Here is a 288,358-nt window from a genome sequence, read left to right on the forward strand (position 1 = left end):
AGGAGGCAGCTAAGAACAATGTCTTTTAAGCTGTAGCTATAAATTGTCTTATGACTGCTCATATTGATCTCTCTGGATGGTATGAGGTGATTAACCTTCCAATTTAGGCACCCAAAATCAGATGATGTGAAACCTGCTTGCTTTTGGCATCTCTCACCATACCCTGCAGATTCTGAATACATGTTGGATGTTAACGATCCCGTGTGCTGCAGCCCAGAGATTATATGCTGTTACGACAGAAACGTGCTGTTATCAAGCAATGATGATTCAGGAGTGTCCCTGTAAGATGTCACAGTGTTGCATGACAACATCGATTGTGGTCTTCTGGCACAGTCGCTAGGCAGGATCTTGTGGTGACACGATACAACCTGACTATCAGATGCTCTTTTGCAACAGTCTCATAATATGAGAAATGAGCTGTGCAGCCACTGGCCAGTAACAAGGAAGTTTGACACCAACTGATGAGGCTTTTTATATTGTGAGGCTTGCTCATAATGTTCCACTGTATTGTTGAATCCTTATTTAATCATCTTGTGTGCCTTGTGCAACAACACCATGTTCCCAAATGAAGACTGTGTAACAAAGAGTAAGAATGAAATACAGTACCTGTTATTTATATCTTCCTTTCATTTGAAGCACCTTACTTCCTGTAGAGAAACGTTTAATAGACTCCTAAAATAGCTCTGGATTTGTGAGACAGCACAAGAATAAAATCCAACTACAGCAAGCTCCCTGGAAATTAATTTGGTTCCATTTTAAAAGCACTGCTGATGCCCAGGTGGGTGGAGGAGGAACCTGGTATGTAGAAACATGGTAGATTCGTGATAGAGGACAGGTTATAATGGAAAGTCCAAAAGGCTGCATGCTGTAACAAGTAGTGGGAAGAGAAGTGCTTTCTGCCTCTGTATGCATTATTAAGAATAATAACCATCTGGTGGGTGGAGAACTGGAAGAAACTTTACTTAGTGACTCTCTGCCTTTAGTACTTTCTCTTTATAACAAATCTTAAGGCTGAAATATTTGAAGTTAAATGAGTAGCATAAAATAGCTGGAAATTGTTTCAGCTTGGTTGTAAGCGCCCAGTTAATTTAACAGTGGAATTACGGATGGTTTGTCAGTGCTTTTTATCACTAGCATACATTCTTGTATTAAAAGTGAGGATCAGAAGACTTTACGTTGCTGTTACCTTTAGTCCCTGGCTGAAGGTTTTCAGAGTATGAAGTCTGTCCAAAGGGCTATGGTGGGATGCCCTGCTTAAAGAATCACAGATGTCAGAGACTGCAAATAGTTTAGGGGCAAGGGGCACTTAAAAACAAAAGACCTGAAGGTTCATCCATCCATTTGTTCATTCATTGTGCTGCAGGGACAGAAGGAGCTTTCACTGCAGGAATTCATTGGTAAGTAAATGAATTCTACTCAGTTGGAAATTCTTGGAAGAACAGGTGATGTTTCCAGGAGTATTTGTCCATGCTTTCGATCCAGATCTGGATTTTGGATTTTCTGCTCCCTAAACAGAAAATTTAAGGTTACTTGGATTTAACTTGGTAAGTATAGGAGCTCGCTGAAATTCAGAAGCAGGCTGATTTGGTATAAGTCTGGATAGTAATACAAGGTCTGGATCTTGGTTGACACCTGGCATTTTTCCTCTGGCCAGTTTCTGTTTCCCAGGCTATGAAGTTCCTAAGCAATGGACTGTCAGCTGTTTTGAGAGGCTAGAATGTGTAGGCAGTATTTGTTGCACTGTCACTGTTTCATTCCCATTGAGTAATGGTATCCTCCCTTCCCAAATTTCCTGAGCATTTGCAGTTAAGAGGCAAGACTCTTCCTCACTTTTTTCTGTCAGTGTGACTGGGAACACTTAAACATCCATCACACTCCACAGTGGAATTGCAGGGTAAAGTTATCCATTCATCCATCTGCCTACCCTCCTGTCCTCCTTTGGGACTTTTTTATGTAAGCCATTACGGAGAAAATAACATCACCAAGAAAGTAGATTTACTGATTTTTTTTTTTCTTTTTTTGGACCAGCAGTCTCACACAGTTGGAGATATGACATGTTTGACTTGAGTAAACGCATTCTGTCTGTCTGTCTCCCTCTAGATTCTGAAGTACAGCTTCATCATATTTTGGTCTTTTCTGTCCCAGTGGTGCATCTGCCTCCATTTTTGCTTCAGCTGCATTTATGATTCTTCTTGAAGTGTCTGTTGATGAGACATTTGGCTTTGCTCAGTTACCTTTTTCACTGTCCTAAATGTAGGTCTTTTAGCTGTTTCTAATTAAAGTCACAGGCAAACAGCAAAAGATGCTGACAGTCACAGCATTGTTATCTCCTCATCACTAGTCTGTCCCTACACCTCCCTCTTACTCAGGCAGTTCTTACTGGCCTTTTCCTCAGCTTATGCATTGTTATCCGGTTCAAGCAGATAGCCTGTACAGTGTTCCTGAGGAGGTAATTGCAATTTTCTGAAAATTCCCCATTTCCCTTACCTACTGTAGTGTGAATTTTTGCCTGTCAGCCACCTCTCCTGTTAAATGAAAAGATACTCTTCTGGGAGAGTCTGTGGATTTCAGCTGCTGCAGAATCACATGTTTAAAAAAAAAAAAAAGAGAAAAAGAAAAAGCAGTTGATCTCTGAGGTACCTAGGACCAAACTCACAACTGGATTATAAATCAATAGAATTTATGGGACAAATAATGATAGGGACAAATCCTGACTATGCGTATCAGTTCTCTGACCAATTTAATAGAGAATTAGCCAAGTTAGGTGGGCCCTACTATTTGAAGTGCTTGATGGTCTGTCAAAGAAAGGATGTTACTCAAAATTTGTGGCATATCTGTGGTTTTCTGTATAGTTTCCTCTGTATCATCTTAAGTATTTAGCCAGAGTAGGTCATCACTTTGTCCTCCAAATAGCAAAGGAGATGCACGCCCTCTGGTCTGTCACTTGTTAGTTTCCTAGAATCACAGAAAAATGGTTCAGAAGATCTCATGTTAATTCAATGAGCTCTTGTACCCAAAACAGGATCATGGAGAGTGAATCTGTCCCTTCCTCTTTGAAGGCTGTGATCAAGCACTGCCCATAACCTACTCGGAGAACCACATATGTGTGGTTATTGCCATGGGCGTAGATCCAGAGATACCTGCATCTCAACTTTGACATGGTCCAGAGGGGAAGAATGCCTTGATTCAGATTGGCAGCTCCATATGTGTATGGAATACACATATTAGTGTATGGAATACACTAATGGTAACTGAATCATGCCCTTTTTACAATAACAAATTAGTCATTCTGAAAGCATTGACCTCTTAAACTCCACTGTGCCTTCCTAGGATGTATGTGCAAAGGATGAACCTTGGTCTTCAACATGGACTGTAAGAGGCAGAGGTTTGCTATCCAGCCAGTTAGTGCCTGTTGCTGAGAATGGCAGCCCTCAGCTGCATTTCTGCCAGTTTCTGGTTTCACATACTGTCTACAACCTGCTGCCAACTGCAAACATGTTCCTTTGTGCCTGAGAGTTAATGGAAGCACACTCAGCAACATACAAAACACATTTAGACTCATAAAAGAGAGATAATACCATTTGGTGGTGACATGCTTTTTAATGGATACATCAGTCATATTTCCATGCCATTTATCTAAAGTCCCTGCCTGAAATTCATTGGTTAAAGGCAACCGAGGGAATACATTTTATATTAAAAAAACCTCAAAACCTCAGAACACTTTCTTGTCGTGTTTGGAAGCTGTCTCTCACTGAAGTGAGAGGACCTCTTTGTCGACCCAGGAATATCCCTTCTCCTGCCTCTTCAGAGTCAGCCACGCAGAGCTGTTTGCACCATCTGTCTTGGGGCAGGACATTGCAGAGAAAAGAACTCAGCAGCAGTTCCAGTTGTGGCACCTGTGACCCTCTTAAAGAGGGACAGACATTCCTCTCTGGACCCTACAGGCTTTGGGCTTCACAAAGGGAAGATGGGGTAAATAAAACCCTTTTACACGTTCTAAGTTGGAATGGGCACTGCATTCCCAAGTTAACTAAAGCTAGTGGCACAAGGTAAGGCACTAACTTGTTTAGTTGACTAAAACTGGACAGAATTTGCCCTTCAGTTAAGTGCATTTGACTGTAAAACTAGACCAATCCAAAGAAGGGAAGGAGGGATACACCCATAGAGTTGCATGTGCCTTTTGGGCACTGTGCACTTCTGAGCAATTTTTTAGAATAATTCCCAGCTAGTGACTTAATTGCTGACCTTAAACTCCTCTTTCCCCTGGAAAATGTTTCTGTGCGTATGGGCCTTCAGATAATTCAGATTACTATGTCCGTATCTATTCACCTGGCTTAATTTGTGTTATGGCCACAAGCCTTTGGTGCCTGTCGCATACCTCTTGCTGATACTCAGTCCAAGTCTCCTGGTCTTGTTTCTGTATTGTGTAGAAATGATATGGCAGTTATCCAGGTACTTGCATGTTACTTTGGAATTGGCTCCTAAAATGTGACTATTGAAATCGGGAATTCAGAATTCCATTTCTCTTGCTCATGGTAGCATACATCTTCATGACTATCTTTATCCTTCCTCCTCTGTGTGTTCCCCACTTGATGGCAGTACAACAACACTTATGGAAATAGGGAGTGCAGAAAAGCTTAGTTTTAAGGCTTGCACCTCAGCAGCGGTGAAAATACATCCTTTATAGTAACTGCTACTTAAACTACTATGTGCCGTGTTTAAGCTGGCTACATCTGTTTAGGTTCTACCTACAAGGCCCCAGCTGTGAGATTTCAGTAATGTGTATGTCCTATTTAACTTGGTCTTCCAGAAACTAACATTTTAGCTGCTTGTTTGTGTTTGTAGTAATATTACCTTTATACAAAAGGCAAGAATCTTTAACAATTAAGATGATGTCCCAGTGTCCTCTAATTTGTGAAAGCAATGCATGTAAAGCAGCACTTAAATTTCAGAAAAAGCTAGAACCTAATCTCCAAGAACAAAGTCAGAGAAAATGTAGTAATTAGGAGACTAGAGCCTTATCAATGACTGCAGTGGATCACTTCTGGCTCTGTTTGGCAAACCTCAGTGGTGCACACCCTGTTGTCAACTCAGTGTAGTGGGATCTGAGACACCTTGAAAACAATCCTGTTCTGTTTCTGATGCTTTGATCTTTTTTGCTTAGTTGATGCTGACAAGTGCTGGAGAATATCTGAGAGTGCAATGACCTCTTTTTCCCCTTTAATTTTCTCATTTCAGTTTAAAACTAGCCCTATACAGGATATAAATAGTGAAGCTATTTACATACTGTGTTCTGTTCCAGAGGATCACTAGGCAATTTTCAACTTCATACACTTGGCATTACTAAAATAAAGCTACTTCTGGCATAGATGTTAGGGCTGCTTTGGCTGAGGTTATAAACACAAATCTGGACTCTATGAAAAAGTGCCAGGGGGATCTTTTATGTCTCAAGAAAGAAGATGAAACCTTTCTTCTAAAGCATTTTTCAGAAATGGTTCTTGCTGCAAAGCATGTTGTATAGTACTGCCTACAGCTGCCTTAGAAGGATGAAAGGTTGAGGCAGCCCTGTGAGCATTTGACAGTGAGTCCAGGAGTCTAATTATGTCAAGCCTGATGATGAGACTCTTAAATCATCCCTTCTGGCCTTTTAATTAAAGCAATCAGGCATAAGACTGGCAGCAGAACCACTGGTGGGGAGCATTTCCAGCTGAGGCTGAAAATTAAAGGAAAAAAGATGGTACAGAGCATGGGAGAAACAACCTTAACTTGGTTGGGCTGTTGTGATTGTAAGGAGGTAGGCTGGGTGAGAAGTGACATGAGAGTGAGGATTCCCAAGCAATGGAAGTGTTTAAGAATAATCTGCAAGAATGAAAGGTTGTCCTGCTTCTTCCTTTTCATTTCATGAAATCATCCTGTACATGTTCTCTAGTACTTACTCTGCAGATAAGTGTTGGAAAATAAAGTTCTGTCTTTCTGCATTTTTTCTTAGGTGTCCTACAACCATGGAAGGCTGCAGCTAAATGCATGAGGTGCAGTCCTAAAAGCAAAGAAAAATAACTCTTTCTAGGGTGAAGTACCCTAGACTGGGTTTAGACACTTCCATTGTATGTATATTTGCACTGGGTCTGGCTGGGATGAAGTTATGAAGTTAACTTTCTTCACAGCAGCTCATATGGTGCTGTGCTTTGTGTTTGTAGCTAAAACAGCGTTGGTAACACTGGTGTTTTGGCTACTGCTGAACACTGCTTGCACAGTGTCAAGGCTTCCCCCATGAGTAGGCTAGCAGTGGGCAAGAGGTTGGGAGGGGACACAGTTGGGACAGTGACCTCAACTGACCAAAGGCATATTCTATACTGTATGATGTTGTGCTCAGCAGTAAACACTCAGGGAAAAGAGGAGGAAGGGGGAACGTTTGTGGTTATGGCATTTTTCTTCCCAAGCAACTGTTACATGTGGAGAGGCATTGCTTCCCAGGACATGGCTGAACATCTGCCTGCCTGCCGATGGCAAGATGTGAATACCTCTTTTTTGCTTTGCTTGTACACAGTTTTCGATTTTCTTATTAAACTGTCAATATCTCTATCCATGAGCTCTTTGCCTCCCTTTGATTTTTTTTTTTTTTTAAAAATCCTTGTCCCACAGGAGAGGGGAGTGAGCAGAGGCAGGATGGGTGTTTGGCTGTTGGCTAGGGTTAACTCACCACACTGTTGCATCCTTCTCCTCAGGATTTTAGGCCAGGATTTGTTGGGAATTGTAATCATGCTGCTTTTTTCCTGCACTTTGCCTAGCCTTTCCCACTATCCTTCACTTTCAGATAGGCAAAACAGGATCAGATGAAGTTGATGTACCTGTAAATTGAAACAATTAAAAAAAAAAAAAGTTCCTTATGGACAGGATGGTACAAAGGAGAATATTTCAACTGTCTGAAGGGAGAAGGTGTGATGACACTCACTAATGCCTCCTGAGGATTCATAAGTATGAGGTATGTATTCCTAAGCAGATAGGTTTTGAAAAGCACTTGGCTAAAGCCATCGGGATCTAGAGCTGTTTTGTGGATAGCTCTTATTTCTGTAGCAGTCTTCACTGGAAACCTGGGTCGGAGTGTTAGGGGAAAAAATGGATCTGAATCCAAACTTTACAGCTGATACTGTTATCACTTCCCAGAAGTGAATTTGGATTAAAAGATGCAAGTGAAATGAGAGTAGGTTACGGAAGTTTGTATATTGTTTCTGTTATGTAAAACTTGATGGAATTTGCTTTACATTTTTTGGACCAAGTCAAACTCAAAGCGGTTACTAGCCGCTTCAGGTATTTAAGATGAGGATGCAGATTCTCTTAAATGGAATGAATACCAAGATCAAAAAATGACAAAAATTTTGAGGTTTTGATTTGTCTTCTTGTTTCCAGACATCTAATGTAACCTCTCCGAAGTCTTCTCCTTCACTAGCAGGACAAGAAACCTGTCTTTAGAAATACGACATTTGAAATGTCCATCTTTCTCCAGGAATGCATAACTTGCAGATTTTATTAAAAAATAAAAAAGGAAATTAATAAAGGAAAGCAGGTCAAATGGCAAAGCAAAAGGACAAAACGTTGATGTGAAAACATTGGACTCTTCTTAGACCTGTACACACTGGAGTAGCTGCCCTTTGCCCAGCTGCATACTTGAACATGTCAAGGTTAATAGGGGCCTTGGCGGTGGGAGATTTGTTCTGGGGAATCGGTGCTTGTTTCTGTTGCGCAGACTCTGTTCCAAGGTTGTACACCAGTGTTTGAATTTCTAGTGTTGCTAATTTCACATGGTGTTTCATCTCAGTATAATGAAGAAACTGTCAAACCACAAATAATGAATAAATTTGTTCTTTATGATTATTTTTCTTCTCACTGTAGTGAGATTAATAATACACTCGCTTGTGGCTCATGCATCATTTTGGCTACTAAAAAAGGAAACATCGTGCACTGCAATTTTCCTTCCCCCCGCCCTTCCCTTTGTTCTCTAACAGGGACGATTTTGAATGTCTTCAGGTCTTGAAGAGTGTCCTGGTTTCGGCTGGGATAGAGTTAATTTTCTTCCTAGTAGCTGGTATAGTGCTGTGTTTTGGATTTAGGATGAGAATAATGTTGATAACACACTGATGTTTTAGTTGTTGCGAAGTAATGCTTACACTGGTCAAGGACTTTTCAGCTTCCCATGCTCTGCCGGGCGCACAAGAAGCTGGGAGGGGGCACAGCCAGGACAGCTGACCCCAACTGGCCAAAGGGCTATTCCATACCATATGGCGTCATGCTCAGTATAGAAACTGGGGTGAGCTGGCCGGGGGGCAGCGATTGCTGCTCGGGGACGGGCTGGGCATCAGTTGGCGGGTGGCGAGCGGTTGCATTGTGCATCACTTGTTTTGTACATTCTTCTTCTTCATTATTTATTATTATGTTTTTTCTCTTCCTCTGCTGCCCTATTAAACTGTCTTTATCTCAACCCACGGGTTTCACGGGTTTTTTTTCCGATTCTCTCCCCCATCCCACCGGCTGGGGAGGGAGGGTGAGCAAGCAGCTGTGCGGTGCTTAGTCGCCGACGGGGGTTAAACCACGACAGCAGAGCCAACTGTCTTAGGATCACCCAGGAGACAGATTTCTGAAATTCGTATGGATCTCTTGGAAGCTGTTGTGACAGGTACGCTTCACCCTCTCCCCCCCCCCTCCCCCCCGATAAAGATCGGGGCGTTTGGCACCGGCTTTTCGCGCCTTTTGTGCTCTGCCGTGCCCCAGGCACGTCCACACCTCGGCAGGGGAGCAGGAGAGGCGGGACCCCTTCGTCACCAGACGGGGTCCACAGCCAGGGAGGCGCCTTGGCTCGGAGAAGCTTCTAGATCGTGACCAGTTATGACCACAGCTCAGAGCCGCCCCAGGGTATAAGTGGGGTGCTGTCGGAGACCGTAAAGAGTAAGAGTAAACAGCAAACCATAGCAGACCTGGATATGGGATATTTTCAAGAACTAATGAGACTAGAGCTTTTTCCCTACTTGATTATCGCACATAATCACTTGCTTCCTTCCTCAGTCCCAATATGGAGATCACTGCTGGTCTGGGAAGGTGAGGCAGAAAGTGCTCTCAAGGCTCAAAAGAGCAAGCAGCATGAAGTTTTGGCATATAGTAATACAAGTATGCATAATTACGAAAGTGATCTACCTGATTTATAGACAAAGTGTTTGAAAAAAGTGTGACCTGATTTCTGGAGATATTTTTCAGACTTTCTCATGAGGCTTGCAAGTCCTTTTGCAAACCTGAAGAGTTTGAAACATTAATGCCCTCTTTGTGGTATCTTGTTCCTTTCTTCAAATCTCTTCCGTATCTTTTTATTTTGTCTTTCTTTATCCAGGGCAATAACTTAAAAAAAAAAAATCAGCACATTTATTCTGCCACTAAGTCTTATGTTCGTTTCACTGTGGTTATCTCCATCACTGTTAGGGAGCAGATTTCTGGATTAAACAGGCTTTATTTTACTACCACCATTAAGGTTATTGCTGGAAGCAAACTTCAGAATTTCTGAACCCTAAAGCAGTTTACTAATTTTAATGAATTCAGCAAGCCTGTTAATGATTCAGAATTTTATTTGTTCTATTTTGAAAAGTATGGGAGTATTCTTCAAGGTCACTAATGAATTACTGGCAGACCTGAGAATAAAACCCAGTCTTGTGGCTTCAGTTTTGGGCTTAACCCAAATAGTCTCTCTGTCCTTTTCTGTATGTATGCAGTCTCCTGCCTGCTCAAAATATTACTGACCTCTAGCAGAATGGAGTAGGGGTTGTATAAGAATGTTGTATTTCTCAGTCCTTATAACTGCATCCTATACATAGAACAGATTCGGTTTCGTTATAAGGAATTTGCCTTGGTAGTAGGATTTGTGAAGCTTAGTTTCTCTTCAAATCTCAGGCAAATATCTGTTAGTTGATGTGAATTTTGTTAGTTTCAGGATTAAGCAGTCTCAAATTGCCAAAGCAAAACATGTTCCAAATCCAAATTGTTTTATGCTTTCAGCAAAGCAGAGTGAAGGCACTACCTTTGCATCATAAACCAGCTGCAGTTCTTTGGAAACTGTTTCCAGGCCTGTGATCCTCTTGATGAATGTGATCAGAGTCTTGAGTTTGAATAAAAAACTTAAGAAATCCGTAAATTCTATGCAGTTTAGGGTTTTGGAATATATTACATATGGCATCCACAAAGCACAACAGGTAATTACTTCCGAGGAGCTATCTGAAGCAGATCTGCCAGTGACTATAAATCATAACAGGTATTTCCCAGTCAACTGTGAATAGAGCTTTAAGTAAAATACGTCTTGGCTGTTAGGCCTGGAACCTGGTTGATCCACAAAGCTAATCGGGATTTGGTAATGTTGAAACTTTGAGATTAGGGAAAGCAGCAGCTCATCTGGTGGAAGTTATTAGCTGTAGAACATCAGAAAAAATGTCCACCTCAGGCAATACTGAATTCTTAAAATGTAGTATGAGTAGGGGGGGATGCCAGGATAATGAGAGGTTTATACAGGTGTTTTCCCACTTGTCAGGTTAGTTTTAATTGCCATATGTAGAAGCCAATTTGTGTTAAAGGGAAAAAGCAGCATGAGCCAAATTCAGAGGTGACATGAATAGCATGTAATTTACACACAGCTACAGCCGTCTACGTGCACCGCAGTCTTACGCGAGCCATGTGCTGTGGGGCACAGCAGCCAGTCTGTAGCCTGTGGCTTGTACTGATACCCGCGGCAGCCCAGTCCTGCCTTCTTCAGAGTTTGCAATCATCCAATCCATGGCGATGCACCTGAGTGGTGCATTTCCACTGCCAATTTGACTTTAGCTCTGAATTCTCTCTTTCTGCCTCCTTTCAGCTAAACTTTTTGCCACCTGTACAGTGTGGTCCAAGGGTTGGAGGACAGTGCTGGAATCCTTTCCTGACCGCTGTGATCTAGCCGCATCTAGAGGCTAGCTGTTTTATGGAAGGGACCTCTTCCTTTCCTCTCTGTGGAGCAGCCTGTGTGATGGAGTGAGCAGAGCATCCTTTCTCCCTTTAAAAAACAAACCTCCGATTTTTTAGCTTGTATTCTAGCTTTCACTTCAAAGCTTAATATTCCAGAGTAGTGGAAATGCTGCAAATGCAAGGGAAATTTCCCCTTGTGGGAAAACTGGCAAACATTTCTGCTGTACTGTTTAACAGGTGGTCCTACATTCCCAGCTTGGTGAGAGTTTAAACCTTCTCCAGTGTTTTTTAGAAGGAGCTCTCACTTCTTTGCAAGATGATCAACAAATAGTTTTGCTCCTGAATAATTTTAAGAAGGCACAGTGTTCACAGAAACCTTTACACTAGCAAGTGAGCGGTATCTGTCAAAACAGAAACAACCTTCTGCATGCTTGAAAGCCACAAGGAAAAGGCCACACTTCTTTCATTGTCACTTTCCTAAAAGGTTTAAATATAGGCAAACCTGCAGTCAGTTGGTGATACAATGTCAAGTAATTGCTCTGCTATATTTGTGAGCAATTGATCATCTGTGTTAGTTAATAACCGCATAAAACAATCCTGCATCGAAACATACAGCATGCCAAATACGTGTTGCCAAATATCAAAGCTGTAATAGATAACTTCCCATCTTAAACTGTGGCTACTGTTGAGAAGGCATCATGAAAGTTGCACATTTTTATTCAACAGGCAGTGAGATTAATTATACCCTAGTGTCCAGTTTTGTACTATCACTTACAAATGTGAGTGATACAAATCACGGTAGTGCATCATCAGAACAGAATGTTTCACTCATACTTTTCATAGCTTTTGATGTGTATTTTCCCCAGTTTAAATCTTGACATAAGTAGAGATAGGTCTCAACAGCAGCTCCCTAAAAATATTAGGATATCATCTCTTTCTTGTAATGCAAAAATGAAATAATAGTTCAGTGATTCCCCTGTTAGTCCTGTGGACCTAATACAACCACAGGACAGTGAGACAGATGTTTTTATGCCATGTATACAAAAAGCTGAAATTAGCTGGCCATTTTGCTGAAAAAGCCTTTCTTACTAGTGAGAAGAGATGAGAACAGCAGCTTGAATGGTCAGAGTTGAGATAGCAGAAGTTGTGTGACTTTCAATATCAATATATTTGAATTGGCCTTGGAGGATTTAGAAGCCCCAAAGTATCTTGACTGTTGCTTTCCTGAGAGGGGCTAGATGGAGTGCTGGCCTTGAGTTTATTCTAGGTGGTAGCAGCAGGGATTTGAGTGGGGAAGAGTGGAAGGAGGCTTCATGGAGGATCCATTTCCTAAATGGATTAATGATGGCCCATTATTTTAACTATAGGGGGGAAAGGGGAGTGAGTTTGTGCATGTGTAATGTGTTCTAAAATGTAAGGCTGGGAATCTTTCTGTAACTAACACTGGCATCTGTTGGTGATCCCTTTGCTTTATATTTCCTCACCCAAAGCTATCTAAGCAGAAAATTGCCTGCAAAGCAGCAGCTTGCTCCTTGCTCCAGGCGCAAGAGGGAAGAGAGGAGGAAACAAGATGATACTGGGTCAAAATTGGTAGCTGGCAAACCGCTGCAAAAGTCACCTTTCCTGTGTCCTTCCTCTGTGTCTGTTTTAAATCATTGGCTATTGGGTTCTCCTGATATCTGTTACCATCTGGTTATAAGCAATGCCAAGGAAGAATTAGCAAATGTGTTGCTGAGGAAAAATGAGATGAAGAGTTCACTGTGTATCATCAAGAGAAGTGGTACTGCAGCCAGTTCTTGTGAGAGCTACTGAGATTTGAGCGTAGACAGGAGAAGGAGGATGAAATTTAAGGAATAGGAGAACACTTTCCACAGGCTTTAAGCATGTGTTAGTGCCAGAGACAAGATCAGAATGCCAGGAAGCTCAACAAATATATGCTGGCAGCTTGTGCCAAAAATTAAAAAACTCACCAAAAAGGAAATGATCCCACTTCCTGAACAACAAAAGGAAATTGTATCCTCCTTCCCCTACTACTTATGGAATTGGGGAGACGCTGTTCCACAATATAAAGAACAGAGAAGCAAACGCTTTTTATGCTCACATCATTTGAAAAGCTTTACTTATTTTTAGTAGAAAAGCCTTATTTGGGTGGATCCCAGCAGGTACTGGTGCATGGGATTGTTCCTTCCCCAGGTGCAAGACACTGTACTTCCCCTTGTTGAACTACACGTCTTTCTTGTCATCCCATCCTTGATCAACCCACTAGCCCATCAGCCTGCATCCCATCTCAGCTAGTGGTATGGCTGTTCATACACACCCAGCACCGTATCTAGGAAGCAATGTTCACATCTCGCTTTGCAAAATCTTGTTGCTAAGCTTACCTAGTTTCTTCCAGCCTGTATTAAAATAGTAGTAGCTGCTATCCACAGTGGGAAAAGTTTGTGATCAGGATGATGGTTAAACAGTAGAGAACATAAACGTTTTTTTGGCTGGGGAGGGGAATGAGATTGGGAATTCTGGGAAATGGGTATTACCAGAGGTATTTCTTAACTGCTGGAGCAATAAACAAGTCCAATCATATCCTCATTATGCAGAAAAGCACTTAGAAGGTAGTCTCTTGACTTTGCATTTAATTTCAAGGACTAGCTGCCTGGATTCAAATGAGCACCTGAGCAGGCACCAGGGATACACCAGATACCTGCGGGCGTCCCTGGCGCAGGAGCGCTGCCAGAGCTGCTGTCCCTGCTGCCAGCAGCGCTTCACACCAGCACAGGGCGCTGCGGCTTCTCTTGCTGTCAGAGCTGTATTGCCAGCTTAAATTTCTTTGCATTTCAGCAGGAATTTTGATGAGCACTTCTTTCTCCCTTCCATTTAGCCTAATTCCTACCCTGGTCACATGAACGAGTTAATTTTCTCACATCTGCAGTGGGGAAGGAATGCAATTTAAAACTGGTGCATTTTAATCTGTGGGTATGTGTATATGGTACAAGCAATACTACACTTACCTAATAGGAGAAAGCAATGAAATAGGGCTAAGGGAATCAAATTTTATCACAAAAGAGGTAGAAGGTGGGAATATGCACTTCATAACTTCTCTCATAACAGCAATTCCAGAGTTCTTTCTGAAATCTGAGTAGGAATAAAGCTTGTCTTCTCTGTATGCACGATTGTCTGAGCTTCTTACACAGTAATGCCCACTCAGTCCTGAATGATTACTTTGGATTTAGGGATTCATTCTTATTCTTCTTGCTGGTGCGTGCATCATAGGCTTGTGAATGTCTTGGGAAGTAAAAAAGCATAAAGCTTTAGAAAACCTACAGTATGGTCCAGCATTAAATAAACATCTTCCTGCAGCATTTGCAATATCAGGACAAGAAACCTGTCTTAGTGCTTGTAAAAGTGGTCAGGAGAGGTGAATGTGAACCTATTTGTATTGTTAGATATCTACAGAATGAAAAAAAATTACTTATTTGAGTAGTACAGGGTTTTTTTTACTCTCACTTAAAATAATTAGAGCTTTACAAAAGCAAGTAGAGAATATTATATTTTAACCTTTAGACTAATAACTGCTCCTTCAAGGAAATGGACATACTTTTCTGAATAGAAATACTTTTCTCTTTCAATCACCATCTAAATCAATCATTTCTAAGGAGCAGATGCATTAAATACTGGGTGGCTTTGCCTGAATTTCACAATGCTTTCCTGTTACTGGACATGTCCTTCTCTAGATGTTGTCAGCTTCATTACTAGGTTTTTGAAGACCTTGTAACCTTGAGGCAAAGCCATTCTATGCCTAACAAGTAGAGCTGTCTTGTCTTGAAAAATGTGACTACAGAGGAAGCAAAAAACACCTAGAAAGTGCTGGAGCCCCCTTCCCTCCCCCTTTTCCTCTCGTGGGTCTAAAAGGACTGCAGATAGTTCTGGTTACAGTTCACACAGTCATTTATCATAAAATAAGATGTAGGGATCTCTACTAGCTTTACTAGGAGTATTAAATAATTACTGATTAATGCATGGGCTTTTCTAGGATAAAGTCTACCTACAGCTGTTTTTTCCTCTGATAATTTCCTTTGTGTGTTTGCATCACGTTCTTCTCTCTGTCTCTACATGTCAGTACAAGTTGAAAGGGTGAAGTAAAATTAATGGTTGCTGGGATTATATTTTCTTCATTGTCAGTACTGGTGTCCTGTGGAGACCAGCAACCCATCTTTTATCCTTAGTTTCATGTTTCTCACTTGTCAGGAACACAACTAGATCTTCTGATGTTGCCTTGAAGGATTTGACTTGTGGCCCTTCCCTAGTGGTGAGGTGAGATCAGATAATATGTATGTCTGCCAATTAGGAGAAAGAGGTGCTCTCATGCATTGTTTCTTTCCCACTTTGCCTTGAGAGGTTTCTGGCTTTACTTCTTCCATTACAAAAGTATAAGGAAGGATTAAAGCAAATGAAATCAAAGAAGTTACTCCTGATGAACTATAAGAATTGTTTCTGTCTGTCTCGACTTTCTGCGCTTGAGCTGCCACGTCAGATGTATTACGGGATCTATATGTAAAAGATACTGCCCTGGCTGCTTCTTCCAGTTTGGAGGCATGTTACCTACTTTGGTTATATTTATGACTAAATACCCTTAGCTCACTGCTGTGCCTTCCTTATCTTTTAAATTGAAAGCTTATGCTTCCAGCAGTATTCAGAAAAATAAGAATGCATCAGAGATCATGCAAAAGCCCGTTTGTTTATAGGAGACCCATTTTAATGTCTGTCTCTTGTTTCCTTTACTTTAAGTGAATGAATGGAGAGACAGCAGCTGCATTTACAGTCAAGCAGGAGGTAAGGTTTTGAACTCCTCAAGCCCAATACTGGTAAGTACTAAGCTGGCATGAAGCAGGGATCTGCACAAAAGCTCCATGAGAGCTGTAAACTACTCAGGCCACTTCCCTGCCCAATTCCACCTTTTCTGTGATAGTCCTTGGTTCCTGAGTGGTTGTTCCAGCTCCTACTCAGCTTCGTGATTTTGTTCCAGACCTCACCCTGGCTTTCCCTGTGTCCTGTCTTAACCAACTTAAGGTCCTGCTTAACCAACCTGATCTCCTTCTGCGACAAGGAGACACGCCTAGTGGATGAGGGAAAGGCTGTGGATGTTGTCTGCCTAGACTTCAGTAAAGCCTTTGACACACAGCATTCTTCCCACAGCATTCTCCTGGAGAAACTGGCTGCTCATGGCTTGGACGGGTGTGCTCTTCGCTGGGTAAAGAACTGGCTGGATGGCCGGGCCCAAAGAGTGGTGGTAAATGGAGTTAAATCCAGTTGGCAGCCGGTCACAAGCGGTGTTCCCCAGGCTCTGTGTGGGGCCAGTCCTGTTTAATATCTTCATCAATGATCTGGATGAAGGGATTGAGTGCACCCTCAGTAAGTTTGCAGATGACACCAAGTTGTGTGGGAGTGTTGATCTGCTTGAGGGGAGGAAGGCTCTACAGAGGGACCTGGACAGGCTGCATCGATGGGCCAAGGTCAATTGTATGGGGTTCAACAAGGCTAAGTGTAAGGTCCTGCACTTGCACCACAGCAACCCCATGCAACGCTACAGGCTTGGGGAAGAGTGGCTGGAAAGCTGCCCAGCAGAGAATGACCTGGGGCTGTTGGTTGACAGCCGCCTGAATATGAGCCAGCAGTGTGCCCAGGTGGCCAAGAAGGCCAATGGCACCCTGGCTTGTATCAAAAATAGCGTGGCCAGCAGGACTAGGGAAGTGATTGTGCCCCTGTACTCGGCACTAGTGAGGCCGCACCTCAAATACTGTGTTCAGTTTTGGGCCCCTCACTACAAGAGAGACATTGAGGTGCTGGAGCGTGTCCAGAGAAGGGCAATGAAGCTGGTGAAGGGTCTAGAGCAGAAGTCTTATGAGGAGCGGCTGAGGGAACTGGGGTTGTTTAGCCTGGAGAAAAGGAGGCTTGGGAAACCTTCTTGCTCTCTACGACTACCTGAAAGGAGGTTGTAGAGAGGTGGGGGTCGGTCTCTTCTCCCAGGTAACAAGTGATAGGACGAGAGGAAATGGCCTCGAGTTGTGCCAGGGGAGGTTTAGACTGGATATTAGGAAATTTTACTTCACTGAAAGGGTTGTCAAGCATTGGAACAGGCTGCCCAGGGAAGTGGTTGAGTTGCCATCCCTGGAGGTATTTAAAAGATGTTTGGATGAGGTGCTTAGGGACATGGTGTAGTGGTGGACTTGGTAGTGTTAGGTTTACAGTTGGACTTGATGATCTTAAAGTTCTTTTCCAACCTATACGATTCTGTGATTCTGTCTGGTTTGCAGGCTGGTCTCTGATCCATGCAGATTATCTGGAATCTAGCCTTGGACTGAACGTTTGTTTTTTTCTAGTGTTTTGAAAAACTGCCTTCCTGGCTTTGTCTGTTTCCTGTCCATGGCTCTGTAGTCCCATCCCTCAGACAACTTGGTTTTGCCAAGTGCTGGTAACATACCTCAAGTTTTCTAATGATAATTAGCCATATCAGGCCTTAAAGCTTGTCAGGCCTTGTCTGGGTTTATATGGTCTTTAAAGCTATTGTAGCTTAACTTTAGCTGTATGTATAAAATTACTTCAACTTTTCTGCCTGTAACTAGTTCTAGAATCAGATGACTACTGCCTGGCCTGTCTCAACTCAAATAGCAGCATTTTCTAATGGTAAGGTGTCTTGCCTATCCTGTTGTTTTGAGCTGTTTTTAGCTATACTATTACCTGATTTACTTTAGGTTTTACTTCACTTTGTGCAGTTGTGCAGTTCTTTCCCAAAAGATACCATGCCATGTTTTATTGTATCATACCTTGTATAGAGAAGGAATTGTGGCTCCACTAACCCTTAGAACCATTAGGAGAGGAAAAAAATGTAACCTATTTACAGAGTGGAGTATAAACATGCAAAAGTAACCTAGAATGGATACAAGACCCAGGAAGAAGGAAGTCAGCATCAACGTCGTTTTCCTCCTAGCTGACAACTCACTGCACTGAAAGGATGAGAACTTGATATCAGAAGAAAAGGGCAGATACTTATTTCCAGGCATTTGCTGCATTACTGATGATCCATAATAGGAACTGGGTCATTTGAATTTTAAGAAGTGTTTCTTATTTTTTCATTAGATTCCTAAGAGCATTAGTTAAACTACTAATAAAATATTTTTCTTGGATTTTCGTATGAGTTATGTCCTTCTAGTTGACCATACAGAAATTTTGTATGTAACAGCTCTCACTTGTCTAATGGAGTATTACTCTGATTTACCTGGAATCCAACTTGGTCTTAGCAGTCTAGGTAGAATATAAACATCCTTGAGCAGAGCCAAGTGTGAGTAAACTGGCAGTTGCTTGGGGCAACAGTGTGAGTGGTAGTAAAAGCATGGTGGTAAGCAAGCAAGGAAACTCAGTCTCCTAGCATTGGCCATGTCTGTGTTTGGTCTTCACTGGCTCAGGGATAGTAACTAAGCACCTAGAGGCACTGTCCTCTGTAAGTGGTCCTAAGCAATGAGAATGAGTATGTACTGCTTAGTCCCTGAAATAAATGGCAACAGCTATGCTGCCTGCATCTTAGAATCATAGCATCATTAAGGTTGGAAAAGACCTCTAAGATCATCTAGTCCGACCATCAACCCAACACCTCCATGCCTACTAAATGATGTCCTGAAGTGCCACGTCTACACATTTTTTTAACTCCTCCAGGGATGGTGACTCCACCACCTCTCTGGGCAGCCTGTTCCAATGCTTGACCACCCTTTCAGTAAAGAAATTTTTCCTAATATCCAATCTAAACCTCTCCTGACACAACTTGAGGCCATTTCCTCTCATCCTATTGCTAGTTACTTGGGAGAAGAGACCAACACCCACCTCCCTACAACCTCCTTTCAGGTAGTTGTAGAGAGCAAGAAGGTCTCCCCTCAGACTCTGCTTCTCCAGGCTAAACAATCCCAGTTCCCTCCGCCACTCCTCATAGGACTTGTTCTCCAGACCCTTCACCAGCTTCATTGCCCTTCTCTGGACACGCTCCAGCACCTCAATGTCTCTCTTGTAGTGAGGGTCCCAAAACTGAACACGGTATTCGAGGTGCGGCCTCACCAGTGCCGAGTACAGGGGCACGATCACTTCCCTAGTCCTGCTGGCCACACTATTCCTGATACAAGCCAGGATGCCATTGGCTTTCTTGGCCACCTGGGCACACTGCTGGCTCATATTCAGCTGGCTGTCAACCAACACGCCCAGGTCCTTTTCCACCAGGCAGCTTTCCAGCCACTCTTCCCCAAGCCTGTAGCGTTGCATGGGGTTGTTGTGGCCCAAGTGCAGGACCTGGCACTTGACCTTGTTAAACCTCATACAATTGACCTCGGCCCATCGATCCAGCCTGTCCATCTTGGTTCAGTCAAGCAACTGACCCTGTCACTGTTGGGAAGAGAGACCATGCAAATATTTGGACCAGCAGGATGAATGGTGATGGGGTGAGAGGGAAGGCCTGAAGACTTTCCATGCTCCCTGACCGCTACTTCTTCCTGCTTGCAGCTCTGCATTTTCTGTATGTCACAAAGCAGGTGTTTTGAGGGTTAGCAGAAACTTATTGGGGGCTGAAGCAGATGGTATCCCGCTAGAGGTGGGTAACTTGACATTTGTCTTTGGGAGAGAAGCAGTGATTTTGCTCCGCTGCGTCCTTATTGCTCTGCATATAGAATATAGTGAGGTGTTGCATTAGAATAGAGTAGAGACCTTGAAGCAGAATATAGCTGACATTATCCTATCCAGCATATTTCCCTGGAGAATAAGAGAACCCCATTAAAAAATGAAAGATATACATAACTCTTAGTTATCCTATATTCTGTCTCAGTTTTTAGACAGAATTGGAACACAGCCAAAACATCTGAAAGGTTCTTACTGCCCACTTCAGTGGCCTCAGTAATGTTGCACGTGAAAACAAGAATACAGAGCCCCTAGAGACAAACTGTTATTGGAATCCCCACTAGAGATTAGAGGATTCCCTAATTCAAACACTTTAAGAGCCTAAAGCTGGTACATTGAGTCTTCTGACTTATATCAAGTCTTCTGTCTCTTAAACTAAAAAAGCTCCTTTTTGCTCAAAGGGATGGAGCAGTGTCCTTCACCTCCTGCTTTGACCAGCTACGTGGTGTTGGTGTATGCTACTTAGCAGCTTATGTGTTCTTTAAAGAAGTGACTGCACTCAAGTGCTCAGTGAAGGAAATTTCTGCCATGGAAGAAGATTGTAAGATTTATGAAAACATACCAGAAAAACTTTTACAAAATCCTGATGTTTCCTGCAAGTATAATTATTTCAGCCCATTAGGTTCAGGGTCAAAAATGCATTTCTTGTTTTTTTCAGTGCTGTTCAATTTAGCACATGGCTGCAAGAAGGCTTTATTAAAGGAAGGAAATCATAGCACAGCCCTTGAGCTTGTATGTCAAGATGTCTCATCTCCATGCACGCTCTCTTAAAGTCACATAAAGGAACTAGAGCTATATTTGGTTGGATCATATTTCTGATGAGATATTTTTAGCAAGCCTGTTTCATCGCCCGCATCACAAAACAGCTGGGAGCCTAAGATGCGGTTCAGTGTCTTTTCATTAAAGCTTCCTTCGTCTGCAAGATCTTGGAACTAATAACTGTGACCACAACGAATCTGCCCTCAGGTGAGGAATGCTAGATACAGAGCCATTCATTCTCACTCAACTCCTTGTGGGAAGGTTGAGACTTAACTAACTTGCAGCTAGGAAAGGATGAATTTGCTGAGGCTGTGAAACAGTAATCAGTTGACCCTGGGCTGTGCTGAGTGGCTGGGTCATGGGCCAGATGCCAGGCGCAACTCAGCCCAGTGCCATTGTGGCTGAATTAGCAGTAATAAGATGGCTATAGAGAAGCAAAATTCTGCTGTGGTTGTCACAGTGGAATTTAGGGTGAAGTAACCACAAGAACAAAACCACAGCACTCAGTGACATCAAATCTGAAATGTATTCTAAATGGGTGGGTAGCATTTTCTGTTCAAATGTGTGCACGTGCTCGCTGATTCACTCTATATGGAATACATACTAGTCAAGGTCCATCTGTGGCTGGTATCATGGATGTGGGGGAATGGGATGCTTGTTCCAGCTGGTCAAGAGTCTGAGTCCTCACTGGGACGCAGCTGAAGGACTGGGGCTGGTAGGCATCTCAGCTGCAGGAAGCTGGCCTACCTTATGCCAGAGAGATGCTGGGTGCTGGAGTAAGGTCAGGGGAGACAAACGCAATCAGAAAGTTGGAGAAATAATGAGGACAAATATTGGAAGCTGTCCTTCTAAAGATTCTCAGAAAAGGGGGTACTGAGATACTTTTTTTGGTCCATTCTTTTGTCCGGTTGAAACATGAGATATTTCCTGGTTTGTGGAGCTTGTGACCCTCTAGCTTGGATTTCACGCCTTTGCTTTTGAAGTTCAGGGTGACTGACTTTGAATTCTGAGGACCTGAGAGTCTAAAGAGCACAATGCATCTTTATGATTGCATGTGAACAGCACAAAATGAGGAAGTAACTAACTGAGCAGAATACTTAGAGAGAGGCGTATCAGAAGTGTTTGCAAAAAATTAAATATCTGCTATACAGTCCTTGAATTGAAGGGCTGAGTGTCCAAGAAGGTTCGTGATACAACAGAGTTCAGAACCTAAGGCAAATGGATGTGAAACAAGAAGTGACTGTCCTGCTAACTTAGTGTGGTCCTAAGCAAGTCACTTCTCTGTTCTAGACCTCAGTTTTCCACATTTGTGCATTCCACATCTCATTCATGGCAATTGCAAGGATCTGAACCTTTTCATTTCCTTTGATATCTTGTGGGTCGTGGGATATTAATGGGGCTTCCAGTTATACATTTTTTCATTCACAATTTTGGTAGAGTGGTAACAACTTAAAGAATAATTTTGCTTCATGTCATCTGGAGATTTGGGCTGTATTCTTTTACTTCTCTGACATAATGTCTCAAAGTGTTCCACAGTTTAAAAAATATTGCCCTATTTTGCAGAGGAACAAACTGAGGCATCAAGAAAGCAGTAATTGGCAAGGCGCACACAACTATTGCATGGGAGAGCTTGAAGTAGAGTTCTCTCCTGCACAAGCACTTCTAACTAACGCTTTCTGAATTACATGGTATACTAGTGGGCAGGAGCAAATTTCTGAATGAAACACTACTTACTTTGGGCAGAGTTTGGGTTTGGGTATGAGTCCTGGTCTGACAGTCTTACCAGATAGGATGTGTTTTCAAAACATCCAAAGCATCTTCTGCTAAGCCTGTCACATTCAATTGCGATCTTGTCAGACCTTGTGACATGACTGGTAGTAGAGCCAGAATCTCATCTTGTAATTGAGTACTCTCTTTAAAGCATTGCTGCACATATATATTGATTCCTTCCCAGAATTTGCAATATAGTTAAGGATTTGGAGAGGAAAGAAGGATGCAACTCCCATCAGTCATGAAGTACCTTCCAGGTTGCTGGTGTTACTGGGGAAAGGCTAATTTACACAGCTATTCCTTCAGCTAAACAAATCTGTCACTTCAGTACACAGATCACAAACAACTTCTCATCTCTCTACTTTCTAAGCAGGATCTATATATTAAAATATGAGATTAAGCGACTTTTATCGTGGATTTTATGAGCTTTGAAACGGGACCTACTTTGACTCTACTGTAAGTCAGTGGGAGCTGAACTCACTTATGAATTTAACCCATTAATCAGTTGAATGCTATAGCACTAGTCTTTGACGTGAACAACAGTGACTCGCATTTAGCAGATAAGACCTTGGAAGCCACAGATGTAATGTCACTTCTGTTATACTTTTACATATTTTTAAAGCTTTTCATTAATCAGTGTACTAGATGTCTGGGCTATCCAAGAAAACATAGAAACCTAAATAGCATGTCTAATAGTATGCGGTGTGGAGTTTGATGTTTCCCGTCATAAATAGGGCTTGGGACCCACCACTGTAATCACTGCTGATTATGGACCAGGTTTGCTGGATCCAGAGCTGGGGGGTCTCTTCATTATGTTCCGTGGTACTCTGTTTTCCAGGATGGCTCATCAGCCTCAACACAGAGTGATGCTGGTACATGACAGCTTGGGCTCAAGTACACAATTCCTGGAAACTGGGAGTGGAGAGTGCGTGAAGTGTCTTTGTCAGGTCAGGAAGTGCAGCTGGCCTTTGGCTGACTACATAGGAGAACACTGGGACATCTGTGTATTGTTAATCCTAGAGCTAGCATGGTGCCAGATTAAGCCTAGCAGGGTTTATTAGTTCTGGCTCTGGGCTGTGCTTCAGTGGCTGTGCCATTACTGGAACCAAGATGATACTAAAACCAGCCTGGACATATTTGTGTTGCTGTGCCTTAATTTATTATCCAGCTGGACGTGAACTGTCTCTGCATCTATGACATGGACAGTTGGTAACCCAGATAATCCACACAATGAATAGATTAAGACGACTGTCACTTAGTAGGTCAGGTGGAAGACCCTGCTCTGGCTTCTAGTGTACTTTCTTTAACCACAAGTCATCTCTGCCTACAAGAGGGCAGTTAGAGGCTTTTAAAGTCTGTCACCATTGCCACAGGAACGTTCAGAACGGATCAGTTTCGGTCTGTTCCAGTGAGTGCTCTGCATTCCTTAAAGGCAAGGCTGTGGCAGATGTTCTTTGACTTAGAAAAGCAGACCACTTAACTTGTTTCTGCTATTGGGTTCTCCTGAGGGCATGAGAATTGCAGATCAGGTCAGGGTCTAGGTCTGTTTCATCCTCTCTTCTATCTCGGAGTGCCCAGGTGGCTCCGGGGACATTACTGTACCCTGTTGCAAGCACATATCAGATAATCTGTTCTTCCTATCCCTCCTCTTCAGACTGACTCTGATGTTTAGCTGCTAGCTTTGCAGTCATCCTGATCAAATACTGAAACCATTCCTGTGGTGTACACCAGAACCTTGTTGAAATGATACCAAAGTCCGTTGGGTGCCAGGCCTCTGATATGCTTAGCGCAGTGTCCCCTGCCTGCCACACACAGGAAGCAAAATTGATTGAGTGAGGTATGGAGTAAACCGGGAAGCAAAAAAAAAAAAAGGGAGAAAAAAATGCAATCCGCAGCTTAGAAAAATCTAATTCTCTCAAGGTGTATTGAAGTCTGCAGAGTGGTTATCTTTCTGTGTGACTCATAGCAACCAGCAGTGTATCCTCTAATAGCCTTGGTGAGATTGAGGTTTTGGTGATTGTGGTCACGTTGTTGGCTCTCATCTTCTTTTCCCAGAGCCTTTCAGCACTGCCCCACATCAAAGCTTTGCTTTCACTAGATGGGGGAATGAGTGCCCTGACAGCTTTGAAGGAAATGTTTAATAAAAATTGATGTCTACAGCCCAAGAAGCTCCCCTTCCATTATTCTTGCTGGGAGTAAAGTTATTAAGCTTTGATGGAGTCATGCTCTCTGCTGAAGTATTTTGTGCCTGAGATGCTTGTGTTTACCAGGTTTGAAAGGCGATGGAGGGGAAGGAGATAGAGGGAGGTGGTTTGTGAAGGGAATTCAGAAACAAAATTAATTTGATCTGTAACGGGAGGTCAGGAAATACTAGCAAAGAGAAACGCCAGCAGACTTTAAGGTCAGGGTCTCTCCTTTCCCCATAGGTATAGCAGATAAATATCTGCCCTGTCAGTTAAATATCCACCTTTGAGGTGGCTGTCTTACTTGCATTGTTTTTTCTATGTAGGAAAGCAGAAAATATTTCTCTGAGATGGAAATTGCTCAGGCAAGAGATTATTTTTACTGTTTAATTCTGGTATCCTCTCTCATGTTCCAGTACCCCTGTCTGAGTGGTGCAGAGGCTGCAAGGTGCAAGCACCAGGGATCTTTTCTGTGTGGGCATGTGTAGCTTTAGAGAAACAGATCTGGGGGCAGATGTGAGGCGGACATGGCTGGGGCGGTCTGGCTCTCCAACAAGTTTTCCTCTCCTTGGATCATGTCAAGTGTCCTCTTCCAAGGCCACACCTGCCCACCGCAGCCCTTGAACGAAAGAACAGAATATCACTTGTTAGTGCTCCCTTCATACCTTTTTCACCTCTTTTCTCTTTTTTTTTAGCTCTCTTTTCTCAGTTTAACATTGAAATGAAAAATACATTTGGACACTTTATGTTTTGATCAAGAGGTACATGTCCAGTGTCCAGCAGCAACTCTCACTGGTAAAACCCAGTTTAATCTCCCAGTTGGTCATTCACATCTACCCTCATAATTTTTCTGCCACAATCCAATGCAGGATTTAAGAATACAACTCTTCAGCAAGCATCCTTCTGAGAAACACTTCTGTTGTTCCCAAAATGGCAAAGGAGTCTTGTTTGTATTAGCAATACTTCATAGGACCTAACTAAATATCAAAGTGAAGAGTCACAGTGTGTGCTTTAATGTGTGAAAAAGCTTCCTTCTTAGGTTTGAACATCACTTGGTCAGGCATAAAAGTACACATTTACCTTACAGAAAGTGGGTGATTTGTTAGCAGTTGTTAATAGTGCTGAGGTGGTCAGTAATTTCAGTAAAAAGAACAAGATCTTTCAAAAGGAAATTTCTCAGCCGCACAGATACATAGGAGTTCAGATTGGCTTGCCAGCTGGGTAGTGTATAAATAAAAAAACCTTTGGAGCTTATATAGGGGTGGGTAGATACAAATGTGTCTCTTACTTTTTCCACTGTAACTCTTGTATTTTTAAAATCTGTATTTGTATTTTGAAAGTAGATTTATTTTATTTTTACCTTGGCTTGGGTTAAGTTTGGTTTCAGGGCTGTCTTCTGGTTATTGTGGTTATGTAAACTGAGGTAGGAGCTTGCTTTTGCAGTGTTGGGCTCTCGAGCACAAAGTAACACCCAAGGATAACATGATGTTTCTCTCTTAGATAGGCAGGCGTAGGGGTTGATAACGTGAATGTTAGTGAGGAAGAAATGTCTTCTGGTGAGTGCATGCATCTCAATGGTTTCAGAATATAGGATTATGCCCTGTGAACACCCAGTTCCTTACAAAGTTTTGTTAAGTTCTTGGCATCTTCAGCCTCCAGTGGAAATAAATTCTGCCATCTGTCTACATGTTGTATGAAAAATGATTTCCTGTTGCTAGTTTTCAATTTCCACCTTTCACAGTTTCATTGCACATCTCCCTGTTACAGAATTATGTAACAGAGAACAGAAACTCCCCATCTCCCTTTACTAGTACGGTTCCTTATTTGATGTACTTTTATCATGTTCCGTCCTTTGTAGCCCCTTTCTAAGGCAAACAGTCAAAGCCATTTCAGTGTCTCTTTGTGTGATTTTTTCAAAGTTCTTGACCATTTTTATCACCCTTCCCTGAACCTTTACTTCTGTGATACCATTCTTTGAGGTGGGAGTAGCAGAGGGCCTGCACAGCAACTGCATCACATTGCAGATCATAGTGACATTTGTACTTACCTGTTTGTTGTCAATATTTGCCTGAAACCTCCCAGAATCATGTCTGGATTTTCAGTGTTCATATAGCATTGGTAACTCATAGTTACGTTGAGATTAAATAGACATAGGTATTCCTTCCTCCTTATTGGGCCTGGATTACTAATGATACTAAATACGTTGAATCCTGAGGCTGATCTTCGAGTAAATTTACTTTTAACTTCCATGGGACTTCCACTACCCTTTCAGAAAGATGTATTTCCCATTAGACATCTGCTTGCAGTCCTGAAGCTAATTTTTGCTTACTTCAGCTCATGTTCTATTTTCTTGTGTCTAGAATGTGGTCCAGAAATCAGAATGAGTATTGCATTTGGGGAATTTGAGCAACAGCGAACTAGAAGACTCTCCAAATATCCTTACAAGCTTTCTGCCTGCTTCTTTTTTTAATGCAATGGAATTTATAAAGTACAACAGAAATCTCTTGCTGAAGTGACAGAAGTTGCCATGCTGTTAACAAACAGACTGAATGTTAGAAAGCTCTGGTGATATCAGCCTGTTTAAGGGAACCTTAGAGCATGACAACCACTTACTGAATATTTCAGATTAATAAAGCCAGGCACTTAAGTTCTGGGCAGGGACAAACATTATCAATAAAATAAGAACTGCTTACCAAATCTCATGGGCGTTGCAGTGGTAATAGCTTGAGGAAATTTCTCTTAGGCTCAGATTGGTAAGCCATGCATTTTGAAGCAGGCAGGATTGGACTTCTTCCCCTTCTGTCATCAGATACATTGGAAAGTCTATAACATCTTGCATACTGGCAACTGGGAAAATCTGGCTTTGCTCTTTTTTTTCTAAGTGTCTAAGAAAGGTAAGCGATGAACTTGTGATTTTCTCACTTTCTTATTCCTTTCTCCCTTTCTTTTTAGTTAAGTCAGAGGAAACACTTTCCAAAATTGCCCTTATTCTTCATGCACAGAAGAGAATATATCAGGATTCTAATATATATTAAACATCCTGCAGTGAGAGTTCTGCTTGTAACAAATAAAAGTGAATGGCTTTTTGGGTTTTTTTTCCTTGCAGTTTTCATGAGCTAGTGAAGAGGAATTTGGCTGTAAAATACTCTCCATCCCTTAAAGAAACAAATCCTGAAGAGTTTCTGGAACTGTTTTTAAATGTCAAGTTCTGAAAGAAACATAAATGAACCACTTATCTTTAGTTCTTTGGTACAAATTTACTGGTTTCATTTACTGTATTTGTTTCCTGTGAAAAATTCCCTAGGCATATATATGCTCCCATGGCCTGATTTGGGAATCCTTTAAACACAGTTTTGATGTGTACAGAGGGAGCAGGCATTCAAGGAAGGCTTTGGTTGGTAAGGTGAGAGGAGAAGAGGAGAACAAGTGATCATAACCTTCAGTTCTCAGTGAGACCATTTACTCGTAGGTAGCACTGTTCATTGTAGCATTTGTTTAAACAAATGAAGATGAAATGAGTCTGTCTGATATTGCACTACATGTAAATTACTAATGGGAGCTGTGTCACATTAGTCTCACAGGAACTGCCTCTTGGGTGAAGATTTGGATTAGGGCTTATTTTGTCTGTATGTCATGTTAAATGCCCCTGAAGTTGATGGATCTGATACTTTCTAGATTGCAGCAGAGTTGCATGCTTGATTGCAGTACAGTTGATTAGCCTGAAGTTGAAGGGTGACCATGGCTGAATTTGGATATTCCCAGCATGAACTGTATATGTGACTACTGGGAAGAGGGCATGGTTGGTATGTGACTGACTGAGCTTAAAAGCTGACTTCCAGCATTCCCTATCTTCTTTCTGACTCAAGTGATGAGATTCCAGCCTGCAAGGTTACTAATCCAACAGAAAGCAGCTAATCTTCTTGTGCCTTTACTTCCAGTCCTGTAAAACACTCACACTCCAAACAACAAAATAGTAGAAAGTAGGAGCCAGAATATCTAGTCAATATTGCTTAGGCAACATTCTTAGTGACTTCTGTGGCAGTTTTGCCTGTATCAGAATGGTAGGATTGGGTTTCAGCTCTATTTCAAGCTAGTTTATTAAGGGGTTTGAGGTGGCTCTGCTAGCATGGATCTTTTCTCTGCAGAAACCAATTTGGGTACATACGTGCATTACAGGAGAAAGGTCTGGCACAAGCTGAGCTCTGTTGACTAGATATTCAATACTATAACAACAACAATGTCTGGATGCAGATTTAAGGTGTGACTAATGTCAGGGACTGAGGAAGAACTGGAACAGCTTGGGTGCTGCAGGTCAGGGGCAGGCACTCCAAAAATCAGTGCATGAAAAGCTTGTGTAACACTCACTTGGATTAATCTTGTGCCCACAGGCAGTCATTCGCTTTCTGAAGAACTGCAGTAATTAATGTGTTTCAAACAGGAAAGAGGTCATTGCTTGTGGTACAGTAACTTCTTTAGTGGAAATGCGTTCCTTCAGTACTGAAGCATGTTTTAACTCCCTTTGGCTATTACACTGAAAAGGGACTTTGCAACAGTATAGCAAACAGATGGAAGGAATATTCCGGAATTTCATTTATTCTCCTGTGATTGGTGGTGTTTGTCTACTCCATTAGGCAGTGCTGGTGGGTGCTTCCCTGCTCTCCCCTGCTGTCAGCATGTTGCCTGATATTTAAAAAATGACACACAGCATTCAGAGAGAGAAAAACCTTCAATTGAAAATACTCATTCCTAACACAAAGAGAAAGGCACAATGCTTAAATCCTTGGAGAAGAAAAGAGTGGAAAATACTGGAAAGGAAGGAAAACAGCAGCACTGCTTGGTCAAAACAGAAATTATTGGTGTGCATTAGCCTGTAGTACAAGAAAGCTTGAATCATTAGTCCTTATTAAAGTCCATAACTCAGTTAAATTTATTTAGAGATGTAACTTGAGGACTGTTGTTCCAGATAATTCAGACATGGCCCTCTTCTATGATGCAGTATCAATACTCTGTGGTAGTAAATTTTTCCATTAGTTTGGTAGACAAGTGGTAAAGCATACAGGGCTAAATTTAGCTTTAACACATATGCAGTGTAACCAGAGGAATCTGTTGGATTCGGTCTGGATCTGTGGAGAGGTGACTCTGTCACCTTCAGAGCTTCCTGCCTTGTGCTCTTTCTGACTCACAGTGCTGCTTACAGGATTTTCCTCTGGGAGTGTGGGAGCACATAACCAGTGACAACGGTGGTACTTTTTGCGCAGGCTTGTGTATGCACATCTAGGACAGAGAGAGATGTCACTAGTGTAGCTCCACAGTGACTTGCCACAAGAAAGGAAGGGCTGGATTTGCAGTCACAGGTGATGAATTTTATTATTTTCTTCCTTCCTTACCTTTACTTCCCTAAAGATGATTTTAACATGATAAAATGTTGCAGAAATTCTAATGTAGTAAAATGTTGCAGAACACCAGAATTGGATTTTTTTTGACAAGTTTTTTTTAATCAAGTGATTAAACTTCTTCTATCAAGTGATTAAACTTGAGTTAAGGAGCTATCTTTAGAACTGATTTTTTCCAATAAAGCTCCTATTTATTCAGTTTAGATACTTTCTGCTGAGGGGATAGCTAGTGCCTCATTAAGGTCTGGATTAGATCAACCCACATGTTAGAGCAGATTCCCAACTGTTAATATCTTTGTCGCTGTTGCCATCGTGGCTAAAATTCATGATCTCTAGCTGAAATCAGATGCTGTTTAGTACTTTCATTTAGCAATGTTTCTGACTTCAGAGTCTTCCTCATATTTCCATATGTAACCCTGCAAAGATGTATGGAGGAGGATGCGATTATCAATTTATGTAAGATGACTGAGAAACAAGGGAGGGAGATATAAGGTGTGGAAAAAATACGGACAGGCACTTGCAATAAAACCATGAGGAGGCTTACCAAGTGAAAGTCCAAGATCTGTCTGGGGCTTATCCATATCCGTGCAATACTTGCAAGCCTGAGACATCATTTTTCACAGGGAGTTCTGGAGTGTAATCCATCATCATTCAAAACAGACCAGACATTCTCTGAAAGCTATTTAGGTCATGAGATGTCACCACACCTGACTATAAGATCCATCATGCTGGGGAAACCAATGGCCAGTGCCTGGCATTACGAAACACTGTGAGGCAGAAGCTGTATTTATCTTTGTTAAAATTGACAGAACGCCCCTGTAGCTTCAGATTAGCCCACACTGACATACCAGCTCCATATATTACAATCCAGCAGGGTGATCTCCTTTGGAACAGACCAGCTGGTACTCTAGCTTGAGGTTTTCTGGGTTTGTTGATGGATTTAGAATGCTGTGAACATATATAAGAAGAAAGGCCCCTTTTGAAATGCTAAACAGCTCTATTCTTTATCCCTAGCAATTAGCTTTGGGGTTGGATTGTTCCCTCCTCCCATCCTTCATATTTATTTCTTTTCTTGAGTCTGCAAGGGTATTTTGAACTGGTGAACGTTTTCAGCTGACAGCCTTGCTTCCATTTATGCAGCAATGCAGCACAGCCTACAGCAGTGCAGTTTACAACATGTCTTCAGGGTCTGCAGAAGACTGAATAGCAAGTTCAGTCTCTGTACCTCATTGATTTGTTAAGAGACTCTTTTGAGCTCACCAAACTTCAAACTAAAACCGTTGCTTCTATGCAGAGGACACTTGTCCATCAGCATCACTGTAACTTTACATCTGCTGCAGTGCATGTCAGACCAGAGCTGATTTAATGGAGCAGGCTGATAAAGAGATATTTCTTTGCTACACAAAGGAAATAAAGAAATAAATGTTTCTTTTATACACTGAGATTTGGCTCCCACTGATGGGTATTTCTGAGTGTCTGACATTTTATCAGGCAAAAGATGGAACTTTCTCTTTGACCTGGCTTTGTTCTTCTCATTCTATTACATAATTACAAAAGAATGGCCAGTAGTGGTCAATGGTGAATGCCAAAACAATGTGTGAGCAGGTAAAACCTATAATGATACTTCCCTAGAGGATACTCCCAAGTATTCCTGGGCCTGAAGGGAAGTCTTTATATTTAACAGTCTTTGACAGATTTTTCTTTCCTTAATCTGTCCAATTGCTTTTTGAATCTAGGCAAAATTTTATTAGCTACAGCACCTATGGCATGAGTTCCATTGGTAAACTACTTTCCACTTTAATAAAGTGGAATTCCACTGCTGGAGTGACATCTGAGCAGATTTAAGGGAAGATCATCTATACGCTAAATTACGCAGCTGTTTATAAATACACAGAATATTGTAAGGATACTTATAAATTTTATAAAACGTACTAGTAAAAATGTCCAGGCCTGGATGGTATTCAGCCAAGAGTTCTGAAGGCGTTCAGGGATGAACAGATTAATATTAGCATTAGTAGGTAATCTCTTGCTTAAAACCACCTTATGATCTGGAACATTGTGGAGTGACTGCTGAGGCTTGTCCAGCCCTTGGCCTTTTCCCCTGCTGCTCTTCTACATGGGCACCAGTGATACTGCCAGAGAAGACCTGGAGCATATCAAGAATGACTGCATGGTTCTGGGGGTGAGGGTCAAGGGCATGATGGCCCAGGTGGTTTTCTCTTAACCTCATTCTTAGAAATAGCTAAATTATTATAGGTGAAACTATAAAGAGTCAGCTTGAGGCAGGCACCTGTTATGGAAAACTTTATTTGGAATGGTTTGAAGTCTGACAGTTTTTATACTGAAAAATGAATTTTAGAGGAATGATTAGGCAACCTCACTGCTGTTGGCACTTATCAACTCTACTTAAAATTGCAGTCTGGTACAAAAATACAAGTCTAGAATTTTTGCAGTCTACCATACTTTATTCTTTTATATCATATTATTTAGACAAGAAGCTGTTACTGTGGCAGTAGCAGAACCTTAGGAGACCTTGACAGACCTTAAAAGATGCTCAATAAATAATTACAAACTAGTCACTGGCAATGTTTGCTAGTGGAAAACTCCATTAAACTGAAATAAACTGGTATGCTTCAAACTTCATACCATGATGGCTTATAACCGGCTGCTTGCCACTCATATAAGTGCTGGCACAAATGTTGCTGCTGCTGAAGTGTATGGTATCACCGATAGGAGAAAAAAGCTGTGGAAGACCTCAAGGAAGCTTCTGAAAACTGTGTTCAGGAGATTTGGTATGTGCGCTTGAGGAAAAGCCCTGTGAGAAGTGAATGAGTTCTACTTTTCATCCTGGTGCTGTTTATCATGTCTCCTTACCTAAGACATGAGAGGCATGAAATAAGTACAGTGATAAAAGTAATGGAACTCCAGTGCCTTCCCCAGTGTTGTGCTCGAGTGTGGCCTCATGGTTCAACAGCAGACCAAGCTTCTACATCTGAAGGTCTGCCACCAGCTTCCTTTGTAAGTGTGGGACAAATTGTTTCACTTCATTTGGCTTTAGTTTAGTTTTTCTCACCTGTAAACAATGACTGACTTAATGGAGATACTATGAAATAGTGCTTATGGATATTTATGATTTTGGACTGTTAAATTAAAGGCCTGGCAAAATCCTCATTTTTTGGTAGATGGCTTCAGGTATGATTGAACTGAAGTCTTAAGTAGGACATGTGAAAGTTTTCATCAGAGCTGAGGTTCTTTAAATTTTGATTAATTTGACTTCTTGGTAAATAACTACAAAGGAATACTATTCTCTTTCTCTTGCACTGAACTGAACATGTAGTGAAAGTTTAATGGGGATGGAATCATCAAAAGGATGATGGAGAGAGTTCTTTTCTCAGCAGCATTTATTTATTTTAATTCTGTCCCTGTCCTTACTTGTTATCTCACAAATGTTGATGGACAATCAGCTAATTCCTGGTATGCTTACTGAATTTTCTTTCAATTTTCTTTCATAAAGATGGAGCTATGATGTTATCAGTAGATGTATATAGGTTTTTCTTCTTGCAAATAGAGGAAGAACAGAAATGCTCATCAGAAGTTTTGAAAAAATTTCTGAATCAGTGATAGGAGATGGCAGTTTCTTAATACCTGGCAACTAGTCTCAGTCCCAATCAGTTAGGTAATAGCTGCAAGTGAAAGCATGCAACATGTTTTTAATGGTTTATGTGAAAGGAGTAATTAGATTTTGTTTTTTACAATATTTTGTAATATTAGAAATACCACCTGTATTACTGTAAATGAGCAGTGTAGTTTGTCTTTTATGTTTCAATAAGATCGAAAGCTCTAGTATAGTTAGTGATTCAAGAAAGCTTTTGCTCGAGGGGATTGAATGGCCTATGGGAACTAAAATTCTCTTTTCCCACAGAGATGGATTTTCTGTCAACTGGGAAGAAGAAAGAGGGAATTCTGGCTCCTCATTCTTGGAGATAGCTCTCATTTTGCCAAACTCGGCATACTAAACTATACCCGCACCTAACATCAGCTCATTTAGCTTTTTATATATTCATATATTTGATGCATAAACCCTTTCATTATTTGTACTGCTTTCACTTGAATCCCTTTATTGGAGAGCCTGTGCATCCCATTCAGGCCTAAGGCAGGCTATAGAAAGGTCCCAGTCAATTTAATAGGATCAAAATGGAAAAAGACATATAATAATTTATGAAGAATATTAGATGTACTAGTAAATCCCCGAAACTAAACACTGCTTTATGATTAATAATGAATGTTGCTGGTATATTTCATTAAGTCTGTGACCTACACATTCTTTTTGGAGCCTCAAGCTTGAAGAGAACTAAGGAAGGAAATTAAAAGGGTGTTCTTGTACCAGTTTGGGATTGGTTTCTCTTGCTACTTTCCATGTCATAGTTTTTGTAGTACTCATATTAATCTAGATGCTATTCAATGATTGGATAAGCTGGTGGATGTAATTATAGGGTTTTTATCTGTATTTCAGCCAACCGTGGTGAAAATATTGATTTGTTTACGATTCCTGATTCTTTGGAGTAAAGTTACTCTTAAGAATGACTACTGAAATAATTTACTGCAGCCATAACTTGTGTATGCAATGAGTATGGTGTAGCTAACTGGAAATGTGTTAAATAATTTACTACAGCTAATAGTAATAAATACTGAGGAATCACTAATATCTCATCTTTGGTTGCATAAAAAGCCCTTGTCACTATGGAACCTAGACAGTTGCAGCTATTTTTTGTTACTTTCACACATACATTCTTACCTGCATCAGATCTCTCTCATGTAGATATTTAAGCATTTTCCAAGTAATTTATTACCTCCTTCCTTCTTTTTCAGTTACAGGTCAGTCAGTATGTATTTGTTGCACTGATGCTTGATTATGTGCAAATATTCGTTTCTGCAAAATACTTTCCTAATAAAGGTTACTTACAAAACGTTTCAGTATAAGGTAAGGTATCTCTTAAGATACCATAAGAATGTGTTATCCAATAGTTAATGATGGTACAACTCTATGATGAGGTGAAGGTCTGTCTCCCTGTGACTTATTAATGCTGTCTGATCATTTTGTCTCAGTTCATTACCATGAGCAATTTAGCCCTTTCAGCTACTACTCCTCATTATGACATTTTTAAGCTTATTTATCTCAACTCGACTTTGCTTATTTTGCAAGTTACAGTGAGCAGTTTAATAAATTGCATCACTGTGGTAGAAACCTGATACCTTGAATCTTTATTATTGGTGTTGGTTGTTGATTTATATACTTAAAATACCACATTAGGAGAGTGGCTTAGAGTCATCTCTGAAATGTTTACTGCTTGCTATAAGCTAGCAGATTTTATGGCAAGACCTGGAAAAGGTTGACTGCCAGAGCAATCAGAGCGATGCCTTAAGGTACGATAGTGCCACCTGAACATAATAATGCATCTGAATCAACTGCTGCTTATAAGACTCCTCAGCTGTTGTTTAACAATTTGAAAATACAGAAAAATATAGTACTGGCAAAAAGATACGTTTCAGAAAGAATATTAATAACAGGGCATGAGAGAGTTTTCCAAAGTTCCAGAAAAGTGATCAACTAGGTATTGGTGTTCACTCTGTTTCCTAAGAAATGAAACAGAAATCAGTGAAATTTGAAAGGAAATAAGAGTGGAATGCAACAATTTTGCTAATAACCTGTAATGGGGATTCTTGCATCTTACTTCAAAACACCTGGAAATATTCATGGACATTCTCAGTATTAACAGATTTTAGTACTAAGTATGTTTTCAAGCAGCATGTGTAACTTGAAATACTACAAAGGAGATAGGAAATGCACTGAAATCTCTAAGAATCTCACAGAGGATTTTAGATGAGGACTAGTTTGGACAGAGAACTGAAAACTGAGAATGCCTTTCTAGAGGTTTGACTGAAGACTTAAACTGTAGCCTATAAAGGAAAAATTAAACTTTATTTATGAAAATAATGACTTAAAAGAGTCTTAATAATTTTCCTTATTTTTTTTTATTCTACTGTGTGCTTAGTCAATCCCATCATCATTCTTTTCTGTCTGCAGTTAATATCCTGAAGGAGGTGAGAAATCCTTTATCTAAACATTATCATTGTAATCTTAAAAAAGTGCTTCAGAGTACTACTTCTAGTATTAATGTAATCTATTATACTTGTGACTAATACCCAGTATGACCCGACGGGGTGATGTTGCAGGCTTATGAAATATTACTTAGTTTGTAGGGTATGTCAGATATCAACAAAATTGTTCTGCAAGAAGCTTAGTCTTCACTTCTGTAAAGAAACATAAAAGAGCTAACAGAGAATGGAGGTATTGTACAGACAGTGCATAAGAACAACCCTACTGTCTCAGATCAAAGGATTACCTGTCTCAACAGTCTGTTTTAACAGGATCCATCAGCAGTTGTTTAGAAAAAAGCATAAAGACAAAATAAACTTCCCCAAAATACTCTCCCAGATACTGAACCTTTCAGTGGATTTATCTTCCATAAATCTGTCATAAATTTGCTTTTCTGAAGCTACATACATTTATTTTTGTATTTTAGTTTGTTTTTTTGCAGGCTTACAGAGGAGAATTGGGGACTTGGTTAGTATTTAGGTATCAGGCAAACAAAGTGGTGGACAGAAAAGAGGGTGAAATGGAGATCTCGATCAAATGAGAAACAGGGAATTGTTCACGCTGAATTTTGGAGCTTGAAGTAGGAGGCGAGTTAGGAGAAGAGAGCGCAGCCAGGATTCAGAGGCGGTACCCCAGTGGGACTGCTGAGGGGCTGAGGCAGGCTACCCAGTAGGAAGTGAGCAGGATGGTTTCAAAGCTTGAAATGACAGGAAAAAAATACAACTATCTCTTTGTACCATATTTTCAAAGGACTGGCAATAGACTGGCAGATACCAATTTAAAACAAACAACCCCCCCCGTATTTTTCTTTTGGATATGCATGTTCTTTATGATCTTTCTTAAATGCCTCAAAAATGTGCTTGTAAAATCTAGTACTTTTCTCTCAGCTGAGCGAGTGCTTTAAAGTTGGCCAGTTCTGGAACCTGCCTTTCCAAACTCATCGTTATTTGTTGTGGGCAATCAGTAAATCCCGGATGCCATCTCTTTGGGTCAGAGATTTTGCTTTCTGGATCATGGTAATTTTTGCTGGGTTCTTGTTGTCCCCACTTATGCAATATATAACAAACCCCAGCAGAAAAAGCCACTGTAAAAATGGGGCATATTGACTTTGGTGGAGTAGAGCACATTCCAGAAATAAAGATCCGGTTTTTGTATAAATATCCTTGATTTAGAAAAGGGAAGGAAAAAAAAAAAAATGAAATGCAGAAATGATAGGTTATGGAAAAATTTTTTTTTTTTTAGGGGAAATGTATTTTATGAGACCCTGAGGCACTTATAGCTCTTCAAACTGTTATTAACCAGCAAAGCCCTTTTATTTTCATATTCGGAGGAAAAGAGCTGTGCGTTACATCTTTATTTTTAAACAAAGCAACCTAGAGAGCTGAAAATTTGCTGCCTTCCTTTTAGAGACCAATGGTTGCTTTCTGCTCAGGTCACGCTAGAGATTGAGGGTAAAAAGAAAAGGAATTTTTAATAGGGCTGAATTGACTATTTTCGTTCATTTTACAGTATCTTGCTTTCCTGACATGTTTACTTTACAAATGCTTCAGCTCATGGCCATGACTTATTTTGAATGGTAAAGTATATAATTAACATCAAGGTGAAAGCCTATTATGCTTGTGAATACTGCTCTGTGCCCTCCAGAAACCACTTATGAAGCCAATTTAGGTCACACATGGTTCAGTCTCTAAGAAATCTTTCTTAATAAAGCCCCGAGGCACTCTCTTTTACTGAGCAATTAAGAGAAAGCTAGTTCCTTGTGTTATTGTGGGGAAATGATAATTTGTGGAGAAGGGGGAGGGACCATACGAGACACACAAATGTTAGTTCACACAGCTCTGCTGAAAGCTGAAAATGCAATTTAATGGGCAGTTAAGGTGGCGAACAACAAAGGTCCAAAATGCTACAATGAAACTGCTTATTTGTTAAGTACAGTGTTTTAAGTTTGAGACTTTCCATTGCCTTCTATCAATTTTTCCCTGACTATTTGAATAGATGTTTCCCAAGGACCCTCCTCATGAAGCTGTGCTGAAGAGGAATGGTTCCCAGCTTTTGGCATATCCGTTGCACCATGAAACCCCTTGGAGGTCCTTGCCTACGCAGGCACGTGCTGACAATCTGAGAACAGCAGAATGGCAGTAAGCATTAGACTCTGATTTGCAGTCATCATTTTCAGAAACCCAGCCCTAGAAAACCATGGTTTTATTCATCCTAGTAATTTGGCAGTCACTTATTACAATTTGGTTCTTGCCAGTGTAGACAGAAACAATGTCGACAGTAGATATGATAACACTGTGCTATAATGATATGTAATAACCATGTGTTATCATGTGGTACTGGAGTAGTTGTTATCAACTTGATATATTTGGATTTCAGCTTGGATTTCTCAAGCTGGCTAGACTGTGGACGTTTATGTAAAACATCTGTATGGTGCTTCTGCCAAAACGTGGCTTTGAGTTATTAGTCACTGAATTCTCTGGACCAAGAAAATTCCCACTAGTATGCTTATTAGTCAGAGAATCAGTTATATTAGTCTCATAATCAGGCAAAATTGAATAAGTACTCCATTTTTTAAACTCTTCATGATGCAGAGAAGTGCTATTACTGAACCAAGACTTGATACAGTGATGGTTCATATTTAATAGTTACTGTTGTAGTCAGCACTTACGAGGAGAGAAACAAAGATTTCCTGTAGTTGTATGATCAATTGTATTTCTTTCTGCTGTTTATTTTGACATCTATTCTTATGACAATTTGATTTGCATGTATATGTAAACTTGGTAAACATCCACAGAAGATGACCGAAGCTTGCAGTTGACTGGTTTGAAAGTCTGCAGTTACCCTTGTGCTACATACAGAGTTTAATTCAATGAAGTTGATGGCAGTTCACCTAGTGTTGGGTATAAGGCAAAGCCGTTGCAATGCTGCTTAATGCCAGAAGGGATTGCAATTCACTGTACAGTAGTGATGTGGTCATAAGGACTGCAAAATAATTTCAAAGCTATTTTTTCATTATTAAAAATATATGAATCCACTGCCCATGTAGAACAAAGGACAGAGTTAAATGCCTTTCTGCTAGAAGGCAGAGAACAGGAGTTGCTTAGTGTGAGTGGATCCTGTTTGGTTTATCATTCACCCATTCTGTCACTCCCCAGCTATCCTGTGAACACACAGCAGCAGCGGAGGTTGGACTGGGAGCCTTCATCCCGTAATCAAGCTGAGAAACAGAAGTGTTGAACTCCAACATCCTCTTGCCCTGACACCTCTAGCTGACTCTCTGTGGCTGACTGTTGTTCTCTGAAAAGAGAAGGGGGACAACACTGGGCTCCCTCCCAGCAGGGTGGGAGGACTATAAGGGATTACTGTCACTACTAGGTACGGGCAGGCAGGTGTTAGGGCTTTAGGCTGTCTTAACTACTTTCTCCATGCAGAAGCTGCTCTGAAATTCAGATGATCAGTCAGTCTCAGCCTGTAGCATAAGAAAGACAGGAAAATGAGGTCCGATTCATTAGTTGCCAAGTGGGTAGTTTTCAGTGCTGTTTTAAATGGAAAATACTGCCTGTGAGGCTTTCTTCTGCTAGCAGCACAGAGGAGATCTCTAAATGTGATAATGTCGGTTGGAGGGTATGCATTAGTATAGTCTCCTTCCACTGTTGAGAATGGGCTTGTTAGGGGCCTTTTTTACACTCAGAGGACACAGGGGACATGAAATTCCTCTTTCCTTGGTACATAATGTCCCCTTTAACTTAAGCTACTTTAATAGCTACCTACGCTCTTAACACCTTCCATGCCTCACTGCCTCGGGTATAGTTTACTTTTCTGGTGTTTGATCCTATACCTCAGTACTGACTAGCCCACTGATCTGCTTCCCCTACAGTCATCTCTATGCTGTCTACTATGCTCTCCCTTTTACATATAACTCCCTCCCTCTTTCCCTTGTGAGCTCTCTTCCTTATGCAAAACCCTTCCCCAAACTATTTTTGTGGTGCTGACAGGAAACGAATGAACAGTAATGAGGCAGTTAGATGGAGCTGACAGTTCAATTATTTATTTTTGAAGAATGCATATATTAAAGAATTAAAATTGGATGGGTCAGATCCTTATCTGCTACTGCTCTTTTACGTTAAGAGAGTCACTCTGAATTGTGCTGGAGGAATCTTTCTCTGAATGTGTGCTTTTTTCTTTTTTTTTTTTTAATGGTAGTTGATTTTTCTGAGACTTCTTGCTTCTGAGGGTAAAATATGTTGTGGGTGCTGTTGCAACACATATGAGTGATAATAAAGAAATCGTGTTGACACTGAATCCCACTGTTGCTACACAGGTGGGTATCATTGGGGTACCTTCAGCACCGAGAACATTCACCTGGCAGCACAAGTGTGTGCTGCCTCAGTTGAAGACTGCGGGATGTTCAGCATTATGGTGCTGCCTGCTGCACTTTGCAGCACAGCAAGTGGATTAAGCAGTTCTCTCTGCAGTGGAGATCACACCAGGAATCCATCATTCAAAAGTTTTAAAAACAACAGAGGGCTATTATCGAAGAGACGTATTTGTCACTGTTCAAAATAACACACCTGTTATTTAGCCAGGCCCAGAACAAATTGTCCATAAGAGCACATATTTTATTAAGTACTGTCTCTTGTTTCAGCAGCATCCCAAGCAACCATGACATAAAATTGCAAAAGCATCTTGAGCATCTTCTTGTACTGAAATGCTGTGTTCTCTGGATAAAGCTTAGGCTATGCCTGTTCTGTCCTTGGACCAACTTTCAAAATTGGACCTATTCCTCAGTTGTCCCTTTGACTTTCTTTGTCATTTTGTTTTCAGTCACTTCCTGTGAACTATAGGATGGTGAATGAAGAAATGGCAAAACTTTTTATGAGGACAGTGAGACTGGTCAGCACCTTTCTGAATTGAAATCCCCTCATACATCTGCTTTGAAGGCAGCTGAGGAGCCAAAGCAATTTCTCTTATAAAGCTGCTTGACAAGAGGAGTTCTCGGTGATTAAATCTGTCTGTAATATGCCTGTGCTTGTTTATTTTCCTTCTTTTTCCTTACAAGGGACAGAGTATTTGTTAATGGGAGGAGACTGCTATAGGCAGTTAATGTTGTAATTCTGTACTTCTACCTGTATGGTATGCTTTGAACCTGTGTTTCTGTATCTTTTAAAGTTGCCATTCATCTGTCTTTAGAGTGGACACGTGAGAAAAAATCAGGACAATGTACAACTCAGATAAACTCAAGTTTTTGTATAGGAAAGATTGTTTTTTAGCTGTAAGTAGGGCAAGGAACTGCTTGCAGCTGTGGAGACTCTTCATACAACATAGATTTCTAGTTCAGCTGCAGGCCAGGTCACTAGTACTCACTGTTTGGTTCTTTTTGAGCTCCTAGAGAGTGGGAGAAGATATCATTGCTGGTCCCCTGGCTGACACTGTCACCTGAGAGACAAGACAAAATAAACTAAAGGGTATGAACTCCTCTGTCATCTACAGAGTTGGTCCCATCTTGCTGGAGAGACAGAATCAGTTGGTCCCATCTCACTGGAGAGACAGCATTGCAACTGGCTGTATTTTACTTAAACGGTGGACAGAAGTGTTTAGTCCCCAGCTTAGAACTGTCAACCAAGCATGAAAGTGACTTTAAAAAATTTAAGCCAATTTGTAGCTGGCTGAGGTTTTAATTTTATTCAAAGACAATTATCAGTAGAAAGGTCATCTACCTGCTTGGCTGACACCAGTTCCAGGCTGCATATACAGTATAGCTAAGGATCAGCACTTCTAGGAAATTGGATGTACTCTGTGTCAAGGATTTATTCTTGGAACATAAAACTCTTCTCAGAGCCAGTTCAAGACACTAGACAAAGCAGGCGCTGGCCAAAGGACATGAGTCTGTTGGGCATAGTTGATGATCTATTTTGCCTACGTTGGATATGGCATTCACTGTACTAGCCTGAGCAATGAAGACTCTTCCATTTGCTAAGCCCACTTCTTCTACTGCTGCCGCTTCTCATGGTTAGGGCATGCCCTGGAGAGATGTTATGGGAGGGAATGATAGCCAAAACTATTAGTTTTTCCATTTTAGAAAGTGTATGCGTAGTCTGCTCTTGAATGGGTTGCTGCCAGGCTGCACTTACAGCTTGAATCTCTGCTATATTAGTAAAGACTTAGGTTTTGTCAGGGAGAATAGAGAACCAAGACTATAGCTGTGCTGGTGGGACACTGTGCAGCTGATGATACAACCTTAGCCTTACTTGTAAATGGTCCCAGGTGAGGCCACATGAGAAGCGGGAGAACACTTTGCAATTAGGCTGAATGTTACTGCCATAGGTCAGTGAAGTAAAATCTCCATGTGCTGTCATTTGGACAGGCTGTTAGTCACTTGTCTCTAAAGGTGTTGCACTCACTTGCTATGTGCTATTATACACCACTGCAGCAGCTGGCTAAAGGCAACCTTTTGTTTGTTTCATTGACCAGTTTGTATAGTGCTTTTAAGACCATTACCATGTGTAAGCGAAGTAAATAATACAAGGGTTGTTGAACCTGATATCCACACAAGGATTCACAGGCTGCCAACTTGACTAGTTTTCTGTTCTACGCACACTTCAAATACAACCACTGATAATGAGCATTGAAAGAGGTTATAAAAAGGCTAACGTGGAGGGGGAAGGCAGAAAAGTAGTTTATCTGTGAAAATTACCAAGCTATGATATTTAGAAAGTTGACCTAATAATATACCTTAATCTCCCACACACCTCAGTCTGCAGGTGAGGTGTTATGTCACACAGCTGTGCCATGGGAAATTTTGACAGAAACTAGGTCTGCCATCATTCTGCTAATGCAGTCAAGCATGATGAGGTTCTCAGAGGGCATCAACATGTGAACCTCTCGTGTGAGGCAGGACAATCTCAGTGACCTGGAGCTTCATATTGTTCCTGTTGACATGGCTGTGTTAGAGCAAGTAGAGAGATCTGAGAAGCATCTTCTTCAGGCTACTAGTGGATGCTGGGATTACTTGGGCTCCCTGCATGCAGCCTTCCTTTGTTTCCTTGCATCTCTACAATACAAATTAGTAAGAGCACTTGAGATTCACAAACATTTTGAATATATTCAACACAGAAGCCATGTATTGGAGAGTGTATAGAAGAAAATAGCCCTTGCTGTTCTCTGGAACTGAAGGCAAACTGAGATTATCAGAAAATGCTATTCTAAGGTAGTGCCTTGAGTGAGAAAATACCAAAAGGTTTTAAGCAAGTTCATATCAGGATAAATATCCAAAGTCCAAGTCGTTTGCTTTTTTGGTTCAACTGAGTTTCCTGTGAATCCTTTACATTATGAAAGATCTCTTTTCTTGCAATTTCAGTTGCAGTCTGTGAGATGGGATGTAGGTATGATGTTACAGGAAAAACAACACACAACATGATGGAAAACACAACGCTACAACACAGTAGAAAAGACTCTCAAAAATATACTGTTGTATATTCTTCGTCCTTTTGTGTAGTTTTTCTCAATTTAAAATAAGGTTGGTTAAGACTCTGAGGATTGTCTTGCTCTTTGTGTAGACACCATTTATTATTACATTAGTATTCATGCAGTGCTTTACAGACAAGTATTTGGTCTCATAGAGTATATAGTTCAGACAAAGAAGAGAAGAAGTTAGGTTGGAGAGTAAGACCCTATAGAAGATGGAGACATCTAAAAGTTTTTGTCAGAGCAGGTGGTATATCAGAAGTATGTAGGCAGTGGCTTTTACAAGTTTGTCTTTTTTTTCTTCATTATTTATTTTCTACCAATGGGAAGCTGATATTTCTGCTTTTGCTTCATTTTTTCAGGATCTCTCATATGCTCTTATGATTTTATTTTTCATATTATCTTAAGCTGTGAACTTATGAAGAGAACATGTGCTAATGCTATTTCTGAGAGTCACAAGTGAGAACTATTCAGATACATTTCAAGAAACCATGTCATTTTTCAGGATGTCTTTAGACTAATTTAGTAGGCAAATGCAACAAAATGAAGTGGAGAGAGAGATCGAAGTTCAATTGCATTGGCTTTAGCATCACCTACCCTTGAATGCAGAATAATATTATTATTTCACTTATGATACTAATTTGACCGTTATCCTGATTGAAACAACGGCACCACGGGACGTTAACATGACACGTAGTAAGAAATCTAGCTATACACACAAGCTTGCCTCCAGGCTGAAGTTCTGTGGTTTTGAAACAGTTGGAGAGAAGCAATTAAGACTGCACATTTTTGCTAAATATTTGTTACTTATATGTATTTCAGGTACAGTCCCATGAAGAATAAAAGGCCTTTAGGCAATTTATTATATGTTAAGTAAGTACAAATCCCTTGCGTCAGATGAGCTTTAATGGAGTTTTCAGTGGTGGACAAGAGGAGTGGTGCTCAGGCCTGATGGTAGGTAGGACTTTGCTCTATGTTTTTGCCTTTCTGCAGAAGGGCTGCTGCATTTACATAGTGTTGATTTGTTTCTGAGGTGAGATCTGACTCATGGTAGGAAACAGCAAATTGTCATTATTTTACAAGGGTAAACATTTCATGTTTCATTGCTATGTTGTAAAGGCTGCTCGAGGGTTCCACTGTCCAAAATAAGCCTCTGAGGGTCTTTTTGCCACCACACTCACAGTCCTTCCCCCAAATCGAGGCTGTCAGAAGGTCTTGAAAATGACTTTTGAAATGAAATGAAAGGTCTTGAAAATGACTTTTGTCAGCTCAGTACCGCTGCAGCTACATGAATGATACTTGACTCCTCCTCCTTGATCTCCTCACTTCTTGTGAGCATTTGGTCCCAGTGCCATTTATGGGTATCAAGAGCATAGAACAGGTCAGAACCAAAGCAGGAAAAAAACAACCGAGTTGAGTTTCAGGCCACCAGTTTTACTATGTCAGAACAGAACTATGTCAAAAATAGAACAGGAAACATTGTTTTCAATTTTAACATAGAAAATTCAAAATCCGCTTGGCTGAGTCTGTGGTATGGGGCTTTTCTGCATATGTTGTTTGTCATGAAATATTTACTGCTCAGAATGAGCCAAATTCATTTTTTCAACCTGAAAAAAGATTCCACCTGTGTGACAGTGTGCTGGCTCCCTGCTGGACATGGAAAATTAACACCGTATCACCTCAAGAGTTAAGAGGGGGATTAGACAAGGTCATTTTTCAGCTAATCTCCATTACTACTTTTTTTTTTCCTTGTCTATTTGAAATATGCATGGAAACTTTAGAAGAGAAAGGAATGGGAGCCTTCAGTAGGCACAAGCAGGCCTGCAGAGCATCAGCCCTATTGCCCAGGTCAGCAGTGCTGATCCGTGGCTGGAGCTCTCTTGTGGTTTGCTCTGCCTAATGTTTTGCTTCAAGCTTTCAGCCTTACGTGGCAGCATGAGGCAGCAGGGCATTTCCTGGAGTTTTTGCAGCTTTGGGATAGATGGTAATAAATAAATAAATGGGGACCATGTGTGTATGTGTGAGAAAAAAATTAGGATACAATTGTGCTTGCTTTTCGCCAAAAGTTTCCAAAAAAAGTTTTACCCTCCCTCCACAATTACCTAGTAATTCAGCTAACTCATAAAGTTTAATGTACTTGGTAAGCCAGCTTAGCCTGCCCTAGACTCTTTATCAACACTAAAAACCACCTTTGTCCAACCCAGCATTCGTAAAGAAATAAAATGAGAAAATAGCACATCATCTTGCACTTAGAAGTGCTTCTACAGCAGCAGGTTATTCTCTGTGCAGTTGAGGACTCCTGAGGAACTAGATGTTAACAAGAGTGTATGGCATCCAGTGTATGGGAGTAAACACACAGTACAAAGCCAGCCTTCTCAGACCAGGTGTCAGTGACGTCTCTACTAACAGTGCAAGTGTTAAAATAACTAAGGATAACAGTATCTCCTTTTCAGGTATCATAAAAATAATCAAACCAAGGAATAAAAAGTTAGGAAAAAAAAAAGAAAATTACTGCAAGGACTATATAAAGACTTTTTTTTTTTTTTACCACTATTATTACCAAAAGTACATTTAACCTAATCAAAATGTCTTTCACATCAAGTGATAAAATTAGTCCAGTAGCTGTTAAGCTCATGAGGTCTGCGATGTTTTGGAGACACCGCATGGTGTCCCCAGATAAAATAGGCTGCAACTTTACAGCAATGGAAGGGTAGATCAGTAAAACTGGATGCAGGTTATACACCTCATTTTTTTTTCATTATTGATGATGTTTTTTTGGTTTTTTGTGTGACTCTGTTTGCCTCCGAGGCAGTAAAATGAGAATTGTCAACTTAATGGCCAGTACCTGATTTGCTTAAGATTTCTCAGTCCTGTACATGACACTGGGTTTCTAATGCTGTAGAGAAATGTTTCGAGGCAGATAAATTGATGCCCTTCAGGGAGAGTTTTAGTGGTCTTTAACAGTGAGCTGTTACTAGTGCCTGCTATCACAGGTGCACTTTAAGATTTACAGAACCTCATTTTGGTTTTGTAAAGCTTGTGCTTTTTACTAGCATCCCTTTTTATTTTTGATTTAAAGAAACTAAACACTTACTACCACACTGTCTACCCTCTCTTGTGCTATAGAAAGTTTTGGAGTATAAATGCCTTCTTCCCTCTGCCTCTCAGTCCGGCTGGATGAACCTGCTGTGCCTCCAGTGCATTGGAAACCTTCCCCATGGGCGTGGTGTCTTTGTTATGCAAATGATGGGGAGAAACAATTGTTTTGTTTTGCCAAAACCCAGGGCACTAAAGGGATTTGCATTTTTCATTCATGTGTGTTTTGATGACTCCAGTCTCCAAATCCCTCTCCTCAAAAATGTGAAGTCAACATAAATATTACTGAGATAAGGAAAACCCCTTAATGCTAGAGATTCAGAAGGCCAGACTCTCCTCATTGATAATCAGTGTTAGCACTTAGTAGCTGTAGAGACTTTCTTTGTCTATGGTTCAGTTCATGTCAATCTTTTCTTTGCAAAAGCCCTTTTTGTTACAAAAGTCCTGAGATTTGTAGCTCTGCCCCAGAAAAACTCTACCTGTTGGCCTGACAGCATTCTCTCAGGTCGGGCTACAGGCTCTTGGGTTTTGGCTCCAGGCCCTTCATAGACATTGTTTTCTGGATCCAGCTATGTCTGTGGAAGAAGTTACTGACCTCAGCTATGCTCCATTGCTCCTAGTATTTCTGCTGATATTTCTAAGGTCGAGTAACACTGTAAAGAACACAGTCTAGGGCTTCCTTAACCTTAGTGGAAAAAGAGGCCAATGTAAGGTGGGGACAGGATGCAGCACTGGTACACACAACTGATTCCCCACGGCCACATCAGGTGGAACCTGAGATTCCTGCTCTCCAAATGATCTCAGACTAAGGAGACGGGATCCATCTTGGAGCTTAACCTCACTCTATCATCGACTTCCTCTAGAGTAGGTGCTGAAAGTGCTCTCTAGTTTGCTAATTCAGGAAAAATCATGCAGGTCAACTCAAACCATGGCTCAGGATAACATAAATTATTTTATCTGAACAAATTAGGAAGTCTTGAAGGGCTCAGCTGGCAGATCTGTAGACGTTTTTGCCTCCAGCAAGGGGTGGAGCAGGACGTGGTAACCGTTTCCTTCTGCAGTGGCATAGCTGGATCTAGCAGAAAGTGGTTGTGACCGTCAGTTCCTTCTTTTCCAGAGAGGAAATTTATTTTCTTCCTAACTGGGTGGCTTGGAACCAAACAGCATTGTTCTAGACTTCAATCAAATGCTTAATTTATAACAATCAGGTAATAACTTTAAGTTCCTGAACAATGCTGAGCAAAGATGCTCTTTGCAATGTTCCTTTCAGCTGGAGTGGAGCAAATACTTTGGAGTGTTTGTGAGGGCATTTTGTTTCAGGCCCGTTCTCAGTAATCCTGAGGCTTAACAGAGAGATCCTGCTTATTAATTCTGCTTTGAAGCACAAACAGGTAGGCTGCAATGTCAGATCTCATTTTACCCTCAGAGTTTGTCACTGAACAACTCAGCATCCCTGAATTATTCACAACACACAGTACCAGCAAGTGTCAAGTTCAGTAATCATCAGCCAAACAAGAAAGAAATCTGGGCTGCTGGTGGTGGTTTTGCACTGACAGGAGAGCCTGAGTTTGAGAAATTAGACATTCGTGCTATTTAATGTTCAGAACAATTCAACAAAACCATGAAACATCAGGTTGGCCATCTAGGTGTTTGCAGATTCCTCCATTTATCCCATTTTAAAAAAAGGGGGGTTTCTTAGCTTTGCTAAGTTTTTATTTCAATTGTACCATTGTAAATGCAAAATAAGTTCTCTGATGGTATTAGAGTCCTTCCAGCTTTATGTAGATTCAACAGAAGTTAAGTTCTGGTCCCAGTATCCTCCTGTACTATGGATAATTCTTGCAAAAACCAAAGCTAATGCTAAGGACCACAACCTTCGGTGGTCTGCAAGATTCAGTACACTGCTGTTATAGCAGGCAGTCTGTAAGACAGTCTAAGGTAATTCAGCTCTATATTTAATTTCTCTGGCTTGTCAGAAAACTTTGAAATTATAGATAATTTAGATGAGTAGATTCTTGAAAAAGCATTTGCCCTTTGATTGAAGAAAAATGGCTTGTTAAAAATAGTTTGAAATCAGGGTATATTAATTAAACTGGGAAAGTGGAAAAGAGTAATCTTACCAAAATGGATTCTGTTTATACACAGCAACCAGCCTTTCTTTGGGTTTATAGTCTGTGAACAACATCTCCACTAAGCAGAGAGGGTGCATCAATATTTGTAAATGCTCTGTCGCTTAGATGAGCCATGAGAAGGCTGAATAGCTTTTTCCATGGGGCCAGGAGTTCTCACCAATAATTAGAGAGTACGTAAGAGCTGCAATTAGGTGGTGAGTTTGGTAGCACAGGGTGATCTCATTTGTTTGTTGTAATACAGAGGTCTGGATTTATTTTATTCCCAAATGATCCCTGTTTCCTTAGGCTGATAATGTGATTCCTGCTGTCCAAATAAATTTTGTCTGATGCAGCTGTGGGGATTCAGTTCTGCAAAGAGCATGTGAGTTTTGTGTGTGCCCTTTTTCCAATAGAGTAAGGAAACCACAGAGGGTGTTCTTTACTGCAGTGGTTGACCTTAGAAAGACCAGGGCTATCAGTGTCTCTTCTTTCCTGGTTTCAGTGCATTCTCTCTGGAATACAGAGCAGAATGAATGAGAGGGAAGAATGAGAAGTCTTCTTTCAAAAATAACAAAGCCCAAACCAATCAGAGAAACCCTTCATAAGTCATATGTCTCCTACAAGGACAGGAAAAAGAGAGAAATCAATAGTTGTAATTTTAAAAAATTGGAGTGATACTTTGACTTTGGCAGGGTCATAAAAGTAGATGGCTAGCAATGGAGAAAAATAGATTGGGAGTTTTCATATCCCTTCAACGTGCTGGTGAGGGGAACTGAATACTACACTCAAGAGCTCTCTCCTGCTGCTTCTTAGCCAGTTGTTATTTCCCCCCTGCCTCCTTACTACCTCCCTTTTCTCTAATGTTTATACAAGAATTTAAATAGATATAATAATAAGGAAAATTGTCCTTTCTCAACTAATCAAGCTTTGCTGTTTGTAACCTGTGGTGTTATATTCCTTCTGATATTTTCCAGTCATGCATGTACAACTTCTGGAAGAACAGTCCATCCAATAGAGACTTGAATTGCTCTTCCCTCAACCCCAAGTCAATGTTCCTCTTTCTCCTTCTCCTTCCCTGCACGCCTTTACAGTCCTTCAAGACTTTTTTATCTGTCAGGGAGGACTAAAATATTAGAAGCCCATATTTTCCCATTTCAGGTCATGCTTAGCTAGAAAAGGAAAGCTTCAACAAATGCAAAGTATTTTTGATGATAACCGTACACATCATGTTTTCATCTGCTGTCATCAAAGCATACCTGCACAGTGAATGTGGTGTGTAGAAAAGCAAGAGGTAGTTTAGAAAAAGGAATACTGTCTAGAATTGATGGAAAAGGAACAAACCAGATAAGAAATGAGGCGAAAAAATGTCAGAAGCAAGTAATGAGGAGGTTGCTTTGAATGAAGAGAGCAGAATTACATAGTGTGGCAGTGATGAGGAGCTCTATAGTTTATGACTTACTGTGCCTGAACTCAAAGGATTTGGTCTATTTTATGAGTTAATGAGTAAGGAAGTCTATAACTTACTGGGCAGATGAAAATATAGTAGTTATTGCTACTGATAATGAAATAAACTTTTATTAGGACTTTAAATTTCAGTTTTCTGTTTTACTGAAGCTTTTTTATGCTATGTGAACACTGAAGAGCATGTGGAAATGGCCTGCAGAAGGTGCCTCAGGTGTTAAGGTAGTGTGTATGGTGATACAAGGGTAGAGGAGGAGCATTTGATGCAAGGGACACAAAGTTAGGAAAAAAGAGTGGCTGTATTGCATTGAGTCTAACAGGTTACAGTCACAACTGTGACAGTCTCAGTAAGAGTGTATGTGTCTGCAAGTGGTGACCTAAACCCTTTACCCATCCCATAGCCATGTAATGGAGTGGGAGAGGGGAAGAGATGCTCTTTGGAGCCTTTGGGTTAGTAAAAGTGCCTGAGGACTGCTGCAGTCAGGATACAGATCTGTCATCTAGATTGATCTAGCTTGTACTGAGAACTGGGCATTTATGCTTTCCTTCCCTTTTTGTTTCTGTGCTTCTCAGGGGTTTAAAAGAAAAGAAAAAAGGAAAAAAAAAAGAAAAAAAAGACAGATTTGCCCAGATCACTTTTTCCCCCCTAATGATCTTGGCAAGATATGGGCTGGGTTTTGTCACCCATAATCAAGCTAGTGATCACTTTGCAAATAATTTCTCTGACTTTGACTGGAAGTAATCACAAAGTAAAAAGCTTCACAATGCAAGCAGAGGGTACAGGAATCATCTCTTCAGGACGTTGTCAGAAAATAGAACAAGATTAGAAAATGAAACAAGTGGTGCACACTCATTTTAAAGCATAATGTTCTGTAGGGGGGAAAAGGCATTTTCATGCTGCTTATCTGCCAGTTCTTTTCTTCTTGCCAACAAGTGCAGTAAAATGTATTAAAGTCCAAATTTGTTCAATTTTTATTTTCATTTTTCTTTCAGTAGTGCTTATACCTTTTCTCAAAATGTCTCCATTGGGGTAGCTACCCCGTGGCACAAGGAAGCACCAATTTGTGTTTGATCATCTGGTTTTTAATGTAGCTTGGTGTAAGGAAAGCACAACCCTCCAAAAGTTTTATTTGTCATTTCCTTAAGATGTACTAATACCTTTTCTTGAAAATTTCTATTTGGGATAGAAGGACATCTTTCATTCAAAAACCGAAAGCTTCAATTGAAGACTTTACAGATTCTCTAAGTCTGTTTGAGGAGCAAGAATGGGACAAAGGAATGGGTAGTAAGGGGGAGAGGAAGCAAAACATTCTTATCCCCCAGTAATTTAATGCCTCTTCTGCCATGACAGTTTGTAACAGTGAAAGTGTCTAATGCATCATCCTTGCCATAAGCAAAAGTGAGGACTAATTCAATGCAAGTGTCTACAACAAAACTACAAGGTGCTGAATGCTTCGTAAGTGGCTCTTAAGTTTAGTGATGGGATACAACTCTGTTCAGAGTAATGGGAAGTTAAGGGCTTTTTGTCTTGAGGCTGTTAATGAAGGATGTCATCCTCTATCTATAACGGATATAATACTCCATGCAAAGTATTAAAATAATGAGCTACAACGCTAAGAAGGTTTCTGCTGTTAGAAATCATTGCCACTAGAATCCAGGCACTCATGGCTCCTGCAGACTCTGCCAGTATTCTGTGTCAGTACTCCAGAGCTGCACGCATTACGGGTTCAATATTTTGTGTGTTACCTGTTGGTTTCTGGTGTATGGATGAAGGTATCATACCTACTGATGCAGGAGCATTTTGGAGAAGACCGAAGAGGTTTGAACTAATGTCAAATAAAGATTAAACAAAATACACTGTCTTGAATTCAAGGAAATGTAATTGACTCAGCTACATCTAAAAATAAAAGAAATGGAGAATGTGGGGCTCATTACATGAATTCCTTGGAACTTGTAGTTTTTCTCAATATCTGTTCTGGACTGTGCAGAAGGGTCAGGGTATATATGTGATTGCTCAGAAAAGATGTAAATTGTACTGGGTATCTTAAACAGAGCTGGCAGATGAAAAATATTCAGGACAACAGTGTCTGACATGCTCTAATATGGGTGAACTAATTTGTTATGCTGCTCAGAAACTCTGTTCCAGAATCAAAATAACGGATCAAAGAAGTTACTTGTTTACTAACGGTCTTAGAAGAGCTTTATTCTTTAACAGAATGGGAACTCTTGGCTGTGGGTGAGCTGGAGAATATATTCACATGTATTCCTGGGGTGCTACATTTTTTCTTTAGTGAGTGATCATAAATGCCTCTTTCATATGTCATGTCTAAAAATCTGCTCTTACCACGAAGAATCTAGTGTGTGGCTTGGCAATTTCAGCCCTATTCTGTTGGTTTTAAAAACACAGTCTCTCCTCTGTTCTTAGGGAGAAAATTGTGGTGGTTGTGGTAGTGATGCCTGTCAGAAATAGCAGTCTGCACTAAGTTATCCTCTTTATGGACTGTGATGCTGTCCACAGCCCCTCTGATAATATATGCTGTAGCCCTCTGGGGTAATTACGGCTCAGATTTGACTGGGTGAGAGGTTTGTACAGATGCAGCTCTACCATGCGATGAAGGAGGAGTTCACTGCACTAGCTCTCCTTCTCCGGTACATTTGTGGATCTCCCGATACAATTCAATTTCCCCCTCTGCTCCATGCATCAGAGCCTCCAAAGGCTTTCAGCGGGATAGTATTGTTAAAACACATCTAAAATACATTAGGTCAATTAAAGAGCAGGTTATTTGCACTGATTATAGAGAGAGTTGAAACAATTAGCTTGGATATAGATGTTTGTGGCGTAAAGTCTATGAAGACTGGATAAATGAATATTACCCTAACTGTGGGGGACCATCCATCTATTCATGCCTCGTTTGACATTTACACCACACTCAGCATCAAAGACAATAGGCTGCATCTTAAGACCTGCAAGGTTTATGTGAGGAGATAGCATTTGCTTGACTACACACCACTAGGTATATGGGTTGCATTTCATCAGCCTGGTGTAAAATTAAATTTTGGGACAACGATAGAAATCATAGCACAGCAGAGCTGGAAGAAAGCTCCAGATGACATGTGGTCAATGCCCCCCTGCCTGTGGAGAGCTGACACGATTGTGGTTACGGCTGGCAGGTTTTTGTCACTGTTGTTGCGTAAGCTGGACGTCAGTTCTGCTGGAAGTTCCCTAGATAGAGTGTCACCTGATAAAGCAGACTTCACAGTCTCTAAATTACACAGCAGTTGCACATAAATGAAATAATAAATACTAAATTCATATGAAGTATGAATATTTAACCAGTAATGAAGAAAATACTTTCAGCTCTGTGCTATGAATGTAGATTTTAAATTTTGTAAGCAGAAGGGTAGAGGAGCAACTTTAGGAGCAGGAGTGCTTACTAAATAGTTTTTCAAAGGAAAAGGGTTCCTGTGATCTTACAGTGAGATAATGAGCTCAATAATTTTACTATCTATTCTGTGTGGAAGGGCATGCAGTGAGGCGGGTGGTCAGAGGACATTCTGTCTTTTCCTTCACTTGTGCATGCATAGAAAGTTGACTTTTGAACCTGTGAATCTCTCTCATGAATTGTGGAGAGTAGGAGGAGTCCAAAACCCACAACAGGCAGAAAAATTTGATTGAAAAAAACTTTGTTTTCCTTCAGTTCTGAATCCTGGTTTAGAACTTCTGGAGTTGGCAGCACAACTAGAAGGTGAATTAATTATATGTAGCTTTATAACAATAAATCAATGAGTTTGAATAGAAGAATTGGGTGTATGGGAGCATTTTGATTTGTGGTGCCTGATACCTGAAATTCATTTTGTCAGATGCAGGTTTGCACTCTGCCTAATATATGACTTTCCCATTTCCAGTGTTCTTGAGACATGGCTGAAATAAGATCAAATTCTTCCTGTTCTTATACTGGCAGCAGTTTTCTTCTCTTATGTTACATATAGCAAAAACCAAGGAAGATTCCAGACTTTCCAGCAGGAACCTGTGTTGTGACGGGTTGCATTGCTTTTCAGTGCTTCAGTTTCTCCAGCTACAAAATCGCTCTAACAGTGTTTAGCAGCCTGACATAATGGTATGAGCTTGGCTTATAAAAGTAGTACACGAGGGTTAAATGTAGCTCATTAGTAGAACTTGTGCTGTTCAGTAGCAGGGAAATAGGGAAGAGCACGCTAGATGAAATGGGATGGTGATGTTAATGGGGCAGCTTCTTAAGATTATTTTACAGTTGTTTACATTACTGTATTATACCTGAAAGAAGTCTATCTGGAACTTCATTTTTTTTTTTTTAAAGGAAAAAGCAGAAAAAACCCAACAAGCTGCTGAGTTTGGCATGTGGCACCCTGTTGCCGTATCCTGTGGGCAGGCTGTGTGAGCAGCCCTGAGCAGGCAGGCTCAGAGCAGAGCGGTGGAGAAATGCAGGTCACGGCAGCCCTAGTGCTTGCCCAAGTGGAGACCCGGAATTTGTTTCTATCCATGGTTTGCTGTTGCAGTTTAATAGAAGCACCTTTCAGGGACTTTGGACTTGGGTAATTTTGTAAGAAAGAGCCATCTCAAAGGACGATGACAATAAGAATCACTGGAGAGAACCAATTAACGTAATCTGGCAGGTAGGCCCTTCATGGAAATGCCTCTTTTTTTTGGAAGAGCTGAACACATTAAGAGTATTGAGAGTAAAATATTGCAGGAGTGAGAGTGCAAACCAGAGGGAATACACAGGAACATTTATTTTAAGCACAATTGTCCAGGCAAAAAATGCTTAGGGTATAGGTGACTGGACTCAAATGACTATTTGTGGCGTTACTTTTAATTGCTTTTGTAAGAAGCATTTTTCAGCCTGCTGGCAGACATTTGAAAAGCTCAGTCAGTCTAGAGGGAAAAGAGATTTCTGTGTGTGGCTATTTTTATTTATATTGTGTAATGTACAAACCATTTGTTCCCTGAAAAGAAGTTTGTAATTAAAACAAATTAGAGACTGGCTGGGAGATTTATATGAGGAAAGAAGTATATATGGATGGGTTGGTTTTCTGAACATGAGGGTGTTTGTAGTTTCTTTATAATAGCTGAATTTCCCTTTAGGGTTTGCAATTATTTATGAGATACCCGAGTATGATAAATAGAGTATTCCAAAATTAAAAAAACACACAAAAACCCACCCAAAGAAACCTCAGGATTTATATTACATGCCTGCTTTGTATTAACCCTGACCCTGGTTATGAAACTCAGAATAATAAGAAATACAAAAGAAGTTATGCTGGTGATATATAGGTAAATTAGCAGAAACATATTTAATCTGATGGCCAGAGACAACAAATCTTGTTGTACCTTCTCCAAAATTATCCTCTATGCAATCATTGTAAATGTTCAATTTGTTCTTCATAAACCCTGCATGAGGAAACAAATGCATAGAATAGCAATGTATCACCAGGGTCAGTGAATCCAGTGCTACACAACTCTGTAATAGACATTTAGTCTATAAAGGTCTAGGGAGCAAGCCTGCTTCAAGCCCACACACTTCACAGCAGTCTACATAAGCTTTACATCCAGAGGGGACCAAAAGCTGTAACCCTAATTTGCTCCCCATACCTGAGTGTTCTGCAGTGTCAGAGAAATATAAACGATACCACCCATGGTCACAGTTCCTTCCTCATAATTTAAAAGAAGGCTGATCACTTGATTTTTTTACAAGAACTATTAAAAATGTTCAAATTTCTTCCTCAATACCCTTTAAAATATTTAAAAATGTTTTTAATGAGGTCTTTTTGCTCCCATGACAATGTTCTTGGGATGAGTTGTCTGCAACACGCTCCCTACACCCTTCCTATGTCCTTAGGGGTTACAATACTTTCCAGCTGGCCTTTTTCCACCCTTCTTATGTCTAGCTTAGCCAGTCTCATACACTTAGTGTGAGCTTTACCTTTCATTCACTCTGCATGTTCCTGGCTGTTGCATCTGTATCTCAAATATTTGCTGCACAGCTCCCATGGCCTCTTCTTCCTCATCTTTGACACTGTATAACAGATGATTAGTTCTGTGCTCTCCTGTCCAGATACATCTGGCACCAGTGGTCGTGGTAAAGGAAGAGAGCTATGGTGCTGCATACCAGCAGCTATGGGTGAATATTCTCTCCTTGGCATCCCCTGGGGAAGCGCACTCTCTTCTGCTACATAGTGTCCTCCTCACCACAGCATGACTCCATATACTGATTTATTCCAGATGCATCACCCAGGGTATGAAGGAACATGCCAGGAATAAAGTAGGTCTAAACGTCATACAGTCCCGTGAACCAGCACATTTGAGGTAGCTTTGACTTTGGATCCTTACCCTGCAACTGCTGAGGGAGGTGTCTTATGTGCCTGCAAAAGTGTGCAGACCAGAAAGCTGTGTCACAGGACTGCCTTTTGTGAACAGTTGTTGCTCTAATAACTGCTTTTTTCTTTTACTGTCATCTTGGGTTGATTCTTATTTCTTGAGGGAGTACCTGGTCTGTGGACACAAAGGTGATTTTTTTTTTAAATTGACTGTTTTTCAGTGAGCTTGTGTGTGTGTATGAATGTGATGTACGTGTGTATTCATTCCGTACTTTACCAGAGGATGTGGCATTGGAAAGGGCCAGAAACATTTTTCTTCTTTTAGAAGACAAAATGTGATAGAAAGGTCAGCAGTGGAAAAATACGTTGCCTTCATTAGACTTGTTTCATGGTGTCTGCATGGTCACTTCTGGAGCCAGTATTAATTGGTGGGTATTGTTCTGTGCATTTGAATATCAGGGTGAATGTTTTGCTATGTGGAACTTGTAGAAATCATAAAACCTAATGACGCTACATAAAAAGCCCCAACTGCCAACAACCTCATTACATAGCAAGCCAACTGAACGAACAAACATGTGCATAGAATAAACAGGCAGGATTAATGCCTAGAAATGCACTGGCATTCAGAACAAAGCAAAATACAATTCAAACACTGAAGATTGCTGAAGCTCTTGGAACTTACTTTAAAAATACAAAGCCAAGAAAATATATAGCTAAAAGGTAAAAAGCAGGCCAAAACCACCACATATTTCTGAAGAAGAGCAGACCACTCCTACACTAACACTAAATACCAAGTTTGTTAATCTGAGAATATATAATTTTCTTTGTATGCACAAAGCAGTGACAGACTGAACAGTGAGCAGAGGCTCTCCTCTTTCCTTTGTTGCAGTTAGCTTTCATTTTTATGTGTTCATGCACTGTCACCATTATTTTTGGCTTTTTGTGTACCAAGAATGGCTGGTAGTCAGAGAAGAATATTCCTACAAACGCTGTGGCATCCTGTGCCTTTTACAGACTGGAGGTACAGCAGCTACTGTGATCTTGGAAACCTGTTCCAGGGTTAGGAGCAGGGATTGCAGTCCTAGCAGTCACTGGGAACTGGGAACTGCTGCCTCTCATGTAAGCAAGATGTGTGTGTCAGTATCACCTTCCTCTGTGCTGGCTTCCATCAGGCTCCCAGTGTCTGCCTGATGTGGCACTGGGAGGACTGCAGAGGAGCTGTCTTTCACAAAGGCAGGAGACACCAAATCAGGTGATAACCAGCATCTTGCCTCTCCGAGAGGCAAGGATGTGTAATCATGAAGCCCACAGGATCTTTGCAAGAGTATAAAATCATCGGCTTGTAGCATGTGTGTGAGGCAATGTTTCCTGCTGAAGCTCTGCACCTATTCCGGGTGTGTTATTGCATCCATTTCTTGGAATTTATGCTTTTCCATTGTGACCTGTTCCATAATATGCAAAGAGGCCTCTGCACTTCCACTGACTGATTAGAAGAGAGCTGAGTAGCATCAGAATTTTTAAGATGAGTAACAAGGTGAGAAGAACTTAAAGCCAAAATCATGACTGGCATTAAATGACTGAAATACATGAGATGATAGATAGCATTAGTAATGAGATAGCGCAGGACTAGGCTGTTTGGTCTTCAGGATCGTCTGCTGACTCCTCTTTGGGAACTAGTTAGCTGCAGACACAGAGCATGGACAATGCATCCTGCTGTTTCAGAGAACGGAAACAAGGCTTGGGGTGTCCCTTGTTCTCAGCTTTGATATCCAGATCACAGACATTAATGGGTTGCTACAGCCTGTTGGTAGATGCTGGCCAGAAGTCTTGGCCTTATTTGTGTCTCTTAAAAACTATTTCAGTGGAGTATTAAGAAATAACATTGCTTTTATGTGATTAGTTATTTGGAGGCACTTCTATACATGCAAATAAAATCTATTATCTTGGCCAGTTCTCTGTGCTGTACTTCATTGGGTCTCGCCGAAGGGTGTTGCTCTTCTTCACATTCTGAAATAGGGCTGGTCCTTAGCAATGTTGTTGATGACTCTGGCCTCTATGTTGTTGGTATATTGAGTTATCATGGGAAATCAACCTGAAGGGCATATAGTAGCATGAATCTGAAGTAAAGCCCAGTTTCTTTTCTAATTTTCTCCTCCTCTCAGATCATTCCTGTTTTTTTTTTTTCTCTTTTCCCCAAGTTCAGCTCTGCGAGCCACAATTCTCATCAGGAGAACCGGAGCAGAGACTTGACTTCAGAGTGATCCGAGGGAGGACTGGAACTAGTTTCTTTATTGATTAGATATGGTTCAGGTACGAAATGATTCTTCAGCATGGATTACTTGTGTCTGGGAGGAGGTTAGCAATGACTACAAAGCAATGCATTAAGAAGACCGTATGCCATCCCTGTTCAGAAGAGCTTGGATGGCTGACTACACAGTCTGGTTTTGGGAAACAAATGGAAAACATTTCTATGGCTGTCAGCTCACACACAGACTTTTCAACATTCTTCTGCTACAAAGAAAAAGAAAACAGCAACATTTTGGTTTTCTGTGGGTTTTTTTTGTTTGTTGTTTTGTTGTGTTTGTTGCCTCATTTCAGGGCAGAATGTTTTAACATCTCCTATTACTTGAATATACAGCATCATCTCTCATTGGGATGCCCAATCATAGTATACCTGACCAGATATTCAGATTCAGTATTTTGGTCTCACTGGCACACCCTAATAAACATGGAAGCTGAACTGTTCCTAAGAGAGAAGTATTTCTCAAACACCTAAAAAACTGGTCGTCTTATAGAGGGATTTATTTACTGCTACCTCTGCAACTTCTTGTGTGAGCTTGGATGATGTCTTCAGCCTTTTTGCCTTTCACTTTCCATTTGTAAAATTAGGATGGCTATTTGTCTGCTAGGAGGTGGATGAGCAAATACAAGTGGTGATGCTGGGAATCTTCTGGCATTAACTGACCTCCAAAATATGATGCTAAACAGTTTTTCCTTGCTTTTTTCCTACCTTTTATTTTTACATTGTAAGATCTTCCAGGATTCTCTCTTACAATATTAATATAATTCACTTAATGTAGTGGATCTCCAGCTTGATTGAGATCCCTAGAGATTATTCTAATACAGATAACAAGACATATTAATATGTTGCAAGGGAAGGAGAGGAAGATTCTAAAGTCTTTCCCTCCGTGCTTGTTTATGATGTGATCCGTCTATTAAACTTTCTGTCACACACACCTAAAACCTGACACGCACACACCTAAAATGCTGCTCTTGCAGAGTCTGCTGCTTTCCCATTGCAGTCAGTCGGAGTTTTGTCATGGACTCCTGGCACAGCTGGAACAAGGTCTGTCTGGGCACTGGGAGAGGAGTGTGTGGCACCAGAGTTTCTATCCTCTGAGAGTCTGTTCCTGTAAACCCTTGGGGGCAGCTCTTCTGTCTGGTGATCCTCTCTCATCCCTCCTTATCTTTTATTTCATCTCAGCCCCAGGGGTAAGGTTCCTTCACAAGCCCTTTGCTCACAGAAGGCACCTTAGCTGCCAACCCTTAACACTTACACGAAGAGGAGATTTGTTGATGTGAAACACCTGCAAAATTCAGCAGGCATTATAAAATATTGAACAAATCTACATGAGAGAGACAGGCGTACAGAATTTCCCTCTAGTTCTCAATTCCTTAGTTCTCTCTATGTGCTCTTGGCTCATCTTGTTTCAGGGTAACACAATGGTATTTACTTATTTTAATACGTTATTTACATTTTCAGATCTTACTTTGGAGGAATTGCTATTGATGCCTGGATTTAATTAGCATAGGACTTGGTAACAGCTTAATAAAAATTAAATTACAAGCCATTCATTATTCCTTGGGAAATATTAAGATTTATTAGCAATGTCTCCAAAATTAATTAGTTTAAAACTGGTACTTTTCAGAACGAAACTGGGAAACTTTGTTTTGTTTATTTTTAGGGCATAATTACGTTTAGTAGGTTTTTTACTTGGATTCAACTGTCTCAGCTCAGAGCCATATTTCCATTATATAGCATTACACATTTATTGAGAAGCATACTCTAAAAGAAACCCTGTATTCTTTCCTGGAATCCAATCAATGCCTGTGAAAGATGAATTCTGTTTCCAGAATGGTTGCAAACAAGAAGGTAAATGGGAGCTTAAATTGATTTTTATAATCAAGTTTCAGTAAAATTATGGAATGATGATAATTCATTATGTGCCATAGAGAAATTAATTCCTGCAGTAACAATAGGAATTACAACAATCTTGTTTTGTTGGGAATATCTGAAAGGATGAATTTGTTCTTATGGAAATATTGTAAAACTTCAAGTCGAGGGTCCTTACCTAGATTTGCAACTGTGTGAGTGCTACCTGGTTACACCTTTTCAGAGCCCTACCTTGTTTTTGACTGTGACCAGAGCCACTACTGTATTTGTAATACCAAAAGTTGACACGAGTCTTTAAAGTATATTTTCAAAACTTTCCTCAAACGTTTATCTTCCTTCTCCCATCCGTGCCTTCCACTTAGTTTTTAGAACTAGAGATGTTGAATTAGTGACATACAATTCTTTGATCTTCCTCCCTATTGTCCCTTTTTCCTACTTGTTGCTAGTGGAAGCAAACAACTGAATAGTTTCCTTTTTGTTTATTTTTTTCTTTCTCAGTGGCATTTCAAGACCAGCCTCTGAAAAGCTGTACTGTCAAAAAGGAGTATAGAAAAGTGATAAGAAAGCAACAAAAGAAAGTCTGAATGCTATTTATTCTAGTGTATTCAATTGCAAATAGGAGTGCAAGAAAAATGTGGGAAGGGGAGGAAGGATAAAAATCACAAAATTCTGTTGAAGCACATTTTGTTAGTTTTTGGTGGCAAGCTGGGCAGGAAATTTTATCCTTTGAGGATATTGGAATGACTGGGGAATTTTTAACATAAATACTTGTCTCTTCCCCGCTCCCCTTATAATTTGGGACTCCATATTATGTTTTAGCCTTTTCAGAGGCTCAGTGAAAGAGAGGACAGAGCCCCAAAGGCCTTTTTTCTACTCTTGCTTGATATATAGGAATTGCTGGTCTGCTTGGAAAAGCTAGCTCTTCTGTTCTAGCGAATCCCATGGGAAGGGGAGATCATATATGAAGTTTTAACCCATGGGGAGCAACAGGTTGTTATAGAGAGAACTTCTGTGTTTACTTTGAGCTCCTGTTTTTATTTAGCTTATCACAGAGTCCAGCTCTGCTCTTGCATGGGGTAATGGGCTCTAACAGCAATTTGCCATTAGAAGCAACCACTTACCCATATCCACTACCACAGACAGCAAAAATATGAATAGCAATGCCAGCAGGTTTCTGGGCACTCTGTCTTCCTGACATTTTTCATTAAATACAACGTATTTTCTCACAATTGGTCAATTACTGCTGTTAACAAATGGTTTATTACCACATTAACCTGCATTAATAGAGTCTTGTCTGTTAACTGCTGGAGATAACCAATTTCTGAAGCTTTATAGATTTCAGTAATCACTTTATGTAATGACATGTACAATTTTTTGTATTGAAAAAATGGGGAGGATTTTCGGAGACCTGATTGTGAGAAGTATCTGGCAGTACTTGTGGCAGGCCCATACATGTGGCATTATTCTTTATTCAAAGTTGTCTGTTGCTCACAAGGCCTTCTGGTGTATTGTAACCACCTGAAAGTGTTGGAGAAATATCTGTTGTTACTGGGCTGCTGAAAGAGGTTGATATGAGAGCTTTAGGAACTAATGTCCATTTTCTGAAGATTACAGGTACTCAGGTGTTCTCAAGATCTATGATGATGTTTTACCTCAGTCTAGATGGGATTTGGAGAGTAGGAGGCTATATTTGATATCGTACTTGATACTTAATAATAATATTTAATAATAATATTTGGTATTTGAAAATGACTTGGGATTCCTGAGCAGCTGCCAAGGTACAAGTGCTCACTGAAGAGAATCAAGGTGCTAAAACAGGGAGACAGACAAAGAACCACTTGGCCAAATACCACCCGGTACCCCAGAATCTATTGTTGATATGTCTAATCAAAGCACATCTTCTTCATTTTCCCTGTTAATAGCCCTATTAATTCTGAAGTGGATGACAAGGACAGTGTCTGTGAAGATGGGGACCTGGTGTATGCTTCATGGTGTAGAGAACAAGGAGAACAAGCAAAGAGAATTCAAAGATCCCCTGAATACTGAAGTGATGGACAAGGTGTGGCAAGAAGAATCCCTGCCCAAAAACCATACTCGCTTTAAACACTGCTTTTACTGGTGTGCACTTGCATACTTGGGGAGAGCCTCATGCCAGACGTACGCTGCTCTGCATGCACCCATGTGCATATAGGCATTCGCCCATGTGCAAGAACAGAGAGAAGCCGTTACAGAAGAGGAGGAGTGAAGAATGAAGTCTGTGTTTTCCATTGCTCTATCCCATCACCCAGCCACAAATATGCTTAGTAGAAAAAGTCAGGCTCAACACTTCATGATGCAATGAGAATAGGGACTGTGAGTGTGGCACAGGGTGTGAAAATTAATACTCAAAGCCAGCTAAAGCCACATGGTTGCTTTTGCAGAGGTGGTAAGCAATGTGTATGTAACCTTCTCAGCACTCCCAAAAGAAAATTCAAATCCATTCCCATCTAGTTGATGAAGTAAGTAACAGTAATATAAGAGGAGGAGATGATCTCTAGGGTTCATTTTAATAATATTTCCCTTCTCTCCAAAGGATTTTTTCAGTCTGTCAAAGAGTCAAGATATTATGCAGATAGTTTAGAAAGTAGCATTCTCATGAATATAAAATCATTGCATAGATGAAGATGCTGAACAGTGGTTGTGAGGCCAAGGGCAGTAGTCTGTGATGTCCTCCATGAGACTGCACTGTGCAATTTGGATTGCTTGGGTGCTGTGGCAAGGTTTTGATCTGCTGGTTGCATTGGGAGAAGGGAAGGACTCCCCATATTTTACCTCCACTTTGCGCATTTATGTATTCCTGGCAGAGAATAGATTGTAGGCTAGGAATTTTAAGAGTGCCCAAATGGCTTCAGATAACAAGCTTAAGGATTTGGCCTCCTTAATCATTCATATGCCTTTAAAACCCCCAGAGGTATCTCCATGCCATAGGTTTCCCTAGGTTTTCATTAATATTTCCTGAGTGGAGTATTTTGCATCTGCCTCTCTGTGTTGCTCTGGATGGTACTTAGCAACTGTTCTTCTCTAGCCTAGACCACTTGCCTTGTTAAACTTAATTTCAATGAAATAAAAATGCTACCTCATTAATACTAAGCCTAACCTTTCTGCTAATTACCATCCTTAGCAAAGGGTTAAGTGTCACGCTATTTTACTTTTATAGCTGGCTATAGTTTTTCCTTGTTGGACTCATTAGCACCAACTGCCTTTGAAAATGCCTTTCAATTAATATAATTTTCACATATTTCTTCACCCTCCAATTATGTTGGAAAGGTTCTTGATCAGGAAAAATTGATATGTGATGGGAATTGTGGAAATGGGAACCACCAAATAACTCATCACAGCTTATTTCCCAGTAAAGAGTATTTGTATTAACTCTGTCTAATTAAATTAATTGTTCAACTAGGTAAGAATTTTACAGAGTTTAATGATGTTATTAAGCAAGTTTCTGCTGTACATAGTAGGTGTGGAATATGAAAACACATGGGCGCTCTTTCAAGTCTTAAGTCACAGCTGCAACTGATGCTGGATGAAATTGCTTAGAAGGTGAGATGACAATGGAAAATAATGTAACTTTTGAAAGAATTTTCAGGGACTTCAGGACTTTGATTTTGCACATTTCTGTACCTGCAATATTATGCCACCTACACACAGTTCTAAGCACCCTCAGTACAGGGAAGTTGTGGGTGGTATTCTGTCAGAAGGAATTTCATCTAATGTAGCTGTTGTAGCTGTTGACCCTGTGGTCATTTTGTTAAGCTGGATGCCATGTTATCTGACGAACTAATTATCCAGCTAGCTGCTTTGTGATCAACACTCAGAAATGGAGAATCCTCCTGTCTTGCTTCCTCTTCTCTGATGAGATCCCTCTAAGAGTCCTTAGGTATCTCATCTGTCATTCTGCATATAACTCTTGAACAGTAGAGCTGTTTAATTTGCATCTGCTCCTAATACATAGGATCTGTTAAAACTGTCAGCTGTGCTACTGTTTTTGTGCAGCAGCACAGATGCCATCTTGTAAAGAGTTCAGAGATGACCCAACAGGGATATGATTGATATTTGAACTAAATAGATAGCTCTTTACTGGATATTCCCAAATGGGATGAGAAATAAGCTCCTTTAAGTATCTGTTGAGCCCTAAGTCATATGGACTCATCAGAAGGGTTTAATTAAGAATCATCAAATTGAACACAGTAGAAGGAAACATGGATATTTGTGCACCATGATAGCCTGAAACCCTTTCTGAATACGGTTCTTCCAAAGAATTTCTGCATTCCTCTCCATACTTACCTTGTATGTTTATACATCCGTATTTTTCTCCTTCCTAACACACAGAGAAGGCTGACTTATGTTGAAAAAATATTCCCTGAGAGATGACAATAGACAGAGGGTGAATACCCTTTTTAACAGCATCGTGAAGCAGTCAGAGGCATCTTGCAGCCTTTCTGTGCAGCAGCTTGACTGTGATAGGATGGAGAACATGAAGAAACGGCATTATGTCAGTGGGTGAAAGGAGATACAATTCTAAGAGAAGATAATGAAAGGGCTGTCTAGATCTTGAAATTTTGGGCTGATGTGCCAACTCCAAAATGTGAATCTTGATTTACTACAGCAAATGAATATTCTTAGTATCATGAGTCCTCACGGAAATGCATCACATAAAAAAATATACATTTGTTATCCTCTAGAAAGCCTTAGGGATTTGAGGCCTCTGGAAACTGAAGCCTTAAGAAAAGCATCAAATATCAATAGATGCATCATACAGTAATAAGACAGTAAAAGTGCAAGGTACGAACAACTTTTCTTCCAACTGCATTACCAGCCAGTCTTACCAGAACACAAATGATTTTAACTATATTTTGAGGGGAATACTATCTTTTGAGGGCAATACTTCCTTTTTTGGGCTCTCTGTCACAGTTGTGCCTTTCATGATTTGGGTTTCTAGCAAGACAATGATGTTCTTGAAATCATTACAGGGAATCTCTTACCTCATTGAAAAAAAAATGAAGACAAAGTGTGTAAATATATTATGGTTTAGAAAAAATGAAGTTTTTCTGTTTGTACTTTGTGGAACTTTAGATTCTAAAACAGCAGGGAATCCTTTCCAATGTCACATCCTCATCAGAGAAAATGTTGACACATAGCACTCTGATCAATTCTGAATGAGACTCAGCACAACTTAATGCATGTATCCTCTAAATTTGATCTGTTATTGTAAATGAGATCCACACATTGAATGGGGAGGAAATGAAGAGGTGAACTTGTCAATTTATCTGGCCAGGGCATCAGGGATCAAAGACTGGGACACAGCTTCTAGAAAAATTATTTTGACATCCTCTCACCTGTCTGAGTCAGTACACAATCCAGTGGAAAAGTAGTATACACACAAGTCAGCGTCATACTAGATCTACAGATGGCAGCTGCTGAGAGAAACTAAGCCTGACTAAGGAAACTCTTGGAGACATTTGTGATACTGACTGGGCTTTCATGCTTTCTGCATTTAATCAATTTGTTTTTCTCTTGAGGTTTGCAGTCTCCATTTCTTCCCTGCAGATTACATCATCTCCTGAACACACTGGGTTCCTGTAGACCTCACTGCTAAGGTGCACGTGCCTAATAGCACTTACTGAAGAGAGAAATAGCTCCCGCACTGTTGTCTGAGGTTACTTATCCCGTGCCCACTTGGCAGGAAGGATATGTGGGACAGAGCTCTGTAGGTCACATTCTTTCAGTACTAAGGAGCCCTGTTTCCAGGGATATTTTTTATAGAGCTGCTTGGAGAGCTACAGCATTTCCCCTGCCACAGACAATGGCTGCTTTAACAGAAAAGGATTTGTAATAATCCAGATGTAGTGGTTTTCTTTCACAAGGAATAATGAGCAAGAATTTAGTGCAACTGTTTATAACGGCAATCAGAGGGACTTCTTTGACCACTATGGCAGTTTGGAGTGTAAGTCAGTCCAGTTAATGTGCCAGAAAACAGATAATAAAGATTTCAGGTGCACTGTCACCAAATCATTGGAGTTAGCAGACAATCATCAGCCTCAATTTCACTGTACTCCAAGCGGTGTGTAGTGTTAAGTCTTTTAGCAGGAGGGACCCGGACTGCTCAGCTGCATACCATAGGCACTCTGCTGCAGAAATACCCTTCCAGTTACAAGTCAGAGCCTGCTCTTTGAGAATGGATGAATTTGTGTTCTGCCGAACATTCAAATTTCCTGTTTCTGTGGTGTGTGATAGAGACATCTGTCCCACCTTGGGTTCTGGTGGCTCTAGTGAAGAACACAGCAAATGCAGCATTGATTCCAGTTTAGTCATTTCCCTGCTTACACTCAAGAGTATCTTTTAGTAAGAGAAACACTAAATCTCTAGCATATGTGCAACTATCCTTTTCTTTTAAAACTGATTTCTGTACAACAGCTAGTTATTAACTCTCTATTTTTTTATATATGTTTATATATATTTTAATTATATTTAAGGGGGCATTGACAAAAGGTTGTTTGCATGATTAGAGGATCCTGATCACAGGACTGAGATGAGCAGTCACTGCATCAGGCCCAGGCTAGATGTGAGAGAGCACCTGCCTAGTTGATGGTATGTAAATTGGCAAGCTGTCGAGAGGTGTGGCACACCCAAACAAGGACAAAGAGCAGGTGCTTGGGTCTTTGAAGTCCTACCACAAAATGTTTGTCATATATTAGCTCTGTTGTAAAGCTAGGCAATTTTTCTTGTATTCCTACCAATTTCTGATTGTTCCAGAACCTGCCTGCTTTAAAGGTTAGAATGGCTGTATTTGTTGCTGGTTTGTACACATTTTTTGTTAGGTTTCTTTTTTTTTTTTTAGCGTAAATAATTAATTTTCCTTCTCTTTATATTTACAGGGAGCAGTCATACTCTCCATCAGCTTGCACTTTGCTTGGACAAACAGTTGCCTTTTCTTAAAATAACTGCTCCTTTTCCTTCAGGAACACTCTTTGTTCCAAGAATGAGTAGAATCACATTATTCTGCTATTGCCTTGTACAATGTGATTGTACAATACCATTCTGTTTCACTGAAAATACTTTACACTGGAATTGAATTTGTCATCCTCAGAGTCACATTTCTTGATATGTACAGTGATGAGCTAACAATCCCAGACTGTTGTGCTTTTTTTTGTTTGTTTCCCCATGATGATTCCCCATTTAATAGCAGAATTGTAGCTCTGGTACAGAGCCTAGAAGCACAGCTCTATGCTATGAAACTGTTTTTTCGATGCTTTTGGAAGTTAACAGCAGCAAGGTCTTCCTATTTAAAAAAAAAAAATAAAAAAAGGTTTCATTTACGTTGACAATGCTTCTCCATTTTTTATCACCAGAAAATACCATCAGCATCTCCTCCTTGTGTCCTGTTAATTAATTAAAATATTACATTAGACTCATGTAGAACTGTAATCACCAGGAATTCTCTCCTCATGCTAGTTAGTTCTTTACTCATCTTACAGTTCAGAACTACATCATATCTTCGTGCTAAATAATCATTTTTCATCTGAGACTATGTTGAATTCTTTCCTTAAGTCTGATGGATTAGATTTTACCTAATTTCCCTAGAAAATCAGTTACCCTAACAAGTAAGATCACATTATCCTTCACTGTGTTTTATATTTACCAGTATTCATTCCTTCGTATTTTTCCTGATTGAGATCAGGCCTTGTAGTTGCCAATATCGCTTTTCCCCCTCTATTAAATAAAGCTACCACTCTTCTGATTCCTGACTTGCATGTTTCTGCCTCTTATTTGACATGAACTGAATTTGTTTATCCATATCACTTTCTGTTGCTTTAGTGCCGTCTCCATCTTTTCGGAACAGCCCATCCTATTCAGTACAACGTCCAGTCATGCTTACTGTGCTTTTATGTTTTCCTTAATGTTTACAATCACCCCGTTTCATGTCCTGCATCAGGGCTTGCGGTTCTTCCTTCCAGTTGTTGCCTTTGTTCTTTGTGATAAATACAACAGCTGTTTGTCTCTGACTTGGTTCTGTGTTTTGTATTGTCATACCCTAATTGTGGCACCTGCCTAGTTGCTGCTCCCATCTGGCATCCTTCTGGCCCTTGCTCATCTCTGTGCAAAAATCCATTGAGCTAATTAAGGACCTAGACCTTCAAATGATCCTCTGCAAAGCCTTTTTTCTCTGCATGGTCAGTTAAAATGAAGACACTATTCAAAGAATCTCTCACCTTTTATGTTTAAAAGTTTCTGAAGTAAATAATTTTTTCTGATTCCTTCGTGGCTCATTTCTGTGAGTAAGTCGTGTTCTGAGGCTTATTCACAGTCACTTGGTTTGTATGTGTTGTGTTCAGAAGTCCAGCCGGTTCATCCAAGATGCCGTGACTGTGTTTTTTATCCCTTATATTGGTATCAGAAACTGAATTTCAGTGAAAATACTAGTGATGGTAAATTATAATTTTAATTTGAAGTAGTTCATGATATTAACTAGAAATAGCTGTTTTCATGACTACGTCTGATAGGAAACTTATTCATGGCAATATTTCCAAATGATAGACACAGGGGAAAGGAATTAATGTAAAAATCCAAATAGTATGTCTGGATTATTTTTCCTTCAGATTTTTTTTCCTACTTCTAATTAATGAAAATAAGAGATCAGTGCTGAGAACCAACTAAAATCTGCTCTTGGCTTATGCTGTAGACCTTCAAAAACTTCTGGCAAGTAACGTAGAGAGAAAAAAAAAGGAAAATTACTATCTTTGAAGTAACATATGGCAATCTTTGGCCAAACAAATCTATGCAAATACTACCAATCCCCATCTACTCCAGAAATGCAGGATTGCTGACAAAACACACTGTCTTTGGCTCAGAAAACACCCGATGCTGTTCAGGAAGGTAAAGTTGATAATAATGGAAAAGGTTGTAGAGAGCAAAGGGAGTATGTGTACATAGCAAGAATGTTGCAAGTACACAGAAGAGACAAACAGTACTGGCTCTTTAATTTTTTATGCTTGACATAACCCTGCATTTCTTTGCAGAAAGCCCTTGGGCTTTGCAAGTAATTAAGCAAATTCTGCCCTAAATTGTTTTTCTCCATTCATTTCAATGAGAGAGCAGTGATGGAATTAAGTCTTAAAACCACTTCACCTGAAATGCAGCCAGGCAGAAGGCAGACAGAACTGCTGCTCTGTGTGTGTGCTGTTCAACACTCTGCCTACACCCAAGTCTGCTCTTAAACCACCTATTTCATTAGGATAAAATATGAAATGATATTAATGTCTCCCCGGTTCTTGGCACTGTTGTTTCTTAATTTGAGATCTGGAATTGTAAGGACCAGAATTGCAATGATTTGAACAGTGTTACCTTTCTGAAAAATAAGAAGGCTGACAATACAATATAGTGACTAAAATTTTAAAGAAAATGCACCAGGAGAAGGGACCCTTCTCTCTCAATGACTAAGTAACCATACTTGTCTCCATGGGAACTGCAGATCAGCCCCATGGTCTAGGGATGCTGCTGTGTGTTTCTCTGCTGCTATGTGTTATTTCCTACTGTTATTCAGAATAGAAAAGAAAACAAGTGGGGGAGAAATCTCTCTCACTCTTCACAACCCTTATTCATTGGACAAACTTGTGCTTGAGTGTTGGTAACCCTGTAAATCCTAAGTTGTATGTCCAAGTTCCTTCAAACTTTCTTTCCATCTCAACCTGCATTAGTCCCCAAAATCAGCTTCCGTAATCATCTGAGTTTCCCACAGTTCTTTTTAGCTGGAGCTTTTGAGTCAGAATGAGGCCGGACTTTTGAGCTGTGTGTAAGACTCATGTCTCCATGATATTACAGGGACATTGGTTAACAGGTTGCAGTCATGTTGTAGCTCATTCCTCTTCTGAGAGGAGAAAAATGGATTCAGGTACTATATTCCTAGACTATTTCATTCACAAATGTTTACAGTCTTAGACAGAGATTTAAATGACTAAAGTGGCAACATACCGAAGCAACAGCAAAATGTACAATTCCCTAGTGCCCAGAAAGCAGCTGTGCTTAAAAGCTGTCAGCCAGCAAATCCTTTTGCTTTCTGCAAAACTGTGTATTTCCATCAATTTACTCTGCCCTAGACCATTCAAATTAAAGTCTTTCTATCATTCTGTTGCCATCTCAATTTTGCATCTTCAAATGAAAGCCAGCATTGATGTGGGTGTGTCCAGATAAAGAGAGATTGCACCTTCATTTATAACATGTGAAATACATATCTTCTGCTTTTCTGGAAATGCCTTGCAATAGCATTTCAGATATGATACCAAGCACCCTGAAAAAGCTACTGTGCTCCAATTAATTATCTTGCGTTTCTCCTGATTCAGTTTCAGCTTTTTAATTTTGATAAAGCTATTGGTTTCATTGCTTTACCACTTCTAGCACAACAAGACGTTCCAGGTCATGACTTGGACCCATGAGCATATGAGGATTGCCCAGCAATTAATTTCTGATCAGATAAACCCTGAAGGGTTCAAATGTGTATCCAAGTGCATCCAAAGATCTTTGGAGGAGAAATCTCATTAGAATAGACTTGCCTTTGAGCTTTTTGTCATCCCTGGCTGGCTTTGAAACAGAACAGAAATAGCCTCGTTCATGGCTTTGTTTTCAAGTATGTTTTTTTCTCCCAATATTTCCATCGGTAGCTCTGAGTGAAACTGGGTAACAGAATAATACAAAACTTCATGAGAAAAGAACCTAATTTTCTGGAGACAATCAAATAGTAGAGCTAGTCCAAGCAGTGGTCAAAATGTAATGCTGGTGCTTAATCATTACCTGACTCAACCTATCCTCTTTCTTATCCTGTTGTCAGGGGGCTTGTAAGTGATGATTAGCCAGAGAACTTGTTTTAATGACAAACAACTTAGCAATGTCCAATTTCTAAATTAATTCACCAAATATATTTGTAATCTTTGTTCTGCTTTTGTTATTTAGCTATTTGGGTTTAATTGATTAGCTGTAAATTAAGTCAGATGATGCTTTTCAATTCTGTCAGCACTTTGAATAGTCTGAATGTTCACATGAATAAATGTAAAATTCCCTCTCTGAATACCAGCAACAAGTGATGAAATTCACTTTGCGCAGTAAATGTAGTTGCATGAATATTTGTGAAAGTAAAACACAAAATTCAATGAGAAAAACAACAGCAATAGCATTACAGGATTAATTCTATAATTCTCACAAATTAACGAGTTGTTCTTGCTTACACATCCATCCTATTTTTATTTCACAGTAAAGGTAAAGACTTCAAATGAACGCATTGCTAAAACATAAATGAGACCATGGCTATTCCTGTTTATGCCATTTTTCAACTTGCTCTGTTGAGCCCTTTGTTTATTCATCAGAATAATTACACTTATCCACATTTCTCCTGAACTTCCACTGGAAACTTGCTGTCTAAAGCTTTTCGACAAAATCTCAAAGCTTATTTAAACTTCTGTTAATTTACGTATTCATTTCCCTTTTTTTAACCTCACCAAAAAAATTACACTTGTCATTACATTTATGTATGAGTATAACTTTCTTACTTGTTACAATTTTAAGACAAAAATCTTTGAATAGCAGAAGAAATTCTTGAACCAGTTAACAATCTTAAAAGATAAATCAGCATTTTTAGATGCAGTTCACAAGTCACAACACTTAGGCAATTTCTTTTAACTTCGCAATATTCTCTGAAGCTCTAGGAAAATGTAGACGAAAACAGACCTTAGCTCATTGTTTTGCAAGCTTTCTGGAAACGGTTTGAGGAGAGAGCTTGGTCATCCATGGCTCCAAGCCAGAGATTAGCTCCTTGAAATCTCATGTCCAACAGCACTCGTTCTGCACAGCAAAGAGAGCACCAAAGCTGAGGCCCAAAGTGCTGCTACACAAATGATTCCTAATGAAAGCTCCAGCAAAACGGGCCCATCCCTGCCATCAGCCTTCTCATTTAGGAGCTGACATAATTCGTCCTCCTTCTCATCTGCTGCCCCTCATTATCCAGGTGGCCTGATGTGCCGCATTACACCCTCGGTAGATGTATTCCTTTTCGAAAGCACACTCCCCAGATCAGGGCTGTTTCTTTTGATTTGCTTTCTGACTCTCTGACATTTGCAGAGATGCGCCAGTGCATCTGAGCCCAAAAACAAGAAGGTAGAAAACACATGAAGTTCCTTTTGCCTTTCATCTCTTCAGCCTTTGTAGTCAGACAAGATTTCTATTACATTGGCCTTTATTTTTTTCTGCCTTTTTTTTTTATTTTGCTTTCATTTACCCTGATCTTCTTATTAAAGTTGCTCAGCTCTTTCTTGAGTCCTGCCAGCAGAGTTCTTAGCAAGTCTCCTCATGCTGTGACTCTCTTATGTAAAACATTCTTTAGCACTTTGTTGCTTGAGTTCCTCTGAACTGTATTCCTGTTACATCAAGATGCACTTGATTTAAGCTGGGGATGCAATTTTAAAACACTGCTGAAAAAAATTATTTTACTCAAACCCAGGTATGTCTTTGGAGGGTGTTGTAGTCTCCTTACTCCATCTCAAAGTTATCCTTTGTCAGTCTATGATACAGAGACTGCTTTCTGTCCCCTGTGTTGTAGTAATGAACTAGCAGACAGGTTATGGATTCCTGCTTTTTTCTTGGTTTGAACTAAAATAAGTTGGCTAAATAAGTCTGAGGTTATCCTGTACTTGTGGCTGGAGCCTAAAATAAAGCCTTATATTATTTCATCAAACTAACAGAGATTATCAGCAGACAATTACTCTACCACTCATCTATCTATGCATTAAATATCTGTGTTTATAGAAGGTCCTGACTTCTGATGCTTCATCTGTCTAGTTTAATCTATGATTAGTATCTGCGTAGGTGTAACCACACCTACATGCAGTTCATGCTTGCAGCATTTGTTTCTGGGAGGACGAGAGACTCTAAATGGAATAATTGTGTTGAGGCAGTCGTGATAACAGTTCTGATGATAGGCATGTTTATGCTTCCACAAAGAGTCAGGCCATGGAGGGCAGGCAGCTTACGAGCTGTGACAGTACTACCTCTCAGAGGTTTCTGGGCAGAACAAGCAGTTAACTGAGATCCAGAGAACAGAACTGCATCTCCTCCTACCCTGTTGGACACTGTTCTTCCCAGCACTTCATACTCTGTGTAAAACACCTAGGGCAGTTGCAGCATCCTAAAATCTCCTTTTGCCCAGTATAATCAAAGTCAGGAAATTTCTGTTACGCAAATTTTAATCTGACTTTTCTTTCCCCTGCAATGACTGAATCCACAAATGTCATACACCAGGATTTTAAAGCTATAAGTAAATTTTATTTCTTGATAGATTGTCAGTTGCATTTGTTGGGACTACGAAATGAGCAACTTAAATGCTACTTATAGAGGGGTCCCCAACATTGATTATGGTTAACTGAATTTTATATCCCACAGCAACTCATTTTTCAACTTTCAGTGCTTTGGTCTGTATCTTGACTCTGTAAAACCTCCGTTGGGAGGTGAAGGAAGTTTTCAGTATATGCTTGAGTAAAAATGAAGTCACAAGAACCAGTGTTTGCTGAGCAGTTCTGAAAGTCATATGATTTATTTAAAGGTTGCTATTAGTCTGTTAGATTTCAGCTGGACAACTAAACTCTTCGGTCACCATCGGGGCTCCAGCTTGGACAGCAAAGAGCCTGACAAGCCCAACCAGTTGAGAACTGGTCTGTAAAACTGCTGGGTGATCTACTGCATCCAAACAGGTGTAAGATTTATCCCATCAGTTGCTTTGGCTGCTTATTGTTTGCACGTGTGAGCTGGGCAGTCATCTCTGATTCCTGGTTCTGACCCTTGCTCCTTTGTTTGAGCAGCCATTTGGATTTTGTATTCTCTGCTCTTGCTCTGTCCCTTCTCTTTTGGAGCCAGACTCCTGACCAGCAATCCTGTACTTCCTGCAAAACAGACTTTGTGGCCATATTTGACTCCTTATTTTTCTGAAGTTTTACAATGTTACTACCTTGCCTTTCAACTTCGTATCCACCTTAACTTCTCAGTTCCTGACCTCGCTTTTACACAGTATTGATATTGGCCTATCTCCCAACCTGGTGGCTGCAATCTGATCCCAAGCACTGAGACTCTGCTCTGCAGGATCCCCTCAGTAGTTCCCATAATTTAAACACATTCCTGCACACTTACAGTTCTGAGATGCAGAACTCAAACAGCAAAAAAAGAGAGGACTATTTAATGTTGTGCAATGATTTTTACTACAGCTCCTGTAAGTACAATTCTCTGATTCTGCCTTTCCTAGAACAGCCAAACTAAAAGCCTTATTTTCCAAGCCGGAATGACTCAGGAGGCTCAGTTAAGGGCTTAGGTTTTCCAATCTGTTTAAGAAAGAGTTCTCCTTGCTTTTATGCCTCACAGGAAACAATTAAATAGGATAGTCATCTAGCAAAAGGATGCTCAGAAGTGTTGACAACAGAAGCTATCCAGTTCACCGGGGTGGGGGGATGGGATGGGGAGAGGACGAATAAAAAATTATGAATATAAGCAAAGCTGGTAAGTGAGAAAGGAGATGAATTTGAAGATGAAATATTATTCCACAAGGAGAACATACAGCTTTCACAGTAAAGGGAAATAATTATAGCTGTCTGGCTAACTTTTCTTTTCTGAGAGATCATCCTGATGATATGTTATGGTAGATGAGATGGTATTACAAGTTGTTTTTCTTGACATGAATAAATGCATGTCTTTGCCAAGCCAACAATACAACCCTCTTGAATACTGTCACACAAATAGTTCTCTGAAAGTTACTGGTGGCAGGTAGCTGAGTCATCTTACTGCTTTATTTATATTTGGCAGTAATTATTGGAGGCATGGATTTACTGGGAGAGTCTAGAGAATGTTTCTCCTGGTTTTGTGTCTGCCTGTTCACCACCTGTATTCCTTAATGTGACACAAGACTTGTGAAGAGTAGAAGGCACCAGACCTTGAGGTTGAGGTTGTCCATAAAGTAAAATAAACTTGTGAAGAAATTCTTGGTGCTCAGCCATCAGAATAGGAGACATGACACTAGTGTAACTTGTGGAGGGAACTGGGAGTTTAACCTAGGAACTGTTTGAGCTTAAAGGAAGTCTTCCAAAGTGTCATGGAACAACTAAAAGTTGTTCCTCGTGACCATTTCAGTCTTGCAGGTGTTGAGGTGGCCAGACAAGGGGTGTCTCAGATCTGAACAGTTTTACACTGGTGGAAAGACGATAAGGCATTTAGTGAAAAATGGATTTATGATGTGTGATACTACATTATCCTTTGCCTTTGAAACTCACTGAAGATAAAAGGGATACAGCATATAAGTATATCTGTTCCCATTGACACAATGAAGGATGACAACTTGAAAGGTATGTTGTGAAGAAAGTAAAGAAATAGAAGATAGTTGCATGAACTGCAAGGATGACACTCTGAAGAGAAAACAATGTGAATACAACCACGTGGCCGATATTGACAGTACTTCCATGTAGTTATTGAAGTCAGAATAAATTGACTAAAGGCCATGTGCTCTAACTTTGTTCATTTTGCAGTTTCTTCCAGAAGTATTGAAGAAGGAATCACATGCCCAAATTTGACATAGGGAGACAACCTGGAATGTAAGAGTTACAGCATCAGCCACCAAACTCTTATACCAGTACAGCTCTGTATTTCATATTAGAGGCTTATGGCTTACAGAAAGGAGTCAGTAACGTGAAAAAACATTGAAAAATAGGTGTGTTCTGGGCCAAGTATTTCTAATCATTCCCATATTAGAAAAAGGATGGGACTATGTCCGAAAAAAGTCTATATTTTGTATAGATTTTTAAAAAGTCTGTGGTAATATTTCTTGCAAGATAGCCCCATGCTGTCATGAAGGAAACTTAGAATCCATATAATGTTGTTAACATGGTACAACTTTATTCATGGTTCAAGATTTACAGAATAAAATTTAAATATTTATGGCACTAAGAGAGGTACAAACCAGTTCTAATGTCTGAGTTTTAGGACTAGGATCTTAGAAGACTACTGCCAGTGTTGTGCTTCATCTCCAGTCCACTGGAAACAGCCTTCTGTAAAAGAAATATATACTACAGAATTATTTAAATAAACATCTGTATTCCTCAAACATAGAAGATGTCATTAAAAAGGAGAAAATCTGTAGTTCTATTAGAGATGTGGAAATGCATTAATTGAGCCCTCTCCCCCCGCCCAGTAATCCAGGTAGTTTTCTTTCTGTCTTTTGAATTTAACCTTAAAAATCAACAATACCTTTTTTAATATAGTTGACTGTTCAGCATGCAGCCTGTTAGAATTAAACAATGTGCAAGAAATGCTAAGCTGGCTGAACAGAAATGCAGAGAAGGAACAAATTTTAGATGAAGTTTTAACAATTGTTTCTGGTCATCCTTCTATTGAGCTTTGCCTATCTCTTCTGTGTACAGCACCATTATGATAAGTAATGGAAATGCCCCCTCTCATAGGGTTAGTACACCTTCTCAGATGTGGAATTTCTCTAATTTAACACAGTTACAGTGACAAGGTCCAGATATCCAACAACAGCCAGGACACAAGACAACTCATTTCTTACCCCCATGTGAACCAGAAGAAGCACAGTTCTATACTCTAATGGCAGCAAGGTGTTCAGGTTTGTACTGAACACACACCCAATGTGATCCCCAGTCAAGTCAATGAAAAGTGGGTTAATAGCTCAGCTAATTTTTTATAGTTTGTAGAATGAAGAGCGACTTTTCACTTCCAGTCTTGGTTCTTTTAGAATTCCCTGCTTGTAATTCACAAATGTTGCTGTCACCATCCCTTTTCTTTTCTGTTTCTTACAGATGTTTTTTTCTAGTTGTTTACGCAGTGTTTGCTAGATGACTGGGAGGTGAGAGCCTGGCTTCCCATAGCAGAATATGGCTATACTTTCTAATCAGATTTTGGTAACTCTTACAGATGCCTATCACAATTATGGTTTTAGAACCATGAGTAAAAAAATGGAGGTGAAAGATCTAACTTACATAAATATCACTTCGGCATTGTTCAGTGCTTTTAGAATAGTAGCTTCAGGTATTTTACAAGAAATATATGAACTCTTCAAAATATCATCTCTAAAATGTTAAATGAAAGTTTTTATCTCTGCTAGAAACTGAAACTGCTTCCCTAAAGCAACATGGTAGAAAAACATGAAATTATGTTAGTTTTGAACTTTTGTGTCTGCTCTTGTATTGAGACTACAAGGCCTTGCCTCTCTAGAAGTCCAGGTGCTTTTGACAATTATTTGGACTGGGAAAAATAATGAGACTGTACTCTGCAGCGAAATGCTCAGAATGTCTCAGTATCAGTACACAAATTTTGAGCAAACTGCTGCGCTTACTGAAAGCATTTTCATTCTGTGAGACTAGAATATTCACTCTCCCATAATTTAAGTAATCCCTTTTAAAAGGGAAAGGATTGATTGGATCTTTGATGAATTGAAATATCCAGGACAGAAATGATTGTCACCCCATTGTGATACAAGCCTCCTGCAGTCAAGATTTTTCTAGACTTATTTTGGCTACATTACTCAAGTTTTGAGGTACCAGTTTGAGGTACTGAAGGTGGTCTGAATTCCAGAAAAAAATTACTCAACATTTTTTGATTATAAGGCCCTATTCCAGTGTCTGAAGCTGAGAGGGAAAATAGTTGCATCCATTTCATAGAGAAATCTCCCTGGTATCTCTTGGACCTCAACAGGGACTTAATAGTCATAAAAGCATTTTTCTACCAGCTGTTTTATGCAATATGAAAATGTTGATTATTAAAAAACCACATAATTAACTTCAAATGAATCTTTAAATTACATTCAACTGCAATTAACCTTAACAGAGTTAATCAGCTATGGTTACTTAACATTTATATAATTGTTGGTGCTTCTGCATTAAAATAAACAGTGTATTAGTAAAGTTGTAGCTTTCTTCTATCCTTTTTTTGAAGATACAATGGAGATCTAAATGATACAAGGCTATATATCTATTGTGATGACAGATGAATTAGCAACATGACATCTTCAACTTTGATACAGAATATATTTACGTAGACCCAATGTAATATTAGAGCAACATCAAAATTTCTCTCTCCACCTGGAGATCGTGTGTGCTCACACCCTAGTGCAGACAGAGAGTGCCTGCTAACCACCACCTGCCCCTCCCTCAAGGTCTTGGGTAAACAGCTGCTCATAACCAGCTGAAGTGTATTGAAGATTATAGGCAGTGGTCTTCATGAGAAATAACCTGTTAATAGCACTGTTGGCATGAAAGAGTAGTGTTAGAAACAACCTCCAAACTGGAAAATCTTGGTTTCTTATCCTTTCTCTGTGTTTCCTCTTCAGTTTCCTCTGAAGCTAGTAAGTGGACCTAGCATCTTAGAGAATGATTTGAAAAAGCTTTTTAAGGGTTATGTGTTGACACGGTTTTTGCATAATGCCACTTCTAAAGCTTTTAGTGTCATCCAATGCAGTGCTGTTTAAATTCAGGAAAACAATTTTAGTATATGGACTTCTAGTAGAAGATTCTACCTTGGCTGCTTAGTCCTTCAGAGAGCATCGAGGACGCCTTAGAAAGTGAAAGGCCAGTTTTCATCGGTGTGGTGTTCACTGTCATGCTTAGATTTTTAAAGAGGCCTCAGCTCTCATTTAGATGACAAATAAGGAATAAAAACTCAGGTAAAACCACACTTCTACTTACGTTGAACCCCTTAAAGCAAGAAGGATGCAAGTGGGAAACTGCAGTGTTTGGGTACAGAGAATGAAGTTCTTAGGCTAGAATAGCTACGGGCTACCTTTATTCAAGGTAGATTGCAGTGTTATGGTCTAGTCTTTAATATTTATGGAGCATTTTGAAGATGAATAGCATAATACACAGCATTGTATTGCTACACTGATTGGGACTGCTGCTGTGAAATAGTCTAGTATTTTTTAATAAGGGTAGTAACTGGAAAGTTATCTGTCAGGGATGTAACCAAGCCTGAAAATGAGCAACATGAATGGTTCTCTTTAAAAAAAGAAAAAAGTCCTCCAAGACAAATAAACACTTGCTGCCTAACCTTATTTTATTAAATTAGCTCCCTTTTCTCTGTACTTGGTGTTTGTCTTTTTAAATGTCAGTAGTGTATATTATAACTTTAAGAGTTCTCTTTTGTGCCTTCCCTAAAGCTCAGCTGACTTTCACTTACTGTCTGACACAATGAAACGGTGGCAAGCATTTTTTTTAAAGTTAAGAGTGCACCACTCCCTTTTTCTCTATCTACTGTTGTCAATATAGTTTATAAAAACAGAAATGCTGGTAAGATTTGCGTTTCAGATTTTGTGCCTGTAGTCCTTGTCACAGAGACAGTTGCTTTATACTGGTTACTGGTGAGGCTGCAGCCCCTCACAAAGAAGGAAAAGTAGTTTTAGATTCTTGTGTTGTATATAGTTATCAGGGGGGGAAAAATGTGTTATAGTGTGAAAAGTGTGAAGATTACTGATAGAGTGGGAAAAAAAATATACCCAGGAAAGAGAACATTGAACCAGATTTCCTGCTTTTCATCCTTTACTCAAAGATAAGCTGAAAGCTGTTGTTTGGTCTGATTTTGACCTGGGTTTCATATAGTCTTGGAGGTGAAATCATACGCAGGGTCTGGAGACAAGGGCACTTCATGTAACTCCTGAACTACCAAAAGCTTACAAGAGCCTTTGCCTGATCTTCTGTCTGCAGCAACAGCTTTCCTTATGGTTTTCTGGTGCTATACACCAAGATAGTAATCCCTCTTCTGGCTTTGACATAAGGGGAAACCACAACCTGACTGAAAATACAAATTATTTAGTTCTGATTTGGCTCTTATCTCATCTCATCTAAAGGCTTTTGTCTGTGTTCTGGCAGCTTTCTGTGGTCTTGAATGCTTAGTCAGTCCTGCCACATTATACCAACCAGACCATGCTGACTGTGGATGCCATATCATCTATAGTTATTCTGTAAAGTATAGGTTATTTATTTCTGAGGAGTAGAATGTTTTCCAATATTTTAGATTGTTTGATACTTTTGGTTGACTCTGTTTTATATGACTTCAGAGAAACTTTCCCAGGCAAAGCTGTTGTCCAGAAACGCACCCTCTCGTCCCTGTTGGCAAAAGCTCGTCTTGCTCTGATGAAACCTGCAAAGTGGTAATAACACCATTTAGGACAATTACAGTAAAATACCTCTTAGGAGTCATGAGTTAAGTCATGAATGAGGAGGAGATGGTGGGACAAATGCAACTGAAGGACTTAATTCAAGCCAGGTCAAGTTCTGTGATCATAGTACCATGCTGACGATGCATACGATAGAGGAACTAGCAGAGTGGGTTTTGTCACATTTCCTTGACTTCCAAAGTTTAGCCTTCCAAATAAGGAGCAAGAGGGTCTGAAACTCTGCTGTTGGAGATGGTGCAGGCTGGATTCTTTCTCTGGGGCTAAGGTGGACCTTAACTGAGGTGTTAAATCAAGGAGAGGTTCAATGCTTGGCAATAGGGATAGTCATTGGGATAAAGTGCTTTGGTGCATGGTGAGAAAGCAGCGGGTTTGACCCTGGGAGAGTTACGGACACTGGGAAGGTAAGGGCAGAGTTGTATTCTCCCTGTGTTAAGCAAACTCAGATGGCACCAACAGTACTGAAAGAGAAGCATTATCACCCTGCATGCTCCCAGTGGGAAAAGATGTGAGGATGCAGCCGCATTTCAGAGCTGATTTAGGGACTGTGGGACAAATACACATCTGAAGAGTCTATTTCCTAGGTGGGGGCGCCTAGAATTTGGAGTGAGCCCCATTTTCCACTTCAAACATGTTTATGTGGTATAGCTGAGAACATTTGCTATTCTGGTCATATTCAAGGTACACCATTTTGGAAAAGCCTGCCCTAAAGCTAAGAGAGCTGAAGGCAGCCTAGGCTAAGAGCAGCTGAACTAGGCAAAACAGGCCCACTTAAAGTCAAAGACTTCACCAGAAAGTCTTTCATGTGATAAAAGTTGTGTGGCATGTTCTTGACAAATACATAAGCAGTTCCATAAACAAATGAACAGATCTCTTCAGCTAGTTCTGAATTGCCTTCTTTTGATACATTAAGCTATACGAGTTAGTCATTAATTTTCTAGTATGGGTCAAAGTTCACATACAAAATGATGAGGCTCCGCAGGAAGCTGTTGATACATGAGAAGCTGGCACCCCAGGGTTTATAGGCAAGAGTAAGTCATTAGCAAAGTTTTTACAAAGCAATATCCTCAGCTAATTAGATCTCTCCTAGTTATATTTGCCCGACAAGAGGAGGAAGGAGGAGTAGAATAAAATAAATAAATAAACACCAGTGAAAAGAGAAAATTAGAAGAGCAATTCTTAAAAGTTGTTAATCGAACCATTAAGTAGTTCATTATCAAGCAGCACTGTGGTAATAGGCTGCCCTGCTCTAATTGCATATGTTGAAGCAGCACTAAACGGCTTGGATCCAGCCATGAACTTTGGGCTTGGGGGGAGTGTTCATGGGGGTGTGAAAGCGAGTGTGCGTGGAATAGCAATTAAAATTCCTAGGTCCTGGCTTCACTTTAGCCTGACTCAGTGGTGCAATTGCCTTTCTCTATTTATCTGCACAAGTATTAAGGTGAAACACTTGTCTGTCCATCTGTCTGTCTTTGTGGCCAGTGCCAGAAGTGCCACACAGAACGTAGGTCTATGCCTCTACCAGAATTAGCCCACGCAGGGTACGGTCAGGCACGGCATCTGCGTGGAGGCATGCAAGCTATAGTCTCACTTTGTTCCTGAAAGCCCTTCTCAGGCAGTGCAATGCCACCATACTGCAACGGTCAAACCCTTCAGGTTTGTCAAGTGTTGTTAGATCTTTGGCTGAAAAATGACAGTTCCCTTTCTCGATTATGAGTGGGTGCTTTCTCATTGCAGGCCTTTGATGGAGTGCACTGGCAAAGCAAGGGTAGGAGGTGATGCCACCTCTAGCTGAACTCTGAAACCTGCTATTTATCAGTGTCCCTGGCGCAGGTCACAAGCAAACCTTTTTTCAAGCACTTGACGTGTTGCTGATGTTTCACAGGGGCCTTGTGCTGGAGCAGGTACAGAAATCACCTCATCTTAAACCAGATTATTTCTGTCTTTTCTTATGAAAAACACTCATTAAGAGCTAATTGTTAATACTGGTTTGAAAATAGATTAATGCCTCTCCTTGCTAAGCAGCTCTTCTAGAGCCCAGATCTAAAAGCCAGCCATTCAGCTAAAATGGCTGGGATTTTTTCTACTGAATGAAGTGTAAAATGAAAATATGTTTCATGTTCAAAATGATACAGACATAGTTTGTATTTCCTGTGGAGACTGCCTTGATGGTGTTCACAGATACTGTGTTTCTCTGTCTCCTCCCTATATTTTTGTCATAAATTTAGTGTTTGCAAGGAAAGCAAGATAAGCTGCACGTGCAGTTCCAGTATCTGTGTATATGACTCTGTGCCTTAGTAATGAACGAATGCAGGACCAAACCTCACGGTGGCACTGGTAGTCCCCATCCTGCACACTTTTCCCCAATATGGAAGATTTCTTCTAGACCAAGCCAAGAATGGTTTTAAGTTGCTCCTAACAGTGCCTTCTACTCCTCTCACCAGCCTACTCTGCTGATCTGCTAAGCTCTATCTGTTTATCTTTAAAAGAGTCTGTGACTGGAAGCAGACCCGAGCCTGGCATGTACTGCCCTGAAGGGTTACGGCATGGGCTCTTCTATTAGAGAGGGCAAATCAGGACTGAAAGTTTTATAAAGAAAAGTTGAAGCTTCATAGGGAAAAAGGTGGAACTTTGTTCTTTAAGCACTCTGTGATCCAGTTTCCCATCTGAAAAAGTAGGACCTGTCACAGGATTGCTTAAAGAGGGAATTAATTTGTTGTAATGGCCCTGTGTTCTCTAGCCACAGAATTTACTTTTTGTCACACATCCATACTTTTTAGTATCAGATTTTCTTATTGCAGTTATATTTCTATTACTTACTAATTGTACATCTGCAAGTGAGCAAAGTGGAAATCAATTTAATCCTATCTGATTCTGCAGAAAGCCTGAAACAGTAGGCTGGAGAAATGAAAACCGACCCATTTCTCTCAGTAGGGAAGACTGTGAACCCTATAATTGCTTTGCCACCACAATATGGCATTTTGTCAAGATGTGTCAGAGCTCAGTGCTTTTGCAGTGCACTCTACCATTTTCTGCCTTCTGGCATCCATTGCTTTAATTTCTGTCTTAGTGCCCTGCCTGTGGCTGAACTCTGACCTGATGCTTTTTCCAAAAGAAGCCGAGTGCAGTACAGTGCTGCGTCAACCTATAGCCTGCTGAGAGAGGAGTAGAAATATGCATAAAGCTCAAGAGCAGAAGAGAACCAGAAGTTCAGTTAGTGACCAGTGGTGGTATAATGCCCCAAATCCTGGCCTCAGTGCTGAAGATAAACACCTACAAATTACACACCAATAAATATGTTAATCTGTAAGTGATGGTGGATGTCTTTGCTAGACAAGGTGGGGATGTAACTGAGACATAGAATAAAATTAATTTGGCAGTGGAATTTAAAGGTTGCAGTAAATGCAGTTTTGCCTCCCATTGTGTTAGTGAGTAAAAATGCCCCAGCTGGGGTTAGAAACTGAAAGTGTCATTCAGTGTTAGTCTGCAGTGTCATATCTGATGACAGCAAAAGGACACAAAGCCCTTGGTATTGGGTGAACAAATTATATATATGGGTATTTTTCTCCTTTTTATAAAAAAAAATCCAAAATGGAAATCAGCTACTGCTGGTTCCTCTCTCCTGCCTCTAGGCTCACTAAATATTGTGAAATTCTAGCAGACTTGCCCTGGCTATTAAAATTTGATTTTCTTTCAGTAATTTAGAACCAACTAGGGGAGAATTAAAGCAAAATATTAGTGTAAGTGGTTCGGTGGCCTCTTGCTGTGTTCACCCTGACCCTTTCTCCTTTTACATGCAGTCACAGGGTTGTTCCTTCTCTTTTCAGTGAGCCACTCCAGCTTTGCAAATGATCTTCCCCTTTACTGTTATCTTTCTTTGTACATGTGTGTGCATGTTGTTCTTTCCTAATGCAAAGAGCACTGAAGCAAGCAGAGACCATGCATTCAAGGCTACAGAGTGGCTGCATACATCTAAGATTAAAAATGAAATCTGTCTGAAGCTCCTAGTCCCAACCTCCTCACTCCAAAATGGCCTGGATTCCCCTTTGGAAGTAAGTGTTCAGAGGAGCATGCATGCAATTAAATATTCTGCTCACAGGAAGGACATTAGTAATGTCTTAAGGTCCTGTCGTTCATTTGCATAGTTTATTCCCTCCAGCTAAACAGGGAGACAAGTATTAAAAACCCATTTCCCTATATGTGTCTTTCTGTTATATTAGCCTGTTTATTATTATCTTGTTCTAGCAAGATGTATACATGTGATTTCTCCTCTCCCCTAAACCCAGACCCTTCCTGCGAGGTAAGAGGTCGATACAGTGACTCTGTGGTTGGCATTGTGCGAGCCTTTGCACATCGTTCCAGGAGAGATGCCGTCCTGTGGCATTAGTACACAGACATATTAGAACTCATGATTCAGTACGAGATCCTTTAGGTTGATCCTTTATGTTTTCCACTCATGCTCCCTTGACACAGTGCCTGCGTTTTCAGCGTCTGCAGCAGAGGACCGTGGGTTTTCCCACACGCTCCGAGAACCCACTAACAAGGTATGGCTGGCCAGCCCTGCCTGGGAGCTGCTGGTCGCTGAGACTCAGGCATGTGGTTACAGATTTTGGGAAAGATGATTATGTCACAGCTGGGGATAGCACCGCTTAGAGTATTGCAGGAAGGCGTCCTCCCTTGCGTGTGATCCCTGAGGGGATGCAGGCTCACAGTGCGGGTGTTACTGACCTGTATTCATACTTCTGGTAGGAATTGGCTTAATGACCCCTGAGAAAACGTTCAGGACCACGTTCTGGAAAGCTTCGGGAGGCTTGGTTGGGAAGGTGGATGTCTCAAACCAGAATGCGAGGTGAAACACAGAGCCTCAGATAGACTTTGCAGAACTACCCTTTGTTATTTGAATTTATTGACTGGTAATATCACCTCTTGTATTCTCTGTTTTGCAGAGGTGTTAAAGATCAATAAATGCCTACTAAATACTGAGGGAAGGAAATTGTCTACCTGTTTCTCATTGCTTCACTTGGTTGGTTGCTTTTTTTTCCCTTATAACTGCTGACATCATATTTTGGTAGATTGTCCAGCCAGAATATTTTTCACCTAGGGGTAGAAGATGCCCAAAGGAGAACATACATAAAGGCAACATGCTGTTTTAAAACATTTTATAATGCATCATCTTCTTGAAACCTTGACACAACAATTAACTGTGCATGAAAACTCATTTGCCTATTGAACTGACCCTGTGCTTGCCTTTTTAATTTGGATGGAGTTGTTTCTCCACCCTTGGAAAATGGAAACAGTAAAAATTCTCAAATGGGTATAAGTCCTTTAAGCAACCCAATTGCTGTTGTTCTCAGTAATAACATTATTTAGGCACTGGGCTACACAGATGAAGGATGAGTGATTCTGAATGCAAGAAAACCACAGGTCCGTTCAGTCTTTTCCTGGACAAAGAAATATTACACTTGGACAATCCTTTCTTCCATTGCCCATAACAATATTTCTGCTCCTCCTCTGTAGAACAGTGAAATAGTTAGTATATACTTGACCCATGTTTTAAAATTAATACTCTAGGATATAGGAATTGATCTGATGCTCCTGAAAATTAAGGGACTCTTAAAATTCAGAGACAATTGGGCTTATTATGTAACCATAGGTACATAATACCAAACGGCATGGGTTCTTAGCACAAAGCTCTGGTAATTTGCCTTATTCCTATCCAACAGTAATTTCTGTGGTTATTTTTTTTTCATCCTGTTTACCCAAGATTTTATACAGTGTCTATCCCTTTGGTACTTGGATAAGAACATAAAATGCCTGTACTGGCCAGCTGTGGGTGCCCAGAGATGACTATAAGAACTGGGTTAAGCCTGTAATAATAACTCCCTGGTGCACTGTTCCAGCATCCAATGATATGTGGCTCAAGGACTTCATCCGCTGGAGGTAGTATCTTTGTAGTTAATAAATCATGATGGATTTTTATTCTGGGAGTTAGTCCAATTGCCTTCTGAGTCCTTGTAAACATGTAGTAGCTGCCATGTCCAGCGACAGTGAGTTCAACAGCTTAACTATGTGAGGAGGAATCTCCTACCATTTCTTTTGTACCTGCAGCCCGCTATTTTCCTTCGATTTCTCCTTGTTTTTGTTTTAGAAAAGAGAGTGAACAATGCTTCCATGTGCATCATCTCCAGGCCCATCAGCCTAATACTGTTGGTACATCTTCTTTCTGACCTGTAACTCCCCTGTTACATGAGGTCTGGATGATGACAGGTCAGTACTACCTGCGCCAGGTTCTCCTCTTCAGTGGGTGCAGCTTCAACAGAGTTGTGCCTATATGTGAAAGGGGAGTCAATGCTAACACAGAGCATCTTCCATGTAAGGACACTTAGTCCTAGTTTGAAATGTATCCCTAATACATGAGGACCAGACTCCTCTCGTAGAGAGTGCAAATCATGCCAAGTTGTGGAACGGTATTTTAATCTATGCTTGGAAGAGATATACTAGACCATTTTGCTTGTGACTTACAGCTAAATCACTTAAATGGTAAGTTTAATCTTGAGGTATTTTTATGGCATGATGTTGCTTAAATAATGAAACTGGCTTAATGGGAGATGTGTTTAATAAACTGAATTTCAAATAAGGGTTGAAATCCTGTAGATTGGGTTTATCTCAGTTAATAGCAACACTAGTTCAGTTTCTGAGCTGCATCATAATACGAAGATAAGATTTCTATTTGATATTGCAGTGGATATTGAAGGATGATTGATGACACTCATATTTCTGGTGCTTCCACTGCATGCCAACTGTATTAATTGCTAATTGTTTTAAGATACACCTCTACCTATTTGCAATTGGTGTGTGGGGTGTGGTTGTCTGAAAGTGACGGGTAGTGAGTGTTGTGAAGGTGAGTGCGAGTCTTTAATTTACTAGATCCAATAAGGGCTTAGATGTTGCTTTCTAAACTGCAGCATTTTACACTTGGTGTCCAGCTGTTCCCATGGCCTGACTCAGAAAGCTTGTTAATCCTGATGACTTCCAATTTACTAGACAATAAGTAACAGGCTTAAGAAGCAAAATCTGATGGAACAGGACTTGTTTATTCAACTCTCAGCTTCCACTGACAGTGCACTTCATTGCCTTTAGACTGGCTCTGCTCTCCATAGCTCAGGGCTGGCAGGGGCTTACATCGCTCTTCTTGCCATTTCAGGCGTAGCACCTGGGTTCCTTAATGGGCTATCGCTCAGGCTCCTTAAAGAGATGTTTGAGCTGATCCTATGCATTTGTACGGCTGACAACCAAAGACAGATTGTCCTCTAGATTACAGGGCTTTGATTGGCTGCTGCCTTTCCTGCCGTTGCTTAAATTTAGGCAAACTGGCCATAAAATGCCACCAAATTAGAAAATTAGAGCACAATTCTCTGTTATGCTGCTTCCAGCAATAATAATGCAAAATGTTGTACATTGGTTCTTCTCTGGTGTAGTTTTCATTTTATGTGCTTTTTGCACTGGAGCAAAGGACAAGGGAAGAATATGTTACAGAATTGGGTCATGGATAATTCTGACTAGGTTAACTTTGTATCTGTTTCCAAAATACGGTTTGTTAGCAGAGTGGTTCATTAGCAGTGTGCATCCCATTACTGAGGGTGGTGGAGAGTGGTGGATTCTATGCCTGTCTTGCCACAGAAGGTGGGAACCCAAGAGCTCAACTCTATGCAGATTAAGGAAGCATATAAATAAGAACAGAAGAATCTTTTTATGAAGTAATCTTTCAGATGTTTCTGACTGTATTTATCTTAAAGCATTGAATTGATTTGCTCTTGCAAAAAAATTTGTCTCACTACTGATCATTCAAAGTATAAAAAGAAAAATTTTGCATTTTACCAGTTCTCCTTCTAATTTGAATGATAAAGGGTGTTGAAAGATTAAAGCAAAAAAATTGTTTACTAATCTTGTCTACCACAGTGCCAAAGTCTTACATTTCTGTTTAAACAAATATTCTTGTTTTTCTGTTTGTGACTGGATAATAAGAAAAAATACCAGGAATTTAACCCTATGCCCCACTCAGTGTAGTCCCGGAATGGCTGGGTGTCTATTTAAAAATGCCAGGGTACAGGTGGTTCAGTGTTGAGGTGATCATGAGTGTGGCTTCTTCCAGAAGTGCAAGGGAAAGAATAAAAGCCCCAACACATAATCTGTGGAAAAGTTGAAGATTATATTCTTCAGAATCTGTGTCCTCAGCGCTGTCCGTATTTCCACTAGGGAAAGCAGTGTGTGTATAGAAACTCTCATCTGTATACTCGGTCTCACATGCTCCAGACATCCCGGACTAACTGTGCACTGGCAGACAGGCCATACATTGCCTGGATAGACTGACTCTTTATTACAAGAGCAATGAGTCCAGAGTCTAGTATAGGCACCGTGGCCATTTGTCAGGAAAGCCAGCAGATTGCTGCAATAGGTAAACAGCATATTACCACTAAAAGCAGTAGTCTAGTGTTCAAAGCAGTAACACTGGCAAAAGTGTTTGCCTACTGCTGCTCCCAGGTCAGTGAATGAAAGCAAAATGAAATACCACATTTTTTCATCTTTCTTTCCATATAATTTACTTTTTTCTGCACACCAAAATTAAAGGAAAATGTTTTGTCCATTACCAAAGAAATTTAAACTCTGGATGCAGAAACTAGAAGTAAATGTATAATTTCAGAACTGTCCTCTGCTCTCGTTTCATGGAGACACAGATCACAAAGTTCCTGTATCTTCTTAGGATGTTAAGGGTTGCTCTTGTACTTTCGCATCCAAAGTAGAGCCACTGAAGCCAGCAAACCAGACTGCACTGCCATCACTGTCCTGATGACACTTGTCTTTACATTTCTTCAATGGCTCCAGGTGGAGGGTCTCTTTGCATCCCTCCCTGTCTGAGGAAGAATCCCAGGGACTGGGATGAGAATAGCTGGCTAAGACTCCATTGGCAGTGAGGGATATACAGGATGGAATGTTCAAAAAAGTTGTCACAAGCACGATCTGCCTTCTCCTGTGTTAGTTATTTGGCTGTTTGTAACTGTTTAGAATTTGGGGTGTGGGGAGGAGGATGGGGGAAGCGTGTCAGGTGCAAAGGCAAATGTGTGGAGGTAGTGCCAGGAAGTCAGTTTGAGCACATAAGACTGGAAATTTAACTGCAGTATTAGCTTCTCTAAATGTAGCTCTTTTAATAAGGAACCATTTGATTTTTGTAATCACCGTGGTTTTTTGGATGCTTTCCTACTCAGCAGTATTTAGAACAGTCTTTGCTTTCAGTGATGAGATTTCATTCCAAAAAAGTAGGCTGTAAAAATCTTTTTTGGGTCCTCCTCTTTGAAGGACAGCTACGTGGGTTGCATGTTAGATCACGAGGTAACTGCCAGGAAATGAGATGTTGCTTCTGCTTATTGAAGAGGCAGATTGCTGCTTCCTTCCCTTAACACCAGGTCCTCAAACACACCGCAGTCATCAGTTATTATCATCTGAATCTTTGCACTTTGGTAGCAATAATATGCGACACAAGATGTGACGGTATAATTTACTATATGTGCAGTAAGCCTAGTGTTATTTAGCCCAGCTTGTGTTTTTTATGACAGAACATAAAAGACTTGTGTGTAACCTCCCACTAATCCAGTGCTGCTGTTGCCTACAAGATGGTGTACAGGTTCCTTCAAATGGAAAATAAATATGTTGCCTGAAAAGGAGCTGAATCGCAGAATCCTCACCTCATAGTCAATGGTTCAGTGAGGAAGCAGGCTCATTTAATTGCTAAGTAGCACCCTGGCTGGAGTATAAAGAGCACTTTGCTTGGGACACAGTATGCAGCTGTGCAGGGTGGTTGTTGGTTTGTCAGTAGTGTGTGTCCATCTGCTTTATTTCGTGCCCTACCCAGAGGCTTGAGGAAAGTAGCTCACTTGATCACGCTCCATTTTACTGACTCCACGAATGAATCACTCGGCAGTATGTGAAGCCTCTTACACTGTCCTGCTGGGACAGTGAACTGAGAAACTGAGGCGGGAACTGAGAAAAGGTACTGCCATGAAAATGAGATCTAAAAGCTCCAGGAAAAAAGACTACTGGCATACTGTTTGGTGTTCCACCAAACATGGCAAGGCACTTGAGTCATATGCCTCAGATTGGAGTCTGTTTTCTTCATGAGTCATTGGTTTATAGCAGAGAGAGAAGATGGTTCCTCAGCTACCCTAGGACTGGGGATCTGCCTGGATAGGTGGCTTCCTCAGTGCCAAACATAAGAGACTTTATACTCTGATGAGGAACCATGTTCGTAGCAACTTATGCCTGTTTAAATAAGTGGAATCATGTCTGTTATCCCTTCAGCAGGAGGTGCAATAGGTGTGGTAGAACATTTTGGCTAACCCTAGGTCTTACGAGTAATACTAAATAAAGTCCCAAAGAGGTACCCTGATCTGTCAGGCCACCAGTTTGGTAATGTAGGACTGGACAGACCATATGGGACAACAAGCCCATCCCTGTTCTAGTCCCAGTAACACAGGTAATGGGCATTAAGCTCCATTACCTGAACAGACCAGTCTCAGCTCCTCTCTCTTTTCTTGACGTTTTTCTTCACACATAAAACATTCCTTTCAGCACCAAATTTCATTCAGTTTTTTCCAGGCTTGGGAGTGCAGTTGAATTGGCAGGTTTGCTCTCTGGCCTGCAAAGGAACCTGCTATTGCTCTCCAGTGACCAACTATGAGAGTTACAACTGTCAGTGATGCCAGGCTGCTTCCCCAGAGTGTGAGGTTTTAAACACACCATCAGTTGGTAATGACTATAGGTCACTATTATTCTGGCCAGGATGTGAATCAGTGACCTAGAGAAGACAAGCTTGATGTGTCTTTACCATGGCGACGAGCCATCCAAGGCTTCTTTTCAAACTATGTAAGGAAATTATCTGCACTGTTATTATATTTATATATTAGTGGAGATAATGAGATGCAATGAGTCTCATTTTTTGCTCCCTATTTTCAACAGTGCAATTCTGTTGCCCTTGATATACTGTTATGGGAGACCAATGATTAATGGGCAGACAGAAAGGGGATGGCTAAAGCTTGCCTCCCTGGGAAGGCCGGCAGGTCTAGCCAGCCAACCATTAGAAGCTCATTACTACAGCAATAAAAGGATTGATCCCTTAGTATAGCTCCCTCAGAACTTTAACAATTAACCCATGTGCAATTATATGCTGGCAGTATAAAGAGGCTGCTGATAAATCACATTTTTTATTTCTAAAGGCAAGAGGGAAGAGAGATATTAATACACTGCAGCATATGGAATTAATATAAATTGGGAACTAATAAAACAAGCTGCTAGGGGCAGTGCTGTCATTGCAAAATTTTGAATAACTTGACAGTGGCAGCCAATTCATTGCATCTGGGCAGGGACTAGATTCTTCCCATATCAGGTGATTTGGCTCAGAGTAAACATGCATCTTAAGCAGACTACAGAGGGCAACAGAACTGGCTGGCAAAAAAGAAGTTAGAGCAGCTTGAAGCAGTGGCCTGAGAAACAAATAGAGTGTTGTAAAGTGTAGAGTGCTAATTACTCCATTGTATTAGATGCAAACACAGAACCAAAATGTAGTTCCTACTCCCCACTGTAAAGAGTTTATAGTTTTCTAGATAGTAATGTATGACATGGTATATAATAGATCTGGTAAGAGACAGGTTGTGAGGGAGAAACGTACAGGACTGGGAGATACTGATTCTCTGGCTTCTCTTTCTGTGTTTCCATGTACTGAGGGCATGTCTGCACTGAGATAAGGAGACTGGGGCTGTCTAGCTGAATCCCATTAATTGCCTGACTCTGCTTCTCTGGCCATAGTCTTAATAAACCTAGTTAAATTACAGGTCTGCAGCCAGAGTTGTTTGCTCCTCCCCAGAGTAGTCTTGCAAGATAAACACTGCTTATGCAAAGGAAGTAAACTGCAATAGTAAATCGATACACATACACTGTCTCCAAGAAGGGGCTTTAGTGGCCCCACTCTGCCTTGCACAATGTAGACACCCAAAGCTTTTGCATATTCTTCCTCTGTGTCCTCTTTCGGATAGAGCAATTGCCTTTTCTGAAGCTCTTCTCAGTGCATTTCATAGGGCCCCACAGGGCTCACCATAAGCCTGTTTAGAAATCAGCCTAGGGAAATTCTGTCTGTTAAAGTAGTTCTTCAGTTTCCAAAAATGTCAAACATTTTACCTTGAATAGAGCAACAGGGGGACGTGCACACTAATTTCGCTTTCTGTTAGGTCTGCAGGCCTACCCGTAGGGTGCCAGATGGATTAGTATGGGAGTTTAGCAGGATGTGGGGCTCAAATTCTCCCTTTGAGCAGCAATCTCAGCAAAGCTTCGACACAAGGCTACAGGGGCCATGGATTTCTGTATGCCCTCTCAGGTGATTTTAGAAGCACTAGCAGCTTTAGGATGATAAATTAGTAATAATAGCACTTGTTACTAACTCTGTTTACTGCTAGAAAAACAGAGTCAGAGTACGTAAGATTTGTGCAAACCACTTGTTCCGGGTTCTAGAAACATCACTAACTGGAGTCCTAATTCTTTGATAACCCAGCTGCCACTAGATATGCCATGCTGCACTCCAGATATTCCAGTCCATTTGGGATAAATGAGATAAAAATTTCAGTGATATAACATAGGAAAATGTCAGCTTTTCATTCCAAGGATTTGTTTCTAGAACTGTTTTTAAGCAACTGTAAAGAGCTGATTGAATAAACTCTCTGATTTCTTCTTCTTCCCCATTGACCTGTATTTATTTTCCCTTTTGGATCTTTCTTACACAAAATTGCTAAAATAAACGGGCATTGATCTGTGTGCTTATTAAATTGCATAACTGTGTGTATTCCTTCATGGAAAACCCGTTACTGTAACTGAATTCTTGTAATTTATGAACATCAAAAGAACTGTCAGCAAAGACCATCAAATCATCATTTTGTTTCCCATTCCCCAAATATATATATTTTCACTAAAATTTTTGAGATGACTACTTGATTTGCATCATAAATGCAAAGTTTTAAGAAGTCAGCAGAATCTTAGTTTTCAATGCAACAAAGATAAAATACACTTAAGACATGAATGCATTTTATTCAAAATAAAAACATATAGGTGAATACAGGGCATTTGAGAAGAAAAATATTCTTTGTCTCACTCTAATGATTGATCTATAAAAGAAAAGTTTATGAATTTAGGTGAGTTCATAGGTCTAAAGGAAGTAGTCAAGAGCTGCTGTTGGCATAGCTGACCACGAGGGTCTCTACAAGGTTAGCATGAGACCACATCCTCTCCTCCTGCCTCAAAACAGCAACTCCCCTGTGCATAGACTCAAGAGCTCAACTGATGTTGCTGTGGCAATATGTGCATCCACTCTTAGCAACTGCTTTATTTTCATTCTTCTTTCATGACCTGAGTTTCTCTTGAGGGAAGGACTTCATATTTTAAAGGCACAGTTTTAAAGCTACAAATATTTGGAGCATGAGGGAGTATTTAGGAAAGTAGTGCTATGTGCTTGCCCTAGTTTTATACTTTTTCCTATGCGTTTACAATATCCCCGGAGACATAATACTGAGTTAGACTAACCTTTTGTCTGACCAGGATGACTGTTTTGTTTGTGTGTATCTTCATCAGAATATATATCCAATTTTAGAAGTTAGCAACACTCCAGAGATTTCCACAAAGAATTGTTTTTCTTCACAGGGGCTCTTCCTGAACGTTCACTGCTGTATGAAGGTTCTCTTGTGTTACTTTTTCTGCCTGCAGCATAGCAGGCAACACTACGTCTTTTTTTTTTCATGTTACACACAAAGATACAAGGCATGAGGTCTTTGAGTGCCCTTGGAGGAAAGGATGTGAAAGAAGAACTTGTGCAGTCATTTCTCTTACGTGCACAAAGAGCAGCTCACATACACAGTCTTTCAGAGTCTGGATTTAAGCTGTTGGCATCACTTGACATTTTTAGGCGGCATTTCCAAAGAAAGCGTTGATGTGCACTATCTTTAGGTAGTCTCTTAATACTGTTGAGTATGCATCTACAAACCTGGGGATTCATAATTATCGTTCTCCAGAAAACAGCTTTGTTTCAGCCCACATGCAGTGTGGTATTTAGTAGTTGCACAGGCCTAGGAAAGTGTTTCACAAAGACACAATGTCGTTTCTAGGCAGAGGTATACCCTGCTCCAGGAAATGGGAAGAACGTTTCTCAAAAGAAGCAGCAGGTGAGAAGTGCTGACTTAGCTGTGGTGTTGGTTAGTTTCTCAGGGAAGGAACTGAAAGAGTTTCAGAGAAGGTGGTTCAAAAACCTTCACTGAGGATTGGGATTAATGAGGCTGAGAAATATCAGGGACTGCTGTTCCTATAACTGTGCTACACCAAAACAGCAGTACTGGCAGCACAGTGTGAGCTCAGTGTATTCAGAGCTGGGTGACTTATTACATCTTCTTTCCTCAGCATGCGTCCTCTCTCCCACAGCCATTCCCTGGCACAGTTCCATACAGGGCTGTGCAGATGGGAAGCATTAGGCCCTTCTTCCATCCTTGCACCATCAAAATCCTCTTTGCCATAAGAGTGTAGTCCAGTACCTATGACGGAGGTCATGAGGGAGACCAGAATGGGGCCAGGAGACTAACAGAGTTTGATTAAGTAGATATGAAACTACCCTCCAGTATTTAACAGACTAGCTGACTAGTCGAAAACACCATAATGGACTGTGCATACAGTGCAGTCAAGGCATAAGTTTAGCAGCAAATTCAATATTACAATATACTATGTGTGCTGAGGAGAGCTGAGTTACAGGTGCTGTGGGAGCTATAACCATGACTTTCTTGGCTTTGTTTGCATTTTCATTCTTTTTCTTCATGCATCCTTTTTGGGAGAAAAGCCATTTCAAAACCTGAAAAAAATCTTTTTGCAAGAAAACATACAGGTGAGAGTGAGCTGTTATAACCTGAGAAGCTACAGATCAGGGAGTCCTTGAACTGAAAAACAAGGAAGATTCCCTCCGCATTTGGGCACGTGTTTCTGCCATGCACGTGTTTCATGCCATTGTGAGTCTAAAGACTGCATAGTTATCCAGGATAAACAAAATGCCAAGGTGGTGCTTCAGTGCTATTGTTTTTATTAGCAGTGGAGCAAGACACTAAAAAAGCTGTAAAAAACAATTATTCTCCTCTCACCTCTGTCATCAGAGATCTTGTCACAGTTGTGTAATTGCTTAAACCTTATCCACCACAGTAATCCTTGATGATGAGTAAACTCTCCAATGTCTCCTGCCAAATGATCTGCCTGAAGCAAAAGTGGTATTCTTTACACAAAAATACCCCATTTCCACCAAAACGTGAGTCACTTTCATCCTCTTCTCATGCAATAGTCATCAGTGTGCAAGTTTCTATAAGTTTCACCAGTTTATCAATTCTCTGCTCTTCTCACAGCCCATTAGAACCATCCCTCCTGGTGCTTTCCCTTAGCTCACCAAGACAGGACTTCATACTGTAGCTGCTACAAAGGTGTCTTGCAAGTTTCCCCTTTGCTTCTGGCTGAAGGATGCTGTGTTAGGTTGGGAAGGGACAGGTAGAAAGGCAGGCTGGGCAGGTGTGGTGGAAAATTCCCACTGTACCCATTGACAGGGTCCACAGCGCTGACAAAGACTTGTAGGGTGCAGTAAGTGACTGAGTCATCTGATAACTTACTTCCAGGATGAAAGTGGCGTTAGGCACTATACCAGCATCAGCTTAATGTTTAAGAGCTCTGATCATAAAATTAAAGTAATAGCCAACTAAAACCACCTTGTTGTGGGCTCCAGTTTGAAATCAGCTGTGACCAGTAGTCCTAAATTTTAAAGAGGACAGAAATTAACCCAGATTTCAAGGGCCATTCTAATACAACTTTCGGGTTTGTGCCAGAACCTCGCCATATGCTGAAACTGAGGACATAGCTCTGTTTCGGATCAAGGCCATAGATTAACGTCCTGCCACAACCAAGCCAGAAACCTCCTGGGTTTTGTTTTGTTTTAGCATTTTCTCTTTTTCACGTTGTTCCAATCACAATACCTTTTCCCCCAGTACCACTACCAGCAAATACTTTGCCCAGTACATTTCTGTACTGTAACTTCTTTTTGTAGTTGCTGGTTAGGCCTGGCTGTGTAAGTAATTCTTCCCTTGGATTGAGGCAGGAATGCTCAGAAAGCTGTGCTGGCCTGGCAAAACGTGCGTTGGGTCTCTGCCTTTCCTTCCAGCTAGAGTTGTGGTGCCATCAATATGCTAATTCAAGGCAGCTGAGAGCAGAACTCCCTACCTGCAGCTTTTAAAACTCAAACATTTTTTAATCAGTTTCCTAATTGGGACCTAGGGGACCCTATTATGCTTTAATAATACATTGGACAAAATCTATCTCTTTTTCTTTTAAAATCCTTAATTATGGGATGCATTTTAAATTAGTTTAATCATGGTGAATATCTATGTGTTCCAGGCTTTTTTTTGGTCTCCTTTTATAAGATTGGCATACAGAAATGCTCTGGAATCAGACATAAAATGCTCCATATGGACAGTTTATTTAAGGCATTGCCATTGTATGGATCCAGTCACTACACAATGATAACTTATTTTTTTATTCAGTTGTTTTCTTTGTCTTTGCTTTATTGGTGACCACAGTGATTGGTATGTGTCACTGTGGTCAGATTGATCTGTGTCCCAGACAGTTTAAAGGACTATATAAGATACTGTGTTGGAAGCTTGAAACTGACAATGTAGACCAATAATTTGTGTGGTATATATTCCATAGACACTACAGGAGGATAAATCAGTTCATCACAACGCTTCTGTAAGCAATTTCTTCCTAACCTCATCTGGTGATTGGCACCATACTGTCCCTGAGCTTGAGGACTGAGAGCTACTACTATTTAAGATTCTTATCAGATAAAGATAAAAGTCCTCCTTTGGCGCATAGGCAGACACAATCAGAAGTATCCCACCTTGTAGGAGGAAGCTCACATGTACACAAAACCAAAGATCTTTCTTATTTACTCTATATGTGCTGATATACTGACTGTCCACTTTGTAAATTGTCTTTTTGTTATTTCTCAGCTCACAAGGTGAAGACAGAGTTTTATAAGACTTACACTAACTATGAATGTAGTGGTTAGTCCATTTGCATGAAATTTCTAAGAAACTGATTAAACTCCAAGCCAACATAATTGTCTTGTGAAGGCTGGATTAGATTTTCCTAGAGACTATCTTGTGCTGCCTTTTCTTGAGTCCTGATGAAGAACTCAGCAATGTTGTCCCCAGGACTTCAGTGACTGTCTTCATCATTTCATTTTTGGGTGATCCCCATACCAACTCTTTAGACTGGAAATCACCGTAGTCTAAAGAGCATGTGCTTTTCTTAGTGACTATGCACAAGAGGCACAGTAACAGTCCTAAGAGGTATCAAGACAATGAATCTCTTCTTGGTATGTCTGTAGCCTGTGTATGTATGTCCTGCATTTTGCTGTTTCTTAAATAACTGCATTCTTCGAAAAAGAGCAAAGGAGGGATGGTATCTATCAAGAAAAAGAGTGCTTATAGGGGCATTTGCTCCCATTGAGTGTTTGATCTCTGAATTCATATTTGTTGGCAGCTTCTTGAGATTTTGGAGTTAATACTTACCTCTAAATATCTGATTTATAAGGTGAGTAATAAATACGCTGAGTGATGACAGGGAACCTGAGGTTGTTCCTATAGAAACTGGCTGCAAAGAGATGTAGGAAGAGTTTGCTTTGGAACTTTATATGGGGCCTGGATTTTGGTCCTGGAGAGAGGGTTCAGTGATGGAGAGGTCCAGCATCACTGAATATCTACCTTTAAGACTTGCATTGAGAGACACGGTGGGAGTGTGTTTATTTCTGCTAGAGGCTTCCTTTCCCCCTAGTTTTATGTATCAACTAGTATGCTCAAGTAAGATTGCTTTTGGCATCCATATTGTTAGAAGAAAAATGCAGATACCTACAGTAAATAATGCAGTTCTGAGATGACTTGGCTTAGACGAATCTCCCTACCTCTTGACTTTGAGCACAGGGGGAGCTGAGGGTGACTTGTGTATTTGGTTGAATGTCTAGGATTAGGTGGGGCAAGCTTGGACTTAGGTGTATAAGCAAGGTAATGTACTCGGTTTGAAGAAAGAGAGGCACTGGTAATAATTCTCTGTGGAATTACTTCTCTATTTGAGCAAAGGAAATCCACTAGAAGGGTTCCAGTAACTATTGGCTAGAGGCAGCTGTGTTGCCAGCTGGGACACAAGAAAGTACAGGGACATCTAGTAAATCTGCTCCAGCAAGCTTCCTAAGATTGTAGGAATGGTGACAGTCAAAATCAATATATGCATGGTGTTAAATAAACGAGGGCCAAAGAAGAAACTAAGGTACTTCTACCCAACGACCCCCACTATGTAAGTGTGTGTTTGCTCTTTGGCTCTTAACTGGAGAGAATGCACAAAACGATTGTAATTATGTTGTGGGAACATAGAGAAATCATATACAGCTAAAGGAGACCCTGAGGGAAGTGCTGTGGAGCATGAATATGGCCACAGCGTGTTTTGAGGGAAGGCAGTACTAAACCAAGGATACACAAGTCAGCCTGAACTACTTGCCTTAGTGGCAGAAAGGACTCCTTGGTCCTATTTTACAGTCTTAGACATGCGCTAGGAGGAAGATGTGCTGCTGGTAGCCAAATGAACTGAAATATTATCAAAGGAAGAAGAAGGGGGGAATGAGATCTAAAAAGAACAGGAAACCAACAGGTGCAGTGGAGACGCATCACAGTTCATCTCAATCTTTCTTCACCCAGGCAGCAGAAATCCCATCTTCTCCGCTGTCCTAGGATATGCAACATACCTTGGTATGGCTGGCTTGCAAACTTTATTTTCCTACTACAAACACAGGCAAATCAAATATGTATGTCCCTGACACTGCTTGTTCTGCCATCACCTGAACTGGGAAAGCAGCTTCTGCAAAAGAAGCAGCGGACATCAAACTGAATGACACATCCTCTTAAAAGAGAAAGCATGTCCCTCTGTGTGAATAATTGCATAATAAATGAAAGCTCTTTCTCAAAACTGTTGACATTCTGGGTCAGACCTCTCCCCGGTGTAATTCCCCTGTCTTCAGTGAATTCACATGAGAAGAAAAGTGGCCCTCTCTGTTTAGAGACAGACGCGATTCTGCCCATGCATTTGTCTCACAGCTTGGAAAATTAGTTGCAACCTTGTGTCTGTGTGTGTCTGTGTGTATAATATATACATCTGTCCATATGCACGTGCACGTGTGTGTATGCACTAAGAAACTGAACTTCAGCTATGTTACAAATTTTAATGCTGTAATTTTTCAGTTTAAATGCATTCTCATCATCTGCCAGGCCCATTTTACCTGCTACAATTTGCCTATTCATTTTTGATGTAAACCTTACTGTCCCTTAATGTGCAGTGAAACAGGGTTCTCATGGTAATTTTTAGAATTAAAGAAAAAACACTATAGATGGAGTTTAAGTACCATAATAATCATAAAAGCGACTATAAAGCAGCAACTTCCTCTATGACTTATATACTTTTTTAGTTTCTTCAAGTCATAGCTGCTGATTAAAATGTAGTTTTTATTCCACTTTTCCTTGTAGCCTAAACACAGCTACAGCAGAAAGAGCTGAGTCCTTGCTGCCTCACAAAGATCAGTTTGAAGATCAAGCTCCATTGCAGAATGCTTATTGTGGTGGTGAGGTGAGAAACAGCAAATACTGACTGGATTGCCAAGTGCTGCAGTTGGCTATGAAACATTAGCAAAAGGGGAAATCATAAATTTGCCCTCAAACTGGAATAAACTGTCAGCCACTTGAAAAATAAAAACAAACAGTCACTTTTCTGGGCTTTTATCTCTGCAGTGAGAGCGCAGAAGTATAGGTCTCCAGCACAGTTTGAATTGCCTTCCTTTTCACTGGAAAGAATCAGGATGAGACCCACCTAAATATATCTTCAAGAAATAAAGGCCATCTTACTATTTGCACCAATGGAAAGAGATCAAAATAGGTCGAGTGTGAGATAAGAGATGAGCAGGTGAAGAGTTGGTGTAGGAATCTGGGTATCTCTTGGGCAGAACACAAGGCTGTTGAACAATCTCTCTGGGAAAAGCACATATCCAGCAAGAGCATTCCTCTTTAACACTCTGATGTGCATTTTTCTTCTTGTCCAAAATATCAATTTTACTAATCTTAGCACATTTCTATAGAAAAATGTATCTGAAAGTTTATAGGGAAATATACTGAGAAATTCAAAGCAGAGATAATTGTTTTTCACACAAGCGATTACACCATGAAAATGACTGTGGCAGGTCATCACTGAATGCAGGTCATCACTGAGAAGCAATAGCTTCTCAATATATGAGAAAAGAATATTCATCTAAGGAACAAAATGCCCAGAAGTTTTCGTAAGTACCACCAGTCTTACTGGGTTTTTTACGGAAGGTACTTGAAACATTTTCCTCAGGGCCTAAACCCAACAACCAAAGTTGGAAATGGAGACTGAGGTGAAGGAGGATGAGTAAAGAAGCACATCACTGCATGTCCTGTTACTGTCCTGCTGTGACATGCTCTGCAAGACTTCTCAGAGCCTGGGACAATTTGAGATTTCAACCTTTCACCAGGACCTTTAGACTTGAGGTGAATGTCTCATGTGTGCAGCCTTCCTTCAGAGCATCTGGTGCCGGTCACAAACAGTCACAAACACAAATTCTGGCGCCTGGCAGAAACAGGACTCTCAAGTAGCTGGATAAAGTTTTGACAGTTTTCATGTTTCTCTGCCAGGCAGCTTAAAAAGCCCATCATATTTACATTCTATAAATAAGGTATTATGTGGGTTTTCTCTTCTGTACCTCTCTGATATCTTTCGGTGCCGTGTAGAGAAGATCTTGCTGTAAAGCCGTATACTTGACTGCAATAAATGCTGATGTTTTCATAATGTGTAGCCTGCTTTTTACACCTACATATAACTGCAGCTGCCTAATTAGAAGCTGTATTATGGAAGAGGGAAAGTATTAAAAATATCAGCTCTGTTTTATGTACTGTAACATGGAAGGAAAAGTGCTGAATTTTAAATGAAATAAAAATGGTTGTATTAGCACCGCATGGTGCCACCCTAAAAGAAGGTTTTAGATGTACTGCAGAAAGGTGGCTGTCTTGCATGTTCTTCAGAACATCAGGTTCATCCCCACCTCCCAATGAGCGCTGAACCAACAAGGTTTGCCACTCAGACCACTTTTCCCTTAAGAAAATGAGGAAAGATTAGAGGTTTGGTGCTACCAGACCATCTTCCTTCTCTCTCCCTTCCCATTTTTCAATTCATAGATTCAGCCTGTGATTAATGATTGTGAATAGTATATTCAATAGGCATTTTCTATGCTAGAAGCTATCATGCTACAAGCTAACTTAAAGCACTTCATGCGCGATGTGGCTTTTTTCCCATTGCCATGAGAAAGGTCTGAGGGAGAGCAGTGACATGCTCCAGAGAATGGGAATATCTTTTGAAAAGGTTTGTGATAAAACTAGTTTTAATGCTTTTCAGCCACTTGATTTCATGAATATCACATCCAACTGCATAGGCTATAACACAACACTTAGATGGAAATGAGAGTTTCCCCCGTCAGTATGTATTTAGTGTAGCATAGCCGTTCAAACACTTCATTTAAAGAACGGGTGATCTCAAGCTAAATTGTAAGGCTTCTGATCTACTTTTTGAGACTTTTCAAAGAGACGGCTGTCCAAAGAAGGATCTGTGGTTTACTCAGACCTTACTTTGACTGTAGTGGCTATTTTGTTCATGAGATGGATGTCTGGATTTGATCCTGAGTTGGCAGGAGCTGTCCCCTCCTGCTTCCCTGTTGCTCAAGTAGGTTGTATTGTATTACTACTATTTGAGTTACTAAATATGATTGTAGATATAACAGTGGTCATAACTGAAACCTTTATTGGCCTGATTGGAAGAGAGACTTTTGGGTCCACTGCACAATAAGGAACACTGAGCACACTCTCTCCTTTCCTTGTATTCACCTTAACAATATTTCCCCATCTCCCCTAAAATAAACACATGGCTTGATATACACAGCAGACATTGGTAAGGCTTCAACATGACAATGCCACTGTTTTAAAAATAATTTAAACATTTTTATTGATTTGACAGCAGGAAGAAGTTGACAAGTGGAGATAGAATATTATTTATGTTGTCATATCCCATTTCCATTTGTTTGGCTGCTTTTGTGAGGGATGATATGTTGGAAAATAAGATACAGCATCTATCATCATTTACCTGAGCGTAAAAAAAGTTGCATTTACAGTCTTTACAATAAGGCAATGCATTCTGCTCCCCATCACTCTGTGGTAATTTTGGACTAAATCTAATGACGTCTGGAAGACTTCTTGAGATGATAGCATAGTAAGATTGCTTAACCAGTCTAAATAAGATGACACAGTGGAATTTCCTCAGCATTCAAAACTTTCTTTAAAGGTCAACACTCTGTGCAAATTAACACTGTATTTGAGAATGGTTGCATCAAATACAAATTAAATTGGACAACTGTGTTAAACTAGTGTAGTCTCCTCAGAATGTTTATTGTCTGCAGTAGTGGTCAAATAAGACAAACTCCCAGCATCTGCTGCGAAGGGTCATAACAAGATACTAGGGACAAACACACAAAATACCTTCACAAACGTGACTTAGAGAAAGTGTTTACTCAGTTGCATCCAACTCTTGGGAGGTATCTGAAGGTGAGGGAAAGCTCTGCCAAAAAAGAGATCACTGACATTTTTCATTGTTGAGTTTCAGATGTTGACTGTTTTATATTTTTAACTTTAGATCTGTGACCTGCTTTTAATCTAATGTGACAAGAGGTCTAAGCGATGTTAATTGCCAACAGAAAAGAAAGATGATCGATAAGGATCTGAACCTGCAAACTCCCAGTACGTGTTTATCTCCACCAGTGAGAGAGCCCAGTTAAAATCAGTGAACCAGAAGCAGTTGTAAACCTAAGCAGACACATGCTTGAGAACCCGTGAGATTTCTTTTTCAGCTCATGGAATAGCAGACTGTTTTTTGCAGTACGAGTATTTGTGCACAGATCCAACTCCCAGGATGAATAGGATTTGGTCAGTAGTGGAACTGCAAGTCTCAAAAGAAGTCTGAGAATACTCTTAGAAATATTTCTCATAATTGAAACAGAGGGTACTTTTTTCTCTGAATCCATAACCAGGCTAGAACTAGGGAGTGAGTTTTAATGTTTTTGGGCTTTTGTGTATCTTATCTTAAGGAGACAGTTGTTCTATCTAGAGTGCATCTCTCTTGCTGTGAGTCCTGAGAGCAAGCTGAAAAGTCTGACCTTTAATAGACCTAGACTTGTTCTTCTCTAGGATGCAGACTTGTTGGATGGCCTCTTGCAATGCACTTCATTTTCTTTCCACTCCCTCTTCTCACTCTGTTGTGCCTGTGGCAGATTAGAGGAAACCTTTGACTGACAAAATATAAGTAGTTTTTATAAATAGGAAACTTTAGGAGCAAGGCTGCTAATACCTTTCAGAATTGCAGAACTCTGGAATGTTATGTAGAATGAAGTGAAGTTCAGATAGGTGCTGAGAGGTAAAAAGGTTATGGCCACATCACTTCTGTAGCAGAGCAAAGTAGTCACACAGGGGTAATGGCCATTTTCAGCTCTGAGGAAGCCACACATTTATTGGGGGGGAAGTGGGTTATTTAATTTTTGTATCTATTTCTGACATTTGTTTGAACACACTGTGTGCCTTTCATTGAAAGCATTCAAAGTTTTGGCAGTCTTTATTGACTGTCTGAAAGGCAGCAATATTGATTTATAGTATGTGTAAAAGGATCATTGTAGCCATCAATGCATTGCATCCATTTCTGGAGAGAAATACAGCAGGTGCTTCACTGAACACAGCAATTCTAAGCAATAGCATGAGATACGATGAAGAGCCTGTCATATAGTAGAAGAGCAACAGAAGGAATGGTGGTAAGTAAGAATTAATATATTGGAGATAGCCCTTTATTTCTAAGAAAGGCACCACTGTGAAACATTGTAAGTGGTCAGAATATAGCAGCAGAGTGCACCTTATAATCAAATCGCTAGTAACTTGGACAAGTGTGACCTTTATTGAATTTATGAATTCATAAATTCATTACTCCTGAAACCAATTCATATTAGAGATGGCTCTGAAAAAGTCAAAACTGGATGCCAGGGGAGAGGCAGAAGTAGATCTGTGCTATACCACATTAGTCTTCCTCTTTTTCCCATATTCTTTTATAAGCACATCCAGTTGTATGTAAATGCAGTGGCAAAAAACATCAGCTGATAAGCTGTCAGCAGACACAGAGCAAAAAAATCCCATTTGGAAATTCCGACTCTGTTGATGCCCTGAATGTTTTGATTATAGTCCAGCACAGCAACCTTCTCTTTCACCATGGCTTGAAGTGGAAAGCCAGGGGTTTTTGATCACCCTGATTTGTCCTGTGTGTCGTGGTTCCAGAAACACCTGCGAGAATCCCTCTCTGCTGATTTGCTCTTACAATTCACAGTGTTCAATGGCCCTTGATTTGTTTCATTTCTCATGACAGATGTGATGGTCTAGTGGTTGTACATGGGGTAACAGTGTACAGCACATAAGCACAAATCACATTTTTTTCCCTGCAATTGTTATCTGCCAGGTTTTAAAATAAAAAAAAGGGTTTTTTTTCTGTGCAGTGATGAGCACTTATTTCAGATCTCAGATTCAAGCAAAGACAAAAACTCAAACTGTTCAGAAAATGAAATCTGTGTAGATACTTCCATGGTGATGTATAATATCTAGTGAAATGTCCAAAAGGCTTTCTGTGACACATATTGTACAGATATACACTGTGAATACTCATCAATATGATTTGGGATAATTTATAGTAGCTGCCTAATTCTGTTGGCAGTTGTAATTGGGTAGATGATTCATCTTTGTTTGTTGGCTCATTGCTACATAATATTTTTGTTCATTATTAAGCATCTGCATTAGTCCTTTGGGATTGCACGTGTGTAGTTTCTGTCATACAGAAAAGGTATTATTAAAGAAAGGCAGAGGACCACGCTGTGTTCCTTTCTTACCTGTAATTGGGGTTAATAATACTTTGCTCATCTGAACAATTTAAATTGCACAGCTTTTGGGTCATGGTCTCTCTCATACTGGATTTATCCTGCCTCCTGCAAGGAAGCATTGGCTCTGGCTTCAGAGCCACTGCGTGGTTCACTAGTGAGGCTGAGAAAGAAATTGCCAGAGGAGTGCAGTGTCAGACCACCACCCCCCTCCCCTTCTGTGGGCTCTGTGAGGGGACGAGAGCCTGTGGAGCACTGGCTTAGGAACTCTTCTCTTTTGAGTTATGCTTTATTCCTAGCAAAGGCCAAAATGCACTGTTGTTGGGCAGGATAAAACATTGCTCTCCTTGCTTACATGAGCTGTTGGAAAACAAAGTTTTCACAGACAGCTCCCTGAAGCACTGTAAAACACTGTGAACAAAAGACATGTAATGACCTGTAGTCCTCCAGAAGCTTTAGATGGAGGGGACTGTCTTCTGGCCTGCTGTGAAGTGAGGGAAAGGCACACTAAATCGGGAACCTAATGAGAAGCAAAGCCTGAGCAAGGGACAAAGACTCTAGAAAAAAAGAAAAAACACTGTCAAAAAATGACTTTGGGCCTCAGAAAACCAGTCGAATTAATTGTTGCTGTTTGAACAGCCTTTGACAGTGTCTCAGGGAAGGCCACCTACTCAGGTCAGCTTCCATACCAAGAGTGAAATATTCAGGCAACTGATTTAGAAGGAAACACTCCTGTCCTGAAGGAGAATCTGAAAGAAAAATACCACCACAAACCCCAGGGCTTTCCAGCATCTTTTGTCTTCTTTCTTGCCCAGCAAGTTTCTGTAAAACTTGAGTTCCTATTTCATTACAGAATTAGGTCTGTGGGGAATCTGGCTGTTGAAGTGCAAAGCAAGGCAGGTCTACAAAGGCTTTTTTCTCAGGCATGTTTTGGTTGCTCAGCTCCTGGAGGAGATGAGGGAAGAGAGAGTGACATCCTGGGAATACTTCAATGCTGTGTCAATGTGGACAGCTTTTTGGATTCAGTCACAGTACTAGGGCACAACATTGGTGCTATTATAACTTAAATTTTAGTACTTCTTTATATCTCAATTTTTTCTGTAGAATAAAGATGATGACATGCTTAGATATGACATCCTTATGGAGTCATAGTACCAGAAACGCATGTTAGTCATACAGATCGGATTGTATTTTAATCCATGTAGAAAGTCCCTACATGGTATAGTGTAGCTATCGAAGATAAATGGTATAAGGAACAAAAACCTGACTTTATCACAGTGCTTAGCTAAATCAACTTAAAATTATTCAACTGTGCATTGCAGGTCATGTAATAAAGTCAAGTTAGAGACTACTAAACTAAGCTGACTTAGACACTGAGGACAGTCTAACAAGAGCTTCACAGAGAAGGGGAAAAGCTAATTTATTTGGCTTCTCAGCCCTCTGCAACCATTGTGTAGATTGGTATTGGTAATGAAGACTGCTATATAACATTAACAGAGAAGAAATATGAACTGAGATCAGGAAGGTCTGGGTCTGATCTTTGCTGCCACCTGCAATGGAGTAGTGTGAAATTCAGAGGTTATGAAATCCAGCATATATTTTACTGGGTTGTAACAGACACAATATAGTTCCACTGACAATTTTTTTCCCCATTCTTTCCATAGTCTGTCTTTCAATACACATTGTAAAAGTATGCTTTCCTTCTAGATTTCATTTAGAAATACCTGCAATAATTAAAGGCTCATCTGTTCTCTGAGTCTTTGCGGATGGGAATCTAAAGCTGGGCTCAGGCGCAGGATTTCCATCACCAGCGTCGGAAGCCCTCTTCCTAGAACAGGTGAAACACAGGTGAATGAATTAGGAAAATTGCACTTACCCCCAGGCTTTTTTTCATTCCTTAGCTTTCCTGCTGTGCAGATCATTTCATCATCTAATGGGGGCTGAACATAGGCTGTCAGCCATGTCACTCAGACTAATAACCTTTAAGGCCTTGGGAAAAGGTTTAGGTCACTGCATGACAGAAAGGTGGATCCAGATACGGGTTTCCTTTCCCCTTTGAAAGCAAAAGCATTTCCATTTAGGCCTCCTTCCTCAGAGCGTGGACATTTTTTGCATTATATCTTTAATGGAAAAAGCTGTACTTGGGTTTTTAATCTTGGCTGTGAGGCTCTCTCCCATCCCTTTCTTTCCTTGGAAACTGTTTTTCCTTTATTGTCCAAAAGTATTTCATGTCCTGACAGCCTCTGTGACCCCCAGTCCCATTGCCAGGCTCCAGGAGGGGAGCTGGGCTCCTGGCAGTGCAGGTGGCAGTAGATGGCAGCAGCAGTCCATGGTGGGAGCCATGAGGGGCAAAATAAGCGATAGGAAGCAGAGGGGCTCACAGGAGGCTGGCATTTTAAATATCATCATTTTTTTTCCCTAGCACATCTTTGGTTCTGATTTTTTCCCCTAAATCGCCTACATGTTCTATAACAATTATCCAGAAGGGTTTTTCATTTTATTTGCTGTTACGCTTCCACACATGGGTGATCGATAGAAGCCTTGGCTGTGCACCCCTCAAAACATAAGCAAAAAGAGAATTTGGGAGGCTCAGATGATTTCTCTGCAAAATACAGTCCTTGGATTTATTCTTGGTTTTCCTAACACTTCACTCCCCGCATATGTGCTTACAAACCAAGGTGTTTCCAAATGACTTATTTTGTTCCTTGTGCCTCTGAAGCTGCTGTTCTGTATTAGAGCAGAGAAACCTGGAGGAACTGCTTTTTTCCTTTTGAATGCTCTCTTTATTTTTAATTGCTCTAGCTCAGTACCATGGCTTTTAATGAAGGGAAGAAGACATTTTCTTAATTTATACCATGAAGTAGGATCCCACAGGACAAAAAGATGGCCTTTTTGTAATCTTGCAAGCTAATACATGGGTTTGAAGTATGGTCAGTTTGCCCTCTCAAGTGACCACAGTGGCAAGGGATTCAGCCATTGAACCTGCTGAGTGGATGATACCCTCCAGGACTAGATTCAGGCTGTGCTCCAGGGTCCAGGCCTGCTTGATGCCCGTTCATACCCCACCGGTCTGGAGCCCACAGTGCCTTTTTTTCCCAGGAGCAATGCTGATTTCTTCACATTCTTCTGTCACTTAAAACACCTGCTCCCAAAAAACCACCTGCAGATTAACAGCTTCGCAAGTCAGGCGTATGCAACAACTACACGCAGACAGAGACATTAGCTGGGAGCAAAAGTCTAGAAAGTGCCAGTGTTTTACCTACCAAACAAAACACAAGAGAAATTGTTTAACAAACAATGAAGCAACTGCAAGGCCCTTCACTCTTGTTGGACTCTGCGTGCTGTCTGACTCCAGGAAGGCAGGGTTATCCCTGCTTCATCAGGCTAATTCTCTTGCCACGCTCTCTTGCCACCTAGCTTATCAAGACAACTCCCTGAAACAGGGTAGTTCCTGGCCTCCAGTCACTGACTCCTGGGTCAGTTGCCTCGTATAACTGTAGACCCTTGCAGCTGATTTTGCAGTCAAAAATGACCTCTCCCTGACAAATTACTTTTTTGGCATGTGATCCCGCCTGTTGTGTAGAGGTTGCATGCATGAAAAGAGAGCTGCATAAATTACTGACAGTCTCTCGTTAAGCTGTAGAGATGTGTGTTTCAGAGAGAAGCAGTGAGGCAGAAGACAGCACTGATATGCAAAATGGAGTCTGTGGGTTTTTAAGGATACAGATAGGGAGTTCAGTATTTCACACAGAAATCATAAACTGCATGAACGGATTTCTTATTCTAGTCATAGAAGGTCTGTGTGTTGATGTAATTGCATTCCCTGTGGCTCCACCTGCCGTATCACTACCCTTCAAGTGCATTATTCTCCCCTTGTTTTAACCAGTTCACCACAGGCTGCATTAAACCTAGCGCAGGCAGCAGGGGCAGATGCAAACATTGCTAGAAGAGCCATTCAGGTGGTTTTCAAGTGATAATGTCATATGTTGTTGTAACTGGTATGTTCCTTCCCGTTACTTTTGATCAGAAAGAACACTATTTTTGGCATTGGAGGATAATTATATGCCACACTTGGGAAGCATATTTGAATGCCGAGCTGTGATGTAGAGGAGGAGTGAGCTAAGTATGTTTTGCCATTTTTGTGACTTACATCATATGCAAGATCAGAAGTGTTTCCAAGAATTGGATAATAAGTAATGATGTCTTGAGTTTTGCTTGACTTATGTAGTAAAGCAAAGCTAGAGCAAACCCCGCATTTTTAGACTATTCACAGGACATATAGTCTAAATACATGTAATCTAAAATGGCATTAATTTTTGGTAAGATTCTGCCATCTTGGATGTTGGAAGTCTGACATCATGGGTTACTTCCAAAAAAAGTAGCAGTACCTTTTTGCAGTTTGATTTGACTGGGATCCAGAACTGAGGAAATTAGTGTCCATGCTTTGAATTTTTGGCTTTGGGATCATTTATTTTGCCTTGAAAATAAATATATACCCAATGCATGGATGGTGATGATAGACAGAAATGAGAAGAGTAGCTCTGGATTGCATTTGATGGTTCCAAAGGTTGGCAGGAGCCTGTAGTTGTTCAGCCTCTGAACATTAACGCTGGTTTTGTACTTAGTAGAAATTATGATCCTCAGCTGCTACCATTAACTAAAGGTATACAACTTGTCATTCACAAGCTTACAGTGACGAATGAAGGCAACACAGTCTGGTTTAAGTTTCTAACACTGTTCACAGCAACTCAGCAGCTGGAGACACGTATCTGTAGTCTACTGCCAAGTGGTAAAGCATGCAGGTTGCAGTTAAAAGTTTCCAGAAGGATTATTAGAAACAACTTTGAAGGGGATTTGAAAGTAATATTAAAAATTAAAAGGAATCTAAAGTGTTCCTTAAGGCAGAATAACCAGCAAATCCCACTGCATTACCCTAAGCACAGTGGCTGGACTTCCATCATAATTACTCACACATCTTCATTATCTGGACCATCTCTTACAGGTGAAAAGGCCTATTAATATCCACTTTGAAGAAGAAGCTTGTGAGAAGTAAAAGTAATATCTGTGAAGGTTGTACTGACCAGCCTGAGTGTAAAGAATGGAATTAGCCCTCCAGCAATGGATATTCCCATCCTAAGACATTACTGCATATAGCTCATCCACAAAATTCTTCATTTACATAATTAAAAAGATGGCAGCCCCTAGTATTGACTTTTCTTGCTGCTTAGCAATTTAAGGGGGAAGAGAGGTTAAGAAATGTTTTAAATTACACAAAAAGCCTGGAACTTTCCTTGGAGTATCTGAGGTTGGTTTATAGATGTATAATACAAACTTGACTATATTGCTGTGTCCCAGGAGGGATCTTTAGAAAATGCTAAACACAGGTATAAAAAAGACTGACATAGGGATAGATGAATCTGGAAAGAATATGGAAGATAGGGAGTCTGCCTAGATTGCAAGAACTGTATTGAGGAAATCTTTGAGACCTGCACAGGAAACGCTGAGCTACGTTCATTACAGAAATACAAAAAATAGCCTGCTTGTCTTAGGTAACGTCTTCCTTTACACAAAGTAGGGATCTCTGTAGGTGGCTAGAGAATCTGCCTTTGTAGTGTAAGCAATAGTGGTTCTCATTTTCAGGCATGGAAAATAGGGCTCAGACCTAGTTGTCAGCTAAAATGCTCATCAGCACAACTATTCTGTGGTGTATTTTAGAGCTGAATTTTGGATATTCTTTGTCAAGGAACAGAGAACAGATTAGGATGAGAAGAAATGAGAATATAGGTAAGTGTGCATTTGAACTGCGTTCAAGCAAACAAGTGAAACATCTGCAAATAAGGAGTGAAAAAAGCATCAATCAGCAAAACAAGCTGGTAAGTGTGGGAAAAAAGGGGAATTGAAGAAGTCAAGCTGAGTTAGGTCTTGCAGCGGGCAGCAACAGGTTCTTAAAACATTTAGAGAAAATTAGAAGACAGAAAACTCAAATCGTTCTTCAATGAGGATGAGATTGAGATAGTAATTTAGATACACCTTAAAACAAACACAATTCTTTGCTACTGTTTTTTGATAGGAATAATGATGACAATATTGATATTAAGGGTACAGAGAAAGATTAGTAAGGGTGAAGAGATGGAAGTGGAAAAAATTACAGTGAGTTAAAAACAAAACTCAAGAACATAAAATGCTTTAGTTGGGAGATTGTAGTAATATGTGCTGAAGACTTGTAGCCTATGTTTCAAGTCAAATACCAGAAAAGATAAAAAATAATGCAATTAAAAAGGGGGAAAATGCTGTATGAGCAATAGATACAGCCTGTTAGTAAAAATATTAACTGAAAGCATAATTAAATACATGTAGAGAAGTGGGAAATGGGATAAAATATCTCATGCTGTTCTAACCTAGTGGTTGGCGGGGTTTGGGGTTTTGCTTTTTTTGTTTTATGATGGCAACAGAATTTGAACTGAAGAAGAACCAACATACTGGATGTAGATAACTAGCAGATTTCCTCAAAGATTGGTCTTGTAGCTAATCTTGTTTGATATCTAATTAATAGCTATGTCAAAAGTGTAAGGAGTTGCTGATGAAACAACCTCTGTAGGAATATATTACAGTAACATTTTTAACTGGAATATCCTCAAGATAAGTACATTACCAGAAACAGGAAGAAACATATTGAAGTCAACTCATGATCAAACGTCAGGATCTGCTAAGCTAGCAGTGATATTTCTCAACATATTTCCAATAGAAGAAGGAAACTATTAGTGGCATTACAAAAGCTACTGGTGAGAATTTTTATGTGGATGCCTGTATAAGTTTCTGACTCCCTCCCCACATTCAGACAAGATTAAATCAAACTGGAGCAGGGATTGAGAAGTCTGTTATGGCTGAGCCAAACAAAATGAAAAATAGGGTGGATAACACTGATACTAAACAGCAGATGCTGAAGGAGCCAGTTAAGTAGTTGCAGGGGCAATTCAGTGGTTGGGGCTGCTTGGAGAAAAATCTTACAGAATATCTGTTCATCTGTAGTTAAGACATTTAAAAGCAGTATCAATTCCCTCTGCTTTAGGTGGGAAGCAATCGCTGGGTAGCGTAATTGGAGAAAATGCTCTGTCATGGACACGTTATTGAATAGTGGCACATTCCAGCATGTAACATGTTCTGCAGAAACAGATAGTTGAAGGGACTGAGATGCTGGTACCAGAGTCATGGTACCATTGACTGGATGCAGAGAACAAGCCATCTATGTGCAAGATGGGCCTCAACAGCCCAGAGGGTGGCTGGTTATGAACCGTATTTGCTTAGTAGTAGAAATACGGGAATAAGTCTGGAAGCACTCCAAGCAGCTACATCGCTGTTCTGGTGATCTGCACTAAGAATGCTGGGTGACAAAAAAAAAGGTGGTTTTTAATTCTTTCCATTATCTGTTATATTGAGAGGCAAAAGGCTGGAATTCAAAGGGGGCATGCCAGCTTCTCTGGTCTTTCCTGCAAGGGACTCGGGGTATTTTAAGTGAGCCCACTGTTTGAATCTGATCCCTTAGAAGTATCAGATGGAGCAATGATAGAAGAACATTCGTGGGAATGAAGCAAAGATATAAAAACAGGTCCAACATGGTTCCATGTCAACATGTGCTGCTCATTCAAACAGTTTGCAGACCTTGGAAGCTGTGAGTGGGGTGAGGGGGATGAGAGGAAAACGCTATGACATTTAAGCCAGACAAAGTTGAATTCACAATAGAATCTTTTTCTCCTGAAAGCAATTATATTTTCTGAAGTCTTCATTCCTCCCAATGCCTCACTTCCTTGAGATTATCTTAATTAGATACGAGGGTAATATAGCAGCAAAGTAAATTTTGGAGCAGACAGGAGTGGAGCTGGCAAGTAGCTCTACTGAGACTGCTCCTGGTACATGATGCTCAGTCAGGTTATACCTAATAGACTTTAAAAAACAGGAATATTCCTATTTCATGCCTTCTGATACTTAACTCTCTATGCAGAAAGGATCCCCACTAGATCAGGAAGCTTTCAAATATGCAGAGGGTGTAGCATCTGACTTGGGTAGCAAGAATCTAAATGGAGAAGGCAGAAAAAGGGATGTGGTGAGGTGGGTAAATGTGAAAAAAAAATTCCTTAAGGTCACGCAACATAACCTAGTGACAGAGCCAAAAATAGGAACCCGAATTTTCCAATCTCTCCTTAATCTCTAGAACACAAAAGGATCTTCCAAGCTTCGGCATTTGTCACGCTGGTTGCCTGCAAGCCACTTCAGAGTCACACTTACCACACTGCAGGGCTGAAAATGATCACTACTACTGCTGGCACAGGTAGCTGGCAGTAACCTGTAGCTACCCTGGAGTCGTGCCCCTGGTGCCTTCCTATTCAAGCCTTCCTTCCCTGCAGATCGTTCTCTAGAATACGTGTAGACAGTAACATGCGAAAAGTGAGGGCTTGTGGCAGGAGAGGTTACTGAAAGCCAAACATTAAGGCCTCTTCCACTTAGCTTTATTTATTCCAGTACACTTAATATTTCCCATTAACTGCTGAACAAATGTAATGACTCAGCTATTAATGAAATCTGTATAAAGTGCACATGGCTTAAGCGGGGACAGCCTGAAATGCACAGCATAAAGAGGAGTTCTGCAAGAGATGGAGAGGGATAACCTGGGTAACGTTTGTGTTGGTCAGCAGTAGATCAGGCAAACAGAAACCTCAGGATGCGTGTCTAAAAGCAGACCGCACTTCAGCAGGCTGTTCCTTCCTATAATGTTAAGCACTTCTCCAGTCATTGTGGAAGGATATTGCACAACAGCTGAGGGTTGGAGTAAAGTTAGAAAGACGTCAAGAAAATAAATATTCTCCTTCTTCTCTTTAAGTGTCTTTAGAGCCACCTGTGTAACTTGGTGCAATTTTTCCTTCCAAAGAATTTATTCATTCCTGTAATGACTTTATGGCTAGAAATCTGCTGGTAAGGTTGTTATGAGTAAAGGAGACTCAGCCCTTGAGATCAAAGGGTTTAGTTACTGCTGAGCAAGGAGGTAAGACTGTGGATTTCGGGTTTTACATGAATTATTATTGTAGATTATGACATTACTTTCAGCTAAGTACTCCCGATCTGTATTTATCTGAAGGGTGTCACTTGTACGCTGTTATCCAAGTTCATGGAATTATCCTAGCTGTCCTGTAGTCTTTTGCTGTGCACATGACACAAGACCTTTCTAATCAGGAGCCTTTGACTGACTTGCTAGAAAGCCCAGACAAGACAGAAATCTGCCAAAATCTTATGAGATAGATTATGGCATGCTCAGACTGAAAATGCATAGTCATGTGCCCTCTGTAATGAAGCTACATGTGTATTTGGGCCTGTGCTAAGCAAGAGATTTTTTTTTTTCCACAGCTACGCTTAATGACTAGAAATGCAATGCCTGCACTTAAGACGCTGTGTCAGTGCATGTGTTACAGCCACCACCAGCATGGCTGGTTCAGGCTAAAAGCTGGCTATGGTAAATCCACAGTAGGAGCATCGTATTTCTCACTGTCCCTTTAACTTAGCTACACTGACCATCGTGTGTCATTAAATCATAAGCATTAAGTGTCCATAACTGAAACATGTTTTGCTGCAAAATGCGCTCACTGCCATCCACTGTTGGAGCTGCTGGATGATTTGGGTGAAATCAGCAAGATCTGTCTAGTGTGAGACCTGGGTTCAAGATCCTGCTCTGTTGCATGTTTTCTGGTGTGTTAGGGAGGCACTGGAGTTTTTGTAAAGGGAGATAAACAATCTCTGACTTTCGCCACCCTTTGAATTCTCGGCTGCCTGTGCTGCCTTTGTGTTGAGCTGCCTCCCTGCTCAATGCTAGTTCAGAAGGTGCTGGACCATGACAGAAATAGGAATGATACAAACCTCAGGACAGGTCATTTCCACTGAAATAACTTGCACTTGGCTGAGGATTACTTCCTAGCTGAACAGGGAGGGATTAAGAGACTTGTTAACCCTCATTCTTTTCACTTCAAAATCAATGAGAAACAGGGAATTTCTAGAACTAAGAGACAATCTACTAAAAACTACCAGCTTTTTCAGCTGAGTTCCCTGGGAGGAGTAACCTCTTCCAGGAGTCAATCCTTCCTCAGCTCCTATGCTCTGCAGTCTAGTCTTGGTGCTTCCTTTTTCTATGTCTTTGAGGTGTTGTAGCTGTCTGAATGCATCAGCACCTAGCACTGACACAGTGTTTTTGCATATCATGAAGATTACCAGATGTCTCCTTCATGCATGTGTGGTAAAGGGAAGCTTTATTGCTTCATCTCACGAGCAAGCAACTGAGTTACAAAGAGGTTAACACTGTGGCTGGACTGGGAATTGAACCTTCATCCACTGAGTTTCAGATCCAGAGAATTAATTAAAAATTGATTCAGGCCCTGACAATACTTTCTAGGTTAACAGGAAGAAAAAAAACCCCAGCAGCAAAGCCGCACCCCAAATAAAGTAAGACCTTGCCTGACAGTGCAGGTTGTTAAATTCTCTGCTCACCCTCCATGAAAACGCTGTAGTTCGGCACTGTGCAGTGTCTAGATGCCTGCTGTTTGCCATTTTGTGGTTACAAAAACAGATGACTTATGTCAGATCAATAATCTTATATCCTTGAGGTATTTATATCTCATCTAATCTCCATGTAATGGATTATACACTGTACTTGCACTAGGGGTTTGAATTTCATTATTCTTATTAAGATGTCATTTCCATAGCTGCTTCATTCATTTTCATTTTGCAAAGGCCTGTGCTGAAACTTTGGTGGCTTTGCTAACCAATTACAATAATGTCTTTCAATTATGCTACAAATAGAAGACTCTAGCAGCTAATATTTAGAGTGTAAAATGTTCATCTTTTATTTGGCCTGACACTTGAGATGTGCAAGCATCCTCTGGTACTACTGTTATTCTAAAACATTTATGGAGTGGGATCAAATCGCACACATTTTAGACACATAGAAAGAGACATGTTACCTGCCCCAAGGAGCTTGTATTTTAAGATAAGGCAAGGCAAATATAAGACAAGACACTTGACAACAGATCAGTTCAAAAAGAGTCTGGGGGAGGAGAGAGAGAAGCAGGTTGGGAGATGAGCTCCAGAACGACGTTTTAAATGTATGGCAGCATGTGAGAGGCACAGCACTCTCCGTGGGAAGTGAAATCAGGTGCAAGAATTAGGACCTTTGACTGGAAGCAAGGGATACAGGGAGAGCTGCATTTTGCAACAAGCTTACTGCAAATCCCTCCAGATACTGCTGTCAGGGTAGTTTACATGGGAAGTGAGAAGTAGCTACACCTGTCTGAAGACAGGCAGGATGTGGCGAAAGCTCTTCTCTCCCCAGCCTTGCCAGGACATTGACCCAGAGCTTCTTACGCCATCTTTCATTCCAAGCAAATTTTCCTCCTGTTAACATCTGCGTTGGTTACATATCCCAGGGACAAGTCCAGCGGGAGCTAAGAGGAGTCAATACTGAGCCGATTTCTCCTTGCAGCTCATGACTTGATCGTGTTCACCTAGACCCAGAAAGCGGGAATCCCTGCAGCTAGCCCCCTTTTCTACTGGATAAAGGGAGGCAGGAGACAAGAACCATGGACTCTGATTCATTAGCTCTTTTGTGGCAGTTGTGTTACCAGTTTGAGGAATGAAATGGAGAGACAGACAGGAGTCAGCACGAGATCCGTGACCTTTGTGAGTCCTTGGGATGAATCTCTCTCCTCTTGATGCGGGTTTTGAATGAACAGCTCACCCAGGTGAACCATCCAACCGCATCTTTGTTTCAAGAGTGCTGTAGGTGTGACTGACAGCTAAAAGGCACAAGATGAGAGCTGTATCCTCAGGAGCTTGCAAGCCATTGTTTCACTGCAGCTTTCTGCTAAGAAGTGATATGTCTCTCAGGAAAACTAACTGTATTATCTTTCATTAATTTGACATGAGAGTATGACCTTTGTCTCAATTAAATAGGACCTGGGGAAAGAGATGCTGCAGAAGACTCAGCAACGGTTGCACAGTCACAGCAACTCTGCCCGACTTATTCCACCTACTGTCTTAAGGTCTGAAACCCTCACACGCCATGGAAAGAAATGCAATGTTTGGACTTAAAGATTTTGGAAAACTTTATGAAAACTAGTAGTTTATGCTAAATGCTTTCTACTGCTGAAGCTTGCAATGAGGCTTACATTACAGCTTATGGTGACAGGGCAAATAGGACAATATGACTTTGTGCTTGGGCTCCATCAACTCCTCTTGTGCTGGTGGTGTAATAAGACAGCCCTGTGCTTTGGTCACTGTGGAGACTGTGACTTTTGAGTATTGAGTGGACTTTCTCTTTTTGGCTGAGGACGGATGGCTCTTTAATTTGGGCTGAGACTGCCCTCAAAAGTGGTACGGCTCAAGCTCATGAATTTTAAACTGATTGGTCAAAGCAAGGGGAAAAGCATAAGTGGATTTATTAGCTACAGATCTGTAAAAGACAGTCTGCCCTTCCCTGCATTAATCATCTGCTGTCAGATTACCTGCAGTGATTATTTTGCTAACCAAAAGCAGGGGAAGGAGAGGAAAGATGGGGAACTTTTCGACAGTGAAATTACAGGCAGCGTGCTATACAGATGGACAAAAATGCAGGTGTTAGTGACAAATGCATGCACCAAATAGTTTCTTGAGTATATCCCGATTATCAGGCCAAGTGAAATGGCTGATGTCTTCAGATGACAGAGGTGTGTGTTGGGTTTAGTGTAGCAGTGAAATTATGAAACCTACCATGACGGTGAGAAAGGAAGTCAGATAACAGCTACGACTTAGGAGATCTGCTTTCAAGTCTGTGTTTAGCAGCTTTGTTAGGCAAATTACTATATGCCTTTGCACCTGGCCTACCTGTGAAGTGCAGATAACATTTGTAGTGATAGTAGTTATTTTAGAGATTGAGAGGCCCTCAAACGCTATGTTTGCTAAAGGTTCACAAAACAAGGTCTGTTGCACCCAGGACAGGGAACAAAAGCCATTTCAAGTACTTCAAAAGCTATAGGACATTTGCATTTCCTAGCTATGAAATATTTTCAGAAAACCCTCGTCACACACACCTTATTTAACTGTGTCTTAATGATTGTGGGACAGATGCCCTGGGCCAGTAGATTTTTGGTTGCATGACTTGCACATCACCAAGAAAACCTGGAACAACACTTATGGTTTTCCTATGCTGAACTAAACCTGGAAACTGTTCTTAATATTATTTTAGCTCTGGGATATGACTCTTTGTGACAGACTCTTTGTTAAGTTAAAAAACACCTGCCCTGGTGCTTCCTTAAAAGCTATGGAAGAATCTGAAGTCTTACATCATGATTTTTAATTAAGATAACTGAGCAGACTGATTAACCCTTAACACAGAATGCTTTGTAACAGAGATTATAAACTACTTCTTTGAAAAGCATTCATTTGAAAGAAAAACCTAGAGGTGCCAAAGCAGGAAAGATATGACTCGTAATGAAACTTAACTTTTGTGATAAAATAAGCTGAAAACATGTATTTATCCTTTTGTAATTGGTTCTTGTCTGTGTAGGTATCAGGTACATCAAATTAAATTTAAAAAGTCGTATACTGGGTAGCCAAATAATAAAGGCATAGAATTTAAACTGTGCTAGATGTGAATCTACATGGATTTGGTTCCATGCCTAACAATGCCCATTTTAGTTCAAGTTTTCAGAAGCCACCCGAAGTTGAAGCCTTACAACAACTGAAAAGGGGACAGTGCAAGCACTTTGTTTTCAGACCCCAAGTGAATATAACACTGAGCGACCTGGTCTAATTTCAGTGTTAACCTTGCTTTGATCAGGAGGCTGGACTGAAGAACTCCCGAGGTCCCTTCCAACCAGAGGGATTCTGTGAAATATGGAAGAAGCTATCTATCATAATGATGCCTCTTCAGGCAAAGACATGCACACACATGCACGCACACAAGAGGTGCAGGCCAAAGCTGTGTCTTGTGATCCTGAAGTTTCAAAATAGTATAAAGCATAAAGAAACAGACAAAAAAAAAAAATCTGTAATATGTCACAAGAAGGAAACAAAAGGTTCTCTGAATGTGAGTTTGGAGCACATGGAGACTCATGAGATAACAACTTCTTCTATCTAATAAATAAATTTTCAAGGAGTGGTCAGCTATTACTACTTCTGCCACAAATATATTGAGATTACAGCTACAGACGAAGGTTTTTTCTTCTACCAGAGATTCTGGCAGCCTGTGATTTTGTGAGTCTCTGTTCTCTTTTTAAAAACATTACATTTCTAGTCCTTGGCTGGAAGAAAAAAACCTGAATTATTCTTCTGCATTTCAGAGTAAGACAGAAATATCCTTTAAGTATAGAACCATATATTTTTAGAAATGTATTTGCTATTACAAAGAAGGAAAAAAGCTGCGAGTTTCACAGTAAAATATGCTTGCAGAGGTGATGGGGGATGGTGATCATCCCCACCATCAGTTCACAGAATGTTTCTGGGACTTTTCACATTTTCACACTCTACTGTGACTTGATTTAAAGTAACCTTCCTGCTGCAGAATAGGAAAACTCCTCCTTTAAATTTACCTATTTTCTTCTGTCTGAAAATCCCCCAAATTGGCTCCTGCAAAACTGGAGTATTGGTTATAACTACTTTTACAATTACCTTTATATGTATTCAGATAGAAAAATTGTATATACCTACCTTCAGTAATCAGTGCTTATATCTTGCTTTAAGGCTTTTCTCTCTAATGGAGGAATACTGGAATTCTTAAGTAATTCATGAGGCAAGGTAAGATTGCCCTCAGCAATACTACAATTAATACTTTGTAATACTTCTCTCCAGAAAAGTATGCACCTTGGAAGTATCAGTGTCATTTATTGTATTTCTCATATATGACTCCATACTAACATTTTATTTGCTCATTAATCAAAAAACACAGAGGGTTTTTCTTAATGCCAGAGACCACCTGTGACTAAGACCAGAGCAGAAAGAAAAATTTCTAAAAACCTGCAGGAGAGTCTGTGATGGAGGTTGTGTGTCTGTAGCCTGTGTGCTAATACTACATTTTATTTGTTTGTTTTCTCTGCTATTTTATCTCAGTTAGCTCTGAATGTTATAAAAATCAATACATATTCAAGAAAAACTCTAACCATATTGTACATCTTACCGTTTACAAATCTATTTTAGTTATGTAATAAAAGTGTAATGATAACATTTCTGGCAAAATCAGACCCCCCTCAGGGTGCTGAGAAGCTGCAAAGAAATAAAATGAGACTTCAGAATGGCAAAAGTCCCAAGTTTTGCGGACAGATGTATAAAAGAGCTGAAGTAAATACTTTTTAGATGTACTTGATTTCAGGCTTTCATTTTTAAGATACTCAGAACTTGATAAGCAGTAGATGTTTTTGCATGTGTGTGCTAAGGTTTTCAGGATTTCCAGTTTCTAAGCATACATTTCAGGGCTGAGGATAAGATTCCCAGGACTCCCAGCTTAGCAGCTACTGCTAAATAAAAGGTTATATACAGCATGATATTTGCTGTAATATTTGTTGAGACATACCCTGATAAGAATTTGAAGAAAAAAGAAGAAACGATCAGGGCCATTGAACCTTACTCATAATAGCACTAAAGCCTCTGCAAACCAGACTGTACAGCTTGTGCTTTGTGCAAAAGATATGCCAAGGATGGGCAAAGGATAGGAAATGAAAAAGAAAATTCTAGGCGAAATACTAACTTCAAGCAGGTCCATAACTAAATGTGTTAAACACCAGCAAGTCTAGAAGCTTCAAATTGACATGATTCATCTTTTAAACAGTAAATACTGTTGGTGAGGGCCTCAGGAGGCAAACTCTTTTCTAGAAAAAATAAAAGAGTAGGAGCTTGTCTGAGAGGGTGAGAAAAGCTAAGGGGTATTTGTTGACCAAAAAATCCCCCACAATAGGAAAGGCTCTGAAGATGACATGTTAGCATAGCATGTCCTGGGGGGAGCTGAGGAGGGAATGCTCTGAAAATCCCTCTGAAAAACAGTGTCTCCCTAGTTGCTAATAATGGCAGAGAGCCTGCTGAAGAGGGTAGGGGTGGAGAGAGGTCTTTTCCCCAGGGGAGATCTGGCTCCTCATAGCTGCAGAAAAACTTGGTGAGGTTGAAGGTGAAGAGCAGCCCTACCACGAGTGCTGGTGGAGAAGGGAAGACCTGGAGGGATTGAGCACACTGTGGTTCAGGGCAAGAGGTGGGATCTATTCAGAAGGATTTGGATTTGTCGGTATAAGGCACGTACTGAGCCAACTGCTTTCTGAAGCCCTAGGCATAATGATATAGCAATTTGTTAGTGAAATGAATGATTGCAAGGTTATTTTCTACCGTGATATTTACTGTTTGATAGTTTGACTGACCTTTTCATTGAAAATAAATGGAAGGGGATTTTCTGACATGGATTTCTTCAACTGGATCAGTAAGTAGCTTTAAAAGAATGAAGGAATTCAACTTAATCTGAAATTGCATCTGTTTGTAGTTGAGGTTGCACAGATGTAAATCTTGTCCCCTCTAGCATGTTAATCCACAAAAAGAGGTAGCATACAGCAGATCCAAATAACATTTTTAGTGACCTGTGCTTTCTGTTCTGTCCTGTCTCTTTCTGTTGGGGTCTCCATGGATGCAGAAATAGCAGCAGCGGCAAAAAAGCTGCAGGAGACACTGGAGTAGTCAAGACAAAAAAGATAGCAATCAGCACTGTAGCTGCATTTAGAAAATCTCAGATCAAACACTACAATCATAAAATCATAGAATCATAGAATGGTTTGTGTTGGAAGGGACCTCTAAAGGTCATCTAGTCCAACCCCCCTGCAACGAGCAGGGTTCTGAACAATGGTTGTGAAAAAGGGGAATCTTTTTATACCCCAAGACTTGTTTCAGTTAGGTACATGATAACCTTAATTCTAGAGGTCTTGATGTGGAAAAAATTGTTTGGAGTAAAATGAGCTCAAAAGTTATGCCAGACTCACAAAACTGTGTAGCCATAACTACATGTGCAGAGTCCAGTGCCTTCTGTTTAAACACAGCACACACAGGCGCCAAGAACTGCTTCAGACATGCCCTGTCTGTAGTTTGTTTAGGTTACACACGGGAGTTTAAGTGTCTGATAACCAGATTAAGAATTTTGTCATTTTTCTTATGGAGCAAACAGTCGTATCTGTGAAGGGAAGTGTTAAGCGCACTGATAGCTCATGGGGATGGATTCTTTGATGCACTTCAGTAGAAAAGAATATTCTTGATGACTTGATTGTGTGCAGAAGACAGCTAACACATTTTGGTGTTTATGAAGACCTTTAGGGACCTGCAGCTCCAGAGATGTACACCTTCATAGTGCACACTGTCAAAGTTCACCTGGCTGCTTCATTGCTGGAAAGCTGCTGAAGGATTTCACCTGTCAGAAGATCTAGCATGCAGAGAAGTACAGCTTCTAAGTGCTCTGTTTAGAAACTCTGAATTCCACCCGTGAACCTCTGCTGAGGTTTCATTGCTGAGGTTTCACTGCTGAGGTTTCAGAGGTAAATCGGTTGTTACTATGTATGAAAGGCTGAAAGGGAAAAAAAAAAGTCAGTGTTGGGTTGGTCCTTTACCCAGTCTGAGGTACTGTGGAGCTGATGTCAGTGTGCTTGGAAAGAATCCAAGGTGCTATAGAGTTGACATCAATGTGGGATGGAGGAGAAGAATGGGAGAGAAGAAGTGGCATTTCTTGAATGTGTTGAAATAAGACTTTTGACTTACATAAAGAACTGGCCTTTTAGTGTATAAGTACTTTGTAAAAAGAAGGGAGTGGAAATTTATATTGTTAAGATGACATCATAATCCTCTTCAGTGCATGACCCAGGCATCTGTCTTCACAGCTATTTACAGCTTTGTGTTCTTAGAACAGCTTTGTGTTCTTAGAGCATCATAGTACTTCCTCTTCAAAGCAGGAATAGTAGACAGGCATTCATCTCCATCTATTCAGTGGCTACTGTGTATAGCAGACAAAAAAAATATTAAGATATGTTATGAGTTTCAGGGTGACGAATTGAAAGCAAGTCCTTCTTTTTAGATGGTCACGCCGTAAACAGAGAGGAAATCCACAGAATTTCAATTTAATATTTATTTTTTCCATGGTTGTGCCTCCTCTTACTCTAAAACAGAGTGAAAACTTTAAAGGGATGTGGGATAATGCTTTTCTTTATTACAAGATACAGAAAAAGGCCAATTATCTCAAAAGATGAGAATGTGCCAGTAGAACCCACTGGGACCACAAGCAGAACAGCACGGCTTGAACTGGGGTGGGAGACTGGGGATTTCTCTAAAAGAGACTTGGCTGTTACAACCTTCAGTGCCCAGTTATGTACTATCTGCAAAGAGGAGTAATTATATCCTTTTATGCTACAGAGTTAAAGCTGGTGATGACATATATTCCTATTTTTTTGATACTCCATTCCTTTCTGTAAGGAAAAGCGAGGAATATTATATTGGACATCCCAAAAGTTTTTATGACACATTCCGTTCCCTCAGTTATTTTGGGAATTGACAGCATTAACACGTGCGGCATCTCTTTCCGCTTGCATGGTCAGAATGGCAGATGAATTTAATCAAACAATTTAATCAGTGAGCCCCACTAAATGCCAGATTACTACATTGTTCTAAAATTCTTCATGTAGTAAATGTGGCCAAAGAATAAGCCTTTTCTTTTTTAGGACTGTTATTGATCCCAGTAAATGCCTTAGTGTTCTCCTTCCCAGTAATTACCAGGGTTCATTATGCAATCGTAGATGTGATGAAATGGTTTGCCTGCCTTTGAAGCATGCCAAAGACAGTTGCCCATTAGTAATAAAAACATTTTCATAACCCATTTCACCCCTGCCTACAATCACTTAGCACTTTTTTATAGAAATGCAAGATCATTGCCAATACCTTGACAGGTGATGCGACATTCATGAGTCATAAGGGAGACTTGAACCATCCAGTGGGTGATTATTTAAGGGAACTCATAAATGAGATCCCAGAAAATCAACACATTGTGCTGTGTGTGTCAGCATGACCAAAAAAGTATGGGTAAATGCCAGGTACAAAGGCGTGTATGAAAAGCAAAGGGCTTACCCTGAATCAGGAAGAAACAATTTTGGCAGTTTTGAACAATTCAGCCTCAGATTATGGTGCAGCTCTTAAGGGAAACAACCTTAAAAACAGCTAGAGAGCCATTGCAGGTGCCTGTTGTTAGGAAGAGCACTACTGGGCAATAGAAACAAAAACACTTTAAGAAAAATCCTTAGCTCAGCAGTATTCACGATTAGAGGCTTAAACCCCAAAAGAGAAATTGCAGTCTGGTGGCTTTCAGAGATTGGTATACAATGGAAATACCTCTTTTCTTGAAATTTTACAGAGACCACCAACTTCGATAAAAGTTGTTCTATGAAAAAAGTACTGAATAATGCCAAGTGAACATTGTTTGTTAGGTCTGAGAACAGAATAGACTATTATAATAGTTGGCAACCTCTGTATAAAGACTTGCTTTATAAATATCCTTTTATTAATACTGTAGAGAGCTTATCTTTTGTTTTGATTAGCCAGCTGTTCTCCAGCCTTGAAATAAATATGAGTTATTGTAGATTATTTGATGTGGTCTGCTTGTGAAAGTAATGAAACTGGGAAAATCTACATCATAGGCAACTGAATAGTAGGTGGGTAGTCCAGAACATAGTCCCATGGAGAAAAAACAAGAAAGAAAGATAGAAAGAAATTTTTGACATTAATTTAAACACAAACTATATCTTTCTTTTTAAAACCTCCTGGGGTAACATGCAAGTTACAGCTACAAGGAAACTGATGTACACTGGTAGCATTTAATTATTTCTAGAAAATTTTGAAGATGCTCCCAAAAAACATTGTGATTAATTGCTGATGGATTTAGATGTTCTTATACCAGAAGCTTTTAGATTAAGAGTAGAGCTCTTCTGTCAGATTGGCTAGTGGTTTATACACTGAAAAGAGCTACTGCTGGGTATAAAATGAAGATGTAGGAACAGACTCTTTTAAAGCCTGAGTCTGCTGAAGGAAAACATGTCCAGCTGTGTGAAGAGAAATAAACCCCTTCTGAAGCAACACATCCAGTCTTTTCCCCCCAACAGAGAAAGCTACATGACTTTGCTCTCACATGGTTGAATAGCAACCATTTCAGAAATATCCTGTAACATCTTAACAGGAAACATTCTTTGGATGGGGCTCAAAATTGGGAGTCCTTAAAAAGGGGTAAAAACCCCATTAAAAGTCTGAGGAATAGAAAGCTGTCTCTTAAAAGAAGCAATGGCAGTGAAACAGTTGGGGAAGGGGTGTAAATCAGATTGTTACTAAATTTTGCTGTATTTTCTGCTTATCGGTTTTAATCCGAGACAGTGAAATGAGTGCACAGTCCAAAATAGATCTGGTGTTCAGTCACAGGAGAGGGAATGAGGGGCTTTTCTTGCACAGGGGGAAAACAGAAGAACTGCAGCAGCTCCTGTCCTGGCTGTGGAGATGAAGGCTATTTTCTAAAGACTACATTTAAATGAACCTGAGAAAGCTACAACTTGCTTCTTTATGCTTCAGAGATGTCTGACATTTGAAGCAGGGTGATGCGGATAAAGGAAAAGTCGATATGGTTCTTCTAAAACAGGCAGAAAATAGACATGTGTAACAAATTCAGTACCTACCTTGCAAGTCAGAAAGCCTTGTACTGCATGAAACACATTTTAGGAAGAAATCTCTGTTCAGGAAGATGCACCAGCAGACACATTTAAACTCTGGATAATAAAGGGCTCTCTTGTTAATGGTTATAATATGCACAATTTAGTTTGTTGTGCCCTCTAGACTCTAGTCTGTGTCATTAAAACCAACCTAATGCTGGGATGCTTTTATGAAGCATAGGGATATTTGTGTGAAAGCACTGGTCTGACTGAAGAACTCATCTTCTGCTACACACAGATATATTGAGAGGGTTGTATCAGAACACCTGCAATGCCAACTGCATACTAAAATTCTCAAATATAACCACTAAAAGGTGGAAATTGGTTAAAATAATTGTCTTTTGTTTTTTCTTTTATAATTATTTTAGTATTTATATAAAACTTTCCGTGTTTCCTTAGCATGTTCTCTGTTGTTACAGAGGATATCTGTAAGTGTCTAAAAATAAAACAAGACTGCAGCAGTGTGTCTTTATTAAGAAATGTGGTACTTGCAAAGGCATGAGTGGATTTGTTGAAAAAGGTTTTGAAATGACCCAGACTGTCAAAAACTCTCTATAGCATGTAGTGTATATATAGCATATGAAGTGCATGTAGCATATGTGCTTAGTACAGACAGATTTTCTATATCTGTAATATATATTTTATATATTTTTATGAGTGGCATCACCATTACTTTTTTTCATACTAAGTGATCAGAATATGCTTTGAAAATGCATTCAGAAGACAACTCTTCTTTCTGTGAGGTAGGAAAAATGTACATCAGTTACTTCAGACAACAAAGAAGTTTTTGAACTCTAGGCTGAAATACTCCATATTTCTCAGGGTATTCCTGCATAAGCATTTCATAGTCTTTCTAGAAAACATAATACTGAGAATAGGGTTGGGGGAAAAGCAGGATGCCACTAGGAATCAAAACCATTTTGAAATCAGGACTTATGCATTAGAATTTGCCTATGAAGTTTGTGGTGGGTGGGAGTCCATTTTCACATGTAGTCAAAAAGTATTTTCTTCTCTATACTAGTGTTTAAAACTTCATACACAACAACATTAAGCAGAGATTGATTCAGCTCTTGAGAAGTTTGTTCCTGCTTTTGTTCCTGCTTTAAAGCTCTCCATTTTAATAAGTAAATAGTGCACGTTTCTGATCAGGATACAACACAAATACAATATAACCTTTAGCAAACTCTTCCCAATTAGTGAACACGCTCTGATCTTTCTTCTATTTACTGTCCAGGTGCACCAGCTGCATGTGTTCTTTTGTACAGCTGTCAGTGTCAGATCTGCGGAACATGGAAGTGGTTGTTCTCCACTGATGTGCCATTGGTGTGAAAAAATGAATATCATCTGTCTGAAGCTGAAGGGATTTGTAATGCAGTGCTTGCTAAAGGCATAATTTTCTGCGAATCTAATAAGAACTGTTTTAAGCAGCTATCCCAAGAGTAAGTTTTCTCAGTTACTGGCCTGGTTGCCAAATGCTTTCATCAGTCTTGGTTCATGAAATAGCTGACAATGGCTGCAAGCAAACCTGCGTGTCCCCGAGCAGATTTAAGAGGCACCTGTAGGTTCTTCATGGCTTTTGAGAAAAGGGAAGTGGATAATACTTGCAGTTGACACTGACCAACTGCAAGGTCACTCATTTATACAGAAAGTGCTTTCATATGGGGTAATTTCATTTTCACTTTCTCCCAGCTCTCTCTGGGCTGTCAGGTTGGCATGTCCTTCGAGAGCCATGATGCTACTCATCATTCACGGGGTTGCTGCATGTCAAGTGAAGGTATCTTTACAAGTAGGCTAGTAAAAAATTGAGGCACCAGGGTGTCATGGCTGTAATTGAGCAACAACCTCTATGGAGGCTCTGTGGGCCTGCTGACAGTGTGACTGGAGCTTCTGAAATGATAGTCCAAGCTGACACCCTGCTCGCTGGAAAACACTTGTGGAAGATTAACTTACTTTATGGCCAGTTAAAAATAGAGTAGGATAGTGAGAAACAGAGACAAAACTAAAAACACCTTCTCCCCCACCTTCGGCCCCAGCTCTGTCCAACATGGGGGCAGCTTCTGGTGTCTTCTCACAAAGGGCCCCCCCCGCTACCAAAACTTTGCCACATAAACCCAATACAGGTTTAATCATCTTAAGTTTACTTTTCAGAAAAGGTACAGTTGTCTTAAAGAAATGGCAAGTATACTTGTCAATCTGCTGGGTTTCTCCTAGGGAAACTCGTGCCCAGTCTGTACTTGGTAATGGCCCCACTGGAAGGATGCATTGACAAGGTCTTTCTGCTATCAGCACATCGCTTGCTTTGTTAAAGCCCTAGAGGTTTCAAACAAAGGTTAAGCTTGTTGATCACCTTACCAAAGCAAAATGAAACTAGTCCATTATGGTGTGACAGTATTTCTCTGATAATGGAGTTGGAAGAATACTTCTCTTTATGCTCCCAGATGTTTGTCATACACAATGGGTTCAGACTTCAAATACGGGAGCAATACAATAAGGGGATAAGAGATTTCTTCCCAGGCTGGCTTTCTACAGTGTTGGTTTATGCATGAGAAGAACTGAATCTTCAAGTCATATCTGCAGTAAAAGGAAATACATAATCCTTGCGACTTACTACCTCTAAAATATTGACTATTTCAGCATCAGTGGAAAATGCATAATCACTACCAGAGCACAGCTTTCCAGACAACTTTTCTGCTTGACAAACTTGATCAGGAACACTTCAGGAAATGCAGAATGACTCATCTGTAATTGCTGAAGGTTTGAAAATAGCCTCATCACACGAATATATCCTTTTTCCTGTTTGAAAAAGAGATTTGAAAAGAAGCGAGTTTACTTATACCATTTCATCTGTAGGTGTGGGGTATTTCCATCAAAACTTCCACATTGATGTGAAATAGGTACATTAAATATTCCTTTCCAGGCAGTTGGAGAATTTAAAGCTGCAAGTTGAACACAATTAGATCACATAAAGGCTTTAACTTAAGTATTAGTGATTTAGAATATTTGTATATTTTATATACAAAGCTCAGCTTTGTATATAGATGTATATAAAATGTGACTCCTCCCTCTTTTTTATATCAAAACCATGTAGTTTTGAATATGAAACACTCAAAATTCAGAAGTAGATTATCTATTGTCAGTACTCTTTATAAACAAAATAGGAAATATAGATCAGTAGTAATCTTAAGCATCTTAACTCACTGACACTAGCGAATTCAGAATAAAGTTAAATTTGTCTCTGGGTTTGTAATGTCCACCTGTTTTTGGAAATGGGCTCAAAGCAGAGCTGGACATGAGACTTTGCAATATAGAACAGTTGACTGCTGCCATGTGGGCTTGCTTAAGCATGTCATTAGTTATTTTGTTATGCTGTGTGTAAAGATCAAGAAGGTATGATTCAGAGGAAGAAAGAGTCACTCCTTGATGCAGCTTGCAAAGGAGATATGTTCTCTTTCTTACACAGCCCCACATCTAGGAGATCTACTGAGGAGAAGAGAAGCAGATAAACATCACTGGGGTTGAAGAGACATGTCAGACACTTCAGGGATTATGGTGTTTGCAAAGAAAATGTTGAGGGTCAGCGAAGATTTCTGTAATCGTTTCAAAACCCATGTAATACAAAAAAGTCAGGTTTGGCTCCATTTGAGAAAGGGCTGATAAGGGACTTAGTTTAGTTTCTCGAGAATTGTTTTCTCTTCATGTCCCCTTCTTGGTCAAAACCCCTGATTGAATGGGAGATAAGCTCCTTTTAACTTCAGTGAGGTCAGGACTACCCTTATGATTGTCAAGTTTTACATAAATGCTAGTTCTCAGGTGAGAAGCTAGCGATTTTTTCTGATTGTGGGTGAACACTAGAATAGCCACAAATAAAAGAAGGAAACTATCCCACTTATGTGAAGACATCAGCTCTCCTCTCTGATGAAAAGCCATTTTTCCTGCCTGCCACGGAGATCTCTCAGTCCTTCTGCAGACTACATCAACTGAAAACACATTCATCTTTCCACACCATTTAGGCCATTGCCTACTTAATGGAACATATAATGGGATGAAATTGCCACCTGGTGGTTGAGATACGGGACGGCTCCCACGGGTATAATTATATAGGTTGTTTTTTAATATTCCAATGGTACTGGCTATAGAGATGTATTCCTGCCTCTGGATTTAGTTCATATTATGGCTTGCAGAAATCAGTGGCATTATTTTCCTTTGTGTTTTCCCTAATTGCTGAAAAAGTCTATTTCAAATATGAATTAACTGTATGTATGAGCTGAGGGCTAGGGAAGTCTGGATTGAAGTGTGGTTGAAGGAGCAGAGGACAGAAAGGGTAGTAATGAACAGTAACGTATTAAGTTGGAAAGAGCTAGTGTCAAGTGAAGTGCTGCACTAACTTGTTTTACACGAGACATACGTTGCTGATCTAAGAAGCAGAATAAAACAGCTTTTTATTGGAATCTGCAAGTGCTGCCAACACAGAGAATTAAAATAAGTCCAGATATTGACAGTCAAAAATACCATACCTCTGTATTTTTGAGAGACTACTAAGGCAAGGAAGGAAAAAACTCAAGTTGAAGGAAAAAGGAGAGAGAGGTGGCATATAGAGCATGTTCATTGCTTTCAGTTTTCTTGAACTAGAAGAGCAAGATTTGCTAGGCAGGTAAGATGAACAAGGACAAAGGCATTTACTAAACATGAGATGGCTGGTCAATTTAAAAGGAGCCTCCAGAGAGGTCATCACTTCCATAGATGCCTGTGTCACTGCCATGCAAGTGGAAACATGCACAGAGTTATCCTCTAAGAAGGAAAAGAATCTGACATGTATAGTAGGAAGGAATCAGACACATTCTCTGAGAGATGCAAATCCATGCAAAGGTGTAATGCCAAAGAATATGGCTAGTAGTAAGTTGCATCTGAAATTGCATCTGGGTGTGATATTGCAGAAAAATTTGGAAACACACATACTGAGCCATCTTGTCAAGGAACAGAGAGGACAACAGACCAGACACCTGCAACCTAGGTTTTGTTTAAGCGCTTTTCGAAGAAATTTGGTTGGTTTTAAGTGGTGCAGTGGCTGTTTGCATGGGGATGAACTGTCTATGGCATAGAAGTGATTGCAATGAAGTACTATGTTTCCTTTTTGTTATCAGGAAGGTGTGATCAAATTTGAAGAAGCTAAGAAGGAAAGAGAAATGCTTGAAGGCAAGGATGCTTTCGGGCTTTTCAGCATGCCAGTAAAACTAAGTTGTGCCTCCCAGAAGGATGAAGGGTTGGCACAAAGTTGTGGTTGAACTGCTCCTATCGTGAGAAAAAGAGGGAGAGGGAGAAAAAAAACTGCTGTGCTGTGAAGACAGTTGTGAAGAGTCAGGTTTGCTGTTCCTATGAGCGACTGATGGTGGGAATCAATCTTGTATTGACTGCTGCTCTAAAACTACTGTTCCTGTATCCTTAAATTTTCCTAATTGGTGGTGGCAGCAGCAGCAGCCAGCCTGGGCAAAATAAGCAGAATGGCTGTTTGATCCTTCGGCTGCTTCCTGGCTACTCTGGGCAATAATTTACTTTACTTGCTTCTTAGGCAAGGCTGTAACTAAATTGTATGCACTGACTTTTTTAAGAGGGATTAGAGTCTTGATGCAAGGCTGTGACAGAAACTGATTTGGTATAATAAAGGATAGCCCTTCTGGAGCTTTTTCCACGCCAGCATGGAAATATCCTCCCAGAACTAAACAGCATCTTTGCCACATCAGTTTTCTCAACAGGCTCTGCTCTTCAGTATCGTATCTCCAGCCATTCTATCTTACTGCTTTTCCTAACCTCCCCTTCCTTCCCATTTCTATTTCTTCTTGAAATTGCTGGGTTAGAGAACATCCTTAGAGATTGTATTTGTTTAGTGCTCATAATACAGTGGCAGTGTTTCAAAAATAGCTAATGGCAATAAGAATCATTCCTGTGGCAAATGTCTGAGACTGCAAACACCAGCAAGGAGTGTAAGAAAGGAGTGACTTTGAGTGGTCCAATGAAGTGGATCCTGTGGGAATAATGACACCATGAAAACTCAGAAAAGATTAAATTGAATAGCACTGAGAGGAAAAAAACCCATGTTGTTACCAACAGTGGAGCCTGCTAGGCTCTGGAATAGTCTCCTGAGGAATTGCTCTAGTCACTTTAAAGTGGACTGAACACAGCCCTAAAGAATACACTGTTTTGTACCAGTCTCCAGGGAGATGGGCTAAGTGTAATCTAACAGGCCATTTTTATCTCTTCCTTATGTGTCTCCAGGAGTTGTAGCCATGTGCTTCATTAATTCAGTAGCTGAGTTCACAGAGTGCGATCAGCTATCAGCATTTCTTCTGCCAATCTGCGGACTTAAGCACCCCGTTCACCAATATGCACCCTCCTTTCTGAGGAGGAGAAGTGTGAGGAAGGAGGAGGGCGACAGGGCAGGGAAGCTGCTGAGCTTAAGACTTGTGGCTAGTGTGCTGTGCAGACAGACTAATCAATCGGCCCCTGCCTGAGCATCTTAATCAGAAGCGTGTGGTTCACTGCAATGGTTAAGTGCTACCGTGCTGGTGATGGCATCCTCTTCAGAAACACTATTGATTGCTCTTCTCTCTCTTCTGAGAAGAGATTTCAGCTGTGTAGACAGCATCAGGGAGAGAGCTGGTGGAGAAGTGCCCTCTTACAGCTCTACAGGATTAGGATTGACAGTTTAATTTCCCTGGGGGCAGGCAAACTGTCATTCTAATTCAGCCAGACTAGTGAGGGAAAGAGGAAGGAGATGACTGTTTGAAAGGTCCATTGATTATCTGAATAAGCCTGGTGTAAGGCCAAAGATGATGCAGTGCAAGAACCATGCAAACTGAGGCAAGGGAGCACATGTTTGGGAAATGTCTTTTGAGGGGAACCCACTTTCAGAGTGAAAAGGAAGAGCGCAGCATACTGCAGAGTGACCTTTTCTTGGAGTGGAAGAGAATCTCAGAGCTGGGTGGCATCAGAGTGGGGATGTTATAATCCTCTGGCAATGCTAAAATACCAGACTGTTAAAAAAACACCCCATGAAACAGAGTATGCGAACAAACATATGATAATCAGTTTAGGAGTACCTTTTGGTGACTGTGTGTTTGACTATATGTGCAAGCGTTTGCTTATATGCTCTCCATTAGTAGTCTTGTGACTTTTAAAATGCAAGTGTGTTATAAATAGAAAAAGGTGATGCAATGTAGTCAGAGTATATTTTCAAGAAAGGAGGAGATGCAATGTGACCACACATGCCATTATGCTTTTGAGAAATTCCTTTAGACATTGAGTAAATATTTAAAACTCTAGTTCCTTCCTTCTCCCTAAAAAAAAGAAACAGCAATACTTGTATAAAACATACCATGCTGACAACAAATGAAGTCTATCCAGTTACCTGTTTAATGTGGGCTAGCCAATGTGCCTTCCACATCAGTATCTAGACTGCAAATCTGGGAATGGATGTATGAAGTCTCCTCTGCTGTGTTTCATTGTATTGTATCATCAGGAAGAAGACAGCCAGGTCTGAAGCAGCTTTATAGGTTCTTTTTTGAAGAGATGTCTCTTTTGAAGAGATCTCATAAATGAACCAATTAGTTGCCAGCTCTATGCAGATTTGGATATGAATTTTTGTTGGCAGTTGCACTGCCACATTGACCTTGTTATAATGTAGAATTCTCTCCCTGTTTTGTTTAGTTGTGAAATACTTGTTATTTTAATTCGAGAGCTATTGAGAGTTAGTAAGCTAGCTACATCTTTCCTGGGAATGGAAATTTTACCAAAGATATATCCTGAAAAATGCAGCTGGTGCTTCTAACCTTGTGCCCTCATCCCCCAAAGAAACCAGCATGGAGTGTCACATAATATAAAAGCAGGTGAGAGTAAGGTTTTAGCTGGAGGGTGGGTGTGGTAAGTTGCATGAATGATTATCAGGAGGCAAGAGAATCAGGAAGGCTGGCTGGAAAATATTCAAGTGAGTAGAATCTCTTCACCAGATAGATTTAGGTCGAGTTGAATATCTATCAGGAAATATATGTTTATCTAACCTACAGGTAATTCTACAAAGAACCAAATTATACCCACACTGATTAAAACACTTCCTCAAAAGTACTGCTGATATGCACTTATGCAAAGAGCATCAGTGTGTTAGCTGTGGATTTGTGTGTGAATATGTATATCTAAGGAGAAGGGGCTGCTGTTTTCTTTGCATTCACCACTTTCTTAGGTCTTGTTCCTTCCTTTACACCAATAAATCAACTGCCAACCCTGTTTTTTATTTCTGGGCCCCTATTGCCTCTGTATTGACTGGTGTGCAGGAGATACACGTCTGTGGGAGCTCACTGCTAATGCAGTAATGAGGAGGATAAACAACAGTGCAGCACTGAGACCGACCTACCTAAATAATAACTTTTTGGTGAAACTCTCACTATTCTTTAGGTGTGTGCAGAGCACTGGGGAGGCTGAAAAAGAGATCTCCTTTTTGAGAACTGATGTTTCTTTGTCTGAATAAACTGGGGTCAGATGGACGTGGATCCAAAGAGCAACTCTTAGATAATCCTGATATTGACAGTGACACTGGTAGAATAAAAAGGTGATGGTGGTGGAGTGTTGGAGGAAGAAGCCCTTGTCCCAGCCTGTTTAGCTGAAGCTGCAGTGTATGGTGACATGTAAGAAATTAGAATTGCTTAGTGGTGGTCAAGTGTGGTAAAATATTCATTCATGTGATTCTTAAAGTACTCAGTGAGAAGAGACACGATTTACCATTTTTCATAAGCCTCTTTTATTCTCTAGGTGAAAAATAGCCTTATAACAATTTGTTTCACTCAGCATCTTTACAGCATATATGCCTTTTCACTGAAACCATTTCCAAATGTATATCTCTGATTCAACCTCAGCAATAATTCCAGACCTCAGCATAACCACTGTGTTCAGAATGAAGAGGCACAGTTAGCTGCACCAGACAGCAAAATAAAACCAAACCAGAGAACAGCGTGTGGATATGCTTTTGAATCCTGTCCAGTTATGCTATGCTGATACTAAAGCGCACTATTATCAAGTGCTGATAGGTTTAAAGGATGCCATATTTTTTGGTTTTAGGTCCAAACCTTGATGACAAGATGTGTAGAGTTTGAGAAGTCAGTCTCTGCAATTAGAGATTGGAAGGCCCCCTGTAACAGTTCTCAGTCTTTTCCATGCTGTGACCTATCTTACAGCCCTATAATGCTTTTGGACTCCCTCATCATCCAGTCATGCAGGAAAGGCAGTTGTCACATCAACCTGGGTCGGACTGGGAACTCGGGAGCTAGTGGGTTGTAGTGGGTTGTAGGCTTTGACAGGGGTTTGTGCTAATGCATCCCATTGCATGGGATTTCACCCTCATGAAGTGGAGCTGCTGTTTGGTCAGCAGCCAGTCTTAATTACCACATACTGGTAGAGCGTAAACCACACGTCATATCACAAAATGGCTTTGGGCAGAGACCACAGAAACTCTGCAGGTAAATTGCTAGGAGGATTGAATTAACCTGTTAAAGCTTACCCAAGTCAGCCCAGTAGTCTGTGTTAGATTAACCATTTCAGCATTCAGAGGCTAAAGGAAAATAAATGTTTTACTGAAAGTTTTCATGCAAGCACGGGCTGTACTGTATTGTAACATTGCAGTCCATCTAAAAATTTTAGTTACAGCTGTGGTTGCAGCTAGTGGTCTTGCTGGCAAGGCCCAAGGACTGGATCAGAACTGAAGGGTGGGACATTTGGCTCACGCACGGTCCTTTTCCATGCTCTTGCAGAGCAGCACATGTATTCCCTGAGTGTCAGTAATTGCAAGGTAGTGGTACTGTCATGCTGCTTTTGAGCTGGATTGGGCTGCTGGGCTTTGAAAAGGTGAAAATGCTCCAGGCTCTTGAACATTAGACTTGGGAATTTACTTATTTCTTGCACAGAGGAGGTAGCTTTTTGGAGAACATATAGAGGTTCAATCTAAAAAATCTAATGTTTTATTCAACCGTGTATTCAGGGAGAAAAAAAGTGATAGATGTGGGACTATACAAATGGGAGGACCATAGGGTGATACCTCTGTCATGACCTTGTCTAGCATGCTCTCCAAGCCCAGCTAGACCCCTTGAATCTCCGTCTTTGCAGAACTGTGAGGATGAACTATGTGTGTTTGTGCAGTGCACTGAAAAAATAAATCTAGATATTTTAATCTCATTGTTCGTAACCAATGGAACTTGGGACAAAGCTATCTATCTCTGTGCTACAATATTCTTCACTCAGTTCTGGCCTCATTTTATTTTTTTCTGAACTGCAGGAACTCAATTACGCAGCAGGATTTGGCCCTTATTTGCCTGAAGCTGACAGGAAAATGAACATCTGATGAAGATTGAATCAGTTTAAATGCATAGTAAAAAATATTCTTTTGATGGACAAGGTGGAAATAAGAGCCAGCCCTGCTGCAGAACATCTTTGTAAGCCAAGGAGTTTGCAGTGTGTTTCAATGTGACCTCCCATTCCCCCTCATTATCATCCACTTATTAACCCTGATCTAACTGTTATTGATAGCTCCATTATTCTGCTTGGGACAGCAGCGACGGTCTCACTGACCTTGCCCTGGGTGATCACAAACTCATTTATTGCTCAGCGTACTCTTTGCAAAAGTATACTGAGGGAAAAGTATATTCAGCATGAGAAGCTGGCATGTGTTTTTACAATGATTTCTTGTGGTGCTATTAATTATCTCAAGAGGTGCATTGTGCTCCACTAACTATATTGAAAACTTGTCTAAATTCCTCTTTAGTCTTAGAGATAAAGGTTGTAATAAGAACAAGAGAATAAGAATTGCTAATCCTTGATGCTGCATAGTGTTAACTGTGGGAAAATGGCCCAGGAAAGCAAGACTAAATGAGAAACTAAGGGTCTAAGATTTTACTTGCTTGCATGATTCTCTCTTTCTAGCCTGTCTACCTCTTTGGCAGTATCATTAGCTGCTTTCTAAACACTCATAGTCACAGAGAATAAAATTGCACCTCCCATCTTACTTTGCGTAGTCGATTTATTGGCAACGTGACAACACTTCTGTTCTATAAAGAGTATATAATCACAAGGATTGCACTCTATCAGGACCAGATCCTGAGCACTTCATGTACATGGAGAATAATTAATGGTCTTAGAAAAAATGAATGAGAACTGTGGCTGTCCAGTTCTTCCCTGAAGACTGGAATTTTATGGTACTCCGGTTTGTACTACTGACTTGTCATGTTTTAGCTTCAGTCGGCAACTAAGCACCACGCAGCCGCTTGCTCACCCTCCTCCTCCTCGCTCCTGATGGGATGGGGGAGAGAATCGGAAGAGCAAAAGTAAGAAAACTTGTGGGCTGAGATAAGAACAGTTTAATAATTGAAATAAAATAATAATAACAATATCAATAACAATAATAATAATAATAAATGAAAAGGAAAATAACAAGAGAGGGGGAGAGAGGGACAAAGCCCAGGGAAAAACAAAAGAAAACAAGTGATGCAACTACTCACCACCCGCTGACTGACACCCAGCCAGTCCCCGAGCAGCGATTGCTGCCCCCCGGCCAACTCCCCCCAGTTTCTATACTGAGCATGACGCCATATGGTATGGAATAGCCCTTTGGCCAGTTGGGATCAGCTGTCCTGGCTGTGCCCCCTCCCAGCTTCTTGTGCACCTGGCAGAGCATGGGAAGCTGAAAAGTCCTTGACCAGTGTAAGCATTACTTCGCAACAACTAAAACATCAGTGTGTTATCAACATTATTCTCCTCATGCTAAATCCAAAACACAGCACTATACCAGCTACTAGGAAGAAAACTAACTCTATCCCAGCCGAAACCAGGACAGAGGCTTAGGTTTTTACATGTGAAGTTGGAACACTTAGGCTATAAGAAATATTTCTGTAAGTTTATATTGATTTATTCAAGCTTATATAGATATATTTATTTATGATAAAGTTATAATGTATCTTTTTGTGATGGAAATGGGTTAAAAAGTTCATTTTCTGTAGTAATTATTTACTTCTTTTATATCTCTCAGTTTTGGCAATGGAAATAGTCAGCTTGTTGATTAATCACTGGTTTTAATTCCCAGTTTCGGTGCACTTGCATGTAGCTCCACTGCTTGTATCACAAGTACTATGCAAGAATATTTAATTGCTTTAAAATAAGGTCATTGATGAAACTCAAACAGATGTGCTTCCCATCTGCTCACACAAACATGCATATGAGTATTTTGGTTTTAGAAAAACACTTTTTCAAAAATCTAGTTTCACGATCAAACTAGACTTTTTAATTTTAACGGAGATAATACTTTTGGTGTCCTTGCTAATTTGAGACAGGAACGCTGAGGTTTTCTGAAAACACTGGCTAAATTGCATATGGACACATGAAAAAACCCAGCACATGTTCTTTGTTTCAGTGATATTTCATGTCATCGCTCCTTGTGTTGGCAGGAAATGTATTAAAAATAAGTAATCTGTTTAATAAATATAGAATGCAGGAGGGTGCAAAATAGTATTCGGTTAAAATGACAGGACCTAAGTTTTTCAAAAAAAGGTCTCCAAATAGTCTATCCAAAATGCACATGTGTGTGTCTGTCATAGGGAAAACCTCTATTGTTCATTCCCCCTGGATAAAGAAATACCACGTTCACACACAAAATGGATCAGCACTGGAAACAATCCTGTGGTCCCTATGGAAGTGCTTTTTAGTGGATTTCTGATTCTTTGGGTTTTGTTTTGTTTTTACCTTCAAGTTTCATGTCATTGGCTCCTGATACTCTATTTCTTTCTAACTTTCCTGTGCCTTCAGTAGTATCTAAGTTGTAACAGATTAGCAGCTACTGAATAACTGAAGGTAGAAAAGTCAAAACATATTCTTCTTACCATTGAAATTTCTCTTTGAGGCCTTTTTTAGGGATTCCCATCTTAGATACTGATCTGAGGCAGAAATAGCCAGATCTAGGTGAAAACTTATTTGTATGGGTAAAATGTAACAGCCAGAGCTCAACAGGTGCTGTCCCTGTTTATGCAGGGGCTGAATTTATCCTTGAAAATTCTACTTTTCAAGTAAGTAAGTGAGGAAAGGATGGTTATCCCACAAATGGGGAGGAGTAAATTCAGGTGTGAGTTGTGTTTGCCCTTTGGAAACATTGAAAAGACCTGAATATGGTTTCCTGTAGCTGTTAGGTTGAGCTGTCTGAACATTACTGTAGGAAGGAAAATCACAGAATCATTTAGGTTGGAAAAGAACTTTAAGATCATTGAGTCCAACCCTTAACCTAGCACTGCCAAGTCCACCACTAAACCATGTCCCTAAGTGCCACGTCTAAACATCTTTTAAGTACCTCTAGGGCTGGCGACTCAACCACTTCCCTGGGCAGCCTGTTCCAATGCTTGATAACCCTTTCGGTGAAGAAATTTTCCCTAATATCCAATCTAAACCTCTCCTGACACAACTTGAGGCCATTTCCTCTTGTCCTATCACTTGCTACTTAGGAGAAGAGACCAACACCCACCTTGCTACAGCCTCCTTTCAGGTAGTTGTAGAGAGCAAGAAGGTCTCCCCTCAGCCTCCTTTTCTCCAGACTAAACAACCCCAGTTCCCTCAGCCGCTCCTCACAAGACTTGTTCTCCAGACTCTTCATCAGCTTCGTTGCCCTTCTCTGGACACGCTCCAGCACCTCAATGTCCTTCTTGTAGTGAGGGGCCCAAAACTGAACACAGTATTTGAGGTGCGACCTCACCAGTGCTGAGTACAGGGGCACGATCACTTCCCTAGTCCTGCTGGCCACACTATTCCTGATACAAGCCAGGATGCCATTGGCCTTCTTGGCCACCTGGGCACACTGCTGGCTCACATTCAGGCAGCTGTCGACCAGCAACCCCAGGTCCTTTTCCGCCAGGCAGCTTTCCAGCCACTCTTCCCCAAGCCTGTAGTGTTGCATGGGGTTGCTGTGGCGCAAGTGCAGGACCCGGCACTTGGCCTTGTTGAACCTCATACGATTGGCCTCGGCCCATCGATGCAGCCTGTCCAGATCCCCCTGTAGAGCCTTCCTACCCTCAAGCAGATCAACACTCCCACCCAACTTGGTGTCGTCTGCAAACTTACTGAGGGTGCACTCGATCCCCTCGTCCAGATCATTGATAAAGATATTAAACAGAACTGTCCCCAACACAGAACCCTGAGGAACACCACTTGTGACTGGCCGCCAGCTGGATTTAACTCCATTCACCACCACTCTTTAGGCTTGGCCATCCAGCCAGTCTTTTAACCAGTGAAGCATACACCCATCCAAGCCATGAGCAGCCAGTTTCTCCAGGAGAATGCTGTCGGAAACCATGTCAAAGGCTTTACTGAAGTCTAGGTAGGCAACATCCACAGCCTTTCCCTCATCCACTAAGCAGGTCACCTTGTCATAGAAGGAGATCAGGTTCGCCAAGCAGGACCTGCCTTTCATAAACGCATGCTGACTGGGCCTCATCACCTGCTTGTCCTGTACATGCCATGTGATGGCAATTAAATGCAAGGAGAAGAAATCTGAATGTAGACATTCTTATACAAGATAAATTGATCAGTTACTTAATCCAGGATCCTGCCTTCTTCTACCCAACTTTCTATCCTTCCTTCTTTATGAAAAAAAATTGTATTATTGGATGCTAGATCACATCAGAACTTCTCCCTCTGACTTGTCAAAAGGTTTTGCTGGAAATTTCATTCTTATCCAGTAGTCTGTGCTATTAAGTCTAGCGTAAAATATTGCTAAGATCATTTTTCTCTGGAGTATCCTGGCACTTATATTCTGATCTTGGATCAATCGCACAATGATTCTGGAAAATTTTGGATCCTTCAATTATTTTTTTTCTCTGTAGTGGATAAAGAGTTTCCAGGAAGTAGAGGCTCTTACTTCTATAACAATTCATTAATTTATGTTTTTTGTGGCTAAGTTAGTGTCTTTTCTGGAGAACTCAATTTCTATGCACACATTTGTTTGCATGGGGTGATTCTAAGATTAACACATCTATTTGGAGGGTCAAAACCCCTAGGCTGGGTGTCCCCTGTTCTGAGTCTAATCTAGTTCATCTTCCCACCTCCCATAAATTTACCTCTGAATGCTTTGTGAACACTGTTGCATTGTTGCCACCCCAGGTCAATGTTCTAACTGACTTTTATGCATTTGAATGAAAGCAGGGGTGGAATAAGTGTGAGTGGGGCAGGACTGCAGCTGTGTCTCAGGTCTCCTTCTGACTGTGCTGCTGAGAAAATCTTGAAGCAATGAGAATGAAGCTTTGTAAGGGGCTGTAATCACTTGTCCTCGTTAGTTCACTGTTACCTCTCCAACAACTACCTCTGGGGAAGAGGTGGTGGTTTTGTACTTTGAAGTGGATTATGAATTACTTATTTATTCATTGCCTAAACCAAGGTAGTATGAATTTCAGTAACCAGATCCAGAATTCATTATCTTCCAGTTGATGTTTGCAATAAAGTTGAATATTACTCTATCACTTTTTTTCCCCTCTCCCTCCTCCTGGTCCTCTTCCTCCTCTCTGATCTCCAAGGGCTGTTCTGAACTGTACTGCCCACATAATTTTCTAGTCTCCTCGCTATTCACCCTCCAACTCAGTTGCCTGGAGTGTTCCTGCCTCACTTCTGGTGCCACAAAAGCCCGAATTATGAGTGTGTTCTTTGTGGGTTTGATTCTCTGTGGTACCCATGTGAGCTAGGGTAGGTTCACTGATCTCAGTGAAAGACCATTAACACATAACTAGTAAGAATGAATGGAATCAATCTTGCTGGGTGAATCTCCCACTGAGATTAGCAGAAATGCTACCTTCAAAAGGACTGCAGAGTTCACCTTCTATAGAAACAGTTTGGTTCATAATATGTCACACTTGAAGGCTCTGACAAGGCAAGAGAAGGGTGATTACAAAAATAAAATCTACATCTGTACATGCCTGTATCTTTAAGGGTGTTTGTTTAAAATCTAAGTGTGAGTCAGGAACTGGATTTGAACCTAAAATGTGCTGTCCCCAAACAGGCAGTGTCAATTGTCTGAGTTGTACTGAGATGGATCTGCCATGGCTTTGACTGACCACCATAACAATTACCTAAGGAATTTATTTTACTGTAGCTCTTTCCCAGGATTAAGTTATATGCTGACTTTGCCTCTCTGTACCAGAAACGTGGAATGTGTCTATGGTGAATCTGTCACACTGTTTTGAGTGCAACAAAATCATTTTATGAGTGCCAAAAATCGTTTCACTTCCATTGCTGAAACTCAGGTAGAATCAGATCTCAAAACCCAAGCTATTCTGGTTTGACCATTTGAGGACATAAACCTAGAAGCGGAGGAGAAGGAAGGAAAGGAAAACAATGGAGAAAAACATTATCAGAGACAGTATTTGGAGTCACCTGTAACTGCTGAAAATGGTTCATTTTGTAAGAAGGTAAATAAAATGTTGACAGACTTGTTTTTTCAACTCTTCAGTGGTTCCTCAAGTGTTCCTAAACTCCTCTTCTTCTTCCTTATTCTGGTGGTAACTAACTGTGGAAGCATCAAGATTTTAGGCTGTTTGATTTGTTAACAATTTTCTAAATTAATTTTTTTTCTCTTTCAGGAACCCTGGATGTTTCTAGCACTAAGTACCATCCTACTTCACCAGTGTGACTAGAGGAAAAAGGAGCAGAATCTAAATCTGTCCAAACACATCACTGAAAGATTACAAAGCTAGTGGAGAATGAACACATGGAAATGCCCTCATCAAGTATATTCTGGTGTGTGTGTAGTCTAAACACTCTTTCTTGAGAACCCACTAAGAACCAGTGTTGGTGTGTGTGAACAGTGTAGAGACTCAGCACAAGAGCTTCCAAGAAGATGGAAAATTTTCATTAGAGCTGGGGCCTTTGGAACTTTCAGGTTGCTAAAATATGTCCCTCCTGAGCATGAGAGCTGCAGTTTTTCAAAGACTTATTGGTTAAATGAGAAGTTTTCCTAAGGTCCATAAAGGCCACCTCTCTGGTTGCAAAAGAAATCCCCCAGATTCCCTGCCAAACTTCAATGCCTGATTCAAAGCAGGAAGGCAATAATGCATTTCAAAGAAAAGAAAGTCTCAATAATATCTTAATACAACTAAATATTTTCCTGTGAATATATTCTCAGGAATAGCCTTTGGTTAACTTTTCATTTGTTAAACAGTAGTAATGGTGATCAGCCTGGCAGATACCTGACATACAAACTTAAATTCAGACTATGTAAGTGGCATGACATCATAACCTCTTAAAGCTGCCAGACAATTTTCATTATAATGACAGGCAGCACTGTCAACTTGGCTGATAATGAAGCCAGTTTATACAGTGCAGCCTGCTATTTCAGAAATAAATGTTCATTTGTTCACAGAAGGGCCATGCGTAATTTTCCTTGCTCAGGCCCTATTCCATGAGAACAGCTGGAGTTTTGTCCGAGTAAGGATTGCATTATGAATTTGACAGAATGGAAAGAGGAGGTGGACTTTTACAAGGGATGCTCCAGAAGCTTTGGAGTCACAATCCAGTCATTTAAGTGGTCTGTCATTGTGAAAATCTGTGTTAAATCTTTTTTGAGTTAAGAATTTCATTAAAAGACACAGGAGCATGTCTTCTTAAGTGAGTTTTTAGGAAGGATGTTGCCACTGAATCTGTTCATAATGCTGGAGATAAGGAGTATACATAGTTTTCTTTGGCCAGGAAGGATCCTTCAGTCTAGCCTTGTGTATATCATGGGCCAATTAGACTCATGCAGTTTTTCTTGTATTGAATCTAACACCTTGTGCTGGACTGAAGTTTTTTGACTCAAAAAAATGTTCATCAAGAAATTGGCAATCTGCTGCTTCTTTGGGTTTTTAATTTGAAGGTTTTTTTTCATCCACACTGTTTTAAAATGCTCCTTATTGTATTAATATTAGTTTGATTTTAATTTCCAGGAATTGCTTCTTGATTTGTCTTTCTGAATTAGACTGAAAGAGTCCTATAGTAGAAAGTACCATCTTCCTATAGGAATCTGTGTGAAGCAATCAAATTACTTTTATTATTTTAGTGATAAAAGTGGTTCATATGTTTAGTTTCATTTAAAATGGCACTGAAAACCTTTTTTTCCCTGGTTCTATACTCATTTTTATAATTCTTCTCTGTGTCCTTACCTTCTCAGGGAAACCTATCTTCAGCTGTTTTCCAAATTACTGTGGAACAAGAGACAAGTATTGTTGCATTAAATAGGAAATAAAGACTCCAACTTTGTTTAGAGAAAGAAAGACACACTATTCCAAAAATGTTTAAGCCTGGATTACACTTAGTGATTCAGTGGGGGGAAAAAATCACTACAGTCTGTACATCCTAAAGAATAGCTGGAAGTGCAGTGTACGTTTCTTCTGTGTAATAGCAAACTACCGGCCAAAGTATTTTGAGTGCCTTGCACTTGAAGATACCAGGAGTGATTTACCGATACTATCAAGTAGGCTTTGCATCACTGTGTTGACAAAGACAAAGTAGTGTCCTCTTTCTGCAGAGGAGAAAAGAGGCAAAGACTAAGTGACATGAGGAAGTTGACATGAGTCTGAGAAAAAACTGAACCCAGAAGCCCAAAGCTCAGTTTCTTGGGTTCCCTGGTTGATGCCCAGTAAGAATTAACTGGTCATGGGTTTGAAAAATACCACATGACATTTTTTCTTGGAAAAATCATAGAATTATAGAATCATTTAGTTTGGAAAAGACCCTTAAGATCATCGAGTCCAGCCGTCAACCTAACAAATCTTGCTTTGGGTTAAATATAGAATTATCATACCAGTTGTGAGATCTTCTCATATAAGTGAAAAGAGGTGCAAAAGTGCTACAATTCTATTCAGCATAATTTCAAGTTTAAATCCTATTACTTTTCTTAGCACAAGTCTGTTCTTGGATGTAGGTGTAATTGATCATTAATGCAAGACACACTGCTGTTAGGCAGAAAGGCAATTCATCTCATGTTATCTTCTTTATTTCAAAGGCATAAAATACTTCAAGTAAGATGAAAATGAAGTGTTTAAAAATCCCACACTGTGAATCACTGATCATTGCCATACTTTCTCCATTTCCAAGGGTGAAGGATATTATTTACTTTTAAGAACATTCAAAGATTTCAGCTGTGATGAAATAGCCACCTTGTGCTTTGAAAGAAAATGCGGGACAGCTGATGTTCCATCAAGTCTGAAAGGTACTGAGGTGCCAAGTCAGAAGACCAGTAATTAGCATTTATGCACACAGCAGGGTGCCAGATAAGAGAGGAATAGCAGCTGATGAGAAAATGGTGGTTTAAGAAACTATCCAGATTAACTGAGTTGTTGATACAATGATAGGTATCAACAAAGCACATAGGTACAGTGATCTGATCAGGCACAGTAGGGATGTGCACATGTCACAGAGAATTTATACCTATGTATACAAGCTCTTCTGCAGTAATAAAATAAATGCTTAACAGTTTTTAGTAGAGTGAAGTGTATTTTAATAATAGATTCTTACAGTAGGATTCCCCAAAGCATCCCATATGCTGATAAATCCATGCAAGGTACATAGTCACATTTATTATTTGCATTTTGGAGACAAAGAAATGGAAATACAGGGTAAAATTATCTATCCCAAATTGTAAGAGAAGATCTGGGGTAGAATCTAAGTTCTTAGCCTACACTTCTTCTCCTAATGTATATTAGAAGAGTGGAATTGTTTCCTCTCACCAAGAAGCAGCAATTGAACCATTCTTAATATAAACAAAACAAAGAAAGAAAGTATGAATTGATTCTCAGTGGATTAACCTGCTGTCAGAATTTAAATCTTGCTTGATGTTGTTACCAGGAGTTACCAGAGACTTCTACCTTTCATTTTAATCTGGACAGATTCAAATTAATTTAGGCTAAAAAGCAAAATATGAAATTATGAACAGCTAGCTTTAAGCTGATTTCAAAAGACAACTGCATATTGGGGCAGAGGTTTTAAGAACCTTAGCAAACCCAGCAGAAAAACATTCTGTATTTGTGTATTTGAAAGTCAGACAAGTCTTGTGGCTTTCAGTTCACCATTGTTGCTCCTCTGGCTTCGTGAACAGCATTGATATCATGATAGAATGAGGAATGCTTTGTTTGAGTGGGAGCCATGTTCTGGAGAGTTTTTTAATAGGTGAATTAATTATTGAAATTACTAGGTGTATAACAAGGATTCCCAGTCTCAGTCTCACTCTATAGATCTCTCATATTCAAAGCTAGGATGAGATTGTTTGCTGGACTTGATTATCACAGTGCTTTTAGTAAGTAACCAGGTTACTTACAGCATGGATCTAAACAAAAGAGCAAATGGTACAAGTCACTGGTAGTTTTCATGCTGCAAATTTTCCTATTGAAAAAAAAGTTTGTAATTGGATCAGGTTTTTCATACAAAAGCATCAATTTCTGAGAGATACTGAGTGGTTTTTGTGGCAGGAAATGTAAAAACGATGAGTTTTATGCACGAAGTATGATTTTAATTAAAAAGTACTTGTCATTTTGATTCAGTAGAAAAAACAGCTTCATTTCTTTGGTTTAAACAATTAAAAACCCCACAAAACAACAGAAGTGTCCAGATAAATCCATCTTCTACATATAAATGTCCATATGAAGTTAAAGGTTTCATTTAGTTTTACTGAGCGTGTACAAATTCTTTGACACTTCCTTTCTCACAAATTTTTGTAGGTTTTTTTGTTTTGCCTAAAAGAATGAACCATTTTTTTTCTTAATTGAACAGTCCATATGGTATGAAAAAACTTCAGTGTCTAGTGCTACCTTTCTGCAAGTGCTGGTGAGCTTAGAGAAAGGGAACCCAGGTTTGGGAGTTATGTATTTGGCTCATTTTGAAACTTGGGCAGCTTTGGACAAATCACCTTGGTTTCTTGTTCTTTAGGTCCCCAAACCCAAAAGGGAAATAAATGCTTCCCTCCCTCAAGCAAACGCTGAGAGGCTCAGATGGAAACTACTGGAGAAGGACAAAGCACTGTGTAATATTATTAGCTTCGTTAATCCAGGTCAGCCCATTTGTTTCTCACAAAGACTGTAACAGAATGGAATTGCCTCTGTTCTACTGTTTGTATTTCCTCAGTGTTCTCCATCCTGTCTCCAAACTGAACAATTTTAGTTGTTGCTAAAGGATTTAAAACTCTTCATTTGTGGCAATAACACCCACAAAGATGCATTATGGGCACCGAAGTGATTATCTTGAACAGGCAGAAAAAGACAACCTAACTGGCAATTGCATTCCACTGTCTGCCCCTCAGCCTAGCACCTTTTTTACCGACTCACTGCTCCATCCCACAGAGCTTTATTCATTAGTAAGGGCCATTCAAGCATTTAATGAATTTCTTTACTTTGAAACAGCTTTGTCTGCTCCTATCTATCTTTTAAGCTTCTTTTGGTAAAGACAAGTCCTTTAAAAGGATGTAGTTTTGCTATGACTCTACTCAGTGAGCCCCTCCTTTCTCCCCTGGGTAGCTTTGCTGCCCCTCACCTGTAGACAGAAAAACTACTCAATAAAGCAAAATCATAGGGTTTTTTTTTTCTTTTTTTTTTTAAGTCTCCAGGCAAAACATTAAGAAAATTCAGCTAGTTGTTGCATATACTAAGATGCTGTTGTAAAGCTTTGTTTTATAATGCTTGGAGGGGCTCAGAGGATTTTAGCAGTCTACATTTTTTTCTTTGTATGATTCCTAGGGGTTTGGACCTTGTACTATATTATACCTACAGGCACACTCTAATTTTAAAAGTAACCAGTTCATTTGGTTTAAAACTCTCAGAAATACAGCCCCTGAGCATGGAGAATAAGATTGTTAGAAAATCCTAGGAAATGCATGAATTTAGAATTAAGCCCAAGTCACAGTGCAAATAACATATGGGTAAGAACATTGGCAATAATATATTCAAATGAAGCATAAGCCATTTCATTGAAAAAAGGTAAAATTGAAGCATTAATTATTGAAGATCCACATACAAAAGTTCACCTCTTTTCAGACTTCTGTATGGACAGCATGATTAAGCTATGAGCTTAATCCTGTTGTGGGAAGAAAGGTTAGTCCATCCTTAACAAGAAAGAAGGAACCTTCTAATTTAACTCTTTCTACCTCAAAGATCCAGTTGACTAAGTTAAGAATAAGCTTAACTTCTCTGGACCTAGAGATTGCAGTCCCTCTGGGTGTAAAAGCCCCAATGGCTAAGTCCTGTGGAGTCAAACCACTTTTTCTGTTGTTGTGGTTTAACCTCGTGGCAACTAAGCCCCACACAGCTGCTCACTCACTCCCCCCGGTGGGATGGGGGAGAGAATCAGAAAGTAAAAGTGATAAAACTCATACTGTGAGATAAAGACAGTTTAATAGGTAAAGCAAAAGCCGCACATGCAAGCAAAACAAGGAATTCATTCACTACTTTCCATTGGCAGGCAGGTGTTCAGCCATCTCCAGGAAAACAGGGCTCCATCACGCGCAACGGTTACTTGGGAAGACAAACACCATCAGGCTGAACGTCTCCCCCTTTCCTTCTTCTTCCCCCAGCTTTATATGCTGAGCATGATGTAATATGGTGTGGAATAGCCCTTTGGTCAGTTGGGGTCAGCTGTCCTGGCCATGTCCCTTCCCAACTCCTTGTGCACCCTCAGCCTACTTGCTGGTGGGGTGGGGTGAGAGGCAGAGAAGGCCTTGACCTAGTGTAAGCACTGCTCAGCAATAACTAAAACAACTCTGTATTATCAACACTGTTTTCAGCACAAATCCAAAACGTAGCCCCATACTAGCTACTATGAAGAAAATTAACTCTATCCCAACCAAAACCAGGACATCTCTTCAAGGCTATGAATATTTTTCTGCTGAATCTTAGCTTTTGGAATTTAGTACAACCTATATAAATAATGATCTATGTTTATTTCTCACTGGTTAGCTTCTGAACATCCCCAGTCTCTGAATCCTGGCTACACCAAACTTTCTCTTCCTGTTGTGATACACAGAACCCTTTTGGGCTTCCAATTTATTGATTTTAGACTTTGAAGACTCAGTCCTCATCCTTTTTAAATTGCCTTAATCCTGTTGTCAGTTAGAGTTTACTTTAAGTTGGAGGAAATATCCTATTAAATATACAAAGGTAAACTGCCTCTGTATTTCTTTCATTTTAGGCTTGAGTCTTATTTCTTTAAAAGATTACTGGCTGTCAAACTGTATTCAATACTAGTTCCATTTGTATAGGGATAAGAGTAGGATATAGTTTCAGCCTGAGTCTTCCAGTCAAGGAAGTTCAGAACTTGACTAGCATGCTCCAGTTCCCTTTTTTTGTTGCATCTCCTGCTGTTGTCCAAAGTCTTAGTGTCTGCTCTAAATAGGAGCAAGATATCCTCTCCAAAACAGTCTGAAAACTTTTATGGATGTGTAATTACTGTGTAATAAATGCTGTTTGACCATATGCCATTGCTAAGTGGTGCTAATACACATAACCCAAACATAAAGTATTTGGTTTTTATCATCTATATTTCCTTGCACTTTTTGAATGAGGAATACTTTTTTAAATTAAAAAAATATGTGCCAAAGTGGATATACAGGCCAATAATAGTCTATTAGCTTTTGCATCAATATCAATGCTTTCCAACTGGACTGAAATTAAATTTATATTTAAGACACCAAGCAAATGATATAGTATGGTGATGGGCCAATTTTTTCCTTAATACAATGTTTACAAAGTCTGTGATGTTACTCAGGGGATAAATTTAGTGGATAAAGCCATATCTTTCTCTGGTATAAATCAGCCTGCCACCTCTAGTGGCAAATAAAAGCAGGTTTTGCTATGTCATCATTTATGGAAATAGCCAGGGAGATAGTATAGAGGGAAAAAAACCTCTCTTTTTATGGGATTAAAGTCTTTAAAAACATATCACAAGCCCATTACATGCTTGAAATAGCTGAAAAAGATACCGGTCAGCTGTTACTTGTCTCAGATATGTGTTGTGGCAGCCAACTCCTTCTGGTTAAACCCTTATCGAAAAGACAGTGGGAACCTGCAGAGTTTCTCTCCATTTAAACTAACTGATTTTCACGTTTGGATCTAATTGCAAGCCATAAAACCCACACATATCATGGAAACATTATTCTATTATTGTATGACCAGTTTTGGCTTTAAAGGAACAAATGAAGGCTTCCACTTACTGCATAGACTCAGAGGCAATGATTTTTTCATTTTGCTTCCCATAGTCACTCATCTCTACTAACTGCTTAAAATTCAAGAGTGCCACAATGTTTACTAGTAGTGTTTAAGTGAACGTATAGTAAACATGGGCCTGAACTTACACCCTGAAGCCTAGGAGACCAGATCAGCCAGGGGAAATCTGAACGCTTCATTTAATTCTGTAGCTTTGACTTGTCCTAAATTCATAACAAGAGTTAGGCTATGTTTCTGACTGTGATTCGTGTTTTACCAGATGGATACAAGCCATCATTTGCCAAAAGAAGCACAGTATGTTTCATTGTGAAATACAGAAAAACACTCCATGCTAGTATGTCAGCATGCTTTTGACTGAAAAATAGACAGGTCTGTGTCTGAGATTTATGCAACCTTTCCACTTTGGGTTATCTGTTTAGATCAATATAAGTGCTGGGAGGGATCAAATGGATCATTTCCATTTGAGTATTGTGAAAGAAATGTTTAGATTAACCCCAAGAGATTATTCTGTTTATTGGCATGTAATGGTATCTCCAGGTAGGAATCTGTGCATGCTCACAAGCCGGGAAAGAGATTCCCCTACATTGCATTTGGCTGGTAATGCTTGTTCTGCAGTATAAAGAAGCTGTTGCTTTCTAGGGTTGTTAATCCATGGAACTAAATCATTCACAGATAAAACAATTGATAACGGTATTTTTGGCATCTTCTTTACAGTGGCCCAGAGAATGGAACTCACCATTGTCCAGGGTATTTTTACAGAACTGTGCAAAATAGTTTAGCTAACAAACCTGGCTCAGATTTGTGCCTCTCTGTAAGTTCTAGCTGTTTTACACTGCTTGTTCAGCAGCTGCCTTTCTTCATAACTGGGTTTTGGCAAAGAAATTGCATCAAGTTCATATACAGTAAAAAACATTCAGAAAACAAACAAACAAAAACAATCTATTTGCATTTCTGTTTGTGAATCAAAATCAGATCATAAAGAAGTCTATTCCTTGAAGCAATGAGGCCGTTCAGTAACTTAGAAGATGGTCTTGGATATATCTATATGCAGTCTCTCCCTTGTGGAGTTTTGCATGAAAGCATTTGTCATTTCATTTCACATAATTATACATCAATGAAATGTGAAAATGCCAACAGTTGTTCCATATTTTTTTGGCACTGCAGTTGATTCATAGGGTGCTGCTTTCCTTCGATGTCATTATTAGAAAAAAAGAAATGTGAGAAATGAAGTAGAACTTCAGCATTTGAATTCTGGATGTTAGATTTTCAAAGTTTGCTCAGAAAAACAATGTAAGTTAGGAAGATTTATAGCAACACTGAATCCTAAATTCATAACTGTGCATTTTTTCTCTTTTGGTCCTTCCCTGATTCTATTGGGGCTCAGCCACCATAATGTATATTACAGATTTTGAGGAAAGCCAAATGAGTGATCATTTTTGGCACATGCAAGTGACAGCAGAGACACTTTCACTGTGATTCTGAAGAGCCAGGAGCTGCAAATTGACTGGGACATTGCATTTTGGCGTAGTCTCTCACATTGGAACAACTACTATCCTAAACACTATCCTTTCTGCTTCTCTTCATGCTTCATCAGGGAAACACAAATGCAGTGTGAACAACAGTAGCACTTATTTATGTGGCGCATATGGGAAATGCTTAGATGGGATGCAACATCCAAGGAGAGGTTCCTGCCCCTTCATTGCTTCATCACCTTTTTATTCATGATCATCTCTTTTCTGAATGGCTGGCTAGACTTCTGTCCTCTGTACAGCAAGGCTTGGGTCATGGTGGAGCATGTCCTTTACCTCCTAAGTTTTGGTCTCCACCTGAAGGGTATTCCATGGCTTTCCAAGTTGTGTGGAATAATTGGAGCAGATTTAGGTTTCATTTGAACTTGTTTACTGGCTGGTCCTGTGGGGTAACTGAATGGCACAAAGTGTCTTTTGTCAGGGAGAGGTAAAACAAGTGCTGTGATTTAAAAAGAGATTGCTCAGAGGTAATTTGGCTAGAAGGTGCCTGGGAGACATGGAAGGTACTTTGATTGGATTTGGGCCTTGATTCCTTATTATTTTTTATAATGCTAAGTGACCGTTACTGCCATGTGGCCATGATGGTGCTGAATTAAGAAAGCAGTGGTTTTCTCCAGGCCCAAGTAGCTGCCAGTTTTTCTAGTTTAATATGCATTCATCTTTGCTATATTCAGAGGAACACGTAATGAAAATCACCATATTAGTTATAAGCTGTCTACAGTGAAGAATTTCAATTACTGTGGTAGAGTGTCAGCTTACTGCAGAGAAGGGATACAGCATGACACATCAGAATAACAAATGCGTGACAGATCCATTTTAATTGTCTTTCTTATCTATACTTAACCTCTATCATTGTAAAAAAAAAAAGGAGAAGGGAAGAGAGGAGCTAACCTTCTTTTCTTAAAGATAATGGTAGAAGGTAAAGCAGAGGATGGAAAGGTAGCCAGCAGCTATCAGCTTATGAAACAACGTCAGAGAGTCCCTCCATGGAGAACGGCTGGTGTGTGTTTGCTGTCGTGATCAAAACAGTTTCCATATAATCATCTGATTGGATATTCCTGCTGCTTGCCACTGCATTATTCATCAGACAAAGAGGACCAGCTGGCGATCTTTGTCACAAGCAGGGTTTTGAATGAGGTAGTAATAGAGACTCTGCCAGTGATTCCCTGTAGCCATACAGGAGTGCCTTTAAGTTGCTCCCTCTAGAGCAGTAAGGACTGGTTTTTGTCCTGTTGATCAGACTCTAAAGTTTTCATCTTCTCTGCTCCAGAATTATCTTTGCCCAGGTAGGGGGAAAGGGTTTGTTTTTTTAATGATGTGAGTGGGGTTATCTCCAGACTTGCAATCTACCCAGCTTGATTCCCTGCAGCTGTGCATTGCCTCACAAGTATCTTTCCTGCCAGGTATCTCTGGGGCAATGACACAAGTCCTGAGCTCTTTTTTGTAACACCTCCCATACTTCAGTACTCAAGATCAACACCATACTGACTATACAGAAATATGCTTTTTTTTTTTGGTGGATGCTATAAACCAGGGTTAGTCAAGGTGGAAGTGTTTAAGAAATCAGTAAATCATTGGGTAGGGATTATTTTCTTTTAGAAATAAAAATGACGTTAAAAGTAATAGACTTTTCTAGCATGTCAGAATTATAATTACTGCAGCAAAAGGAGGCCCTAATCACCTCTAATCCATCCCATGTCTACCAAATGTAATTTGAATTTTAGGTGCTGATTCTGGCCATCTGTACTGTGGGCACAGCACGATGAGCCTAGTGTTGTATTTCAAGATGACTGAAAGGTGCAAAGTAAACAGTATCAAAGATGAAAAAGCAGCCTGGAACTCTGAATGGGCTCTTGGGATCTGACTCATGATTTCTGCTTGACAGTGGCCTTCTACATTAGTCTAAATATGTGACATAAATATTCATGAGCAATCCTGATGAAACATGCCACAGTTTTTCAGCTGTGTTTGTAGATTCTTCACCTGGTTCCTTAAAGATGCTGCTGGTATGCTGTTAACTTATAGGTTATTTTATTCATTATGATGGATTGGATGTAATGTTTCAAGATATAATAATCAAGATAATTTTTTTTATTATACACCTGTACTTGCCTCCCAGATATCATTCCTTTAAAGCCTTAGAGAATTGCAGTGGAGATTTTTAACAAGAGCTTGATTTTTAAGCACATGAAAAAATACTAATTCTTTAACAAAGGCTGGATTTGGTAAGACTACTTATGTTTCATGGAAACATCCTGAGACTTTTTCTTAATTGCTTTGGATTTCTACTTTCCAGTGAGACAGAAAACTTAAAAGTCATTCAGTCCTAAAAGGGATGTTCTTCTCTCTGATGGAAAAGAAAACCTTGGTCTTTGCAAGTAACGTGTGCAGCTCATTGTGCTGTGCTTCCTTGGCTTCTCACTTGGTCTCTGTTTCAAAGTTCTTTTCATATCTACATTGCCAGAACGCTACTGTACCCTAAACCACTTTATTATGGGGCTGGGTCGCTGTTTGTGCTGGAAAAATTCCAATTTATTTTTCAATGGTTGATTGTGCCTTGTTTGGGATTGTGTTGGTGTGTGATCGCTATCGTGAGCTGATCTTTCCTTGGTGCTGAATCCCAGAAATAACAAGATCCGTTTCTTGACTTCTTCTCAGTTGCAAAACCTCCTGTACTCTCATGCTGTTTTTGTAGCCTCTGTGCTTCATTTTACTTGGAATTCATGTTTCTGTATTAGGATTTCATAAACAGCCTACTTAGAGTTAACCGGAGCTGCTAAATCCCATCAAATGATACGAGGATTGCTCATTGTCAAATACAAGATATGTAGAATGTTGTTTTTTATTATCATGTATTCCTCGCAGGTACAGCACACAAAGCTGTTTGGATATTTTCCAGTTTTCTGCAGTTCTGGAGAATTTAAGCCCTCATGGAGCTTGGAGCTGCTACTTGCTTCCTTCACACAGTTCACTCTAGCCCCTGGCAACATGCACTGCTCAGAATTATATCTGAACAGAGAGTCTGATGTCTTCAAAGTTAAGTATCTCAGTCCTTTGACTTCAGCTTTGTTACAAGTGAGACTTAAAGTTCCCACTACCTGTGTACTTTGTCAACTGCAACTTCATTGTCCTTTTAAAGAGACAGAAGACAGTGTTATCAAGACCACTAATGCTATGTACAGAAGTGTTGACTAACCAAGCCTGGGACTTACCTAGATGCTGAAGTTGTTCCTTGGTTTTCACATCCAAACTTTAACCTTCTTTTAACTTTGGAGTAATTAAGAAACATTTCCACTTCTGACAGGTATGACTCTACACAGTGTCTAGGTTTAGTACAATTAAAGAAAATCTAAACATGTATTTCCAGCTGGCTATCCCCCATCAAATCTCAAGTTAAACCAAGTGGTGTAGTTTTTGACCAAAAAAAAAGGGGGAGGGGAAAGGGAGAGATAAAAAATGCTTCGCCTATTATTTTCTGTGAAACTATCAAATTAGATTACAAAGTAATAAGGTTCTGTTTTGTATGCTTCACTGAAGTGCAGAAAACTACCATGTAGTTATTTAAATGATTAAAGTTAGTGTGAGGGTATAGGCTACAGGCCACAAAAGAACCAACTACTCCACTTTTCAGAGTAGCGTAGCTCCTGGACTATTTCTAACCCACAAGGCAGAGGTGGAATTCAATCCAAATGAATGAAAGATTGCCTGGAAAACACAGTCCTGTGTTAATATTTAGCATGACATTTGTGGCTATCTGCTTTAGAAAAAAAAACCCTGTATTTGTGTCCAAAGCTTTAAAGTGTGATTCTATGCTGAAGAATGATGACACTATCCTAAGAGATCTGCTCTTTGTGTGTGTTCTAAGTCAGACTAACTGACTTCTGAGATGACTTATTAATGGGTTTTGATGGTATCCACAAGGCATTAAGATGACGTGATTAATTTAGTAATGGCAATTAGAAGACAGAGGTGTGGGGGAAGTAGGAGAAAAGAGTATTATGTATTTAAAAAATCCAGTTGTAATTGTCTGTATTTTATTAGACAATTACTTTTGTGGGGAGAGAGATGGAGCAACTCTGTGCTGAGACTTGGACTTTAAATCAGCTCAATTACCAAGTTGCTTTGGCAGATATGGTCTGTACATCTTTTTAAAAGATTTAAATGGGCATACTCGTATCCTAAAAATCAGCTCCAGCAGTTTATTCCCTAGAATGGAGACTCTGAGGTAGAACATGTGAAGGAGATTACTGCAGAACTAAACAAGCAGCTCTACTTACAGGGTGGTGGGAGTAACAGAGGAGCATAGACCAGGTCACGGAAGTAAGCTGAAACAGACAATGTGAATGTGCAGCTCTTACAGAACCAAAGTATCTGAAGGAAACTAAGTTTGGATCTATTTTAACAGATTCAGCATAGAGCTTTCTGCCAACTTCCACTCTGTTGCCTGTGATCCCTCAGTCAATGGCAGAGCACCACTATCACCTAGATCATAACCATGGCTTTGCAACCGTGTTACTCAGATGACAGGTGAGAGGAAGAAGGCTTAGCAAATCTTGATTGGGATGGCATCCTCTCAGAAAAAACAAACAAACAAACCTCCCCCAAAACTTAGATTAAATCTACAGTCCTGGCCTGGATTTGCTGGGATCCCAAAAGTCCACGTCAGCAAACAAGTAAGTGTTACCTATTCACTGGAAGACTAGGAATGGGAAAACCTATACAGATCTGTTAAAGGAGAAACACCCTGAAGTGTTATAAAAGCAGATTATGAAGTCTCAGTATATCCCCAGTGCCCCCTGATTTGACTATGTACAGATACCACCCTGCCTCTTTACCACCTGCGCATCCTTGGTATGACACACAGCAAGATTGCTGGAGCTGGATCCTGGCACGTGTCTGGGGCTGCCACTCTGTACCGCACTGAGGCAGGACACAGGCTGTACCCACCACAGGCTCTTGAAGCCTCCATGGAGAAACCATCATCCCACCCCTCCAGGGAAGTGATGCTCCAGCCTGGGCAAGCTGGGACTGTCCTGATCAGCCTCTGGGAAAGGCTGTAGCTCTGAAGTAACCTCCCTTGTTCCTCTGGTTCAGCTTTGGCACCACACAAGCTGTCAGGCAGCAGCCCTGGGGATGGCAGCTGGGGTCAGCCCAGAGTCCAGGCCATCAGGGAAGTCCACAGTTAGGAGACAGGTCCAGGGTCAAGCTAGGAATGCAAATTAGCAAATCAGGATCAGGCCCAGCAAGGAGAATAGGGGTTGGACACAGCTGTGGGATAGCAGGGCTGAGGGGATGGGCCAAGGAGGCCAGGCAGGGGCAGTAAGGACCACTGTGGGCTAAACTGTCCTGTGGAAGTATCATTTCTTCCCTTCCAGGACAAAGCTGTATTCAGTGCTGGAACATGCATTTCTTGGTTTGAATTTATCGGTTAAATTCAGTCATAATATGTGTCTGCATAGCAGCCAGGAGTAGCCAGGTTCTCACCCCCTCAGAATATTTCCCCTCACAAAATGTTGGAGGCAGCTAAGGTGGATGCAGTCCTGGTCTGACTGGGCAGCTGTGACCTTGCAATACAGTAATGTGCTGTGTTTACACCATTAATTTAGCTTTAACCGCCTCACATTTAACTTGAATCTCCAGATTGCCTCTGTTTGTGCTGTTTTGGCTCCCACTGTAATTCTGTCATTAGAGAAATGAAGTAAAGTGATTAATGACATTTAAATTAATTAAAACAATCAAGAAATTAAATTAATCAATTTAAATTAATTAAGTCGATTAGTGAAATGAATTCCAGTAACTCAGATTCTGCTGCCTGCTTTAGGTCTGTGTCCTTGGTACCTGGGGCACATTGCGCTGGACTTTCTGATGGGCACCAAGAGGAAGTCCCCTAAGGCACAGGTGCAATGCGTTAATCACCAGAGGCCTTGAGAGCCTTGTGACATACCTCAAGTGACTTGTTTCCTATCTATTTCTCAACCCTATTCCCCACTTGCCAGAATCAGGAAATGGCTAAAGAGGCCCTGGTTTTACTTTTTTGGAATCCTAATGAGTACTACTAAGAGATCACTAGTGCAGGTGTACGTATCGTTTGAGTGTCTCCTGCCACGTTGGTGTCATGGGGCCTGTCCAGAGTAGTCTGCATTTGTTACCAAGTTTCTGTTTAGAATGTAAGTGATCCTTTTGGTATCGGCACAGCTCTAAGAATGTTTACTGACTTTAAATAATACACTGTACAAGTGTAAGGAGAACTCCTAAGAGATGCCATAGAGTGGCTGCTAAAGATCCCAAGCAGTTGACTGATGTCAGCTAAGAAAGTTGTAGCAGGGGCATAATTTTATAGATTCATTTTACTTGTGAGGAGAATTGAAAACATTTTGGGATTGCATCACCCTGGAACTGGAGAAATTTAAAAAACAAAGGTTTTCCTGATACTTCTTTTTAAACAAAGGTGAGGAATCTTCATAATAAAAATGCTGTTTAACACAAAATGCTGTAAATTTGTACTGAATATATTAAGAGGCGAAAGTAATCTGGATATTTCATACTGAAAATAGTAACTGAATTTGTGCGGAATATAAAGCATTTGTTTGAACATTTTGCATAGTCCTAATTATTGTTACTTGCATGTATACCCTAACTGTTGTCTCATTAAGCATTTTGTGCCCAGAGTAAGCTATAATCTCAATAGTTAAGATTAAGAACAGAAGAAAAAGAGATGTTGAAAGCAAGGAATAGAGATAAAAAGACAATAACGTTAATGTCTCACTGCTAGGTTAGGGAAGTTCTAACAGGCTGCAAGTGCAGATTGCAAACTTGCAAACGCAGACTATATATATATCTAGGCTATGCTTTCTGAAGCACACAAGGACTAATGTGTTCAAACATCTGGGTGTTCAAATATCCTGCCAATACATTAACACCCTAGGGCATGCAGAGTCTCTCCAATTCATCTCCAAGTCAATGATTTGAAGAGGGGAGGGGTGGAGGCAGAACTTCATTATCCCTTTAGAGATTTATGTTTTAGAATGATATAGCTGTAACTGATGATCACATGCAGAATTTGTGAGTCAAGAAGTAATCCCAGATCTTCTAAATCCCAGTCCAGGGTCCTGATCTTTTCTTATATATGAAATTTTTCTTGTGTTTAGGTTCTTGTACTCTGTGTTCAAGATTGTATCTTTTGAACCTGTGGGATTTCAAAGTACAAGGTAAACATATTCCAGACAAATTCTTGAAGCGTATAGCACAAAACTACAGAATTAAGGGTTACTTGTTTCCAAGGGATATACGGTATTCATATAGCATCACAGACAAGCCTGGAAAACGTCAAGGGACTTAACAGAATACAGGAGCTGCCAAAAGCAAGAAACAAAATAAAGCAGCAGAAAAGATGATGTATCCTGGAGAGGGCTGATTATTGAGTCTGTAAAGAGAAACAGCGTAACTTCTGACACAGTTCGTGTAGAAATTAAGGGTATTGAAAGGAGCTGGATGATGTCTCCCCTGAGACCTTCAGAGCAATTAGAGAAAGGAGAGGATCAGGAGATATGTTTACAGATAAAGACAGTAAGGAGGCCTAATACTTTGATTATAGAATTAATTACTTGGATATTGATTTGGGTAACAAGTATGCAAAAGCTAAAGAGGATGTATGTTTGCAAAAATACTTCTAAGTGTTGCTGTCTTAAGGAAATATATCAAAAACTATGTAATCTGAGGCAATTTGGGGATGCTAAAGCATGAAACGAATGAAAAGATAATACCCAGTATTTCTCAACAATCATTATTTCTCACGGATCTTGACGGAACTTCATACATTGTAAACCAGATCTGCCATTTTCTTCTGCATCCAGAGTCCTGTATTCTTGTAATCGAGTACCTAGCTTGAAATAAACGGAACTACTGGCAGAGCCAAGTGCTGCACTGAGTGGATGAAGCAGAATTTAATCCTTAGTTTTTAGTCCTACACTGGCCAAATTCCCTTTCATTTGTGAGTGAGTAAGGATAGAACAAACACCTCAAGTTTTGGCAGAGTTATTTGTTAAATGCAGACTTAACCTCCGTGCTTGTACTGCAGTGATGCTTATATTCCTGTTAAGTATACAGAGGGGAAGAAAGCAGTGGATGCTTCTGTTTTAATTCAGTCCCTGAAATTAAGAAAAATATAAACACAGAAGACCTAAGATATCTGGAAAGAAGTGAGGTAATGACAGGGCATGTACCATGGTGTCTGAAGCAGCAGTGCAGAGGACTTTTGGTAAGAGCAAACTGATAGCTGGCAAAGAGATGCCTTCTGAGAGCCAAGCCAATCAACTCTGGGGCAGGAAAGCAGGAAAATACTTGGAGGGATAGCCATGGTGAAGACTATGGAGGTGGATAATGAAGTCTCATGCTGTGTCTAAAGTGAAGACTGCATACAGACACTTTGGATCCAGCCATCTTATTTGAAGCAACAGCAACACTTGATAAGTGGTATTGCCAGTACAGCTTTCTCATGACAAAAAGCTTGTACTCAAAACAGCTTTTATGTACAACTTGTACTTTCAGGTGAGAGTGTTTATGCTTTTGTTCTTAAGGGCTTGCATGGTACTGGTGTTCTCATTGATCTACTCTTACTGTTACTGAACTCTGTCTTGTGTAGCCACCATAACCTGCTCCACAGGTGTGCTATTGTGTATTGACTCTCTTTCCATCAGTCAAATGCTTTTGCTGTTGGGGCGGAGTTTATCATTTACCAGTAATGCCAATTCATTCCTGCCTTAACTTCATTGCTTTCAAAAAGAAGCCAGCTTTGACACCATTACTATGTAGCATTTTCTTATGCTTTATCTGCGTTCCAAATAATTGCCACTTGTGGAATATAATTTAGTCTGAGTTGATGAAAAATCCCTGTATACTTTCAGAATCACAAGGGACAAACCCTTGGGAAACTGATAATTGACCAAAATATACTTTGAATTGCAAGAACTAGTCACTGATAGGACTAGTCTTCAGGTAAGTGTAGACTTACACAAGACACTGGCTACCGGCACTGAAAATGGCTTAAGGAGCTCTTGCTCTCTGTTGCTTGTTAGTGCTCTCCTGCAACCACTGTGTTGTCCCTTCTTTGTGCCAGCACAGCTGTTAGAGGGGTTACACCACTATGTTCTGGATTCAGCCCCTCATCAGCAAAAAAGAGAAAGGGTTATCTTTAAGCTGAATTATTTCAAGGAATCAGTTTGTAATGTGGTTTCCCAAATAGCTCTATGAACAAAACTGAAGAGAAGGGAGAAATAGGAGCCCTTTTATCTATCTTCACCATCAAAGTCACCATTTAAACACATTCTGACAAGGAGAAGATTCTGCTGTGTAATCTATATGCCCTACTAAAGCTTTTGAAGTTTCAAATGTGGCGTTGAAGTACCAAATGGGCTACAATGCAAAATTGATTTCAGTGAAAATAGCATTTGTTGTTTGTCACGGAGGTACACGAAAACTAACTCAAACGAGGAACAAGCTCAAACAACTTTATTTCACAAAACGGCCAAAACCACACAACAGAAACCAATAAGAAACAGGGGTAAACCAAAACCAATCAAGACTCTGATGACATTTAACACGTAACAGGTTCGAGGTGTCAGTCGGGGCATTGTTACTATATGTCAATACACACAAGAATGATGATCCAAAGCGCACGCACACACGCTCAGTCAAAAGAGGGAAACTCCCTCTCCCTTGTGGGTAACCAGAAGGTACAATTGCTCACCCGTGGCGGGGGGAGGGCTCACTCAAGGATATCACTCAGACAGAAATCAGAAGAAGAAATCACTCACCAAAGGAGAGTCACCAGAAGAAATCACTCACCAAAGGAGGTGAGGGGACTTAATCCCGAGAAGTTTCCTCAGGTGGCGTACCAACCCGAGGGGAGAGGTCCCAAACACAGGCCCACTGCTCTGAGACGACCATACTCAAAGGAGGTCTCTGACAGCACCCCACTTATACCCTGGGTCGGCTCTGAGCTGTGGTCATAACTGGTCACGATCTAGAAGCTTCTCTGAGCCAAGGCGCCTCCCTGGCTGTGGAGCCCATCTGGTGACGAAGGGGTCCCGCCTCTCCTGCTCCCCTGCCGAGGTGTGGACGTGCCTGGGGCACGGCAGAGCACAAAAGGCGTGAAAAGCCGGTGCCAAACGCCCCGATCTTTGGCGGGGGGGCGGGCGGGCGGTGTGTGTGAAGCGTATCTGTCACACTGTTAAATGTTCATACAACATTATCACATACTGCTTCTTCTATGAAATCCAAGACAGAGTATTTAAGTGAGCTTGATGTTAGAAGAATAGCAGGAGAGATGATGCAGCTGCAAGAAAATTAATATACTGGTATGTATATGGCTATATCAGGTTATTTGACCTTAACATACGCCTTTCCTTCTTAATATGGCACAGGATACTGTCTTCCCATACAGGAGAAAGGGATTAAGACTTCACATGAAATCTCAAGCATTTTCCAACGGAGAAATGGAGTCATGGATTAAACAGTCAACTGAGTTCCCACACACAATGGATGCAGCAGAGCTTCTGGGGCTTGAAGAACTTCTTCCTCTAGCAAGTTCCCTGCTTTCACATAAAGGATGTTGTGTAATGCAGAAAGGCATTACAACAAAGGGTAGGTAGGCATGGGTTCATTATGGGGGGGAGGAAATAAAGGGTTGTGGTGTTCTCTATACATTAATATCTGCTAATGTGGCCGTGCGTGCTATTATGTGCTGTAGTAATACCTACTGGCTGATCCCAGATTTCTCATATACCTTGAAGAGAACATAGCGTGAGTCTTTCAGCAGATTTTGTGGTATCCCTCCATCATAGGACTGTCCCCTCTCATTCCTAATCTTCCTTTCTTGCTCTAATCATTTTTTAATCCAAAGGGCTTGCATGACTGAGGCTTCTAGCACATACAAACATGCAAGAGAAGGGTAAATGCATAAACAGAAACATGATCTGAAAGTATCAGTATAATAGGGCTGGGAACTGTCCCCCTACCCCAAACTTCGCTTAACATTTTTTTCAGTAGTGAAAGAGGTCAGAAAAGAGGGTGAGAGGAAAAGTGCACATGTGCAGGGCCAGATCCAAAGCTGGCACAGATCAAATTGGTTCGACTGAAGACCCTGCAGTTGTGCCGATTTACCCCAGGTTCCAGCAGAGAGAAAGCTTATAAATGTCGGTGCAGAGGTTGGTCGGGCACAGTGGATTGGGGGTGCTTCCTATCTGCAACACCACATTCGTGTGTTGAATTAAGAAGTAAGACACATCAGGGCAACTAAACAAACATAATCTGTGACCTATTCCCTTTAACGGGTACTTCAGTGTGATGAGCTCATTAAGGGTAAATCTGCTAACACTCATTTCATGTTGGCAGAAGACCAGTGCGTGGTGCATGCTGTCATCTCAACAGGACATCAAGAGATACCCAGCTCTGACATGACCCATTATTGCTAAATAGCAAATTTGTGTAGTTACTTGTGTTTCATGAAAATGCTTGATGCACATTAAAGGAAACCTTTTGAACCCAAAGCTCATTAATTTTTTTTAGTTCATCAAATTTGCAGGCAGGCTGCTGTACAGCCCAGTTCTCAGCACTCTCCTGTCAACTGTCTAATGAATATGAATGTTATTTGTACTGCTCTTTTAGGGCAAAGGCCCAAATCCTGATGTCTGTGTTTCCCCCTTGGCATTAACTAAATTTGCAGCAATTAGGGCCCAATCTTTTGAAGTGTTGAGAGCCCTTAACTCTTCTGATTATAGCAGACTTGGCATCCTGACCAGAAAGGCCATTATGCCAGTGGAAATAAGTGGAAGATCTTGGCATGGAACTGGTTTCATGTAGTCATTTTTCCAGCTTTCTGTGTACAGTTTCTGTTCCTAAATGAAAAATTGTTAATATGTTTCCTTTCACTGAACAGCAGATTCACAATAATGATTAAGTTTTGCTTGGGACTGATTTGCTTTCATGATAGGCATAGATTTTTTTTTTTTTTGATTGAAGTCTTAGTACAGGGAATTGATCCACTTCTGCAGGTGGATACATGCTTGGGAATAGCCCAAGTGCTTGGTACCTGGAGTTACATATTCCTACATTTCCTACTTAAATGTATCCAGCCTCAGCAGTGCCCAGTGGTTTCACCACTAAGCAGTAATCATGGTAGCAAAGTTGAATGGAGTTAGAAGGACCTAGTAATATAGTAGTGTCCCCATCATTATGTCTGGTTATAAGTAGAACTCACTTTTCTTCTAAGACTACCAGCTGGTCTAGAAGAACTAGTCTTGACTAAGCTCAACCGCTAAACAAAAGCTTGAATGTGAATTTGGACTACACTCAGTCCTAGATAGTTAATTACTCTGTTATACTAGTTTCTTGAAGATAAAGTTGTAAAAGGGCTAATGTGAATGAAATGTGTGCTGCCACTGCTTCTGGTCAGTTCTAAGTATGTCATACTATGTTTGCATTAAATGTTACATTCCGTGAGATACTCGTCCAGTGCATTTTGCTGCTACTACTACTGAGAGGAAAGCAACAGACTTTCCTGGTAGTGTAAGCTAATACTCTAGACTGAACTAGACTCTCTGAGATACAGATATACATTTTGTTATGATAACTCTTCTGCAGAGTGCGTTCCTCCAGCACATGGGGGAGGTGGCTATCCAGTGGCAATGTATTCTAATTTATCAGATTTCAGCAGTTAGAGCCCTTAAAATGAATAAAAGGGATAGCTGAAAGATGTAACATTGGACCAGAGCATTTACCACACATTTTGGTAGACTTCAAAATGATCAGTAAGTGATACCAGACTTGGGACAGGCATTTGTGATGGACAGCAGTTAATGCTTTTGAAACTGAAAATACAACAGTTACAGGGTGGAATTGTATTGGCAGGGTTGGTATATATACATCGACAAGGCAGGCAAGACTGATTTTCAACTGGACAAGTGTAAGGGAGTCATCAGGAGTCACAATCAGTGGGTGAAATAGGTCAGGATCAAGAAACTATGTAGAGGATTCACCACTGAAACATCAGGTGGTTCTGACATACGTAATCTGAATACACTGGCAGAGGTGTCAGTTAAAGGAAATGTAAGTGAAATTTGTTTAACTGACTGCTCTACCCTGTGCTAATAGTCTTTCTTTCCCAAATATTTTACTGACTTGCAAGTTTAAATAAATAAATCCTTTCAATCTTAGGTGATATTGGCTTTTACCTTTTCCTAAGAGTGAACATAAACCAAAGCTTGCCATTCACTGCTTCTTAGATTTCAGTGGGCTTAGTGTTGTGGATATTGCTAATAATGAGTCTTCTTAGTAAAATAGCTTAAGAAGTTGGACTGAGGGATAAAGATATGGGGTTTTAGATATGTGTATATATATATAGAGAGATATATATGTAGTGAAAATAAGTTGATATACAGGATTTAAATACCAAAGCCTATAAGCAAATACCTTATCAGGCATCTTTTCCTTTATAGCTTTTTTTTTTTTTTCCTATGTGGTATCTCACAATATAATGCAAAATATGAGCATTTGCATTAGGCTTCTTTTTAGATGGCAGTTCTGTGATAGACATATTAGTAAGCATAGACTACGGGAAAGATAGTCGTAAAATCTTTTCTAGATAAGGAATTTCAAAGCCTTTGCAAAATGAGTTACAAATCAGAGGTGCACTGGCTAACAGGTACAAACAGCAGACCATTAGCATTCTTGCATGCAACAGAGCTGTGTACAGTGTAGGGAGGACTTCTATGCCATGGCGGTAATCAGTAGGATTCTACATAAATCTTTATTACAGCTTAGGCACAAAAAACGTGATAACTGGCCTTTGGTTATTCACCTTGTCCCTCATGAGATCCATCTAGTGTTCTTAAATGTGAAGTGCATTTACCCTTTCCTGGCCTGTTCAGTCACTTGACCAAAAGGTTCTAGTTGGAGAGAAAGTCCACTTGGGAAAATTAAAAATACTTAGAGTTTTAAAAAAGCAGTCAGCTGATGACTAGCAACATTTATGGTGAGCAGGAACAAAGAATTTAGGCAGTAGGAGAGCCTTTCTATTTGTAAGAGTAATGGAAAGTGAAGCACTGGAAAAATGACTGTGAAATCTTTATAATTGGGAACATGAGTTGGTCCTGCCTTGGATTAGATCCTTTTTTGGGGTCCTTTCCAGACCTATTTTCTACCATTAGGATCATTTCATCCGCCTACATGACACAGCCCAGGAGATTTCAGCAAGTCCAAAACTGCTGGAAGAATGAGAGAATTTGGCATGCCTTCTTTGCAGCCTGAGTCACTGCATTTACACTTTTCTGGCCCTAAGGCCAAGCACACAGTCTTATCGACCAACCATCCGTATAATTTGTTGCTGAATTTGTTGCTGGGTGTGCTGTTAGGGCTGCCTCTTGACCAAGCCAGAAGAAACTCCCCGGGCACACCACTCAAGGGTGCACTTGGCTGTTACACACATAAGCTCCAGGACTCTGCCTAGATGAGCAGCTTCCATCTACTCCATCTGCTCTCATAGAAGTATCACATGGCTGATGGCCAGCAGGCCAGATGGCACTGAGTACTTTCTTAGAAAAGTCCCAAGCATCAGCTGCCACAAGGATAAGAGGAGTTTCTAAGTGCTCTGAGCACAGGACAGGTTTAAGTAGCCTCTAAAACAGTAGCGATGCAAACTGTCAGGTCTGGGGAGTTCTCTGGGACAGGTCAGGTCTAATACATGTCAGGTCTATCATGTATTGGTGCAAGGTCAATTCGCCTGCATTCAGCTTTTCTTTACATTAGAGACTTCCTCTATAGAGGGAAGAGATTTCTTATAGTGACTTGGAGATGATTCAGTCAATATTTGATCTGTATTTTGTTAACCAAGACAGACTGACTTTCACTGACCTCCTCAGATGTCCTCCAGCAAAAACTGGCAATTCTTTCAGTTGCTGTTTCTGAGGTAAACATTCAATCAGGTCAAAGAGCTTCGGGGTTTTTACTAAAATGAGAAGAAAAAGAAAATCCCTTCTCCATCTTTGCAGTTAAGCTTGTTGTTCTATATGACACCTGGTGTTGGACCTTATGTCAGTCTGTGTTTTGGCAAATTTCAAGTTCAGTAAACACATCCTTAACACACCATTTGAGCTAGACTAGATACAGACATAGTCAACACTCTCTTTTCCATACATGGCATCCAGTGTGATTTCAAAAGCCTAGATCCATGTTTAAAGTTCTGAAGACTATTGCTAAAGCCTTTTATTTTGACATTAAAAGTGTGCCTGAAGGGAGAGGATAATCATTCTACCTGAGACAGCAAATGTCATGAAATAAAGGGATAGCTTAGTGGAAATGTAACTAAATGTATGCACATCAGAGGCTACTGGAATTTATAAATAAAGCTCCTTTTATTTAAAATAGACCAAAGCAATGATAACAATAAAAAGAAAAAAAAAATCCTAAAGATTTCACCTGGTCATTAACATGTAAATCACTATCTTAATTAGAATTCTACTTAATGAAAGATTTTTCAGTCCTTATTCCTAAGTGTTTTCAGTATTATTGAAATAATGTTAGATTTGTTTTCTTGCTTTTAGTTACTGGAGAAAGACTGAGCTGGCTTTTAAATTTTTTAATGCTATGAATGGCAAAAAGGGATGGAGAATTGAGAGATAAGATCAAATGTTCTCTGTGCTTAACCTATAAAAACTAACAGGAACTATCAATGACTTTGTGTGTAGTATTGAAAACATGATCTAGGGAAGTGGTGTTTTACAGCTCAACAGAGTAATGACCAAACGAAAAAGAGCCTTTCTTCTACTCCTTTTTCAAAGCGGACCTGTCAGGTCTCATGCTGTTCACAAGCAGCTGCAGTCTCCTGCAGAATCCCGAATCGAGGTTGGAGGGGAGTAGTTCTGGGCATGCTTTGTGCCCTGGTAGGCTGTTAGCTCTTGTCAGCCTGGCTTCTCCTTGTGTGTCCTCTCTTTATTATGTCTCCTATTGTGGTCCAGAGAGCCTGGGTAACATGAAACAGACACTGATTTTGCAGGATTTAGTCTTGTTACAGATGGGTGGAGACACAAAATCCAGTTTTCAAAGCATTATATCCCTCTAGCAGGTCCTGTTTCTATTGAGGTTGGGTGATACCACAGGGGGCAGGGTTACTGGGATTGGTTTTCTTTCTGACTACTAATGGATACAATCAAGGGTCAAGTGTGCTGAGGAAGCACAATGAACAATACACTAACTAAACAGAAATCGTGGTCATTCATTAAGAGCTGAAGACCACAGATGCCAACCTCCACTACTCCAGCTAAAAAAAATTTCCATGCTGGATTTGCCAGCATGTTATCAGCCCTGGCCAGTCGTCTATGTGAGATAATTGCATACACTGAACTTGCAGTAGTTCCTGTCCTTCATAATCTTTTTCAGCCTGGCCACCATAGGCTTGCCAAACCCTTACCTTGAAGTGACAGCCTCTAATCATCCTTCTGAAGCCTTTCTCCTCATGCTGAATTGTGTCTCTTGCGTGGTAGTAATGAGGTTGCTGAACCTATGATTTCTAAATATATAATAGAGGCAAGTTCTGCAGAGATAGTGTATTTTATTAGATCAGTGATGAGGTTGGGAAAAGCAGACAAGCTTTCTGAGCTCCAAGTCCCTTCCTTGGATCATTAGAAATGTATCTTCTTCAGCCAGGAAGCACTCGCTCCCTTCTTTTCCTGACAAGTGCTCTTAACAAGCTACCTAAATTCTTCCTTCGTTGTAGAGTTTTTCCTTTGTTGTTTGCTGAAGGTATCCTTGACTGCCACTGACAGCCTCTTTTCAATTGACATTCAGAAGACTTTCTGCCATCTGTTCCAGACCTTTCTGCTTTGGACCGAATTTGCATTTGAATTTTTGCATTCAAAATGAGCTCATAAGAAGAAAGCACAATTTATAATTTTCTTTCCTCTGAATTAAAAAAATTGCAAGTGATCAAATTCACTTAGAAACAAGACCGTTTTCTTTTTCAAGGGAAACGGTAGACCTCTGGGCTTGTTCCACCTCTGCCCAAAATAACAGTATTGAAAAATCAAAAACGCATGTACTTCAAATAGCCATCCAGACTTAAAAGTTTTTCTATAGCTTTTTTGAAAATCTTTGTTTTTCCCTTCTTCTTCCAAAAATGTTAGCACAGAGCAGTCAAATATCTGTCTATTTATACATTTTATCTCAGTATTTTCATCGCAATCGAGCTGATCCGTAAGAGGGGCTTGAATGAACACTCTCAGTCCTTTTTCTTTAGAATTTTTAAAATAATTTTGCTAGTTAGGTCGCTGTTTAAAATTGACTTGCCTTTGATGAGTTATGCTAAATTTACCTCTGAAGGCTGAAGTTTTTCATTTGTTCAGGAATGCAGTTTAGTTAGCAAGGACAAGTGTTTTTCTCATTATCAATTCCGTACTGAAGTGCAAACACCTTGGAAACTCACAAATGAAAAATCTTCAAGTGGCACAGCAGAAGACTGGGAGCTACCTTTTTATAATATTTGTTCACTTCAGTCTTGGGTAAGTGAGGGAAGTTTGTGATCAAAGCAATAGTATTATTACTATAATAAGGAGTCTCAGAAATGCTACAGACACTGTTATCTGCTAATCAGTCTTATTGAGGCTTTAATGCTGCTCAAAATAGAGTAAGACCAGTTGATCATCTTACATGTATGACATTGGTCTTTGGAAACAGCAGAGGTGATCACTACTAGGAAATGGCATCTGGCAGCATGTTATTCATAAAGCTGACTTATACTGAAAACTCAGTGAGACTCTACAGTCATATTATTCCTTCTCTTCTGGGCTCCCTAAGTTGGCTGGTGATACTTCTCAAGAAGCTCAAGCTGTTATTTCCATTCTGCTTGTTTTAGCCTGAAAAACATTTAGAGTGCAAGCTTAGGAGTAGTAGAAAGGAGACGATGGGGAGCTGGGCACAGATGGCATTGATAATAAAGCAAAGCAGCTGTCAATATTATTTCAGAATGAGTTATTAATGATTAGCACTCTAGTTTGATATGTTGACAAGACCAAGCTTGCAGTTTAGAGTGTGCTAACTTGCGTGCCAAGAGCAATATGGCTAAAAGCAGAGAAGAGGGACTAGCCTTTAAGAGTTTCTGGTTGCTGACATTCACTTCTTTTTTCGGTAGGACCTGCAGTCATTTGCTGCAATGCCTTATATAATGAGCTCATAAGTATTTGAAAAATGGTAGGAAGAGAAAGCAGACAGTAGAACCATGTCATTCAGTTGGAATAAGTAACTCCTGAAGCATTTTGAACCTTGCCCTTCACTCATGCTGAGATCAGTATGCGTCTGTAAGTATGTTGTTTATACAGGTCGGACAGGAATCTTCTGTCATATAATGATGGGCTCTGTCAATAGCTTTTCATTCTCTTTAAGTACTAAGTGTGGGCTCTTTCCAGAAGCAGGATATTGAACTAGGTAGATCACTGGTGAGACACAGCTTAACTCCCCTGCATGACCTCATTTATTGATTGAATGAGCATGGCTTTTTATTTACCTCTTTCTCACTCAACAGTGCTATCCATCTCCTACTCTGGAAATGTGTTTACTGCAAAATATTTACTGCAACTGCTCTTATTAGCTTGAATTGTAGCCTTCCTGAGTGGTAAAATATGCACACGAGATATTATGATATTGTACTGTACACGGCTGCAGTCTGAATGTCTCAAAGGAGTGCTCTGAAAATGAATGTCTCTATTGCATGCCTGTGATGAGCACCTGCCAGACTGTAGTTTGTGTTAAAATAAGAAAGAGTGACACTGAAGTGACTATATCATATGTCCATCTGAAAAACTGTGAAATAAATGAAAGTGAAAAAGGAAAATGGATCATCTTTCAAAAAGAAGGAACAAAAAATCCTTTTTTTATTTTTAACCAAAGAGCTTTAGTTGAGGTGCTTCATGTATGCCTGTCTTCTCCACTAAGTGCATTTTTGCATTTCTTTCTCTTAAAGGTATCAAAGGCAAATCCAGCTGTCTTGGGGTAAGATTTTTTTCTTATATTTGTTTCTTTAAGATTATTTAAGTGCACATGCAAGACTTTACGATGTTAAGTTTAAATTGTAAGAAAGGGAGGTTTAGAGAATAAAACATTAAATCAAAATTTCTTACAATGCTAAATCAAGTGCTGTGGAAAAATCCAAATATACTGTATCAATTAATTTGCCTTTAAACAACCAACCTAGTAAAACAGGAAGCAGAAGTTTTATCTAGAAAATTCTGTCTGTCCTCCCTGAAACACTCCACATTTCTGTTCAGAAATTTTTACATCATAGTGTTTCGCCGAGGATGTCTGAAGCTTTCTGGTCAAGATTTCCCTGTCTGATTATTGAGATTTTAGTTGCAGTTCTCCATCCTTTGACATTTCTCCAGCTCTCAGAAATGGTTACCAATTGGCATTTACAGTTTAGAAAGCACTTCGCACTGATTCTGGTAAGACTGTTGTCAGGTCCTGGAGAGCATCCCCCTTCTAGGAGTCGTTAGTGAAGGTATAGAGTTCAGCCAGCTGAGTCCAAGATCAGCTCCTTTGCTGATAAGAGCTGTTGTGAATAGACCTAGAAGTGAGGGCCTGCCCCTCCTTTCCCTTGGGAGCTGCTTTTAGCTGAGGCATTAGTGCTGCCCCTGCCTGTGCCACACCACAACTGTGAAGCAGCTATGTCTGTGCCCAGTCTCTCTCCATGAATCTGACCTGGACCTGCTGGTTTGGCTTCCTGGCTTGGCCTTGGGCCTGCCTCACGGCTGCATACTTGCTGGGTGGTCACTGCACTGTGTCTGACCCTGGTCAGTCTCTTGATCACTGTCTCTTCTGACCTGAAATTGCTGCTCTGCATCCTGCCTCCTTGCTGGTTAGGTCACTGCTCCCACATACTTCATTATCACGCTTGGCTGCTGGCTCACCTTCCCTTGTGGAGCAGCTGGCCCTTGCTGCTCCCTGAAAACTGTTGGGTACTGAAAGCTGTCTAGGTCCCTCAACTTAGGAGCATTTGTTTGAGACGATGATACCTTTGTTGTAGATGATAAACATGATATCCTGTCACTCTAATATCAGGATGGAACTAGCTCAGTTTTCCACATCAGTTTGTACGGTATCACCTGTATCTGGAAATGGACCCCGATAATCAGGGTTTAAAACCGTGATTTAAAACCATGGCATGCGTGTACCAGTAGTCACGATTTTTTGTTCCCAGTCTTGTCTTTTGAGGGTGTTTTGTAGATTTCTGTTGTAGATCTGGGCTGAAAGGTCAGAGATTGACAGGTCAATGAGATGACTGGTTTGTGAAGAGTATTATCCTCCTTGTAAATGGATATTTCTGACTTACTGATTGCTCTGAGAAAGTTTACTCTGTTGTATAAGCAGTTGTTTGATTTCATCCACAGAGCTTCTATGATGGCATGTAATGCACTGAAGGAAGTGGGTTACATTCCAGGAGACCTTTGAGATGGGGGCGAGGTGAACATACTTTGTTGTGGGTGCGAGAAATGCATTGGAAGATGTTGCATTTGTTGCTTAGGCACAGTCTGACTCTGTTCCGGTTTGTGTGGGTGTACAGAAATTTGTTTCTGAGCATTTTGAAAAGGAAGAGCTTTATTTTAAGAGGAGAAAAGGGAATTTCAAAGAGGGATTCAAGTTATGACCTTCTTCCAGGATAGTTTATAGTCTGAGGATTGACTTTCTATATATATTCCAGGATAAGATCATATGTGGCTTGTAATATGATTATATGTGCTAACAAGAAGTTTCTTCAAAAAAGTAATCTATTTGATAGATGCATGGTTTTGGTGGGTAGAGATTATCTTTAGGTTGGTCGTGTGCTTTGTGCACTTCTCCTGATAGTGCACTGCTACCTGCAGTGTTTAGGATGAATTAGTTATTCTGTGGAGGCAGTGGTTTCTGTATTTTGTACAACACCATTTTTCTGTTGACCGTTAACTCTGGAACACTGATGTTGGTGAATTAGCGTGTGTATTTTATCTTTTCTCATCCCAGCAGCAGCTGGGGGGATGGTTTTATCCTGTGGTTAGCTGGCAGTGCAAGCATTAAATATAAAATCCCTTATAAGTCTCCCAAGTTTTTCCTCTTGAATCTTCAGGGACTGGAAAAACTTGGCTTATTTCATTTCATCAAGTCAGATTCGATATCTAATTAAATTTTCTCTGGATCTGTACCAGAAGTTAAGTATCTGGGCCCAAATGACAAAAAGTTAATAGCTGAATTAAACATATGCAAAGTTTGGATCTGCAGAAATTGAGCTGATCCATTTCTGCAGTCTAACTACTAATTTCCAATTTCCACTGCATAGTGCTTGTCTTATTGCATTCTTTTCCATTGCTGCCAAATGTCCCAGTGCATTTTAGCTCTAAAAAAAAAAAAAGCCTGTGTCCTACAGTCTGGCATGTAGGACAGATCATGCTTCTTTCCTTGTGTTTTGTTTGTTGCATTTCTATTATTATTTCACTGGTCTTCACCTTCTATACTTACAAATACAGGACTTTCAAAGAAATCCCAATGATGTCCAAAATTGTGAGATATCTTGGAAATGAAAAAAGACTCCCCAAGGCTTACTTAGTTTTCTGCTTGAAACCAAACTACATGGAACCCTATGACAGAATGCAATAGCTCTCAGAACTTGCTAAATATCTCTATATCCCTGAAGGTATCTGAAGTCAATGGGATTTTCTACTGATGATGTAGTGACTCTACCTGGTAGTTCAGCTACCCTATACTCATTGTAGGGGTGGTTCCTGGAAGACTCAGGAACTACTATATTCCATATGAGTGTGTGGTTTGAATTAATGTCTCCAGGAAAGAAGTTGTCACCTAATAAGCTTTAAGTTTCTGTAAGCCCTTCCGAAACCTAAGGAGTAAACCTTAGGTCACTGTTTCTGTTGCCACATCCGGCAGTGGAGCCAGGAACACAAAGGACAACATGACTGCGGACTGAGTCTCCCTTGTGCCTAGTATGAGCCAATTGAGGGAGAAGCATGGAGCAGAAATGCTGGTCCTGCTGGAGGATTCTTTTACAGGCTGCTTTGGAAGGCAGCTAGGATTTTTACAGATGTTTCTACTAAACTGGAGTGATTTACTTCCAACATACCCCTGTCTATTTCTTTTTGATTCTTAAACCTCTTTTATGGTCATTTCACAGTTGTTTTGAAGAAGATCATACTAGCTTTTTCTATATAGAGAGAACAACTTTCACTGTACTTTGAGTGTTTATTCCTGAGAACATCAGCCCGGAGATGGTCTGGTTAGTTAGAACAGATACACAGTTCTGTGTACCTTAAAACTTTAAAAACTGGCATATTTTTAGAAATAGAAAAATACAGTACAAGAGTAAAATATATACCTATGCAGATGACATAGAAAAGTACCACCAAAAGGTCCTGAATTAAAAAACTCAAGGAGGTTCTTTCTCTGAGATGATAGCAGTTCTGATGGTTTGGGGAAGATATACTTCAAGTTTGATAACTGCTCGTAACACTTAGATGCAATGGAGTTCAAGATGCTTTTGATGAAACATTGTAATCAGAGAAATGTTCTTTGGTAAAAACATGCATTTTCACTTAGAAACTTACATGGCTGGATAAAAGTTAGACTAGGAAAAGTGTTCCTGAGTACAGGGTGAATTTTTGTGGGAAACAGAAGAAAGGAAATCATGTTCAAGCCTCATCTCTACTTGTTTCAGACCAATGATTTTATTCATTCCAATACTTAGTGACTTCCTAAAACATCAGTTTATTTTATGCTGAGACTCAAACACATTATTGTGTTGGAGCTGTTCTAAACTGCGGAAAAAAATATCAAAAGGAGAGATGAACATCTTCAATATTACGGCTTAGTAATGAGGGAATTAACCAGAGCTAAACAGGACAACTTGAGGGAGGTCTGTTCCAAATGAATAATTAATCAATCAGAATGTGAACAAATGGCTGAAATTATATCTTTCTTAGTTCAGCAAATCTTAGCTTTTCTTTCTAGCGAGAATTTTGAAGATCCTCATGTCATCACAATATGGAATTATAAGTTTACTTGAAAAATTCTTACAAAATTTTGTGAGTGGGAAAAACATCTTCTTTTCATTGGAGGCCAAACAGTGACCATGACGGGATTCTTATTGTTATCATGCATGGAATAGCTGGCCCCTTGACCTTCTTTCCAGCCTTGTTTTTCTATAATTATCTCTTAAATCCTATAGAATGTATTAATTTCCTTCCTAATTCCATATTCATACCATTAGCTGCTCTTTATAATTAATAAGTTTATATATCTCAGTATTGACATTGATTGTACTCTTAATTATGTATTACTTGTTGATGTAGCGTTGAATCACATTCTGAGAGTAAAATAAAATAATTTGGCAGATGAATAGGGGAGGGACACTTAAAATTGGGAGAGGCTAGACATGGAACATTATTCAGAACAGTTGCAAATTCAGTGTGTTTTGAGGCCACCTCTACAGGTTACCATCAGGTAAAATTTTTCAGAACCAGTCTCTTGGATTTTTAAATATGCTTTAGTTGTTCTGCTCTAGCTTTAAGAGTTCAGTGTACATGTGCATCTCCCATCTGAGCATTAGGCTTATTTGTTAAGGTCAGGACATTCTGTTTCTGTCCATCAGTGTGACTGTCCAACATCTGATATTTTCTTTTTTCTTGTGCCACCCCACTCTCTTCTTGACTACATCCTTTTCTACTGTATGCATAAGAGCAAAATATCACAGGATATTTTCTGCCAATATTCACTCACATTTCAAATGCACTCACTTTTCACACGCTCACATACCTCTTGCATAGCTTTCTGGGAATTTCCTAGAGATTCAACTGACTGATGTGAAGCTACTGTGGTATTACATGCAAAAGCTTTAGAAGAAAATGAATGTTAAATTTGTTAATGCAAGTCTTTGATCCAGAAGTATGTAAACATTTATCCAGTCTGGGAATAAAGATCTCATGTAGCTTATCGGAACAATTAGCTAGTCAGCAGTTCAGTAAGCCCCAGCTTAAAGACCTTGTATATGTGAATAACACCAAATACAAAAATCTATCAAACTACTTTGCTGCTTTTCTGATTTGCAGCTATAGCAAATAGCAAAACACTCACAGAAAACTACTCAGCCCAATTTAAGGAGCTTGAAGGTTCTGCAGTTATTGATTACACAAATGTTTTTTTAACAGATTCAATAGAGCTGTGACTTCATGGTCACTGCTGTTCCGTTAGCAAGAGAGGTTATGGTAGTAAAGCAGTCACTTCCATGTATTTTTTTTGACTTATCTTTGGACAGGCCCAACTGCACAACAATACAAAAGGCAGCATAAAGAAATCTATTTCACTGTTATTGTAATAAGTGGAGGAAAGAAGCCCAAACCTAGAAAAGGTCTCACTGAGGCAGCCATGAACAAAATGGAGAAAAACAATATGCCATAGTCTTACTGAAGACAGAAGAGTCAGTGGCAGAAAAGGTGGAGAACACATGTTTCTTAGGCTTGGGTTGTTAGCAGAACATTATTTTGTATTGTGTAGGTTTTATAAATGAGGTTTGCTGTTTCTGATTGTGCAAGAGATGGACTTGCTCATGCCTGCTGAAGATGATCCGCTTAAAACAGAAATGGCAGAGGCCTCAGCACTTATCTTCATGTTAAAATACAATCCTGGTTTCCTATAAATGCACAGCGTATTACTGGCTGTTGCTGTTCTCTATTGACATGGGTTCACTGAAGCATGAGTCCATGCGGAGGATGACTGTTGCTTCCCTAGCCTCATTAATACTGCTCGGAGCATTGTGCTACACACTCTGTATTAAGAAGAGATGCTGTATCCCCCTGCTGCCATCAGCCCTAGACTCAAAATGTAACTGATTCCAAATACACGAAGGACAGTGATTTATCAAGTAGATGGACTACGTGAGAAGTTTCATACTGCTTCCCAAAGGGTCCAATAACAGAATGAGGAATTAACGAGAAGTATTGAACTATCTTGTATGAATGGCCTTATTTCCACTTATTTTTCCCCTGAGGAACTGACAGATGCAGTAGCACAAGATACCACAATAAATGAGATAGGCTGTTGGTCTTTCTTGATACCATAGTCCCTATTCTTTGAGTTAATTCATTAAGAGGAAAAAGGCTATTGTGGCACTGTTCTGAAACCAGGTCTCCTAATCTATTGTAAAAAATTAGTTGCCTAAGCCTTTGTGACAGTAGTAAATATTCATTTTAATTTGCTTGAATCTGATGCACATATAGTTTTATATTTTATTTGATTATTTATAGGGTTATAGATGAATCAATGTGACATATTACTAGATTCTTATAAATAATGTATAGGAGGATTACACAGAGCAATAAAATTACAGTGATTTATTTCCTGCAACTTCATAAAGATCATGCAACTGCTAGGAGGTGAGAGAACATGAGGTATGCTATACCTGGTGGACTCTACTCTTATGTATTTATCTTTACAATCCTCCTGTAAACTAATTCAATATTTTTATATGTATTTTAGAGATGAGTAAGAGAGAAAATCAGGTAAAGTGAGCACTGAAGTCAATAGACAAGACAGGGGCATTGGCTTCCCATGTTAAACCTTTAACTTTCTTATGTGACTAGGTAAATTCATGTTTCATCAGGTTCAGGACAGGTTAGTTACTAATTGGTGAAAAGTTTTATTATTGTTTAATTGAATTATGGCCTAATTAATGTAACCTGGAGTTTACTTGATATCAAGATAAATTGTCTACTCTAACATCACAGCTGATTTTAAGATCACCAGTGCTTGGGGGTTCATTAGATTAAAATAATCCTCTTGTGCTTCACCTGCCCTTCTAAGTCCATAGAAACTTGCTTTCTCCAGGGACATGAGTCCCTTAGCTGGGAGGCAGACCACATTTGTTCTTCGTACTATTTTTCAAGAGCGAGCTTTATTAGTTAGGTTTTCTGTGAGATCACTGTTAATTATCTCTGGAGGTAATGATTTGGCAAAGGTTAATGACTTGCCTCATATAAGAAAATTTGCAATTTAGTTCTACTTTTAAATGAAGGTGTTGATTCCTGTGGGCAAAAAACCTTTATGGTTCAACTAAACTTGAAATGGAGTATTGTAAAGACTGAGAGATCTGCACTGCATTTGGAATATTTTGAACCTAAACACAAGTGAGAATCTCCTTTTTTCTATGTTATACAATACTGTATTTAGCAGTGGGCAGCATAGAGACAGTGTTACATATTTACCATGATACTGCAAGATAGTTATGAATGGATATTACTTTGATAGATGGCTCATATAAAAAAATTCACTGGAGGAGTTTAAAGTAAGGAGAGTTTTTAAAAATGTAAATAAACCAAAACCAAAGTACATGGGCATAATCACTTCTTGTTCCCTCCTGTGATGTTCTGGTTTCCAGTATCACAGGGGAAGTCAACATTAAAGAAAACAAAAGATGTTTCCCAAAGCTTTATTATAAATAATGAAAAAAGAAACAGCAAATCACATTTGCTTGTAGTAAATCTTCAGTTTTTCAACAAAACTTCATTTAGATCTGAGATACTCAAGAATCTATTTACTTTATCAAGCCAAGTATTTGAAACTCATCAGCATGGTATCTGAGCACCAAATAGAGCATTGCATTCTAGGATCCTGGAGGGCAACATAAAGCGCATTTTTTACATGATGAAATGAGAGGCACCCAGCTTTCCTTTCCCTGATGTTCTACTTTAAATATCCTGATTCTTCTTTGCCTTATTGATTTGTTGCCTATATCCTCTCTCCCTTTGGCATCCTGAAGGAGAAAATAAAACAAGCAGGCAAAAAAAGTCAAGAAGGTACAGTATGTTCCTTTCAACTGGTGCTTCATACACAATTCTTTGTGACCATTTTACATGTATTACCCAACACCAAAGACAGCTAGAGGTCAAATCAGTATTTAAACAGACATTCTAAATGGAAATGAGCTGCAAGTCATTTAGATGTGCTCACTGCATGCAGATTCCACTCTCTCTGTAACAAGGGTGGAGAAGGAGCCTGAAAACAAACCCTGTAAATATTGATTCCTCTGTATATTTGATTGCAAATCTGGTACAAAGATATGTCATTATCTCTTGCCCATCTCTCTCACAATGATGAAAACAGGGGTATTTTCCACTCTTAGTTTCTGAAGTGATGGCACTTTCACTTTTTTCGTCAAAATGCTAATTCCATCGCCCAATACATAGCACGTTTGTACACTCTTCCTGCTATCTTGTTTAGTTTTCCTTTGCTTAATTTCACTTTGTATTTCTATTCTGCAAATGAGTCCTTATCCCAATACATTTAGTGTTTATTATTGATTCTCATGTACTGTCTCTCATCAACTTCAGTTGCCATATGGCCTATAACTCGATGACCAGTACCTGTTATGCTTTACATCATGGCCATATGGGCCTTTCTACTGTTAGCAGGTTAGCATTCAGATCCTTCTGTCTGTAGTGTGCTGGCTGGCTGACACTCCCCTGACCTAAAAGATTTTTTTTCTTGAAGATGGGGTCCTGAAATAGAACCATCCCCTGAAAACATGCCCTGCATGTCTGAACACAATGTTCTGTTACTGTTATCGTCCCTTTTGTGCCTGCCTTCCAAAAATATTCTAGTAGGCAAGCTTGCCAGCAGAGATGTTACATGCATCCTCTCAGGAACAAACACATGCCATGTGTTTGCTGTAGCCTATCAAATCTGAACAGCGCAGCTGGAATTTCAAATAACAAATCCTTACAGCTAAGTACTTGTGGATGAGCCACTAAATTTATCTAGGAAATAAGTTTGAATAGCAAATTAATTCAACAAAATCATGATCTGCTTGTCAAGTCAGAAATGGGGAAAAAAGGAGGACTTGTCAGCATATTCTTTGAAGCATTTTTGCCTGTGACTGATACATAATTAAGTAGTTCCAAGAATTCTAACACAGATACTAGTCCATTCATCGTATCATTGTCTTTAAATCAGTCTCTCCATATGTTTAGTTTTCATTTTTTCCTAGGTTCCTTTTGTTCTCTCAGTTCTTTTGTGTTAGTAAGCAGTCCAGGACTAAATGTTGTATCCTCAATGTAATTTCACTGAAACAGCAGAGAAAGAAGCTATTAACTCCTTGCTCTATAATACAAAACTTCTGCATATACATCCTTTCCTTTCCTACATTCCTGTTTTTCATTTCAGCTGCCACAACTGCAGATTGTATTCAGTGGCTGCAAATAAAGACAGAGCCTACTATGGGAAAATAAATTTACAAATCATTAGGGGCTCATTTTCAGCTATTCAGTGAAATTTATTGCAGCTTGCCACCTTCAGACTGTAGTTTAGGAACTGTTTTGAAGACTCTCTCATTACTCAGTAGTATAATGAGAAGCTTTCTCAGCCAGTCAGAGACCAGAAAAAAGGTTTGAACAAACAGGCTAGGAATTTTCATTGCTCTTGAATGTATCTGATATTCTAAACTCCCTTTGTTTAGGATATTTTCTAAAGGCACAACTGGAGAGAATGTGTATGTTTAAATGCAAGCCCATCACCATCGCTGGTTTTATTTGATAAAAAAAGGTGTTTGCTTCTTAAATCCCTGTTAGATAGGAAGCAGAATTTGAGTTCAAGTGATGCAGAATTGATTTGCTAAAGCAGGAGGAACTGAACTAAACATGTTGTTGTGAAGCAACAAATGACTATTGTGCTACTTGGTACCAACCAAATAGTCATGGATTTGTTGGATATAAGAGAAAAAATGGACCAATCTGTAAAAATGATAAATTATTGAAAGTTAACTTAGAACTCCTGCTCCTCTATCAAAAAACTGCGTACAGAGTAGTGAATTAGACTGGAAGGAGAACAAAGTAAAAGACCTGAGAACTACCATGCAGATCTAGAAAAGGATTTTGCTGTGCTCCTTTCGGTGTGTAGCATTTTTCACAGGTGGAGATACTTGGAATGGTATAGAATTCAGATTAATCTCATTATTTTGCTGACTGAACTGTCCATGGTCTTTTTTGTTTGTTGTTTATGTTAATCAAAATCATTACAAATCTTATTTAAGCAAAGATCCTGATACAACTTGCATTACCTCCCTTTCATCTTATCCCTTTGTCTAATTCACTAACGAGCAGCCCTATAGACTGCTGACTGTCTAGGTGGGGAGTTCCTAGTAAAATACCAAAGCATTAATTTTGATTTAGTGTCTGAAAAAGCACTAATTGCATGGCAAATGAAACTGAAATTAACTTTCAAGTAACAGTTCATTTTATGGACCGCTGTATGGGGTTCCGAAGATGACATCCTGTAAAGAAGCCTGGACGTTCATAAAAGGCACAAGAAAATCTTAGGATTTTCAAGTGGCTTTTGTTGAAAAGTTTTATTTTCTCAAACAGTCTGGAATAAAATAAATTTTATAGTGAATTAAGGTCAACAATTTGACAGATCTAAGCAAAGATCTCTTTCTTTCTTAGGAGATATCTCACAGTATTTTTTAACTTACCAGTTGTAATACTAACAACTCGTAACTAAACCCACTGAAAATACTGCATTGAAATAAATCAATGAGGACACGCACACAAACTTGCTAATATTGTGAAGACTTTTCCCAAGATCTGTCAGAAAAAGCATCCCGTGGAATCTTTTTAACAGTTTAAGTGATTGTAGAACATTCATACATTTTGTAAAATGCAGCTTTTCAGTACTGCCATCCCTACCAAAATCCATCAGATAGAGTGATTAAATCTGCATCAGTTATATAGTATAATTAATCAATACAGCATAGAGAACTGTGGTGCAATGCTGATTAATTTGTGTTTTAGGTGCATACTTTTCTTCCTTCCAGCTCACCTGAGAAATACATTAATCAATTTGGCTGTTCAGACAGAAGTGGTTCTAAACAAAGATATCATAGCTACTTCTATTCCGTCCCCCATTTACTAAATTTAGTGCTGCCATCCTTATAGCATCTGTTTGCTATCCACTATTTTGTGGATAGAAAATTTTATTTTCAGATATCAATGTTAGAATAGGATTTAGGCATCAAAGTGAAATTTAAGATCCTACACTGAAGCTCAAACTTGCAATCCTGAAAACCCTGTTCAACTGCCATTCAATGTCAGAAGTCTCTGAACTCCATAAGTATTCTGCTTCTCAATTCCCGAGGCATCTGACGTTCTTCTCTTCATGCATAAAAATGCATTGGCCATGAGTGAAATTAACAGATTGCCACTAAGTCTGATCAGGCTTCAGGAGGTAGGCATCACTTTAGTGTTTGACTTTGGTGGGCATTCTTGGGCATGCTTAATGTAAACAGAGAGAACAGGAATCCTCAGAATTATGAACAGTTTTCATGTCAAATGGGAGAAGAGTTGATTTTTGAATGGCTGTCCTGTTTGGCATGTGATTGACCACACTGAGCACCCAGAGCCCCAAATGTAATGTTTAAAGAGAGGCAGGTACTTAAAAATGAAGTTCTGGATTCCCAATGGGAACCAGACTTCTAAAAAAGGAATAACTGGGATGACTTTAACACCACTATCCCCTTCTTAGATATGTCAGAAGAATGATCAAATGCAGATATTCAGAAAAGCAAAGATAAATACCTGAACTACTAGCCAATATCTTCTAGAACAAACTAATGCAAAACGTAGAGGGTAAATATAGGATTTTCATCCTCATGTTTCATCAGACTTCCCTTTAATTTTTGATTCCCAAGTTATTTACCTACTTTGTTTTTTTTTAGTGCTGCTCACAATTGTTATTTCCCAGCTTAGTTTAGATTTTGTAAGTAAGTGTTTCATTAATACTTCCAAATTCTGGGAAAAGCTGTATGATTACAAAAGAGGAGAAGAGAGGTAGGGAGCTTTCCTGTGTAGCCACACTTTATTTTTACATATGCTGCAAGTCTAGAACAGGCTGAAAAATAGCTAATTATCACTTTCTCTTCTGCCCTGGTTCCATATCCCTTTCAGTTCCTGTTAAGAGAAGTTGTCAGCTGGTGCTTGTGCTCCTCAGTCATTGCTGTTTTTCAAAGTGAAATGTACAACAGCTAGTTGGGCTGTGAGGATGGAGTGAAGGGAAGACAGCAGTAATGGGAAACAAGAACTTCAAAGCTTTTAGTATCATCAAAGCATCACAGTGCTTTAGCTTTCTACAACTTTAGAAGACTAAATAAAATAATACCAATGTGCTTTCATTTCTTTGAAAGGATGAAATTAGCCAAAGGTGAAGCCTGAATGATTTGGAACTTTGATTCAGGGTAGCACCTAAAAGTCTGAATTTTTCAGAGGCAGCATAATTAGACAACAAGGCTGTTTTAGAAGTTACCATAGCAACATGGCTTAGGAACTGACACACCTCTGCTTCCAGATGTAGTGGCCACAGGAAAAAAAACCCATATGAAATGAAAAAATAATTTTCAGTAGTCCAACAGGTTCTCCTCACCAAGAATCTTTGCTACAGCTTCCCTTTTGCTATTGTCTGTGGACTGGAGACATCAGACTCTTTAATCCCACCAGGAGAGAGAGAATCAAATGCATCCCTGTAGATTGCTCTACATGGAACAGAAGAACAAAGAGGAAGTAATCACATAGCTTCTCAGGGCTACAAAAATATAGCAAGAGGATATATAAAGGTAATTAGCTCTTGAGCCCCACAAGGTACAGACTGACCCCATAGCAACACCGAGTAACTGACATTGACCTCAAAATGGCAGTGTGCTAAAGGAAGGAAAGATACTCCTATATATGCTCTCTGCCTCCCTGTGGGAGGCACCCATCATCATGATGGGTTTTTAAAATGTTTTCTTGAGATGGTTTGAAGTCTTCGGCTGTCTATCCATGCTTCTGCCCTGTACCTGAAAGAGTGGAGACATTCTTAAAACAGCAGTTCGTTGAGACTGAAAAGGAGGAAATTGTCTGTTCTGGTTCCTTCGTTTCTAAAAATAGGTATAAACTTTAAATAACTCATTCAGTATTTTCAGATGAAAAGGTTTCCATTTTACTTTTTAAATGTGTATTGCACTCATAAATTTCCATTATAGTAAAGTACCAAAAAAAGATAACTTGCAATTACCAAACTGAAATATTTTGGAAGAGAAAATATTTTGTAATCTCAGTATTTTTTCTGGGTTGAAATCCCTCTCCCTAGTCACTTTTAATTATATGTAAGAGGTAATTACTTTCATCAGTGGGGAAAATGTATTTAGTCTAACTTACACCTGAGTTCATATTTCATCAGAGTTCTGCGGTCTGACTATGTCTTTCATCCAAAACTGCCACTTACAGTAAGACATCAAGGACAGCCTGGCACAGCCCTTGTCTCTTGCACACAGTGAAGCCATGAGTAAGGTTCTTCCCTGAAAGGAGGCAACATGAACAAGTGCCAATGAAAATGTTCCTCAGTGAATGTCACGAATTAGTCATACTTGTTCTAGTCAGGTTTATTCTCTTATTACTCTAATGTCATTCCTTTTGAGAATTGCCTTTAGCAATGTAAACTACCTACTGCATACGTTTTTTCACTCTTTCTCCATTAATACTTAAAAATTCAGAGCTTCCCATGAGTTGCCGATTTAGAGTGATAAATGGCCTGCACTGACTTGTAGGTTCTTTCTCCTCTTCTCCCATTCTCCTTAACCCCATCTCAAACCCTGCCTTGTGGGCTGGACAGCTTTACAGAACATGAGAGAGAAAGCAGGGAAAAAGAAAGGGGAGGTTTTGAAGACTTCCCTACTCCCTTCCCTTCCTTGCCATGCCTTACTTGAATTTGAATAACAGTCACAGAGCTTTAATCTGACAGCTCGTTCACTCATCTCCTATGATCTAATAAGCCAAAGAAGATATGTATGTGCTGGAAAGAGCCAGCCACCTGACCTCCCCTTTGGTCATGGAATCCCAGCTGTCCCTGTCATAAATTACCACTTTTAATAGTGAATCACTTTTGCAAATAGCCTTCAGAAATTAGTTTGTATCAGGAATCATTAACTGGTTTGTGTCCCCAGACACACCTTCCCAAGACTCCTAACTGGCCAGAGAAGAGAGCCTGATGCTTTTTCTTGCTAGCATAGCAATAAAGAAAGTAGAGCCTGAGGGAAGGGAAGCTGGAGCTGAGAGCAGCCAAAAGCCTAATTCCTGTTGCTACAGCAAGTGTAATTATGAGTGCGTACTTAAAATAGTGACTGAATGGTTCCTGTAGCTTAATGAAACATTGATTTGGTATCATCTAAGTCGCAAGCTCTGATCCTCACAACACACTCATGGCTGAAAACCGTTACAGTGGCTGTCTGAAATTAGTTGATAGTCAGTCTATCTCCTAATAGACAGGCACGCATAAAATCATGGAGTCATTCTCATTAAAACCCCAACCTTAGCAGGGGAGCTTGGAATTGGCAGGGCCATGTCTAAATGTGGAAATGATTTGCGTCCCTAGAAAAGTGTAGAATAGTAGTGGTAAAATGGATTAGACTTTACACAAGTCCTGCTCTGCCCCTCACCTATCGATTCACTGAGAACTTACCTGCCAGAGAAATGACCAGGCTTGACAAACTGTAATCTTGCTCATTTCTATCAACCTTTCCCTGCAGGAGACAAAACTCCTGCTTCCAAAATTAGATTTTAAGAGCTTATTAGAAATGCAGCAAAACTGATAATTAGACTGAGTAGCTCCACTGCTGTCATTCATTTCCTACTAATCAGAGACTAGGGTATGCTGAGAGATATTTATGCTATACAACTCTGAATTTCCTATGACTATGCTATAGTATTTGTCAAAATAAAGCGCCTTGCTGTTGGTCTCTCCTCTTTGGACTTGTCCCAGGATGCCCTTGTAATGAAAAAGACTTAATAGGTTTTGTGGCTGTGAATTATTTCTGTGAATACTTGAGTACATAACATTATGTTCACTGGAACTGCTCAGTCTATTCAGCTAATCAGTGCAAGCACATATAGCATATTAAATAATTTGTTCAGCGTTGCGATATATGTTTCTTCTTGTTTGAACCCAGCCTCTCTGAATCTGAAAGCTTTGTAACACTACAGGCTTCCAAACCTATGCAATTTTTACCCTGGACATCCTAACATTGGTAAAGGGTGATCTTTCTAACACCTCTGTAATGGGGAATTTTTGCTGTTTGTTCTTAACCGAATGATTACTCCATATGGAAGGGCAGAGTTAAAATGTTTGAACATGCAATTAGAAAGACTGCTCTTTAGTCTTGCCAATCAGGCTGCTTTCCAGATGCTGGCACAGCAGAAGTATCATTTTTTCCACTCAGAATCACTGTGGATAATTTGATGTGTCTTGGACAAGAGGGAATTTTCTACAACTTGACTCAAAAATTACAGCCCTTGGAGGAGAGTGAAGGAAGCAAGTTTAGCATATTGAGAGCTGGGAACATTTGGGCACACATCAGATAAGCTTGACTTTCTTTTGTATGCTCAGCTTTGAAATCCCAGTTATGAAACACTGTACATTTGTGTTGATAAGGCTTGTAATTCTCAGTGGCAAACGGGATAAGATAACCGCAGCAGTAATACTCGAACCACAAAGCATCCTTCGTAGTCCTCACAAATGCATATAACCGTTAGAGGAAAGCTGTTTCCTTTTAGGCTTTCATTTTTCAAAACTCCAGCCTCCACTCCAACAACGTATTTCACACAAGTAGGTCTTTCTGTCCTAGCAAAGCCCTCTTAAAATCAATAAGGCTTTGGAACATCGCTTTGCTATCTTGCTGCAAAGGAGGACTCCATTGATTTTGGTGTAGCATCTAATTGGAAAACAATGTATTCTTAAAATAAAGAACTGGTACCTGACAGTACACAGGCAAACTTTCGTGATGGCAGAAGTCTAGTCAGCACAGAGTTTAAAGTCTTATTTGAACTATACAGTCTTATTTGAACTATACTTATTTGAACTATTTGAACTATACCTCTTTGCACAGAATAATAGTTTTGAACATTTTCACGTATATAAAAAAGGGTAAATTAATTTACACAATTATACAAAGACTAGGATCTGAGCAGGCCTGTTCTATAGGACTGAAATGGACTATCTGAAAAGTTGGTAACAGTGTACTTTGAGAGACAGCATCCTTAAACTATACTTTGTCTAGATTTCTTGGATTCACTGGGATAGCTAAGCAGTTCTAATAAAACACTACTGTAGTTCTGAAGTTTTTCTTTTTTGAAGTTTTTCTCTTTTAGCTGTATAGAACTGACAAAGCTGTTTCAATATATAGTGAAGAAGTTGCAGAACATGTATTCCCTGCTATATATTCACCTGTCTGTCATCCCATATAGATTTATTAGTCTTCATAACTGTACTTTCTACCATTACATGTTCTGAATCAAAAATGCACCTAGAAAAACTACATAACTGTCTTAACATCTTCTGCATAACTATTGCCTATGATTACCCTAATAACATGTTGTGGTTCTTATTTAAATAGACTAGATGGGGCTAAAAGGAGGCCCTTTAAAAGGAGGAGAAGGTCAGGTGTAATTGAAAGATACTAATGATTAGCAGGTGTGTCCATTCAGCTTCTTTTGAAAGTTAAATAGGGCCTTTTTTTTATGCTAAGAAAATACAGAAGTAGTATTAAGGAGTATGTTTTCAGCAGAGGTTAAGCTCTGTGAGAGAGGAAATGGGGGCCTGGGAAAAGGAATGAAAAATGATTGCTAATGGGCTACCTAGAGATCTGAAGTTTGATTGTAAATAAACAGTGTATGCTTGTGAGTTGTATAGTTGCAGAATAAATAACCTAAAACTCTAGGGGCTCTTTCAGTCTGGTGTTAACTTAGTTCAGTGGGGTTGTAATGCTCTCAGAGCAGAATTAATAGGGCGGTGATTCAGGTATACTAGATTTAAACTGCAGCACTTTTCAAAGCTATATGCAAATTTTGTAAGATAGATTCAAAGACTCCAGCTCTGAAATTCAGTGTGCTGGAATATCACTGCAGGCTTGGGCAGAGCAAGAGAGTTTAAGCATGAAGAAGTACCTTTGTTCTGTCACTGACTCTAGGTGTCACTCCATAAATAACACCCAGAAGCCTGGTTTGGGTGCCTGGATTTTTTGCAGGGTCTCGAAGAAAGTTAGGCACCTCAGATCACAGTCTGGATTATGGAGCATAGTTCAGAGTGAGTAAGTAGGAAACACTAAATGTAAGGGTGTGCCTGAAAGGTGGGAGTTGGCTATCTGGGTTTCTACTTCAGAATTCTTACCTGAGAAGAGGTGCCTACTATGCTTCTCTTCTCAAAAATAAAACATACTTTTTATTTCATGTGCCTGCCTTTTCTTTGAACTAGTCTAGTGGAGGGAATGTGGGGATACGGGCTATTCCAAGAGGCAGCAATGTGGGAAGACACAGCAGGTGCTTCTAACTGTTGGTGAGACATGGTAGAGAAAAGAAGACACGATTTGCTGGGCCAGAGGTGGGTGGGATGGTGACTTTTTCTAGCTTCACAGCTAGGGACCTGTTCTAGTCTTGTGAAATACAGCCACTGAGTTAAATGTGGGAACAGTACTTTATTTTGTTATGTGGGTGTGCAGTGCCTTCATTTATCTGGTACTTGAACATGACTCCCACAAATAATAAGCAGTGACTGATAGTAGCACTTCAGTCTTGACAGTGGGTAAGCTTGGAGACTACCTTTAATTTCTCTTAGCCTGAGTTTTGAATTTGCTTGTTTTAAGGCCATTTCAGGAGTTACCAATGATGTTTCTGTTAACTCTACAAGCATTCTGGGCTGTTACAGGTTTTTAGCTTTGGTGAGGAGACAGAAGTGTTTTGAGACTGTTTTACATTTTGCATTTACATCTACTTTTAAACTACTACATGTTGTATGCCACCTCTGATAATATATGTTGCTAATATTCTCTGATGTTGTGCCCTCCAGTGCAAGTATCAGCCTTTTGTCAGCCCTTGGAACAAAACAAAAGCTTTTAAGTCAAAGAAATGCAACAGTGTTATTAGACATTGCCGGAGATCCAGGTGGAATATGAAGTGGGATTTCTTTGCTCTCCTAACACAAATGAGTCAAAAAGCCTGTTTTACCTATACCACTGTTTTCACTAATAACCAGAAAGCAAATCTGAAAGGATATTTTGTAGAGCAAATCTGAAAATGATTGACTGCTGAGAAGATCTGTTAGGTTTGGCAATAGTCACAAACCCACCTGAATCCACAAAAGAAACAAGGCTTAATGGGACTTGGAAATAGAGGCACATGAGTGTTGTCCCTGGGTAGCTACCTTCTTTAGTGACTTTTTCTTTTCCTGGCTTTATGTGTGCTGCTTGTTCAGATGTCAGGCTCTGCCTACGGATCTGTCTCTGAGTATGTCTAGCACAATGGAAATGGAGACCTGATCTGGGCTGCAGTCTTTCTCTGTTACAGTTAATAAATACCATGATCACTCAGCATCCATATTATGTGATACAACTAGCTTGAATGTATTCCCTTTCCTGCCTGGGGGCAGCCATTTCTCCTTTGCTTTCCTTCACCTCCCAGCACGTTGCTTGCATTCATATGTGTGGAATGTGTGTACGGGAGAATATTGTCCTCTCTGGAGGCTGCTCCTCTATTTGTTCAAGAGGGAGAGGCATAAACTGAGCCATTAGTGGGAGAAATAGGGCCTGAGCACACAGCAGCAACCGTTTTTTAATGAGTCTGTTTGTACTGGGCCAGCGGGTAGCCCTGACATTGAGTCAAGGCTGAGACTGGATCTGGCAGCCAGCCAGTAGTCTGCTGAGAAGAAGCTAAATTATGCATCTTATTTAGTACATTTATTAAAAGATCTTCTAACATTTCCAGGCAAATGTCCCAAAACAAATGCTACTATCATTTAAGAGCCTCACAGTCCTGAGCTACATTTAATGTGTTACACTTCCCTCATAATAGCTTTCTGGTGTTTGCTGAGCTTCATGTCTCGATGGTGTTTTATGAATTGTTATAGTAGAGAGATATTAATGGGAAGGAGTTTTCCCTGGGCTAGAGGTGTGGAGGAAGATTAGTGCCTGTGAAACTGAGATGGATCACAGTGCCTCCCTGGCAGGCCTGGGTTCAGGCATCAAATTCTTGACCTGGCATTTCAGGTGGGGAGATGCCCAGCTCCATTCTGACTTGCAGCAGACACTGGCATTGCAGCCATGGCTGCTCTGTAGAAAAGCTGCTGCCACTCAGGTCAAGAATTGTGGTGACTTCTGCTAATAAAGCTGACACACACGCTGATAGATCTCAGGCAAACACTGTGGGGTTATTCACACTTACTTTCGAAACTCCCTTCCCCCTCTTTTTTTTTTTTCTTTACCTCTTCAGTTTTGAGGAGATAAAAAATACTTCCTGAAGAACAGCTTATTTGTCTGCAAGCTTTCTAGCACTGCTTTGTAAGCATTGAATTTCTGCCTTGAAAGCCAGCTTTTTCCAAGCCTAACCCTAACATATGGTCTTTTAATAGGACACCAGGCAGCTGTACTACAGAAATGTTTCTCTGACTGGAGCTACAGCTACTAGGATCCCTTTACACTGTGCTGAACCTTTTTACAGATTAAAATCATCGGATCAGAGCTGAGGATCTCAGCTTGTGACTAGAGCTTAGCTTACTTGTTAAATGCTCAGTAAACCCCATGCCATAGAAAGCAATACATCCTTCGGACCAGCTCTTCCTCTTTCATTATCCCCTACAGCCATATTTTGGTTCTCAGTAACTGTGTTCCTCCCTTAGCAGGCGAGCAGTTCCCACAGGAACTACTGGCTGGCACTACTACTGGCAGGAACTACATTGTGGGAACTGCTGTATGCGTGTTTGACTGAGCAACACTCGGGTGTAAATCTGGATCCTGACAGGGCCTGGGTATAAGTCCTCGTTTGAATTTCCAGCCCTTTTAAAAACCTTTTCTAACCAACTTGCTGTCTCAATTTTTTACTTTATCCAAATGATCTCTCTAGAAGGTCATAGTAAGGTAATGTTCCGTAGAGATGGAAAGAAATCACCAGATAGCATTTTAAAAATTGCCTCAAAACTCAAACATGATCCAAATATAGTGGAAACCACTCCAGGAAAGCTGTCTCTGTGTAATTGTTTAGAAGTGGGATAAAAAGTGTGGCATCACCCTTTGGAGTAGCAATAATTTGTAGTCAGCAGCATGTTACTGCTCATCAAATCATCAGTCTTTTTACATAAAGGCTGGTACAGGTAGCCTAGAGACAAATTGACCTTTTGCAGTAGTGTACATGGGACATACAGGCTTCATGTCCCAGATTCCTATTTCACTTTCTTCCTGATGCTTAATGTTCAAGTTTGTTTATTTTTTTATATTCACGTGATAACAGTTTAAAGCATAGTGACATAGAAAGCAAAGGAGAGAATTAATTGTTACCATTTTACATTAAACATTAGCATTCCAGCTATTGTAGGTGGGCCTGATTAGACTGCCAATTGTAGCAGCTTCACAATAGTTAAGGTTGAGAACCATATATTACTTAAAGGTCAATTAATTTAAATGATCCAGTTTTTCAGTTGCCAGACTTAACAACATGGCCCAAACAATTCCCATGCTGAATGTCAGCTTGATGCAGATACTGTTTTTGAATATGTTGTCCTAAATGGCTCTGTGTTTTTGAGAATGAGAATAGGGAAAATGTAGTTTGGTTAGTTGTTTTAAATGCCATCCTGCTTTGAAGGAAGAAATTAATGTTTGGCTTCATGATGAAGTCTTTGGAAATATATTTCCACCTCTTCTACAGATTCTGCCTAGAAATTTGCAGCTAATTTCTGTGTTCACAGTGAGAGATGATCAGAACCTCAACTATGATTGTAACTTTGAAATGCTCCAAGCAATGTCTACTCTAGGTGCAAACACTTGAAGAAGCCTGGCAATCAATAAGCAACTGGAGAGTGAGGTAATCAAAGTTGCCCATGCAGTTAATTCCCTGTGGTTAGATGCATTTCAGCACCAGAGACATGATACTAAACACTTTTTTTGTAGTAAGGTTTCTGTCTCATTCAGAACACAACATTGTATAATAGAGGTTTTCTTTGTAAAACCTTGAAGACCCTGGGAGGTGGCTGGCAAATGGGAGAGGAGACAGCAGGAAAAGAAAGCATGGTTTCTTGGTTATGGCAGCTGAATTCTACCTGAGAAAGTGGTCCTATCTTTCTAGGTGATGCAAAGCAAATTACCTGATTAATGAAAAAATGGGTTTATTTTACTTTCAGAATGCCTTGATTGAAGACTCTCAGTAATTTCACAGAAGAGTTGTTGAATGACAGGTTTCAAGGAAGGACTATGGAAACTGTACTAGGAGAATATTCATGACTGAATATTGAATAAGCACTGAATACTGAATGAGCACTCTAGCAAATCAGAGGCAAGAACCATGAAATGCATTAGATACCTGGATGCCACTTACTGTCCATACTCACCTTTTAGTTAGTAACTTCATCAGCCACAGGACTATCTTAGCCACAGGAATTTAGGGTACACTGTATCTCCCAGTCTGTATTCCTTGTGCTGCCTCTTTAAATGTTGAAGTTGTTTGTTTATTCACAAGTGGGAATAAGTAGTTAATTAGGCAGTTCTTCATTTTGGGAACCCAGTTAAATGATTCACTCTGAATTGTTTTGGGCAGTTCTCTCATTGCTTAGTTTTACTGATTTTAAAAGGACTCTTTTTAGTGTCAGGGTGTTTTTAATTCTTGCTTAATTTAGGTTCCCTGGAGGCTAAAGATAACTTCAAACAATTTAAAAAACAGGCAAGACATATTTATGAAGATCCCCTAAAAGAAAGTTACTGAGTATATGTGCTCAGGACTCGTAGAGTTTCAGTGGGAATATTATTTTCTCTTTTCAAGGCTCCACCTTTGATGGACTTGATTGTTCATAAAAGCAAGCAGTGAAGATGCTGAATTCTCACAGGCTGCAGCTGGCCCTAGGCCAACTCAGGAAGCTCCACCAAAGTCAGCAGCGTTATAGGAGCTAGTGCTCTCCACCCACACCTGTGCTGTTGCTTGTAGATTGATTTATCTCTCTTCAGGGAGGTTTGGAAGCAAAGCAGTACACCCTGTACCTGTATTCCTCATGATTTCTTAGCACCTGCTTGTTGGCCTTCTCAGGTGTACCACTAGCTGTGAGCATCACTAGGGCTGTGAAGGTGATGTTACAGGACAAACATGTAATTTTAGATGTATTTCTTTCTGTCATAATAGGTATTAAGGTGTCTTTCATGATTGTTTAATTTATCAACAAACCAAACAAATTATTATACTGTAGCAGCCGTTACAATATGCCAGTGCTGAGTCCCAGGAGAATTGCTGTATGTATATGTGCGGCTCTTTGTGGCAGTATTAATAAAATTTACCCAAAAACCTTAATGGTGATTTAACGTAGTTTCCACAGGAATCATGTAAGTTATTAGCATGATATCTGAATTCTACAAACTACTTTTTTTCAAGTCTTGTCTGACTTTTATCTGACTACACACTATATAGTCTATAGAGAAATCCAGACAAAATGATGGATAACACAAAGGCAGTTAAATACTGATTTAAAGCCCTTATTGTTAGACCAAAACCTTTTTTTAGTTGATGATATTAATTAAAAGCATTACAGTGCTTCATCCTGTATAAACACAAGATATCAGTATAGAGTCAGAGCTGGCAAGTGCCTAAGCATCTAAATAGCAGTGAGGAGTCTAATTCCTAATCCGAGCCAGAATTTCTTTGTTTGGAGCTTCTTTAAACAACTCCTTTCAACTGCAAAATAATTAAGCCTTATAATAACTATTTTACATTGGGGAAACCAAAGGAGAGTGTCTTTTCTTTAAAGAATGGCTTCCCTGTTGCCATCTAAAAGTGACGTGTTATTACATATGGGGGCCACATATCCTGCCTGGCAATCTCCTTCTAAAGCCATAATGTTACACCACCCACTTTGCCAAAGCCATCAGTCTTGGGTGAAAAAAAGCTAGCATTCACTTGTGACAGCTCTTATTATTCAGTCTCCTAGGGTAACACCATTTCTAGCACTAACTCTTAAACCACGACCTTTATCTAACTGTCCACAAGACAGAGGCTACTTTTGCAAGAGAGTGTTAAAGACCTTCCTCTGAATTGCAAAGTAGAGTGAAAAATCTGTCCTGTAAAGGGAAAATAAGAACTGAGAGTAAACAAGGTAATTCCTACCTTTTGTAACCTTGGTTCCTGAAGGCCAAGAATTGTGATGTTCATTTAAATAGTATTTATTTGCCATCATATTAGTTCCACATGAAGATTTTAAATCCAGTGCTGTCATCTGGGGACAAGTTTTTCCAGGAGTGGTGAATATGCTAATTTGAATTAATAAATAAAGCATAGATTGCAGTCAGAAAAGAATGTGGACTAGAAAGGTGGGGATGTAGACTATGCCACTGGGAGTTGAATATGCATCCAGATTAACAGGTGAACCAGTGTCAGATATCTTTTTACTGCTTTCTACTCTCAAAACATAGATATACAGGTATGATTTATGATATCTCCCTGTTGCTCTCAGGAAGGTACAGGATGTATCTCATCTGAGAATTGTTATGCCACTTTTCTCCAAATAGAAGAGGAATCTCATTCTGTGTTGCACCAAGAAGTCTTGGATTATCTTAATCTGACTATGGAGTAACAAAGCAGAGATTTATTCCAAAATAGAAGTGTTTTAATAGTACAATTTAGTTTAAAATCCATCTCTATTTTTTTGAGTGAATACACGCACGGGTATGAAGGCTGATGAAGGAAAAAGTGCAGGGCTTTGCAGCTTCTTCCTGAAGTGGGACTGTCAGATCTTTGGTGCTTTGTAAAGCTGAAGCCTCTGGAAGACTTAATAAATTAACTTCTTTCAGGGTTTTTCTTCTTCATTATTCTATTTCTCTTTAGGAGTTATTGCGGATAGGATATAAATCATGGGATGCAGCTATCCAGGTTCAATGCTGACATGTAGGAGTACTCTATTACTTCTTACGATTCTAAGGCTATTGTGTACTGCAGGTGCTTGCATTCATAGCATTTTTTTCACTCACATGTTATGTGAGTCAGAGGGACATTTCACATACTAAAGATGGAATCTCTGTGACAGCATGATCATCCGCCTCCTCCAAGTGCTGCAGAGTGGCTGTGCCATGCATTAAATAAATGACTAGATCTTTGTAATGCCAATGTAACTTTATGGGTGAGGGTTATTTGTATTTATAGCATCCATAAAGCAATTTATAGTCCTTCTGCTGCCTGTTATTTTGTGCTTCTGAGCAGAAAGAGTGGACTGCAATGACTTAAAATGCAACTCAAGGGTGCTTCAAAGGTTGAAAGGCTTTCTGGGTCAAAGGCAGAGAATGTGAATAGCAGTAATAACTACTCTTTTTTGTTACCTTGTACTTAGAGCTTTGCCTTTGGGCTGCTGATCTCCCTGGGGAGAGCAGATGTTAAGCATGCCTTGCAGCATGCATGTTTTGTAAGTCTGCAAATCAGGAAATGGAGGTGCTGAGGTGACAGGCTGTATCCCCTACCAGACTGTGGTGCTTAAAGGAGAACTGGAGTCCTTGAGTCTGTCTGAAGGTGCTACTCAAACAGTTCTGTTTTAATCTTTGTCAACCTGGAGGTACTAGAAGACTGCTACTCAAAACTAAATTTGGAGCTTAATGGATAGTCAAACAGGGGAGCCTGAGGACAAAGGCACCATCTGTTGAAAAAGGGACAGGATCATCCTTGGTATTTGACCCTGCCTCAGTCATAGGAGATGGTGCCTTAACCTCTGTACAGAGGATCACAATGCCTTCTGATGGTGGTGGTGTGCAAAGGTCTTCACGTATAGGGGAAGAAAGATGGGAAGAAAGGCTGAAGAAAGCCAGTGAATGGTATGTTACAAACCGCAAAATGATTGTGTTATGGTTTAACAACAGCCTCTCCAGTTTTGCTTATTAATGTTGGCTAAAATGATACTGTGCCTCTGTAAACATACAAAAAGCAGCACTTGATACCAAGTTAAATAATTTTCTCATTTTGTCATCACTGATGTCTCCAGAGGACACATTAATCAAAGGGGTGGGAGGTATAAGAATAAGACTATAGCATCATTAAACCTTAAAATGAAGTGCCTTAAAACCATCTATTTTTCTCCAGATAGCAGTACTAATCCAGTCACTGAGCTATATTACTGAGTCACACTTCAGTTTATTTTCTGTACTGTAGGAAATTTTGAGAACACAATGTATAGTGCAGTGGCAATTCAAGAACTGAAAACCTGCTACAATAAATGAAATCCAGGCAAGTGTCTCTGGTAAAAAAACAAAACCAAAACCCAACCAAAAAACCCCCTAAACTTTAAGATTACTAGGATTATCTCTTGGCATGCTATCTTCTGTCTGTCGCTGGCCAGGGATATTTCATTATGGAAAACATTCTCTTATGTAGCCTCTGAGGAAGTATACATACTTTGAAATCCAGTGGGCTATTTTGCAATAACCTTTTTCTTCTTCTTTTGTTGTGAGTAGGGAGCAAAGCAGGCATTTGTATCTGCTGTCTGTGCCTGCTACAGCTAATTTTTAAATTTACATAAATAAATAACCTGCCAAACCTAATTACTTCTGTTCAAATTCTAAATACATTATTTCTCCTTTTCCTCCCCCATATCTGTCTTGGTTTAATTATTTTTGCATCAGTTGTCATTTTAGGAGCTGGTTTGGTCTAAAAAAGGATGATTGTATATGTCTTGCTATTTTAATTTAACTAATTAAGATTGCTGCTTTTGTCTTGGTATCTGGAGGCAGAAATGGAGTGGATGCTCATATATTTGTGCTCTTGATTTGATGCATAAAGAAATTGTTGTGATCCAACATTAGCTAGTAAAAAACTCCGGCAGAAAACCTCAGGCCAGGGTTTGCAAAACTGGTGGGTTAATTTTCAAAAATGCTAATGAGAATCAGCATCCCAAGCCCATTTCAGTCTGTGGGACTTGTTCTCTATAATCTCTGGTGCATGATTAGTCCACAGAGGGGTTGATTCAGGAATGAGTTGCGCGGCACTGTTGGTTAACAGTGCAAAATTTAAGTATCAGAAATATCAGTGAACTTCTACATAACCTTGAGTGTGTCTAACTCTTTGTGGATTTCTTGAAAGTATTTACGCTTTAACGGAACTCCTCATATCATGAAGCATCCCAGTCATGACAAGACCTTACAGTTTTCTTTATACCTGTTCCTTCTTTGGGGTTCTTCAGATTAGGGGTTCTTCTCCTGTCTCACCGCCTTGCTTAGCTGGGAGCATATCTAAGCTCAAGTACTGGACTCTGCGCAGGACATTTGAGAAGAAAGTTTATCCAGCAGCTCTATGGCAAAGGTACTTGCCCAGCACAGGGAAATCTAGTTTTGTCTCACTTTTGCCTGAATAGACTTATATATATAAGTCTTATAATATCCTGTACACAGGACAAAATTGCATTTAGATTTTTCATTGTCACCTTCAAGTCTTCAGTTATCAACCTATTGCTGCAATGCTTTGGTTGAAAGTACAGCGATAAGAAAAAAAAATTCTTGTTTCAATGGATTATTTAAAAATAGATATTTTCTGTGGATTATTTAAAAATATTGATATTGCTCTGAGCTTTTTACCAAACTTGCAGTTTGGTCTTTCATCAGGGATTTCATCATGGACAGATTCGCAACAGCAAGGAGTATTTTGAGAATCTTATGACTAAAATTGTATTTGTTTTCCTGGCAGCCCTTATAGGCACGCAGTATATGCAGCAAGCATTAAAAGTGGCCTTCATTATGAGCTGAACCAGATATGTGACTGTGCCAGGAACCCTGCCCCACTAATAACTTGTTCCATCAGTTGAACAACAAGTTTCGTAGCAAGTCTTCAGGTAGAGTGCTTCCCCAGACTGGATACTCATTTTCAGGTCTGTCCTTGCTGATTTTGTTGTCTGTATCGGTTCACTGTTGCATTAGCATGGTGGAAGGACTTGCCTTTCTGTGTTTTGGGACCTAGAAGAGAACAATGAACAGAGAACAGTAGTCACAAGAATTGATATTGGAAGCGGGGAGTGCAGTCTGCAATGCCTGGCATGATCAAAATACAGAGACATCAGTGATGAGAGGGAACTGTTGGCTGCCTCTGTCATAGTATGTAGAAACTCTGCTTCTCTGAATTCTAGTGGTTTAGTGCATGTATTTCTTAGTTACAGTATATCAAATTCTACTCTCTCCATTTCTCTCAACCCTCCCTGAGGCAGGATATTAAGAATGAACTTTAGAATTTGGCCCTTGATCAATGTGATGGCTTGGCTGGGATTTGAATTACCATATCTCCTTACCAATCCCAAATGTGCCCAAAATATATTCCAAGGAGAAATGATCCTACTGTTACATCATTCTGAAGCACAGTTCTGCTTTTTTTCTAACCATTTGAAAGTATGCATGTGCTTGCTTCAAGGTCTACCGCATAGTTTCCTGCAGCGTGAACTAAAGAACCCGTTTACTTCTCATGCTCATCCTGGTGTATCCTGCATGAGACAGGAGCCTGCTGCTTAAGCAATTTTGAAATAAATGGAAATTTAAGGTACTTGCTACTTTCCACAGACAAGGAACATTTTGCAGAATCAGGTCCTTTGATACTTGTTTATGCACTCCTTGTGCTCTCATACTGCATTCCAACGAGGTGGGTAGATAATGTCCTTATATTTTGGCTGAATGGATCATAAATACCCTAAATTTGGATCCTGGAGGTAGCCCCAGTGTCCCACTGCAAGAGTGTGCAAAAACATGATCACCATAAAGCTGAGGGCTGCACAGCCAGGAAGGACACAAATCCTGTGATAAGACTATCTTTCCCTGTCTATAAAAATTCTGTCATATTAATGCGTGATGCATAATTCCAAAGGGCTTGTCAGACTTCCCAAGGCCAAGCATATGCAACACTGAGAATCATAACAGGCCTCGGATATTCTCACTACATTTCACAACAGGCGTCTGATGTGTCTGAAACCTGACAGCTGTCAGGGTCTCATTGCTAGAACCAGGACAGATCATTAATAACTGTGGGTTTATTACTGTACCCCTCAGGCTCATATTATATGTTCCACCTTCTTTATTGTTCCAGTCAACAACAAAAAGAAAATAAACAAAACCTGACTGAATGAATCCAGGGGAAAAAACATATTATGGTACAGTTATCCACTATTTTATCCATATATATTGCAAAGTCTCACTTGTGGTGTCCTTGGCTGAAAGAGCGCTTGCTGCCTTCACTGTCTTTTTTTCAGATTTAGGGTGCAGTGACAACACTTACTCTTAATTTTGATCAGCTCACCAGGCAATAACATAATATCTGTTACTTCTGACTCAGTGATGAAGGCCATAGGCCAAGGAATTGTTTTTTTCCTGAATAAAACGTTTGTTATGTGACAGCCTAGGAAGGGGAAATGTGATGGCTATCTTGAGGTATGTCTGTGTTAAACTGACCTCAGTTGTACACAACTGGATGCATTTCCTCTGGCAAATACCAATTCATCAACATGTTCGAATGTTTGAAATTTCATACTGAAGAAACAAAAATTAAAAAAAAATCAGAAATGTCAAAACTTTATACTCTAAAATTGGACGTTTATTTCAATTTCAGTTGAAAATTGAAAAATACTTCTAATTTTTACTGGTAAGTAGACAGAATCTTTGAGACAGTTAATCAGATCATGTACCCATGGCCAAATTGGCAATGTTTATTAAGATGTGAAAGCTGACAGAGGAGGTCCATGGTGGTCTCCCCAGGACATGTGTAGGTTGGCTATATTGACAGCATCCACACTGCTAGTACACTTTCCATTTATGAGGCCAGAGGTGGATCTTCTTCCCACCAGTGCGTATCAGGCTGTGCGAGCTTTGAATGTCACCACTGTGCATTGTGCCAGATAACGAGTGTGGTCCTAAATGATATGGCTGTTGGCAGTAACTATGCTGCTCCAGGTAGTCCCTGCAGTCCTGAAGGGTCTGAGAGTCCAATCAGGTGCCTGACTGCAAGGGGAGATAACCATGAGGGACAGACTGGATGTTGTGATGATCAGTTCTGAATTTTTGTGTGGTTTAGTTGCACAGTGTCATTGTCAAAGACTCCATAGTGTCACCTGGTCTGAAAATATGTCTGTGTGCCCACTTGCCTTCCTGTTTCTGAAAGTCAAATGCAGGAGCCACTAGAGTTCATTACAGTTGCCTTCTGCTCTGGAGTCTACCACAGACCTGGGGGAAAAAAGGATAAGAGGGCAGCATTGAAAAAGGGCCTTCATTAGTGATGTCTGCCTCTTTGTGCTAGACATAGTTGAAGGTGAAGAGGAGGCACATCTTAAATTACAGACCCAGAATATCTCAGCTGAGTCCTGGGCGATGAATGTCAATTTGTCATGAGAAAGAGAACTCTGCTGAACAGCACTGGACCAGTATTTGCAATCCTGGGCCCAAACACAGGACTTTAAGTTCAAACTGGGACTGTATGCATTAGCCCACCAGTAGCTCATCTTCTTGAGTGTCCTTGCTACCACCTCATATATGTTCAGAGGTTCACTGGTCCCAAACTACTTTCTTATAGGTGTCCATGAAGATTGTCTTTCATTTCCCTATGGCTTTTTTGCTGTTTCATAAGGTTTTTTTTCCCCCTAATGCCTTGAGAGAAAGAAGTGTCAGGGTCCTGAGTACACCAGTAGGTCTTAATTGCCCTGATCAGCCTCACCTGGGACCAACTCCGCCCTGTCCCAGCATGCCTTCTGCTCCTTGTACCAGGGGCTCAGGCCCTGGCACCCAGTCCTTGTTGGAGCTATGTTGTAGGTGTGCCTGTCTCCAATCATGTTCCCTGCTGTTCCTGAATAGTTGTTCTAATTTTCTGGATTGATCTTGGCTTTGACTCACTACCTTGCCTTTGACTGATGGTTGTTGGACTGTTGGATGGTTGTTGGAACCTATTGCAGTTACCACTCCTGCTCTGTTCACCCTGTTTGGGACTGGGGGACTGTGCCCTGCTCGTCATGTTACTGCACTGTCTGTGCTGTGGTCACCTTCAGAGCCCAGCACTGCTGCTTTTTTGGAGCTGCTCTGCTCTTTCTTTGTAGCTCCTGAGAGTGTGGACTGGGGTGTGTGTTAAGATGTGGTTATGCACGTGTGTGGAGGCCTGAGACCCTCCACAGAACTGCTGTAGTACCATGCCATTGCCAGCAGGTGAAAAGGGTGAGGCGTTACCTGCACCAGTTAATCTGAAACTTTTCCTGGCCTGTGCTAGCTCCTGAGCTGTGCTCCAAGTCACTCCAACAGTACAGGTGATTATTCATTCCCTGTCATAATTCTTATTTGCCAGTTTGGAATTAGCCAGATAGTGCAAAAGTTTTTTCTTCTTGCTGAGCATCAGCGGACTGCATTTGTTTAAGATGACTCTTCACCGCACAGCACCTAGTTTAGAGCTCCCTGCATAATTTTCTCAATAATCCACTTACAAAATAGGCACGTTCCTTCAGACTTCAGAGTATTATGTGGATAAAGTCTAGTAATTACTGTGAGGGTTGCTTGGACATAACTGTAAGTAAGAGCAGTTTTGTTTTTTCTTTCATACTTTGTCCCCTTGCTCTGAGGAAACACTTGCTACTTTTCAACTTGATTTGACTACTCTACCATCACTTCATATTGAAGTAATGGTAACTCAGGTAATGAAAAGCAGCCATGAAAAGGTAAGAAAGATGAAACCTGAATTCTGACACGTATCCTTTTCTTTATCTATTTTCAAATAGTATGTTGTCTCCATTTTTCACTTGCTGACTCACGCCAAGTGCTGCATCACCTCTGTGCATCCTACTGCTTCCCATTGTGTTGTACTCAACCATTCCCTCTGCTGTCTTCTTTCAATGTGTGCTGGTATTTGTAGCAATAATCAGCTCATGCAGTGAAATGCAGAATGATTCTGGTAGCCCCAAAGGAGCAGTCAGCTCTTCAAGTTTGTGTTTAAGGAATTTCAGAGGAATGTGTCATTTTGCCTCAGAGACACTTGAGAGACCTTTCAAGGCTATTCTTGAAAAGTGTGAAAACAAAAGCAAACCTGAATGACATCGGGGAGAGGGACTTGCCTAAGAAAAATATATTCTTGCCTTCCTTCTATTATGCTGGCTTTCTCTAAATTGGGATTCTAATAGCCAACTTGAAGCTTATTCAGGTTCAAAGCTCCTAGCCTTTGTAAAAGGGAGAAAAATTCATCAGACTACCCTTTTAATGCATAAATATAGACTCCAGCTGTCCCAGGGCCAAATACTTAATTTAGCATACTAAGACCTATAAAGCCAGAATCTTGCACGTGTTTGTCATTTGATGGGAGCTTTGCCAGAGGTTCAGGAACATGAAGTTTGCCCCATTGCTTTTATACTGGCTTATCTTTAATATGTGTTAGTTTAGGATGTGTCAGAAAGACTGATGGTTTCACAAACTCTGAATAAGCAGGTTTAATGTTGTCATATACTAATTTTGTTGCACTTAACAAATCTATTGATGTATCTTAATGTTTCCTTGAAACCTGATTGTAAGGAGCAGTTTTCTTACCTTCCTTACTGTTACACTGGGTTAGGTGAGCTCTTCTGTGTGTGGTTTACCTATACCTTCACGTGCTAAACAGAACTCATCGTGATACATTCAGGTGATGTGTTCTATTAGAAATGGGATCACAAAATTCCTTTTCATTCATGTCTCCAGCCATAGTTGGCATAGAGTCACCAAGGTGAAAAGACAAAGTAGTCTGTAAAATTATCTGACTGAGACAGATTGTAAGGACTGAAATGTGATCTCATTAAATTTGTCATGGACAGTTTCTTTCCCATTTGCAGCTTTGATAAAAGTCAAGTTTATCAGAAATGGCACTTTTGTGTTTTTACTAAGATTTGTCACTTTCTGAGCTTTTTTGCTTTCTGCCATATCATATATCAGTCATATGTGACATATATCATGCCCCAGTGGGCCCGCTAGTTTGGAAATGGGATACGAAGTTTTTCACACTATAGGTTATTTCTATGAATCCACTTCTGTGACCACGTGTTTCTACATGACAGCCTTTCAGTGACCTATATGAAAGAGGTGGCTTGGGTCAGCGCCAGAACGAGTAGGCTGATATCAGTATCACAACAACCATTAAAAATGCCATTTAGGAGGAAGTCCAGCTGAGAACCTAATGCCAGTCAAAAAGGTCAACCTCTATTTCACCCCTTATACTCTTTATAAGCAAAATGCCAATTGCAATGAAAGGTCGCAGAGCCATTCCCAACCTTGTGGTTTTTTGTGGTAAGAGAGGCTACTAATCAGGCATATTTCATTGGCTCTACATCAGTTAGGAAATAGTTAAAAACCAGTTTGGATTTGCATGGGTGTACTGTCAAATCTAGATCTGTAAACAGGTTTTAACAACTTCTGAAGCCTTCAACTACTTAAATCTGTGACTGAAGATGCATTAAATTTGTACGGATGGTTTGGGGGCGCTTCAAGGAGAGCAATACACTCTGCTATCGGATCAAGGCTGGCATGACCAAGGTGTTCTAGCAAGAGGGACCTTTGTGTTACTGATGCTTGGATACATGACAAGGAAGGAGGTTGCCTGTTTCAAGGGTAATTTTTTTTCAGAGCAGTGAAGGATGAGTGCGTCATTATATCAGCAAGAGGAGTATGTGAGAACTTTCTCAAAATTTGTTCGATGCTGTAAACGTGAATTTCTTTTTCCTGTGGTAAAAGATTAAAAAGGAATTCCTCATCATTCCCAATGAGGGCCCATGTTCAGTACAAGGTGACTATTGCCCTTAGCACTGGTTTATATGGCAGCTTTTGTTAACTTCCTTGTTTAGCGTAATAAGCAAACTTTCTTTAATAAGCTTTAAACAGTGCTAAGACTTGTCAAAGGAGACTGATAATAAATAATACTAAATTGCCAGTAGAAGTATGTAAAAATGAAAGTGGAGACTCACTAGAAGATTTTGAAGAATTTTTATTCATTTTTTAAATGAAAAGTCAGACCTTAAAGATAACTCATACTTCTGGGTCATAGCGAATGGAGAAATGGAAGAAAACTTCTTGTGGAGAAGTCATCGCTTCTTGAGGCATTTCTAGTCTCGTGAAGAAAATTTAAGAAGTGGAGAGCTCATGTTAGTGACTAAACCTTCAGTTGTTTTTCCCCAGCCTAAATCTGGAATTTTACTGAGTTCTTCCCTTCATAAACCTTGGGCTTGCTCCCAAGTCCACCAGCAAATAAATACACAACTAGCTTGTCCTGGACTGAGTGCAAACAATTCTGTGTTGGGTTAAGGAATATACATAGCTCCTGGAAAGAAAAGGAAAATAATTTTTTCTTGGGTTTGTCCATTAGGAGAAGAAAGGCACCATTATTGCATATATTTTTGAAGTATCCCAGCAACCCCAGGCTACCTGAAGAAGAGACCTGTCAACTTAACTAGTAAACTTGGCAAAAGGATGGAAAGGGGTTCTGCAAGAATCATCCAACCTGTTTAGTATTACAGGCTGCAATATCAGGTGAGTACCTAGCTAGCCACATGCTTGTTGCTGCATTTTCATTATTTCCCTGACAAGAATGGCCTTGACCATGGGAAGGAGGAAATGGGTGACTGCTTGTTTTTCTGGAGTAGGGAAAAAAGATTTTCTAATTGCCAAAGTACATGTAGGAACACATTGCTAACCAGCTCCAGCCTCAAAAACCAGTGCTAACTTACTTTTCTAAGGTTTTTGAATGCTAACTTCAGCTGTACTGCTTTTGATTACAAACTGTACATGTGCAAATAGAATGTGCAGTGGATGAAAACATATGCTTCTAATATGAATTGCATGCATTGAATAGATAACTCCATTGAATCAGTGACGGTGGGGGGAAAAAGAGCAAAAGAAGCTTGGCAAAGCAAAGTCTACATCTGCAGTGCCGCAGCTCTGGTACAGCCTTCCTGTCTTGCTTATCAATGGCATGTATCTTACTCCTTGTACATTAATGCTAAAAATATATTTTGTCTCTCCTAACTTGTTCTCAAATGCTGTAATCATTCATTAGAGCTCACAGGTGAGAACTATTTCTTAAGAAGCCAATTTTGCATGCTGAGTAGTTCAAATCCTCTGGACTTTTCTGCTAGTGTTCATTCCTTTAAGGCAGACTCTGCTCTAACTGAAGTCAGGGTGAGAGGAAGCTTGCAGGGTGGATTTTAAGGAGGGGAATGAACAAGAGAAGGCAATGTAGTAAGACAGCTTCCCTACTGTGGACCTCTGATGACCATCCTTGGCATAAAATGTGCCCCGTTTTCTATGACCTGTTTTCAGTGCCCTGTTTTCTATCTTCACGTGCTGCTTAAAAGTGCTGTATTTCTTCCTTAAAAACTGGTGAAGCTGGGGTTTAGACTGATCCTCTGCCTGGGATATTAAACTGCCCTGGCTTTTTATTTTTATATAGAGTGGTTTGATTACTGAAATTCAATCACTGTCAAAACACCTCAGCGTGACATGAACCTGTTAGCCCTTTGTCTCCTAATGTATGCAACAACTGTTATTAGTATTGTAATGTCTTTGGTTCCTGTCTTAAATGTAATGGAATTGCCTGCCAGATGCTTGCTAGGGCTGCAGAATGTCTTGGTATGTTCTCTAGGTGCTGCCGTCTTTATTAAATTCAAAGTCCTTTCTGGTTGTTCAGAAATGATCAGAGAGTTCTCTTTTGTATTATCATTTCCCCCTGCTGCTTGCAGGCACCTGACTTCTGGTTATGACAAATCTCTCTTCCCTTTCTTCATTTATAAAGTAATCTTTCCACAGTGCCTTCATTTCATTGTATCCCTCTTCTTTTCTGCACTCCCATCCTAGAGAGGATCCTGCAAGGTGTGCTAAATGGATATACTTCAAAACCCTCAGTGCTCCTTGGAAAGGTCTGAGCAGCTTGATCTTTTGTTTCTCATCTTTACTTTTTGTTTTGCTTTCACTTCTTTTTAAAATCTAGTTAATGAAACTCCACCTGCCAAAGTTCTTTGTACCTTTTTAAATGCTTTCTTTTATGTTTGTATGTCATTTTATACCTGCTTAAACCCTGCTGCTGTGTGACATCATTTAGAGTATTTACTAGGACTGAATACCTCTTCTGTTTTTTTCCTTTCACAGTTTCAGAAGCAGTTACCACTGCTGCATGTAGCTATCATCTAGACCAGTGGGCTACCTCTTTTTCTTAGAAAATTTTTGTGCTGAGAGCCTAGGCCTGTAGTATAAAATCCTTTTCTCTGTTAGCAATCCAGATCATTAGTAATACTGATAATGACCAAACGCACAAAGCTCAGTGGAGTTATTGCTAGTTATGAGCTCCTCTTTTGCAATTTCTCTCTCTCTCTACATGTTGCTGAAACAAGTCATCAGTATAAAGTTATAGTTCCCAAGGAGTATGTACTTCCTTCTAAAATGTCAGATTCAGCAAAACCTACATCTGTGAAAATCAGGAAACAAACTAAAGTTAAGATACTTTCAGCCACAAACTCTTGACAACCAAGAGATATAGTTAAAATATTCTGACTGAATCTTAACTCTGTTCCTGGAGCTGGCAATAGTTACTGGGAGATACCTGGATGATGTCTCACTTGTCTGTGTTAGGGCAACTCTGTTAAGTGGAGACGTAATGAATGATGGAGATTTTAACTGGAGAAGGCTATCAGAGCCATGGCTGTGATACATGGTGATGTGTGGGTCCTTCAGTGTCTCGATCGTGGACACATATTCACGTTACCTTAGCTGTCTTCCAGATTACCAGTGCAAACCACTCGCAATCATCATTCTCACTGTGGTCCAACAGGCCTCTGAATGGGAAATAGCACCTTGTCCTGCAGTCGCAGGGGCCTAGGAACATGGGAACTGGGATTTGGAGAGCCATTGTGGGCTTCTATAATTTATGCTGCATTCTGCCTCATGATATGATCGGTCATCCTCACAGATTTTCAAAGACTGTGTGCAACTTGCTCTATTTTCAGATAAATCAGCCCCTTTTCCATTGACAGAGAAAACTAGCAGGGCTTCACTTCATAAAACATATTTGCCCAACTGAAGAAATAAAAATCAAGGAAAACAACTGAACGTGCTTGGGAAAACTCACAATGCTTGCAGGCCACTCTCAGATAAGAGGTGAACACCGTGCATGCACACAGCAGGCATTCAAGAACAGCAGCATGTTCATGTTCCCTTAAACCTGCTTATAGCTCTTGCTTAACCCTTCAGGTTAAGGGAGTTAGGACAAACCATTGCAGAGGGATAAACTGTGCCTTTAACAGTGCTCTCACCAGTGCTTCCTGTGAGGGACAGGACATTCATTGGGTGAGGTTATTGTGGAAGTCTAGCAGGGCTGTTTTATCATGGCACACCACATTCATGGCTCTTTTTGATGCTGAGACTGAGCTTGGCATTCAAAGAGGGTGGGGAGTAGGCGGGTAGTTTCTGACACAGGTAGTTGCTACGTGGCTTTGGGAGAATTGCTTTTAGAAGCATGAAAGCCCTTGCCATCACTCTGCTTTCTGTATATATAGCACTTCTCTGCATTTCTGAGCACAGTGCTATTATTATACAAGAAATCTCAATCATCCTCTCTCTGCCTTCCCAGCCTCGACTAAACGTGAACAGAAAATCAGTGCTGCTTTTCCATCTAATTGGTTTGGTATTAGGAGCTGGTAAAGGTACCACAGAGGGAGCTAGGGTGGGGTAAAGCAGCACCCTAGGCTGTGTCCTTGCAAGTGTTTTCTATGGGGCACAAGGATGGGGAGGCCAGAACAATGCTGATGGCCCGCTCTTGGCGATGGTGCCATGGGATCACCTGGGAAAGCAGAGAACAAAAAATCCAGTGGAGATGCAGTTTCAGCACAGTGCTCCCAACAAATGGGCTCACATTTTGCCACCTTGAAGTGCATTGTGTCTCTTACCTTTCTGCAAAATGCCTTCTCTTTTTTCCAAATGTGAGTGGGTATTGATCACCATTTGTCTCAGCTAGCAGTGAACAGGAGGTTTGCAGTGTTCTGATACTGCCACCATATAACCCTAAGTCCTAAGAAAATCTTGCCAGTCTTCAAGCACATTTCATGAGTAAGCGTACTTCCTTGGTTTGTCAAATTGCACCACTTTGAATTTTCTGCTGGGAGAAAGGACTAGGTGCCAACATGCTGAGAGAATTTAAAGAAATTAAGAAGCAGAGGAGAAGGGGAATAAAATAAAGATTCAGAAAGGGGTATGGCAGCAAAATGTAGGGTAGGGCAGCAAAATTGCCCAGGTAAATGCTGGGCAAAGGTGTAAAATGTGTCTTCTTCGGAAGAAGGAGCAGCTGGTAGGTCAGTTGCAATAAAGTCAGTAGAGGGCTGGCAGTTGGTGCCAGATGGAAGCACTGCACTTGGTCCTTTGCAAAATGTGAACAGCTCCAGATTGTCACAGGATCTTTTAAGGGTGCAAGAGCATTTCAGTGGTAGATGGGTGTTAGGTAACCACTGGGGGGGATCTTACAGTAGTTTGGCCGATAGGTGGATTCACAACCCTGTGTGCCCATTAAATGCTGAAGTACATTTGGAGCACAGCTGTTCATTTAGTTTCCTCCAAAAGGAATTTAGCGTGCAAGCACCACAACCACTCAGAAACTGAGATCAATGACAGGCAAATGGAGACAGTTGGCAGGAAGGTGGCAGAGCTGAATCAAAACTATGTCTGAGCTGAAGCCAAAGCACTAATGTAGATGCATTTTAAGAAAGCATGCAGATTTTGGAGCACTTTGAAGAACAGATTTTTAATAGAAAAAGGCTTCACAACTTACCTATGACAGGTGCTCCGGTATTACCTTGTCCTAGTCGTGTTGGGTGGGACTCTTCTTGCTACATTTAGAAAACCCAGGAGACTTCTGTGTGTTGCAATTCCTCCTAGCCAGGGACACACACAAAAACTAGGAGAGGTTGTGTAGAACAATTCTCCATTCATTATAAAGACAGTCTAGCCAACTGTTTCAGAAGTAGGTCTTTAAATTAGATGAGGTGAATCCTCAAACTGGGGATTAATCCTCCAAAGGAGACTGTTGCTGATCTAGAATATAGTGTTGCATTGTACAGATTGTGGACTTGATTTGTCTTTGATTTGGGTTTGGTTTGGTTTTTTTTTTTTTTTGGTGAGTTCTACCACTGACCTCTTGTACAACCATGGGAGACTCCGTTTACCCTGTTTACTTTTATTTCCCTAAAATTCCTTCCCGTTTTCTTTAGGCCATAGTCTCTTCAGGGCTGGGATTGTACAGCAGTTTGCATAGTTGGGTCTTGTCTTCTGCTAGGCCCTCTAATTACCTACATTAGCCACAGAGCAACCTGGGCAGAGTGTTCCTTGCAAACTTGTTTTCCTAAGCAACCGTCTCCAGTCTTGTAACATCTTTGGCAAAGACTGTTTGCTGGAGGTCCTAAAGCTCTTTACCACCTACTGCCTCCTCACCTGCTGCATTCTGCCCTCCAGTTCATTCTCTTGCTACAGGCAATCTGAGATTCCCGTCTCTGCCCCTCATGGACTCACAGGAGAAAACAGTCTTTCCGGACACTTTTGGGATAACAACCTTTACAAAACAAGCTGTGGAACCATTTGCAAATTCCTGCTCAAATGATAGTGTTTCCCTGAGGGGGCAAACTCCCAAACCAGATAAATAAATATGCAGTTTGTATAAGGGGCTCTGTTTCAGCAAATAATTTATGAAAACATTAATAAAGCCCAGCTAACATCTTCACTGTGTAAAATACAAACTCTAGCTTATAACTTTCTTTCTGACTCCATATTAATGTACATTTTTCTTTTGACAAATCAAACGCCCCTGGTTCTTTCCCCTTAGGTTGCATTTTCTTTATTAATGCTTCCAGATGTCAGCTGAGCCAAGTTTTCAGGTAGGTACAATGACACCATGGTATACTACAGTAAATTCCCCAAGACATCCCTCTGTGTCTTCAATACAATGGATGCAGTGAACGTTGGGGACCTTTATTTTTATGACAGCAATAAATTCACCTAGTGAGATGAAGACTTATTTTACAGCTCTTCCCTTTGATGATGGTAGCACTGTGTAGCGCAAAGCCAGTGAAACTAGACATGCCTAAATAGTACAAAGTTTGAAAAAGGAAAAAAAAAACCTGTGATTGCTGTGGATAAAAAACAAGCTATTCAGATGTTCAAATACAGCACAGAGGAAAGATGGGTTTTACCGTGTAACTGCTCTTTGGGCTCTGAATCTGCCAAAGGACATTACCAAAGGACACTACTCAAGCCCCACAAGCTAAAAATGTATCTTGTATGAGCTCCAGTATAACATTAGGGTTCATTTGAACACTCTCTGTCAAGGATCAAGGCCCATGATTAAAGAAAATGACAAATAAGCAAAAGTGTTTCCCAGCCTGCTTAGCAAAACATGTCATGCAGAGACAAGACCTGAGGTCAGGTTTGCTGTCAGAACTCTTTTGTTAGCTATCCATTATGGAATTTCTTTGGGCTGGGTCAGATCAAATCTAAACCACTTTATTGGCTTAGGTCTGTATAAGAATTTCATTTTGAGCTCTCTTTTTAGCTGTGGAGTTGGGCTTCAACCAACAAAATTAAAAAAGTAAAAATATTAATTCTCTTTTAATTCAGGATTTTCTTTTCTGGTAGGAAAAAATAAGCATCCAATAAGGGGCATTTCTATGCTGATTATTAGTTGAACATATTCTTTGACAGGTAGGTCATATGCCATGCAAATAGTGAATATGTGTGCATGATTGTCACCTTTATCTAATTATGGGACAGTCAGTTTGCTGCTGAAAAAATAGAAAGGATGGAAAACAGCAGAGAGATTACTTTATTGCTGTTTTTAAAGCTCATGGGCAGGGTGAGTCTCCCCATTTTCAGAAAGCTAAGAACCAAAAGTAACAGGGTTTCAGTCAGAGGTTCTGTTACAGGCAGATCTCCTCACACACCCCATTTCTTCCACAGAAACAATGATTTAAAATATTCTTCTTGAAAATTCTCTAACTTATAACTAGCAGGTTGCATGGGAATGTGATAATCCTCACAAGACCACTCTGAGGTAGGTAGATAAACATGAGTGCTAGGAAGATGGCCCTTTCTTTCCACATAATCAAAACACTGGCTCTGACCTGCTGGGTCTCCAGGAAAGGCAGGAGCTCTGGTGGACCCAGAAGTTAGGCAGAGCCAGGAGTTTTTATCATGCTTGGAAGAGAGCTGTGGGTGGGAGCTGCGCTTTGTCCCCTCACAGCGAGGCGGGATACAGCCTCGCAGCGCTCCTTAGCTCCCGCTCGCTTTCAGCGGGTGATAGGGAGCTGCTTGTTTCTCGCCACTCTGCAGCCATCTCAGTTCATGGCCTTGCTTCCTGACAAGGAAAGGTATGCAGTGCCATCCTGCTCCGTAGCAACTGGGGAAACAGCATCTGCTGGGCCATGCCTCTGTGCTGCCGGCCTCTGAGAACACTGCTGGTCACAAAGCAAAGGATTGGCCTTAGATATCAGAGAAAAGCAGTAAAAGTACTGTGCCATTTTGGCAGCTCATGAACAGTGGAAGTGAATTTTAGTTCATAGCGGTGATGTTAGCATTAAATGGAATGGCATTAAATACTGCCCACTTTGGCAATCTCAGTTAAAGAGTGTGAGGACTGAACAGGGTAAGAGGAATAACATTTTCTAATGTCTTTAGGAAATTCTCTCTCTGGGGCACTGGACACTAGGAGATGATTGCAGAAGGTTTACAAAATTTTACAGTATTTTGCCCCCCTTTGTGCCAGGTCTGTGGATGTTAAATACCAGAAGGATGTTTCAGGTTCTAGGATCTTTTGTATCACTAAGTGCATTTAAAGTATTTATTAAAAGAGCAGATGGGGTTTGGGAAGGGCAGGTAGCTTAAAGTACTGGAAGCTATAGTGTCCTAAGCCTATTTCTCCCTAGCTTTGACTCTTAACTTAGAAAAGATGCTTAATTCTTTTGTCCTTCACTTCTGTCTATGGGCAGCTTAGATTTATGTAATGAATGCATGATACAATATGAACGTGTTATCAGTGTTTATAACTAAAGAATTACTCCTAAAACTGCAAGCTCTGCTCTTTTCAGGTTTGCACAGAATGGACGTATTTGCACACGTAAATAAGGCATTTGTATAGGCTTTAATTCAGAATACACATGTAACTGAAGTAGCAGGACACATATTGTCTTGCACCTTTGGCATGTTACAAGACAACTGTTTTTAAAGGATTAATTCCCTAGTTTAGACACTGTAGAAGAGAAATCTTTACCACAATAAGGTTCCAGGGCTGGCAAATTCATTACAGAAAGAGTTTGAAAAGCTAGGTCTGTTTAGCCTACCCAAAAACAGACTGAGCAGAGATTTGATTACAAGACATCAGTACTTTCAAAAGTCAAAACTACTAAATAATAAAGGACTCTTTAATCTGGCAGGGAAAGGCGTGAAGAAAACTAATAGCTGAATGTTTCATCCAGACAAATTCAAATTAAGAATTGGTGCCTCATATCTAAGAGTGAGATTGATTAACCACTGGAATAACTATTAAGGGACATGGAGTCCGTATTTCTTGAAGCCTCCAAATGAAGACAGAGCAATGAAAAGCATATTTTTAGAAGATATATTTTAGTAAAAAGAAGAAAAAAAATCACCAAGCTCAATACACAGGTGATGATAAAATTTAAGGGCATGTATTACACAGAAGGTCAGAGAAGGGGATCTGATAGTCCTTTCTGGTCTTAAACATCTGAGTGAAAGCAGACCAAGGGAGAGAGCTTATTCTCAGTGTTTTCAAATGCTGAATAAATTGTTAACATTTATCACCCTGCCTGTGATTTCACCATTATGCTTGTGAAGTGCAACACAGAAATACAGGAACCCAGAACACTCAAACTGCAATTGCATTATATGGATGGCAGGCGAAATCTTTATCATCCAGCACTAGGCTGCTGTTGTACCCTGGAAAAAAAATGTCTGCTCTGGCAAACACCGAATCTCATCTGCTTTATGCAAAAAGAACAAGAAGGAAGAAAATATATACACATAACAGCACTTCCTATCTGACAAGAAATATGCTTGTGTCTTACTCAAAGAAACAGAGCTGCTTGCATATTCACAAGGTAGGTACATTCAGGCCCCTATAGACACAGAATTTATTGATTAACGTGCAGTTTGTGCATCACTCGATGGAAGCTGACATTCCCTAGAAATTAAATGTGGTAAACCATTATCAGAAGACCCCGCACTTTCATATGCATTATTGAGCGAATGTGAGAATTTGGCACGTGGACAAGTCAGGTAGTGAAACGAATTGTTCAAAGTTGTCCAAGGGTATGTAAGGGAGAGGAATGACATGGCATTTATGGCACTGGGTAATGAAAGGTAAGTCAGGTGGAAGTCCTAGCAAGTTGTAACCTTGCAGAGGGTACAGATGGGATGGGAGAACAGCAGCAATATTAGTTATATTTTATAAGGATCCTGATAAGGATCAGTTATACCCGAGCTAGACTTCAGTAAAGTTCAGCACAACATTACAGGATGAACTCCTTGAAAAAGTCTAATATACAGTACACAGTTTTTATGATAGGGAACTGGTGGGTTTGTAGTAACGAGTCACATAAAAAGCTGATGCAAGAAAGTGAAGAATGTGGAGGTCAGCAGAAGTGAGGCACTGGTTTGTATTAGGACTGAATTTCTAGGCATGAGTCAAGCACACGTTTATGTATGAGCTGATGTTTATGTGTAATACCTGGAAATTTGCAGGTAAGCACATGCTTAGCAAACAGCGATAGGCTTATGCATGGGAAGTGATAGGCTTATGCATGGGTTTTAAATACTCAGAAAAGACTTAGCCTGACAAGTAAAAAATGTTAATACCGGACTGTTTGTGTGAGATAGTGAGACTTGGTTATGTCTCTTTTATAAAGCAAACCTTGTATCAAACTTGAGCTCCTTCAGTAATTAAAATAACGTCAGTTACATTGCTTGTACATTGTTTATAGGGTTTCAGTATTTTCCATGGGAATGCAGTGAACTTTGTCAATGTTGATGACCGATGAGGGATACAACAATTTTAGTGGAGGCTGGTCACTTCCACTGCAGGATACTTTTTTTGTGATTCATGTTATTCTAAAATAATGCTCACCTATCTGTGTGAATGGTTGAGTTTCAAGAACTTAGGCAAAAATTGCCCTGTATCCCTGTATTGGTTTTCTTTCCTGTCACAGGGCCATCTTACTAAAGGCTTTGGTGATGTAAGGAGCTCTATAAGCTTTTAGAAGATAAGCAAATATGTTCCCTTTACTTGTTTTTTGCAAATATTTTGCTCAGGATAATATCACCCTGTTAGACTAGTTTTAATTTAATGTGTCTCTCTTTATTTACACTGAAATGTTTCTGGCTCCAAAGAGGGAACTCTTTCAAATAAATACACTGGTACAGAGAGGTATCTCTTTTCATGGCCTGATCCAAAGACTATTGAAAAGAGAATGTCTACAGCAGGTAGCACTATGTCTATTAAAGTTCACAGGTTAGGTCAGAGGAAGTTTCTTTTTCTATTCAGTTTTATAGGGTTTTTCCAATAAGGTCCTTTTCATCTGGGAGAAGCACAAGAGGGCTTCAGGGATCCTGGCAGAAAGCTGGAAACTGTTCATCCAACAATTTCAGATGTGTTTCTAGAAGCAAGTAAAAATACCACGAAGGGAAATGTACCCCACTGTTAGAGGTGCTGTGAACAAAGTGTGACAAAGAGATCACTGTCCAAGGCAAGCACGACACTTTAGAGAGCACATGGCAGGTGACCATTCAGCATGATTGAACAAATCAGTTTAATAGAGTCAACATATAGAAACCCAAAAAATTAACAGGTCAATGAATTGGAGCCTCACTTGACATGCAGCAACACAGCAGAAAGGACTTTAATTCCCTGCATTAACAGAGGGCCTACAATACTGGCCTTAAATTGTTAAGAACACATTAATGTCTTAGCGCAGTACAAAACGTATAGCTCCCCGAATTGAAATTCCCAGCCATGTGCACATGGTAAAATAATTTTAATCCTCTGTAAACAGAACAAAAGTTAGAGAGGTTATTCCTTTTCTCTCTCTCTCTCCTCCCCCCTCCTTTTTTGTTTTCTCTTACTAAACAGGGAGCACATAGTGAATAACAAGAAGTGTTTAAATTATGCATATTGTTTTCTCTGTTGTCTCAAGCTTCAATTTAACAGATGCACATAGCATGAATGTCAGCAAGTTCAACTGGATGTTTTTTTCCATGAGATTTTGACCATGCTATGTTAGAAGGCGTTGTATTCATGTGTACACTGTGGCTTCCAGACTGCAGCCTTTAAAGCAAGAGGGCAGTCTAATGAACTGCTTTTCAGCCACAGTTCTGCCTTGAGTAGCTGTTAGTCTGCTGTGCTTTCCTGGCCCTGTGCTGGCTCTCCGTATATGTTTGTGCAGCCATTCTGTGAACTGGGTTGGGAAACTGGTCCACTTGCAAAAGAGTAACACTAATAATAATAAAATGATGATTTCCAACTGGGTTATCTATCAGCTGGACCAGATTCCTGCTCTGGTTTGCAACCTGATTACATAAATGTTTTTACCACCATCACCTGGAGGATGATTCAGGAACAAGGGGAAAAGCAGAAGGTACTAAAGCCAGTTTAAGCAACACTGCTATTTGGATGGCAAAACCAGTTCTAGAAAAGGAAACCTGCTGTTACTAGTAATCCTTTGTGGAGGTATAGATCTGTCTACTGGAAAACATTTAGTGATCTAGTATTAGAAAAATATTGGAAAACTTTTTGCTGAGTGCTGAGGAAGCTTCATGATAATACTGCTATGCAGTGTTTAGAGCAGATGGGTGGCAGCCAAGTTGCGATGGAGCACCGCTCAGGTAGCAGTGTTGACCAGCATTTGCAGATTCAAAAGGGAGGAACAGGTCTGTTCCCTGTACAGCTATATCTTCTCACCTCAGTCCTTGCTGTTGGTGAACTTGGTACCCTTTCCAGCTGAGAGGACCTGCTGTAACAGAACGGGCAGGTCTTAGTCACTGTCCATTTAAGACAACAACAGCTCTCAGTGCTGAATGTGCCACCTGAGTCACTCCTAGGACACCCTGAGCATCCCTGATGCCCTGTGAAATGACGTTCCAATGCAGCAAAGGTAAACATTTTGTAAATAACATATGGATGTGACAGCAGTGGGTGATCAGTCAGTTGTGAGTGGTGGAAAGCTGCATAGGATGTGATCAGCTTCAGACATGGTATTCCTGGATCACTGATTCAGTGCTCTTCCCCTTCCACATGGCTGGATGGGAATACAGAGCCATTGCTCTGGAAGTTTGGTCTTGCATGCTTGCTGCACAGCTTGCCATAGGAGTCAGTTCCTTAAAAAACAGCTGATACTGCAGGGACTTGAGCCACAGACAGTTTAGCAAAAGGCTCTATTATTATAGCAGCATTAGTAATTCTGTTCTGAATCTGGCCAGTGATGAAAACAATAAATGTAGGAGAAAATGTTTTTTCCAGAGCATTGCTTCTAACCCTTGCAGGGCCACAAGAAGGCAATCAACATGCTAATGAAATCCTCTGTTGGGCGTCCCTTCTCCTTCTACATGTTCGCTAATGATTTGCAGTGCTGCCTAATGAAGCTACCATGAGGTCTAAGACAATTGAGTTGCTTGCCTCCCTGCAGTAGACTGAGGTATAAGCCGTTCAAAATTGGTGCTAGGACTAAGGACCGTTCTTGGCTTTCTGTTGTTCAAGGGAAAGGAAAGTGCTTTTAAGTGCATTTTTCTTGCTTTTAGGTGCATGAGGGGTATTTATTTATTTTATTTTCTCTGTAAAGAATAGAAACTTACCCTTTCAGCTTTTTTTTTCCTCTTAAACTTGAAAATTCTCATGTAATTACATGGTTTCCAGATGCTTCAGCTTAACGAGAAATGCTACTGGAGGCTGTGGTAAAACTGCAAGCTTTGGTAATACTGCGCATCTTGGTTTCTTGTAAAATGTTAAGTTTGGGGTCAGGCTTTTCAAATAAACCACTAAGTAGCAGGATAAGATGAGGACCAGGAGGAATGGTAGCAGCTTGGTCTTGTACATTACTATTCACAAAATGAATTCAACAGGTTTGGACTGATGAAGCCCTACATCCAAGTCCTGCATTGTCAAGAAATTTTTCACAGCTTGAGAAGATCCTTTTTGTGGCTATTTTGCGCAGCTGCAAAAGCAGCAGGTTCCATGTCCGTGGAGAAGGGGATCAGGTTATATTGTATTGGAACTGTAGTATACAGCCTATATTAATTTTCTCATTTTATTTGTGTGAATAATTAATGCTTTCATTTTCATATATTCACATTACAAAATTAGGATTCCTTATTCCAATATAATAATTTCCAGCAAAATAAATATTCCACAGAGATTTGCATAGCATTAATTTCCTGCTTGGGTTGCTATAAATATTTAGAAACTGTGTGTAGGTGGAGCTCTATATGGTTAAAGATGTCACCAAAACCTCTCAGTGGAATTATTTTCTAGTAATTCTTTGAGCCATCTGTTATGCAGTGTACACTGGCTAGCTCTGAGGCTCATATGCCCTTAGCTTTGCTTCTCTTAGACAATTCCAGTGGTAGCTTAACTGTAAAAACAGCAAAACCTGTTTCTTAAAACACCAGTCTTCATTAGATGGTATTAATAATACTACAGCTCATATTTGATATTAGTGCTGGCAACTTTCATTTGAACATCTCAGAGCACTTAAGGAATGTTACCTGATTCAGGCTATCCACTTTCACAGCAAAGTATATTTTCTGTTAATGTCAATTCTCATCTTGATTTTTGAGCTAACTTTCTTTTTTGCAATTGAAGCATGGAAATCAAGCAACTTTTAGCCTAAGGAGCAGGAGCTCAGAATATAACACAAGAATCCGGATTTGACGCAGGGAACAGAATGTCTTTAATGCCTCCTCTGATGGGAAATGCTGTTGCAGTATAGAACAGGAGTTTGGATGGTCACAGGAGGTCAGACTGATATCCCATGAAAGGGAAAACCATTTCATTTTACAGACTTCTCAAAAACAAAGAAAAACTCCAATTAAAACCTTAAACCTAACAGAATACTGCTTTTCCCTTTCTGCAGGAGCTACTGTAACATTTGTAGCAGCTCTGAAGTTTGATGGTGTTTTGAGAATTAGTTCCATTAAAAAAAAAAGTTGTGTTCATAGGTCATTCAATGCTAATTCTGTACAGTCAACTACTGTATGTTTGCTAGTGTTTTATCTAGGCTAGTTTTGAATATCAAAAAGGAAGTGGTCAGATACATAAACCTGTATTAATAGAATAATTGGGTGACATTTAAAGCAGTGACCTTTAAAAGGTGTTTAATGATTTACCAGGATTAGTTTTGTTTGTTCTTGGAGTAGGAATTGCAGATGAGGATTCCTGGCTTCTTTCATGGCTTAGGCATGTAATGTCCGTTGGACAGTACATTTGTGCATATACATACATATATGTAATCTGCAGAGTCTGCATTGCTGTTACTGTTAAGTGGCTGCAGATATGTAGTCCTTTTAACATAGCAAACATGCATCTTATTTGAGGTTTTGAAAAAAAAAAAAAAAGAAAAGTCCCCATTAAAACCTTTGCAAAATACTAGATGAAAACCAGTAGTTTTAGCTTGCCTAAAACATTTTGAAAGTATTTGCCATCTTAATAATTTACTAATAATTATAGATAATTTTGGGGAGCTTTTAATCTAATCATATATCATTGAAAAGAACGAGTTTGTTCCTGCTGAAGCTAATAGCCAAAATACTCATTAACTTGTTGGAGCAAAGTCGTATCAATTTTAGGTGAAATACACGCAGTGGTGATAGGTGGTTCCAAGTGGCTTTTCACTTTTTCTAAATCTGCCCTGACCTGATTACTCTGGAATAAATACATGCTCACATTTGAATTCTCATTTACTCCAAAAAAAAAGAACGAAGTCATTGCGATGCTCTATGACTCCATATTTGTGACATCAAACTTTTTTGCTTAGTAGCAATGACTAAAATTTCAACTTAGTTTTTTCTTCTTGGGTGCTGTTGTCCTTTTTTTAAAAGGTTGCACTGTTTTAATACAATGACAATGTTTAGACAAAAAGTAGTATCATACGTATTATGATTTTTGTAAAAATTCATAAACTCCTTAAAATTTTCTGCAGTTCTAGAGTATATCTACAGGTGTATGGTGAATATTTAATGATTGCAGACAACTGGTCTGCGTGAAACACTTTTTAAAATCAATATATACTGCATAACAGAATTATTACATGTTTAAATCTCTGATTCTTCAGTGAATAGAACTGCAACCTGCCATTTGGTGCTCCATAGTTTATGACCCAATTTTATGTGCTTTAATATTCTTTGTTCTTCTAAGTTTGTTTACTGCACTGAGTAAAATTATATGATTCAGAGAACAGATTAGGGAACAGAAAGCTCAATAATGGAAGTTTTGTGTATCTGCTATCTGAAGACATTATGATAGGGCTGAGATGATTTGAGGAAGCCTATGCAGCTCTTATAAATTCTGGTAGATTTTGTGTAGTCATTTATAAAAATGTACCATGGACTTTTAATGTCAGGGTGTGAAATCATCATGTTCTTGGGAGTCCAGAACATCTCTGCCAGTCCAGAGCCAAAAAGTCACGTTAACTACAGGGACTGAACAATAAGCATACTGGGGAGGTTCCAGGTCCCCACTGAGGCAGACAGAAAATTACCAGGAATGGCATAAGGGAACGTCTAAGCTGGTCTTGAAAACCGCTGTGGACAGACACTGAAGAATATTTCTAGACAATCTATTGCACTGTTTGACTGCCCTCTTGGTGAAAAATGACATTTTTAATACCAGTGAATGCTACTGCATTAGTGAAACAAAGAAGTCCATGAAAGATTGTTTTCTCTAGCAGTAACCTCTTTTTTTTTTTTTTTTTTTTTAATCCCTTGGAATGTCTGAGTGGTACGTGCTGCAGCAGTCCATCTCCATACCCTGACTTGCAAGTTTGTGAATGCAAAGCATCCGTCTTTCTGGAAAAGGTGCCCTTAAATAGTATAAAAGCCCTGGGGGTTAATACCTTTCTAGGTGATCTAGATAGTTTCCCATGAGAATGCCTTGAGATTTGGCCATAGGCAGCCCTTTGACTCCATTCAGACTCAAGTACTAGGGGTTTTTAGGTACACACAGGATCCGGGAGAGCCAGCCAAGGAGCCCATGAGTAGAAGGAGGTCTTCCAGAGCTGAGACAGAGGTCTGAAAGGAAGAATGTGAATTAGCCTTACATTCATAGATTTCCCTATGATAATTCTCCCTAATAAGATTATAAAATACATGGGAAATATTTTTTAAAAATGGGTTTCTGGTGCTGTGAAGCATTAATAAACACAATAAGCAATAATAGTACCTCAGTATATACTGTCTTTCACATGAAGAGCTTAAAGTGCTTCACAGACACTAATTAATTAAGCCTTACAACACACCTGGGATGGAAACACTTCAGGCGACTTTATAATATCAGTTCATTTTACATTTATGTTAAACACAGGCACAGAAAGGTTAAATGACTAGTCCCCAGTGACACAGCAAGTCAGAGCTAGAGCAAGGAGCACAATCCCAAGGCCCTACTTGGATGTCACTCTGCTGGAACAGTGGAAAATATGTATTACAATCATACAGTTCATAGGAAAGTACATAAGCTGTGTAAATATTTATTTGCACTCCAAGTTTGGGATAACAGAATGTTACTGTGATTTAGTAAAGTTCATATTGTACAGATTGAGGAATAAATGCAGAGTAATGTATCACAGAACTCCTTTCACATTAGCAGTACAGAAGGATACTACCAATCCTCTGCTATCTGCTTCTGCAAACTTGTTGTAGATGCAGCAGCAGGACTAATCTTGCTTTAAGAAGAATGACTGCAGCTGGAGGGAACTGGCTCCTCTGAAGTCCAGGGAATGGTATTAATAAAAGTGCTTGGGGATCTGGCTCTCCATGCCCTTTTCAGGTCTCTAGTATTTCATTTTCTTAACCTGTGTCCCCTGAGGTGAAACTCCCAAAGGATAGCAATTGTGATTAGGCACTTTTTTTCCCCAGACCCAATGTAAGTGGCTCTTGAAATATGTTGTATGGACCCTGACAATATTAGGGGACTTAATTTCTCTTGAGTCAGCATTGGAAATTTTCTAGGGAATCCCTAGCAGATTTTTTCTTTACAAAGCAAATAGTTGAGATTCAGGTTTTCATGTTAAATTTTGATGTTTCTCAGCCCAGTCATGTTGCAAAGTTGGATGGGCACATGTATGAATACAGGAAAAAAGAAATAAGAAAGCTCAATAAAAATAGAAAGTTAAATGACTTGTTTAGTTCAAACTCTGCCTAGCAGTGTAGACTCTGCATGGGCTACCAAATTTGTATTAATTTTAAATACACTGTAAGCTTTTGAACTTTCTGGCCTTTCCCAGTGGGAAGGTGCGTAATGAATTTGCATTGTTTCCGCTGAACTGTAATTCTGGCTTTTTTTACCAGCCTTTATTGCTTTGTGAAGCTAATTGACTACTATCTGCCAATTAGTGGATTCAGTCTGTTCCTGGCATGAGTTACTGAGGTTTCCAAAAAATGAAATAAATACATTGGTGGAAGTTCACACACAATAATCCAGACAGTCTCATATCTTGGATGATACGAGATCATGCCCTTTGTCATCTTAGGATCTGAGCCAGCAGGTTTTCTCAGACTGCATCCCATGGATTGGTATTCACCCTGAAGGCTGGGTCAATATGCACGCTATACCCAACAGAACACTCTATACCCAACAGAACCATGCTTAGGGAAGTTGTCTCAGCTGTGGGACACCCAAGATCAATCCATTCTTCCTTATCTGCTCTAAAGAAGAGAACTGACACTAGCTCTAGTTTCCTCCTAAATACCCTGATCATCAAATTTTAAGTGTTCTCAAATGGGACTTGCTTATCCTTTCCTGTTGAAGTTGTTCAGCTTGGGCTCAATGAATACATTTATATACATATATGTACACACACATACATATATTAAAACTTGTATACAGATGTAACTCACAACTTTATAGAACTGTCAGACCTGTAGACTATGTGGATTGTTTCCACATTGTATAACTTTTTCTTACGCCCATTTACTTTTTTTTTATGCCCATGTAAAACTTTTTCTTATGCCCATTCACCTGTTTCTCCATCTTAGAACTTGACTATCCTCTAAAGAGACATTAAATACTACCATTCTTTAAGCTTCCCTTCTTTAACATCTTGTCTTTATCAACATGCGTTTGAATTGTTTTGCTGCTGCTTTGCATAGGTTCATCTTGAATGCCTAATTTAGAGCTAAAAGGTGGCTCTTGGCAGCAAGGAGAGTTAGCTGAGCTAATTCGATAAAAACGAGGCTTTAACTCCTTGTTTGTAGCATTTAAATACACGGAGATTGATTGCAGGGTCCTTCCTGAGACCCCCTTCATGAATCTTGATTGGAAGGTCACAGGAGAAAAGTTACCAAAACTACACAGACATACGTTTCAAAAGAAAGTTGTTGACAACTGCTATGTATTTTTACTATGTATTTTACTATGTACTATTATTACTATTATTATAATATATTATTACTATACTATATTATTACTAAGTAATTTTAAACTACGCCATGAACAAACACATTATAATTGGTAAGAGTTTACTTCTGGGTATTTTACAAATAATATATTGGAAGGATACTTCTAATTCTGGAAATATAATAACCTCCCCGCCCTCCCCCCCCCCCCATGTTCAGAATATCCTGCAAATCCTCAGGAAAACTCACTGAAGTAGAATTGGAGGCATAGGAATGACTGTGTATGCACATGCATCAAGATTACAGCTAGTTTTGCTGTCAAATGCATAAGGCTATGTATATCTATCAATATATTTAAATGAATCTGAAAACTTCCTGTCATTCATGACACTGTAACTTTGAGTGTTTATATCCTTAAGTTGCCTGACAGTAACTGACAGTCTCAAAAGTAGCACAGTCCCCGAATGTGGGGCATTTATACCATTGTTAATAGTGCTTTTACTGAACTTACTGCTGAAAACTTCTGGCTTGACTCTGCATATGAGTTGTTCTCTTCAAGCATGGTAATATTTATGTCTTAGAGTGCATTTCATGAGTAGTTTGTGGAGCAGTTTTAGAAAGGAAGTCAGCATCGTTACTGCGTTTGTACAGGCATGGACCAAGTGTCACTGAAGTGACTTGGTATCTAGGAGGCCAGTGGTGTAGCTGAGGGTAGAATCCAGATCTTGATCCTCGTTCAGTGCTTGACCCTCAAGGGTAAATGCAGTTATTCGCCTGGGAATGAGAATAAGTCATGTGGGTAAAGGCACCTGCACCATGTCCACACTGGGACTTGATTTGCTCTAAGTTCCCTTGCACATGTTGAAGGTGTGCAGAGAGGGGGCTGGCCAAGGTCACCCTCACTCAGAGTATAGCAGCCTCATACTGCTGCAAGTTCCTCAGCAGGGAGTGTTATCCTTGCTCAGCTGCTTGATCCAGGCTTTGTGCGCTTGTTAGAAACAGTTGGACTGATAAGAAAGCAGTGTGCTAATGAAAACAATGGAACCTTGCAAGAAGTAGTGGTCTCTGGTGGAATAAATTCAAACACGGACTTCAGCTTCTATTTGCAAGCATGGCAGAGCAGGAGACTTCTGCATTAGGTGCTTTTAATCCTGTTAAATTAACACACAACATTTTTGTAAGTAATTCAGTCATCTTAGAAAACACTTTCTGCTTCATTGAGACCTACATTCCAAAGTCTTTAGAGAAAATGGCTTCCTATCTGGTTGTTAAAAATATCCTTTTGAAAGGGCTTTGAGTGATTTCTTCCTCTTTGTGAAATGGTGGTGGGACTGGGGCATCTTTTTACAGTGCTGTGTTACTGGAAGCAAAACCCACATCATCCCTTGCTTTCCAGTGGAGTTTTCTACTGAATGCCATCAACCCACCAAAGCACTAATTTCTCAAGTACTCATTTTATTACCTTTTTAATTAAGAATTTATGTCCTCACCTCCTTCCATCAATGCAGGCAGCTCCAAGAAAAACAAGTCTTGAGCTACATCCTGCTTTCTGTGCATGTGTGCTGTGCATACTTGATATCAGACCTCAGTAGGGCATTTGTAGGGTTGGGTAATGACAGGACCGAGGTTTGGGGTGAGAATACAAAGCCATTGTTTTTCACGAATTATTTATTAGGCATTTGCAACTGCTAAACTCATTGTAAGCCCATAAATTTGCATACATTTTTACTGATGTGACCCAATTACAGAATGAATTGAATTTCATTAAAATGTATGCGCTGGGTCTCCTTCCAGTAAAGTGCTTATTGTTGGTTGCCTTTTGTACCTTAGTGAGGGAGAGGCTTGTTTCAATGAAGTCTGTAGGCTAAAGCATTTTATGTTTAGACTCAGATCTTACCTCTCAGCTCTGCCAGTGCTTTTTTTCCTCTTTGTAGTCAGCCTAGTTGTATTGCTTTCAAGTACTAAGGGTAATCCCTCTAGCTTTCACAGGCATTGTCATCTGCTTTGATGCATGATCCACTATAACATGCAAGTGGGTGCTCATTCCGGTGTGAGAAGTTCCATAGTATAGACCTTATTCTTTATCTTCAAGGTGATGCTGGGGGATGCACTACCTTTCAGCTCCTCTGCATTGTTCCCAAATCTCTGGGGTATAGTCCTCTCTTTTAAATACAGAATAGATATCTTTTGGTGGTGGTGAGTTTAAAATTGGCAGAAGGACGTTGAATTGAATGCCTTGAAGATGAAAGTTCTTTCTTCACAAACGAGGAACAGCTGGAACAGTATACAAGCTCCACAAGCTCCTTCTCAGAGAGCAAATTCACTTCTGTGCAAAGCAGGTACTTAAGTCTTACTTAAGACCTGCTTTAAAAATAACTTTTCAACATGTGACCTTTAAACTGTTTTTCTGCCTTACCAGCATAACTCACCCCTGTTCATATATATCCCATTTAGGAGGGGAGAAGATGAAACATAGAGTGTTTGGTTTTCTTTTGTCACATGTCTTGAGCTGGTGTATTTTAGGGGAGATGGATGCAAAAGCTGGTGAAACTCCACCGAAGCGGTTTAATACATAGTAATTGCTATGTTACAGGCACAATCGTCAAGAACATACACACAGCAAACAACCCAAGGGGAAAACTTGTGTACCAAAAACTCGTCTGCTGTTTTCTACTGTATCAGTTAGTCTGATTGAAGATACTACCACTCAGTATGAAAATTGCCTAACTTACATTGTATGGTAGCCATCTTTAATTCCAGCTGGCTGTGCGCACTTTGTTAGACACCTAATATGCAAGGTTTCGTATGCCAATAGCATTTGCCGAAGTCATCTGTTGCTCTGTAGTCTTCTGTCAAATATGCAGGCTGAATCTCATTAACTTTAAATTAAGTAATATGAGGCATTCATCAAGAGATGTCTCTCCTTAAGTCTGTGCAGTGAGCTGTGAGAGGGAATACTGTGATTTGTATTGCATGTTTTCCCAAGGTAATGTTACTTTTAAGTGTTGTAGATTTAGAATAATGTAAACAGACATTCATACAGTGACGAAAGATGTATTATAAAACTCTGAGGTAAATGGATAGAGACAGAATATATACTTAAAATATGTATTATTACTTGTTTATATCCCCAGTTGCATTAAGGTGCAACTTAAAACAAGCTTTTCCATCTTTATTTCTGCGTACCAGCAACATCACCACTTCCATATCTACTAACCTCAAGAGACAGAAAAATCATCAGTCTGTTCGATTATAACCCTCCTCTCTGTAGAGGTTACCACTGAATGGGACATCCCATAAATGAACTTGCTGATATTTCTAAGCTTTCATAGTGTTGACATGCAACAACCTGGCTGCAATCATGAGAGGCACATACCTGTCCTCCAGTCTTGTTATTGAGTGGTTTCAGTTTTAAATCCTTTCATGTCAATGAGGGGAGCCCTAAAAAGGAGAGTAATTTGTTTATAATCAGAGTAGACTCAGTACAGAAAGTAGCAGGGCAAGTTGTTTCTATATGCTCCATATCTGTTGTTCATACCTAGGCCTTAGCAGGCAGCTGTACTTAGGGAGTTCAGCATTCACTCCTGCTCATTAGTTGGTCTCTTTACTAAAAGTGCCAACAAGGGAGCCAATTAGTGCTGGTTGTGGCTGTGGTCTGTTTTTTTATGGAGACACCTGTTCAACCCTCAGGAAGGCCAAGACCTACCTGTTCGTTTCACCCAGAGCATTGGGCTACTGGTAGATGATGATGGTAACGATGATTAGCCTCCATTGTCCTGCTCTGTACTTACAGTGAGAGTGAAAGGCATAATATTCATTACCATCTCTACACAGCCTTCGGAATTTATTGCTGGTGCAAAAGTGCTCCTTAGGTCTATGAACACTTTCATTTATTAACCCTAGAAGAAAGACAGCACGAGCAAAGACCATATTACCACCATCCATGTCATCAGTAAGCCTCAGTCCTGCATTGAAGGGTTGAAAGTGAGAATGCTTTGATAGGAAGTCTTTCATTTTCTGATGCATTTATTTCAGGACCTTCTGAGGTTGTCGGAAAGAGAGCTAATTAGCAGTCACAGTCATGGCATTTCTGTGCTGGTGGACACTTGTCCAAAGAAAATGAGCCATGACCAAGGAACTGCTTTTGCATGGGCCACTGAAATTAGCCATGATTGTACTGTATTTCAATTATTTTTTACAAATGGCCTAAGATAGTTTCATTTGTGACAACTAAATGTGAGAGGCAATCATTCCTACTGTATTTCTTTGTATATTGTTTTGCTCTCAGAATTTAGACATTTCAGACTTCACTGTTAGCTGGAATTTATGCCTCCCCAGAGAGCTGACTGCACTTTTACTGTCTTACTCTTGTGGCAAAAGCAATGTCATCACTTTTTGTGCCTGTGACCCTTCTTGTGTGCATAAACTTCTTGAGACATTCCTTTTTGGTTGCTAATGATCTCTGCCTTTGTATAGTGATATATTAGCTGAAGATGACAAGATATCTTGAAAACTTAAGTACGAGTGAGAGCAGATTTGTTTTCTGAACTTTCTTATCTCTCAATATTTCAAGCATCTAAACAGAGGGGAGCAGTTCCAAATTGTAGGGGAAAATATATTAACCATGTTTGAACTGCAATTCTTGCAAATAAACCTGAAGGAAACAAAATGAACTGAATCAGAGTTGGATAAGAGTCCATTGAAACTTCTTTCCTTCATTTATAGATCATGTTGTATCTGACACACCTTACAAACTATTCTCAATGTTCTTAAATCTCACTACCATTAATTAAAATGTGCAACAATATAGAATTCTCTGAGATGGAAGATGAGAAAAAATGACCAATGCTCAGCAGCAATACAAAACACAAGGGATTGAAGAAATTGAGAATAGTAAGAAAAGCAAAGAAAGAGGTCTAGGGTTTTTGTGTAGGCTGTACTTTATTGGGATGCTTAAAGTAACATTATTCTTTGCATAAATTAGGATATGACCCACAGTACATCATCTTTCAAGTGTTTTAAGATCTTGATTTCACAACACTTGGTAAGGAATGCTTCCAGTAATTCAGTGCCTCTTAAATCCAGTAGCTATACAAGGTAAATAAAGGACACCACAGATCTCTATTTACATTGTAAATTTAACATTGCCAAAGTTTCAGAAAAAAATCACACTTTGTAAGTGCTATTCTTACTAAAATATTAATTTTGCACTTTCTTCAGCAACTTTTAGTGTTGGACAACATTAGAGATAGGCTCACTATGTTCCTTTGGCTTCTTTTATTTATAAGACTGGCAGCCAAGTGGGCAAACCGCATTCTGGGATGCATCAAACACAATATAACCAGATGGTCAGAAGAGGTGATTATCCTGCTGTATTCAGTTTTGGTGTGGCCTCACCTTAAGTACTGTATACAGTTCTGGGTCCCACAATTTAAAAAGGTTGTTAAGGTAATGGAATGTGTCTAGAGGAGGGCAACAAAGCTGGTGAAAGGGCTGGAAGAAATGTCCTGTGAGGAGCAGCTGAGGACACTGGGCTTGTCTAGTTTGGAGAAAAGGAGGCTGAGGGGCGACCTCATTGCTCTCTACAGCTTCCTGAGGAAGGGAAGCAGAGAGGGAGGTACTGATCTCTTCTCCCTGGTATCCTGTGACAGGACATGTGGGAATGGTTCAAAGCTGCGTCAGAGGAGGTTCAGACTTGACATTAGGAAACATTTATTTACTGAGAGGGTAAAGACCACTGTAGGTCCCTTCCAACTGAACTGTTCTATTGTATTCTATTATATCCTATGTTTCTCTATTTTGCGTTTTTTTAGAAAACCCACAAGGAGGACCATGGTATTTTTTACTTCATCCATCATATGTACTTTGTGCCAAAGCCAGATCCTCAGTAGAAACAGGAAGCAGCTCAGTGAAATGCTCCTCTCTGCCTCCTGGGGGAAGACCTCTGCACAGCCACTGCAGCACCGAGTTGCTGGGAGCATAGCATGTTTGCAGCAAAGAGCAGTCTTTGGTGCACAGAGTTTGCCTCAGAGGCAGTTTCAGACTGCCTGTTGGCTGGCTGTACTCTGACATGCCAAACTTCACAACAAATGAAGTAACAGAATCATAGAATAATAGAATCACAGAATCGTTTAGATTGGAAAAGACCTTTAAGATCATCAAGTCCAACCGTTAACCTAGCACTGCCAAGTCCACCACTAAACCATATCCCTAAGCACCACATCTACACATCTTTTAAATACCTCCAGGGATGGTGACTCAACCACTTCCCTGGGCAGCCTGTTCCAAGGCTTGACAACCCCTTGTCCAGATCATTGATAAAGATATTAAACAGAACCGGCCCCAACACAGAGCCCTGGGGAACACCGCTTGTGACCGGCCGCCAACTGGATTTAACTCCATTCACCACAACGCTTTGGGCCCGGCCATCCAGCCAGATTTTTTACCCAGTGAAGAGTACACCCGTCCAAGCCATGAGCAGCCAATTTCTCCAGGAGAATGCTGTGGGAAATGGTGTCAATGGCTTTACTAAAGTCTAGGTAGACAACATCCACAGCCTTTCCCTCATCCACTAAGCGGGTCACCTTGTCATAGAAGGAGATCAGGTTCGTCAAGCAGGACCTGCCTTTCAACCCAAGTCATCTAGAGCCTTGCCAAGCAGACAGGCTTTCAGGATAGGTGGGATTCTTTCTGCCCCGAAAGAGGGTTTCAGGTTACTTGTGGTGCTCTCCTCCCTTTCTTCTTCTTTTTTTTTTTTTTTTTGTTGTTTTTTTGGCTTTTCAGACAGATTTTGGTCTAGAAGGAAATATCAATGCCTCAGCTTCATTTTCAGGCCCAGGGGGATGCAATTCAGCTCTGTTACCTAATTGTAGAGTTGTAACTAAATCACAAAGTGACCTGCCTGATATAGCTAGGACAAACTATTGTTTAGCATTTATGTTGCTGACTAGCAGAAAATGATGGCTGGATCAAGGCTTGTATTGCAGAGTTTTCCTGGGAGAAGGGAGTGTCAAAGATTACGACTGAGCTTTCTTCTGTCTGGAACATGGACGAGAGATTGTCTATTAACATGGCCTCACATGCCCCACCATCAATTGCAATCAAGCGAAACAGGGTGTCATGGGTTAACCCCACTCTTTCCTTTGCTCCTCTCTTATATAGGTATTCTCTTTTCATGATATACTAAGCTAAATAAGGCATAAGAACCTTCCTGCCATAGAATGTAAAAGGAGAGAAAAGCAGAAAGCACAAGAGAAGAAAAAGCCCCTGACCAAAAGCTCACTTATTAGAGTATTTATTTTTTCATTAAATCTCGGCAGCTACTTTAAGAATTAAAATATTACTGGTTTTCAAATTTTACAACTGTCTAGCCTGTGAATTTAAAAGCATTTGGGGAGGGATGAATAGTTCATTAGCTTGTTCCCTCAATGACACTTTCAAATGCTTTCCTTATGGTGACCTCTATTTTAAATTTATGGGAATCACTTAAGTGTCAAACAAGTTAAGTGGTGCATTTCATTAATGAAAAATTAATGGAGAAGACCTTGGGCTAGTTTGCAGTACTTGTTTACAATACATATAATTCATTAGAAGAACATCAGTCAAGCAAGGACCCTGCATGGCTGCAGTGGTGTTGTAAATGGGACTTTATTCTCTTTTTTCCAGTTAATGAAAGTATGAGGCAGGGAAAAATACACATAAAAGAGATTTAATGAGTCTTTGGAAAAGTGTTAAATAGGGTACACAAGTCATAAATTTCAATTACTAACTCTACTCCAACCATGCTTATTAGTGTAGGAATGAGATATCAGTTCATAAAAGGATGAAAGTATTTGTGACAGACAGGGACCAACTGACTTGCAGAAATTTGGGACTATGGTCCACTGGTTAGAATAAGGGACTGGGGAGAAAGTCTTAATGCTCCCGTGTTATCTCTGCCACTGAGGTGACACATGACCTTGAAGCAAGTAAATTGTCCCCAGAAATGGTGCTGCTTCTCAAAAACTCACTTTCTTCAGAAGCTCCTCAGGAACAGCCTTCGGAGAGAATCTCATTCTGTCCTTCTATCTAATGAACAGTATGGCTGACTGAAAAATCAAAGTCACACTTTCATGCAAAGTGAAAGGCATAGTTTATTATCTCAAATGAAAAGCTGTGCAAAATTGTACAGTTCAAATATATGCTCCAGCTTAAATCAGGCTATAGCTACCCATAGGGATTGGCTCAGAAATGAAACAAGTCTTTTCTTTAAAACTCTTTTCATCATACAATAGGTGAAGAGTCTTTTAAAGACACTTCCTTCCAAGCACACTAATGCCAAAACACCATCCTGGATTAAACATAGGTACTAATAATGCAGCAAGCTTTAAGTCTATTTATATGATACAATTCTTCCCATTGTACTATAGGTATGTTTATCAGACAAGTGAATCTCAAGTTATAAACAGTATGGTATAGAACAATTCAGGCATATGAATTTCTAAACATGAAGTATCCTGGGGCACAGAATAATTTCTAGGAGGTTCAGGTGGTCCTCTTTCTTCTGCTCCCTGCTTTAAAGGAGCACAAGAAAGTATACAGCTTGGGACAAGTTATATGATAATGATAAAATTACTTTGTAATAGTGTCCTGATATCAAATCCACATATCACTGTGCTGGACACAGGAGTTCGTCTTTTGAGTGTAGAAAGCTCCTATTATAGTTCAGACTTGCTACAAAATACAAGACCAAGAGTGTAAGAAGCCATGCCTCAGTTTCCCTGCCTGTAAAATGAGAATAATGATATTTGTAAAATTGTTGTACCACCTTGTTGTTTATCCTTGGCACTGCTTACATCCAATCCTTGAACTGTCATCCCAGTTCTCATTGCAGAGTTATAAAGGTCTGGTCTTTTTAGGAGAATGCTCTCAAATGCTCTGAGCACCTGACTGCCTTCAGAGTGATCCTCCAGGCTTGCTGGGGCTCGTTGGCTGCCAGTTTTCCAAGCAGAGCTTTGAGATTAGTCTGCACGAAGGAGTAAATGAGGAATGACTGTTATGGCTTTTCTGGCTTTCCATCGGCAGTGGATTAATAATGTAAAGTACTCTGCAAGACAAGTTATTTGTTTTTGCTGAGTTTAAATGGAATCACTTGGAAAACTTTGTGGGTTTATTACTATAATAACTTTCATACAGTGATAACAAATATGAGCACCGTAATATCATCCAGATCAGTCCTTAATGGTCACAAGTGCTGTTTAATGTTCTTAAATCAATTTTGGAATACCAGCTCTGAGGATTATTTTGTTTAATAATACTAATAAAAGCAACAAGAAAATATCCAGATGCTGATTATATTAATCGTAGGGGGAGGAGAAGAGACCATAATTATACAGTACATTGAGGCAGAACTGAGCTGATATTTGCAAGGTTTTTCCCAACATAAATTAGTTGACTTAAAAAGCTTTTGAAAGAAGCTTTTTCTGCTCTTTCAGCAGGCTTCAAAAATTTGTTCAGAATGAAACAATATTTGGAAATGGACCAACATGAGCCGTGCATGTTGCAAGACTGCAGTTTCCCTGTACTGTGAACAAATTTATTTAGCTGTGGCTGTACCTGTGAAAGACTACAGTATGTCCTGTTCAGAAAACTGGGATCAAAGTGGCAAAAAATTCCAGTAATTATGATATCATCATCCTTCTAGAGAAAGCCTATGATTCCCTGATTGCTCATAGGCTTGGTTTAGGACACACAGGACCCTTCAGTTGACAACAAAGATGATGGTAAAATAGCTTATATTTTTCTTTTTAAATTCTTTAACAAGAAAATTGAATGTAACTAACTGAACTTTTTTTTCATGGAGAATGTTTTACGCATTCCAGGGGAAAAAATAAAAAATCTGCTCCCAGACTGTATTTCCTATAGCTATTTTCTCCTGTAAGGATCTTTTTCTTCTTGAAAAGTTGAGATTGTGATAAATTGTGAAAAATCTCCAGCCTTAGGAACTCGGGGTATGAAAACTAGTAAGACTTCATGAGGCATTACAGTAGCATTTTCAATGTATTCTGGGTATTTTTAGCTGTTGGGGTTTTGTATTTTTTTGTAACCATGTGTTTGCTTAGGGTTGGTTTTTGTTTTTGTTTTTTTGTTTGTTTGGTTTTGCTTTTGTTTTTGTTTTAGTTTATCAACAAAGTAAGAAAGCTTGAAATCTTTGATTTACAGATCACCTGTATGAGGATCTGTAAATCACTGCGCCTGCCTGGTTTGTGTTCACTACTTTCTGCTGCTGTCAGGCTAATGGATTAAACCCCAAGGTGCCCCCTCCCTTGTAGTGCATGAGGGCTTGCAGGCTCCCTGCAAAATGGCTTACTAGTAGTACTCACTACTTGTCTTGCTTGTGCTGGAGGCGAGTCTTGTGTACTTGAAGGTAAAACAAGAACCAAGGCAGGTCTAAACTGATCACTTCTGACCCCAAGTGGGAAATGTGTCCTTGTGACATCCAAGCCTGCGGTATTAGAGTTCATGGTCTACATATGTAAATAATCACTCAAAAAGACCTTCTGTTTCCTGTGTCTTGAGGATCAGAAATGTGCTTTCATCAAAGGATTTTAGTACGTAGGTGTGATAATAGCACCGGTTCCTATCTGGTTGTTTCCCATATAGTGTATCTTCCTTCAGTGCTTCCATTTTATTAATGAAGCCGTTGGCTTGAAAGACTGTTTCATTGAATAATAAAGCTCATAATTATCTATCTAAACTCTAGATTTCTCTAAAATTCCAGGGTACTCTAAACTTATCACTGTTATTTCTTCCAACTTCCTCTTTTGTTTTTTATGTTTGAGTGAGTGCCATACTGAGATGATGAACAGTTCAGACATTTCTCCAGTTGTCTTCAAGTTTGACGTTTTAGAGTCAGAGACTAGTAGACTGTATCTCTGAGTATGGCAGTGGAAACTGCTTCCTCAAACTGTCTCGCTATTGTAATTGAAAAAAACCCCACAAAATAATATACAGTCTTTGTAAAGATGTTATTCCTTTCAGTCAAAGGTAAGTTTCCAGAAATGAAAGAATTGTTGAGTTTGACCCATTACTTCAGTTCTCAAGTTGTAATGCTCAACAAAGTACCAAAGAATGACAATTGGTGCAGAATTTTCTTCACTTTGATGGAGCCACCAGGTAACCAACAGACCTTATGATAAGAAAGGTTGTTAGCTATGTGGACTGGGAAAAAAAGCTCTAGAGCTTAAAGGCCCTTCAGCCATGAGCGATTTTGTCAATATCATACAAGCAAGCCAGCCAATAAAGCCTAGAAGCTAACATAATCATTACTGAAGATTGGAGGTACAGCTGCATGTCTTCTTGATATACCTGCTACTTGATACCACCAAGTACTGAAAAGAAGCAATACTGTCCCAAGTTTTTTAAAACTGTATCGGAAAGAGATTCTTTGACTGGCCTCTGGCTGACTGACTAGTTCACTTACTTACTTAATGGCTTATGTCTTGTCCTTTTTCTAGGCTCTCTGATTTTTGGCAGAATATCAAAGTCAATTTAGAATCATCTCATTAATCTCTTAAATCAACACATGAAGAAAAACAAAATATTTTAAGGCATTGTCATTTGTATTGATCAAAGACAAATGGGCACCTCTTGTATCAAAGACATATTAATCTGTTAAATCAAATTAACCTCTAAAATTTGCATCCTTTGACTATGATAATTAAATAATCTTTCATAAACACTGGGAGTTCCCAGTTCAACACCAAAATAAGAAGTTGTCATGTGAATGCAGTGTCAAAGTTCAGAAGACCATTATAAAATTAAAGGAAAAACTATTTTGCAATCTCTCAGAGTCAGGATCTGAGATCCTGATGTAGTAAGGTAAACTTCTGGTAGAGCAACAGCATTTTTCACTCAGTAAAGGTTTAAGAGCCTGGCACAAAAAAATCTGAAAGAGGTTTCCAGAATGAATAAAGTTGCTTAGAAGTATGGGGACTAATTCTCTCTTATCTGCATTCTGGACTTCTAGAAAATATTTAGTGGGTTTTCTCCCCTAGAATTTTCATTAGTTTCAGGAAATATATGAGAAAAAAAATGCAGAGTACATCACGAGAACTGTAGGTGGTCTGTGGGCATATTTCTTCTTTATTATTACATTTTGGACTGATTTGTGGAATAATATTCTTCTTAAGTGGAAAGCATTTATTAAAGAAATCAACAAGTATAAATACTGATATTCTACACAGGATTTATTCTAATGTTGCTGTTCTTATTAAGTAGGAACCATACGCTATTTAGACCTCTATGCAGGACCGAAAAACATCTGATGGCTGGTAGATTGCTAGAGGTGAACATACGAGAACATGAGACTGGAAGGTACATTGTGGATGGAGGGCACCTACTGCAACCCACTGCCATTTCAAGTGTTTATCAACTGCTTCTTAGAAGTAGCTTTTTGGGTTTTTTATGGTACTTCTGTCTTTAATATTGTTCCAGAATCTTACTGTTTTCTCTGATGATTAGTACCCTTATGCCAGCCCACACATTTATTCAGATAAGAGAGAGTGCTGATAGAGCTCACACATTTCACACAGCTCACACATTTATTCAGATAAGAGAGAGGGTCAAGGACAATTTGTGAAAAGCATAAAGGTCTGATTTGGTGTTTTCCACAAATAATTGCCCCTCTTCATTCTAGTAATTCAGCTGTGCTAGCAAACTTTCTTTGTAAAGTGCATTTAGCCAAGGAAGTGACTCTATAGCTACTTTTGTTCAGTGTGTTTCACAGATACTTTTCAACATAGAAATTTAAAAAAGCACAAAAGGAAATTTTTATAGCGTTTAGATAAGGAGACAATCATTGTTCCTTTTTTGACTTCCTCTGGTCTCCTGAGATTAAAAAAAAGTCTTACCCTAATTTAAACGTGTTTTGATTAATCAAGTTTGAGAGGATTAACCTTCACTTGCAGAAGGTTTCTCTTTGTGATCTCTCTTTCCTCCTTGTAATCTATTAGGGAATATATAAAAAAGTTCAAATTTGATATGACATTTTTCTTTTGAAATTATGAGTTAGTATGACTTACTACTTCCTGTCTAGTGGAGATAAATTCCAGACATTATTTACTGTATATAAGCAGTAAAACATCTTGTGTACCTCATTGTCCCCTTGCAGCATGTTTTATCACTCTATTTATTAAAATAAACGTTAGAAATGAAAGCAAAGAAAGAATCCAAAAGTTCATACTCCTACTAATTGATTATTTTTTCTATTCTGTGTCTTAAACAGTGTGGCTCACCTAAGTTCTAGTGCAAATGTCCTAAAAGTCAGCAGATACTAAAGCAGTCTCCTGATCTCCATTTTGCATTCAAATGTGTGAGGGACAGGAATGACAATTTGGTGTAAACAATAGTTGTGCCTTGGCAGCTCTACCTTGTGTCAGTGAATGACAAGTCTCTATGAACTAATCAAAAGGATACTATTGCTTGAATGTGTTGAATGCTTTGGCTCCATTCCCTCCCTAAAGGGATGCATTTCAACTTCCCTCTGCCCAGCTCTGGACTATAATCTGCTCGATATGGTCCATTACATGTGTATGGTTTATATCTGAATCTGAGTGATTACTGAGAAAAGCTTATGCTGTTGGACAAGATTCTTCTACAGCTGAATCACCTTTTATTGCTCTGCAGGATTTCCACAATGCTTCTCCATTAGTTCCAGATGGTCAATAAGACCAGTTTTTATGCTATTTGCAGAAGCATCCAAACTTGGCAATAGGATACAGACTAGAGCAGTTTAGCCACTTTTGCTAATTCTCCTGTAATAAAATTTGAGATGCTACAGGCTCTGAGAATATCTTTAACATTTGCCTTTATCCTTAGGGGAGGTACTGCACTAATCACCCACCCTTCTGCATGATGGATAGGTTGGCTCCTGGAAGGAAGAGCTGTAAGAGAGAAGGTTCCTGTTGACCAGAGTACACAGATGGTATGTATGTTTTGAAGTTTAAAGTCACAGATCAATGACACTTTCACATGGAAGCTTTCGTATCTATTGTTTTTGCTCATGTTCTCACCTCCAGGGATGCTCCTTGTAATGCACGTCCATCAGGAACTCTATTCATGGAGGTCTCCAAAGGGCCTTCAGGTGGAAGAGATGGAAGAGACTTTCAGAATTAGTGAACTAGAGGAAAAAGTAAAATAGCAAACTTTTTTATGCCTGAGCCAAATTTATCCTATAATTAGCCTGCAGAAAGCCCACATATTCTTCTTTTTTTCCTACAACACATTGTGTTCACTTTCCATTTCACAGGGGCTAGAAAAGCCCATGATAACCATTCAGTCTGACTTGTGGCATAGTAAAGAAGAACTTGACTCTGCTTTCTTTTGTTTCTCTGATATATGTTTTAGATGACTTTATATAAGTACTTTTCAGTCAAGTGAATTTGTCTCTGTTTCTGAGAGAGCTTTTTGTCCAGATAGGAAATCTCAAATTTTTCCCCAGGTGAACAGTGTTATCAGTATTACTTAGTACAGGATGGCATAAGATTGCACAGCTACAGCAGGAAGAAATTGCTCTAGCAGGCAATTTACAATAGGAGGGTTTGAGAATGACACCAAATCACAAAGACATGAGTAATACGGAGGAAGTGTGATCAGCTATAGTCTCTTTTCCAATTGGAACAATGGGAATTTTGAGGTGACCCCTGCTTGAACTAACTTAAATTATGGAGTGCATACTCCAGTACATAACATAAGGAAGACAATTTTCTGTTACTGGCAGGAACCATGGAAAAAATCACCTGAAAATGAGCAACTTGGGAACAGACTTTCAGAGAATGTGATTTCATGTAAAAGAGTAATAAACATATGAAAAAATGCTGAGAAGGGAGGTGACTGGAGCTAGAATCAGTGATGTAGTCAAAATAGAACTAGATGAGATTTTTAGCAGACACACCACAGGAAAAGAAAAAGTAGAAAATAGGAATGTGAAAATGAGGGACATAAAAAGAAAAAAACTGGAAAGGCCTACACTCCTGGATTGCCACTGATTTTTTTTTCTATCATATAATGATTGTATTATTCTTCTCTAATGACAGAAGTTTACATTGAAAGAAGTTGCACCAATGTTAACTAGCAAATCTTTCCAATAGAAGATTAGAAATGGGAAGCAAGTTAAATAGATTTGTATAGATTTGCATTTGGACTCAGTGAGTGCACAGAGAAAGGAGTGGGGGAAATGCCAGTAAGGGTCTTAGAGAATGGAACTTGGGGAAATAGATTGTGAAGTAACTATGTAGTATTTATTGAGTACCTATGCTGTTCCACTTGCCTCTTACCAGTTACCCTTTCACATTTCCCTTGGTGGCAGAAGCCATTGGCATGTATGTTTAATCAAGAAATAAGGTATATTTTGCAGTGGCTGGAACAGCAGACTAGGAGTAGGAATGGCTTGGTTCTTCTCCCAGTTTAGCTACTGACTCACTGGATGTCTTTCTCTCACTTACCATCCCATCTCTGTGCCTTATTTTCCCTGTCTGGAAATTGGGGTTGATGATGCTTACCTACTTCACAGGGTTGTAATGAACACTAATGTTTGCTTGGAGATACTCTGTCAGAGAGACACAAGGAAGAGCAAAATATCATTAAGGATCATTGTCTTCTCTAGCTGATGCCAGTACTGATCTGGAAATAGATAAATTTGGGCTTGGTAGTCCTGCTGGGAAAATGTAATTGCATCGTTTCTACAACATTGTTATCTTCCTGGTGCCTTTGAAGAATCCACGGAAGTCCACCAGATTCCAGCTGCATTGGATGACCTTGCTGCAAGACCTTATATTAGTAAAAGCTGTTTATTTAAACATTTCCTTTTCAGCATCTTGCCCAGTCTATCAGCAGATTTTTTAAGCCTCCATGTCACGACAGCCACATCTAATCCAAGATGAAGAAAAAATATCTACAAAGAGAATTTTTTGAGAAAGATATTTTTCTAATGATTTCTGTGACTATTGTGATTGCTGTGACTGTTTTTCAGAAATTAGCCATTATGAACATTTTTTTATTTGCCCATAGGCACCTACAATGATTTCTTCCAGCAGCTGATTTAAGCAAAGTAAACAAGTAGTAATGGATTAATTCTGTCACTTTGCTAGTGCAGCCCTCTGAGGTTCAACTGTCATCTAGAACTTCCCAAACCTTGATTTTTCCTTCCCCTTATTTTCTGTTACTGGTACAGAATTTCTGCCTATTGCTTGTTAACATGAGCATACCTTGATTGAATGTGAAATCCCTTTGGCTTTCAAAAGATAGAAGTTCTACAACACTGAAAAATATTGGTTATGTAGAAGGAAAACAAGACTGAAATATTTATAGTAATTAGTAACGATTAAAACTACTTAGTTACCCATATTGAGAGGAGTTATACATCATGTGGTTTAATACCCTTTCAGTTTTGCTTAGTTTTAGGTCTTCTTTTTTTCCCCAGCTAATATGATACAATCTAGTCAGTGAAATTCCTGCCTTCCTGGTTACTGGACTGAAGCTGATTAATGAGGTACCCATTTTTCTTCATATCTGTAAAGCAAACTGAAGGGGACTGCAGCAGATTAATATTATAAAAGAATATGCCAGCTAACATGTCCAATGAAGGGCTTAGAAAAAAATGTGAAATACTGCACACTTGTAGATTTCCTCTAGAAACACAAACTTTGCTTTAACTTGAACTCGCCTTCTGTCAGATGAATCTTTTACTTTAATTCCTCCAGAAACTGTTCTACTGATTATATTCCAGACAGAAGAAATCCCAGCTGATTCATCTCCTATCCCTGCCCATTTCAAGTCTTACAATATTAAAAAAAAAAAAGTAGGTAAAGCTCAAAAGCTCTCTAGTGAATAACTTCTTTTTCCACCTTTCTCCTCAGTGGACTCAAGAAGCTTTTCTGATAAGAGGAGTGGGACTACATATAGGTGAGGAAGTGGTGGGAGAATGCTAGTGGAAGCTTTGGAATTGGCTCTATTCTGAATTAAAACTAGCTTTTTATTCCTTATGTGAGTAGTGTTGGGGAACTTTTAGCAGCCAACAACTGAGGTGCTGCAAATAATTAAGCGACTGCCAGAAGACCCACAAGCAGAAGAAAAAAATGCCTTTTACAGTCTGATGAGGCTGCATGTCAAATCTTTTCTCTCCCACATCAAAGACCTAAGTTGTGTTTTTCAATTATTTGATTAGGTTGATTTAACCATGGATAACAAGGCTGTGTCTAGATAAAATATTCTCATTCTGATATGGCTTTAACTGCTAGGAAGAGGCTAGCATATGTTAACTCTTGCTTTGCTGAGGGTCTTGCCATATCATCCATCACTGAGACATGTTTTCTTCTAACCTTGTCTAGGTATGGGAGACTGCATGTAATATAAGAAAAAGGACAATAGGGAGCTTGAGGAGAAGATTGCATGTAGGAAGAAAAAATAAAGTTAAAATTACAAAAAAATCCTTAAAGATTCAGTTTAATCCTGTGTGTTTACCAATTTGCTCAGAATGCAAAAGGAAGCCCTTTTATAGGCAGATTAACATCTCCATCCACTGCAGGAAAACATGCAAACTCATGATGGATGCCCATCCTTAAAATTGCTGCATATTTCTCATTCAGGCTCAACATTTTGGACTGCTATACAGATTTTGGTTTTTGTCCCTACCTGATTTTTTTTTAATCTATGTATTTGGATTACTTGATTTATGATATATGGACCCCAATTTTATGATTGGTATTCAATGCTGTACAAGCACCATTGGAATCCTCTCATGTAATCTTGGTTTTGTTCAGATATGGTTAGGTTCAAAATGATTACAATGGAGCAGCAAAGCTATAATAATTGGTTCAAGAGTAAGTAACAGAGGGAACATGACATAGTGAAGTACTTACAACATGCTAGTTTAGTAAGAGTGGATTCCGTTGTTTTAGAGCCAAAGTGTTGTTTTAGTAAGAGAACTCTTCACAGCAGGAGTTCTAGTTATATACCGCTGGCTTCTCCAGTGTTTCCCCAGACTCTGTGCTTGCACCTTATGTTTTCTTTCTACTTAATGCAAGATTCCAGAGTATGGAAAGGAGACACAGATAAAAATTATTACATAAAGAGTTACAAATAGTTCAACTACAAAAATGAATAGTCTGAATATACAAGAATATAATTTTTTTCTCATTTGTATTGGTCTAAAAAAGCAGTAATTATCTTAAGTTTATGCCAGCATAAAGCTGATGTAACATTCTGATAATCTCTTTTGCAACTTGACATCACTAAATATTTTCCTTTTGGTCATCCAGCTCTTGTCCATATAGACAAGATGGGGCCATTTACAAAAGCTTGGCCTTTCAGCATTTATAGCTTCGGTAAATTTTACACAGATCCACAGGTCTTCCTAGCAATAATTCCAAACAAGAAACAGACTTTCTAGGCTGTGATAATGCATTTGGGTATGAGAAAGTGGGTGTAGAGATGGTGCTTTTCCAACCATTACCTATTGGCCATAACCTACAGTGGTCCATCTCAACTAAAATGAATGCTGGCTCATTTCTGGGGTCTTTCCTCCAGCATTTCTGGAAGAGATGCCAAGTTCATGACTGTGCCCCAAATTACATAAAATATGAGGCAATCTAGGCATTGGTTCCTAAAGGCTTTTGGAAAAATGTATGTCAAAAGTAAAAGCAGCACCCTTCAAAACTGCAAAAACCCTTAAGAGGAGTATTGGCTCAACACAAGAAGTTACTTGCTCTGTAATGTTTATTTTCCTCAGTGCTTTTAAAAAGGCCTATAATGGCAATAATCTTGGCACAGAACACGGGCTTAATGATGGCTCAGCTTTCTTCAAGCCATCGTCTTTCCAGTTGGTCATTAATCCCCCACTGGTGCCAAAGGCTTTTGACTGTGGTATGTTTAATTCATGGAGGTTACACAGGCTGCTTCCTATGAAGATTTGCAAATGTAAATTCAGGACCAAATTAACTTGTTTACATTTTTGGCCAGAAATCTCCAGTCTTCTTGATATATGTGTCTATGGAGAAAAGGGACTCAAACTCTAGAGACTTTGAACACATCTTATTACAGAAGAAAAGAAGGGAAGGGAAGAGGAAAGGGGGAAGGGGAAAAAATCTTGCATCTCTTTGGCACGCTGGTTACTCTTTTATTTGCCCACACTGAGATGGGGTAGCTGTGGTTTCTATACTCCTGTCAGGGCTTCACTTTCTCTGTAGCTGTGGCTCTCTGTGTCTCTCAGTGTGGCAGGTTTCATAAGTAGTTTAGTTGTTTGCTAGTTTGTCTTTGATTCTCTTTCCCTCTACCCTGTAGCTCCCCACTGACGATGCAGACCAGGCTGTATGGAAGGAGTTGGGGCAGGTGCCATGCTCTCCTTCATGGCAGGTGGTGTTCTGTCCACTAGCAGCTGAATCGGAGATGAACTCGGTAATGGGTGAACCTCTGGCTCCACAGTATCAAGTAACAAAAAGAAAGGGAGGGGGCTGACTTTTGATCAGTAGACTGCTTTATACACAGTAACATAATCATCTAATATTAAGGTCAAGAGCTAATCTTTACCACAGCCATAACAAGACAGCAGGAGCATGTTCCAGAGCTATTTAGGAGTGCAGAGCAACACTAGAGAAAATTCAGGGTGCAATGCAGATTATCACAGAATTCCTTAGCACCTCAGTGCTGTTTCTTTAGCAAGCACTATCAGATTTCTTGCTAAACCCTCCCTCTGTTGATATCTGTATTTCCTGCTCTTCTTTTTAAGGTTACAAAAGGTATTTAGTGTGTGTAATTAATAAAACATTCTCTTATTTTTAATGAGTTAACCTGTAAATAAAAAAGATTAAGTATGCGACTTTCTATTGTTTCAGAGCTGAAAGTCTTCCATCTAAAGCTTGCTTTATCACTTCCAATATATCAGTTACCATATCTCCCTGAAGTAAATGAAAATTAAAAAGCCTACATTTACCAATCCCCTCCAAATCTGGCTCTTACACAAGAATATCAAGACTAAATACATAAAAAATGTCTCATATGTTCAATTGACTATCTGACAATGCCAGTCCAGGCCCTTCAGAAGAAGAAATGTGATAGCATTGCATTTTCTTTCATGTTTCATTCAGCAGTTGAATCTGATTTCATCTTAAGAGTTTGGATGCTGTGCTAATGATGAAGTATGAATTGAAAGGTAGAGAGATTCTGTGTACCTGGAATATAATTTCACAGCCACATTTGTAGCCATAGAATTGAAGATGGTGTGAAAACAGTGCTGATTAAAATAATCAGTCTAGCACTTAATAGCACTTTACATTTTCAAATACAACACATTAATGGATTGATCTTTGCCACACCCCATGGGGTATTTTCCTTTGCATTTCTTATATACATAAACTGAGAAACTGCACACAGAGGGGAGAGACTCTAATTTAATTTGTTGTTATAGCAGCTCTTGATCTCATTGAGTACTGCTCTATGACAGGAATAACCACTTTCTGGAGATTTTAATTTCTTACTGAACTCAGCCAGCTCTGGGAGCCCTCAGTTACTTCAGAGGCAGGTTGGATAAAGTAAGAAAGGTAAAGAAGTTGGCACTGTCATGAAATAACTCTTTTTCTAGCCCCTTTCCTCTCTCTTTTGTAGCTTGTTCTCCAGTCAGCATAGCAGAGAAATATGTGCAACATGGGCCAGTTAAATAAGGCCTAACCAGTTTTAGCTCCTGAAGCTTCAGCTACTCCATTGGCCACAGGCTTTACAAGTTACCCTCCTCTTCTTCCTTATATTACCTTTTGTTAGGACAGTTGGGAGTGAACAAGAGAGCAGCTCTGATGGCTGAGGCAGCTAGGTCATTTACAATGAACAAAATAAGGGGATGTTGTGTTGCTTAGGTACCAGAATTTTTTTTACTGTGGCTTGTGTCTTAGGGGGGAAAAAATCAAACAGAAAACCAGGCATTGTACAGTAGACAGAGGTGGCTTTTGGACTGTAAAGTGTGTTTTTATTACATCATTTATCTCAAATAAGTAATTGAGGTTCAGCATCTCCTGACAGGAAATGACATGCAGACCAGCCTTGTTTTAGGCTGAAGCAGGAGCATCTATCATGTAAATTAACTCTGAACCATGCCAGCAGGCTGCATATATTGAAGGGATAATGGGTGGATGATATATTTCGTTATCCTAGGCCTTATTTATCTACTTCAACTTTTTTTTTTAAACAAGCAGCTATAGTGATAATTGCCAAATGTCTACACAATAGAAGAACACAATTATCTAAAGGGCTTGAGGACATCTGAAACCATAATCAAGTACCGAAAGGTTAGATGGGGGACAGTCTCAGGCCTGTTTATACATCTGTTTATTCCCCATTTTCACTCAGCTTTGTTCTCCTTTTCTCTGTAAGAAGACAACACCAAATTTAGGATATCCAAGACCAACCTAAAAGGTGCTAAGACTTCTCTGTGTTCCCTAAATGCTATCTTACTTTATTTCCTATTTAAATCATCAGGAGCTGATGGCCTAGAGGACATATCTGATGGTACAATGAAGTGTCCTGAAGAGATACCTGAAAGATTGGCATAGTCGGTACTAGAAGCAATTTATCTGCACTTGTCGGAAATTACTGTCACAAAACCTTATGCAAGGGGAAGTTGATACTTATTTTCAGAAACTCTAAACAAGTTGATTTAACCCACTTATCTCTCACACCCACATACTCACAAACACTAGGATGTGTGTTCCCAGGATCAATTTTGTGCCACATGGGGGATGAGACATGCCAGTTATTGAGTGCTCATCACGTTCTGGAGTTCTTGTTTGATGACGCTGAATTAGTTTGGGGACTGGTGTTTTAGACTCGTTAGGAGCCAACAGTTATTATGGGTTGTCCTCTGATACAGAATCTTGCATAAGTCTCCATAAATCTTAGGCAAGGTTACTGCTCATTGTCCATTTTGTCTTGTTTATAATATATGTTAGGAATATAAATATATACATGTCTGTGTAGCTGTAGTCTGTTTTCCTTGTGGGCTAACAAGGAATGGCATATGTGATGGGCTGTGACCTTGATGCCGTCCTCCTGTTGTCAGAGTAGGATCTCCCCCGATGACTCATCTGTGCTATGGTCTTACCAGAGTGCAGGCTTTCTGATCTTGACATGAACAGCACATTTCTCATTTCTATTTCTGGGAAAAGTATCCTTTATTATCAATGCAGACAATTATTTTAACACGTCTTCTACTGTTTCACCTGGTGCTTGCACACATTCACTTCCATTAATACTTAATTTGTGCTAATCTTAATATTTCTATTACAACTCTCTATACATCCATCAGGGCATTTTAGATTTAGAGTAGGTAAGTAAACCAGGGCAGAATACCAAGTAACATGGCCATGGACATACATATCTGCTTATTGTCTGAGAGGAAAGCTAGGGTTTAAGTCCTAACTCAGCTTGAACCAGTTTCATCTTCCAACTCTGAACCATGAATTTTCCTGGTTGTGGTTTCAAAACTGTTGCTCTTACAAGGTCAACAGAACATCAGCAAGAGACTAGCCCAGGCTTACCAGGTCATTATACAGTTACAGTGGACTAGCTTGGACAACTACCTTTGTTATCACACTGTTACAGTTTGGTTTTCTATAAGTTTTCCCTGCTGTGTGTGTATTCTCCAAACAGTGCATAGTTTGTAGCTTCATAGGTTCTCATCACCACTTTTATGGTTCTTAAATGGCAAATCAAGAAATAAGGGTGAGTTTCCTCAGTAGCACAGCCAACCTCACAGCTCACTGTTACTGAACTGATGTGCAGCATTACTGGCTGCACAGTCACTTTCTGAACTGAGTTAATACAGCATCTAGTTAAAGATCAGCCATCACAAACACCAGTTTCTTTATAGAAGTACAGACCTAGTATTTTGCATGGCCTATCAACGGTTAGCAAACACAACACTGTATGAATCTAAAACTCACCAATATAGGCATGTGCAGTGGTACAGAGTTGCATCTCAGTGAATTATGGAACATTAAGTGTATCCTCCACTTCTGCCCTCTTAAATCATATGTTGTAGGACATTAGAAAAGTCTGTTCCAAATCCACGTCTGCTTACTTGTGCAGTAGTTCAGAAACAATAGCAATCACCCATCCTAAGCCAAGCAAGAAATGTTGATATCCACATTAGAAGGGAATAGAACTCACTGCTTTGAAACATGAGGGGAGTGAGAGAAGACAGCTGGAATTATTAACAGTTTCATTGACCCATTCATAAATTACTTGAAGGAATGTCCAGAGAGACCTTGATTTTAAGAGGCAACCGAAATTACCACAGGGAGCTATTACGAATTCTTAAAAGTGAGTAAATCTGTGTTAAGTGAGTTAATAGCATAATGAGCTTGAGATCACAAGGCTGCTATTATATCCAAGAGAACTAAAGCAAATCAAAGTCAAGTCTGGTATTAAATTTAGAAGGAGTGACTTCCAGTACCAGATCAATCTGTCCTGTGTTACAGCTATCTGTTTCAAGTTTATGTACAGTGCCTGCCAGGGATATTTTTTATATGGTGACAGATACTATACTGATTTCAATGGGATTGCATAGGTATGACTGTAATTGCACATGGTAAATCACACAGAAAGATTCAAACTAACTGGTACAATCTTATTCATCAAGAGAAGTACTGTATTTCTCATGTGGGTCCTTCGCTTACTGATAGCATGTAGAACCATGTGGTATTGAATCCGAGTTATTCAATACTATGAGTTGGGGGCTCAGAACTGGACCCCAGCAACAAATTCATTTCTATGTCCAGATAATTTACAGTGGTTTTGGTCAATTTGCTTTATGGTGACTTTGGGGTCAGGAAATATGCATTTTCCTTGAAAAAATGAATTTGTCATTAAGGTAAACAACTGAAAGAAATTTGGTATTTAAAATCAGTATCTTTAAATTACTACTGAAAGCATTAATTTTACATAAATTCTTATGTGCTGCTTTATTATTATTGTTACTCTTTGCTACTCCATAGACTGCCTAGCAATTTCAGAGAAAGAATTCCAAGTTGTATTGCAAACTATAGCCCATCAGCAGCATCTGTGAAGTGGCAGAGGATCTGACTCCCTACGTATGGAAGTACATGCATACACATAGAGATTAATTTACTATTAAGGAGCAGCCTCTTGTTTATATATATATATGCACACACACAAGCTGTTAAACTACACCCAACTTTATTATTTATTGATATTAGAAGTGAGAGAAAATAATTATCTAATTGTAAGGCATGAGAATTCCGAGATACAGATGTAATTATCTAGGCTGTGACAGAATATGATGTCTGATAGTCTTAATTCTCTTTACAAAAAAAAGGCACTGATGATCACTTTTCTTTTGGGCCTTGGCTGTGCAAGAACATAGCAGCTCTACCAGCCTCAAGCTCCTTGCACTGCTCTAAGGCAATGATTCAGTACAGCGAGGAACACAAATGCTTACTGAATCCTCACAACTACCTTCTGGTGCTCAAGAGAGGAGTTGAAATTGCTCCAGACTGGTGGGCAGACCTCTCCTAACATGAGGGACTCTTGAGTTGCTATAGGCTCATGGTAGGAAGAGGAGCAGATTACTTCCTTTCATTCTTTGGCAGTCACCATGCTGTTCAGGGAACAGCACCAAACCAGACCAGCTTACATTGTCCTTTCAGAAGTAGCTGAAAGGCTTTAGTAGTTCATTGACACTGGAAGAAAAGGTCTCTCTCCCCTTTCCTACTCTTCTGTTTCTCTCTTCACCTTCGGCTTCTCTGTCATGCAGTCCTATTTTTTCCCTTTGTCCAGTGCTTTACTTAAGTTAATCCAACTTGCTAACATTTTTCTGTAGGTTAGTTGTCTCGCAGTCTTGAAAACGGAATAATCTTGTTGGGAGTCTGACAAACACTACTTTTGCGTGTATATGGGTGGAGGGGAGTGAGGAGGAAGAGAGGGAGCCCCCCTTTTCAGCTTGGGGGGGATCCTGTCATCCCATCTCAAGTAACTATTCTTTGAGTTGCTAGGACTTCTGTGAGAGGTTCAGACTGCACAGCAGCCATGTGTAATCCGCCTGTTCTTCTAGAAAGTGATACAGAAATAGGTGAGACAGCCCTCTAGAGCTTCAGAGATCAACTGACCAGCAAAGGTCTCGCCTCTGTGCTTCTCACACTGTAGTTCAGATACACCCTATGCTGAAAGATATCTTCTAGATTTCTCAAGTCTCATCAAGACATGACTCTTTCTTTGCCCTTTCCAGGACATGTTCTCTACCCAGAGATAAATGCTGAGAGAGACTCTTCCACAAGGTCTCCTTAGAGATGACAGCCAGGAGCTAGTGAACCAGAATAAGGCGGGAGTAAGAAAATGTGCTATTCAGTTCATCTTGTTATATCACAAAGGTAGGTAAGTGTTTGTGACTTGAAGTGCTGAGAGATTCCCAATGAGTCCTTTCTCCACATACACTTTGAATTTTAACATAGTATGTATTACAAATAAACACAGTGAACAGTGATTGAAAACCTTTGGGCTTGGCAGTAAGAAAATGCAACCAATCTGCTTCCCATTTAAAATGTTGCTTCTACAGTTCCTCATTGCTCATTAAGAGTCCAGATGCAGCATTTTATTTCAACCCACAGTCAAGCGGCAACTGTTGCACATCTCACTTTATGGAGAATAGATCTGCTTAAGCAAACACAACTTTTTTTTTTACAAGGTTGGCTGATAAGAGGAGCTGTGCTGACATCTACCTGCACTTCTCAAAAGCATTTGACTTCATACCACATGACATTCCAATGAAAAAATTAGAACTATGCAAAATTAATGTAGCACATAATAAATAGATTATAATTGGCTGATGGATTTCAAAAAAAAGAATTGTACATGACGAATCATCATCCACAGAGGGTATTTCCAGCAGGGTTCCATGGGGATCTTTTCCAGCCTAATACAATTCAGTGATGTTATTGATGGTTCAGAAGTGAGGAAATCAGTGCCTGTAAGATTTGCAGATGATACAGAGTAAACAGTGGTAAAGTTGGATCAGTTTGACAGATCAATCTAGTTCATTTGGGAAGTGGGTCTTGTTTAACCAACACAAATGCTAATGTAGCCAAGTGCAAGTTCGTGTATTTGGGAACAAGGACAATAGGCTACACATGCAGAGTGGGTACTTGCTTCCAGGGAAACGGTGACCCTGAAAGGAGTTAGAAGTCAGGGTGGCTAATTGGCTGAACAAGAGCGCTCAGTGTGATGCTGTCACTGAAAACTAATGTGACCTCGGATGAATAAGCAGAAAATTATTGAATAGGAGCAGGAAAGCAGAGAGTATGACTCTACATAGTGATGTGCTCCTACGGAGTCTTGAATGAGACCATTAAATGCATCCCTGATTTGGAGGTTGAGCCTATACTGTGGGAGGTGAAAACACTGCACAGCACAGCCCTCTGAACATGGTATGCTGAAGTGAAGACACTGGAGGAAGTTCTCTGTCACCAGAGACCTGTTTGAGTTGCAGCCTTCCTTGACATGAAATAATCTGTATTTAAGTGGTAGCATCCAAGTCACTCTGTGTTTTTGTGCTGAAGTTTCAGTCCCAACTAGGGAAGAATGAACAGAACTGTCCAGCATCGAATATAATGTTGCTGAATAATAGAAGTGGTGAAATCATGACTCTTGATTTGATTCATGTTTTAGAAAACTCAAGCCCATTGCCTGTTTGAAGAAGTGGGGAAGAATATAAAAAAATGGATTGGGAAGAAAACCATGCATCAGCTAAATAATTCATCACATTATTTTGCTAATCAGCCACCTGGAAGGATAACAAATGTATAGTGAGCCTTTTCCTGCTCAGCACTGACTTCACTGGTTAATACTTTCATTCACTTGCTAGCATTTCTATTGAGTTTACAATATAGATGCTGAAGAAAACACTACAGTTGGTGACAGAACTCAAATGTGTTTCTGTACCTCCTGAGATCTGTATCTCACTCAGTGTTTCAGGACTATACTTGCAAAATTGGGAAAAGGATACTTTCTAAAGATGTGGGATTCCTTCCTCCCTCCCTTCTTTCTCTCTTCCTTTCTTCTTTCTTCTTTCTTCTTTCTTCTTTCTTCTTTCTTCTTTCTTCTTTCTTCTTTCTTCTTTCTTCTTTCTTCTTTCTTCTTTCTTCTTTCTTCTTTCTTCTTTCTTCTTTCTTCTTTCTTCTTTCTTCTTTCTTTCCCTTCCTTCCTTCCTTCCTACTCTTTCTTTTCTTCTCACACCATCTCCATCTTCTACATTAAGTAATTGTCCCTTTTCATTCTTAAATATTTAAGTGACCTTAATTTGATGTTTGATGTTTAGATTTGGGGTGATGCTGTTGAAGCCTAGCTGCACATGGAGACCCTGGCAGTGAGATGGCTGTGTTACTATGTATTGCAGAGACCCAGAGAATATCTTTCTCTCCTGTTGAAAAGAAGATTTTGAATAACCATAGCAACAGTAAAAACTGCTGTGAATCTTACAGCATGAAGTGGTGCAGATATCTGCTTCTGGGGATCAAGGAGTTAGTCAAGGGTATCTCTTCTGTGTGGTGTTGTTCCCCCCCCACCCCATCTGTCCCAGGTTGATACTGGAGCAATCAACATAAAAACAAGTGAACAGTTTCTGACAAATAGCTTATACTGCAGTTTTCTTCTGTTCTCGTTTTCTCTGATTGCTCATGCATTGGTTGTGGATTTTTTCTATGACTTATTTAAAAGAAATCAGTATGAAATGTTTAATTTTTAATATTGGGTATTCAAAGCAATCTACAGAAATGCTTGAAGAAGTGTGTGTATTTTGTGGAGAGTGAAAAGGGACATCCAGCTCATACAAAACGATTTGCCTGGCTTAATCAGATCCCCTTCAGGGAGTTCAGTGGGAATGTGACTGACCTGATGAGGGAAAAAAATCACATGTATGCTAATGTTATAAAAAATCAGCTGGGCTAGGTACTGTATTAGCCCACAGCAAACACAAAATGTTTCAGTGTAACTTAAATCTTTTTGACAGTGGGGTAAGTCGAGCTCTCTTGCATTTGCATTGAGCTGAGAGCCTGTACCTGAACAGCCAGTGGGACTTAGGTGCTGCGTGGCAGCTTAAGTCTGAATTGACTCTGTGTCTAAGTCTTTAGATTCAACTCTTAGGGCTTTTAAAATAGGAGTTGGACTGGGTACTGGAGTTGGAAAGTACCTTCAACATTATTATTATTATTATTATTATTATTATTATTATTATTATTATTATCTCTCCAGCCAGCTTGTTTCAGTCTCACCCTCACAGGTTAGAGCAAGTTCTGCATTGAGTTACAGGTTTGTGAATCCAGAAGATGTCTATTGTTTGTCTCGTGGCTTCAGCTGAGTTTCTCTCTCTGGTGTCAAATATACATGACTGAATTAAAGAATTGTTAGTTGGTTGTGTCCTAATAGAAATTTCTTCATTTAAAAATGTCTAATTCTATATTCTGTATAGACTGAAGTCTTGCGACAGGTGCTGCCTGCCTGCCTGCCCTCCAAACCAGTAATATCATATGTCGTCACATTCTTGTGGCAGTATCCTACTTGCTGAGGTTGTATTGAGCATATATATATACAGCCTCTGCTTATGGCCCAATTTGCCTTTGCTTGATTCAGTACATAGTCAGTGCAAGCTCAGGTCTGCCAGCAAAGCCCTGGCAGAGGTGCCAAAGTGGACACTGAGAAATTAAAACACTTATAATTATTAATATATTAGAAATTGTCCCTCACTGTAGCAAGGAAAGCTTGCATTCAGTTGTTGAAAAGTCTTCTTGTTTGTCTGTCTCACATATGAACAAAGCAAAACATACTACCCCTCTCATGATGGATAGGTACTCCCTCTAACAGGCTGTTGGTCAACTACTTCTGTACCCAGCAAGAGGAACACCTTTAAAGCATCCCAGTGGCCAGTACAGATGGGTCTGGATGTAGAAAAGGCTTGTGTGCTATGGAATATTGGTGTATATGTGCAATGTGGAAGGACATCCATGACAGGACAAGAGGCAATGGGCACAAACTAGAACACAGGAGGTTCCATCTGAACATCAGGAAATACTTTTTTACTGTGAGGGTGACCAAGCATTAGCAGAGGATGCACAGCGGGGTTATGGAATCTCCATCCTTGGAGATATTAAAAAAACATCTGGACACAGTCCTGGGCAACCAGCTTTAGGTGGCCCTCCTTGAGCGGGGGGGGGGTTGGACCAGATGACCTCCAGGGGTCCTTTCCAACCTCAACCATTCTGTGATTCTGTGTTGATGAACCCTTCATGGCCTGTAGTTGGTGACTCAGAAGAAAATCTGAGTCTGGCATGTGGCTTCTGGTGTTTGCAAGTCTAGCATCACTGGTAGGAGGCAGAGACCAAAACCCAGTATTCCCTGCTGTATTGCAACTTGCAAGTCTCTTAGCCTTACTACAGTTGTGTCCCAGGTATATGAATATTTACTTTGCTATGATACTCTAAACTTCATCAGAGAGCTGTGTAAAGTGTTTGGAGATCTGCAGATTACAGGCATTACAGGGGTGACTGTTCTGTGTTATGCTGTGCCAAGAGTTTTCATGCTGGTGAAATTGGCATGTGGGCATTCACTTAGAGACAAGAAAGTATTTCTTTTTTGCTTGTGGCATCCATTTCCATACAAAAAATATACCCATGTGACAGAGCAGAAAAGCCTTTGCTTTTCACAAAGCTATTAAAAATAAACACTGTTGCTGTGCTGAGAATTTTAACTGGAGTTGTATCTGCTCAACTCTTCCGCGGATTTTAAAATGCATGTCCGTGCTTGTCTGTATATTTGCTTATGCTCCTAGACTTCATCACCTCACACGGAAAAGAGAGGCTCGAAATTCAGCACATCCACCCCTTTCTTTGCAGGCTGGGAAGGTGGGTGAGCATTTCATCTACCGCCAGAGAGCACTGTAACTATACACTCCAGCCAGCCGGGCCGGTTTCCAGGGCAGGTGCTGCCCGATGCTGCCTGCTTCTTTCATCAGCTTTCCCTTCGAGCTGGCAGCGGCAGGAAGGTTCTTGAAGGAGACCCTGTGCAGGACGGCTCTGTGCCTGCTTTACCTCCCCCCTCTTTTTTGCTCCGTGAACCCACGTTGACAGGGGCTGAGTCACACCCTCGCAAGTGCCAGGCAAGGGGGAACTCCACCTTGTCAAAGGGCCACTGACCACTTGCACAGCCCTTTGCATTAAGCTTGAAACCGGGGCACACAGCCTGAATGCATCTGGCTGCAGGCTGGGAAAATGGCATTGCTGTCATTCTGTCTTCGCACTGCTAGCCCTCACTGTTGCTCAAACACAAGAAGAAAGGGCAATGCAGCAGCTGCCCCAAACCAAGGAGTTTCGACATGCTGTTTGAACAGCATGTCAAAACTGTACAAGGCCTGTACAAGGCCTTTACTCAAAACAACTTCATTTACACTTCAAGCAAATATTCCTTATTTGTCATTAACTCAAAATCAGACCTGAAGAAGGACTTGTGTGTTCCTGCAAACTCTCTTGTGTTTTTTCTGCCTTTAATTTGCACACAAACATAGCCTCACTTATGTCCTGCAGCAACATGGCTGCAGCAAAGCTACCGATGCTTCAAGTCCTTGCGCAGCAAAGGAGCATAACACTGCTGGGGCATTCTGGTGATCATTCATGTAGTTTTCATGCACTTTGTCTGACTGAAACCACTGGACCATGCAGGGCTAATAATTACTTTGAAATTGGATGTCTCCTTTTTTAGGGATAGCAAAGAACTTTGTAGATGGTATGGCTACCTGTCCCTGAAATAAACATACCTGCAGATGTGAAGACAGCATTTAAGTACTCCTTCTGGGAAGGCTGCCAGACTAAATTATATTCATCCTTACTGTTATGCCTAATTGCTGTGGGATATTCACCACTGGATGAAAGTTGTGTTGCCGATCCCAAGAACACTGCACCAGAGCATCGTTCTTTGTCCATTTTCTGGCTGAGTCTTTCTCATAGTTACAGGCAGTGTGAAAGGACTTCCTCCATCTCCTCAGAAGCAGGCTAGCAAGGGACTGAAGTGTAAGGATTCCTCAGTTCTCATCCCTGGGGCTAAAATGTACATGGGAATGTGGCAGAGGAGTGAGCTGGCTGACTATATCCTCCTCTTTCTGCAGTAACTCCAGTGCTGTTTCTGGGCAATGCTGGCTCAGCTTCTCAGAGCAGTGACCTATTGCCTTGTGGAGACAAGCTGTTGTCAGAGCTATCGTTTCAGAGTTGGTGCATACTTGGGCAGCATCTCTTATAGCTTGGTGCCATAGCACCACAGTAGGAGTTGCAGCTCCTGTGGATGGAGACACCTATGATACAGAGCCTTCAGGGAACAGCATTAGGTAGCATCCTAATGCTGCTGCTCTTTCAGTAATGCACAGGTTAAAAGAGACAGCCTGTGCTGGGATGGTAGTCCTGTCCTGGGTCGAATGGAAGAGAATTTTCCCTTAAATAGGTCCTGTGAGTTGAGGCAGCATCCTTCTGTTTCCTACAGCCCTCCCTTTCATGTAACTCCAGGGCCAAATCCTGATTAATTTATAGGCTGACAAGATCTTAGAGCAAGAATGATAGCATGCTTGCAGAGCACAGGCTATCGTTTAGTATCTAAAGTGCCAATTTTCTGACAAAGTGTGTAATCTAATACAGTGTTGTATAGTGTCTGTGTTTGATAGGGAACCTCTGTAAGTCACCTCAGATTAAGCAGGGGTGAGTTTAAGCTGTTATATGGGTAATGACAAGGAGAAAAGCAAACAATTCAGGCACAAATCCCCATTCTCTTCCCCAACAGAGATTAAACAAGACAGGAAAATACAATCTGCCTGAAATCCAACATACGGTTTTTACCCTGTCTGATACCAATGTACGGTTCCTGTTCACTTCCCCCTCCCCAGGGCTGAGAGAGCTTTACAAGCAGGCACTTGTACCCATATCCTCACAAAGTGTTTTGAGGGAAATTCTTTTTGTTTTGCAGTGTCCCTTGCTGGCAGGGTTGAAAATAGCTTTATCCAAATCTCAAGTTTCAGGAAAGGTTTTAAGATTATGCTGTGAGGGTATCATGAGGGGGATTTCTCCTACTGGCTAAGCCAGGGATCTGTCTCTTCAGGACTTGCCAGGCTCTGATGATAAAATGGCATATTGGAAAAAGACATGAAAAAGTATTTCTGATTGACTGCAGACTGAGTCCCAAACCTGATGAAATGGCTAAAAATCCCACTGCAGGATTTGATGACTCTCAAAGAAGTTGGGTGATCGGGGAGAGGAGGAGAGGTTGAGATTTGCTCTGATTAATTTATTCGTATATATTAATTTGCAAGCTTAAATTAGGAGCCTTAGCTTTGTGTATAGTCAATGGAGTGTATAGAGCACCTGCTGAAGAAGATAGAAAGCCCAGGGTTGGATCATGTGGAGCTGATGTGGACTAGAAACAGGAACAGGCATTAACTCAAGCGTTGAAAATAAACTTGATGGTTAGGTGGGCAAATAGGTCCCTTCCATTGTGGCACTTACCTGTAATGTCATGCAGTTCAGCCTGGAAGATGTACAGAAATCCCATTCTCCTCCACAGTTGTTTGCAAAGTTTGGCAGAGCATGTGATGAATTGCTGTGCAATCAGTGAATGCAGATTTCCAAATGACGTTGAGAGCAAGGAAAATCGTGGAAGAGGGGATCTTTGTGAGCATTGCCATGCTCTCACTTGCATATTCAGGTAGAAAAACATGAATGAACAGCAGCGGAAGCACTAGGAAGTTTCATTTGCAAGAATATTTACAACACAGCTTTGGTCTACTTGCCACCTGCATTGTTGATGGTAATAGCAATGTTCACCAGAAGGTGAACTAAGTGGGTTAGATTAATTCTTCACCACAGCAAAATGCAGGAACTTAAACAAAACAAAACAAAACCACAGGGAAGGTGAACAGCAACACGGATCTTTTTTCATTTGTGTCTTTTCAACATCTGCTAGAATCACAGGAAAAAAATAGTTTTAAATTATAAGGGGCCATTCCTCAGCTTAAAGCTCCACTGTCAACCCAATGGAATCTATGAGCCATTTTTATTCTTCTGGCCCATTTTATTCTTCTTTCTGCTTTCAAATAAGATCTAACAAATCAAAGCAGGGAAATTATTTCTCATCGTGCTCAGAAGCTTTGAAAGCTAAACATTTAAACTAAAACCGTCCTTACTCTTCAGAGATGCCGACAGTTGAAAGTAAGTTGAACTGTAGCCATTGATTTCACATAACTGCTCCTATAGGTAGCAGTAGAATACCTTATTAGTAGGACATGGCTAGAGTAATGGTTTGGTGATATTTTTAACCCTTTTTCAGACATTTCATGATGACACACAAAAACTGTTGTTTGCATAGCAAACAATGTGTGTAGTATCAAAGGGACGTTACCATCTATTTGCCCGAGGAGGCAAAGTAATAATGTTTTGGTATCAGTACATTTCCCCAGGATCTCGGACTAAAATAATTTATTCACATTAATAATAGGTTAAGCCGAGCTGGGGGAGGTGAGTGTAAGGTAGGTCATGGACAATCTTTGTACATTGTTTTCCAGATGGAGAACGAAAGACACAGGAACACTTAGGCCAAGACTTTCAAATGAGGACACTAAACTTTAATGGTTCAGTTTTGGGTGCTCATCTTCAGAGAATTCAGTGCCAGATTTTCAGGACTAGTGATCATGCCCAGCTACAGCAGAAGTTAAAGATCTTCTCTCCAGAAATGCAGTGGCCGTTTTTATGAGCTGAAATTGGTGCGTCTGAAATTGGAACCCACCTTTGAAAATCAGCCTCACAGGCTTTTATCTTAAGGAGAGACTGCCAAGACTGCGTGTAATCAAAATATCTGAAAAAAACTATCTTTTACTTAGTGACAGACCTGTTTTCTCTAGCACTACTGAAGATAAATATGTGAACAGTAACAAGTAATTTCACAGTAAACTGGACTAAGATCTCCTGGATTCCTACCCCTGTGACTTTATTGAAGTATCTTTCACTTACTCCCAAAACCAGAAATCCCTTTCAAGACTCTCTAGGAGATTTGAATCTGCATCCAGATTTGCCAAATTCAGTCTTTCAATAATTCTACATTAAGTGCCAAAGTACCAACGTATGTGATAGGTCTCCATTGAGATAAGAGGTTTTAATCTTCTTCACAGAGCTACTGAAAATATGGCCTGTTGTTATGTTATTCCATAGTGGCAGATAATTTAGAATAAAAACAGATGAGTTTACTATGGAAGATACTCTTTAGGAAAGAACAAGAGCTGCCTCTTGGGAGTGTATATCGGCACTAGTTTCAAGAGCTAGATGTAGACTACCCAACTGGAGGGGTCCTAGCTCTCACTTTCTGGCTTACCATGAAGACTTGAAGATGAAGGATGAAGGGTAAGCCCAGGACCCCACATTTTCTGCAGTGGAGTTACCAGGCAAGAGCCAGTTTTATTTTCTCTCTTTTGGAAGCAAAATCATACAAAAAATTTCTCCTAATTAATCAGCTGGCAAGCCAGAAGGTTCTTTTTTGGTTGCTTCTACAAGAAATTCTATTTTTTTATAATTATGACAAAAGAAGGGATTACAAAATCTTCACTGTGAATTGAGACTTTTTTTCCAAAAGCATGACAATTTTCATACAAAATTATCTTCAATTTCAAGCCAGTTCCATTAAGAATCACCTTTGAGTTGCAGAGTCTCAAGATTGATGGAAGATACACACTTTCTCATTCTAAAGAGCTGATGGTAACTTTTATATCCTCCAATTACTGTCCCTCTAATTAATTTTGCACTTTATTCTGTTATACAAAGCCTCTCCTTGCAACAGGGTACAGAATATAGATTAAGATTTCTGGTGCCTCAAAGGGAATGGACAAATGGGATTCAGATGCAGCTCTTTGTGGAAAACATGCAAGGTGTGAGATACTGACTGAAATAAATTTTCAAACCCTCCACTAATTCAGAAGCATTGTGATGGTGAAGAATCTTCATGAGAAAATGTTTTGGAGATAATAAGAGACACAAGAAGAAACACAGTTGCTTGTTTTCCTTGCTTCTTTCTTTTTGATTACTTAGTCTGTGAAATCAAAACAGAGTTAGGACTCAATTCCTATGGATTAAAAGTAAATTCTGCTACTGCCTTGCCTCCACTCCAAGGTAAAGGGGACAATAGGACACTTTATTTTTCACTATCCTACGTGTAGCCTACATCTGTATTTAGATGATCTCTGGTGGGGTTGTGTGATGATCAGAACTACATGCAAGCCACTTGCATTTTTTGCTATCTTCTAGCAGTAAATATTAAATCCTTGATGATTTCAAATTTAAAGATGACACAAAGAGCTGACTGAGAAGAGAGCATTCATGAGAAGTGGTTTGAATTACCTGGAAAATAAGGCCCATTTGTGACAGAGATAAAAGTTCAAATAAGCTAAGTCAGAGCTGTACATCTAGAAAACTGAATGCAGGGTTACAGAATCAGGCTCTGTTCCCAGGAAAGTAGTGACACAGGAAAGGACATAGGGCTTAGAGTTGAAAAGCAATGGGACATGAGACTCCCAGAACACTCCTGTGGGGAAAAAAACCGCAAACAACAAAAATGCTCAGTCCCTGTAAATGGAAAAAGGAGTAACAAGTAGGATTAGGAAGGGCTTTACTCTGTACACAGTGTAGTGAGAGCAAATACCGGAATACTGAGTCCAGCCAAAGTGTCTACATTTTAAAGAGAACATTGAAAAAAATAATTGAAGTGCTAGAGAAAAACGTTATACTGAGAGACTTAAGAGCTTAATCTCTTTAGTTTTTCCTAAAGGAGTGACTTGATTGCAGTGTGTAAGTACCATCCTGAGAAGAAAATGCCTGGTGGTAAAGGGTTCTTTAATCTAGTGGAGGAAAACATAATGAGAGTTAGGAAGTATAAACTGAAGCCAGGAAAAAAAAATATAAATCAAATCAAATTAGATATAAAGCAAAAAATCGAGCTGTAGGAAAAAATAACCAAGGGCAGCAGTGGATTCTCTATTCCTTGATGTCTCAAAAACAAGACAATATTCCTTCCTGGAATGATTCTTTATCACGTTTATGCATGTTTAGCAAAAACGTGCTTTAGTTAAAGAGGAGCTGTTGGGATCCATTCCAGCCCAGATCAAAATAAAACCAGAAGTAGCAAGGGATATTTGCTTTACTGAAACTAAACACCCTGGGAGTACCAGAACAACCAGGTCTCGGTTCTGATAGGATCTGTTTTGGTAAAAACACAAAACAGTTGTCACATGTTGTTTTATCTCAAAGTCCATGTTTTTCTCTTAACTAGTAACTAAAAAGAATAAATCCCTAAAGCGTTAAATAATCTAAAGACGTTTCTAACTCCCATACTTAAAGCTTTCTGTTTGTATCAAACACGATGCTACATGACTGGTTTGAATTTGCTGATTTCTAATGCTATCCAGCTGCATCCTCTACAGTTAAGCAAACTCATTTTACTAACTGATTGGTCCAGCATTGTTTCTGATTAGTGGTTGGGGTAAATCACTGGTATCCAGTGCCTGATAATTCTAAACAACATGCCCTCTTTTGAGTAATGAGCATAAATCTGATTGCTCCAAAAACTTTCATTATACTTCCTCTTCTTTAGACTCATTTCAGATGCTCATGCTCCAGTGGATCGTCAAAAACATTTTCTTGAGAGATTTATAATATTGTCCTTTTTCTTAGTGGTTCATCTCTAACATTAATACAAGTGGTAATCACTTCCTTCTAGCTTCAGCTTGTATCATGATGCACAAATAGAGATGTGGACATTTAAAACTAAGGAAAATAAACAAACTGAATAAGGAAGATGCTCAACAAATGTTCTCATTAATCACATTCTAAAGAAAAGTGAGTTGTCTGCAGGGGATATTTTATTTTACCCTGAACAATATTCAGCTATTCCTATTGCAATTTCTATGTTCCTTGGTCTGATTACTGAGATAAGAAGATGAAAGTGATGCATTTGTCTTTGACCAAGGCTATTGCTGTACTTTTCAAGGATAACACTGGATTTATTATGTAACTGGATTTTTGGCATGCCTCTACTTGTAGGAAACTCTCTTTCCATAGCAGGAGTTTGCCTGCTTTCTCTGATCTCAGGTAGAGCTGGAAGTCCAACCACACAACCCACCTTGAAGCTGTGCCTGTACTGTTCCACTGCTGCTGACAAACCAGGCCAGCTGGCTAATTAATTAAGGATGAGCTAGTTGGTGATGTGCACCTGGAAATCATTAGATGTCTGGAGGTTACATATTCATGAGTCCTCCCCTGGAATTTGGAGGTTATCTGTTGTGTGTTTGTTTCCCTGGGTCTCTGCTGGTAAAGTTCAAAGAAAGTGATCTCTGAGAATCTGAAGCATGATTTTTCTCTTCTGGTCAGGTGCAATTACTTGTATTTATTGGTAGTAGGAGTGCAGATTAGAAGTCAACAAGGAGCGAAGGTGGAGAAAGCAGCCTGGGTCATTGTGTGTGATTAAATTTCTTCTGCAAAATAAATTCTTCTGTGGAAATTAAAGAAATAATAATACAATTGACTTATGTATCATGGTTATGTTCTTTTAGGTCACCCAAAGATGGAAAGAAAAGGTCTACATGCTATGATACTTATACATTTTATGGTCTCATAACAGAGACAGAGTGAGAGTTACTCCTAGGTTGTCAGCTTTTGAACTCCCTTTTCTATTCTTCCTGTTATGTACAACAGCCTTATGCTTTTCCACAGTGTAAGGTCTGATATGTTGCCTCGTCACAATTTGAGGCTGGAAAATTATGACACTAATACACAGATAAACTCTTCTGTAGGTCAGAAAATGCTTATTCTTTAAGATAAAAGTTCTTATCAGAAGTTATCTGATTCAATGAAAATTGTAAGGAGAAGTTTTTCAGGTCTAAAATGATATTTGTAACTAGAAATAAGGATAAGAAGAAGTCACTTAGGAATAATATGGCAGAGAGAATCCTGGGTATACAGAAAGAATGATCAGACTATATGTGGTGTAAATGTAAATTCTTTTTTTTTTAGAGAGTAGGTATTTTTTTCTTCTACTAATAATGTTTTCTTGCTGGACTCAGGTAATGGGAATCTGTCTTGGAGTCAAAGATTTCTGAGCTGCATTGCACAGTGTAAGAAATTAGGCAGTCAATTTTAAAGATGTTAGTGAATGATCAGTCATGGAGGTCAACAGGACTCCTTTCCTTCTATTCTGTTCTAGTCCAGCACAGTTTAGTGCATTGAAACATTGCATTTGGATTAATTTATCTGTATTGGAGCTTAAACTTACGTTTTAGTGCAGTTGAACAAGCTCCTAAAAGTCAGCTGAGCCGTGGTAACTCTTGCTTTTAGCCTATGTCAAATCTGAGATCATTTAGCTTTGCCCACCATGAAATTACTGGTAATACAATACAAACATATGTTTCTACAGTGAACAGCTTATTTTAGAGGCAGATTATAGGAACTTTTTTCTTTCTTTTTCTGTTAATACTGGTGGTTTAAACAACATTTTTTGCCCTTTTTTTTCAGAACTCACTGCAGAGGTCTCCTGTTAGTCTCTGCTACCATCTGTTCTTCTGTTTCAGCAGTCCAAAACATCAAATAGACTTTTTTTTTAAGCCATTGCCAATTTCACTGAAAGAAGAGGAGTGCATAAAAAAAGAGCAGAACAGAATAACTGAGAAATTTACAGGAGGGAAAGTTGCAAAATGATGGAGAAGCTTTTATGTTTGTTGACAAGTTTAAATGAAAGCTCAGATATGCCTTTCTGAGTAGGTGGTGGTGTTGCTCCTATCCCCCCTCCAGCTGACACTCTGGGTTTCACTTGACGAGAGTCACAAAGCACATTCCTTGAGTGCAGAGAGAGAAGACAAAAAGATGGAAAGCAATTGCACAAAGATAAGACCAGATTCTTTTGGGTGACACCAGTTCAATATTCCCCAACAAACATGGTATTGCCTTTTATATTTTTAATAACTCAAGGGAAGAGAGACACGGATCATGAAATGCAAAGACTTTAGTACTAGACACAACTAAAATGTCTGGTTTTGTTGTTGCTGTTGACTTTTGCCCACCTGGAACAAAGAAGGAATGAGACAGACATGTGACACCCATGACAGATACAGGTTGCAGCTACAGCAATTTGGTTGCATTCATTTTCTTTAAAAGTCTGTCTTTATTGTCTGCATTAATGATGTTATTTATTGTCTAGTAAACAAAGGGTTGCCCCCTTGAAAGGAGCAAATAATGAGAGGCTGTACCCAGGTGGGAAATTTAAAATCAGGACATCCAAATAGGAAAACTACATGGGGAGGTCTCTGGGGAGGTATTATCTTGGGACGCTATCTATCTATCTGTGTGTCACATTGAATTATGTACATGCCATACACTGATGAAGATTAAGGTTTGTGATCTTACAAGGAAATAAGTCTTTAAGAAAGATTTGAATGTTATTTGATGAAGGCCCAGAGCATTCGGAATGAAAAATTATTTATATGTTAAAGCCACACTGTGTAGGTATGTCTCGTCCCACTCGGTGGGTTGTGAGATGGGTGAATCTTTTCAATTCCCCGACAGTTTGTGTACCGACAAAGGCAGATCTCTGCTTGACAGAGCCGCGTGGTCGGTAGAGTCACGACAATGACCCAGAGGAACAGTCTGGCTGGCAACTTTATTAACTGGCGAATTCCACAAATGGAGAGACTTAACGAACTGGAGAGCTCAATGAATGAACACAGGCGATTTGGAAATGGAGCTATTTTCTGGGCAACCCATCACAATTTATCCCAAACTTGCATATATTGGAAGAGCAGAGGAAGAGAGAAGCGAGAAAAGGAAAGGAGAAGAGAGGAGGAAAGAGAAAGAAAAACTATCACCACCCTTGGATCCTGCGATGACGATGACAGACGTGGCAATCCTCCAGTGGTGGGCGCGTGTGCGGTTCCCTGGGGGGCGTGTCTTTTATAAGCTAATCCCCGCCTCCAGGTACGCCCCTTCAGGACTTACATGGTTCTTGTTCTAGAAGGTTCTCAATCTTCTGCGCAGGCGCTGGGGGAGGGATTGGTCGCAAGCCCCTTCCTCAGATAAACTCTGTGTGACCTCTGGCCATACACGGTAAGGTCCGGCGGAACCCGGAACCGCACGTCCTCCGATGTGCTCTCCACGTCCTGCTACCGCTCTCCCCCACCCCGTGCTCGCTGACCTGCCATCGCCATGCAAATAGCGCCTCGCCTTGCCACAATGTTTGAGACATCAACTCTTTCAGTCTCTTACAAGGTAATAGTGGGTTAAAGAACTAAAAGGCTGATGACAGGGGCATCACTCAGAAAATGAGGATAAAATGTGTGATAGCTTTGCTGAACTTTCAAGGCAGAGATGATGGAGTGGAGGTGGTCAGACACAATTTCTCCATTTTTGTGGTATTAGAGATACCAAAAACCCCAACTCCAAAACCCTTCCTATAAGAATTTTACAACCTCTGCTTCATGTTTTGACTGTGATTTGCAAAAGAAAGGAAAGAAAAAAGGCTAAGTGAACTGCTTGTGTGTATGAAGATCAAGGCCTGTGAAAATTCACTGTGAAGGTCAGGAAGCATTCTTCATGGTAAGATTTACTGTGATTGTGAAATCATTCTCCCAAAGAAAGCTGCTGCAGCAGACCCATCACTTGGCCCATTTAAAACTCGGCTTCCAGATATACTGGGGAGTCTTGTGTAGGGAGCAATCCCGCTGGAGCCAGGGAAGCCGCGATGCACTGGCAGCCCTAATGTACCATCCCTATTTCCAATGTTTGCTAACCTGTTAAAGCCCTTTGTGTAGCCCAGTTGGTTTGGGAAGAAGGTTTGAGTAATTTCTTTTGGCCTAACTAGTCTGTCCACTTTTAGTGATCTTCCATTTCATTTCCTAAAAGCAGCTTCATTTTGACAGTTGTAATCCATGGATTTCTTTAGTATCCTTGCGCTCCACTGTTAATGCATCAAAAGAATATATAGGCTTCTGGCACATCTGGAAAAGAGTAGTCCATTATGATTTCTGTCTCTGTTAATGCTCCTTTGACATTGTGAGAAATTATGTAAAGAGACCTAGGATTCTTATTTCTGTTGCCAGCCGCCTACAAGAGAGCTTAGATAGGGAGCAGGAAAGTTATGATTTATGGTGCCATGCTACACCAAAAGAGGTGGGAAACAACATTCACTCGCACTTACACTTGGTCCAAAAGTTGAAAAGGGAAAGACTGGGTCATTACTTGCAAACCATTTGTGTTACAAGCCTCAAGTAGCTGCTTGTACTTTAGCTTAGGTTTGGAGGAAATAAATGAATCCCCAGAGAGCTGAATGCTGTGAGAGGAGAGAGTTAGATTTCCTCTCTTGTTATGTCCTGACTGGGATGTGCCTAATAATGTGCCTGCTTATTCCACTCAGTGCAAAAACATAAATGTCAGCAAGACTTTCATAACAAGGAATGTACCCCCTCCACAGCAATGCAGCAAGCCAAAAATGCACTCCATATCACAGTGATGAGCATATTAGAAAATGCCGAGATGGAGAAGCTGTTAAATGCAGCCCCAGTCAAGGCAGCTGGGTCACAAATTCATGGTGGTGGGTTAGCTCACTCACACCACTTCTTGCTATTCATGAATATTCAGGCAACTGGATGTCTGAAGAAAGGCTGCTCCTAAGATGATCATTGGTATTGCATTGTGAACAGGAGCGTGTGTGTGCATAGAAATGTTTCTGTATTCCTTATTCACGTATTTAAACAGTTTCACTCAGCCAGGGATCAGAAAGGATGCCATGAGCTTCAGGTTATCCACCACATCCTGTGAATGACAAGCATCAAGGGAAACCTGTGTACAGCTTGTAAGTGCAGATTTATCTGTGGAAATCAAAATCAGTTTAAAAAGAAGTTCCTACCTTGGCCAGTTAATGTATTCAAGTGATTACTTGGGTTGGATGAATAATAAGCTGATGAACCTTTTGCTCTCATGTTTCTTTTAATAAACATTGGAAATGGAAAAAGGTCATAAAACCTATAAGCAGAAAGAAAAAGAGCCTGATGATCCCTACAGAGAATGGCATCTTTAATTACAAAGTATTCAAACATTTTACAAACTATATATACTGTTTTGCTATTGATGAAAAGCAGCTTCCTCCAGTGAGGAATGTGCCTATGCTTTAGTCTTCTTTCTTTTTCTCAGTATTTCTTCGTATTAGAAAGTCTAGAGTTAAGTTGTCTTACATTCTCCTGCCATGAAAAAAAATCTATGAAGTGGTTTTTTTCCAATTATTTGGGCACGAAATGCACCAAGAGCAGAGCACACAGACTAAACACCTATGACAGGCTTAGATACCTTCATCTATCAACCAAATGTGTAACATTACTTTCTGTGTCCATTTTAAAAAAATTTCTCCCTTAATAAAACCCTGAAATGGAGATGACTGCAAGAGCTGAAAGAGCTATATTTGCAGTTTCATAAAGTGTTGATCAAGAGTATAAAAATGTTTTCCTTTCTCTAAAGGATGTGTACTTGGTCAGGCAGTCTGAGGCCTGAAGGTGTGGATGAGGAGTAGGATAATTTCCACTTTAGTGGGGCATGTTTTTAAATTTGGTGTAAGACCGTAACACAGTAATTAGGTGTAGTTGTGTATATAACCACGTGTGTCTCTATGGCAGCTTAAGCGGATACAAGCCTAGGCTGCTCCACATGTTCCTGCCTTTCCCCTCTGCTGGTATTTAGTTTTCTTGTGGCCACACAGGGAACCAGTTCAGGAAACTGATCTGACTGAAAATTAACCTTAGAAAATAGAAATTAATTTTCAAACAAGGGTAAGTTGCAAATTGTGAACTATAAGAACCCCAAATAAGCAAGTGTAGCTGTCTGCTAGGACTTCTGCTTACATCTGCACTTTAGGTAGCCTCTGTTCCTGTCATTAACTTAAGCATCCTCATATGGCAAACAAACTCATTGCTCAATGATATTACGTGGGCCTGGAATAATACTCAGTAACTTCTCAACAGTCCTTTCAGAGGAGTCGGAAACACTCACACAGGATCAAAAAGAGAAACAGACAAAGCAGACAATTGCTAAAGCAGCAGTTGTTGACAGCAGAACAACCTAGCTGCCTGCCTAGCCTGTGCTTGGTGCCTGAAAAGATCACTGCTGAGGGAGACAGGATGGCCACTGGTAGGATGGTGGCCTTTCCCAGCAACAACAGCCACAGCCCCGGAGGAACAGCAAGCCTTGGTCTCCTAGGCCCCACTTCCCGTCCCAGTTCTCCCTCATCTCATATCATCTTATCTCCATCTGTCTTTGTAAAGGAAGTGGTTTGATCAAGCTCCAGTTCGTCATTCTGGGAGGAGACATTGACCACTACTGAGAAGCCTTGATCCTGCATTGCTTCAGCCTGAGCAACCCAGAAGATACCTAGATGCTTCGCATAAAGTAACTCAAGTCTGTAAATTAAACTGTTGAACTCAAGGCAACTACCATGAAGTCTGACCCCTTATAATTGGACTATGGTTTCCATAACACAAAAACGGGAGAATGACTATTAAAAGATCACTAGCTGAAGTACATGGAGTCTGTCGAGGAAGTTCTTGTGCACTTTAAAGGTGCTGAGGGTCTACTGTGCTGGCCTTTTTCCCTCAGTTTGTATTAGCACTTTGAAGATGAATTTTAGTACTTTTTATTGGTAGGGCGTTGAGTCTTGGCTGCAAGAATGAGGGTCACTGTAGCCGGAAGCCGTGAAAGTCAATTTTGACTTAACATCAACCCTGCTGCTTTAGCTCTGGGACTCTGCTATTCCAGACACACATTTGTGGCAGATTGACTGGGGGATTGTGAAGCAATTACAAGAGCACTTGGATACTTGGCCAAAGCTGCCAAACTCTCATTACTTTCCATCAAAGTCAGAAACCCCAGGTGGAATGCCATGGGCTTGCAGGCTGGTGCCTTGTCTCACATACATCTCCATGCCCAGTATCTGCATTCCTATACTTTTGTACAAGGCAAAAGCTTATTATATGTTGATTTTCTTTCTTTTATTGCTGGAATTACTAACAGAATTTACTGACAGTAACAACGTTTTCAAGCCTGTACTGAGGCTAACATTTAATGTTTCTGTGGGTTTTCTCTCTTGACTGTACACAGTGATTATCCTGGGGCATCTTGAAGAATCGTTTTTGGAGAATTACATGAAAGCAAGCTGGCAGAATTGGCAAGTGTTTATATGCCCACCCTACATGACACATGCCCTCCATGGCTAAAAGCTGGTTGAGATCCTCCCTGTACATGGGGACAACTGCAGCACAGGGATATTTGTTTGAAGGCTGCTGCTACAAGAGAATTGGAGTGGACACGATGTACAAGGGGGGTGAAGGGGAAGCTTTGAGTAGGCATGAGCTTTCCAGTGAGTGCAGTGTCTTTTCTCTTGTGAGAAGAGAAAATGTTTGTATTTAGAAAATTAACTATTAACTGGAAGTGACTTTTATAGCAACATTTACCACATGCATGAGGCATACTAAATAATGACTAAATAATTTCTCTGCTGGCATATGAAACAGTGCCTTCCTCTTTCTCTGCCATCGTGCCCCCCACACATCTCTGTCTCCCACAGACACTTCACTAGGAGTTTCACCATGAGGAGAGCTCTAATGTTTTCATGAGTTGAGGGATAATGAGAATGGACTAAGGCATTAATGTATCAGAGGCAGATGATCATCCCCTGCTGCTACATAACAGCCAAAGCATTTATTGTCAGAGCAGGAGACACTGATCCTCTGACAGTGCTGTGTTATGATGTTATCCCAAATGACTGAGATAATTCCATCTGATGAATGTGGGTACATTAGAGTGACAGTTGCCCTGTGTCTTACCTCTTTTTTTCTTCCTTAGGAAAGAAGTGTTCGTTATCAAAAATGCTGTATTTGCTTCTGTAACAGTACTGGTTCCCTACGAACAAATTTTGACCTTAAAGTCTGCATTTATTGTGCATCTCTCTTGTCAGTCTTGATAGTGGCCCAAGAATATGGCTGTTAATTTGTGCACAGGGAACGTACAAACAAATAACAAAGAAATACTGGGTAAAAATCCTGGATTAGGAAGATGTTACCAGCCTCATTCACTTAAAAAGTCCCAAGTGCTAAGGCCTGGCTCACTCCCATATGTCTGCTAATCTGCTGCGTGTATCTCTGAGCTCCTTACTTCTACGCTGAACAGTGCAACCCTCCTTCTTTGCAACACTTTATTTTGGGGCACCTTAGTTGTCTGCAAAGAGACTCTGCAAGCAGAACTTAAAAGCATAAAGCAAGTATTTATTGGATAACACACATGAGAGAGAGAGGATTTACAGAGCTACTAAGCAAAACGTTGGCAGGCTCACCACCCTGGTAAAGCATTCAAAGAGTCTTTTCTGGCCAAGCAGGCATCGGCTGGGAGAGGAAGGGTCGATCCCTGCTGTTCCTTCGAGCCAATCCTCTATGTTGTTGAGGTGCCATTTCCCTGTTTTTTCCCTTAGGATTTTATACCTTTCCATTTTGGTTTTTTTCTTCTTGAGTCTCTGAGCTACCTGCAGTCCCTGGCCCAACAATCCTACTTCTGTCTAATTTTACCTTTCTTATTTTGCAGAACTCTGTTCTACGGACTTTCTCACAGCTGTTTTTCAGAGGTAAGTGATTTCATGAGAAGTCCAAGCCAAGATGGCACAGCTGTGTCAGATCAGAGCTGGGCCTTGAATCCCTGGGGCGGAGAGCTAAGCCCCAGAGGGAGGAAGGCTACAGAGGGAGTGCGTTAGAGCAGGGTTGGCCTACAAAGACCATGAACTGTAGGTAGTAGCAACTCTGTATTTTATCAAATCCCTCCATATACACAGTGTCCTGGTTTCGGCTGGGATAGAGTTAATTTTCTTCCTAGTAGCTGGTATAGTGCTGTGTGTTGGATTTAGCATGAGAATAATGGGATAACACACTGATGTTTTACTTGTTGCTAAGCAGTGTTTATACTAAGTCAAGGACTTTTCAGCTTCCCATACTCGGCCAGCGAGGAGGTGCACAGGAAGCTGGGAGGGGGCACAGCCAGGACAGCTGACCCCAACTGGCCAAAGGGCTATTCCATACCATATGGCGTCATGCTCAATATATAAACTGGGGGGAGTTGGCTGGGGGGCAGTGATCACTGCTCGGGGATTGGTTGGGTGTCGGTGGGTGGTGAGCGGTTGCATCACTTGGGTTTTTTTTCCTGGGTTTTGTTTCTCTCTCTTTCTCATTGTTTTCCTTTTCCTTACAATTTATTATTATTAGATTTTATTTCAATTATTAAACTGTTCGTACCTCAACCCACGAGTTTTCTTACTTTTGCTCTTCCGATTCTCTCCCCCATCCCACCGGGGGGGAGGATGAGTGAGCGGCTGTGTGGTGCTTAGTTGCCGGCTGGGGTTAAACTGTGACACACAGTCTACCAAACCTGACAGAAATGGACAGCTGGGAGGTTTCATGAGATGCTGCTTGTATGAGCTGATGTTGTGCATAAGAATTCTGTGTACTGGATTAAGCTGCAGACCATGATCAGTTGGTCTTCTCTGGTGCATTGGGAAATGTCACCTCTTGCCACGTAGATGGATTTTGCCAGTTCCTTAAGGGGCCAAACTTATTCTTCCAAAGGTAACGTCTAGCATGGAAAAAGCCACAAAAAATTCACCTGCAGCTGCCTGGGTGCCATTTGCGAGCCCTGGTTAGTGGTGTCTACAACAATGTTTAACAGAAGCAGTTGGTAGAAGAGCTTTGTGAAGCTTTTCTGTGTGATTAATGTCCTTGATGGCCTGTGGGATGGTGTGCCACGGCATGGCATTTATCTGTCTCATATGAATGAGGAAGAAAGGGAGGAAGCTAAGATAAGATAAGATACGTTTGTATCTCCCAAACCACGCCAGGGTCTGTGAAAGCAGAGGAAACTAACAGGAAAGGTTTATAATGGAAATATGGGAAGACCAGTAATAGAAAAATATTTATTCTCTCATTAAGGGCTGGGTAAGCTGCAAAGCTCCTTGCCACAAGCTGATATGAATGCTGAAAGCTTGCATAGGTTCAAGATAAGATAGGATAAGTTCTTGGAAGGTAAGTCCATTGAGAGTCACTATATTCATAGAAACCATGCTTGGCTTCAGAGGTCTCTGAGTCTCACATTACTAAAGCTTGCAAGAAGCACTGAAGAAATCGCTTAAGTTTGCTGCATTCTTGCACTCCTCCCTAGGTATCAGCAGAGAGGGACTTTTCAGCTGATCCAGCATGACTGCTCTTATATTTTTGTGTACTGTTATGATTTCTCTGTGATAGAAAAGGGACTGGTCTTGAATGTCCTTTGCTGAAACAACACTTCTTATTTGCCAAAGTAACGATCAACATGAAGATGCTGTGGTGTAGGGGGACAGCAGCTATAGCCACTCTTCTGTTGTCAGCCCATTGCTCAGCAGGTCACCAGTTCAGGAGATTGCCTCATATTTCTACTTCTGGTTCATGGATATTTGGGAGGTGAGAGGGTGATCCCTAACATGTGAATTCTCTAAACTCACCAGGGACACAGATTGAGCCCTCCCCTTGCCTCTGCCTACCTTGGCACTCTCATTCATTCTCCCAGGTGAACATGGAAGGGAAACTCCAAATTATAAGGGATAATATGGGATGCTATTCTGTGGAAAGCATGTGATTATCAGTGGAATATAACCTTTGTATATAGTGAAATGATTCTTTTGAAAGCATGTCTGATCCTGGTCTTGGTTTTGTATTTCATATATGACTTCTACCACCAGACTCCCAAAATCTGGTCTAGCATCTCCCTACCTCCCTTCCTTCCCTTGGTAGCCTAAAGGCCTCCATTTTCTGACCGCTGTCACTCGTGTCCCTCATGCACAAATATAGCTCTTTGTAGACATCCCTTGAAATCCTAATGAAAACCTTTGAAAAAATGACAAAGTATGCCATAGAACAGAACTTTGAACTCTATTGCTTATAATGTCCAACTATTTACGGTTATCTGCAGCCTGGTTACATCTCAGTAGAAGGATAGGAAATAACTCCAAGAATTAGGAAGAAATTTCAGGTTCTGTGGGCTTGACTGTCAAATCTTCATATCTCCAGTCTCAGTAAAAGCACTACTCCTACCTTTTTTCTTTCCCCAGAAGTCTATGCTTCTCTCAGATCAGACAGCACTGCTGACATTTCTAATCATTCCAAATGGAGGAGGTTTTTCAGGGTCTACGCAATGTGCTGAGCATTCTTTAACAGGAGAAGGGAACGCATGAAAGATAAAATAGGGTGCAACTCTGTAAGTAAAATACTGGAGGACTACAGGTAGGTATGAAAAGAAAGGTCAGCAGAACTAACGATGTTTGCCACTCTTTTCACTCTGATGATGGTTTGTCCTTCCTACTCTTTAACCAAACTTCAGTGAAGCACAAGGTACCTCCAGGCTAGTAGCTCTGTCACACATCTCTTGGTCCTACATTGCCCTTATGGTGGGTTTAGACAGCATAGCAAATCTGTCAGCAGGTGTGGGCCTCCCCACCACCATGGTCTCCACTGCTGCCTCTGAGGGAATCTGTGAGTTCTCACGAGCTGCATCAGTTGGTGCAGAAAATTCAGGGGAAAAATGGAAGCCTTTGTCTGTAAGGTGTTTTGGGGTGTCATTACCAGTTCCTTGTGACAGAGGAAAATTACTCACTTGTGAGTGTAGGGGGAAAGACATTGGCTTGAAGTTACTGGCCCAGGTCAGGAACTCTGAAAAGCCATGAGAGTGGAGCAGGGCAGTAGTGATGTTGACTGCTACTCTGGTGACCAGGACACAGCCTTGGTTCTTACCACACAAAACACCTGACTGCCAACAGAGATGCAGCTGTTGTTGGTCGGGGTTCTTGTGAGTGCTTGCAGATGGGGTGTGAGCGGGACCTCTGATGTTCTAGTATGTAGAAAAGGGCTAGTGATAGGACCCATGTTTGATGGTGCATTGTTTCCCTCTCATTAGGCTAAGTTCCAGGGTGAGAGTAGCATTTCTTTACCTGACTAGAGAAACGTGAGGATACATACTTCAATCAGTTTGTGAGCCCTTCAGATTCTGTGGCGATGCAGGACTGAAGTAGGTCAGTCAGTAAGGTACCTGCCATTCATGGCTACCATGGTGATGTGTATAAGGATAATGGTATTTCTGCAAAAGCAGAGAAAAGTCTTACAGACCAGTGTTGCATATATGCACATTTTGTAACTGTGGGGAAACACCTGGAAAGATGGGCTGCTGAGATAAAGCTGAAAGTCTTGTGCTTCCCAGTCACTTGTATGTTACCTGCTATCGTTTGACCAGTTCACTTGAAAAAAGGGATCCTCTACTAGGCTTTTGCTACTGTGTCATTACTATTGGCAGGTGACGCTCAGTTTATATGCAAGCCAAAACGTGACGTTACTACTCGGTGTAGGGGACCACCTACCAATTTCACAGCTAAGCCAAAAATCTAACAGAAAGCAGGCTTTGTTGTAAAATCTCTGACACTTTTTATAGACAACTGTTGCTAGAACACCTGGGGAGCAACTTTCTTTCAACTACATATGCTCGTCTTGTTCAGATGGAAACCATAAGGGATGAAAATCACATCTGAGCTTTGCACTTGTAAGTGAGGGTGAAATTTAAAGTCACCTGTCTTGATGGAGCTTACTAACACTTTGCTGTTATTCAAGGAGTCTTGTTAGTACTTGATGGTGCATGGGCCAAAAGAGAGTTAAGCTGTCTTTCTTAGAGTTGTGCTGCTTCTGCCATGCTTTTCTGCCTCTTCACTGGGCTGGATGTTGTGTGATTAACGGGCATGCATTAAGCAGATGTGTTGAATAAGATGACCCCATTTTCCTGACTTAGAACCATGTTCTTGTTGTTTAAAATGGGAAAGGCAGTGGCTTTAGTTTAGAAATGAAAGACTGGGTTGAAGGGTTGAAGATGTCTGTATCTTAGATTCATACACTGAACACTTAACAGTGTTGATTCAGGCTCTCTTCCTTTCCAGCATGGACTTGTTGAGCTTAGTGTAATGTGGGACTTTGAAGTATGAGGTGGTTTGCAGATGCATGTTGTATATGACATCTGAGGTCAGTGTGTGTAATAGTCTCCCTTGGTATGTTTGGCCCAGGATATGCTTTCCTGCTTCTCACTGCTGTGTTGATCTTACATTTTATGGCCTGATTTGTCTGTCCCAGATTTCCACCTTCTATTACGGGACTTTTTCTCTCCCTTTATAGTATTTCAAACTTTTTTCAGTTCAGCAAACAGTTTGTTCCCCCTTCTGTCCTTCAAAAAAAGTTTTCTTTGGCAATCCCTGTCAGGATAAATTCAATAACTGTTTAACTCAGAAGGATCCCTGAGGAGGAAGCTGAGAGTCAAATGCTACAATTATTCACATTTTGGTGAGAGGAATCAGACTTCTCAGGAATCATTTCAAACAAAGCGGTAACAGTTTATTCCTGCTGGGTGGAAGCAGGAAGTGTGCTGGAGGGAACCCGACGGCCTCCTGAGCACCATCAGGAAGCATAAAATGGATGGGCAAGGAGAGAAAGAGAGGGGGACATTAACGAAGAAAAATGTCTCATTTCCTCCCTCAAACTAGTTGGAAAAATGTGTTAGTTGTGGCAATGGTAATTTCTCAAGGTGGCAATAGCTGCAGCCTGTCCTGAGTGGGACTGGCCAAAGGTTGGACCTCTACACAGAATGGCTGTGATTAGTGCAAATGATGGCAGCTTTGCTTACGATATAAATGTACACACACAAATATATATATATATATATATAAACACACCTACCTATACTTATGTAAGGGGGGTTTTTTCCACTCAGGATCGAAGCCTCATTTGTAGTAATTCTTGAGTATGCATACATTTGCAGAATAAGAATGATAAAATGCAGCAGAAAACATTTTTTGTTTCTTTTTCCCTTTTTTTTGAAACTGTGCTTTAATTCACTGCCTGTTCACTGTTCTCATACCCACTTGAGGGTATCTTATTCCATGAAAACGTAGGGAGGCATGGAGAGAAAACAGAAGCAGTGTGACCATATTGGTCACAATATTTTAGAATAAAAATGGAATTGCTTATAAATACTGATGTAAGTTCTGGGCAAAAAATGGAAATCGAGGGATTTCCTTTGACACATCAAGGCATGCTCGCATCACCCACCCTCTGTAATTTCACTGCACTGTTCATAAGCCCATTTACATTTCCCTTAGGAGCATGGCCAGCCCAAATTCAGATGTTGCTCACCTGGGCTGCTAATGCCACTGCTTAGCTAAAATCCTTTAAGGGACTCTGTGCCAACAAAAATGCTTAGCATAACTCCTCTCTGTCACAGCCGCTGGGCCTGAGATATCAGCTCTCCCAGGGCAGGGGAGAGGCACAGGGCAAGAGTCATCTTCACAGAATCACAGAATCGTATAGGTTGGAAAAGACCTTTAAGATCATCGAGTCCATGTGATGGCTGGGACTGAAAGGGAGTTTCCATTGTGATGGCTGGGACTGAAAGGGAGTTTCGTACCAATTGGAGAGTTTTCTGCTCATGGGCGTTTCATACAGTCCCTTTATGCTGCCTCAGTGTCACAGGTCTCTTGCACAGGAGGGGAGAATTGGAGGGAGAGATGAAGAAATGCAGGGCATGCACGTTCTTGACCACTGTGTTATGTGGGAAAAACAATTCTCAGATTCTTATATGGAATTTCTTATAAAAGCTTGGTTAACAAATATGCAGTTACGCATCTCTTCAATTATATTTTCTGTGCAGCTGATCATAAAAGTGAAATGTACAGCCCAAATGCAATGCACAGGTTCTCTTCTGAATAAAGGGATTGGCACCTGGCTTTCAGCAATCAGATTGAAATATTCAGCCACTCTGGAGGTACTGACTCATGTTCTGTCATCATTTTCTTGGCTGTTCATCCTCCTGAGATAGATAAATGGATCTCTATGTAGTTTTCTGTGTATACATGTCTTTTAGGTGAAAACTTTTTAATGGGGATATAGAGTGAAACTATTAAATGAAAACATGAGTAGTGGGTTATGCCATATACCTAGGAATGTTAATATGAGGAGAGAATCTAAAATTACAGATCTGGAGGTTTAACCTGTGGAGGTTTAACAGAGGCAGCAGTGTACTGAAAATTCACAAATCACTTACCTGGATTCTTAGCATAGTTTTGCTTTTATTAAAGACAGAAAAGACATTTCAAGAAGAGATCAAACAGCAACTCTCTGTTGCAAACTTCCCAAATCCACTCAGAAGCCAGCAACCTTTTAACACCTCTGAGCACAGCCCCTTTCTAAATTGAACATATGTGCAAGTTATAGAATACCTTGCAATAATGCATCACTTTCCACTTTCCTCTTTCTATTCTGGTAAATGTGAGCACATGAACCTCAATTTGGAGCATGCAAATACACAAAAAGATAATGAGTTCTTCAAGTATCCGTAGAGAAGCCATATTGTGTAACATTTTATAAAGTGATATGGAAGAAAACACAGAAAGAATGTATGGATAGCTCAGCAGCTGGGGAATTAGCAAACTGAAACAAGGAGATTTCATTTCCAAACCCCAGTGGCCATTTCATACCATCTAGAACAGATTTGGAGATGGAGGTAGAGCTCTCCTAGAGGCCAGTGATTAGGATATTATCTTGGAAGGGCATGGGAACTGTGTTCAAATCTTTAATTAAACCAGCAGAGCATTACCCCACATGGCTTCTACTCTGCATCTGAGTACCAGAGGTAAATAATTTGTAAGCCATTGGAACAATTTATCTGGGCTATGTTCATTTCAAGGGCAAACTTGAAAGCGGGCTCTAAAACAGATGAATTGTCTTAATGGTAGCAGCCTCCTCCCATCAGAGGGACATCAGATATCTCTTTCCTCCTCTTTCTCTAAATGGATTATGTCTTTTCTGTTCTTGGTTTTGCATATCATTTACACAGCTGTGTATTTTATATTTGCTCAGATATGATGACATTGATCCCTACGCCTTGCATTCCCTAGGACTCACTAGCCAGGTGTCCTGGTTTCGGCTGGGATAGAGTTAATTTTCTTCCTAGTAGCTGGTATAGTGCTATGTGTTGGATTTAGCATGAGAAGAATAATGTTGATAACACACTGATGGTTTAGTTGTTGCTAAGTAATGTTTACACCAGTCAAGGACTTTTCAGCTTCCCATGCTCTGCCAGGTGCACAAGAAGCTGGGAGGGGGCACAGCCAGGACAGCTGACCCCAACTGGCCAAAGGGCTATTCCATACCATATGGCGTCATGCTCAGTATAGAAACTGGAGGGAGTTGGCTGGGGGGCAGCGATTGCTGCTCGGGGACTGGCTGGGCGTTGGTTGGTAGGTGGTGAGCGGTTGCATCACTTGTTTTTTTTCCTGGGTTTTGTTCCTCTCTTGCTCTCTTGTTGTTTTCCTTTTCATTACAATTTTCATTATAATTATTATTATTAATAATAATATTTTTTCCCAATTATTAAATTGTTCTTATCTCAACCCACGAGTTTTCTTACTTTTGCTCTTCCGATTCTCTCCCCCATCCCACCGGGGGGGGAGGGTGAGCAAGCGGCTGTGTGGTGCTTAGTTGCCAACCGAAGCTAAACCATGACACGAGGTCTTCGCTTCTACAGATGGCAGCAATGAGATCGCTGTGCTGTGACCCTGGTTTAGCCAGCCAGCAACCAGCCAGTTTGGATGTGGTGTGGGAAAGCTCTCGTGGATGTTTGGGAGAGTTTGACCTCTACACATTCTTGGATAAGCTGTACAGTTGCTCTTTACAGGGGACACAATTACTCTTTGCTCGCTGAAGCAGCTGTCTGGATGGTAAATGCAATGATTAGGATGGACAGACGGATCGAGACATGTCTTTGAGAGGATCAGAGATATTTGCCTTCACAATTTGTTCTTCCTTTTTCTTTCTGTTACATGGTGAATCACCCACCTGAACCACGCTCTCTCACAGAGACCTCACTTCTGCTCTTCGCATGTGCTGATCCTCTTGTTTAATGCAATGACTGCAATAGCCTGAAAACACTCTTTCTATATGGAAGAATATTAAAAAAAAAAAAAAAAAATTACCGCAGATCAGAAAGGAGGGAGTACACAGTACTACTGTTGGTTTGGTGTTTTTTATCTCTTAGACAAATTTTTCAAAGTTACTTGATCTCTTGATTGCAGATTTCAGTGTTAATTGTAACAGAGATTTCCTACAAGCCCAGGTTTCCTGGGCAGTCTCCACTCTGGGAGATTCCGTCTGGGCATGCTGTGTGACACACGTTAGTGGCCCTGCCTGCTACAGGCAGTGTGCACGCACAGAATGACTCTGCTTCTGTTTAAGGGCAAAGTTTGGGGAGTGGAAAGTATGGGGAATGGCCATTATTCAAGCATATATGACATTTGGTGTTCATTTAATTTTCTCTCACCTATTGCACAGCAGAACAGTGGAAAATACCAAGACTTTCCCTGAGGTGGCTGTCTTTCTGATATAGATGAAACATAACAAAAATTTAAGCAATAAAAATAAAAGTATGTATCTTTTAACTCTAATCTCAGCTAGTACTTGTTCTGAGAAAAAAGAAGGGAGGATAGTGATTATGGGAGGGAAGAGGGTTGTTTTATTTATGCTGACACTAACTTGTTAGGGTGGATAAAATATGGTAATTTGTTTCTCAGAGTACTCATCTTATATCTTTTTGTGTTTCTTTCCTTACTCAATTAAAATCCAGCACATCTAGAAGATGCTTCTGTCTTGCACAAAACTGAATTCAGATGTAGCTGGCGAGACATCAATGCATCGCTTAGCTGGCTGTGAAAAGTAGCAGAGGCTCTGAGATGCTGTCAGTGTTTAAGAGGGCAAAATGCTAAAAGAAAAATCAGTTAAATACTCAGATTCATTATGACCCATAAGCTGCCTGCCAGAAATGAAATGCCCGGTGGAAGTCAGCAGGGTGTGTTTGTGTGTGAGCGTGTGTGTGATGGAAGTCAGAAATGTGTTCCTGTGTGTACAAGTGGAGGAAGGAAAGTAGAAATTGAAATTTTGGTCATAAATTCCCCTCTATTGCCAGATGCAGGGTGAGAGGTAGAAAGGACAATCCTATGTGTAGGGTAGAATCTGCTTTCTTCTTTAATTTTGAGCAGAGTTTTTCTTAGTATATTTCAGTGTTTCAGGGTGAGTTATAGTAAGAACATCACAACTTGATCTGTAGGTTTTAATATTGATCCTCCTTTATTCCTTCAGAGATGCAAAGGGCATCCCCTTGTATGCGGATTCCCTCATCAAAACTATCCACACAGTGCACAGAGGTAGTGAGTTGTCCTCTCAGAAGCAGCTACACTGCAGAGAGGGAGGTCAGAGCCTTGGCTGCAGCCCTCCGGCATGTCCTTTCTGCACAGCCGGAGCAGCCAAGCACCCTCGTGAACAGGCAAAGATGATGCTCATGCCAGTGCATACGTCTTTGGGTAGCACTGGTAGACACTGTCCTGCACACAGGGGTTATTGCATGACCACAGCTGGGAACTGAAAAGGGAAGACGTGCACAGCACTGAAATCCGGTCCCAGTATCAGACCCCTCATGTTAATTGCTCCCAGTCAGTCATATGTAGGCTACAATGAAGTGTTATGCAGCGAGTGTGTATAGAATATTTTCACTAGGGAACATACATTTTCCATATCCTCTTATTCTCTGCCCAGAGTTTCCTAGAGCAATGGGAGGGATGGGAGATCCCATCTCTACTACTGATAGAGCAGCAAATGAAATACTTCCCCTGGCCCCTGTATAATTATCTCTATTTTGAGTCCTGGCCAGCATGACTCATCTTCATTTCACTAAGGGGACAGGCAGGAACTGGGAATGGCAGAATTCATTTATCACATTTTAACAGAGAGGCAGCTCAGGAAGGGAGGGACTAATGAGCTACTTCTAAAGAAATTAGCCAGCTTCTATTACAGGGTTGTCTCCTGTGAGGTGGCTGCAGCGATGACGGATGGCGTAGGGCATGGCCCCGTGCTCCCTCCCTGCCTCTTCCCTGCTCCCTCTGGGGGCTGCCCGCTGGTGCACCATTTCCCCTCATTATTTCCTCATCGCTGGAGTGGAGAACCCTTCATGTACGATGCCGATGTCCAGCTCACATATCTTCCTGAGCTGAGGGTGTAAAGCAACTGGGGTATGTGGCACAGCTTAAGCAATGAAGAGTTCATAGGCGAGACTGGTAAGGTATTTCCCACCCCTTGGGGCATACGTAGAAAAGCTGGTTTTTGCTGTTTTCTGCCTGATTTCTAGAAGCTGGCCGAGGAGTCCCAGCAGTTCTGCTGACTCAACATTCACTCAGGATCCATTTGCAATTGCTCAAAGGTCATTATTGAAGGTTTGGTTCAGCAAGGCACTTAGAGAAGTAAGATTTTTTCCCTCCCTCAGAGAAGCATGTGGAACATGCTTATCTTAAGTAGGTGATTAAGGCCTGTTGCCTTTGAAAGTACAAGTGAGGGCTCTTGTTCTGTATTGAATCAGGTCACAAGACTGGATTTCCTTCAGAAGCGATAGTCTTGTACCACCTCATTTATGTACATTCAGATAGTTTCACCTAGAAGGGTTTTTTGTCTTTTTGCTTGCACATTTTTGTCTCCAAACATTTTCTGAACTTTGCTTCAAATGGAAAAATGGAATGGAAAAAAGTTCTTGTAACTGTTGAAAACAGTAAATTCAGCTCAAACCTCACAGGTTTCAGATGTGGCACTCGAGTCTGCTGCAGAAATTCCTAAAATAAACAGTCAAAACGATCCTCAGTTGTGCTGCAGCTTGCTTACCCAAATAAATGCCAGGCTTCCTCTTCGGTTTCAACATATATCTGCTACGTGCTTACCTTATATCATAGAGTGTATTACAGCATCACAGCTTGCACTCTCTTTCCTACCCCATAAGGCATCATACAGAGCTCTGCAGTGGTTGAAGTGAACGGATTTTTGTGTCTATAAACAGAGTAAACAACTGGTGACAAAATGGCCTAATCATCTTTAAAGTCATTAGCTTTAACTCTGTATCAATCATTCCATATTGCTGGGCTAATAATCCCTAATTATGAGCTGCTCCTGGTGTTAGCACTACTAACTGTTTTTCATTTAAATGCAGATGTTCCCTGACCTTCTGCTTCCCGAGGAGATAACTCCTTCTTCTCAAAGTCAAAGGAAGGGGACAGCTTGTCCTTGTGGGCAGAGCACCATGGGGCCATTTTCACACCACCGAGGGGTGTCAGGTTCCTCTGGGAAGAGCAGGTATTTCGACAAGGCTGGACAATGCCCTGGGCACCATTCCTGGAGTTAATTAGTATTGCAGACACATCTCTGTTAGCGCGGTGTTAATTGCGATGATATTGCAGTAACTTGCTGGCTATCTTTCAGTGCAAGCCAGTGGCTGAGTGGTCAGCATGCAGTGGTTCGTTGCGGTGGAGCGGAAGAAAGGCCCAACATCTTCTGCCTGAGGTCTTGAAGTAGCTGGGACTGAGCTTGTGTTTTAAATGCAATCAGGTATTTCTTACATATAGAACTTGGTACAGCACGGCTTGCTAACATACAGGGTTTGATCCACCTCCAGCCACAACTTTTCTCAAACCCGACGTGGGAGCTAATCACTCGTGGCAGACAAGTTAGAGGAGCAGCAGATTTTCCCTGTTGTCAGAGCTGGTGCTGTACAGCATCCTCTGCTCCCTGTAGCTGGGCTCACAGTCCAGCCTGTGCGTGAAGGGTGGGCGTTGGTGGGTGTTGAGGGCTTTGACAGGTCAATTGCTTGTGTCAGCTTTGGAGGAGCCAGCGGAGGCCAGTAAGCAGCACCGCTGCCCTTGTACAGCCCTGCTGTGGGGGATTGCCTGACCTGGTAAGGGCTGCCCCTCTGCACACTACCGACAGTATGTTTGGGATTATCGGGTTTGCATCTTTCTGAATTCTCATTGCTTTGTCAGAGTTATCTCATTTCTACGTTATCCTGGCTAGCTATGCATTGATCATAGCTCATAGTTTTCTCCCATTCCCAAAGGGGATAAAACATATATTGTTTTTATTATTTTGGCATATATATATATATATATGCGCATTTGTTTTTATACGTCCCATGAAAGAGAAAGTGACTGTCTCAGGTTGATTTGAGTGTTTTGCTTTGATTTTGTATTTTTCTTTCAGAGGTACACAAAAATATATTAATGCCAAAGAGGAAACTTCTCCCTCTGGAGATGCTGAAAGAAATGGGGCGTTCTCATGATATCAAACAAAAGGAGTGCTGGCTCCTTTCTCTTCAAAATGAAATCCTTTTGAAATCAACATTTTTATCAAGGAAAAAGTATCACAGAAAAGCATTTTCTGCTAATGCTTTTATGACAAGGTAAAAGGAAGAATTGGAAAGGTAGTCCAGTTACACGGCCACTTCACAGACTAGGAGACCTTATCTACTGGGGTTCTGACTATGGCCATGCCTTACTATGATATATAGTTACCTGTTTAGTGGAAATAGTACTGGGAACGTATGACACACTGCATGCATTTCACTGCCAAATTATGTGGCAACGAGACCTGTGGTTACTATGTGCCGCATTCATCACTGATGTGGTGATGGTGGGGTTTCTGCTTTCACAGACATTGAGTTTGCCCACAGAAGGCTGTGTTTGGTCTAAAGCTAGGCATTTGAATTTTAAACACCATTATTTCTTCAGTGAATCATCCACAAACTTCTGCTTATTGTATGTTGACTGTATATATGTGTGGTTTTGTGTATATATTTGTGTAGAATTTATATTGTTGTATTCTGCATAAGCTGAGCCTCAGAAAACCTTCACTCCTTTACAAGTATTGTTCCTTGAAAAAGAAATCTTTAGAGACTGTGTACAAAATCAGTTTAGAAAGAGATCATTTGGGTCAAAGGAGTGGATTATAGGTGAATGGAAACAAGTGATTACGGGGAGGTCTATAGTAAACGTAATTTTGTTTTATTTGCGTATATGTTCATCTTGCAATGCTGCTAAATGAGAAGAATTAAAAATAATTTTAAACAAGTAACTTCTTGAAGACAATAATTTGAGTTTTTACATTGTTTTAATAAGCAAATGAGAAAACTTTGGGTAGAGAAGTCTATTTCTTATTTTTCTTTGTGGGCATTTGCAAGCTCTGGAATCAACACGAATATATTAGCCTCTGTTTAGTGATAATCTGGAGCACAGGACTGGGTAGGTTAATGAAAGAAATACATTTCTTCACTCTGTTATCTGGCCTTTGAAAAAGTAATTAAATATACCTGATTGTTTATACTTCTTGCTGAAAGCGATTCCATTGGTAAATTTACTTTATTTCTTTGCAATGTTTTTCTTTGTCAGTTTTCAGTTTTGTCAGTTGTATTATTCACAATCTTGTGAATAATAAGGAAATAGCACACTTTTGGAAAAATGATCATGTTCCTCAATTAGTGTTATTACTTCAGTTTAAAGAGGGAAAAGAGGGTTTCCAACTTCACCATTTATCTTTAACTCAAAAATCAATTAAATCCATTCACAATAATGAGTTACTGTAAAAAACTGCAGATAAGTAGATAAAAAATTACATAACTCCCATGCTTAGCAAGATGTTCAGATGTTTAGATACTCTTACATTCATAATATTTTTTACAAGGCTTTTTTTTTCTGTTTCTTTTCATTGGTAGATCAAAAACCATGATTTGTGTTGTATTTTCATTAGTGATGTGAAAATTCCATGATACCGTTTTTATTTTTTAAAAAAGCTTCTGATACTTACTGTCTCCAAACAGACTGAAAGACTCCTAGGATTTTGGTTTTGTTTGGGGATAAATAAACAGATTGTAAAAACTGATCAATTAAAACAACTTGCAGACAGATTTTAGCCAATTTTTCAAAACTCGAAGAAGAGTTTGGTTCAGTTTCTGTATAGTCTGGGCTTACATATCAGGTGACTTCTTATTTATGCAGTTCTGCTTATGGAGTCTACAAGAACAGTAACTTTCTTTTGTAATGGGAACCTTTTATCTAAACTTCCATGTACACTGTTCCTTTGGGAGTAACACTTCGTTTTGACTGTGATGTCTATATCTCTGACAGATGAAGTTTTGCGCACCTAAACACAGCTGGTGTCTCAGGTAGTTTGACGTTGAACTAGAACATGGAGGACACTTACAAGGTTGTTGAAGGTGGTATAAAACCCATGTTAAACAGAAAAACAAACCTGCTTAATAATGCAAAAACAAAGGCCAAAATAATCTCTACTTTAAGAAAATTCAATACATTCTACTCAATAAATGGATTCAAGAAAATTCAACTTTTGCATGAAGGCACCTGAGAAGCCAATTAGGCTTAAAGCCCATCGTCTTAACTATCAAGCCTTCTTTGCTTGCAGTGCTACACAATATGTGAAGAGTCCCACTGAAGTTCATGGAACTGTTTCCAGTGTCTTCAGTGCACTGTTGTTCAAGCACTGCTTGGAGACTAAAGAACTGGTTGAGAAAAATCTAGCTTCTCTGGTTTAATTTTTAAAAGATGTAGTTCTCATGAATTTTGCTAAGACATTAAAGGTTTAAAAATTTCTCCCTAGACAAATTAAATGCTTGTAAGTAATATTTATTTTTGGAATGCAGCAATTGTTCCTGAAATTATTTTGATGAATATTGAATTGTATCTATTTTTACTGCATTGTTCAAAGCTTTTACAGCTCTGTTCAATATTTATTCCTCTTCTAGCGGTCTTTTGGCATACTGAGTTTTTGTATGTCACGCCATGGCAAAAGGTAGAACAATATAATTATTACATAGGATGTAAGTTTGTATACTGACATGCTCAGCAGACAGCACACCCACACTTTCTCACTAGCTGGTCACGAATGGTAATTATTTCTCTCCTCATTATCCCTTTCTCTATTGGAAAAACAAGAGAAACATTACAGGGGGGTTGGCAAGGGTGAAAAAAAAAATTCGTTGTTCAATAACACTTGCTATTTCCATCTAAAAGAAAACGTGCTGATTTTCTTTTGGGGGGTGGGAGGGGAAATTTGTTTTCAATAAAAAAGTCTAGCTTGTCTGGCTTCTCATCCGAAGCCTGAACTTCAAACATCTTCCATTCTGAGGCAAAATCACCCCCCAGACTGGCTTGAGGGATTGGGCTTCCTGGCTCCCTGCTGCAGAGCTGAACACGGGCGATCTCTGACTTCCCGACTCTGGTGTCCGTCTCTGGATGCAGCTCCCAGAGTTTGTGCCCACATCATTCCCAGTCTGTTCCCTGGGTCCAGCAGGGTTGGAACCTGGAAACAGGTGAACTGAGACTGTTCCCCAGTGAGAGTCTGGGACTTCCTGGAAAATTGCAACACTGAATGTTTTGATTATTTCAGATTATTACTTATGGACTTCCCATTCTCTCATTCTGGAAGCTACAACATTCATTCTGAAATTGGATAAAGTATTTTTACAAGTTCACAGCTTCCTGAAGAATGGGAATTCTGACTTTCAGTTACCTCCAGTCCTTATATCCTGTTCATCTCGATACATATGCTGACGATAGGATGCTTTGAACAGGTGGCAGCTCTAATCTGTTGTTCCTAGGATCATTCTGAGCTCTTTAAGCAAAGACAGATTTCAGTATCTGGTATCAGTCAGTATTCAGTAAAACTGCTAAGTGTTATTACCAGTTGCAAGCCATGTCTTTGGTTTTGATGGAGCGACAATAAAATATCGTAATGAATAGGTTGTGCCCCTCAGGTTTTTGCCAGTTACTTCAGTCAGAAGTTTCCTCAGCAGTTCCACCAGATTCTGATGATTCATTGTTGTTTAATTTATTAGTTTTATAGTATATTTTCTCTTCTAACATCTCAGCTGCTAACCGCATCTTTCTTTGACTGTAATGAAAGGAGAAGGTCTGAAATAAACATCTTCCTGATGCCTTTGCTGGTGAAGACTAAACACATTTTTTTCTGCAATGTCTTTATTTTCTGTGAATTATCCCTCTGTTCCTGAGAGTTCACAATTCTCTGCTTCTTGAAAGACTGAATAATATGAACAGAACAATACTGTTGTTTGAGTTTGCCTTCTTGTTTAATTGCTTTTTAATTTCCATTTGCCCTTCTTTTCAGTCTTCCATGCATAAGTCTACCTCTTAGTAAACACATCAGTACATTTGCAGTGCAGGCTGCCTCTCAAAGTACAGGAAAAATAAGCAGATAAAGTTTTAAATTGAAAAAATAGATAACAAAGTTTGATCCTCTCTGCTTGCTTTTATTTGGGACTGTAAACATCTTTTAATGATGAGGAGAATGAGCTCTCCAGCCATCTTCAATTCTTACATAGATATATTTATCTAAGGGCCTTGGCAATTCTCTTGCAAAGGAAGATTATTTTTTTTTTGGCCTCCTTGTGCTGGCATATAGTCAGGAAAAGTGTCAGGCTAGATGTAATGTGAATAATGAGAATAAGCCTAGGAATATATATGATTGTGAGAACAAAGCCCAGCAACCTGGGGGGAGCCAGCTTTTGCCCTCCACCTTCACCAGGATAAATAAGAAGAGCTCAGAGTAGGAAGACACAAATACCAGGTATCAAAATCATTAATAATGCAGTTGCCATACGATTGCAGTTGCCATACAATATATTACTTGTAAATTCCATTTAAAGGGCATGTCACACCATTTAGTACAATCCATTAATCAATAGCTTACAGAGAAAGAAACCATCTATCTTGGTCTGTTCCTCAAATCTAAACTTTTAAACAAGGAGAGATTTGTTCAAGTTCAGTATTAACTGTTCCAAAACAAGGGAGCTCAATCATCTGAAAGGGAGCAAAGGTGGTTGTTTACTTTCAGCATGGGTTGATTTCAGTATGAAATGGATCATCTGATTTACCTCTTCCCTGCTTACGACCGTGAATAAGTTATGGATCTCTGTTAAATTACAATACTCTTTTCCCCCACAAAATGAAATTAAAATATAAATCAAAGATACTTGCTAATGGTGAGCAGTGTTAGTTGGTTATCTTGGAAACATACTGTAACAGTCATCAGGGTAGAATGGTCTGACGGTCCATTTAGCCTCCATCAGACCCTAATGATAGTTTTATTAGAGACTGGGATAAACTTCTCACAATGCACCTTGGTGTGCTATAATAATAGGAGAAAGATAGTTTTTCCTGACCTAACTGGCCAGGTACAAGCACTGCAGTAGTCGCTGTGCTGAAGTAGGTCTGCCATAATCTGTACACTTTTGGACTTTCTAATATCATTGCACACTGACATATGAACTTGGTAGTCTTTGTGCCTGATTGTGGACCCCTGAGAAAGTGATCCACAGAAAGTAAGAGACTGACTGCAAACCACCTGCCAGAGCTGCAGATTTGCAGGACATCATGTCTGAGGCACAGTGACACTGTGCTGCACAAGTGCTGTGAGCAGCCATGTGGACAGACTGCTGTTCAAGACAGAGCTCTTCTCATTCTCTGAGATGGTAAAAGACATACTTCTGTCCTCCCCTCAGCTGGTTGTGGGCTGCTGTGGACATGGTGACTTTGTGACTCAGTCCCTCTGATGGCTGTCAATCTTGAGAGGTACCATTGGTTCTCTTTCATCTTGTATACTGTGGTCATGTATACGTTCATGAGACCAATGCGAGAAGACAGCTGAACCAGCAGAAGTTACATTAGCATTTGATGAACCTGAGCCTCCACCTTAGACCCAGAGCTGGGATTTCACTTAGCTAGTGTAACAGGACCACATTTACAAGGGACCCGTTTTGTCCTTTCTGCTTCTCCAAATACTTCTTGTTGCAGGATTAGTTGGGGCAGAGAAAGATCAGGTACGTGTGCTACTGCTGGTATGGATGTAGTCACAGTGGCTGAAGCCCATCCCAAAAAGGACGTATCTCCAAATCCCTGATGAGGCTCCCACGGATCTAGTCTCTCAAATAGCTCTGAAGTGAACATGAACTTAGGAGTCTGAAGAAAGGAGGAATGGCCTAACTAGTTAGCTAGATCTTGGACTTCAGTCTGGAAGCAGACTGAGATATAGGAACCAGGGCAATGGTACATGCTATCATATACTACTTCCTACCTTTCATGAGGAAAAGGTTTGCATTTCGGTGATTCTGTGTCTTTTCTTTCATCTGCTTTGAATCCTCTTTTAAACCAAGAGAAGAGTGGGCTGAGTGAGAGAGGGTCAAGGGTTTGCTCCTTTACTCTTGCCCTCTCCCACTTCACTGGATGACTCCTGGCATTTTATTGAGAAAGCTGCATAGTGTTTGAACTCCTTATTGATTAAAAAGGGGAAAAAAAGAAAAAGAAAAGAAAGATTCCACACAGTGAGGTCTATGTATAGATACCAGTGTGCATCAGCACAGGGAATACAATTAACCTTAGAGAGCAGTAGCAGTAAAAAGGAACAGAACAAACTGAAATAATAAAGCTGGCTCTGCACTCTACCATGGTGTCATGGACAGATTGTGCTGGAAAGCATCAGCACTGCAGAGCTTTGGGGTGAGGGGGGTTAATTATCTCTCTGTGAAACATTCATTACAGCACCTGGAACTACACGGAACTCACTGGGCTGCAAGTTTGTTGAGAGGTTCATGATCCTTTGGAGCAAACCCAGAGTCATTCTGGCATGAAACCTTTTCACTTCGCTCCCCGCTCATCCAGAGCTCTGCCTCCTACATGCTGCAGTGCCAATGCTTTTTCTCTGCATATTCCTGTGATTTTGGCTTGGACTGTCGTTTGCTGTGTTTGTGCAATATGTAGCACAATGGGGCCCTGATACTTACATGGAGCCCCTGGGTGGGAGTGCGATACAAATAATAATGCTCTGGAGCAGCTAGGACATTTTGGCTGTGCTGTCTTTCAGATCATGCCATTTTTTCACACCCTTGACTGACTGACCATACTCCAGTGTCATTTTAAGCTTCTTGTCCTAGCCTTTGAACCCTATCTTGCTTTTGCCCTTTCACCCCAGCTTTAGCTCTTACTAGTTTGCATTGCTCCATAAGGCTGGCTTAATTGTCTCT

Source organism: Ciconia boyciana, chromosome 6, assembly GCF_034638445.1.
Source record: "Ciconia boyciana chromosome 6, ASM3463844v1, whole genome shotgun sequence".
NCBI lineage: Eukaryota > Metazoa > Chordata > Aves > Ciconiiformes > Ciconiidae > Ciconia > Ciconia boyciana.